The sequence below is a fragment of the Capricornis sumatraensis genome, chromosome 21 (genome assembly GCF_032405125.1).
Source record: "Capricornis sumatraensis isolate serow.1 chromosome 21, serow.2, whole genome shotgun sequence".
NCBI lineage: Eukaryota > Metazoa > Chordata > Mammalia > Artiodactyla > Bovidae > Capricornis > Capricornis sumatraensis.
In genome coordinates this window covers 48827238-49061179 of record NC_091089.1, presented here as the reverse complement: position 1 = coordinate 49061179, position 233942 = coordinate 48827238, and the positions used below count along the sequence as shown (strand labels likewise).

General features: G+C 47.2%; 1 protein-coding gene across 2 annotated transcripts; it reads left to right on the top strand.

The window, feature by feature from the left end:
- The first annotated feature begins 23773 nt into the window (after positions 1 to 23773).
- On the top strand, positions 23774 to 220534 carry LOXHD1 (lipoxygenase homology PLAT domains 1). Of its 2 annotated transcripts, XM_068993865.1 has the most exons (41): positions 23774 to 23903; positions 30816 to 30930; positions 37360 to 37440; positions 39833 to 40017; positions 63191 to 63289; positions 69860 to 70008; positions 79930 to 80053; positions 83024 to 83274; positions 92297 to 92432; positions 93272 to 93432; positions 94443 to 94529; positions 94959 to 95094; positions 110139 to 110293; positions 111806 to 111966; positions 114837 to 114913; positions 117568 to 117764; positions 120642 to 120834; positions 126261 to 126421; positions 128758 to 129226; positions 129690 to 129844; positions 132305 to 132438; positions 142788 to 142954; positions 143906 to 144010; positions 147722 to 147850; positions 148846 to 149010; positions 150196 to 150377; positions 154743 to 154859; positions 155572 to 155734; positions 159203 to 159357; positions 163080 to 163289; positions 163387 to 163522; positions 176267 to 176475; positions 177360 to 177545; positions 180350 to 180477; positions 187993 to 188110; positions 189026 to 189200; positions 190756 to 190941; positions 206395 to 206565; positions 212426 to 212558; positions 213903 to 214061; positions 220054 to 220534. In XM_068993865.1, exons 1-41 carry the CDS (start codon positions 23774 to 23776, stop codon positions 220532 to 220534), a joined length of 6831 nt encoding a protein of 2276 aa, XP_068849966.1. The 2 variants fall into 2 exon arrangements, with proteins under 2 accessions (XP_068849966.1, XP_068849967.1); XM_068993866.1 differs by lacking the exon at positions 177360 to 177545.
- The last annotated feature ends 13408 nt before the right edge of the window (positions 220535 to 233942 follow it).

The window sequence follows — 233942 nt, the reverse complement described above, 5'->3', positions numbered from 1 at the left end:
ACCTCAAGATGGGGGCCCTGGGGGTCGCAAGGGAATCAAGCACATTTCCATCCAGTGTTAGCATCGAAAACAGCACAAACCGTATGGCCTCTTTGCAGCTAAAGGAAGTCCCTACTGGGAACAGAAAAAAGGGAGACAGACAGAACATGTGAGCACAGTTTAGACGTAACTCAGACTTCCGGATTCCTGACTCTTATTCCCAGGCCTCAGCCATGAAATGTGGTCTAGAATCTCAGAGCTAAAAGGCCAACCAAGTGGCCAGACCTTCCTGTGAGGACAGTGGCTCAGAGAGGTCCAGGGATTATTAACCGAGTTTCCACCAACCCTGAGTAAGTGGCACTGTGAGATCTGATGCAAGGGCTGTGGGTTAGGATCTTCACTCAGACACTGTCAACCAAGGAGAGCCACCCCCTTCAAACACATCCTCAGACACACACGTCTTGGTGCCTCCAGGTTCAATCCTGTGTTTGACCTTTTGATGAGAAGGAAATAAACCAGACCAGCCATTTGCACTAAGGTTTTCAAGCCAACGTTATCGACTCAGTAAGTGCTTAGCGACTTGCTTCCTCTTCTGTCTCCCTATTTTCAGCTCTGTTTTAACTGGGAGTTATTTATAAGACCCATCCCTCTGTGTGTTCCTGAATACTGCAGTTCCTGCTGTATCGTGTTCCTGAATTGGAACCGTAAGGCTCGGACTGGAAAGCGCTGACATGTGACTGGTGAGCTCAGCAGCGGAAGTGAGTCGTGGCCTCCGACACCAGCATCACTGAGGTCCTACTGTGAAGGCGGGGTTTCCTGCAGCACGCAGCCTGCTGGCCTTCACGTGCGTGGATCCACAGGGCCTGTCCTTTGGGAAGTCAGCTGTGCCTAGGCTGAAAGGGCTTCACGTATCATTTCACATCATTTTCCTCCCCCCTGAGGTATTCCCACCATGAATGCAGCTGTGCCTAATACACACTGTTGGTGAATTGCCTTAGAATTTAGTTTTGTGGAACTGTAGAAGGCTAGTGCTGGAGGATTTTCAGCCTGCCCCTCCTTTCCTCCCTTCCTGCTCTCTCCCCTCCTTCACCTAAACATTTCCAGAAGCCTGTTCTGCTTTGGTTTGGGGTGAGGCTTGGGAAGACATGATGACAAATAAAGACAGGATCTCTGTCTTCCAGGAGTGGAGGGCAGACCAGAGACAAATTCCGACTCCACATGCTGGGTGTAATGAGAAGGAGGAGGGATGGTGAGAGCTCAGCACACAGGGAACAGGACCTTTCATCTGATCACCTCATTTTACAGGCAGAGCAATAGGCCCAGCTGGTGAGAGACCGCGGCACACAGGCCCTGTCCCAGGTCCCCAGGCTCCCCATTAAGGCCAGAACCCCTTCCTCTTGCTTGGGTTTCATGTTGGTGGGGCCATTGTGGAACGAGTGCTCCATGCACAACACTGTTCTAGGTGCTGGCCTTGATTCTGAGCTCCGGTCTTCACTGGGGAAACCTCGGGCTGTTCTGAGCCTATCTGCTTGTCTGCAGTGCAAGGAAGTAGCCAGTGGGCCAAAGCAGGCCCAGGACGTGGTGAACCAGGGAACACCCCCGAGGACAGTGGATGATTTCCTTTCTTGGGCTCTGCCTGTTTCTCCAAGGAAGGAACATCTGAGACAGATTCCAGTTAACAGAGGTTTCCAGCCAGTTGTTTGTGGTTAATTGGGCCCCATTCTTGAAACTACAGAATGTTAGACCTGGAAGACTCTTAAAGAACATTTTGTCCCACTTAAGGAAGGTGAGGTGACCTCCCTGAAGAGCAGGGAGGTGACCTGGCTCAAATCATGCCAGGGGCTCTACTGAGTGCATGCTGTGGACAGAACCTTGGTGAGTCAGACACCAGGGTTCTCATAGCCAAGGGTGTCTGCCCCAACCAGGGCCCTTGTAGGAGCTGGGGATGGAGCATCACAACCCATCCCATGTAGGAGCTGGACTCCTTGCTTTTGGTCCTATTGAAGTCTGAGGGCCTTAGGGCAGTCCCTTCTCCTTTCCTAGGTCTCCATCTCCTACAATCAGAGGCTTAGAAAATATCCCTAGGTCTCTGTAATCTTTAATTTTATTAAGTTTTTGGAAGTATTCATGATGTATGGATCTAAGCCATAGGTAATATTTATTGCTATAATAGCTAAGATTTCCTGCACGCTCATTCTGTATCAAGCCCTGCACTGGGCGCTTTCTTTGCATTATCTCCTGTGATCACAGGACCCCTTTGGGTAAGCAGGCTCCAATGGGGAAACAGAGTCATTTGGTGTCTTGCCAATGGCCAGACACCCAGTAGAGGAAATTGCACCCCGGGTCTTGTAGAAACCCAAAGCCTGTGCTCTAAACCTCTGTCTTCGCCACTTCCTAGCCAGTGCCCCCAGGGCTGGCACAAGAGGGAATGCTTATTCCAGAAGGACCGAGAGGCCGCTGCAGGGTGGTGCTGGGCCCTGCTCTAGGGACAGTGCTCGGAGACTGGCATGGGTTCAGAAGGGAGTGTGCTTGTAGGTGCTTCTTCACCCTGAATCACCCCAGCCCTGACCACACCACAGATGCGCCCACAGTGCAGTGAGGGGAGCTGAGGCCACATTTTGCAGAAGGGATACTCATTAAATGATGGTGTGTTGGAGGACTTGCCCAAGGCCATATGACCGGATAGACTCAGCTGGGACTCAGGTTCCTGACTTCCACGCTACACTTTTCTCCTGCAGCCAGTGTTTGTAGGAAAAGCACATTTTCAAAGGCTCAGAAGACCTGGGCACTGGCTCAGGAAGCCACCCTACCCGCATGTTCCTTGAAGCTCCGCCCCCATCCCACCATGCAGTGCGGACAGCTAGTTATATATAATACCCTTATGTAAGGAAGATCGATTCCCCAAACAAAACAACCATCGTGTCTTCCTTTGTGCTAAGCCCACTGCTTCAGGCTTCCCTGGGGGCTTGGACAGTAAAGAATCTGCCTCCAATGCAGGAAACCCAAGTTTGATCCCTGGGTTGGGAAGATCCCCTGGAGAAGGAAATAGCAACCCACTCCAGTATTCTTGCCTGGAGAATCCCATGGACAGAAGCGCCTGGAGGGCTATAGTCCGTGGGGTTGCAAAGAGTTGGACACGACTGAGTGACTAACACTTTCACTTTCACCAGGCTCGAAAGGCAGTGAAAATAAGCAAACGACTCTGTGCTTAGCCAAGCAAAAAGGAAGGTGGCTCAAGGTCAGATGCAGCCTCTGAGACCATTTTTGAAATGCTGCCATGGCAGCTCTGCCCACTAATCGCCTGGTGCCGCAGACAGTCCATCACCCTCAATTCTGCTGAGTGTAGGGAGGAGGCAAGGGCAGAGCTACCTGACAGCTGAGGGACGACACAGAGCTGGCTTCAGTCAGGTATTCAGCAAATCGTTACTGAGCACTCATTTTGTGGGGGCATTTGGCTAGGGGCCTTTGAGCTAGTGATGAGCAGAGTATTAGCCCCAGCCCTCCCAGAGCTTATGGTCTGGTGGGCATGTCCAGATGCTGAACTGAGTCCCCCAGGCATGTGTAGGGGCTGAGCTGAGTACTGGCAAATCTAGGCTCAGGGACAAGTATCTCAAGAGGAGCACCAGGCCATGCAGGCATCGGTCCTGAATCCTGAAGGCTGGCAGAATGATTGTAATTGCTAAAGCGGTAGACCCATGTCAGGCTTCATTCCTCAGCATCCATGTGACAGGGGTGAGTGGCTTCACTGGTCTTTTGAGTCTTTGCTTCCTTTTTTTTTTTTTGATAAGAAACCACTTTATCCTGACTTTCCTCCTGCCTCTCTGCTCTTTCTCAGGCTCCTTTGTTGACCCATCTTTTGTGAAGCTTCCTCAGAGTTCTCTTCTCTTATTAGGAGTGTTCCTTCAGAAACTGCATCTGTTCACAGCCTCAAACCTCTCCTGTCCTTGCATCTTACACCCCTTACCTGGAGGCCAGTTCTCCTTCGGAGCCTCAGAAACACCCTCACTGTGGCTGTCTGAATGCCTGTAGCTGCTCAACATCTCAGCTGGTATAGTTAAAACCTGTTCAATGTGCCCTCAACTGGCACAGTTAAAAGGACAATCTGGATTCAAAGTCACATCCCCACCACTTACTGGTGACTGTGGGGGAGCTGCCAACACCTTCTGGAAGCTCTGATTCATCATCTGAGGTTTAGGCCAGGACACCAGCTGTGGAATAGGGTTGCACGATGCCTAGCACAGTGCGGACACAAACTAGACACCCAGAGAACAGGTTCCTTCTTCCTCCTTTCTTCCCCTGCTGAATGGCTCTGCCTCATCACTGGCCCCTCAGTCTCAAACCTGGGTCTCTTTTGGTTCTCCTTCCTCCTTCGCTTTCTGTTTGTTCACCAGATTGTATCAATTCCAACTCATAAACATCCCTTGAATTCATTCCTTCCATACATTCCTTCTGCCACTGCCCCAACTCAGGCCCTCTGACTGATCATTCTGCTTCTAGAGAATTACCTTCTGGAAACACCTTTGGTGGAGCCCATTGCCTGCTTATACCGTATAGTCCAGATTCCTTTACCCAGACATGCAGGGGTTGTCCCAAGCTGGCTCCCTCACCTTCCCAGAGACCCTCCTGCCCCCATCATCCCACCAGGACTCCTCCAGGTGCTGTAGCTTTGCACAAGCTGTTGGCAGTGCCTGAAATGGCCCTTACCTCCTCGCTCCTTCCCTTTACCCCACCACTTGTGCAGGTAATGTCAGGTGAGGGTCCCCACCTCTTCTCCTCTGTGAACCTAGGCTGAGCACTCTCTGTGCTTCTGCAGGAACCATCACTGACTCCTGTTAGGACATCCTCACAGCACACCACCATGGGTGTGCCTATGTCCTTGGCCGAGGGCTGTCCTTTCCCTAGGAGAAGGCAGTGTGTCTGGTTCTTCTTGGTGTCCCCAGCACTGGCAGAGCCACCTGTTAACTATAGCAGTGGGGTCTCTGATCAGCCAGTGAGTTCCAGTGGTTCAGGAGACCCCACTAATAAACTGAGTAACATGTAATTGTCAGCTTAAGAGAGTCCTCCCTTGATGATGATTATTTGTTTTGCCTGGCACCTTGCATGTGAGAAGCACTGTGCTGTACAGACGCCCCCACCTGCCTCTGGGGAGCTTGGGGTGTAGGTCCCTGCTGTGGTTGCTTGCTGGCTCCATCACCTGGTCTCTGCTGCCTTCTCTTTGCCTCCTTCCATTGTAATCTTGCATTAAATCCCTGGGTCGGGAAGATCCCCTGGAGAAGGGAATGGCAACCCACTCAAGTATTTTTGCCTTGAGAGTTCTGTGGACAGAGGAGCCTGGTGGGCTACAGTTCATGGGGTCTCAAAGAGTCGGACACGACTGAGCAACTAACACACTATTATAATCTTCTTCCTCATCTGCTTCTTGCCTATTCACCAACTCTCTCTAGTTTAAGCAAAACGTGGAAAGATTTTCTTTTTCCCTTCCCTCCTTCAAAACCATAGAGATTTGTCAGAATCTTAAATCGCTATGTTGAGGTACAGACCGGGTAGCAGTATACAAAGGAGTAATCAATAATGTCTCAAGAACGAGTGGAAAGTGCTGCGTTTATTGGCTGGGAAACAAATGAGCTGAGCTTTGCAAAATGTCTGCTTCAGATGCCCAGTGGAAGGTCAGGAGCTTGGGGGTCTCTGGGTGGGAGGGGGCTGGTGCAGCCCTGAGTTCAGCACACACCCTGGCCTCTCTCCTGGCAACCCAGGCACCCTTCTAAGGAGGAGGCTGACTGTGGCTTATGACCGGAGGAGGCCAGGCTTGGGGTGTGCCGATGCTCATGGTATGCCTGTTCTCTTGTTCTTCAGAGGGCTGGTCAAGCCAGGCCAGTCTAAGGAGGTTGATTACATCCTACAAGGCACTGTGATAAAGTGACATGTTCTTCAAGGCATAGACTGTAGATCACTTGTGTCAGAATCCCCTAAGTGCTTGTTAAACCCCCTGCCTCCAGACTCAGAACCTGGGGGAGAGGGGTGATGCGGGGCAACCAGCATTGTGACTCCAAGACTGGCCGGGCTCTCCAGGTCGTCTTGGAGCCTGTATCTGCTGGAGAACTGGGCTCTGCACTGTGGGTCAGCGGCTACTGCCAGGTGAGTGATGGTGTCTGACTTGAAATTCAGGCTGGAGTCTTAAGCGATCAAAGAGCAAAAACAAGCATCTGACACACAACTAAACTTTGGTGTGTTTTAGAAATATGAATATAAAATATAATCCACTATTAAATTCACAACAGAAATTGACTGCTTAGCAATCTCTTACATTTATGAAATCTGTTTTGGCCTAGACATTATCAGTGATTTTTCTATTTTTCAATGGTGGGTAAAATATACATAAGATTTACCATCTTAGCCATTTTAAGTGTACAGTTCAGTAGTGTTAAGTTGTATAACCAATCTCCAGACTGTTTTTTTGTTGTAGTTATTGTAAAACTAAAACTCTATACCTATTAAAGAACAACTCCTCACTTCCCCCTCCCCCAGCTCCTGGCAGCCATCATCCTTTCTGTCTGTCTGGATTTGACTACTCTATGTCCCTCACATAAATGGAATCATAGCGTGTCTGACTTTTTGGTGACTGGCTTATTTCATATAAAAGAATCTCTTAGGTATGATCTGTTTTCAAATGACTTGAACTGTTTTCAGTGTCCCTATGATAGGATTCTGATTTTAATTTTTGCCTGGAACAGTTGTCCTGGGCCCTTGGTTGTTCCCTGGCTTCTGACAACCTTAGCACATTTTGGTGAGGGTCAGAGCAGACCCTGTCTCGCTCTGCTAGCTTGACTCAGCTGTCCTGGCCAGCCAGTGTCCGGAGAGGCAATAGCTCTGCTCAGCTTCTACAAGTCTATAGATATTTCTCCTGCATGGTCTCTTCTGAGAACCTGCTTTTCTTTTTTTAACGAGAGAGGGAGAGGGAGAGAGACATACATACATTACCATGACTTAGCTCTTGGTATAAAAGCCAGAAATCAGTGACTGTCTCTCTTTTCAGTAGGGGGATGGTTTCCTTGGCAACCAAGTAACTCATTTCCTTCAACTAAATGACTTGTTCAACTTTAGGGTAAAAGTGTTATTTTCTCTAGGATCGTGGTCTTTAACCTTGTGTACTCAGTGAAGTCACCCAGGGATCTTTATAAAGCAACCCATGCCAGATCCTCATTTTTCCAGAGAATCTGATTCACTTGGCCTGGGGACAGGGCCCCATATTCTTATTTTTAAAAATCTCTTAAGTGAATCTACTGCACAGAGGCCGAGGGTCTCTGTTTTGGCGGCGCATCGGGGTCATCTGGAGAACTTTTAAGAGCTACTTGTGCCTGGACTTTGCCCCCTGAAGTTCTGATTCAGTTGGTCTGAGGTGTGACCTGAGGGCTTTTCTGATTCTCCAGATGACCCTACTATGCAGCCAAGACTGAGAACCACTGTTCTGGCCTGGCATCTCCCAAACTTGAACCTGTGTCAGAATCACTCGAAGAGCTCACAGGTTCCTGGGCCTCTCCTCAGAGTCTGATTTGGTGAGCGTGGCAGGGAACTTCCTTGCCGCTTCCTAAGTGATGCTGAGGCTGGTCCTGGGAACCACACTTTGAGGAGCACTGATCTTGTAACTGGCTCAGCCCTACTCTGCTGGCATTTGTTTCCTGATTAGTGGTTGGGAGCCTTGATTCAGGCTTGAGACTTCTTAAAGGTATCAAGCAGCTCTTTTTCTGAACATTTTCAACCTTTAAATAGACATTATGAAATCTTTTTAAAGCAAAATTAACTAGATTTCCTCTCCCAGAGTTAGGAGGCTCGGCGTGTGCTTGAATTAAGATTCATCTGTTCCTGGGAGTAGGGATGCATTTGGGGATTAGCGCTAAGAGGCTGGAGTCTCTGGAGTTGGTGACCAGCCTGTGTCCGGGTGAGGGTCTCCCTGTGATGAGTGCTGGGATAAGATCAGGGCATCACAGTGCTCTCTTGAACACAAAGCCGGGGCTGGCGCTCTGCCCACCACGCCCGTGGGAAACACGGTGGGGATGAGGCAGCATCCCACAGACATGGGCTGATGTGACCCAGGGCTCACACCTGCCTTATGCTCCTCCTTCCTCTCCCAGCTTCTGTTAGAAAAGGCTCAAGTTGAAAACACTGGGCTAGTGCCGAGATCCTGCCTCATTCTCTTCTGCCTCCAACTAGAGGCCAGTCCCTTGGCCCTTCCTCCTGAGGATATCCACAGTCACGTGGCCCTGGAGAGCCCTTTATCACTGTGGCAGCTCACAATTTCACATTCAGCTGCAAAATGTATGAGAAACCTTGAACATCTTAAAGATTTGTTAAAGGAGGAAATCATTGCTTTTTTTTTTTTTTTTTTGAAACAAGGTCAAAGCACACCTCACTTCCCAGGGCCACTTACCCAGCAAGTTTACTCAGCCTCAGGCAGGTGGGGACTCTGGTGAAGGAGAATTAATTTTGAGCCCCCGTAGTAGATGCTATAAAGCTCTGTATCAAAGACCAAACATCTCGCTAACAGCAAATCCCTCACGGCATTGCATTCATGGAATTTAATTTTAAATTCAATTCCAGTGAACTTGATTCTGGTTTCCAATAATAAAGCAAATTAAGAGAATGACAACAGGTGCTAGATTTAGCAAGAAGCGGCAGCTAGTAGACTAACATAATGGCATTAAAAAGACCAAAGCTATACATCTCAGAAAATACCAAGTGATCTGATGCTATTTGTGCAGGGGCCAATATGTAGTAACAACCCCAAGGGCCACAAATAACCCCTCTCAGCAGCCCATCCTGTGGTGTCCACAGCCATGCAGAGATACGAAAATGCTCAAAGAACGTTCAGTAGACTGTGTTTAAGGAGGCAGAGAAGCACTTTATCCACTTGGAATTATTTCCATCCCCAAGCACTTGAAACACATTTATCGAAATCTTGGTGCTTAAAGGATTAGCCCTCAGTTATCTTGAAGTTCAGGTTGGTGAAGTTCAAGTTCATTATCCGATCACACAAGATTCATGAGCTGGGTAAACTCACTCTTTGAGACTTAGTTTCTCTCTGACATTTGCTGCCTCCGCCCACAAGGTGGAGGGTGAAGGGCACCCCTTCCGCCGTCCCGCCTTGCAGGGGGCGTGCAGGGCTGGCGTTGGTGGCCGGGTGCCCTCTGCTTCCACCTGTGGTGTCTCTACTGCACGTGGGAGGGGATCTGCATCTCAGCTGGGGCCAGGGCCAGCTCTGCAGTGACTAAGCCTGGATTTATTTGTGAATTTAAGAATAGGCCTATTTGGTCGTCTTCCTGTGAAAGTGAACACTTCTGCTTTCTACACAGCTTCATCCCCCATTTTCTCACCAGCCCTCGCTGGTTCCTAGGAGGAGGGAAAGGCAGTGAGTGGCCTGCAGACTGGACCGAGGCCGGGGAAGATGACAGAGGTGTGTCCCAGGTCGCACAGAATGCTGGTGGAACCCTGGTAGGGTACCCAAGCTCCCCAACGGGCAGGGGGAGGTGGCCCTGTCTTGCTCCCACCCTGAGGCCCTTCTGTTTTCTTCCCTCTGGGTTATCCGGTTGACTGGAGTCAGGTTCAGGCCTGGGGCTTACCCCTGGCCGCATACCCTGCCCAGCATCTGTGGGGAGGGTCCTCTTTGGTATTCTTTTATCTCGGGGCCCCCAGCATTCGGAGCTGTACCTGGTGGGGTGAGAGGGTGGCAGTTTTACTTGGCAGAGGGTCAGCCAAGGCCGCAGGCCTGAGCACAGCAGGTGTGAGGAGGTGGTTGGCAGTCAATCCAGTGATGCCCCCCATTGCTGTGCTGGTTTGTGGGGGGCTGGGGTGTCCCGAGTGACAGCTCCTGCCAGCCTTCCTCACCTCCTCCACAGGACCCTCAGCCTCTACTGTGGCTGGCTTCTGAGCAAGTCCCTCTTCCCAAGTTTTTTTTGGGGGGCAGGTGGCCTCCCTGAGGCTTCCACACTCTGTGCACATGTTTTAGGGGTGCAACAGGGTCTTCGAGGCCTACCAATTCCCTTCTTGGACCCGACTAACCTCTCTTCAGAAAGCCATAACTCTTCTTCAAAGCTGTATCGTATGAACTGTGAAATATATGTAAATGTATATGTATTTTTTAAACTCACACGTTAATGCGCGTATAAGAAGTCGTCCAGTGCTACAGCTTGGAGTCAAACCTCTGCCACCTGGCTCCCCAAGTGAAGGCAAGACAGATGATGGGGGTCCACGAGGGAGCTGTGGAAACCTTGTCCCGACAGCCACATGCTCCCAGGCTCGATGTTGGTTTCTGGGAGTTTACGGGAAGGCAGCCAGTGGAGTGCTCCCGCGGGGCTGGCGGCGGCAACTCGCCCCCGCGTGGCCTCCTGTGCGTGAAGACGAAGTGGCTGTGCGGATGTGACCTCCACGTGCTCCTCAAACCCATGCCCCCGTGCATTCCTCTCCCAAGAGCCACATCACACTTCACTGCGCTCCACAGAGCCTTTCCCACTGGAGGAGGAAAGGGAAACCGAGATGCCGTTTGCTGGGCTGCACGGAAACTCAAGTCTGGACGTGGAGCTGGAGCATTGCTTTAAAAAAAAAAAATCCCTCTCTTGCTCTGGTTGATTTGCTCCCTCTGTTTGTCCTGGAGAGAAACGCTTTGTGCCCCTCCAGAGTGTTGGGAAGATGAGGTCGCAGTCATTATTTTCATGCAAATTTTGCTGAGGAGCAGGGATTCATTAGAAACTCTTGCAGCCTCATTCTAGCTTGTGCGTGGCTGTTCTTGAGTGATCCTGAAGTGGTGACTGTGACTTAACGCCTGAGACGTAATCATGGTAATTTGTATCTGTCACCGTGTTTGAAAAGCCCTCAATTCCACCCAATAAAACCAGTCAAGCGGTTCATCTAGTGCAGATTTCTCTGGCTGTGCGCTTGTGTGTGTGCGTGTTTGGGGACTGGGCTGGACCAGGCTGATGCAGCACACCTCAATGCGGGAGGCTGCCAGCTCTAGAGAGGAAGGCATGGCTCCCCGGGGCTCATCTTTGGGTAGCATTGGCCTCTCTGTGTCTGCCAAGACTGGCAATCTAAGCAGGGGGGCTTAGGAAGGGCTCAGAGACCAGACCCAGACCAAGTTGGGTGGAGGGCTGAATTGACAGTATACAGGGAGCAGGACAAAAAGAGAGAAGACTGCAGACTGCCTCTAAGGAAGGAGGGTCCCCATGGGCTGGTGGGGTGGGGGTTAAGGGCAGAGGGGTGACTGGGTGGGGTAGGGGAAGATGGGATCTGAGTTGTGCTAACACCTAGAAACAGACCCATTAGCTAAAAAGACTTGTTTTTCTTTAAGCAAACTTACTCTGTCAAGGTCTGGAGTCACAGCAAAGGAATTACCCTTTCATTAAAAAAAAAAAAAAAGTTCTTTCAATGCGGCTATCCATGAGTGTGTTTGGAATAGGATTATGTTAAATAAATTTTAAAAAATTCATGTACAAACTGGCTGGGTCTGGCCTGCCTTATGAGATGTAGATAAGACTGTTTGGATTTCACAAATATGCATTTTGGAGAAAGTGCAAAACCTTTCCTCTGATTTCTGCAAGCTCTCAGGGGCTGGTATTTTCATGACCCCCTCAGTCTCTAGACTTTAGAGCTTTTGAGCATGTTTCTGTTTTATATCCTTTAATCACCTAGATTATATGCAGACCTTCCCTTGACATCAATGATCATACAGTGCATTCCAGGGTGATGTGGGAGAAGATGGGAAAGGGCTGGACGACATTCCAAGCAAGCAATCTCAAACGTAATGTTGGGTGTCCTCTGGCTAACCCACTGGCCAGCCTCCCAGTGGGAATACTTCATGTGGTCCTAGCCCACCTATTTGGCCAAACCTCTCCTTGCCCTTTTTTGGCCTTCTATTCTGACTCCCCAACTCTCTATCAATAGAGAATATGTTTCTACTATTTTTATTTGGACTTGCTTAAACATTCTCTGTGTGCTTGGTTTCCTGCAGAGCCTGGATCTCAGCTCACCTTTTACCTTCCCCTCCTCCCAGAAAAGAACTTCTATACCAGCTGAAAGATATTTAAACCTTCCTTATTACCATTGTAAAATGCCAAATGCTCAAACAAGCAACGGTGGAACCTAAGGGTACTGTTTGAGGGTTAGCCCTGAGACCTGAGTCCTGTCTGTTATAGGAAGAAAAACAGCTGAGGGTCAGGGAAATAGGACTTCAGTATGTATTTTTGAATAAATGAGTGAATGAACCAATGAGCTGGGGGGACAGAAGTTAATTGTGGTTCATTTATTTAATAAATTCATGCTATTTAATAGATTTTAATAGCTATTTTAACAGATTCATGCTATTTGTCACTTCATTCCTTCATTGAATAATCATTTCTTGCCCCCCCTACTTTGGGCTAGGTGACTTGAGGATTTGGGAATACAAAGGTGAACAAATGCATGTACCATCTTTGCATTTACAGGATGTAGAGTCTTGCCAGAGCACTGCTGCTGCTGCTGCTAAGTCGCTTCAGTCGTGTCCGACTCTGTGTGACCCCATAGACTGCAGCCCACCAGGCTCCCCCGTCCCTGGAATTCTCCAGGCAAGAACAATGGAGTGGGTTGCCATTTCCTTCTCCAATGCATGAAAGTGAAAAGTGAAAGGGAAGTTGCCCAGTCGTGCCTGACTCTTAGTGACCCCATGGACTGCAGCCTACCAGGCTCCTCCATCCATGGGATTTTCCAGGCAAGAGTACTGGAGTGGGGTGCCATTGCCTTCTGCATGCCAGAGCAATAGAGGTAACCAAAAACTCCACAATTCAAAGTTTAACTGTAGACAGTGCTTCTAAGGAGCATGTGGTATTGCAGGATGTTCAGCACATTTCCCTGACCCAAGGATGAGCCCAGAGAGCACTCCACTGGAGCAGAGACAACTGAGATGAGAACCGAAGGATAAGGAAGGGTTAACTGGGGGAAAGGTGAGGTGAAGTTGTAGGGGAAGAAAGTCCAGATAGGGGGTCCTGGATGGGGAGAAAGCTTGGGACCCTGGGGGAAGGCTTTCGCAAGGGTAGGGAAGGGGAGAGATAAGGCTAGAGGGCTGGATGGAGGCAAGACCCTGTGGGGAAGAGGTGGGCCAAGTTAATGATTTTGATTTTGATTCTAGAATTAAGTAGACCTTGCAGGATTTTAAGGAGGAGGAGGACATGGTCAGATTAACATTGGAAAAATTCCTGAGAGATGTGGCCAGGTGGCAAGTAGGAAGACACTGAGCTCAGCCCCACCCTGGGGCACACTGAAATTACGGCTATTTTCAGAGCAACTATCTATGAGTATGACTTGAAGACTAGCAGAAAAGATTTCCTGAAACTAAAGATATAAGAAGGAGCAATGATATGGGTACGAGGGGCAGAGATAGTATAGTCAAGACCCACAGCTCTGGATAGGTGACCCACAAATGGAGGGATGATAATCACAATTGCCGAGGTTCTCCCCAAGTTGTGAGGGGTTCAAGTCCCACACTGGGCTCCCCAATTCCACCCTAAATTGGGAAAATGAGCCCTCAGAATGTCTGGCTTTGAAGGCCAGTGGGGCTCGCCTAGGGGAGAGCCAGAAGACTGTAGAAGACAGAGACTCCACTCTTAAAAGGCGCACACGAAACCCGACGTGATTTGAGTCCTGGCACAGAGGCAGTGGGGTCGCAAAGAGTCGGGCACGACCGAGCGGCTGAGCAGGACTGAACTGAACAGAGGCAGTAATTTGAGAAGAGCCTGGAGCAGACACACTTGCTGAGCTTAAGGAGCCTCCTAGAGAGGCAGGAAGCCACTTGGACTTCCCCTTGAGATGGAGATGATGGCAACAACCATTGCTGTGAGTTTGTCCTACTGCAAAAACACTGGCACCTGCAGCACCATTTTGGAGTGCTCTACCTGGCTTGGGTAAGTGCTGGGTGCTGACCCACCAGCAGGACAAGGCCCCCATCCACTGGGGGCTGGCAACAACCCCAATATCTCACTGAGTCATGCAGCTAACTGCCCTGGGACCTGGCCCTGCCCATCAGCAGGCTGGTTGCCACCATGCAAGGCAGATCCCTGCAGTCAACTGGCTGCCAGAGTCCAGACAAGCCTACCAGCATGCCCATGGTAGTTGATCCCACCACAAAGAAGGGCCCACAACAACACACATGGGGAGCATCCCTGAAGCATCTAGCTCTGGTGACCAGAGGGCAGCATGGTGCTGAGCCACAGAGGCCATCTCCTACAGAAAGCTACTTCTCCAAGACTGGGAAACATAGCTGACCTATTTAATACATAGAAATAAGCACAGAGAATTAGGCAAAATGAAGGGACTGAGGAATATGCTCCCAATAAATTAATAAGGTAAAACCACAGAATAACTTAGCAAAGTGGAGGTAATCTGATATCGCCATATATCTGATAAAGAGTTTCAAGTAAAAACTAAAAACGCTCAATGAACTTGGGAGAAGAATGGATAAACACAGTGAAAATTTTAACAGAATTAGAAAATGTAAAGAAGAACCAAACAGAACTGAAGAATATAATAACAAATAAAAATATACTAGAAGGGATCAGAAGTACATTAGATGATACAGAGGAGTGGATCAGTGAACCGGAAGACAGAGCAGTGGAAATCATTCATGCTGAACCAAAAAAGAAAAATAATTTTAAAAACATGGAGACATTTCTCCAAAGAAGACATACAGATGGCTAACAAACACATGAAAAGATGCTCAACATCACTCATTATCAGAGAAAGGCAAATCAAAACCACAATGAGGTACCATTTCACGCCAGTCAGAATGGCTGTGATCCAAAAGTCTATAAGCAATAAATGCTGGAGAAGGTGTGGAGAAAAGGGAACCCTCGTACACTGTTGGTGGGAATGCAAACTAGTACAGCCACTATGGAGAACAGTGTGGAGATTCCTTAAAAAACTGGAAATAGAACTGCTTTATGACCCAGCAATCCCACTGCTGGGCATACACACCGAGGAAACCAGAATTGAAAGAGACTCGTGTACCCCAATGTTCATCGCAGCACTGTTTATAATAGCCAGGACATGGAAACAACCTAGATGTCCATCAGCAGATGAATAGATAAGAAGGCTGTGGTACATATACACAATGGAGTATTACTCAGCCATTAGAAAGAATACATTTGAATCAGTTCTAATGAGGTGGATGAAACTGGAGCCGATTATACAGAGTGAAGTAAGCCAGAAAGAAAAACACCAATACAGTATACTAATATATATGGAATTTAGGAAGATGGTAATGATAACCCTGTATGCGAGACAGCAAAAGAGACACAGATGTACAGAACAGTTTTTGGACTCTGTGAGAAATGGCGAGGGTGGGATGATTTGGGAGAACGGTATTGAAACATGTATAATATCATATAAGGAACGAATCGCCAGTCTAGGTTCGATGCAAGGTGCAGGATGCTTGGGGCTGGTGCGATGGGATGACCCGGAGGGATGGTGTCGGTGGGGAGGTTGGAGGGGGGTTCGGGATTGGGAACACATGTACACCCGTGGCGGATTCATGTTGATGTGTGGCAAAACCAAGATAATATTGTAAAGTAAAACAAATAACAATGATAATAAATTTTTTTTAAAAAGGAAAAAAAACCATGAAGGCAGTTTAAGAGACCTATGAGATAACATCAAGGATGCTGACTTTACAAAGGGTTCCAGAAGGAGACGAGAGCAAGTGACAGATAACTGGAAGAAATGAGTTCCGTACCCCCTGAAAGGGAACATACATCCAGTTCCAAGAAGCACAGAGAGTCCTAAACAAGAGGAATCTGAAGAGGTCCGCATCAAGATACAGTATAACTGAAATGGCAAAAAGTAAAGATAAAGAGGGAATCGTAAAAGCAGCAAGAGAAAAGCGATTTGTTATGTACAAGGGAACCACCATATCACTGACTTTTCAAAGCAAACATTACACGCCCGAAGAAGCGGAACAGCGTATTAAACCTGTGAAAGGAAAAAACTCTACAACCAAGAAAAGTCTGTCTAGCAAGTCTTTCATTTGGTTTTGAAGGAGAGAGGGATTTCTACAGATCAACAAAAGCTTAAGAGTTCAGTACCACTAAACCCACTTTGTAAGAAATGTTAAACCATGTGAATGCATGCTCAGTTATGTCCAACTCTGTGACCCCACAGAGAAGGCAATGGCACCCCACTCCAGTACTCTTGCCTGGAAAATCCCATGGACAGAGGAGCCTGGTGGGCTGCAGTCCATGGGGTCGCGAAGAGTCGGACACAGCTGAGCGAATTCCCTTTCACTTTTCACTTTCAGGCATTGGAGAAGGAAATGGCAACCCACTCCATTGTTCTTGCCTGGAGAATTCCAGGGACGGGGGAGCCTGGTGGGCTGCCGTCTGTGGGGTCGCACAGAGTCGGATATGACTGAAGGGACTTAGTAGCTTAGCAGCTGTGACCCCATGGACTGTAGCCCACCAGGATCCTCTGTCCATGGAATTTTCCAGGCAAGAATACAGGAGTATTCTTACCTAGAAAGACAAGACTCCAGGGAATCTTCCCGACCCAGAGATTGAACCCACATCTCTTGTGTCTCCTGCGTGGACAAGCGGATTCTTTACCACTGTGTAATTAGAGATGTTGAAGGGGCTTTTTTAAGCAGAAAAGAAAAGACTACAAGAAATATAAAAATTATGAAAATAAAAATCCCTTTGGTCTCATTGGTGAAAGCAAACAAACAGTATAGACAGTAAATCAATCCCTTATAAAGCAAGTAAGATGGTCTAAAAACAACAGTGATAGAATAATCTATATCCACAATCCGTAGTTAAGGGGTATACAAAACCAAAATTATAAAATATAACATCAAAATCATTAAACGTGGAAGGGAGAGTAACAGTAGGGTTGTTGGAATATGTTACAACTAAAGAACTCAGTAACTTAAAATAATTATATATTAATATATATGATCCATATCTATTTCTATTATCTATTTATCTAACTATCTATCTACCTATCTATGTTGTTATATAGGAACTATAGACCATGGTAAGCACAAACCAAAAACCTAAAATAGATACACAAAAAAAGAAAGGAATCTAAACGTAGCCCTGAAGGTAGTCACCAGATTCCAAGAGAAGAGAACAAAATGAGGAGGAAGGGAAAACGGGAACTATAAAAACAACCCTAAAGCAATGGACAAAATATCAATAAATACGTATCTATAACTACTTTAAATATAAATGGACTAAATGCTCCGATAGAAAGACATAGTGTGGCTGAATGGATACCAAAAAAATCTTATATATATATACACCCTATTCCATCCAAAAGCAACAGGATACAGAGGTGTGCTCTAAGGGGTTGACAATGGGTGTGTGTGTGCTTTTTGATCAGGGCAAGAGGAGGAGTGGTTGGAAATGGTGTGGGCTGGAGCCACCTTGGCTGGAGAGTGGGGAGGCGGGGTGGGCTTGGGGATGGGGTGAGGAGGAGAGAGTCTGCAGACCTGAAGGAGGGATTAGGATTTTATTCTAAGGGCATGAGAAGCCATTGGAGCATATACGCGGTGGGTGACACGATCTGATTCATTTGTAAGTAAAACCTCTTGGGCTGATCTGAGCAGAGTGGATGCGGGGAATGGGGACAGGTAGAAGGAGTGGGGATGGGGTTTGCCTAAAACATCCATGGAAACTAACATTCAGTGAAGCAAGAAAACCACCGATCTCACATCACTGCCTCACCCGCCCTGCTCCCAGAATAGGAGGTGGTTCATTTTGAGACACCAGACCAGCTGGTACCCTGAATGAGAAATCAGGGACACGCGGTGGGTAGGGAGCCATGGGAGGGGCCGGGGCTGCCAGAAGGAGCACTCCTCTTCTTGATCTTGTATGTGCTCTGCACCCACCCTCAGCACACACGTGTAATTCACTCATTCACTCGCTGTTGTTGAGTCACATTCAAGCAACTCTGGATAGGCACCGAGGATACACAGGCCTCCAGGAAGGATCTCTGTCTGGTGGAAGAGAGAAGGCATTGGGCAAGACTGAGATTTTGCCTCATTCTCACCCCTCAGTGTGTCCACACCCTTCGTTATGTAACTTTACAGCCCTGGACACTGGGCTCAGACATGTGCGTTGTTTGGCTCGGCCAAAGATGTTAGCAGATGTGATGCAAGTAAAGGCCTCAAGTGTATTTGCCTTGTCAAGGTGGCCCTCCTGCCCTTCGATCATGGCCGTGAGAAGAGTGTTCCCTGGGCAGCTGGACGCATATAGGGTAGGCCTACGTCCAGCCGATCCTGTAGCTGAATGCAGAGCTGAAGTTGAGACCAGTGTAGATGTTACCCCAGTCGAGCCACAGACATGTGAGATATAATGCTCATGCCACTGAGATTTTTGTGGTTGCTATGTAGCAAGAGCTGACTGGTACCAAGATGCACACTTCAGCTCCAGTGTCAGAGTGGACGAGGGCTTTCACAAGGAGAGCGCCAGGCATGTTCAGAAAACAGAACTTCAGTCTAACTGTAATGTGGGTTTCCTGAGAGGGAAGTTGGGTCAGATTATAGAGGACCTCCAGTGTCAGCTCCAGGAGCTCAAATTCCGTTAATGTCAGGGACATTTGTTATTCTTTTGGCAACCCCACATCTGAATGCCCTTCCAAAGTTTGAGGAGAGCACAGCTCCCAGTGTAAAAATAGTTGAAAATGCCAAATCCTCATTTTCCCAGCCTCCTTTCCAGCAAGGTGTGGGCACACACTTAGGCTCAGCCCATCAGATGCACAAGCCCCAGACTCTAAACTGGCACAAGATAGCAGCGTCCATTCTGGCCCAGCATCGGTGGCAGTGGGGTCCTTACACCACCACATGACCTCAGGCATCCTTCCAGGGTGCCTAAGACCCTAAGCATGGGTCTTAACCCTCTGAAAAATCCTGAAACCCCTCCACCCCCTTTTACTTTTACATAAATAATTTTTTCAACTTAAACTAGCCAGTGTTGGTTTCTATTGCTTGCAGTCCTGCTGCTACTGCTAAGTCACTTCAGTCGTGACCGACTCTGTGAGACCCCACAGATGACAGCCCATCAGGCTCCCCCGTCCCTGGGATTCTCCAGGCAAGAACAATGGAGTGGGTTGCCATTTCCTTCTCCAATGCCTGAAAGTGAAAAGTGAAAGGGAAGTCGCTCAGTCATGGCTGACTTTTCACGACCCCATGGACTGCAGCCTACCAGGCTCCTCCGTCCATGGGATTTTCCAGGTAAGAGTACTGGAGTGGGGTGCTATTTCCTTCTCCATGCAGTCCTGCATCCTGGCTGATTAAATTTGGTTGCACTCAGATGTAACTGAGGTTTTTGAACTAGACAGTGATCTGACCAAAGACAAGCTTTAGAATTGATTCAGCCAGCAGGGGCATACACTTGAAAGGGGAGGAGCCTGGAGCAATGAGATCATTTTGCATGTGTGTGAGATCATGTGTGTGCAAGCATCATTTGTGCACACGTGTCGGTGGTCAATGGGATAAACAGGCACCTACTTTATTCAGAAATCCCAACAATTACCCTGTCTGCCCTGCATGTCAGCATTCTGAATTAGGATGTGGATGTACAAGACCATGTTCGGGGCCTCATGCTAAGCCTAGGTTGGAGGAGGAGGCTGGCATTGACCCTGGCTCTGCCTGGGATGGAAGGGGGGGTGGTCTGCACATCATGCTCCGAGCACCTTTTTCCACCAGCCATGTGCAGGTCCTCCCACCAAAGGGCCTGGCGTTGAGTCAGTAGCCAAAACTGCACCACATAAGCTTTCGTAGTGGGAGACAGCAGATGAGGCCAGCCGGTGAGAGACACAGTGGAGTCTGAAGCCAAACACTGCTCCCTCATCCTCCCTTCCAGTCAATCCCTTTCCCTCGTGCCTGCCCCCTACAACCACTGGGCTGGTTTCACCACTTCTAGAAGGTTGAGCGCATATGATCAGACAGCATGTAGTTTACTCTGACCAGTTTCTTTCACTCTGAGTAATGCTTCCGAGACTCATCTGTATTGCGGCGCGTGTCACCTCTTCTTCCGTTATTTTAATGGCTGAACAGTCTTGGCCAGTCAATGGGCATCTGAGTTGTCTCTAGTTATTATCAATAAAGCTTCTATGAACATTCAATTGCAGCTTGTGTGGACATATATTTTCACTTCTCTTAGGTAGATATCCACGAGTGGAAATTTGGGGTTATGTGGGAAGTGTCTTTACAAGAAAGTGTTAAACTCTTTTGCAAAGTGATGGTATCATCTTACACTGCCACCAGCAGCATGAGGGTTCTAGTTGCTCCACATTCCCGTCCACACTTGGTATTGATTCAGATTCTACTCGCTTAATCATTATGTTCTAGGGACATGGGATGCTCTAAAAATATTTGATTTCAGTTCTTTGAAAAAAATTCCAATAAAAATTTATTTTTTTCTTGAATGGTCCCTCATGCAAAATGAACACGGTTTAATTTTTTTCTCTGAATAGATCCTCACGCAAAATGATATTTCCCTAGTAATTTCCCTGTAATCTTTAAGGTCCCAAAGATCTCCTGAAGAACCCCATATGAAATTAACAACAGAGGTCAAACCACACAGTGCCAGCAGGGGGCGTGCGTCACCCACACTTAAACGCCACTCCTCTTTCTCATTCAGACTTCGGCGTGACTCTAGGGCCGTCCCCCAGCAGAACATGGACGGAAAGTTCAGAAGGTGGAAGAAAAGTTGATCTTTCCTGAGTGATAATGTTTAGGGCCAGAGATGCCTTCCTGTGGTAAGGACTTGTTGTTCAGTCTCTAAGTTGTGTCTGACTCTTCCGCAACCCCGTGGATTGTAGCCTGCCAGGCTCCTCTGTCCATGGGATTTTCCAGGCAATAATACTGGAATGGGTTGCTATTTCCTTCTCCAGGGCATCTTCCCCACCCAGGGATCGAGCCTGTGTCTCTTGCTTGGCAGGCGGATTCTTTACCACTTGAGCCACTTGTGTGTGCCTGCGTAGTTGATCAGTCGTGTCTGACTCTTTGGAACCCCACCTGGCTGAAGCTCAGCAGGCACCTCTGTCCACAGGGATTCTCCAGGCAAGAATACTGGAGAGGGTAGCCATGCCCTCCTCCAGGGGATCTTCCTGACCCAGGGATTGAACTCATGTCTCCTGCATTGCAGGCAGATTCATTACCAGCTGAATAACCAGGGAAACAGACATTTATTCATTTATCAGCACATGTGGGATCTTAGTTCCCTGACCAGGAATCGAACCTGTATCCTTTGCATTGGAGGCCCAGAATCTTAACCATTGGACCAGCTGGAAAGTCCTCTTGAGCCACTGGGGTGGCTCCAAAACACAAAGCCGCCCCAGGGTCTGGTTAGGGTTGTGCATGCTGACTGCTGTTGGATGTCCTGCATCACCCGGGAGCTTTGAGGACTCGACTGCCCAGGCTCTGCCCCAGACGGAGTAAATCAGGGTCTCTGGGACAACCAGGCAGCAGCCTTTACAAATTCTCCAGGTGACTCTAGTGTGCCGTGGGGGCTGAGCGCCCTTGGGCTGGAAGCCTGTTAATCCTACCTGGGTGGCCTGTCTTGGCTCCTCCACCATTCCCAGGTGCCTGCCACTCCATGTCACAGAATGTTGTGGCTACTGGACTGAGAGTCTGCCAGCCCCAACCCCCAGAGGCTCCTGGAGTGCCCCCTGCTGTCGGTAGACAAGCAATGCCAGCTGCCCTCACATCTCTGTGACGCGGTCACCCTAGGCAGCACTCAGCGTCCCATCCTTCTTTCTGGATTGAGTTGAAACCCGCCTTTAATCACCCGCAGTTGCAAGACTGCCCTTTCAGCCTTAGTCTAGACAATCACTCACATTTGTAGACCCTCAAAATGTCCTCTTCTCCAGGCCAAACGTGCTTTCAGAACGGTATTGGTTCTGGAACACTCACTTTACAAACATGTCATGTAAAGTGTGTTTTCTTTTCAGCCTATTCTGTTTTCCTTGTAGCTGCTTTGTAGATCTGTCTGTCATTTGTTCATCCATCCACTGAGCATCCATTCATTCACTGAGCAAGCGGGTACCAAAGCCAGTAGTGTGCCAGGCATCTTATAGGTACTGGGAGCCTAGCAGTGAGCAAGGGGCATACAGTGAGCAATGGGGCATGGTCCCTGCCCCCACAGAGCTCAAGGCTGGGAGAGGCAGGGGAGGGGCGTCAAGTAGACAGGGCCTTGCAGGACAGTCTTCAGGAAACTGGCTGTTTCATCTGTTCATTAGTGTCTCTGATGTGTTACTGTGGGCTGGGACCCACAGAGGAAGGACACTGGGGTTTGTCCTTGCATATGGGACCTGAAGGAGAGCTTCTGGGACAATCTGAGATGATAATGAAACATCACTGAAACCCCCCCCTCCCCACCCCCATCCCTGCCATGCAAAATAATAGAGGATTCCTGAGTCATGAATGTTTATTAAGCTTCTACTGTGTTCCAGAGCCTTCTGCTGACTGAGCACTTTCTCCAAGTGTTCGATAGATTTTAGTGAATCGTGCTCCCCCTTTTACAGATGGGGAGACTGGCTTGTCCAAGCCTCACAGCCAGGAGGTGGTAGGCAGACCAGTTTTGTCTTATGACCTTAGTTTTATCTGATGACCTCACACAGCCAGAGAGAGGGATGAAAGTTCCAAGTGGACTAAAAACATCCAGCATTTCAGGATTTACATAGACATTTTACAATTCAGGCTGTAAGAAATCTTAATAAAATCTTAATAAAATCAGCAAAGAAGAGGGATCTAGTGGCCCTAAGGGAAACTTTCTTGCTGACCAGGGATAGGGAGGGGCCTCTGGTCATCTTGCTGTGACTCAGAACCCCATATGGGGCTGCAGGGAAGGTGAGGGCTGAGAGGGGCAGGCATCTGGGTGGGCGTTCAGGGTTTCTACTATTTCACTGCAAGGTGCAGAGAGCGATACGGGCAAATGGAAAGCTCTTGTTAGAACAGATGCTGGTCAACTTTGCCAGCCTGTCGGGGTGCTGTGGGGGTCACCTAGGACTCTGTGGGCTTCCCCAGCATCCTTGGCTTCAGCTGTAGGAACTCAGGACTCAGGAAGCACCTTGTGGGTGGTCTGAGTGTTCATCAGAGCAGCAGGTCTCTCCTGGCTGAATGGCCTCTTCTCAAGGAGATGAAAGTGGAGAGGTTGAGAAGGACCCAGTTAGAACTTTGCCTGCCTTGTAAGATGAGCAGAGGTCATAAATAATAGAGGGAAACTGAGTCCTCTGAGTCCGGGGGCCCAGCTGCTTTGGGGCCCTGTGTGCCTCAGGAAGGCCCCAGGTCCTGGGGGCATCTTATCATGGCCCTCGATGCTACAAGACTGGGGTGTCTTTAGGGGGGAGGCCCCACCTGTCCCTGGGGTGGGGGGGCCCTGCTGTGAGGCCAGGTAGGAAACAGATGCCAAGGGCTCATGTCACCTGATTCTCCATGAAAAGAAGAGAGGAGGGTGGGCGGGAGGGGAGGGGTAAGGAGGACAGCCTGTCCTCAGTCCCGGTGAATAAGTCATGAGGCCCAAGGAGAGCCCACGGCAGGTGCAAAGGAGGTGGCGGGGGAGAGGGAGCCAGAGACAGGGGCCAGGGGCAGGAAGAGCTGGGGTAAAGCCCTGAGGTCCTGTTTAGGGGCCAGCGGGGAGAAAGGAGCGGAAGGGCTCTGGACGCGTGTGGGCTTTGACCCACCCGAACGTGTGTGCAGGAGCGCAAGGAGAGGGGGGTCCTGGGAGGGGCCAGGGAGTGGGCACGCTGAGCCCGTGAGGGCCAGGAAGGGGCAGCCGGCACAATGATGCCCCAGAAGAAAAAGAGGAGAAAGAAAGACATTGACTTCCTAGCCCTGTATGAGCAGGAGCTGCTGAACTACGCCTCAGGAGATGACGAGGAGGAGCTGGAGCACGATTACTACAAGGCCAAAGGTCTGCCGGGTCCTGGCTGTGGGGAGGGGGGCCCATCCGATCCCATCCCTCGCTTCGACTCGACCCCTTTCCTGTGGACTATCCTGTTGGGTCTGTACTGCATCCCCTTGAGGATGCACGAGGGCCCCACTGTACTGAGGGCCACAGACTCGCAGGGGCACAGAACAGACTAGAACAGAAGTGCCCACCCTCTCCAGCTCCCGTACCTCCAGCCTGCTCTCTGCGGGGCAGCCTGCATGTGAAGGGCCTGTGGGAAGAGACCTGGGTGCTCATCACGTGCTCAGCAGGGGCTCGGGGCTGCTGCCCGCTGTGGCCGACGGAGAGGGGGCCCTGGGGCTTCGCAAGGCGATGCTGTGGTCCACTCGGGGAGGGCAGTTGGCTCTTTGGACCCAGGGCCCTGGCCTTTTAGTCTTCCTTTCCTCTGGGGCGCATGGCAGCTGCTTGGAAATACTCTACCTTCACGTCAAGTAAACCAGAGAAGGGGTGAACTAGGGACCCAGGAGCCAGTTTGGGCTTAAAAGGGGCTTTTGTTTGCTTCGGTGGTTTTTTTTTTTTTTTTGCTTTGCTTTTACAGTTAAAAAAAATGTTTGACTGTGAATGCCTGTTAGGCAGTGGATTTATCACTCGTGTGTGTGTTTGCTCAGGCATTGTCTGACTTTTTACAACCCCATGGTCTGTAGCTTGCCAGGCTCCTCTGTCCATGGAATGTCCTAGGCAAGAATGTTAGAGTGGGTTCCATTTCCTTCTCCAGGAGATATTCCCGGCACAGGGATTGAACCCACGTCTGTTGTATCTCCTCATTGGCAAGCAGATTTTTCTTTTCTTTTTTTTTTTTTTTACCATTTTGCCACCTGGGTTTCACGCATCATTGCTGCCTACCTGATCTCTGAAGACATTAAATTCTCAGTGCTCCCTCTAAACTGTCTCACTACCCCCTGTAAGCACCAGATTCACCCATTCAGTCACCAAAGAAGTACTGAATGCATATTCTGTGCCCACGGTGGGATTCTGCTCCTCCTTAACCCCCATTCGCTGGGAGTTCCTTGATTACACCCCATCTGTAGGGCTTGTTCCCCAGCCGAACCTGACCTCTGTGTGGGTGGGGCCCTCCTTTCCTTGTCCTGACTCCTTACCCCATTCCCAGCACAGTCCCACGCTCAGAGAAGGAGGTCATCGCTGTGGCGCCATGAAGGCTGTGGTTCTCCTGGGGCCCCTTTCCCGGCTCCATGTCCCAGGCATCTCCTGGGGTGGAGGCGGGGGTTGTGGGGAGGGACAAGGGGCCTAGAATGAGTGAAGCGTTGCCACCTTTTCTCAGGACTTGCGGTCCAGTGGTGGGGAGGGGCATTGAGGCTAGGTGTTAGGGCAGCACTCTTGATAAGTACTTTCAGCTTTGGGGTGATTCACCCTGGCCAGCACGACTGCTGGTGAGAATATTCGAGCAGCTTTCATAGCTGCCACAATGTCCACTTCTGTTCATGGGCTCTGCCTGCCTCAGTGTGACTCACAGCTTCCCTCTTCTCTTTATCCTGCTCAAAGCATTTCCACTTCCATTCTCACTGTTAATCCTCGAGATCCCCACGTACAGTCCAGGCAGGTGTGATTGGTCTCAGGCTAAGGACAGAGGCTCCGAGAACTGAAGTGATTTCAGCAAGGTCACAGGCAGGAAAGACAAGAGCTTCAACTGTTCCCAAGACGAGTTCCCACTTCCGGTTAGGATGCTATTCAATAGAATCATGGGTCTAAAGCATCAGGCACCACGCTGAGCACTTTACTCATGTGGATTGGTTTCATCTTCACAACAACTCAAAGATGCGGGTTGGATTCTCAAAATCTTCTTTTTCAGATGCATCAAGTGAGGCACAAGGAAGCTAAATAATGTGCCTAAGGTCACAAATCTATTAAGTAGCAGAGTTAGGATTTGAATCTTGCTGGTGTGGCTGGTCCTTGCCCTTGTACTGCCCCATCTTGACTGTGCTAAACATAGCTGGAGAAGAGCAAGCCGAGGTGAGTGCCCCGTGACATTCCTAAGAGGCATGGACCCACGGACTCTGCAGTCAGCCGCAGGATGGGATGATGAATGTGGATGGTGCTGACCATAGTCACATTGTGAGCTTTGCCTGCACTGTCGCGGTTATCCTCTCAGCTTTAGAACAATGTGTCACCTACGCCCTTTGAGCACTGGGTTCTTCCGTTATGTGGAGAATCTTGCTGAGTGTGATGGGGAAGAAGAATAAGGAGAAAGGCCTAGGTTTCCTTCTCTGTTCCTCGGGTCACCTCCAGGCCACAATGGAGTTCACCAACAGCCAGAGGGAGGTGAGCAGCTCTCTTGACGCTCTGAGGGTACAGGCTGAGCCTGGAGCGTTGGTCCACCTCCTGACCTACATAGGGCCATGAGGACAAGAGAGTGACTCCTCCAGAATCCGGGTTTCAAAGAGACCTCAGAGGCTGTCTTGCCCAAGCTTCCAGCCCTGGGGCCCTTTTTCTCTCCTGTGTCTCAGACAGGGGCTGCCCAGTGTCTGTGGGAATACAATTTCCCAAGGTGGCCTTCTTGGGGATTTTGTTAATGAAAATGATGACAGTCATGTTGAAGACAAGGCTGATGTCGTTGATGACAACAACAGAGATGATGATGGTGCTGATGATGGTGATGGGATGATGGTAACACTTTATCACTTATGGAATGCATATCTTTCATCCAACTGAGGGAGTATCTGTAAGATAAATTCCCAGAAGTGAAAATAGGCTGGGTCAATGACTATGAAAGTTGAAGACTGTTTTATTTGGTTCAATCCTTATAACCATCCTTCAGAGAAGAAATCTCTACTTCAGCGATGAGGAAAATGAAGCTCAGTAAGAAATTTGTTTGAAATCATAGAGGCAGTGATGGTAGAATTGAGATTACTTATTGGTCAATTTATTTCACAGTCCACATCCGTTTCATTGATTGTTTCATTCATTAATTGTCTTTCCATTCTTTCATCTGTGTGGTTATTTATTGAGCATCTTCCATTTGTCATGCTCTCTGCTAGGAGAAGCCTTGTTGCTGTTGACAGTTCTTCTTTGTGCTGATCAGGGGATTTTACTGCTTGGGACCCTCTGGACCAAACAGAATTTTGTGTTTTCCATGAGATATTTGTCCTCTCTAAGACAGTTCTTCAGCTGTTTGAAAAACTTTTAAATTAAAATTTTTAAATTGAAGAAACACACACGTACATATGGGCTTCCCAGATGGCTCAGCGTCAACGGTAAAGAATCTGTTTGCCAGTGCAGCAGCCTCAGGAGACATGGGTTCAATCCTTGAGTCTGGAAGATTCCCTGGAGAAGGAAATGGCAACCCACTCCAGTATCCTTTGCCTGGAAAATCCCATGGACCGAGGAGTCTGGGAAGCTATAGTCCCTAGGGTCACAAAGAGTTGGACATGGCTGAGCACACACAAACACACATAGAATATTATATATATATTGTATATATATAGCACAAAACTCATAAAAGTACGCATGTTGAATTTTCACAAATGTGCATGCTTGTGTAACCACCATTGAGAACAGGACATAGAACATTTCTAACCTCCAGAAAGTTCCTTCACTCTCTTTCTCAGAGGTAATAGCCCTCCTAATTTTATCACCATAGTTTTGTTTTTTTTTGCTCTTGAACTTCATATAAATTGAATTATATAGCACATTTTTGTGTGTCTAGCTTCTCTTTCACTCAACATTATATCCAAGAGATTTACCTATGTTGTGACTTTTACGTAGTTTGTTCATTTTTATTATTTGTGTATTATTGCATTTTATAGCTATATCACCCTTTGTTTAACCATTCTATTGTTGATGGACTTTGGCGTCATTTTAGTTATTATGGATAAAGATGCTACAGATCTTGTACATATCTTCAGGTGAACACATGCACTCATTTCTCTTGGATTCATAACTGGAAGTAGAATCACAGAGTCATAAAGCGGGCTTATGTTTAGTTACCAGGGCTTGTACCAATTTACACTCAGCAGCAATGTATGGGGCTTCCCTGGTGGCCTAGTGGTAAAGAATCGCTTGCAATGCAGGAGATCGCTTGCAATGCAGGAGACTGCCTGCAACGCAGTAGACCCAGTTTTGATTCCCGGGTCAGGAAGATGTGCTGAAATGGCAGCCCACTCCAGTATTCTTGCCTGGAAAGTCCCATGGACAGAGGAGCCTGGCGGGCTCCAGTCCATGGGGTTGCAAGAGTTGGACACGACTTAGTGACTAAACCACCACCACCACCAGTAACGTCTGAGAGTGCCAATGGCTCCACGTTCTTGAAAATACTGAGTATTTGTCCATCCTTTTAATTGTAGGCATTCTGGTGCATATATGGTAGTGTCTCGTATTTTAATTTGCATTTCCCTTATGAATAATGATATTGAGTCTTTTTCCATTTGGATATCCTCATTTATGACATGCTTATTTAAATATTTTGTCCATTTTTCAACTTTATTGAGACATAATTAACAATAAAATGAATCTACCTTATGTGTGCTGTTTGATGCATATTGACAAATGTATACATCCCTGTAACCTCTTGCAACATTCATACACAGGGTATTTAAATTATTCCGCTAAAGTTTCATGTGACCCTTCCCGGGCAATTCCCCTTGACGTCAACCCTAGACAACCAAGATCTGCTTTCTGTTAGAACAGATTAGAGTTCACATAACTGGCATTACTTATTGTGTGGTAACTTTTGTCTGATTTCTTTCGCTCAGTGGTATGTGCTTGAGACCCATGGGCATTGCATAAGTCAGTTGTTCACTCCCATCTTAAAAAATCCATTCACTTCTGGATGCATTTCGATTGTTTCTAGAGTAGGCTTATTATGCAGATAGTTGCTGTGAACATTTGTGTGCAGGTCTTTGTATGGCCGTGTTCTTATTTCTCTTGGGTAAATATCTAAAAGTTGAATTTCTGGGTCTTATGGTAAGTGTATGTTTACTTTTAAAACAAATTGTTGCCCATTAGAACAATCTTGTGGTCTTTCTTTTTCTTATTAATTTGTGTAATTCTTTACATTTTCTGAACTTCTGTTCTTTGTTGGCTACAGGTAGACTTCAGAGAGATTGTGGATTTGATTTCAGAGCCCAGCAATGAAGCAAATATCACAATAAAACAAGTCACACCAAGTTTTTGGTTTCCCCGTGCCTATAAGTTACGTTTCCCAATATATAGTCTGTTAAGTGTACAATAGCATTACATGTATAAAAAGTGCAATACCTTAGTTTAGAAATATCTTTTGCTAAAAAAATTGCTAGCCATCATCTGAGTCTTTGGCAAGTCATAATCTTTTTGCAATAGTAGCATCAGAGATTGCTGATCACAGATTATCATAACAAATATAATAATAATGAAAAACATTTGAAATATTTTGAGAATTACCAAAATGTGACACAGAGACAAGAGTGAGCAAATGCTGTTGGAAAAGTGGTGCCAGGTGCCAACAGACTTGCTTGACACAGGGTTGCCACAAACCTTCCATTTGTAAGAAACAAAATATCTGTAAAGCACAATAAAGCAAATTATGATAAAAACAAAGTATTATGGTGGTATGCCTCTGTGTGAATTCCAAATATCTTCTAGTCTATGGCTTGCCTTTTCATCTTCAGGATGGCTTAATTTTTTATGTTTAAAAAATTTTTATTTGTTTATTTATTTATTTTGGGCTGTGCCCCTTTCTCTAAACCAGGCAGCTAGAGGCCTTTATGTCTTCTCTCATGTGGTGTGTTTCTAGAATTTCCACTGTGCTCCTCATTTTCCTATTGACTCAGTTTGAAAACCTCCTTGCATAAGTGCAAACCATCTGCGCATCACTTCAGGTCCTGGAGTTATCCTGGGGAGGGGTCTAGGAGCTGTTTGCAGATCAGAAATCCCTGTGGTGCAGACGGTGAAGAGTGAAGGCTTTGGTTATCAGAAGAGACAGGGAGTCACACAAATGTACTGCTTCCTTTCTCCTCCTCATGGCGACTTTCATCAGAACCAGGGGCATCAAAAGGAACCACGTCAACAGCAAAGAGAACAAGCTTCAAGGGCACAAGGAGAGGAGACATCAGTGCCTCTGCCTAAAGGGACTCACTGGCAATTCTGCTTCCCCCATCCCTAGGATGGGTTATCCTGAGATCTCCATGGCAATGCCCAGGCAATGCCACAGGAAGTGAGGACTGTGAGGCAGCCTTGTGTAGAGGGCAGAGAAGAAGGTGAGAACCAGGGGCATGCTCTGAAGAAGATCTTGGCTAGGAGGGCATCCATGTACTGTCCTGGAAAGATCACAGATGGGCTTTGGGAGCCTGGGGCTGGGCTCTGGTGTTAGCATTGTGTAGTGTGTGACCTGCAGAGAAGGCAATGGCACCCCACTCCAGTGCTCTTGCCTGGAAACTCCCATGGACGGAGGAGCCTGGTGGGCGGCAGTCCATGGGGTCTCGAAGAGTCGGACACGACTGAGCGACTTCACTTTCAGTTTTCTCTTTCCTGCATTGGAGAAGGAAATGGCAACCCACTCTATTGTTCTTGCCTGGAGAATCCCAGGGATGGGGGAGCCCGGTGGGCTGCCATCTATGGGGTCACACAGAGTTGGACACGAGTGAAGTGACTTAGCAGCTGCAGCAGCAGCAGCAGCAGTGTGTGACCTGAGCTTATCCCTTTGCCTACAAGTTCCTCACCTGTAAAATGAGCAAGCAGCATTAAGTGGGAGACTGTGGTCTCATGGCAGGACTTGATGTGGGTCTCATCCTGGCTTAGAGTCTTGGGGGTTGCAGCAAGCGTTCCAAGAGTCTTCTGTGCTGGGTATCCCTGGTGGATTTAGAGGGAGCCAGGGCTTCTCCGAGCCCACATAGGATTCAAGGTTCTCTTCTGAGCCTGCCTCCAACTTCTCCTTTCCTCCTCCAGTGTACGAGGTGGTCACAGCCACAGGGGACGTTCGTGGTGCAGGAACAGACGCCAATGTCTTCATCACCATTTTTGGAGAGAATGGGCTCTCTCCCAAGCTCCATCTCACCAGCAAGTGAGTACTGACTCAGACTTGGTGGGGTCCTGGGCTGGAACTGAGGGTTGATACAGTCCTGGAGCCCATGAGGGAAGACATATGTGTCCACAGGTATATGAAGTGGTGTGGGCCTTGCTAATGACAGGCCACGTGCTAGCCAGGTCTCAATCAGTGAAGCTTCTCTGTTGATTTTTGTGTGTATAGTCATGCTTACTTTGGATCTCAGAATTCCAAGTATTCATACCAGTTGTCCTTTGATGTGGGAGAATAAATACTCAAGCAAGAAACAAGGTGTAGGCCCAGCTTTACCATTTAGTTGCCATAAAACATTGACCAAATATCTTTGCACCCAAAGCCTTGACTTCCTCATATATCATCCGGAAGTGATGATCACCTTTTACCAAACTCATAGGACTTTTCGGAAGAGAAGAGAAGGTCATGCCTGTAGATCATGCATGAAGGTCATGCATGATCTTAAATGCTCTGCACCTATGTCTCACCCAGGACCAATATCATACCAAACCTACTTGCCCACTAACGCACACTCAAGCCAGTGCGTGTGTTTGTATAAATGTGTGTGTGTGTGTGTGTGTGTGTGTGTGTGTGTGTGAGCGTGCCTGTGTCCTCCATGTCACTGTGGCCCACTGAGAGCAGAGGCTGCTTCCCTCCTCCCCCGACACCACGCAGGGGCACACAGGGTTACTACACATGGTAACGCTAGAGTGGAATCATGGAATTCCAGAGATGGTCGGGGCCTTACCTGGGCAACTGGTTTTCACCCTGTGCTAAGTGGAGCAGGGTATTGGTGAGCTGGTTTGGGGCTCCCAATACCCTATCCTCCCTTTCTTTGGAGCAGCTTGGCTTATACTTGTCTTGTCTACTGAGTTTCTCAGTCAGATTCTATTTGCTCCAAGGATTCTATAGCCAAAGAAGATGTGAAAATCACTAAATCTATTCCAACCTGCTCTTGGGAAATCTGGGGTCTAGAGGAGAGAGGTGAGCAGCTCTGGATCATGGAGCTTTTGATGGTAAAGCTGGTCCTCAAACCCCAGGGTCCTGATGCAGATGTTCCCTTGAGTACATGACCCCATGGCCCTGGAGGGTGTGCAGGAGTCTCCCCTCGTAGTTCTCCTGGGGCTCCAGGGTGTGATCTCTGGGCTTCGTGGCTCCACACCTTCAGATGTTGTGGGAGAAGAGATAGAAGGGTGGGGTCCATGGGCCAGGAGACTCATAGACTCTGTACTTAGCAGACCAACCAGGGAACACGTTGTCTTATCTACTGAGTTTCTCAGTCAGATTCTATTTGCTCCAAGGATTCTATAGCCAAGGAAGATGTGAAAATTACTAAATCTATTCCAACCTGCTCTTGGGAAATCTGGGGTCTAGAGGGGAAAGGAGATGGCCCCGGCCATCTCTGGAATTCCATGATTCCACTCTAGCGTTACCGTGTGTAGTAACCCTGTGTGCCCCTGCGTGGTGTCGGGGGAGGAGGGAAGCAGCCTCTGCTCTTCCAGCAGAACATGTTCGCCCTGAAGGCTGACCTGGGTGTAAATGCGACTGTGTTGAGGCAGGCATAACGTCCTATTTTGTCCATTTCCGCAGAACAGGGTACCCGCCTCCTTGTACTGCTTACCCTGCTGAGTGGCTCGCTTGTGGAAGCCCTTTGCTCCAGTGCTGTGGGCACGGTAAAGAGAATACATGAAAATTCCATCCTTTTTGCCATGTGTCCTCCTGGAGCACAGCCCTCTAGGGAGAAGCTGCTGGACCTTGGGGAGTCCCCAGGTGGGAGTCCCCAGCCTGTCTTTTTCTAAACAAAGAGAATCAGCCCCCTTTTGTTGTGGTTCCTCACCATCTTTCCTCTCTTGCATCTGTATCCTTAGACTCGCCCCTCTCATCTTTTCCCTTTGTCAAAATGCCCTCTCAGGAAGGTCCCTGGAGTCAGCTTTTATAGCCCTGTGTGAAGGTTCATCGCTGATTCCCCTCTCCCTGGGAATCTGAGTTCCAGTCTTCCTTCTCAATGGGGAAGACAGACTGCATCATGGGAGAGGGTCTCCGGCAGCACCAAGCCGGCAGGGCACCAGGCAGTGCTGAAACTGCAGGAAGGCAGCCAGCTTTTCTGGGGTAGCCCTGCACACAGGAGTCAACGTCCCCCCACTGCTCTGTGGGTTTGCTGGTGGGGGGCTCTCCTATGTCTGTGTTCTGCCTCAGGCTGGGCATTGGGGGGCAGAGATTAGACCAAGACCCCAATCCGGCTGGGGCAGAGGGTTCTTCAGGAGCTCATGGGAAGTGGGTAGTTTCTGATATACAGGCACATTTTGCAACATCAGCTGTTTGTCCTTGGAGAGACTAGAGAGGTGACGCCTAGAGGGATGCTAGCTGGAACCAGAGGATGATGGGAGATCTGCCTTGTACCTCCAGCATTTATCGCAGTTCTTTGCAAAGAGAGCTCCCTCAATGATTTGGTATCAGTGTGGCTAGATTAGGACTTTACAGGGAAGGACATGTAATCTGGACCTCAAGGGGTGAAAAGGACTCTGATAAGAAAGGATCAGAAAGAGGGTACTTTAGATGAGGGAGGACAGCTTGCAGAAGTACGGAGGCCACAAGGGGCACTGCAGGCCAGCGGGGGCTGCATGGAGGCGCAGAGAGGAAGGAGCTAGGAGAGGCAGGGGAGGACTAGGCGGGAGAGGGCCTTGCTTGAAAGTCAGTTAGTGGAGATTTGACGTACTCTGCAGCCAAGAAGGACGAATCTGACCATAGTGAGCCGGATAAATGGGGAAGTGGGAGACTAGAGCCTGGCTGCTTTGCAAGGCTGCTTTCAGAGTTTGTAAGACCTGAAAACCTGTCTACAAAGAAAACTGCAAAGACACAATCCTCACCATCTGAAACCCTTCTGATTCAAGATGGAGAGCTCAAGTCAAGATAGACCCTCCCCCCAGTTTTAAGATTAAGCCACCGCCCTTCCTGGAGTTTCTCCTTGAACCCCTTCCTCTGCAGCCTCTGGCCGCATCCCTCACCTCGCCTGCTTCTCCCTCACCCTCTTCTCTCTCTGTCCTCGATCCTGCTCTTTCCTACGGCTTTTCTCTTCTGCCCCAGGCCTTACCTTCCACTCTCCTGTGGCTTATCAGGAGTTTTTCATCTCCAGTAGAAAGTAATTTCTGCGGCAAGAAGAACCCTGCGGCCCGATGTTAATGTGCTAACTGTTCTCACCCTCATGATCTGGGGTCTAAATTCCTCTGCACACATCAGACCCTCTCTGAGTCAGCCAAGAGTGTGACACGCTCACTTCCATTCCCCTACTAGCTGACCTCTGCCCTGCCCTCCACACCAGTAAAGTGACGGCAGCTCTGGATCCCAGAGGAAGTCCCATTCTCTGTGACCCAGGACCACCCCCCAGCACGGGTCCCATGTTCAGGATATGGCAAAAGGATGGAAATCTCATGTATCTTCTGGAACACGGTTCTCTTGTTAAGAATTCACCACCCAAGAGTGTGGGAGAATCCTGGCATCTTAGCCTGCCCGGCAGTTAGCTAAAATGCCCTGTGCACGCCTGGAAAGGGTGGGTTCCCTGCAGAACAGCAGGCGCAGGTGGGGGGCTGTGTTGGGCTTTATTTGAGGATTGACCAGCAACTGTGGAGAACATGCCATCTCCCGCAAGGAAATGTGAAGAGGTCGCTATTGTTTGTGATGTTTCCTTTGACCAGGGACCCTCTGTCCTTTGCTGTTGCCACTCTACCTTCAGTCAGATTTCTGACTTACTGGAAGCGGGGGATTTGGAGTCTGACCCCGAGTGGGTTGGGGTTGGGGCTCATCTGAGATTGTCCTGGCCCCTCCCTGAGAGGAGGGAGTCCATGTAGGCCGTCTCTACAGTCCTCTGTTTCCCCTCCTCTGAACAGAGACCCTGGCAATACAGAAGGCCTTGCTCTTTTTTTTTTTCTCCTTGGCTGCACTGTGTGGCTTGCGAAATCTTAGTTCCCCAAGCAGGGATTGAATCCAGGCCCCCCTTGCAGTGGAAGTGCAGAGTCCCAGCTGCTGAACAGCCAGGGACTTCCCCAGAAGGCCTTGCTCTTGTCTGCCAGGATGCTGGTCTCCGTTCTGTAAACACTGTGGGTGATGCCTCACATCCTGCCATGCCCTGGATGCTCCAGTGTGGTCCAGAGACAGCGAGGAGTGTGCCCTCTGCCCACCTCGGCAGATCTTTCTCTCCTTGTTTCCCTTCTTCTATCTCAGTTTTTAAATTTTGTCTTTTGAGCGGCTGTAAAGCAGCATGGAAAAGTACAAACACACTGGAAAGTACGAATTCACCTTCCACCTGGTTGTAAGCACAGGCCCTTTCTGAAGCCGCGGATCTCTCTGTGCTGGATGCAGCTGCTGGAGCTGGAACACTTGTGAGAAGCACCCCGGAAAGCCAGCTGCTTTCTTTCCAAATCGCCTTCCTCTTCCCCTACTAATGGCACTGGTTGTTCCCCAAATTCCATGTACCCTTAGCAGATGACACTCAGCGATCTTGAAATTCATTCCAAAGAATTTACCATGGGCAGCTGTGTGCTGGATGGAATGGGGCTGGTAAAATAGGGACTGTGCTTTTTTCATAGTTGCGAAAACAAGACGTGCTCCCTTCAGGAAACTGAAAAAAATACAGATGAGAATAAGTAGCCAACACTTCATAACAGTCTTATCATCCAATGTTTTTGGATAAATCCTCCCCCTACGGGGAGGATTTTAAATTAACTTGGGGGAATGTTTTAAAATTAACTTGGTGTTCCTTATGTATCGGTTATTCTGTTTGTACATTCTATTTTTAACCTGTTCTTCCTTCTATGCCCATTTCATAAACCTGTTTCTGTTTCATTAAATATTTTTCACAATAGAATTTTTGATGGCTGCCTAATATTCCATCATATAGCTTCCCAGGGTGACTGTTTCATGGGATATTTATATGATGTAGAGACTCCTGTCTATTCCAAAAATCAATTTCCTTATCTCATATACTGAAACAGAAAATACCTCTTATTTCCTTGTCTTTCATTCACACAGTCCTGATGCCCAGAATCAATGTTCACAGAATGTGGGTGGTGTTGCTATTCACCCTTGGAGGTGAGATTCTAACAGGTTCAAGCTGCCAGCCTGGGGGCAAACCATTTCACTGCAGCACAACCCAAAAGTTCCCACCTCTCTCTCCTCCTCCAGCCCTGTACCCACAGTACACCCTTTGGGCTCTTCTCCCTGACGAGGTGACCTCGGTGTACATTTTCACCTGATTTTGTGAGCTTTGCACTGCTTTAGGAGGGCCCTGGGCCCCGTGTCTCACAGTATGCCCACTGTAAGGAGGTTCCTCCCCAGACCAGACTGTTTGCCAACTGGGTCTGTGTGCAGAACCACAGCTTCTATGTCTCTAGAATCTTAAAAGCCTTTGGTTACTGAGAAAGTCTGAGCCTTGTTGCCTTGGGGAGAAGGCCCTTCACCTCCATTTTTATCTTGAAACAGGTGATGGCCAACAAAAAGGCATGGTCTTCTTTATTTTTCATTTCCGTGGGCTGTGTGCCGCTGCCGAGAGCCCTGGCTGGGAGCACTGAGGGAGGGCCACAGCTCTCAGTCCTGCAAGGCCTTCACCATGGGGCAGGAAGAGCTGCGAGCAGGCCTGGACTCAAGCAGAGGGGTCCTGGCCCACACAGAAGACAGAGCAGATGTCCACGTGAGATTCCGGCTTCCACTCCTGGAGGACTCTGTTCTCCAGCCTTCCTGTATCTAAGCTGATGGATGCTAGGATGCTCCCAAGTCTGGACTTGTTTGGGCACCTCATTGAGAAATATCTCAGGTGTACTTGCTTCTGTTTGCACTATTTGTGGGATGCCAGATATGCATTCCCTCACTGCCCCCACTTCCCTGATTGCTGGTTTGGGTTGAGTGTTTCCTTTCTTGTTGGAATGGCAGGACCATGGACCACCACCCAAGGTTTGCATCCACTTGGGGCTGCCTTTGAAACTCTCTCAGCAAGAGCAAGGCAGGTGGGGAAGGAAGGCCAGGGGGCCTGCAGATCCAAGAGCATCATGGCATTATCACATATTCCTTCCTCCTCCACTCTCCCAACCCAGAGCAACCACAGATGTTGGATCATGACTTTGGAGAGCCAGGTTCCCAGCTCTATTACCAACTAGCAATTTACTTGTTTGTAAAATGGGGCTAATGTTGTTCACCATCCTTGCCTTACTGACACTCAGCAAAGATCCCATGAGAACCTGGGTGTGAAAGCGAGGAATGAATACTAACCATCCTTGCCTTCCACCTCTCCAAACCATGTCAGAAAGGAACCTCAGAATGGAATTGACTGCCAGTAGCACTTCCTGGAGTGGGACGGTGGAGGAATTAGGATTTGCCAGCCCTTGGCTCTCCTCCTGGGCCTCCGAGCCAAGTGCTGATCTGTGTTAACCGTGCACACCATTGCAGGAGTGAATCTGCCTTTGAGAAAGCCAACGTTGATGTGTTTCGAGTAAGAACCAACAATGTGGGCCTCATCTACAAAGTCAGGTGAGAGTTTGGCCTCTGACAGGGTGGGGTGAGATGAAGGCAAGTAGAATAGGAACTGCTTTCATTATTGACACTTGGGTGTTGACTGCTTTCCTGGTGTCATCTGAGTCATCTTCCCCTCCCACCCTGAGTCATGGTGCTGTAAGCTTGCCCATTAGAGGTTCACTTCTTTGGGTTATGACAACTTGAGACAATTTTTCACATACTTGGGGGAAATAAGCTCTGAGAAATCCTAGCACAGTGGTTAGCAGACTCTGCATCCAGATTGCCTTGGTTCAAATTTCTGCCCTGCCATTTACCATCTGTGGAACTTCAGGGAGATTTCCTCTCCAAGCTTCAGTTTCCTCATCTATAATAATGGTGCCCAGCTCCTAGGGCACCATTAGGGTTAGTGAGGACTCAAGAGTCAGTGTTCAGAACAATAACTGGCACACAGTAAGCACCCAGTGAGTGTTAGCAATGCCAGGCCATATTGCAGGGAGCCTTTTGACGGGGATCTCCCCTGACTTTGTTCTCTGGGGGAATTTTTGTGAATGTGTGGGGAGGGATAAGTCTGCCAGCCTGGTTGCTGAGCAAGAGCTTCAGTTGTCCCTTTTTGCCCCTCTCCACCTACTGGTGCTGCTGCTGCTGCTAAGTAACTTCAGTTGTGTTCGACTCTGTGTGACTCCATAGACAGCAGCCCACCAGGCTCCCCCGTCCCTGGGATTCTCCAGGCAAGAACACTGGAGTGGGTTGCCATTGCCTTTTCCAATGCAGGAAAGTGAAAAGTGAAAGTGAAGTCGCTCAGTCGTGCCTGACTCTTCGTGCAGCCTACCAGGCTCCTCCGTCCATGGGATTTTCCATGCAAGAGTACTGGAGTGGGTTGCCATTGCCTTTTCCACCTCCACCTGCTACCCATCCCCAATCAAGTTCATGCCCATCTGTCAACATGTCAAGAGCACCTATGGTCTGACTGTACTCAGACTAGAGGGCTTGGACAGGAGTGAAATGCTGCCTCTAATCACTCCTTGTTTTTCTTCTTCCCACTGGGAAATATAGGGCTGTGAACTCTTTTTACTGGGACAATAAGGGATGTATAATAGGCTCTGGCACTGGTTGTGTCAGGGGAAGGGGGTTACGAGCAGGAAAGGGGCTCTTACGGGGGAAGGCTGGGAAGAGAGTGTCAGTGTGTAGGAAAGGCAACCCCTAAGCGGAAGTCCTACTGTGTGCTGGGCTCCATGCCAGACAGAGGCATGCATTATGTGTATATCATGTGTTAGGGGCTTTCCAAGTGGCGCTAGTGGTAAAGAACCCACCTGCCAATGTAGGAGACACAGGAGACACAGGTTCAGTCCCTGGGTCGGGTAGATCCCCTGGAGGAGGGCATGGCAACCCTGTCCAATATTCTTGCCTGGAGAGTCCCATGGACAGGGGAACCTGGCAGGCTACAGTACATGGGGTTGCAAAGAGTCAGACACGATTTAGTGACTGAGCGTGCGCACACACACACACACACACACACCCCATCTGTTGGGGTGTGTGCTGTCTTGAGCTGTGGTTGTCCTGTTAAGATCTGCAAATGTAAGGCCTCACTGTAATGGAATGCTTGGTGCAAAGTGAGGTCACCCAAGGATCAAGTTCTGGGGTAGAAACTGGGCCTCAAAGAGGAAAACTAGACTGCCAAGGATGGAGAGGACTACAGAAAGTGGAAGAAGATGATAGGGGCCAGATTTTGGACATTCTGGATCTCTACAGTAGCCCCTGGCCCCATGTAGTATTGATCACTTAAAACATGGCTAGCCCAAACCAGATGCAAAACCAGGTGCAAAAACACTTCAGATCTTTGAAAAACTAGTGCAAGATAAAGAATGTAAGATATCTCATTAACAAATGTTTACATGGTTACCCACTGAAATGATAAGTGGATTAAATTAAATATACTATTAAAATTAACTTCACCTCCCCTTTGTTTTCAGTGGCTACTAAAAAACCTAAATTACCTATCTGGCTTGCACATGAAGCTCATGTGATGTTTCTATGGGGCAACACCAGTCTATGTGGCCATGCGGGCTCCTCTGAGTGATAGGAGTGAGTAGCTGAGTGTGTTTTGGGAGTCACGGTGAGAGGGAAAGCTCCAGACAGTCCTCCTGCAAGTCTTGGTGATCCTCAATTTTCCGTGGAAGGCAATATTTCCTTATGGGCAATGTAGCAATCCAGATTCATTAATAAGCACATCCATCTTGCAAGGAATCCCCATTTTTTAGATGAGGAAACTGAAGCCTCAGAGATAAAGAAATAACAGAATCAGATCGGTTGAACCTCTGTTTTGAGAAAACATTGGGGGGATTTCGGTATGGAAGGGGCATTGTCTCTGTCTTACTAGTGATGGTGTGGGTGTCTGCCTCTGGCCCAGGATTGAGCATGACAACACAGGCTTGAACGCCAGCTGGTACCTGGACCGTGTGATTGTGACCGACATGAAGCGGCCTCACCTCCGTTACTACTTCAACTGCAACAACTGGCTGAGCAAAGTGGAGGGTGATCGCCAGTGGTGCCGTGACCTGCTGGCCAGCTTCAACCCCATGGACATGCCCCGAGGTCAGTGTCCAGAGGCTGACTTGCCTGCCATCCCTCCCTGCCTGCGCTGGGCTCGCCCAGGCTTCTGCCTTGTTCTGGGTGGCCCCATTGCTCCTTGCCACCTCTCCAGGGTCTTTTTGTTGTCTAGGGCACAGGTGAGGCCCCAGCACTTCCTTGTGACCTTTTCAAGAGCAAGTTCTGGGGGCTCACAGAAGTGGAAGATGCAGGAGGCCCTGAAGGCATGGTGGAGGAACAGGCACAGCCCTGAGCACACCCTGTGTTTTCTTGGTCTTGGTGGTTCGTTTAGTAGCTAAGAAGTCACTTGCAACCCTATGGACTATAGCCTGCTAGGCTCCTCTGTCCATGGGATTTCCCAGGCAAGATTACTGGAGTGGGTTGCCATTTCCTCCTCTAGGGGATCTTCCCGACCCAGGAATCAAACCCAGATCTGCTGCATTGCAGGCAGATTCTTTACCGACTCAGCTACAATCAGCTCCTACCTATGGAAAGTTCCCTCTGAGTTCAAAAGCAACTCTCTGTGGCTTCCTATTCCATAGTGTTCCTTCTGACACTTGAGGAAGGTAAGTTCCAGCCAGGGCACGATGGATTGGATCACAGCCTGCTGCTTCCAGAGTTCCCCAGCTCCTCCTGGTTTTATGAGGAGTGAAGCAACTTATGTCAAATGCATTTCTGTCCCAAAGAGTTAATTCAGTCATTTTAGCTCTGCAGGAACAATGGGAGGCAGGGAAACAAACTGTGTAAAAACACATCTGTATTCTCTGTCCTATTTTATCACCCTTTGTCTCTTAAAATCCTGACCGCCCCTCACCCCATCATTGATATATATGTCCTCATTTCCAAAAATGGAGGCCTCACATGTGGGTTGCTGCTGCTAAGTCACTGCAGTCGTGTCCGACTCTGTGCGACCCCATAGACGGCAGCCCACCAGGCTTCCCTGTCCCTGGGATTCTCCAGGCAAGAACACTGGAGTGGGTTGCCATTTCCTTCTCCAATGCATGAAAGTGAAAAGTGAAAGTGAAGTTGCTCAGTCATGCCCGACTCTTAGCAACCCCATGGACGGCAGCCTACCAGCCTCCTTCGTCCATGGGATTTTCCAGGCAAGAGTACTGGAGTGGGTTGCCATTGCCTTCTCCACACATGTGGGTACCATCATCATAATATCCTGCCTACATAGAGTCAAGGGACATCAGAGGGGAAAGGAACTTGGTGGTCAAGGAAAGAGAAGTGACTTTCCCACGGTCACTCAGTAGAACAGCAGAAGGCTAACACACTCCTCCCTCCAGCATGTCCCCCAAGTGCCACTGGCAACTCAACTCAGCACGTAAACGTATCTGTTATTCTAATGATGACCTCCAGCTCCTAGCCAACCTTGAAAATTTGCCCTATTCCCACATAGTCCTCATCATAATAACTTGAAACTTCATTGATTTTTTTTTTATTAAAGATATGTTAAAAAAAAAAAGAATACCTATAATTCCATCACCTGGAGAAATATCACTGGTGACATTTTTGAGCACTTATTTCTGGTCTTTTTAGTGTATATAGTTTGAGAGGATGTGCTGGTACAACATCCCCTGTTTTAGAGCATGTTTATTTCTAAGTCATTAAACGTCACTCAACATCCCTACTCGGAGAAGGCAATGGCAATGGCAACCCACTCTTGCCTGGAAACTCCCAAGGATGGAGGAGCCTGGTAGGCTGCAGTCTGTGGGGTTGCTAAGAGTTGGACACGACTGAGAGACTTCACTTTCACTTTGCACTTTCATGCATTGGAGAAGGAAATGGCAACCCATTCCAGTGTTCTTGCCTGGAGAATCCCAGGGACAGCAGAGCCTGGTGGGCTGCCGTCTGTGGGGTCACACAGAGTCGGGGACGACTGAAGCAACTTAGCAGCAGCAGCAGCAGCAACATCCCTACTTATAATGGCTGTGTAACATTTTGGTGTAGGGAGATACATACCATCATTTATTCATTGGATACTTTATAGTTAGATATTTATATTGTCTTCCCCCTCTAGATTTTTTATTATAAAGAGTACATCTAAATCTTGCCACAGATAAATTATTCTTTCCCTAAGATCATTTCCTAAGTGGAATTTCTAGGTCAAATAGAGTACATATGGTGAAGAATTTTGATGGGCATTCCCAAAGTGTCCTAAAAAGGACCCATCAGTGTACAGTCACATCAGCTGTGAAGAGCACGCACTCCACTTGTCCTTGCCAACAGCTGAAAGTATTGATTAATTTCCCAACTGGACAGGGAAAAGGGCTTTTCAATGTTCTCTCTTCGATTAATGGTGGGGTTGAATATTTTCATATGTTTTATTGGTCATTTGGATTGTGTGTGTTTATGTGTGTAAATTGTTTACCTCATGGTCCCTGGGTCTTTCTTTTTGATTGAGATGAATTTCCCCAATTCTCCTATAGACTTAAAGCACTTTAACTCTTGATCCAGCGTCATTATCAGGATCAATCCTTAGCAAATTGTCAAGCTTGCCATCTTTCTTTTTTTGTTCTCTTAAGTTTCCCCTTTCTTGGCCTTTCTCCTCCTTTTAGCTAATGATCCAACTTCTGCTCTGGTCACATGAAAATCCAGTGCTCTGGTGTTAGGTGAAGAGCTTCTGAAAATCACCGTTGAGAAAGAATGAATGTAACTCAGTGATTCCTCAACTTTCCATGAGAATGGTCCAGGGTAGTGTTTCCTTAAAGTTTCTGAGTTAGGTTGTTTGACTGGGCCCTCTGTCCTTATACGGGCTGGAGGGCATTGAGTTTTTTAGTATTTCCAGGCTAGATTCTGGGAAAGGGAATGAAAAACATGATCCTCAAATATTCAAGGGACTGAATTGGTAAACAAAAGGTTGAATTTCTTCTATTTTCACCTGGAATTATATTAATCTGGTGTTTGGAGGTCTTTGATCATCAAAATGGGGGAGATAATTATTTCTTCATTCATGCAGTTTGACAGGTAAAAATATTTAAAAACATGGGATGTAGGGTATAAAAGAGGGGGAGAGAAGAAAGGGGACATTTCTCATGTATAATCCATGCCCCCATCCTTGTTCCCCTCTCTCCATCCCCTTTTGTCCATTTTTAAAAATTATTTTTAAATTTATTTTTAATTTGAGGATAATTGCGTTACAATGTTGTATTGGTTTCTGCCATACAGCAGTGTGAATCTGCCATAAGTATACATATATCCCCTCCCTCCTACCCCCCAACCCACGCCTCTAAATTGTCACAAAGTCCCTGGCTGAGCTTCCTGTGTTATACAACAACTATATAGCTATCTATCTGACACACGGTAATATATACGTTTCAGCGCCACTCTCTCAATTTGTCCCCCCTCTCCTTTCCCTGCTGTGTGCACAGGTCTATTTCCTAGGTCTGCATCTCTATTCCTGCCCTGCAAATAGGTTCATCAGCACTATTTTCCTAGATTTCATATATATTCATTAATATATGATACTTGTTTTTCTCTTTCTGACTTACTTCACTCTCTATTGGAACAGGCTCTAGGTTCATCCACCTCAGTTCGGCTGACTCACATTCATTGCTTTTTATGACTGCGTACTATTCCATTGTATATATGTACCATAACTTCCTTATCCATTCATCTGTCAATGGACATCTAGGTTGCTTCCATGTTCTGGCTGTTATAAGTAGCACTGCAATACACATTGGGATACGTGTGTCTTTTTGTATGATTTTTTTCAGGGTCTATGCACAGTAGTGGGATTGCTAGGTCATATGATAGTTTCAGCCCTAGAGTTTTAAGGAATCACCATACTGTTTCTCTGTAGCGGCTCTGTCAGTTCACATTCTCACCAATATTGCAAGAGGATTTCCTTTTCTCCACATCCTCTCCAGCATGTATTGTTGGTGGATTTTTTGATGAAGGCCATTCTGACTGGTGTGAGGTGATAGCTCATTGTAGCTTCCATTTGCATTTCTCTTATAGTGAGTGACACTGAGCATCTTTTCATGTGTTTATTGGCAGTCTGTGTATCTTCTTTGGAGAAATGTCAGTTTAGGTCCTCTGCTCATTTTTTTGGTTGGGTTGTTTGTTTTTCTGATATTGAGCTGCATGAGTTGCTTGTATATTTTAGAGATTAATCCTTCATCAGTTGCTTCATTTGCAATTATTTTCTCCCATTCTGAGAGTTGTATTTTCATCTTGTTTATAATTTCTTTTGCTGTGCAAAAAGTTTTAAATTTAATTATGTCCCATTTGTTTATATTTCCATTACTCTAAGAGGTGGGTCAAAGAGGATCTTACTGAGATTTTTAGCAAAGTGTTATGCCTATTTTTAAAAAACTTTTTAAAAGTTTAGTTTTAATTGAAGGATAATATTGTGTTGATTTCTGCCATGCAACAATGTGAATCAGCCTTAGGTATATATATGTCCCCTCCCTCCTACCTCCTACCCCACCCCACCCCTCTAGGTTGCCACAGAGCCCCAGTTTGAGTTCCCTGAGTCATAGAGCAAATTCCCACCGGCTATCTGTTTTACATATGGTAGTGTATATGTTTCCATGCTACTCTCTCTATTCATCCCGCTCTCTCATTCCCCCCGCCTTGGGTCCAAAAGTCTGTTCTCTATGTCTGTTTCTCCATTGCTGCCCTGCAAATAGGTTCATCAGTACCATCTTTCTAGACTCCATATATATGTGTTAATATATGATATTTGTTTTTCTCTTTCTGACTTACTTCACTCTGTATAAGATGCTCTAGGTTCATCCACCTCATTAGAAAGGACTCAAATGCATTTCTTTTCATGGCTGAGTAATATTCCATTGTATATAAGTGCAACAGCTCCTTTATCCATTCATCTGTCGACGGACATCTAGGTTGCTTCCATGTCTTAGCTATCTTAAATAGCACTGCCATGAACACTGGGGCACATGTGTCTTTTCCAATTATGGTTTTCTCAGGGTATATACCCCATAGAGGGATTGCTGAATCATTCAGTGTTTTATTCATAGTTTGTTAAGGAATCTCCATACCTGTCTTCCATAGTGGCTGTATCTATTTACATTCCCAGCAACAGTGCAAGTCGATTCCCTTTTCTCCACATTCTCTCCAGCATTTATTGTTTGTAGATTTTTTTTTATGATGCCCATTCTGACTGTTGTGAGGTGATAGCTCATTGTAGTTTTGATTTGTATTTCTCTAATAAATAGCATGTTGAGCATCTTTTCATATGTTTATTAGCCATCTAAATGTCTTTGGAGAAATGTCTGTTTAGGTCTTCTGCCCACTTTTTGATTGGGTTGTTTGTTTTACTGATATTGAGTTGCATAAGCCACTTGTATATTTTGGAAATTAATCCTATGTTATTTCATTTGCCATTATTTCCTCCCATTCTGAGTGTTGTCTTTTCACCTTGTTTATAGTTTCCTTTGCTGCACAAAAGCTTTTAAGTTTAATTAGGTCCTACTTGTTTATCTTTGTTTTTATTTTCTTTACTCTAGGAGATGGGTCATAAAGGATCTTGTGATTTATGTCAGAGTATTCTGCCTATGTTTTCCTCTAAAAGTTTTGTAGTTTCTGGATTACACTTAGGTCTTTAATCCATTTTGAGTTTATCTTTGTGTATGGTGTTAGGAAGTGTTCTAATTTCATTCTTTTACATGTAGCTGTCCAGTTTTCTAAGCATGGCTTATTGAAGAAGCTATCTTTTCTCCACTGTATATTCTTACCGCCTTTGTCAAAGATAAGGTGCCCATAAGATGAGGTATGTGGGTTTATCTCTGGGCTTTCTATCTTGTTCCATTGATCTATATTTCCGTTTTTGTGCCAATGCGATACTGTCTTGATGACTGTAGCTTTGTAGTCTGAAGTCAGGACGGTTGATTGCTCTAGCTTCATTTTCTTTCTCAAAATTGCTTTGGCTATTCAGGGTCTTTTGCGTTTCCATACAAACTGTAAAATTTTTGTTCTAGTTCTATGAAAAATGCCATTGGTAATTTGATAGGGATTGCATTGAATCTGTAGATTACTTTGGGTAGTATAGTCATTTTTATAATATTGATTCTTCCAATCTAAGAACTGGAGAAGGAAATGGCAACCCACTCCAGTATTCTTGCCTGGAGAATCCTGTGGACAGAGGAGCCTGGTGGGCTGGCGTCTATGGGGTCCCACAGAGTCGGACATGACTGAAGCGACTTAGCAGCAGCAATCCATGAACATGTTATATCTCTTCATCTGTTTGTGTCGTTTCTTATTTCTTTGATCATTGTCTTCTAGTTTTCTGCATACAGGTCTTTCGTCTCCTTAAGTAAGCTTATTCCTAGGTATTTTTATTCATTTGTTGCAATGGTGAATGGGATCGTTTCCTTAATTTCTCTTTCTGAGTTTTCACTGTTAGTATATACGAATGCAAGGGATTTCTGTGTATTAACTTTGCATCCTTCGACTTTACTAAATTCATTGATTAGCTCTAGGAATTTTCTGTTGTTATCGTTAGGATTTTTCTATGTATAGTATGATGTCATCTACAAACAGTGAGACTTTTACTACTTCTTTTCCAACCTGGATTCCTTTTGTTTCTTTTTCTTCTCTGATGGCCACAGACTTCCAAAATATGCTAAATAACAGTGCTTTGCTTATTTTAAAATCATGGTGTTTGCTTGTTGTGGAGTTGTTAAGAGTCTATCCAGAATATATTTCTGAATATAAACCCCTAATCAGACTTGATTTACAAATATTTTTTCCATTGCATGGGTTGCCTTTTGTGCTGTTTGTGTCTGCTGGTGCACAAACTTCTTCAATTTTATGAAATCTGTTTTATCTAGTTTTCCTTTTTGTCACTTATGCTTTTGTGTCATAGCCAAAGTCATTGCCAAATCCTGTGTCATGAAGCTTTTGTTCCATGTTTTCTTCTAAGAATGCTGTATCTTTAGCTTTTACATTTTTGTTGATTCATTTTGAACTAACTTTTGTATATGGTGAAAGGGGAGGGTCTCGTTTCATTCTTTTGCACGTGGATGTTCAGTTTTTTTCAGCACTATTTGTGAAAAAGGCTGTGTTTTCCCCCATTGAATGGTCTTAGCACCCTTGTTGAAAATCATTTGACCATGCACACAAAGGTTTGTTTCTGGGCTCTCTGTTCGGTTGGTCGAAATGTCTATCCTTATGTCAGTATCACATCATTTTGATTAATGTAATTTTGTAGAAGTTTTGAAATCAGGCTGTGGTAGACCTCCAACTGTATTCTTCTTTTTAAAGATTGTTTTGGCTATTCAGGGTCCCTTGATATCCACCTTCTTTTAATGCACCTTAATTTCTCATTAACTGTTTTTAATAGTGACACTATGCATACTGACTTTGCTGTCAAAGGGCTTTTATTCACTTGGAAAAAAAAATGAATAGTTTCTCTCAACCCCAAGTCCTCAGTCCTTGCCCAGTACTTCAAGGCTGCTGGGGAAACCTCACAGATTCTCCTGACTCATCCCCCACATGAGTCAGCAGGTGTGGGTGTCCCAGTCTTGGCTGGCTCTCCACCACATCTCAACAAAATGATCCAGGCAGACACCGCACTTCCTAATTAAGCATCTCAGTCATACAGACAGCCTGAACAGGGAGTTAGCAGCCATCTCTATGTTCATTTCCTTCCTGGAGTGGGTGTGAGGGGTCCTGGCACCTTCTGGGGCCTGGGGAAGGTTGGCAGCCACTTTTTCAGCATATCTGTGTTGACTATCCCTGGAAACACAGTCTTGACTATCGAACTGCTCCGGAAATTTGGCGAATTATCCCTCCTGCCATCTGCCTTTTTGCATCCTCGCCTCATTTCCATGGACACCTGACTCACTTCCTGGAGGATTTCTTTCATCCTGTCTGTAATGGCTCACCCTCTTGACACCCAGAACCCAGAGGAGACATTGACATTTACAACTGATGAAAGCCCTTGGCCGGGATCTAAGTACAGTCTTCCAGGCTTTGAACCAAAGCATCATCATTAAAAACTAACAACCGCCATCAGGGATGCCCTCTGAGCTCCTATTACTCTCCAGGTCGAGGTGCTCACAGTCTAGCAAAGGACGGAGACTGCCATGGTGCAAGTGCCCACAGAGAGGATGGAGGGCACAGTGGTCCAGAACTCCAGTCTCAGATCACAGAGTCCCAGGTTCAAATCCCAACAGTGTTACCTACTAGCTATGGACAAAATCCTGTGGCAGCCTGTGTCTTCACGTGCTCACACCTTACAATTAGAATCTTATTTAAAATTCACAGCACCCTGAGGAGGGAAGTTCTATTATCTGAAAAGAAGGTGGGCTGAACATCCACGACCTTGAAGGGCCCCCTCTTCTGTTTCTTGATCTCAGGCTAGCAGCTCCCGTTTCTCAACCTGCTTGGTCAGACTATGTTGGCTCTAGTGTCTGGCAGGCAGTGCTCTGAAAGCTGTTCTCCCCGGCGCTAATAAACCACGAGGAGGTTTCAAGGGACCCACGCGAAATGGGGATGAAGCCTGAGGGACAGGATGAGACATCCTCTCCCCACCTGCTCCCACAGTCTGGGGCGGAAGCCAGACAATGTACAGCAGTTTCTGGGGTTCAGTCTGCACTCCATCCACCCCAACAAGGACCCAATAAGACTGCTGTCCCCGGAGCCCCAATGCCTGCCTTCCTGGGATGAAGGTGGGAGGTTCTCCTGGCTCCCAGACTGCTGTCTCAAGTTGATTAGACAGAAAATTCTGAATCTCCCACTGAAACATATACCAGAGTCAGAGAAAATGTTAGAACCCACACCTCTGCCCCCTCACTGCTCTTCTATCTTTGCCTTCAGTTTTCTCCAGGCCACCGAAACACCGTTGCATCTAAAACCCCAGCCTCTCCGGAAAGGATTACCTGCTCCCTTGCCTTGGGTTTTTCTCTCCCTGCAAACTCTGGGTAAACTGAAATCTGTACCTTCCACTGTAGTGCGATGATTCTCAATGGGGTCCCGGCACTCCATCAGCAGTTAGGGGATGTGCAGGGAACAGGCAGTGGCACCCCACTCCAGTCCTCTGGCCTGGAAAATCCCATGGACGGAGGAGCCTGGTAGGCTGCAGACCATGGGGTCGCTAAGAGTCCGGCAGGATTGAGCGACATCACTTTCAGTTTTCACTTTCATGCATTGCACAAGGAAATGGCAACCCACTCCAGTGTGCCTGCCTGGAGAATCCCAGGGACAGGGGAGCCTGGTGGGCTGCCATCTATGGGGTCGCACAGAGTCGGACATGACTGAAGCGACTTAAGCAGCAGCAGGGAATCCTATGGGCTTCCCCGGTGGCTCAGTGGTAAAGAATTCTGCCTGCCAAGCAGGAGAGCCGGGTTCGATCCCTGGGTCTGAAAGATCCCCTGGAGAAGAAATGGCAACGTACTCCACTAGTCTTGCCTGGGAAATCCCATGGACAGAGGAGCCTGGTGGGCTACAGTCCAAAGGATTGCAAAAGAGTCGGACACGACTTAGTGACTAAATAATAACAGCAAAAAATCTTATGGGGAGAGAGGAAAGAATTTCTACCTGTTTCCAGAGATTCAGATACATCCTGGCCAAATAGCAGAAGGAACCACCGTGGCTACTGGGGCTAGGGTGCAGCCCTTGGATACATGGCTGAGAAACAGCATATCTCAGAGACTTTATTTGCCTCTTTGGACTCTAAGCACTTAATATGAGTTAATCTGGTCTCTCCAGCTCAGCTTGGGTTTCTCTGAGGGTAGCACTTTTGCTTGTCCCTGAACACTTGGTCCTGGGACTTAGGAGCCGGAGTGAAGATCAGTAGGGCACGGGCTCATGTGTGCAGATACATGCGCTCATGAAGACCTGCAGCAGAGATGAGTGTAAAGAGCTCTATTGGGGGGCGAGAGCTGGCTGCTAGGCTTGCCCTCAGGAATGGTGCACCTCGGGCAAGTTATTTGTCCTCTGGGCTGCCTGCTCATCTTATCAGAGGTCCCCTGTGACTCTGGCTTCCTCGGCTAGCTCTGGTTTTACTCTGCTAGCTAAACATCTCTTAGCTCCCTCAAATGGCTCCAGGCATCTGTCCACCCCCCCACCTGCCAACCTTGATGTCATTTTTGGTGTGACACTCATGGGGCACAGTGCCCAAATGCAGTTGATAAACACACTGCAGAATTATACAGGCTGAGAACACACAGCTACCCATATCTTTCTGGCCCCAGGGAGGCTCGGAGTGCATCCGTGAGGCTGGAGCTGGGATGGCGGCAGCATTGAAAGATTGAGGATGGGGACACAGAGGTGGACAAGGCAGGACACGATGGAGTAGAGTTGGAGTGAAGGCAGTGCTGGGTCTTGAAGGAGTGTGGGCTGAGGGCTGTCACCAGTAGGGAAGCGCGGGTATGACCTGTTTAGAGCAGACGTAGCTTTCTCACTGCCAATATGATGTCATTTCCTGCCTTCTGGCCAAGCAATTGTCCCCATCCTGGTGCCAACCCACAAACCCTCCCACCTTTCAAAGCTCCGAGTTGATCACATGGCTTAGATCACTACCGAGCCCACATCACATTAGGAGAGCCTGCCAGCTTGGCAGTGAGACAAGCCTCTGAAGCCAGGATCTGAGTTCCAGCTGGCCTGGGGGCTGCACACACCCTGGGCTGGTAGAACCCAGGCCCAACAGTGCATCAGGGTTTCAGACTCAGGCCTCGCTGACAGCTGACAGGACCCCTGCCTTCAGAAGCCCCACCCTTGCTCCCAGCTGGGACCGGTTCATTAGGGACAAGCCTTCTTCTAAGGAGCATTTAGTCTTTGCTGGAATAATAATAAATATGATTGCAATCGGTTCTGTGCTGTGCTCCAAAGAGACTGAGAGGCTGGTTGTTGGAAGAAAGGGAGCCCACAGGAGGAACGACAGCTTGGGCAGGTGGGCTGGAGCAGGCAGGCGACCGAGAGGATCGAAGACAGTCTCCCGTTTCCAGTCTGGAGCAAGGACTGGCTTTTCCCCTCCTATACTAAATGGGATGGCAAGTGCAGTGCTGGGAGCCCAAAGCTGCCCAGAGCTGGGGACTAGGGAGAAATGGTGCTGTGTTTGTCTGGCACAATCACTGTTTCCACTCCTGATTATTTCATCAGGTTAGATCATGCTTGTCCTCAGTCATGTCTGGCTCTTTGTGACCCTTTTGGACTATAGCCCTTCAGGCTTTTCTGTCCATGGGATTTTGTGGGCCAGAATACTGGAGTGGGTTGCCGTTTCCTCCTCCAGGGGATCTTCTCGACCCAGGGATCAAGCCCACATCTCCTGTGTCTCCTGCATTGCAGGCAGATACTTTACCTGCTGAGCCATTGGGAAAGCCCATTTCATCAGGTAATGGGGTTGAAATTTCCAGTAATTATCACACAGCTCCAAGTACACACCTGGTCTTGCCAAGAGAGTGTGGGGCACAGTGCCCAGGGTGCCTCTGAAGAAGGGACGGGACAAAAAAGGGATCATGATTAACGTCTTAGCGGCATATGGTGGTCATGCTGACCTGCAGTGGATTCCAGACCAGCCGGAGAACCACGTGGTGCAGGAGCAAATGCAAGCAGGCTGGGTGATTGATGCAAAACACACCTGTCATGAGAGCTCTGCCAATAAACCCGAGGTCCTAACCTACTCCCAGATGCTAGTGGATGCTATCATACAGTAGTCAAATCATTAATGTTGACATACAGCTCTCTGGATCAGAAAGCATACAGGGCTGCGCACCCTGACTTCTCATTCTGGCTCTGCCCTCAGCAGCCATGGGACTTGGGCCAGAGCTCAGTTCCTCTCCTTAGTGGGGGCACTAGGTGGCCTCTTGGGTTTTTTTTAGGACTGTTGTTATTTAGCTGCTGACTTGTGTCTGACTCTTTTGCGACCCCACGGACTGTGGCCCACCAGGCTCCTCTGTCCATTGCCGTTTCCCAGGCAAGAATACTGGAGTGGGTTGAGACCCCATGGACTGTAGCCTGCCATCTCCTCCTCCATGGGATCCTCCAGACTCAGGGGCTGAATCTGCATCTCCTGCTTGGCAGGTGGATTCATTACCACTGAGTCACCTGGGAAGCGCCTTTTCAGAACTAGAGGAGGGTTTCCCTTCACAACCCAACAGAGACGGACGGCCCAGGGCTAGCCCTCCTGTACGGCAGCAGGAGGAGATGGACTTTTGGCCCCTCCCTTCCGCAGCGGGTACTTCTTCCCCATTTCATGCCCCTCCCCTGACCTTCTATGCTGCCCATGCCAGTCTCCCCATTACAAGCTCTATCTCTGGACTTCCACTCTCTGTGGTCAAACCTGGCTCTGCCTCTCTAAGCATGAACAGATGCCTTAAGCTCTGTACCTCTATTTCCTCTTCTGTAAAGTGGGGATAAAGTGAATTCCCACTTCAGGAAGTGGTTGAGCTAGTTAATTGGGGGAATGAACATTAAAGGACTTAGGGCAGTGAGAGAGTGAGTGACCAGCTCTTTGCGACCCTATGGACTGTAACTAGCCAAGCTCCTCTGGTCCATGGAATTCTCCAGGCAAGCATACCAGACTGAGTTGCCATTTCCTTCTCCAGCGCAGTGCAGAACATAGAATAAATGCTCAGTCAACGAGGCAAACCTGGTTGTTGCTATTGTTACAAAGCCGTTTCTCTCCCTGAGTCTTTGTCCACGTCTAGGCTTGTTCTGACTCTGAGATGCACAGACTCAAGATTCTGGCCTCTCAAGCTCAGAAAGGACTTTGGAGCCACGAAGTGCCTGAATCCCCTCTAGAATCCGACAGGCTCATCTAGACTGCTGTGTATAGGCTCATGACCTTGACTACAGCCGAAACCTGCAGGGAGCACTGCTCTTCCCAACCCCCGTCCCTCTACCTGACCTTCCCCCTTAACCCAGCTCAAGTGTTACTCAGGGTCCCCTAGCTCTATTTGTTGTGGCTGAGCATGGGAGTCATGGTTCCTTGAAACCCTATGGAGATGATCCTGGGCCTCGGGACTCACAGCCTTAAGGGCTTCCGGGTGGGGAGGGCAGGGCCATCCCTGCAGCCCTCTCCTCCTCTGAACTTCACAGCAGCTTCCCACCCACCCCATCTGCTGCCTCCTAGCATTGCCGAAAATCATCTCCGGAAAGAGTGGGAAGAAGAAAACTGCTTTGAATGAGGCCCCAGGGAAGAGTCTCAGATAATTTGGGGGCCAAAAAGGACCTTATCTACTCTCCTCCGTATTATAGAGAGGAGAATGGAAGCCCAGGGAAGCTGAGCCACCTGCTCGTGGTCATAGTATAACTACCGGAGAGCCAGGTCCCTGAGGGCAGGATGCCAGCTCATCTCCTCCAGCGTCATTCAGTGATTCAGTGGGCAGTGGGAATTTATTGGGAATCTTCTCTGCATCAGATCCTGGACTCAGGGTAAATATGTAAGGGCTTTTCTCTAGGAGCTTAGAGTCTAGAGGGAGGAGAGTCAGGCCAGTATATAACCACAGGACAAAGAGATAGAATGGTCTAGGGAGGGGGATGCGTCAGGCCCAAGGAAGCATCGAGGAAGGGGGAACCAGGAGGGTTCATAGAGGAGGTGATGGTGCTCAAGCTGTGACTTCACAGGTGAGAAGAGATTCACCAGGCTTTCAAACAGAACGAGGGCACTTTAGGAGCTGATGGGTCTTAATGGCACAGTGTCTCATTCACAAAGCTGAGGGTAGACCCTCAAATTCACAGCCTCACTGTGGCCTCAGTTTCCCGGGGACCACTGCCAGCCACACTCTCTTTCAACCAAGCAGCCCGAACCTTTGGGGGAGTGCATCGAATTGTATATTTGCCCCATGCTTGGTTATTTTGATTCTCAAATAGGTGTTTGTAATAACCTTTGTAATTTGGAAACTATACTTTTTGGAGCCGCATCCTGTATTTGTGAACTTGTGAACTTATGATACAGTTATTGCCTGGGCCATGATCCTGGTCTGGCTGTCCATTTCAGCCACCATGGCTTCCTGCTGGGTCCTTGCCGAGAGATCCAAGTGCTTTTTGGATCCTTTTCCATTATAGGTTATTACAAAATATTGAATATAGTTTCCTGTGCTTTATAGTAGGTCTTTGTTTTTCATCTATTATATATATATAGTAGTGTGTTCATCTGTTAATCCCAAATTCCAAATTTATCTCTTCTCCCCTTTCCCCTTTGGTAACCATTTGTTTGTTTTCTGTATCTGTAAGTCCATCTCTGTTTCTTAATTAAGTTTGTTTGTGTCATTTTTTCAGATTGTGCATATAAGTGATATCATACGATACTTGTCTTTCTCTGTCTGACTTCACTTAACATGATAATCTGTAGGTTAATCCATGCTGCTGCAAATGACATTATTTCATTCTTTTTATCTGACTAATATTTCATTTTAGATATATATACACTACATCTTTATTATCCATTCATCTGTTGATGGATATTTAGGTTGCTTCTATGTCTTGGCTACTGCAAACAGTGCTGCTATGAACATTGGGGGGCATGTATCTTTTCAAATTAGAGTTTTCATGTTTTCTGGATATATGCCCAGGAGTGAGATTGCTGGATCATATGGTAACACTATTTTTGGCTTTTTAAAGGAAGCTCCATACTGTTTTTCATAGTGGTATTCCAATTTACCTTACCATCAATAGGGCAAGAGGCTTCCCTTCTCTATACACACTCTCCAGCATCTGTGATTTGTAGACTTTTTTGAGGGGCTTCCCAGGTGGCACTAGTGGTAAAGAATCCACCTGCAATGCAGGAGCCGAAGGAGATGTGGGTTCGATCCCTGGGATGGGAAGATGCCCTGGAGGAGGACATGGCAGCTCCCTTCAGTATTCTTGCCTGGGAGATCCCATGGACAGAGGAGCCTGGTGGGCTACAGTCCATAGGGGTGCAAGGAGTTGGACCTGACTGAAGTGACTTAGCATGCACACGTGGACTTTTTGATGATGACCATTTTGACTGGAATGAGGTGATACCTCATTGTAGCTCTGATTTGCATTTCTTCAATGATTAGCAATGTTGAGATCTTTCATGTGCCTGCATGTCTTCTTTGGAGAAATGTCTGTTTAGGTCTTCTGCTCATTTTTTGATTGAACTCTTTGTCTATATATATATATGGGCTTCTCATTGTAGCTCAATTGGTAAAGAATCTGCCTGTAGTGCAGGGGATCCAGGTTCGATTCCTGGGTTGGGAAGACCACCTGGAAAAGGAAATGGCAACCCACTCCAGAGTTCTTGCCTGGATAGGTGCATGGACAGAGGAGCCTGGCTGGCTACAGTCTGTGGAGTCGCAAGAGTTGGATACGACTTAGTAACTAAATCATTATATATGTATGTATGTGTGTTTTGTGTGTGTGTGTGTGTATGTATATATAGTGAGCTATATAAGCTGTTTGTATGTTTTGGAAATATATTCCCATTTTGAGGATGAAGGAAACAGAGGCACAAAGAGGTTAAGCAATTTGCTTATAAGCAATGGAGCCAAAAGTGAACCCAGATGGCCTTGAACTTAATCACTGTGTAGGACAGCCTTAGAGACACCTCTTTTAACATTTTAGTGAATTCCGTTTCTATTCTATTTTTTGTCCTTGAATGTATTAAAGACTATATATTAATGAAAATGGTATTATATTTTGGTCAAATTTATAACCTTTTTTTTCAGTTAATAGCATTGGCTAATATTCTAAATCATTATTTTTAATGGCTGCATGGTATTCCATGAATGGGTGAATACTATAATTCACTCCCAACAATCCCTCATTTTGGATGTTTTTAGGTTGTTCTCAGTTTCTCATTATTCTAACAGTTCTGTGATAGACATCTTTTTAGGTGGTCTATGAACACAAGGATTTCCTAGCATTAACTAGTTGCTATGCACAGGGATGGATTGTTGGTCCAGGGGGTTGCAGAACGGTAAGTCTTTGACACACATTCCTCACCTCCAGCAGCACCTGAGAAGTGCTGGCTTCCCAGCCCTGTGGGGGATAAACTCTGGGAGTGGAGTGGAATCTGGGTTGGAAACAGAAGAAATGGAGCAACAGTTGCTGAGTGTGCGGGTAGAAGGGAAGGCCCTTTGGAGACAGCCGGAGAGGGCGGCTGAGTCTGTGGAAGTAGCTCCGTGGGGCTTGGCAATGAGGGAGGTGAGCATTCAGAGCAGTAAACCCTTCTCTACACCGTACTGTTAAAAACACCCCATAGCATTTAGGCTGACATCACAGTTTCTTAGGAAATATGCAAGTTGTATATTTACTTGGGGAGGATGAAAAGAGCAGAGTGTTTTTTCTTGATTACCACCCAGGAGTCACTATTAATGACTGAGTGATATTTCAGTGTAGGTGTGTAACCAGGCTCAGCTGGGTTCAGCCCATGGCCTGTGTTCCAGCACGTGGGAAGTGCCGACAAAGTGATACAGACCCCAGAAGTTCTGGAGTGCAGGACTGAGGGCTCGGAGATGGGGGCCCTTGGGAGAGAGTCTGGGGCTTAAGCTAGGCTGGGCAGGGTGGGTGGAATGACAGCTAAGAGAGAGCCTTCTTGTCCAGGTCCCTTGAGTCCACATCTGGCCTTTAGTCCTGTCCGACTGTGAAAGCTTGATTAAGTATCTCAGCGTCCTGCTTCTCCTGATCACCTCATCAGTGAATGGTGGCAATAGCCACTGTGAGGATTACCCGAGATAATAGGTGTGCTGGCCCACGCTAGGTTCCCAGCAAGCCCTGGAGGCTCTTATTTCTTGATTAGTGGGTGTGTCTGTGAGGGCAGAGAGGTTCAGGGCCCTCTATAGAAAGCAGAGATATTCCAGTCCTGATTAAAGAAGAGGGTGAATCTGGGTGAGAAATTTGGGCCTCTGGACCTGAGGGAAGAAAGAGGAAACTGTCAGATCAGGAATGGGGAAGGAGAACTCGAATCCATGGGCTTGGAAGGCCATCCACTGGTCAGTGGCCGTGACCCAGTGCAGAGCCTTGCTGCCCATCCTCGGGTTCTGTGGACCATGTCCTCCCCACACCCATGCGGGCTTTAGTAGTTAGGGGTGTTCCCTGGAGAGGGGAGAATGTTATTCCTCGGCTCCCACCCCCAAGGCAGCTTCCCCCAATCCCTGCCATCTCTGGCTCCCACACAGCCCCTGTGAGATTCCACTTCTGTGTCTTGGCATCCTAGCTCTGGGTGAGCGGAAGTGCTGGGTGTCAGGGTGTGAGGCTGGCAGATGCGGTTGGGGGTGGGGTAACATCAAGTCCAATCATCCCCTTTCCAACTCTCCTCCCCTGTCTCACCTGTGAGAACAAATAAAGCCACGTTCTAATTAGACAGGATCTGGGGGTGGGCGAAAACTCCATTCCCTCAGCTCATCCTCAGCTCATTCATGATTCTCTGCTTCCTGAGAAAGCCTGGACCACGTGAGCTTCTCCGAGGCTCAAACCACGTGGGCGAGGGATGGTCTCTTCCTTGGCAAGCGGGACAGAGGCTTCCTCATGGGGTCTTTTGCTAGGCTTCTGCTGTCGGGCAGATGACGAGCAGCTTCACCCGCTCAGCTGTGCACCCAGCACCAGGATGTGGGGCTTCCGGCCCCCTCAGGGCTGTGCCTCCTCCTCCTGCCGCCCAGGATTGCTCTCGGGAGATGTGTCCTGTCACGGCTGTGTGCTGACTGTTCCAGACGGCACGCCGGGGAGGCTGCGGGGGCGGCTGGCAAACCCGGCGGTGCAGGAGGCAGCTGGGGCCTGCCAGTGCCTGTCTTTTCTGGAAGCCCACGCACGCAGCTTCCGGCTGGTCTGCAGGGCACATATTTCCTGTTTGGAAGGAGCAGCTTTGTGCCTCTGCCAGGATGGGGTGCAGAGGGGAAAAAAGGGCAAGGGCCAGGTTAGACTTGTGTATCCCCTGGGCAGGCAGCCCAGGGCAGGAAGGTCACAGACGACCCTACGATATGACCTTGAGGCAGCCATCTGTCTTTTAAGCTACAAATAAAATTCTCTGTGCAAGACCCCAGCTCAATGCGGTTGGGCTTTGGAAGGCACCATGGGATCAGCACCTTGATCTGTAGCTATGGTGTATTCTTCAGGTCAATGTTTCAATTAGTCTGTTCTCTTTGAGCTCATGCTGACCTTTGGTGGAAAGAGGCTACTACCTGGTTTCAGGTGTGCAGGCTGTACATGGCTCCAGTGCGACTATGTAAGGAGATCCCTATCAGAGCACAGGGACTGTAGATTTATGCATTTATTATGACAGTTATCCAACAGATGGCAGTCAAGTGTCTTGAGGAAGGGCTCCCTTTATCTCTTTTGCACACAGGCACTGTGTGGGCTAATGGTAACCCTGCTGAAAGGTCAGAGAGAAACAGTTCTAGGGAGAATTTTATAACAGATAATATGCCAAACAGGTAAGCCACAAGCCAACTCCAGGGCTGGGGCAGGCCATCTCTAGTCCCCGTTTCTCCCATGCTGCTCAGGAAGAGCGATGAACTCAGCTTGCCAGCTCCTCCTCCAACTTGACCTTCCCCTTTCTTCCCATTTCTGCTCCCTGCTTGTTCACAACCAGGCAGTGAGCTGAAAAGCACATGGCCGAAGTTTGCAGAACTGGACCTGCCATCATCCCCACCTTCAGGAATCCCCAGATTAGACTAGGCCCTCTTCTCAATCGGCCTCAAAGGAATGGCAGCTTCAGCCCAGTCACACAGCACTGTAAGGGGCGGGGAAAACGGAGCACTGTTCATGGTCCTTTTCACTCCCCACCCCTACGGAGAAAGGGCAGTCATTCCCCAACCTTCAAAGCCCTAAGCTGTTTAGCTAGCGGCGAAGGTGAAAGTCAAGTCGCTTAGCCGTGTCTGACTCTTTTCAACCCCATGGACTGTAGCCTGCCAGGCTCCTCCATCCATGGAATTTTCTAGGCAAGAGTACTGGAGTGGGCTGCCATTTCCTTCTCCAGGGGAGATCTTCCCCACCCAGGGCTCGAACCTGTCTCCCACATTGCAAGCAGACGCTTTTACTGTCTGAGCCACCAGGGAAGCTAGCAGTGAGGATGCGCTAAGATCATCCTGTAAGTAACTGACTCCCCTGCACCACATAACACTGCTCCCATTGAGGCCCCGGAGAGCAGAGTGGTCTGCAGCCCTCTGTCCAGAAACACACAGGATAGTGCACAAAACGACATAGAGCAGGGGATGGCCACACCTGGCCTGTCACCTGTCTTTGTGTGGACTGTGAGCGTAGAAAGGCATTTACATATTTGGAGGATTGAGAGGAAATCAAAACAAGAAGAGTATTTCATGACACAGGAAAGTTCTGCAAAGTTCAGATGTCCATGTCCATAAATAAAGTTTCCTTGGAGCGCAGCTGGGCCCATTTGCTTATGTAGCATTTACATAGGACTGTGGGCCGCTGCTTGGTGCTGCAGCAGCAGAACTCAGTAATTGCAACAGAGACCAAGAGGCCTGCAAGGCCGAGAATATTTAATATCAGGCACTCACAGAAAAATGTTGCCAGCCCCTAGTGAAGAGCATGAGAGCCCGTGAAGTATTCTGGATGCAGCCCTGGATTTGGAGATAAGAGATCTGGTTTGAGCCTTGCTAACAACATTTAGCAGCTGTGTGTGCTTGCTCTCTGAGCCTCAGTTTCCTGATCTGTCAGGGGGAATGTCCTCACTACCTGCCCACCTCATGTGGCCCTTGCATGGATCACAAGGACAGGCAAGTGCCTTGTGAATTGCAAGCCCTGTGTGAATGTTTAGTATTATTTGCCCAAGAAGCTGGGTTATTCTGACCCCTTCTTTCCACCTTTCTTCTCATTCTCTTTCTCCAGGCAGCCTTGCTCCCTTGGCCTCTGGGGCAGGGTTTTTTTTAATTGGCTCTCCCCCTTTCCCCGTGGCTGAAACACCCACCTGTGACCAGAATGGAAAGTCTGTGCTTGTTGAAACTCTGATTGCAGGAAGTTGGGGGGCTCTCATGCGACCACTCAAGAGGAAGCCTTGCTGTACCGTGCTGGCCATTTGCCACCTGTGAGGGGATGAAGCCCGGCTTTTATACTTTTATCACAACTCAGGATGGATGCTGGGCCCTGGGCTTTGCCTGGAAAATGGCTAATCAGATACTATGGGGTTCTGCCTGAAGAGGAAATATGGGGAAAAGAGAACAGTAAAATAAACTTCATTGTCTGTCTATGGGGCCTTTAAAGAATGGATTTAAAAGGCGGCTCTTGGCCCCTCCTCAGTGTGATCAAAGGCCATAGGCTCTCCATTCAGCCAGCACATTGGGGGCCCAGGGCCTTGTCTTGCTGCAGAAAGTCCCACAGAGTTTAGGACAGTCTAGGTTTGTTTCAGAATCGACTTCCCCCTGCATCCTGTTCATCTGGCTTCCTGACCCCTGGGCATTGGCCACTGGTTGCCTCACTTGGAAAGGCCTGGAAGCGTTCTCTGGCCTATTGGTCCCTGACCCTTGGCTTGTCATTCTTGTTCCTTCACTTTGGCCCTGGTTCTCTGCTTCCCTGGGCTTTCCCAGGACTAGGATGTGTGTTCCCTAAGCCCTTGGTGGGCTCCTGATTCCCCAGCCTCATCTTTGTGGCCCTGGTTGCCTTTCCCACCCTCTGAGATGCCTCCCTGTTCTGCTGGCTCCCCTCCACAGTCAGCAAGGCTGCCCCTCCTGGTCAAACGTTGTGGACTTGCAGAGGGCCTCAGTGCTCTCACATCCCTCACCTCTGCCATTTTCTCCAGTGTCCCTGACGTACTCAGTGAGACTCTCATATGTGCCCAGCACTGTGCTGGGGGCTGTGAGATGTCTCCCCACCTATGTGCTTGGCACAGAGTGAGCGGGCAGGTGTCTCTGGGGATGGGAACTCACTTCCCCCAAGGGTATCCCAGTCCTTGTTGAAGAGCCCTAGATACTAGAAAACATTTCTCTTGGTGACCTACAATATCCCTCTTTATACTTCATCCCACTAACTCGAATTCTGCCCTCTGGAATGACTCAGAGTGCCTGTACTCCTTCAACAAACATCCCCCAGGCCCCTCGCCCTTTCTCCTGCGTCACTGTGCCCAGTTCCCTTTGGGGTCGTGTTGCCCCTCTGATGCTCAGCAGAGGCCTTCAGAGCCTCTCTCTGTCCCCATGCCGTCTTGATACCACCAGCCCAGCAGAGGGGTCTTGTCCCTTTGTGAGCCCTCACTGCACCTGAGAAAGGACGTGAACCAAAGCCAGTGGTTCTCAGAGGCCCAACCAGCCAGAGGAGGAAAAAACCACCCCTGAGGGAGGCCTCTGGCCCTGGAGGATGACTAAGAGCAGGATCCGCTGATGACCCACGTGATGAAGGGTCCCTGGAAGGCAGCCATGTTAACAGGCTCCCCAGGGAGCCCAATGTGGCCCAAGTTTCAAGTCACTGAGCCAGGGTTTGCCTGTCTGAACGCTTCTGAAGGCCTGGCTCTGTGTTCCATCTCATAAATATCTTTGTGGTGAAGCAAGAGGGGGTGGGAATCTGAGAACACCTGTCCTACTGGAGCTTACATCTGGGGATGAGGCTTGGAGGGTCTTCTCTCTCTTGGATGGATTTCACCAAGTAGAGACTGAGGAGAAAAAGAGAAGACATTGCTCCCTCTGAGCTCAAGGTCCTCAGCCGGTCAAAAGTCAGCCCTCAGGACTATGTGGGTTGGGAGTCCTCCACGGATCCCCTGCAGAATTTGGCACTCTGCCATCTTTAGAGGGTAGCCCTGTGCTACTGGACAGGCCTCAAGATGCGAAGGGAGAAAACTGGTTTTGTTCTCACCTCCACACCTCAGTCCTTTGCCCTGAGCAACTTCACCAGACTTTGAGATTTAGGAAATTCAATTAGCTTTTCAATATACTCAGTGAGACTCTCATATGTGCCGAGCACTGTGCTAGGAACTGTGAGAGAAAACCATATGAGACAAGGAAGTCCTACTCCCAGTCCTCTTTTAAGTTCTTGAGGAACTTAGAAGTCTCACCCGCAGGAAACAGCAGACAGAACAAGGAGGAGATGAAACTGGGAAACCGTTGATCCCCGACTACATGGCAGAGCCGAGGAACACAGGGAGAAAGACCTCTGGGGCCCGAGACACTGAGGAAGGTCTAGGGAGGAGCCAGGCAGAGGGGCCGGGATTTGGACCTCAATTAAATACCTTTTATTGGCGTCATATACTAGGCATGTTCGTGTGTATGTGCTAAGTTGCTTCAGTAATGTCTGACTCTTTGCAACCCTATGGACTGCAGCCTGCCAGGCTCCTCTGTCCATGGGATTTTCCGGGCAAGAACACTGGAGTGGGTTGCTGTGACCTCCTTCAGGGGATCTTTCCAACCCAGGGATTGAACCCATGTCTCTTATGTCTCCTGCATTGGCAGGTGGGTTCTTTACACTAGTGCCAACTGGGAAACCCATATATTGGGCATAAGACATCTAAAAACAGATTCTGGAACATAAAAAATAGAAAGCTATGGCAGCAAGGGGAAAGATAAGGAAAAGTTGCCTCAGCCCTTAGAATTGTTGGCCCACAAAGAAAATCTAGAGGAATCTCCCTTTTGCAGCGCAGAGAAACTCTTGGCTTTCGTGCCCCACTCTAAGGCAAGATCTGCTTGGGAAGATTTGGGCATGGCTTAACATGTTGTCAAGTTTACATTGAGCACCGCCCCCTCTTGAGGCCATGGCCAAAACTGAAGCATTTTGGGGCTACAGAGAATGGATTTCTGTTCAATAAGTGGAGCAAGATGCAGGAAACAGATATAGGTCTTTAAATGAAGTACTATCAAAATGTGTATTTGCTGGCTCTTATTGGTTCCTTTGGTCTTTGCATTGGTTATGGCCTTGACAATTTATATATAAATTTGGTTTTTATTTGCATAATCAGTTTTCTCCAATGAATTTTTATAATGTGACATGGTGTAAAGAACAGATTGGCAAAAACTGTAGAGGCAGTGGGCCCAGCTGGAGTCATTTCAGTGCCCAGGGGAGATATGCTGGTGGGTTGGTTGCATTTGGGTTGATTCATGCATCCCAAGGCAACAAGTTAGTAGATGAAAGCAGAAGTCCCCTCTACTTCTGGTTTGTGCTCTGCATGCGCAAATCAGCAATGTTCAGCAATGACCTCTTGAAACCAACTCAGGTGACGTGAGTCTTGCTCAGTTATTGACAGTAGCAGTGACAATTCATGTGCTGCTGGAAAGAAGGGTGGATGGTGTGGTAGCTACTTTGAGGCCTCTGTTCTTCTCTCCTTAGGACCTGAATGAGCTGACACTTTCTCCGTCTTCATTTCCAGGTAACAAGTATGAAGTCAAAGTGTACACTGGTGATGTCATTGGTGCGGGCACTGATGCTGACGTCTTCATCAATATCTTTGGAGAGTATGGAGACACAGGTAATAGATTTAAATTCTTCTCAAACCATTCCCAGAACATCTTAAGTGGGCTGTTTCCCATTCTCCGGGCAGAGAAAGGCAACTCCAGGCTCCTCTAGGCTCTTCTCTTGAGCCTCTCTCTTCTTCTTGTGATGCGCTTTGTCATGGCCTCCCTCGGGCAGCGTGGTGCCCATTGCATCAAATTCATGTGAATGATGTGCTTTCAGAATAAGCTGCGCTTGACTTTTGAATTGATTTTAAATCATCCCGCATCCTAGAATACACCAGAGCTCCACATTTCCAGGGGATTCATTCTCACTTGCTCTATCTCCCTAAGCTCCACGCCCATCTTGAATTATATTTGGGGATGTGACTGGGCATGGCCTGACTCACTGCAGTAGTTTGGGTCAGACAAGAATGGGGCAGGGGGATAAATTGCTCTTGGCCTCATAGGTGGACCAGGAATTGAGGGCACAGACCCATAGGTGTTGGAAGGAGGTTCAGCCAGTAGAACTACTGAGACAGGTGGTTTGCTCCTGCTTCTGGCCATTTAAAGGGATACTATAGGAGTCAGAAAAGCTTCAGAGACATGAATTTTGGACATAATCTCTTAAACAATTTAAAATGCATTGTTGGAATTTTAAGAAAAAAAGGGAGGTCTCCTGGTGTCAGAAATGAGAGAATTTAAAACCAAAGTATTAGCTATGAACTGATGCTCTGAATCTTAGAAGAAGGAAACCTTCATGTTCAACAATCTATAGGATAAATTTCCATACACATTTGGGGTCCAGAAAATGATATTTTGGCTCTGTATGGGGCAAAATACACAAAAAAGCCAGGATCCCTAGAAGTTCACAGGAATATCTTCAGTGAAAAAATAGACTAGGAAAAAAAAATTGCTCCTCAGTAGAGTAAACTTATCTCTGTAAGAACTCTAGATTAATAAAACAGTTGCTGGGGAATTGATACTTTAGGCTTAGATACATATGGGCTTGAGGTGTCATTTTATACTGCACATGTGATTTGGGAACCCTCCCCTTCAGGTAGAGAAAATTTGTTCCATGCCAGTGCTTTAGTTGCTAAGTCCTGTCCGACTCTTGGAATCCCATGGACTGTAGACTGTATGTCTTGCATTGGCAGGCAGGCTCTTTACATTGAGCCACATGGGAAGCCCCCTATGACAAATATAGGAAGTAGATATAGGAACTGAAAATACAGTTACTAAATACAAACACTTAGTGGATGGGTTAAACAACACAATTAGAAATTGTTGAATAGATAATTAGTGAACTGTAGAAAAATATAAACAAAATATGCGGATGTGACAGAAACATAAAGGGTTGAAAAATACCAGTAAGAGGTCATGAGATGTGGAGGAGGGAATACGCCCTGGTATGTTGAACAAGCGTTTTGGAAACAGAATAAACAGAACAGGCGAGAGGAAATATTTGAGGAGATAATGGCTGATCACATTTTTTTCAGAATTAAGCAAAGATATGAATCTTCAGATTAAAGTAACAAAAGACATTGACCAGAATAAACAAGAGCAGATCTTCATTTAGATACATTGTGGTAACACCAAAGGCCAAGAGAAAGATCTTAGAAGTAACCAGATTTGGTGGCTTATCTTCTGTAGAAACAATTAGATTGATAGCAAATTCTTAACAGCAGTCTGTAGAGGATATAAATTCATGGGATAATATTTTCAATCCTCTGGGAATTCCCTGGGTTCCAGTAGTTAGGACTCCATGCCCTTACTGCCGAGGGCCTGGGTTCAATCCCTGGTCAGGGAACTAAGATTCCACAATCTCCCAAGCTGTATGGTGTAGCCAAACCTAGAACTTTATACTCAACTATTCCAGAATGAGGGCAAAATTAATGGATTTCCAAGCAAACAAAGAGAAATAAGTCTTCCCACTCAGAGGCACATGCTTAAACATGAGTTTTTCATTGACACATGCTTAAACTCCTGAAGAATATACATTAAGAAAAGAAAATTGTACCCAGAAGAAATGTGTGAGATACAAGAAATAAAGGTGAGCCAAACAATGATAATTATGTAACAAATCTAAGGAAGCGTTAACTGTACAAAATGATAATATTAATAACTATTATCAAGATATGAGAAAATATGAACCCTAAACACTAAAACACAGTGATCTTTGAGAAAGAAAGGATCTAATAAGAATTAAGACATAACTTGGTTGCAGTCCATTTGCTGACCCCAGGGAACAATTAACTTTAGACTTTGATACATCAAGTATACAGATTAAAATTGTAAAAGTAAGCACCCCAAATAGAAATGCATAAGTTCTAAACCAGGAGAGGAAATGAAAGGGGATAAAGACTCAATCAATCCAATAGAAGTCAGGAAACGAAGAAAGGAAAAGCATGCTAATAGCAAAAAGTAAGATAAATGTGTAAATAATACAATAAATAGAAATTAGCTAATTCATCCACCTAAGAATAAATGTTCTCATATTAAATTAAAAGAAATAAAATCCAGCTTAAATATATGATACATAAATTTCTGAGATTATGTAAAATGAAATTAAGTCTACAGGAAAGAAGTTGGTGTAGCTATATTAATATCCATCAAATTAAACTTTCAGACAAAATGCTTCATTAGAAATAAGTATCAGAATGAAAAAAAGAGCAATTAACCTGGAAGACAGGATAATTCTGAACTTGTATAGATTTAGCAACATATTTTCAATACATGTGAAACAAAAAGTAATAGAATTCTTGGAGAAACTTGACAAGTACATAATCATAGTGGGAGATTTTAATACAACACTCTCAGTAATTGATAAGTCAAATAGATAAAAATTTAGTATGGTTGCAGATTTTAACAATGGTTAATAACCTTGGTCTAATAGAAGTATGTAGATTCCTAAATCCAGTGGGTAGAGAATACACATTCTTTTCAATGACATAATAACAAATGCAAATGAATCAATAACATAGAGACAATATTCTCTGATCATAAATCAATAAAATTAGAAGAAACTCCAACCTTTTACCCCATTTAGAAATAAAATTTAATTTTCAAAAAAATGAATGATCATCTATAAAATCTGGGAGAATTGCAAAAATCACTAGAACCATGAGAAGGTTTAATAAAGGTGCTGGATATGATTAATACAAAAATATTAATAAAACAGTAAGCAAACATATTATTTAAAAATATATGATTTATACTAGCATTTGGCATCTGAAAAACTCTGGAAAAAATAAAAATCTCTACTTAAGAACATGCAAGAATACCTAAAAAATGGAAAAATATATTATGCTCGTGGATGAGAAAAGACTTAAACTCAGTAATGTCCAAATTTCTCGTTATTCTATAAATGCAATGCAGTTTCAGTCAAATTCCCAAAAGGCAATATTCCACAGCTTAAGCTGCTATTAAATTCATGTCCACATAGGGCTAAGTATTACCAGGACAATTTTGAATAATGAAAATAATATTGACAATATTAATAATACGAGGATATTTACCCTCCAAATACTAAAATATTCAAAGCCCCCAAAACCACAACAGAGTGATATGTATAGAAAGATAAACAAATAAACCAGTAGAATAAAGAGTCTAGAAATACACAGAGAGGGGCACTATAAATCTGAGCAGAAAGGATGAACAATTCAATTGCTGGTGTTAAAACAGTTGTCTAACCATGTGAGAAAAGATAAAAGTCAATCTTTTTACCTTTCACCACACACACAAATAAGTTCCAGATGGGCTAGAGATTTAAATGTGAAAAAGCAAACTATGACTTTTTAGAAGAAACTTTAAGAGCGTGTCTTTTAAAAATCTCAGTTTAGGATAGAGTTTCTTAAACAATTCACTAAGAGCACAAACAACAAAGGGAAATATTGATAAAGTCCATTAAAACAAGAAAAAGTCTGTATGAAAAAAGGAAAGACAAAGACAAAGACAAGGAAAGACCATAGACAAAGGAAAGACAATAGAAAAATATAATGAAGTATATGAACAGAAAAACCATGCACAAGCAAAGCCTGAATGGCCAATATTATATGAACCAATCTCAAAATATATGTATATATAGGAACATCTTTCAGTCTTTTCAAATAGTCAAAGGAATGTAAATTAAAACCATAATAAGACACCATTGTACACACATGAAACAGAAGTTTAAATATATGTGTTAACAATGATTATGGGGAATGGGAACCCTCAAAGGCTGCTGGTGATAATTGATGTAGTACAACCATCTCTGAAGGTGATTTTGCAATTGCTAATACGCTGAAGATGAGCACATCTCAATATCCAGAAACTGTAGGTGTCCAGTTAGATCAGTTCTTACAAACGTACGGCAGAAGGTCAGTACTAGAGAGTCCATTTCAGTGCTGTTTACAATAGCAATCAAATAGAAACAACCCAGATGTGAAAGAATGAACACATAACCGTGTTTTCTTCATTCAGTGACTGTTATACAGCAGTTGGATGAATTTGGTTACTAGCATCAACAGAATAATCTTAAAGGAGTGATATTAACTTAAGAAAAGTAAGTTGCACAAGGGTGTGTGATGATAGGATGATGGTAACACGAGCAACAGTAGGAATCCCAGCCCCTAACATGGCACCTGCCTACCACACTCTGGGCACTGCCCTAAGGGCTTTGCACACATTCATTCAGTTAATCCTTGAAACAGCTCCTATGAGGTGGAGTCCCTATCATTCCCACAGTACAGACAAGGAACTTAAGACAGAACGATGTTCACTATGATGTTATTTATGTAAAATTCTAAAACATGCAAAAATAGTATATGTTCTTACAAAAATTCACAAAAATAATGGATGCCAGTTGATGATACTGTTTGCTTGTGGCAGGGTGTGGCAGGTGAAGGGAGGGACTATGAAGCTTTAGACCTACCTGGTATATTTAATTTCCTTAAAAAAAGAGAAAGGCCTAAGTTAATTAAACAAAATGTTAATATCTGTTATACCTCTTATGGGCTTCCCTGGTGGTTCAGAGGTTAAAGTGTCTGCCTGCAATGAAGGAGACCTGGGTTCGATCCCTGGGTCAGGAAGATCCCCTGGAGAAGGAAACGGCAACCCACTCCAGTATTCTTGCCTGGAGAATCCCATGGATGGAGGAGCCTGGTGAGCTACAGTCCATGGGGGTCACAAAGAGTCGGACATGACTGAGTGACTTCACTTTCACATCTCTTATATCTGAATGGGGGGTACATGGATGTCTAATATTTTCTATATGTGTGAGTTGTGGCAATCTAAAATTTAGAAAAATTTAAGGAATCAACTTTTAGAAAAGAAAGAAAACAGGATGGATAAGCAAAACTCTGGTGCTTAGATGGGCTGGTAAGGGTTAACATGACTGGTAGATTTGGGAAAACTGGAAGGAACAGGTTGGCTCAAGCCCTAACTATGTGCTCAATACCTGTGTGACTTTTGGCGAGTTGTTTCACTTCTCCAAGTCTCAGTTTCATCAGCTGCAAGACAAAGTTAATAATACTTCCCTCTTAGATTGTGACAAGGGAATAAGTGAGGGGGGAAAAAAGGTTAAACATGCAGCAGAGTCTGGTGATAGTTATCATAGCCGTTTTCCAGAGGAGGCAAGCCTAAGGCAGCCTGCCGGCTGATGTCAGGGTCCCAGCCACAGCCTGTAGACCAATGACCATGGTTGTGCTCCTTGTTCAGGAAAGGCAGCTTTTCCTTGTTCAGGTAAAGCAAGGCAGGGCCTCAGGTCCAGGGACTGGGGTGCAAGTGGGTTTGCTAGGGTGGGGACCCTGGGCTAAGGCAGAACTCAAACCCAGTTATGGGTCCTGGGCACAGGCCACACACAAGGTGAGCCTCGGCCTTGACTGGCAGCTGGAGGGATTTAAGAAGCCTATAAGTCAAGGCTACGGTATTTCCTGTGGTCATATTTGGATGTGAGAGTTGGACTGTGAAGAAGGCTGAGAGCCGAAGAATTGATGCTTTTGAACTGTGGTGTTGGAGAAGACTCTTGAGAGTCCCTTGGACTGCAAGGAGATCCAACCTGTCCATTCTGAAGGAGATCAGCCCTGGGTGTTCTTTGGAAGGAATGATGCTAAAGCTGAAACTCCAGTACTTTGGCCACCTCATGCGAAGAGTTGACTCATTGGAAAAGACTCTGATGCTGGGAGGGATTGGGGGCAGGAGGAGAAGGGGATGACAGAGGATGAGATGGCTGGATGGCATCACAGACTCGATGGACGTGAGTCTGAGTGCACTCCGGGAGTTGGTGATGGACAGGGAGGCCTGGCGTGCTGCAATTCATGGGGTAGCAAAGAGTCGGACACGACTGAGTGACTGAACTGAACTGAACTGAACTGATAGGTCTTGGGGTGAAGTTACCCTTTTAAAAAAATTAATAAACTCCATTCTTTAGAGTAGTTTTAGGTTCACAGCCAAATCGAGTGGAAGTACAGAGTGTCCACATACCGCCTGTCCCCATCCACAGCCTCCCACGTGGTGACTTTTGAGACCATTCTGCAGTGGGCGGCCCATTAAAGTTTGGAGCCGGTTCTCTCTCCTCCTCTGGTCTCCTTTGTATGAATAACTGTCTTGTGTGTCTGTGCATACAGGTGAGCGTAGGCTGGAAAATGAAAAGGACAACTTTGAAAAGGGGGCTGAAGACAAGTTCATGTTGGATGCCCCCGACCTGGGGCAGCTCATGAAGATCAATGTTGGCCACAACAACAAGGGGGCGTCTGCGGGCTGGTTCCTGTCCAAGGTGGGTTCAGCTGCCTGTCTGTGGTCCCTTGGCCTGGGAAGGGGGAGTTCTGGCTCCTCAGAGGTTGCACTTCAGACCTAGATTCCCTCTTTAGGTCCATCAGCCTCCACCCTTCTACCTAAGCCCCTGGGCAGCCATGCTGCTCTTCCCATAGCCTCCCAGGCCTTGCCTGTGCTATCTATCGCCTTCCCAGAAGGATGGCTTCTCTCATCTGCATCCATCCAGGGTCTTCCCTCCTGCAGGGCTCTGTCACTAAGCGTTCCCTGACTCTGGCCACCAGAACCTCTCCCTCCCAAGAGTGTCTATAACTCTGCTGGCTTATAGGATTCATTTCACCTTAATCATAAGCTACTTATCTTGGGTCATTGCTTTGTACCTCAAACTTCTGGATCTCAGGTCCTCAAAATTTCATCTACCCAGGACAAAGTTAAGAGTCAAGAAGAAAGCAAAAAGGCTTCTGAGAAGCTGAGATATATCTGGCTCAAAGTTCACAAGAAGAGCTTATGCCCCAGGTACTACCTTGCCCTACCCTGATTTTGAAGGCAAGACTGCTCAGAATCTCACTCAGTCTAATGCTTGCTTATAATCCCTTCTAGCAAACTTGCTACCCATAATTTTAAACCTATACAGCAGAAAATTAGAGGTAAAAAGAGACACTGAAATTGGTGGGGTTATTGAGAACTGTAATGGAAAGTCAGAGAAGACAGAAAAAGTCAAAAGATGAATGATCATGGAAGTCTGAGGTCATTTAGAAAATGGGCTACTAGCCTTGGCGTGTGTTTTCCTTAGTCATGAGGCTATCCACATCTCTCAGCTCGTCCCAGAACGACAGGAAAAAATGGATGTGTAACATATTTTGAAAAATATTTTGAAGAGATCTTACTGCTTAAAAACATAACACCCTTGGATTTAAAATAATCTGACTACTGAGAATGAGGCTGTCTGATAGTTGAGGTTTTGTTACTCCTTAATTTCGTATACCATGCTGTGGCAGTTAGGAACGTGCTTGACTGCAAAGATCAGAAATTGAGGTGCAATCAAGGGCGTATTTTTCTCATCTCACATGAAATCCAGATGTGGCCAACTCAGGGCTGGTGCAGCAGCTTCCTGAGACCTGCTGTCTCGCTGAGTCACCATCCTCAGCACAGTGGCTTTCATTCTCCAACTTGTCTCACAATCACATGTTGGCTGTTGAACCTCTAGGCATCTTATCTGTGTTCCAGGCAGGAAAAAATGGGAAGACCAAAGGGGAAGGACTTCTTGTTGTGGCATGCCTTGCCTTATTTTGAGAGAAACATAACCCTCTTTGGAACCTCTGCCTGTGTCGTGGGGCCACCCTAGCTGTTCTGGAAATTGGGACTTCAAGTAGGTTTTCCAGCCGTTATGGCAGAAGTAGGCTAAGAAGGTGATTGGAAAGGGTGTTGAGTAAGAATCCTTGAATGTCTGCCATATGTATCTCTGTAACTAGCCTGAAAGTTCCTTGAGGGCACCTCCTCAGCTCTTGGCATGGGACAAGGTGCTGAATCAGCAAACCAAGGAATGGCCGAGTTTTTTTGGAAAGAGAGGGCTTCCTGGCTGTAAGAGCAGCCAGCCTGATGCTGAATAGGGTTCCCAGAGGTTAAGTGGAGCTGCTGCTTGGATTGGAGAAGAAATGGGGCAGTAGTCCAGAACCTAGAGAGCCAACATCCAAGCAGAAGTGTGCCTCAGCACAGAGGAGGCAGTGTGCTTTATGACCTCAGCCAGAATGGGGCACAGAGAGACACCTTGAAGCCCAGTCCCTTCATCCTGGGAAAGAAGATTGTCAAAGTGAAAACGCAGGAGTAGCTGAGGGAGCTGCAAAGAGCACCCGAGGGCCTGAGGGTGACCTTGACATAGTAGTTGCAGCTGTACCTCGTGAGGTCAGGTTCCTTCTTGGTCACCTGGACCCTCACCCCGTGTGCTTTCTGAAGCTTTGTGAAGGAGGTGGCTCACACACTGAAACATGTCCTTTTGTCATCTTCGTGTTCAAAGGAAAGGGAAGTATGGCAAGGTGCGAGATATAGGGTAAGAACACTTTTCCTTTCAAATGCTGAAGATCTTGTTCCATTACCTTTTGAAATTTGACATGGAAGCCGCAAAGACTTTTGTTTCTTCCTGGACGGCCTCTTTTGAGGGTTTTTTGTTTCAGCTGTAGGATTCTTTCTTTTCATTTATAATTTAAAAGTCTTGCCAGATAATGTCTAGGAGTAAGGTCTTTGTTAGTTCATTCATCTTCCCTTACCCCCTCTCCCTTCCCCTTCCTTCCTTCCTTCCCTCCTTCCTTTGTTTTTAAAAGGGAAGTCGCTCATTTGTGTCCGACTCTTTGGGATCCCATGGACTGTAGCCTGCCAGGCTCCTCTGTCCATGGCATTTCCCAGGCAAGAATACTGGAGTGGGTTGCTACTTCCTTCTCCAGGGGATCTTCCTGACCCAGGGATGGAACTTGGGTCTCCCGCATTACAGGCAGACTCTTTATTGTCTGAGGCACCAGGGAATCTTGTTTTTAACTTCCCTGTAACACGATGAGACTTTTCTATGATGTCTAGGATATTTTTTATTTGTTTGTTTATAGCTCAGATAAGAGATCTAGTAAATATACCAAGAGATCAGAAAATATACTAGATTCTTGCTTGGATGGCTTTATTCTGATCTTTTCTTCAGTAAACAATTTTCCATTTACTGGATCTCCACTCTCTGTTTTCAAAAGCTCTCAGCTTCCCTTTTATTCTTTTCATCTCTATTTTCTTTCCACTCCATAAGACCTTGTCAAATTCCCTCCCACCTTATTATTGACTTGCTTTTTCATACCACCAGTTCCATTTCTTTCTCCTATAAATATGCATTTTAATTCTGAATGTTTCTTCAAATTATTTTTTCTTGTCACAAAAGTAATATATGTATTCATTGTAAAAAGTTTAGGAAATACAAATAAGCAAAAATAAAATAATCTGAACTGCCATAATTTTACCACCCAAAGGTAACTAGTGTTCATGTTTTCATATATATCCTCCAGGCATTTTTCTGTGAATTAATACACATATGTCATTTAAAATAATGGGGTCATAATAAGCACAATGTCTTACAAACTGCTTTGTCTTCATTTTCAAGTGTAATATACATATTTCCTCATGCTATTTAAATAGAATAATATTGATATTTCACAATACAGTTTTTAATGACTATAATACTTCACTACCCAGATATACCATGAAGTATTAAACCAATTCCTCTTTGTTGAACATTTCAATCTTTTTCCTCAAACTTATTGAGGAAATAAACTGTGCTATGACAGACATTCTCATAGCTTATCTGCATACATATTTATGATTACTTCCTACAATTAATTCTTAGGAGACACTTCAAGGTCATGCAGAATTGTAAGAACACTGATGAATATGCTGCTATACAGTTTTGCTTTCCTTGATACGTTTCCTCATGTGATCTGGTTCTTTTTTCATATCATCTTACTGCCTTTTCGCTGCAGCCCCGCCTATCCTTAAAGATGTTCACTCTTATTTCATAAAGACTGTATTTTGTTGCATTCTATTAAGCAAATCAGTTTCTTGTGGCGCTTCCCTGGTGGCTCAGATGGTAATGAATCTGCCTGCAATGAGGGAGACCTGAGTTCAATCCCTAGCTTGGGAAGATCCCCTAGAGGAGGGCATGGCAGCTCACTCCAGTATTCTTGCCCAGAGAATCCCCATGGACAGAGGAGGCTGGTAGGCTACAGTCCATGGGGTCGCAAAGAGTCAGACACAACTGAGTGATTAAGCACAGTTTCTTGTCTTCTTTTTCTATATCCTTTATCCTTTTGTTATACTTTATTCTTTTTCTGTATCCTTTATTCAGTCCTTTCCAGATTTCTGCTTTTCTTTTCATTCTTCAAAATGATTTTTCCTTCTTCCCTCTCTCCTTCCTTCCTTTGCTTCTTTTTCTCTTCTTTATGTTTGCTACTCAGACAGTTTTAAACCAGAAGCCAAGCAGGTTACTTTCAGCATGAGATTGGTTATTCTCTTTGGGGCCAGCATTATGTGTAGGGGTGAGTTCAGGGCCTGGAAGGCAGGTCCCCAAGGGGAGTGTGTCTCCAGATGTTCGCTGGCTTCTGAAGAACTCCTAACAGTCTGTTCCTTTAACTTAAGCCAAACCGAAATAATCCTTGGGAATAAGACATAAAAATAATTCTAGTATTTTGTAGGTCAGAGCACCTGGATTTACTAGGTATTTTCTTGAAGGAGGACTTCTGGTGAGGAAGGAAGAAGAGGATTTTAGGTCCCAGGCAGAGTGAGTGCAACCTGGAAACCAGAGGTGACCTCTCATCACTGTGACTACACAGTGCGTGGCCAGCCCTAGCCGCCCGCCTCCCTAAGGAGACTGCCTGTCCATGCTGCCCTTCCTCACCTCACCTCCACGGAGACACCAGTTAAAGTGCAGTTAGATTGTCTGCATTTCCACGTTCGCCAGTTCTCCAGCAGGTGCCCCCCTTCCAGAAGTGGCCTGGTCGGTTGCCTTGGACACCACATGGCAGCTGCTCCTGTGGTATTTCCGTGCGGGGGCTTGGAAGGATAAATCTGACAGCCTTCACAGGTCGCCTCCCTCCTCTTCTTCGTTAGTCAGTTGTCCATGTGTGTTCCTCAGCCCCCTGTTCTTCATTCCTTCCCCAAGGCTGGCATCTCCCTCCCACAGGCTTCGCACATGGCTTGGGTCCCCACGTCTGCTTAGTCCACCAGTTGTGACTAATTCAGATGCTCAAGCACCGGCTCCAAAGAACAAGAGTCACAAGATGGAACATCACACTGCCAGTGGGCCTTGCCTTTGGCCCATCTGCTTCAGGAGAGGATTTGCCTGAGATCCTATGGCTCTTTGGGTCAGGGATGGGACCTGTCCCCAATCCTCTGGACTTCAAGTCTGGCTTCTCTCCACTGTGCCATGCGTTAGAAAACCCAGAATTGAGTAGGTCCCTTGCCACACGCCTTAGGGAGCAAGTTCAACCAGTACCACTGGCTCTGACAGGAAGTGGAGACAGAGACTCATGGAGCAGATTTCAGGGACCTCAAGAAACTTGACGTGGCCTTATGTCACCAATTTATACTTGACATTCAACAAACATTTACTGGGTGACTATCACATCGTAGGCCCTATGTTATGGATGACTGTTACAATGGACATGGTTCTGCCTCTAAAAGAGATAAGACAAGTTTCTGGATACTTACAGTAAGGTAGGTTATTTATTGTAAGGCAGGTTACTTACTGTAACCTTATATCCCAAAACTTTAGGGAAAGCCCAGCTTTCAGTGAATGAACATTCTGTCCTAAGGGTCCCACAACTGTTGATCAATCCAAATGTCCTGGTTTACAAATCAGAAAACAGAATCACCCCAACTTTAATACAAAGCTGGATGAGGCAAGTGTCTTTCATGAGGTACAAACAAATATTGGAGTGAGCAGCACCTGACTGGGTGTCAGGGGAGGTTCCAGGGAGGGTCTGTTGGAGCTGGGCCATGAACACGGGCAGGGCTTTGCCAGGTAGGGCAGGGAGGAGGAGGACAGATGAGGGGCAGCTGCAAGGTGGCACTGGAATACTGAATAACTCAGGGCCAGGGCACAGGACTCAGAGAACTGAGGAAGCACGTCAGGGGGTAGCTGAGGGCAGGACCACCGCAGGCATGATCGGAAGAAGCCACTGAAGGTCTTTATTGAGTGAGGCAGCCTGGGGCAGTAATGAAGGAGTGGGTACGTGGACAGGCTCAGAAGAGAGGAGTGAAATGCAGAGGAAGGGGTGAGAGCACTGGGGGCGACTCCATTCACATGCTGTCGCCTGCAGTTACTCATGTTTGTGGCATGTTACATAGCAATCGGCACAGTATTTCAATGTGATGAATGAGGCCCAGAACTCGGGAGACAGCAGGAGGCCACCAACCCCTCTTCCTTTGCTGAGCTTCAATTTCCCTCGTAGACCATTCCCTCTTTCTTCCATGAGCCCAGGTCTCCCCGACTAACCCCTGGAAGCTGAGATTTATTTCCAAGTGGGTTTGTAAGTGCCAAAGTCTTCACCTTTATTTTTTTCTCCTGTATCAAAACCTACCTGTCCCTTGCCCTATGATCTAAGAATTAGAAATGTAAACCACAGTTCAATAGTGGTTCTTGGGGAGAGCTCTGGTGGCCCAGTGGCTAAGAATCTGCCTTGTAATGGAGAGGATGCAGGTTTGAACCCTGTTTGGAACGAAGATCCCACATACCTTGGGGAAACTGACCCTTGTGCTCCAAAGCCCCCACGCCACGACTAGAGAGTCCATGTACGGACATGAAGATCTCAAGTGCTGCAGCTAAGACGCAGTGCAACCAAAGAGAAAAAATAGTGGTTCTTGGAATGCGGCATGGTTGCTTATGAGTCAAGTGAGGGCCACCTTGACTGGATAACAGACATGCATTTTCAAAGGGAAGATTGGAAACACGGGTAGGTCTGGCATCATTTTCTGCTTTATGACTGGTGCAGGGAGGGAGCGTTGTGGATCACCCAGCCTGTCTGCATCTCAGGCACCTTGGCATGTGGGCGGGAAGGAGAAGACCCTTCAGTTTACCTGGATTGCCCAGCATGTGGAGATTTTGTCTCTTCTGCCTGAAATGGGCCTTTTCTCCAACCAGGCTGTCAGGTTGGTGGAAGTTATTCCCCCGTCAAGGAGGGAGGGCTACTGTAGGTCATGGATGACTCTCTACATCCATCTACGATGTGCTCTAAGACCAGCTCTAAGACTCTAAGGCCAGCTCCATGTGCTCACACTGACACGTCTGACCCATGCAGGAGGAAATCAGGCCCCCAGGCCCTGGGTCGTGTAGGGGTGTCTGTGAACTGTCTGGAAAGATCCAGAAAGAAAGAAACCCTGCTTGTCAGCTTCATCTTTGGCTCCCCTTTTTTGTGGGTGGTTTATCCTCTTTGCTTCCTTTGTGGCTCAGATGGTAAAAAATCTGTCTGCAATGCAGGTTTGAACCCCTGGTTGGAAAGATGCCCTGGAGAAGGGAATTGCAATCCATTCCAGTATTCTTGCCTAGAGAATTCCATGGACAGAAGAGCCTGATGGGCTACAGTCCATGGGATCACAAAGAGCCAGACACAACTGAGTGACTACGCTTACAGGCTTTCACGTTTTTTCCTCTTTGGGGCTTCCCAGGTGGCGCTAGTGGTAAAGAACCTGCCTGCTAATGCAGGAGACGTAAGAGACTGGATTCAAACCCTGAGTTGGGAAGATCCCCTGGAGGAGGGCATGGCGACCCACCCCAGTATTCTTGCCTGGAGAATCCTATGGACAGAGGAGCCTGGAGGGTCACACAGAGTCAGACACGACTGAAGTGACTTAGCACTATCTTCTTCTGGATTTTCGTAATGGGTGGTCTCATTGTAACTGCTGTGTCCCTGTTCTTGGAAGACAGAGTGGGCCCCTTTCTCTAGCTGCCATCTCGCCTCCCAAGGCTCATGACCCCTCGTTTCCCACTAGCTTCTTGGAAGGTCAGCCCTGCCTGTAGCCTTGTCTGCAGGTGGAGAATTTTCCTCCAGGAGGTGATGGTGCTTGTTTGCCATTAGGCTATTGCTTCTGTATCTCGCACACACTCCACGTGTGTGCTTCCACATCATTCATGGTGAGGTCGCTTCTGTCTTTCCAGGCTTATTTTACTGTTGTCTCTGCTAGAACAACAGCGGTCTGGAGGGAGCACCACCATTTCCTTCTGTTAGCAAAAACCACTCCTGAGCTGTCTTGAATTCTTAAAAGGAACGTTATGAAATGCAGGCACGTGTGGGCAATTCATGTACTGAAGTGGGAAAGCTGTTTGTCCTTCCCCAGAGAGGCCCTCGGTAACGTCCCTTGAGCAACCAGGATCATGGGTCCCAGGCCACAGGACGCTTATCAGTAGAGGCCAGAATGCCTTTGGGAGAACCATCAGCCCCGCCTAGGGACAGACTTCCTGTGGAAGTGCTGGCATCAGCTCCTTCTATATCTCACTTCTCTACTCCTTCCCACCACGCTCACCACTTGCTACCAGATATGTTCCAAAATGTTCTACCCTCCGGGAGCCAGCTTCCTCTAGCCTCATCCTGCAGACTAAATAATTGTCTACATTTTTCAATATATTGTGTTAGCTGAAAAGTTCATGATCGAAAAACCTGAACAAACTTTTTGGTCAGCTCAGTATATCTGGAAGCTTTCTAGAACTATCCATGGGCTTTCATCCTGTCTACACCAGTGTTTAAGTCTTGGCCTTCCTTTGTGATTTCATATTTTGGAAAGTCTAATTTTTAGAGTCTTGGCCGTTACTCAAATACTCATTCATATGTTGTCTCTTTCCTTTGTGGCTCAGCTGTGCAGCTAGTTTTACCCTATACAGGTGTTCAATGGCAACACATTCTGTTTTTCAGATTAGCTAAGCTTATTAAGCCAAGGATTTCCATCAGACACAGGTCAGAAGGCCCTTTTTTGATGGCATCTCTGTGAACTGCGAGGGTGGCGGTCATTTGCTCTTGGAAGCATGGCTGGCACTCCATTCTGTGAACATTTGAAGATAGAAATGGTCAATTGGTATATCTAGATTCATTAGTAGACTTGACAGCTTATCTGATAAACTAAGTCCTTTCTTTCTTCACCTTGCTTTTCCAACCTTGTAAAAGTCAGAGTGAAGCCAGTTAAGAGGTATAGCCCAGATTCTTGGCTCCCTAATCTCCCCAACTCGAATGCTGGGAGATAAAAGCAAAAGCAGAGAAATGCACAGATAGATGAATTGATAGAGGCTAGACTTTCTTCAGTGGCAGAACCCGCTCTGGAAAGACCACAGTGGTCACTAAGCATTCACCTCTGGAAGTACAGATACTTGATAAAATCAGCAAGCTCTGAAGGGTGACTCTTACCAACCAAACTACAAGGGGCTGATTTATAAACCTGAGCTTGAATGCCACTTTACTTGGGGAGAGAAGGCTGGTCACTGGCTCAGGCCACTGCTGCCCCCTGGTGGGTAGTATCCTCAGGAGGCCCAGAAGTTTCCTTAATGAACACTGGGTTAGAACTAGGTGAGATGCCTTTAGGTAGGTCAAGACGTTCCCTGTTTCCACACTATAAGTACTTTGATCTTAGGAAGTGTGTTTTCCACTGAAAATCAGCCCTATTCTGTCAGGCAGCCCTGGGAACACTCACCCTGTCCGTCACTCTGCCTTCCCATTGTGATGGAAGACTCGACCTGGTTATTGACAATCACAGTTGACAATCACACTTACCTTAGAGTGAGTTTTCAGTTGGATGTTTCTGGGACATTTTGGGAGGGCCTCTCAGCATCTTGGTGAGCTTGAGAAGATACATTTATCTCAGCCTTGCTAACCTAGCTCACATGTGAGTCTCCCCAGGGGCTTCATAGATGCCCATATCCCCTACCGTCACTGTCCATGGCTGACATTTTCTGACCTGCTCACCAGATCCCAGGATTTGGTGTGCCAGAATCAGGGCTTCTAGCTCCCTTTGTGTGGACTCTCCTTCTCAGTAAGAAGGCCAGAATCCCAAGCTTCTGCAGGTGAGGAAGATGATCTTGGTGCTGTCTGCAAATCCAGGCTTGCAGTTCTGGTCCCTCAGTTTCATTGGGCACATCCTGCCAAGTTTCTTGCATTGCATTTTTAAATGGTCACCAGCAGAGGAGGGAACCAAAGCTCAGTAATTCAAGAAGGAGGTAACTCTCAGTCACGTCCGTGTGACTCTCAGTGCTTTGCAAGGTTTTCCTGACAACAGATGTGTCCTTGTGATGAGCTCCCCTTGGGCCACTAAGAAGACGAGAACATATTCTTAGAGTTCACTCAAGTGAGGGAAGAATGGATTCGGTCACCACGTGTGACTCCATGACACTTAATCTTCCTTCTCACTGTCTCTTTCCCAGATTGTCATTGAAGATATTGGGAACAAAAGAAAATATGATTTTCCTCTTAACCGCTGGCTGGCCTTGGATGAAGATGACGGCAAAATCCAGAGGGATATCTTAGTGGGTGGAGCTGAGACCACAGGTAGGACTGAAGAAAGGGGAGGTGCAAACTGGCTAATATTTCACTTTTGGGTGAAATAAGGGTCGGTGTTCTCATCTGTGGACCTAGAGGCTTTCAGTCCAGTGGGAAGCAGCCGTGTCTTCAGACAACATTCTTCCTGCCCCTGAAAGTGCTCTCCGCTCCTCTGGGCTGGTGTCTGGGCTCTGCTGATGGCAGAGATGGGGAAGCACCCCTGAGGAGATGCTGACTTCCTAGGGAGAAGAAGGTGTCCACAGGACGGAGCCAGGATGTGACCCTGTGTCCTTTTACGAGGATCTTGACTCACTCTTCCCTCCTCCTCCTATGAGTGCCTCCTACAAGCCAGGCTCTCTCTAGGCACTCATGTCATCTCTAGTCTTCACAGCACCCCTACAGTACGGAACAGTTGTTGTTCCCATTTCACAATAGAGGAAACTGAGTCACAAGTTGAGAGACCTGTTCAAGGTCACACACCTGGTAAGTGACAGATCCAGGATTTGGTCTGCCTCCTAAATCTCTACCCTGTATGAGTTCCATGGACAGCTTGAAACTCCCAGCACGGAAGTTCAGAGGTGTTCCCGAAGATGGATGTTGGTGAATGCACACAGCTGAGAATGTGCCCTGGGGCAGGCCCTCCCACGGCTCCCGCTGCACCGAGGACGGGTCTAAGTTCTGGGGTACAGGACAAAAGTTGCCCACGGCTGGGCTCCAGCTGACGGTTTCAGCAGCGTCTTTCAACACCTTCTTCCACTGCTCCTACACACGCTCCCTCTCCCCGCCCCATCTGCCCACCGTCCGCTCTGTCCTGCACCTACAGCCACCCCCTTCTCATCCACACGCCTTCCCTCTCCCTCCCCCGAGCTGCCGGCCTTCCTCTTTCTCTGCCTTTCTCTTTGGGACATGCTTTCTCCTCAGCCTGTGGGGCCATTTCTCTTCCTTCTTCTCAAATTCCTGCTTCCAGTCACTTCCTCTGAACCCCACCCCGCACCCCTTCTAGGTGGAGCCATTTCTCCCTGCCTTTTCTCCAGACAGTTTGAGTGGAACTTGATGGCTGTTGTTTAGGAAGCCACCTGCTCCTCTGCTCTAGAGCTTTCCTGCTTTTCTCCTTTTTATAAAAATCTGTTTTTAAAACTTATTGGTTGTGCCTGGTCTTCACTGCTGCTCGGGGGCTACTCTCCAGTTGTGGCACGAGGGCCTGTCGCTGCGGTGGCTTCTCTCGCTGCAGAGCGTGGGTTCCACAGCTGCGGGCTTCAGCGGCTCCCCCGGCTCTAGAGGCTCAATAGTTGTGGCCCTCGGTTTTAGCTGCTCCGTGCCATGTGGGATCTTCTTGGACCAGGGGGCCAACCCCTGTCTCCTGCGTTGGCAGGCGGATTCTTTACTACTGAATCACCAGGGAAACCTCCAGTGTGTTTCTCGACCTTGGTGTTGCGGTGCCTTGGCCTTACCTGACCATTGTTGGGTGTGCCGTAAGTTTGTTACTAGAGTTTGCCAATCATTTGCTTAAAAACATACACTAAGGCTTCCCGGGCGGGTCAGTGGTAATGAATCTGCCTGCCAAAGCAGGGGACATGGGTTCGATTCCCGATCTGGGAAGATCCCACGTGCCACGGAGCAGCTAGGCCAGAGTGCCACAACTATCGCGTCCGTGCTCTAGAGCCCGGAAAGCACAGCTACTGAGGCCCACGTGGCCTAGAGCCTGTGCTGCGCAACAAGAGAAGCCATCGCAATAAGAGCAGCCCCCCCGCCCAAGGCGACTAAAGAAAATCCCAGGAAGCACAACCAAGAGTGAAAGCAAATCAGTAAAAAAGCACTGTCTTCTATGCTTGAAATGGGCATGTGTAAAATACACTGCAATAAAGTTGTTAAAAAAGCAGACACGAGAGCAGGTTTAATATGCCCCTTCTACTGTGTTACTATTACTTGCTTGCCGTGGTAGAGGAGGAGGAGAAACGAGAGTCAGAAACTGGGTTTGCTGACAGCCTAGGCCGCGGTAGTCTGCCGAGAGTGAGAACCTCTCTGGCCACACGTTGTAAGGCTGGAGGCCCACTCTTTGAGGGCGGTAGCTATTCCTGTCTATCGTCACGTTCTCCCAAGGCCTGTTATATAGTCAGCAGTCAGTAAATGTTTGTTGAGCGAGGGAAGGCGCAAACGTGTGAATGAACAATGTGCTATCTCCCAGAGATGTTTTATTTCTCTGAGAGGAGGGGATGAAGTTAGGACGAAAGGGAGGTGGAGGATTCACAAGGTTCAAAGTACCACTTAGCATCCTGGACAGAGTGAAAAAGAATGCAGGCCTGACCTTAACAGCATTTCCTGAAGTTTTCTGTCCGAATGCTTGTCTTTGGTGTTTTCCTTTACCCTGTCTCATCTCGGAGTTTAATCCCCCTTGCTGACTCTTCTCCAGAACTCTGTGTCCTCACATTGCCTCTGACTGACCAAACCCAGATGGCCCAGCTCCCTCCCTCAGTCTCCTGACATCTCACCATGTCAGGTGGTCAAGAAGGCCATTGGTGCCCCCTACTAGAGTTACACTTTTAAGTTATGAGCAAAAGAGCAAGCTCCATGAGTCAGAGAGCCCCGAATATAAATCCCTATTAATCGAGTTGACTATTATAATTAAATGAGACATAATAGAGTTCATCCGGCAGCTATTAATAATATGCACATGGTAATTAGCATTCATAATAAGTACTATTCTGAGCCAACCCAAGCTCTTCCTTCTCTTTGTTAGTTTCCTGTAATCATGCCTGACAGCTTCCTGTAACCTGCAGGTTGTTCCTAAAGTCAGATGCCCTGGCACCCCAACTCTGAAAAAGATAAAAATGAAGCAGAGAGGGCACTGGGTGACATCCAGAGGAAGAGGATTTAGGGGCTGTAGGGGTGTATGGCAGAGGTATGGCTAGGTGCGGGAGAAGGTGGGTAGTCGTTACCAGCCTGCACTGACCCCTCTTCCTCCCCTTGTTTCCATACCAGCCATCTCATACGTTGTCACTGTCTTCACTGGGGATGTCCGGGGGGCCGGGACCAAGTCCAAAATCTACCTGGTCATGTATGGGGCCAGAGGGAATAAGAACAGCGGAAAGATCTTCCTGGAGGGCGGAGTGTTTGACCGTGGCCGCACAGATATCTTCAGTATTGAGCTGGCTGTCCTCCTCAGCCCCCTGAGCCGGGTTTCCATAGGACACAGCAATGTGGGCGTCAACAGAGGCTGGTACTGTGAGAAGGTAAGGGAGGCCCTGGCCTGATTCAGACACTCCCTTCACTTTGCAGATTGTTGTTGTTTTGTTGTTTTCGTCGCCAAGTTGCGTCCGACTCTTTTGTGACCCCATGGAATGGAGCCCACAAGGCTCCCCTGTCCATGGGATTTCCCAGGCAAGAATACTGGAGTGGGTGGCCATTTCTTTCTCCAAGGGATCTTCCTAATCCGGGGATTGAACCAGAGTCTCTTGAATTGGCAGGCAGCTTCTTTACTGCTGACCCTTAACACAGTAGGATGCACTTTACCACTGAGCCACCAGGGAAACCCCTCACTTGCAGCTACAAACTCTAACCTGAATCCTATTTCCTACTTCCTTTGGACGAGTTACAGAGCACATGGGAAATCCCTTTCACGGGGACGCTGGGATGGTAACATGCCCTTCAGCCTTGTCTAGCTGGTGGTCGGGAATGGGGGCTGCTCTGTACATGCGACCAGGGACCAGACACAGGGTAGGTGACCCAGGGGTGTTCTGGATGGTTATAGTCTGTCCTGACTCCTGATGCAGTGTTCCACTTTAGTTTTTAAATGGCTCCATCAACAAGTATTTTTAAACACATGATTTTAATTGTGGAATACTTATGCTTTAAAGAGTATACATAATAAAAGTAAGATATAGAGAATGATTTAAAAGCTCAAATGTTAATTTTGCCTATCACTTAACTTAAAAGAATATTTCCAATGCTTCTGAAACTCCTCTGTCTTTCCCCAATCATATAATCCTCTCTCTCCCAAAGAACATATACTATTAAGAATTTTGCCTATGTGTATATTGTTGGTTACGGGCAGTTTTCGCTCAACATTATGCTTTAGAGATCATCTGAATTGAGAGCAGAAGCTGTAGACCATTTTCCCGTCTACTCCATTGCATGAATCGATTTCAATTTATTTGTCTGTTCTTCTATTGATGGACATTTTGGGATTGTTTCTTGATTTTTGCTACTATAAACAATACTTCCATGAAATCATTGTGTGTACATCTTTGTACAAATATGCAGGAGCTTCTCAGGATGGATGTTCTAGGCTGTAAGGTAAGTGAATCTTCAGTTCTGAAGCTTAGTTGTTTCCAAAGAATTCTAGTTTGTTTTCCAAAGTAGCTGCACTGTCTTTTTCTATCAGCCATTTATACGATACATTTTGTTCCAGACGTCCTTGTCAACACTAGATATTGCCTGAATTTTAAATGTGCACCATTTTGGGTGTATAAACTGATCTTGTGGTTTTAGTTTTTATTTTCATGATTACTGCGGAAGTTGAGCATCTCTTCATTTCTTTACTGTCCATTCATATTTCTTTATGGAAAATGCCTGTTCATGTCTTTTGCTGATTTTTCTGCCAAATAATCTATTGCTGGATTTATTTTTAGGAGTTCTTTATTAAATCCAGATAGTAAATCTTTATTGATCGTATTGTTGTGTTCAGTCACCAAGTCATGTCCAGCTCTCTGCGACCCCATGAACTGCAGCACACCAGGCTTCCCTGTCCTTCACTATCTCCCTTAGCTTGCTCAAACTCATGTCCATTGAGTCAGTGATGCCATACAACCATCTTATCCTCTATTGCCTCCTTCTTCTCTTCCCCTCAGTTTTTCCCAGCATCAGTGTCTTTTCCAGTGAATCAACTCTTCGCATCAGGTGGCCAAAGTACTGGAGCTTCAGCTTCAGCATCAGTCCTTCTAATGAATATTCAGGCTTGATTTCCTTTAGGATTGACTGGTTTGATCTCCTTGCTGTCCAGTGGACTCTCAAGAGTCTTCTCCAGCACCACATTTTGAAATCATCATTTCTTTGGTGCTCAGCTTTCTTTATGCTTCAACTCTCACATCTGTACGTAACTACTGGGAAACCCACAGCTTTCACTGCATGGACTTTTGTTGGTAAATTGATGTCTCTGTTCTTTACTTCACTGTCTAGGTTTGTTATAGCTTTTCTTCCAAGAAGCAAATGTCTTTTAATTTCACGGCTACAGTTGCCGTCTGCAGTGATTTTGGAGCACAAGCAAATAAAATCAGTCACTGTTTCCACTTTCTCACCTTCTATTTGCCATGAAGTGATGGGACTGTATGCCCTGATGTTCGTTTTTTTAATGTGGAATTAAGCCAGCTTTTTCACTCTTTTCTTTCACCCTCATCAAGAGGCTCTTTAGTTCCTCTTTACTTTCTGCTTTAGGGGGTGTCATCTGCATATCTGGGGTTATTGATATTTCTCCCAGCAATCTTGATTCCAGCTTGTGCTTCATCCAGTCTGACATTTCACATGATGTACTATGCATGTAAGTTAAATAAGCAGGGTGACAATATACAGCTTTGATATACTCCTTTCCCAATTTGGAACCAGTCCGTTGTTCCATGTCCAGTACTAACTGTTGCTTCTTGTCCTGAATACAGGTTTCTCAGGAGGCAGGTAAGGTGGTCTAGTATTGATGTATTTTTGATAGTATATGTTCAAATATCTTTTTGTAGTTTGCCTTTTTTGAAGGAGAGGAGATTTAAATTAAAAGTTATCTGTCTTATCTTTTCCTTTATGGTTAATGTATTTTGAAAAATATTTTACTTCTCCTAAAGTTCTAAAGACATTTTCTTATATCCTCTTCTAAAACTTGTAGAGTTTGGTTTTCTTGTTTATATATTTGCATCTTTAATATATCAGGCATTGATATTTGCATGAGGTGGGGATCCAACTTTATCTTTTTCTATATAGATATTTAAATGTCCCACCAACATTTACTGAAGGACTTTAAAAATCTGAGTAGAGTTAAGAATGAGCTGGAATTACTTTTAGAAATAGACTCCTGGGCTCAAACCCAAACCTACTGAGTCAGAATTTCCAGGTAATCTGAGTATTTATACATGCTTAGGTAATTCTTATCATTAAAGAAGTCTAGGAAGCACTGGTCAACTAAATAGTAATCCTTTCCCCACTATTCTGAAAGAGCAACTGTCACATGTCAAATTCCCCAAATATATGATTTGTCTCTGAGCTCTCTGCTGCTGCTGCTGCTGCTGCTAAGTTGCTTCAGTCGTGTCTGACTCTGTGCGACCCCATAGACGGCAGCCCACCAGGCTCCCCCGTCCCTGGGATTCTCCAGGCAAGAACGCCGGAGTGGGTTGCCATTTCCTTCTCCAATGCATGAAAGTGAAAAGTGAAAGTGAAGTCGCTCAGTCGTGTCTTCTGACTCTTAGCGACCCCATGGACTGCAGCCTTCCAGGCTCCTCTGTCCATGGGATTTTCCAGGCAAGAGAACTGGAGTGGGGTGCCACTGCCTTCTCCTAGCCTGTTCCATATATTGATTTAGTTTATTCCTGCACTAATGCATTACTCACTATCTTCACTTTATACCTTTACAGTAAGTCTTGGTATCTGCTAGGGCCCACTTTATTCTCCTTCCTCAGGTATATATTGACCTAGCCATAAGCCTTTATCTTCCATAGAAATTTTAGAAATTTTTTGCCAAGTTCCATGAAGAACTGTTGAACAGAATGCAGCTGGGTCTGTAGACCTATTGGGAAGAACTGACATTGTTACTCTGCTAACTTTTCCTGTTTGTGAACACACAGTACCCCTTAAAATTTAGCTCTTTAATAATTCTCAGTAGTTTTATACTTTTCTTAGTAAAGGTCTTGCATGTCTTTGTAAATATATTCATAGAAACTTTTGCTGCTATTATAAATGGTATCTCTTTTAAAAGTGTTTATTTTTTTTTTGCTGGTGTAGACAGATATAGAAGTACTTCTGTATTTTAAATTTACATATAGTTATCCTGCTAAACTCTGTTATTAAGACTGATCATTTATAGTTTTGGTATTAAGAGTTTTTATTCTGAATTGGTGTTAAACTTTATCTACTGCTTTTTCTATACTTGATTAGATAGGCAAATGGTTTTTCTTTTTTATTTATTATGGTGAATTACCAGTTCTTATGGTAGACCAACTCTGAACTTCTATAAGCCAAACTTGGTCATAATGAATTTTAATTTTATGGTTCTGAAACTGATTATCCAACATTTTATAGAGAATATATTATGTATTAATGTCCATGAGTGACATTGGCCCTTGATTTTCCTTTCTCATACAGTCCTTGTGAGGTTTGATCTTAGAATAAAATGAGAAACATTTCTTCTCCTGAAAGAAGGTATAAAAAATGCAGTGATCTGGTCAAGATAGTGTGGGATTGTGTGTGCACATCTGCAAGAGAGAGAGAAGAATTACTGATTAAAAAAAAGAAAGTTGTGTTTTTGTTTTCTTAGTTATAAAATTGGGGCTTCCCCAGTGGCTTAGTGGTAAAAGAACCTGTCTGCAACGCAGGAGATATGTGAGTCACAAGTTTGATCCTGGGTTGGGAAGATCTGCTTGAGGAGGAAATGGCAACCCACTCCAGTATTCTTGTTGGGAAAAATCTCATGTACAGAGAAGCCTGGCAGTTATAGAATTATTCAAGCTTTCCATTTTCTCTTCAATCTGAATGAGCTATATTTTTCTTGGAATGTATGTATTTGTAGACTTCAAATGTCCTGATATAAAGTCATATACAGTATTCTCTTACCTTTTAACCTCCACTACATCTGTAATTATAATCTTATTTTCATTCCTAACATCAGTTATTCAGATATTCTTGCTTTTCAAAAATATAATTCTCACAAAAGTTTATTTAGTCCTTTCATATAACCAACATTTTTCTTTGTTTATATTCTATTATATCTTTATTTTCTATTTTATTGTTCTTTATTATCTATTCTAAATTTCTCTGGGTTTCAGTTGTTGCTATTTTTTATAAGTTCTTAAATTGTACTCTTAGCTCTTTCAATTTTAGCCTTCTTCTTTTCTCATGGTATAAATGTTGATACTATAATTTTCTCTCAAAGTAATGCTGTACCTGTACCCCACATGTTATACTTCTGTTATTCAGCTTGATTTTATTGTTTCATTTTAAAATTCAACTTCATTGAGGTATAACTGGCATAAATAAAAATGCATTATTTTGAACTGTACTGCTCTTTGAGTTTTAATGAATTCATATACACTCATGTAACCATTACCAGAATTAATATATGAAATGTTTCCATTACCCAACATGTTCCTTGTTCCCAGTCAATCTCCACAATTCCAAGCAACCACGGATCCCATTTCAGTCATTAAAGATTAGATTTGTCTATTCTAGCACTGTTTCAGGTATTAGTACTTGTTTCTTTTTATTGTTAAGTAGTATTCCATCTTAAGGGTATATAATATTTTGTTTATTCATTCAACTATTTGTGTGTGTTTAGGTCATTTCCAGGTTTTTCTTTTTTCTATTATGAATAAAGTGCTATGAACATTCATGTCCAAGTCTTTTTATGGGCATGTTTGTAATTTTGTTGGGTAAATACCTAAGAGTCGAATTTCTATATTCTATGGTAAATATACATTTAATTTACAAAAGTCTTTTTTAGACTATATTCAAAGGGGCTACGCAATTTTGTATGCCCACCAGCATTGTATGAAAATCCCAGTTGTTTTATATCCTCACCATCACTTAGTAATGCCAATCTTTAAAATTTTTAGGTATTCTTATGGATATGTAATGGAATTTAATTTGGTTTTAATCTACATGCCTCTGATGACCACTTACATTGAACATTATTTTTTCATATGCATATTGATCATTTGTATATCTTCCTTTCTTTTTACATTTTTAAATTTTTTTATCTTTTTATTGTTGAATTGTGAGTTCTTTGTGTATTCTTTATACAAGTTATACGACAGAACTATGTATATCTATATATGAATATATAATATATAATTGTGATATATAATATGTACTTTAGATATGATATCCAACTCTTTGGGATCCCAAGGACTGTAGCCCACCAGGCTCCTGTGTCCATGAAATTCTCCAGGCAAGAATACTGGAGTGGGTCGCCATTCCCTTCTCCAGAGAATCTTCTCAACCCAGGGATTAAACCTGGGTCTCTCGCATTGCAGGCGGATTCTTTATTATCTGAGCCATCAGGGAAGCCCATGATATACATTGTATATAAACAGTCTCCCAGTGTGTGGGTTGCCTTCTCATTTTCTTTCTTTAAATTTATTTTTTAATTGAAGCCAAATTGCTTTAAAATATGTTGGTTTCTGCCATACAACAACACTGCTGCTGCTGCAAAGTCGCTTCAGTCGTGTCCGACTCTGTGCGACCCCAGAGACGGCAGCCCACCAGGCTCCCCTGTCCCTGGGATTCTCCAGGCAAGAACACTGGAGTGGGTTGCCATTTCCTTCTGCAATGCATGAAAGTGAAAAGTGAAAGTGAAGTCGCTCAGTCGTGTCCGACTCCCAGCGACCCCACGGACTGCAGCCTACCAAGCTCCTCCGTCCACGGGATTTTCCAGGCAAGAGTCCTGGAGTGGCGTGCCATTGCCTTCTCTCTAATCAGTCATAATTATATATGTGTGTGTTCAGTTGCTCAGTTGTGTTTAACTCTTTGCAACCCTATGGACTATAACTTGCCAGGTTCCTCTGTCCATGAGATTCTCCAAGCAAGAATCTTGGAAAGGGTTGCCATGCTCTCCTCCAGGGCATCTTCCCAATCCATGGATCAAACCCACATGTCCTGCACTGTAGGTGTATTCTTTACCACTGAGCCACCATATACCCCCTCTCTTTGGAGCCTCCTTCCCTTCCCCTGCTCCCACCCCTCTAGGTTAGGCTGGGCTCCCTGTATTTCACAGCAACTTCCCACTATTTTACACATGGTAGTATATACATGTTGACATTACTTTCTCAACTCAACCCACCCGCTCTTTCCCCTGATGCATCTGCAAGCCCATTCTCTACATCCGTGTCTTCATTCTTTCTCTGCAAATAGGTTCACCAGTCCCATTTTTTCCTAGATTCCATATATATGAGTTAACATACGATACTTGTTTTTCTCTTTCTGACTTACTTTACTCTGTATGAAAGGCTCAAGGTCCATCCAACTCACCACAACTGACTCAAATTCATTCCTTTTTATGGCTGAGTAACATTTCATTGTATCTATGTACCACAACTTTTTTATCCATTCATCTAGGATGAATGGATCTAGCAACATCTAGCAACATCTAGGTTGCTTCCATGCCCTGGTTTTTGTAAACAGTACTGTAGTGAACATTTGGGTACATGTGTCTTTTTTATATTATGATTTTCTCATGGTATATGCCCAGTAGTGGGGTTGCTAGGTCATATGGCAGATTTATTCCTAGATTTTTAAGGACTCTCCATACTGTTCTCCATAATTTGCCTTTTCATTTTCTTAATGTTTTTGAAGAGCAGAAGATTTTAATATTGATGAAAGGCAATTTATCAAGTTTTTCTTCTATGATTTGTGCTTTTTTGGTTCTTATTTGTCATTCCATTTGAAATTCTTTCATTACCTATTATTTATTTTGAAATGTAATTTTTAGGTTGCAAATACATTTTGCTTTTTATGTTTTTGTTATTTATTTCAATATTGTTTTAATCAGGAAACATTAATGATGCTATTTAAATTTTTTTGAGATTTACTTTACAATGCACTTCAACCTATGCACATATTTCCAAGAGCTGAATTTAAGATTTTTTTATTTTATTTATAAATTCAGTTTGCTACTTTTGTTATTTGAATCTTCTGTCTCCTTAATAGCATTTTGTCTGTTTGATTTATTAACCACTAAGACAGATGTGTTGAAATTTCCAATGTCAATGGTAGATATTTAAATTTCTTACTATAGAACTAACAATTTTTGCTGTATATGGTTTGAAGCTACATTATGAAATATAGAGTTATTTTAACCCTCTGGTGAATTGAATCTATGCCACAATCCAATCTGATACTATCTTTTTCATAAATTTAGTCCACTTGTATTTATTATAATAACTGACATGTCTGTTCTGCTTTTACCTTTCTTCCCTTTTTTTTTTAATAAATTGATTGGTTTCCTTGACAGTGATTTGGAAATTATACACTATTTCTGGTTCTTTAGTGGTTACTATTGAAATTTTACTGTGAAAAGACCTAAATTTAATCACCATTTCTGTTTCCCTCTTAGACAATTCAAGAATCTCAGAAATTTCTAATGATAATAATCCTGCATCTAGGTTGTACACTATTTTTGCCTATTTGAAATGATTTTTAAATCCACGCATTCTACGTTGATTTGTAGAGTCATTATTTGTTCAGATTTGCCAGTGTGTTTGCTTGCCAGTTCTTCTTGCGTTGAAGACCTCTTTCCTGGTGTCAGTTTTCTTCTTCCTGCTAAACTTCCTTTAGAAGTTCCTTTGGTTAAATAAGGTCTATCGGTGGTAAACTCTGTTTTAGTTCATCTGAAAATTATTTTATTTTATTTCATTTTCATTCCTGAAAGAAGTTTTGGGATACAGAACTCTAGACTGAACTCTAATTCCCTTATCCCCCAATACCATCTGGCTTCTGTTAGTCCAGTTGCCATCTATCTTTTTTTCTCTTGATGTTCCTAAGATCCCTGCCTTTGGCATTCTGATGCTTCTCTTCAAAGCATCTAGGTGTGTCTGGGTTAGATAGACTGCCGTGTTCTAAACCTATGATTTCAGAGTGTGAGTAGAGATGGACAAGGTGTAGGAGAGAAGGCTGAATAAGGATCAAGCCCTGAAGAAGGTAGTTAGTTTTGTATTAAATTATAGATATTAATTATCTTTTATGTGATTGACTTTTTCCACAAGACAAAGTAGGGTATTAATTTAGTATTCTAGTTGTTTGGTTCAGACTGAGATTTTAGGATGCACATAGCAAGTATGGTGTTCAAAAAGAGTGTGTGTATAGAGAAAAATGTTTGATATTTGCACTAGTAAATTGGAGTATGTATGATACCTTCTTGGGAAGATTTCCTAGAGGAGGTATTTCTTGATCCAAAATTCAACGAGATAGGCTATATGACCCTAAAGGTGGGGCTAAGGAGGCTGTTGAACATTGCAAGGAAGTCCCAATCAGGGGACTCGCTGCAGAACATGGCATCTTCTCCCCCAGGTGGTGATTCTGTGCCCCTTCACTGGCATCCAGCAGACCTTCCCTTGCAGCAACTGGCTGGATGAGAAGAAGGCGGATGGACTGATCGAGAGGCAGCTCTATGAGATGGTGTCTCTCAGGAAGAAGAGACTGAAAAGTAGGTGGAGGGGCCTGGAGCCAACGAAGGCCAGGGTGGCAGACCACTGGGTCCTCGTGCTTCGCAATTTTCCTCTGGAAGGGAAAGGGTCCCCCAGGGAGCTCAGTTCTCCAAGGCACAGGCCACACAGAGTTATATTCATGGCACCAAGGTTGATACTGCAGCAGCCCCAAATTGATACGCTGCTGTGATGGGCTAGTTGTTGACCTGAATGGTCGAACAGAGTGCACTCTGAATGTACTGGTCACATCTGGGTGGAGTCTACTCTTGCCCCTACTTAAAACTTACTAACAGACTCTCACCAGGAGACACAGACATAAGGAAGAGACTTCTGGACTCAGTGGGAGAAGGCAAGGGTGGGATGATTTGAGAGAATAACATTGAAACATATACATTGTCATATGTAAAATAGATGACCAGCGTGAGTTCAATACTCAAAGCAGGGCACCCAAAGCCAGTGCTCTGGAACAAGCTAGAGGGACAGGGTGAGGAAGGACATGGGAAGGGGGCTCAGATGAGGGGGACACATGTATACCCATGGCTAATTGCATGTTGAGGCATGGCAGAAGCCATCACAGTATTGTAAGGTTTTAATCTTCCAATTAAAATATTAATTAATTTTAAAGAAATGAACATCAAGGCACACACTTTCAAACAGCAAGGAATCCTTCATTCCCCAAATTTGGTACTGGCGATTATATAATGGGAGAGTGGGACACGACTGCATACAACCTGCATTTCAGTCTTGATCACCTTTGATGTGCTCATTTTCCCCACTGGAAGCATGAAAATCTTTTCACTTTTTGAAGTTTATGGTGCAACTGGACCTATCTCTGCAGAATTCCCATGGTCCCTGTGGGTCTGGACAACCGACTTGAAGAAAGCTGGTTCCAACTCTCCTATCTTCATCCAGATTTATGGGCAGAAGGGACGGACAGATGAGATCCTTCTGAATCCCAACAACAAGTGGTTCAAACCCGGCATAATTGAGAAATTTAGGGTAGGAAGGAAGTGTGATGGGGCGGGATGGAGGAAGGAGGAAGGGGTGTAAGATGCATTTGTCACGGGATTCTGGTTTTTGAAGCCAGGTTTGGATCAAGTTTGAAGACAAAAAGGTAAAACAGAGTCCCCAGGCCCCTGCAGGAGTGCCACATTTAGTCTACAGGCAATGCATTGGGGTGCAGTTTAGATCTGGCCCTTTATCTGAATCAAACAGTTCCAAACAAAGCACGAGAGAAGAAGCAAGTATGGAATGGCTTTGGGCATCCAGGAGCCTGGCGACTTGGGGAATCAGTGTAGAACAGGGACCCTGAGCATAGTTAGTGTCAAACAGCCCAACCTGGACTGAATTAGAGTAAGGAGCCAATTTAAGGAAAAGTATACATTTTAGAACATTAAAAAACAAGTTCAGCTTTAAATTTTCGATAATGTATATAAGTAGAGCAGGGCCTGTTTTGCCAACGGAAGTGCTGCTCTGACCTTTAGGTAAGAATAATTTTGTAATTTGCGGCTTTCTTTTCAGAGCACCCTGTTGGAGCTTCTATTATACCTTCAGTTCATTGCTCGTTATGTATTTGTCTTCTCAGCTAGATTTTGAGCCCCTGGGAGAGGGCATGACCACTGTATTGATCTTTCTGTCTGTTTCAGTGCCCAGCAGAGTCCTGGGGGTGTGGGCCTGTGTTAATTTGCAGGGCTGCCATATAGATTTTGTAACTGAAAGCTTATCATTTGGAAGATTTCCTTTAGTCAGGATCCTACTGTGGGTCAGTTATTTTTGTGCAGTTTCACCAGCCCAGGCTGAACCCTAGATCTACAGCTGTCTCGCCCTCGTGTGCCATTGGTTAAGGGAGCACAAGAAGATAGAGTATTTGAGGGTGGTTTGAAGTAAACCCTGCCTTGATGCTGAAAAAACAGCTCAAAGCAGGTGACCTCCTGGCAGGGGCTCAGCTATGAGGATAAATACATTTCACTTGATTCTGTCCATGCAAACCTTGTTATTTCTCACCATAGATTGAGCTCCCAGACCTTGGCAGGTTTTATAAGATTCGGGTATGGCATGATAAAAGGAGTCCTGGTTCTGGATGGCATTTAGAAAAGGTGAGATGACCATCTTGGGGGTTGGAAGGTGATTGGGAAAGGAACCAACATGGTTTCTTTCTAATGACCTTGTCTTGTTAGTTTGCCTTTATCTGTTGGGAGTGTGGATGGGGAAGGGTTACAGTGAGACCTAAAATTGGACACATGACGCATGGAATTCCTGATGAGGACAGGACTTCCAAAGTAGGCTAAAAAGATGCTTAGGTTTCAAGAGACTTGCCTTGTGTCCCAGTCACCTGGCTGCCAGGCAACTGTGGGTCTCTGGGGGACCAGAGGGATACATATTAATCTGGCACTCCATCTTCCACAAGAGTCCTCTCTGGGGGGATGGCCTCGTCCTCCTTGAGATGAACTAGCAGAACAGGAACCTCAAGGCATGGATAAATATCTCTAGTACACCCACTTGCTCATCCCAGGACTTCATTCCAGATGACCCTAATGAACACTCTGACCAAGGACACGTATAACTTCAACTGCAATCGCTGGCTGGATGCCAATGAGGATGACAATGAGATCGTTAGGGAAATGACTGCTGAAGGCCCAACAGTACGGAGGATAATGGGCAGTAAGTACTGACGGGCTCTGATCCTGGGGGAGGTAGTGGAATGAGGGGTGTGTGTGCCAATAGGAGTCTGACTCATGAGCTGTAGTCTTGTCCGCTGTGCAGAATCAGACTCCCTCTGAATAAGGAATGAGTTTATAAGATCCTATACTCAAGATAGGCTTGTAGGAACCATCTCCAAGGCACGATGCTAAAGCTCTATGATGATGGGTATGGGTGAGAAGGGGGAGATTTCTGGGTCTTCAGGTTGGCTGTGAGACAACGAGAAGAATCCACACTGAACAATATTTCTCCAGACACTCCCTGAAATTAAAGGAAGCATCCTCTTCAAATTATTCATGAGATGCTCTTCAAAAAAGGAAGGCTGGATCTGGGTTCTTACAGCCATACTCAACTGCTCCCTTGTGAATCCTCTATTTCTATTTGAGGCTAGTAGGAGAGAGCTGAGCTTTTAATCTGAAGTCATCCACAGTCAAAGAGGTAAGCGAGACCATTTTGCCTCTAGGTTGTACCACCAGAGTGCTGGCAAACACATGGCATATATCCTATCCTTTTCCCTTGGCAGAGATTACTGGGCAATCACATCATTCTTTCCCATTGAGTCTGAAGTGAGCTTTATGGCCCTCAATATGGCACTGCAAGCAAATATTAGCAATTGATCAGAATTAGCACTTAAGATAATTAAGTGCAAAATTAATTTGAAAAATTGAAGAAAGTTAAGACTATATAGAAAACAACATCACCCATCATTCCTGAAGTCCTTCTAAGTATTTGGATAATGTCACTTCTCAGGCATTTGCACATCCAGTAGAAGCTCTGTCTCTCTCTATATACATATGTAAAGAGGGATCACCCTGTTTGTTCAATTAGGCAATGCTTGCAATTAGTACTATTTTATGATTCTTCTTCAATTTTAATTAAAATATATGACTATGGAATATTTGTGTTCAAAGGTCCTTAGAATAGCTTGGTGCAGATAAGGAAACCGAGGAAGTTCTCACCCTGATTATACAGTTAGAGACAGAGTGGGACCTAGAACAAGATCTCTGACCTTGTCAGTGACCATACTCGGCCTTTTCACATTCAGTAGTATTTTCTTGGCAGCAAGGCAATCATCTCCCTGAAAATATGATAAATAACGTGATCCCTGCTCCGCCTCCAATTAGGACTTTATATAAAATGTAGCCCAAGGCTACCTACTGTTACCTGGTCTGCCCTCTTTATGTGCCAGAATTGAGCCTGTAGATATGAACAGTTGAGGAGAGGGGCTTGAGATCTGTTTTCTAAATCCATCTAAGCAGTCCTCATAAGATTAGCTCCTCACTCCCTATTTCTGAAGTTACCTGGTGCTGTCATTCCTGAGACTTTTTGCAAGGTTGCTTCGTGAATTTCACAACTGACTGCTCTAATCAACTCTCTCCGTCTGTTAAGTCATGGGACCTCAAACTTCAGCATTATCACCTAGAGGGCTTCTTGAAACACAGACTGCTGTGCCCCACCCATGGGTTTTCTAATTCAGTGGGTCTGGGGTGGGGAGCTCAGGAATTTGTTTATCCAACAAATTGCTAGGGGTCCCGGTGAGGACCTACTGTGCTCAGGCATTAGTAACTTTTCTAGCTGTGCCCCAGCTTCTGAAATTTGGTTGGTGCTGTCCATATTTATCCCTCTTCCCAGGCTTTATTGGTGACAATTTTATGTTTGGTTAAATCTTTAAAATACCAGTATGCTGTCATTCTAGTGAGATTTTTTTTTTCAGAGAGAAAGCTGCCACTTTTACTTAAATGCCCAGGCTGTTCTTTTACCTCCGTCTCTTCTTTACCTTGACTAAAGCATGACTCCCCTTCTCCCAAAACCCAGTTTTCTGTCCTCACAGCTGTGGGGCTAGCAAGAGGAGGCATTCTCCTGACTCTCTCTGCACTTTCAGCCTCAAAGCTCACACCACCCATAGAGGGGCCTCTGTCCCAGCTCATGTGCATCTCGTTTGCACTGTGTCCGCTGGTCATTCTCTAAATCCCCCACTTCTACCATTCATTGTTCTAGAATAGCGAATTAGTCTGCTTGGGCTGCTGTAACAAAATACCATCGACTGGGGTTTTAAAACAGTGGAAATTTATTCACTCATAGCTCTGGAAGCTGAAGTTCAAGATCAAGGTGTTGGCAGGTTGGCTTTCTCCTGAGACCTCTCTCCTTGCCTTGTAAATGACCATCTTCTCAAATGATTTTCTCTGTTTGTGCTCCTATCTGTGTCCTCCTGCTGCTGCTGCTGCTAAGTTGCTTCAGTCGTGTCCGACTCTGTGCGACCCCAGAGACGGCAGCCCACCAGGCTCCCCCGTCCCCGGGATTCTCCAGGCAAGAACACTGGAGTGGGTTGCCATTTCCTTCTCCAATGCAAGAAAGTGGAAAGTGAAAGGGAAGTCGCTCAGTCGTGTCTGACTCTTAGCGACCCCATGGACTGCAGCCCACCAGGCTCCTCCGCCCATGGGATTTGCCAGGCAAGAGTACTGGAGTGGGGTGCCATCTGTGTCCTAGTCTCTTCTTAAAAGGACACCCATCATACTCGATGAAGGTCCACACATACAGCCTCATTTTATCGTGTTTACCTCTTTAAATGTCCAACCGCCAAAAACAATCACTTTCTGAGGCCCTGGGGGTTGTGACTTTGTTTTGTTGATCCTGTTCGTGGTGCCAGTTGTCTCACTGTATCTCACTGTGCACACTGTTCGCTGAACCCAGGGTAGGCAAGGCTCGACCTAAGAGACTGAAAGAAGACTCGAGGAGCCATAGGAACTGGAGACATGTTTATTCTCTCCTGGCTGGCACGGCAGCTGCAGCAACAGATAAGACATAACCCAAGATAAGCACACCCAACCCTTCAGGGCCTTTCCGGGTGAAGCTCATATAGGCCTGCCGCACAAAGTGGCCTGTGACCAAGTTGAGTACCTCACAATGCGCATGTGCTGCTAAAAGTGGTCTCGGCTGTTACATAACCGTGCAAAGTCATTGTTTACAGAACATGGGGCCAGAGGGCTTGAAAGCCTGGCGGAGGGAAGGGGGGAAATGAGAGAGCCTGACTGGCGCCATCTTGTTAATTTCCCCGCAGACTTCAACATATGGATATGCTGCTGCTGCTAAGTCGCTTCAGTTGTGCCCGACTCTTAGCGACCCCATGGACTGCAGCCTACCAGGCTCCTCCATCCATGGGATTTTCCAGGCAAGAGTACTGGAGTGGATATGGATATGAGGGTGACACAATTCAGCCTGCATCAGAGAGTATCTCTCAAAGTGTGGTCAAGAGCTCCTTTATATCAAAGTTGCCCAGAGTGTTTGTTAAAACAAAGATGCCTGGGCCCAATCTCAGATAATACTAACTAGACTCTCTGAGGGTTCTGCCTGGTAATCTGTATTTTTATCAAGCACACCAAGTAATTTTTGCACATATCAAAACTTGAGAGACTTTTTTCCACTCATCAATGTCCAAGTGGAAAATCTGCTCATCTGCATGCTAGTCCTCGTCCGCTTTGGTGCCCTCACCTCCCTCCCAGGCAGCCAGCCACTGCTCAGGACCTCACTCGGGCTCATCCCACAGAGCTGCCCCTCTGAGCTCTGACTCAGTCTCCACCTCCAGCTCGGGCTCCTGCGCTCCTAGGCTTCTCATGCCCTTGATGACATGTATACCACCCTTGACCTTGAACTCCATCCAGCTCCTTCTTTACGTTTCTCCTGCTCTGTCAAGGACTTGTGGGTGTGTGGAGGATGTGTTTTAGGCACAGGCCTTTAAGAAATCATCCAGTGGGGAGAAGATGCGATCTTGAAATTGGGCAAGGACCAAGTCAGCTACAGAGGAGAACATAAATTCAAGAAATACTTCGCAGGTGGGACCGGAGGGATTTGAATGAATGCTGTGGACACAGTGGGGAGATGAGCTTCCTGCTGAAGAGGCTGGGATTTGGAAGTAGGGATCTGAAAGATTAGAAGAGATCCCGGTGGGAGGGGTGGGGAGGAGGAGCGTTTCCATAGGTTACATACAATAACACGCTTGTTTGTTTTTGCCTTCTGTGATACTATTACAAGAAAATGGCAATTAAAAAAATTCTGTAACGACTAGTATTGGATTGAAGTGAGCTAAGTCGAGACCTGGCACCCTTTACTGGAGTGCTTGCACCTCTAGCAACATAATACAAGGAAGCTACAAGGGACTAAAAATAACTGCACACATACAGCAGTTGGGGCAATTACGAACCACAGATAGAAAAAGGCCGCAAACCAACTGCCATTTCTGAGTCACAGGGAGCAAAAGCAGGATACTGGGCATGACCCCTGCACACAGCACCACCAAGGGGGTGGGCAGACCACCCAAGCCACTCCTCCAATCAGAGCCTCCAATCTGCCACTACTCTCATCCCATTTAAGGAACCAGCTTGCCCTCCTCGGAGAGTGAGCAAGGGCACTCGCAAAGCCTTGCCTGAATTTCTTTTCTGGCCTCTTACCAATTTCTATTGATTAAAGAGTCCCAGGACCTGGGTTCGTAACAGAAGAGCTGTTTGTTCTGGCTATAAAGGCATTTTAATGTCTTCTGGGGTCCCTGGGCAGTACTTTGGAGCCCATACCAACTTGAATTCCTTTCCCTCAACTGTTCTTTTTGGCCCACATAAATTTCTCTTGTTCTTGGAACATGCCCGTGTCCTCACTCACCTCTATAGGAATTCAGATCTCCTTTTCTGGTCTGGATGCTTCCTTGTAACAATAAATAGAGGTGGTGGCAATGTCTCACTTCCCCAGTTGGTATCCTGGTCTAGTGAATAATATGCAGGGCTTCCTGGAAATCCCTTGGGGAGAGCTTTGGGCTCATGTAAGATGAGTAAATATCAATTTAAAACCAATTCTCTAGGTTTGAAACTGTGTACTCCTAGTTTACTTAAAAAACAAGGGCCAGTCAAACAAGCAATTAACACCACGTCTGAGAGCCAGGATGCCACCGGGGGTGATCGCACTGATTAATGCAGACCAGGAAACACGGACAAAACACTCACCAGCCCACAATTTATTTCCACCTTGCCTTTCCCTCAGGAGCTATATGAGAGAGCAAAACTGATGAAATTAGCATTCTCCAGTGTGTGCCCAGCAGAAGTGATTTCATACCACTGATGAGCGGGCAAGAGACCACTGGACTCAAGTGCTGAAAATTGTAGCTTCTTGCTAATCAGGCTGAGCTGTAATTTTAAAATTAAAGTACAAGAGGCTCCAGTACTTACTGTCTGTTTGAAGTCTTTCACTGCTGATAACTAACAGTTAAATTCATCTTTAATTGCCCACAGGCTTCTCGCCAGGAAGGACCTTGAAACCTTAGTGGCAGGTGGGCTGGGAGGGCCCCCTCCCCTAGAGAGGATTGGGACCCCTGACAACGTCCAGGCAAACAGACCTTTGAACTCCTGAATAAAGGGGACTGGAATTCCCAGGCACAGGGATTTCTGAATTCCCTTATCAGCTTGCTTCTGGGAAGGGCCTAATAGTTACAACTGGAAAAGGCAGAATGACCTTCATCAAAATTCAGAATGAAGTGAGACAGGCACGCCCCCTTCTCTTTTGTGCTTCCACGTTTCATTACTCAAAGCAGTTACCGCTATTTGCTCCGATTACTGTTAACAATGCCTATCGTTGGGAGCTTAACACAAAAATATCAGTTTCGTTTATACTAAGGCTGAAAGTTTAAAACACATAGCTTCTGTATTTTAGCAGAGTTGATTGGAGAGAGAGCAATGGTTGAATGCCAGGTGCTGTCCCCGCAAAGAGGCAGTGTTGGAGGCAAGACCTTTCCCCCTTGCTGGCTTCAGCCCCAGTCAGGCAGGTCTTCGGATAAGCTGCTGTCCTTGACCTTTTCTTCTAACAAGTGCTTTTGCTCAGACACTGTATCTTCAGGCTCTTATATTTAAAGGTCAAATTTAATTTTCAGATGTCTTCATATCACCAAATAAAATGGGTATATGACGGAAAAAAAAATGTGTGCATTGAAATCAACTTACTGGTACATCATTTCTGAGGTACTTTATCTTCATTTCAGATGGACCGCGGATGAGTAGTGTTCATTTTTAAAAACAGCTATACTGAGGTATGATACATGTTCCTACAAAGCATCTATTTAAAGTATTCAGAGGCTTTTAGTATATTGATATAATTATTCTTCATGACCACTATCAACTTTCAGAACATTTTCATTGCCCCCGAAAGAAACCACATGCCCAATGGAAGTCACACCTATTCCCCACCTCACTGCTTAGCTCTGTACTTACCCATCTGTTTAAACCAATCATCTATTTTTTGTTCCTAGGTTTTCCTGTTCTGGACGTTTCATATAAGTGAAATCATTTAATGTAAGACTTTTTATGTCTGTTTCTTTTACTTTGTTATTTAGTCGTGTCCAACTCTTTGAGACCCCAGTGGACTGCAGCACTCCACACTTCTTTCTCCTTCACTGTCCCCTGGAGTTTGCTCAGATTCATGTCCATTGAGTCAGCGATGCTATCTAACCATCTCATCCTCTGATGCCCTCTTCTCCTTTTACCTTCAATCTTTACCAGCATCACAGTCTTTTGCAATGATTTGTCTCTTCACATCAGGTGGCCAAAGTATTGGAGCTTCAGCTTCAGCATCAGTCCTTCCAATGAATATTCAGGCTTGATTTCTTTAGGATTGACCGGTTTGATCCCCTTGCAGTCCAAGGGATTCTTAAGATTCTTCTCCAGCACCACAACGCAAAAGCATCAGATGTTCGGTGCTCCGTCTTCTTTCACTTAGCATAATGTTTTTTAATATCCATTCACCTTGTAGCATGTATCAGCATTTCGTTTACTTTAATTACTGAATAGTAGTTCATTGTGTAGAGAGACTGCATTCAATTGTTGATGGACATTTGGGTTGTTTCCACGTTTTGGCTATTATGAATAATGTGACTATGAGCATTTATGTGCAAGCTTTTGTGTGGACATATGTTTTCAGTCCTCTTGGATATATATCCATGAGTCAAACTGCTGCTATGTGGCAATTCTGTTTTGAGTTTTGAGAAACTATCCTACTGTTTTTCAAAACAGCTGCACGTTTTGCATTTCCATCAGCAATGTATGAGAGTTTTAATCTCTCTACATCCTTGCCAACACTTGTTTTTCTTTAATATTCTTTTTGTTGTGGCTCTTTTGGGTCCCTTGAAATTCTATATGCATTTTAGAAATGACTTGTCAATTTCTACAAAGAAGTCAACTAAGACTGATAGAGATTCATTTTTATCTGTAGGTCAGTTTGAGAAATATTGCCTTGACAATGCAATTGGAGCTTAATGATGACACCCCAATGGACTGCAGCGATGTTAAGACTTAACGATGTTAAGTCTTCCAATTCGAGAACACAGGATGCTTTTCCACTTATTTAAATCATCTTTAATTTCTTTCAACAGTTTTTTAGTTTTCAGAGTATAAGTTTTACACATGTCTTTCTTTTTTATTGAGGCATAATTGACTCACAAAGTTATATTTAGTTTCAGGTATACAACATAATTATTCAATATTTGTATATATTGCGAAGTGATCACCACAGTAAGTCTAGTTAACATCCATCACCGTATGTTGCTACATAATTTTTTTCTTGTGATGAGAACTTTTAAGATATATTGTCTTCTTGTTGTTTAGTTGCTAAGTCGTGTCTGACTCTTTGTGGCGGCATGGTCTGCAGCACACCAGGCTTCCCTGTCCTCCACCATCTCCCAGAGTTTGCTCAAGTTCATGTCCATTGAGTCAGTGATGCTGTCTGACCACCTCATCCTCTGATGCCCTCTTTTCCTTTTGCCTTCTACTCTCTTCACAATGTTCAAACATGCAGTACAGTATTATTAATGTTAGTTGCTATACTGTACATCTCTGTGACTTATTAATTGGTTTTCACTTGTTTTCTTAAATTATCTGTTAAGGGACTTCCTCGGTGGCCCAGTGGCTAAGACTCCACGCTCCCAATGCAGGGGCCCTGGGTTTGATCCCTTGTCAGGGAATTAGATCCCACATGCCACAACTAAGACCCAGCACAGTCAAATAAATATTTAAAAAAATTATCTGTTAAGTATTTAATCTTTTGGGGCTTCCCTGGTGGTTCAGCTGGTAAAGAATCCACCGGCAATGCAGGAAACCTGGGTTCAGTCCCTGGGTTGGGAAGGTACCCTGGAGAAGAGAACAGCTACCCACTCCAATATTCTGACCTGGAGAATTCCATGGACTGTAGAGTCCATGGGATCGGGAAGAGTCGGACATGACTGAGCAACTGTCACTTTCATTTATTCTTTTTAATGCTATTTTGAATGGAAGTGTTTTATTAGTTTTATTTTCAGATTATTCATTGCAAGGTAATAGAAATACAGTTGATTTTGCTATCTTGATCTCATATGCCATGGCTTTGCTGAACTTATTTATTGGTTCTGATCATTTTTAGTAGATTCCTTGTGATTTTCATTATACAAGGTCATGTTGTCCATGAATAGAGATAGCTTTACTTCTTCCCAACCTGGATACCTGTTCAAAAAGACACATGTACCCCAGTGTTCATTGCAGCACTATTTACAATAGTTAGGACATGAAAGCAACCTACATGTCCATAGACAGATGAATGGATAAAGAAGATACGGTTCATATATACTACAGAATATTATTCAGCCATAAAAAGGGACAAAATTGGGTCACTTGTAGTGATGTGCATGAACCTAGAGTCTGTCATACAGAGTGTCTGTCTCTTCCTGAGCCATCCTTTTGCTTTCAACCTATCTGTGTCTTTGTATCTAAAGTGTGTTTCTTCCACATATCAGATAGTAAGATCCATTATTCATTCTGTCAATCTCTGTGTAATAAGGAGCATGAATTAATTTTGATGTTTGACTTCTGACAGCTTTCCAGCTACACCAATCTTTCTCATTTTCTGCCTGATATCTGGGCAATTTGGTGAGAAAGCCTGGATGTTCCCTTCCTTCACACTGGTGGAAAGTTCAAGCCATACAAGGACCCATATGAAGAAATTCCCACCCCGTAACCACCATACCCCAGAGAAGGCAATGGCACCCCACTCCAGTACTCTTGCCTGGAAAATCCCATGGACGGAGGAGCCTGGTAGGCTGCAGTCCATGGGGTCACGAAGAGTCAGACACGACTGAGCGACTTCAGTTTCACTTTTCACTTTCACGCATTGGAGAAGGAAATGACAACCCACTCCAGGGTTCTTGTCTGGAGAATCCCAGGGACAGTGGAGCCTGGTGGGCTGCCGTCTCTGGGGTCGCACACAGTCGGACATGGCTGAAGTGACTTAGCAGCAGCAGCAGCAGCCACCATACCCCAAGCCAGTCATCCCTCCCTGCTATCTCAAGCCATTTTTGGACCTGCTTGAGGTTTATCATGCTCTTCCAGAACTCCTCATTATATGAAAAATCATCTTATGTTCACTCTTGGTACATATCTAGCATCATTAACCTTGATTTCTGATCAAATGTGGAGTAGGGGGATCCATCCTATCTCTGTCGGATTATCATCACGTTTTGCCTTTGGATTAAAATATTTAGTCCATTTACACTTAAGGTAATTACTAATAAGGCAGGATTTAAGTTTGCCATTTTGCTATTTGCCTTTTATATGTCATAAGTTTTTTTGTTGTCCCTTTCTTATTCTTTCTTTTATATTAGTTTCTAAAATAGAATTTTAGTTCCCTGGTTTCTTTTTATTTATATAAATTATTTTCTTATTGGAAAGAATTACACTTGGGGAATTATACCAGGGAATTACAATTAACAGCTTGCAACATTCTAGTTAGGATTAATACCAACTTATTTTCAATAATATACAAAACTCTGCTCTGGCGTAGGTTTGTTTGTTTCTCCTCCTTTATGCTATATTGCCATACAAATTACATTTTCATACATTATAAACCCACCAATGCAATTTTATATATATATTGCTTTATGCAGTTGTCTTTTATATAAAATATGAGAAGAAAAGGGTACAAACAAAAATTAGAATATACTGTCTATAAATATACCTCTATCATTGCTTTTCCTCATTCCCTTTATGTCTGAGTGTGTTCAAGTTACTGTCTAGCGTCAAATATGAAGGACTCCCGTTAATGTTTCTTTTAGAGCAGGTTTGCTAATGATGAATTCTTTTAGTTTTTGTTTATCTGGGAATGCCTTAATAGCCCCTTCATCAAAAAAAAAAAAAAATAGGCTTTTTAGAGCAGTCTTAGATTCAGAGCACAGTCCCTCTGCTTCACTGGCTGCCGCTTCTCATCTGAGTTTCTAGCTTCCGGGCTTGACCTCTAAAGTGGGCATCCCTCCACAGGCCTCCTCTACAGTCTGCATCCTCTCCACAGAGGGCCTCACCCGGCACTGTGGCTTTCAGTGGGATCTACATGTCTATGATGACGAAAGTCATGTCAACAGTCCTGACCCTCCACACATATTCAACTGCCATCTTGACCTCTCTTTATAATCGTCAAATGCAGCAGTCCCCATCCATTTTGGGAGCAGGGACTGGTTTCAAGGAAGACAATTTTTCCTTGGACTGGGGAGGGGATGGTTTGGGGATTATTTAAGCGCAGTATATTTACTGTGCACTTTATTTCTACTGTTATTGCATTGTGATATATAACGAGATAATTATACAACTCACTACAGTGCAGGATTGGTGGGCCTTAAACTTGTTTTTCTGCAGCTAGGCGGTCCCATTTGGGGGCAACGGGAGAAAGCGACACCCAAAGTGTGCTGCCGATGTCCAGTCTACTCTGTAATTCCATTTTGATTGCTGTCACTGCAGAAAACCCTGCTTCACAAAGATAGGATGTTGGAAATGAAAGCAGGCTTTTCAGTGCTTTTTTTTTTGCCAATCTCATAATATTCCACCTTGGCTTTAATCCAGAAAGTATGGAGATTTGAAGTTGTCCCAACACACTTTTAAGGCCACCATCATCTGTGATCCTCTTCTGGCATAGACAAAGTCAACTCACCTGGCTTATTCACAGATGGTTCACAGATCAGTTCCTTCCCAGTTTGTGAGTCTTTTGTGGTTGGAAAGTAATGCTCCAAGTCTTTTGAAAGCTGAAATAGGTGATTGTGCACAAGCTGGGAGAAAGAGGGTGCTGGCTCAGTCTCTTTCAAAATCTCTGCTAATGTTTGAAACATGTCAAAAATCCCAATGTTCACTCATCAGCCGCATAATTCCAGTTTGGCTTTGAATGCAGCCACTTTATCTGCTGACTTGGAAACAGTGCCATTTTCCCCTGTGACAGACTGCGTTTGTTGAGCAGGTTGCATATGTCACGCAGTAAGCAAGTTTTGCAACCAATTCTGTGTCACTAAAATATGCTGCCTGATAGTGACTGTTTTCCTGGAAGAAATCTCTGCAGTGGCCCTTGTAACTAAAGCACTCTGGTCAGTGATCTTCCTTTAGAAAGCCATCTCATTTCTGTGTATAAGAGAAGGCATGTGAGCTCTGTGTCCATCTCCTCACAGAGCTCTGTAATCAGACATGAGTTAAGGTCACGTGCTTTAATGGGGCTGATCATTTTAATCACAACCTGCCAAACATTGTTAAGTTCAGGTGACATTTTTCAGCTAACCGGCATTTCTCTATGGATGACACAGTGTGTAGGTTTACAGTCAGAAGCAACCTCTTTTACCCGAGTAGTGAAACCAGAAAGTTGTCTAGTTATGGCAGCTGCTCCGCCCATGCATATACTCAGACAGAATGACCAGTTCAGTTTTCCTGATATGTAGGCATTCAAAGACTTGAGCTCTGGTGTTGGTTGGCTACAAAAGTGCACGTGACATACCCTCACACACATCCTCCTGAAAAACATATCGCACAAAAACAAGCCTTGCTGCCTTGTTGTCATCATCGGTAGACTCATCAACCTGGATTCCATATCAAGGTGACTCTCTAATCCCAACAGTTGCATCTCAGTGTCCCCTGCTATTTCAGGGGACATCATGCATTCATCCATTCATCTAGTTAAGGTGCTGGGCAAAAGAGGAACACGTGCCACCCTTTGAGCTGCAGTCTCTCCTTAAGGCTCACAACAATATCCTTAGTAACAGGCAGGATCAGCTCTTCACCAGTATCAAAGGGCTTCTAGCTCTAGCAATGCAGTTAGGCACTAAGAATGATGCTCTCAGTGCAGACACGTTTGATAAAGTGGTGCCCTTCAATAATTGCATCTGTTCTTCGTGTTCACATTTTTTTTCTTCTGAAAAACTCCAAGGGCTTATCTTTTAATGCAGGGTGCTTGGTATCCATGAGGTGAAGAAGTTTAGAAGGTTTCCTGGTTTTGTTGGCTAGCTGGTCGCCACATATTTTACCAAACGGGCTTGGAGAATATGAATCACCTGTTGAAATGAATGTGTAATTTAAGTAGGACTCTTGGTATTTTCTTTGAAGTGCAGCCTACTTTTTGTGAAATGAAGTGAAAGTCGCTTGGTTGTGTCCGACTCTTTGCAACCCCATGGACTATAGCCCGCCAGGCTCCTTTGTCCTTGGGGATTCTCCAGCAAGAACACTGGAGTGGGTAACTGTTTCTTCCTCCAGGGGATCTTTCCAACCCAGAGATCGAACCCAGGTCTCCTGCATTGCAGACAGATTCTCTAACAGTTGAGCCACCAAGCAGCCTCAGAGTCTTCTGTCTCATCATTGGGTCTTCACCCATTTCCAGAGAAACTCCCCAGCGATGTTTATTTTTCACTCATTTTGGCTAGGGTTAGCTTGTGGGCTTGCTGAAACTGTGACTGAGAAAAGTGTGCAGAGTGAGAAAGAGGCATGGATGGAAGTGGTAAATAAAATAACGGGTGGGCCATGCATGGACTAAACTAAGTGTTGGATTCTGACTTAAAGCCTGCCACCAGATGCGGCTTGTTACTTCCCACTCACTGATAGGGTTTAGATATGAGTCTGCAAGCAATTGATTTATTACGGTCTCTGTTCAGTCAACCTCTCTGCTAATGCTAATCTGATTTGCAGCCTCTCCCAAGCACTAGGTTCACTGCCTCAGTTCCACCTCAGATCATCAGGCATTAGATCTTCATAAGGAGTGCACAACTTAGATCCCTCGCATGCTCAGTTCACAGTAGGTTTTGCACTCCTACGAGAATCTAATGCCACCTCTTATCTAACAGGAGACAGAATTCAGGTGGCAATGCAAAGCAAGGGTGAGTGGCTGTAAATACAGATGAAGTTTCGCTTGCTCACCTACCACTTACCTCCTGCTGTGTGGGCCAGTTCCTAATAGGCTACAGACAGGTACTGGTCTTTGGCCTGGGGGTTGAGGACCCCTGATCTAATAGGCATCTTAGATTTATAACGAACAAACAGATCTATTGAATTTTACCTCCAAACTTATCCTTCTTCCCAGACGTCCCTACTTCTTGGCAATGCTATTCACCTAGTTGCCCAAGCCAAAAACCCAGGCATCATCCTTGGTTCCTCTCTTTCCCTTAATTACCTATCTAATCTATCACTGATCTGTTCTTTCTACCTCAAAAATGTATCCCTAATCTACTGACTTCTCTCCATCTCCACTGCACTCCCAGTCCTAGGTACCCTCTCTCTTTTCTAGACTACTGTAATTATTCCACTGACTGTCCTCTCTGATTCTCTCCTTCATCCCCTACAATTGGCTCTCTGCATAGCAACCAGATGCTCTTTAAAACATAGATCAGGCCAAGTTACTTCCTTGCTTAAACCCTATACTGGCTTCCTGTACTACTAAAAACAATAAGCAAAGGAAGCCACATGTCTTACCTTGACCTGTCACACATCACGGGCCCCTTTCTGGCCCCTGTTCACTTCTGGACCTCACATCATCCCCTGCTGCTTCCTCCACGCCAGCCACACTGGCCTTGTTCTCTCTGCTCCTGGAGTATAGCTGCTCATCCCCACTTCATAGTCTCCGTACCCACACCGGGGCTTCACAGTTAGCAGCACCCTCTTCTTTCACAGCACCTGTGTCTGGCTCCATCACTAATATCTTAGTCCAAGCCTTGCCTCCTCACAGCAAGCTTTTCTGCATCTCTAAATCATTTTCACCCCCTCACCGCCCTCCTCTTCACTTCTAGCACACTCTGTGGCATCACTTCAAGGTATCATCTTTGTTACAGATATAACTCGGAGATTTCCCTGTTCTTATTTTATGATTTTACTGTCCATCTCTCTGCTCCAGTGTTCCATTCTCAAGTCCAATGCAAGTGCCACAGAGCAAGAGTTTGTCTGTCGTGCTCATTACACCTGTCATAATGCCTTCCACCTACTAGGCTTAGGTAAACAGATAGGGGGCAAATGAATTAATGAATTTCACTTTGAAGCTTATTTTAAGTGGAAGCAAGGCTGTGATGTGCAGGATGTGGGCTGCCCCCAACAGTATATCTTCAATGTGGGAAGACTCTTCTGACCTTTCCGGAGCGGCTGCACTTTGTGGCTTTCTCTCTGCTTCTCTTCCTGGCGTGTCCTTAGCACTGGGGAGTTCTGAAGAGAAGAGAAGGCTCAGTTCTTGTTCAAAAGAAAAGCTATCTTACTTCTCTTAGGAAGACAGGGCACATATGAATTGGAGAACAACCTAAGGCAAAATAAAGTCTACTGGGCTGGAATGGAATCAAGTGCCAAAATGTTTGAATTAGACCTGTGGTCCCCAAACACTGCCAGCTTCACCAGAGACCCTGGGGGAGCTTGTGAACAGTGCAGTTTTAGGCATCCAGCTCAAGAACTAAGATTTGGAAAGTCTGAGGCAGGGCCCAGGAATCGGAATTCTTATAAACATTTCCCATGGAGTTGTGATGATTAGCCAGGAGCAGGAGCCTCTGAACTGTCTGGGACAGAGATTCGCAGCTGAGCTGGCCCTTCATTGTCCTGAGGCAGCCGAGGGAAGGAGCAAGGTCAGCCCTGGATGAGAGCTGGATGGAGGAGGGGAAGCAGTGATTGAAAGTGGGGAGCAGCAGGCCAGCGCTGGGAGCAGGGGGCTGGCAGTCAGCGGTCTCCCCCTCTACCTGCCAGTGGCCCGGTACCGCGTGACTGTGTGCACTGGGGAACTCGAAGGTGCCGGAACGGATGCCAACGTCTACCTCTGCCTGTACGGTGACGTGGGGGACACAGGGGAGCGGCTGCTCTACAACTGCAGGAATAACACCGACCTGTTTGAGAAGGGCAATGTAAGTTGCAGCGGCGCCACGCCCCACCGGCCCCACCCACTCTTCCTTGGTCTTCCCTGCTCCAGGTAGAGCTGCCCACTGGTGTGGGCCTCAGCCATCGGAGGGGCTGGCTCTGGGGGAGGGAACAGGGAACTGCATGCCTGACACCCACCAGGCTCCTAGGACTGGGAGCTGGAGAGCTACCCTAAAGGGATCGCAATCCTCTTCCCACTCCTGAGCTTTGAGAAGAGGGCAGAGCAGGAGGACTTCAGAACAGGCAGGTAGGGAAGGAAGCTGGGCACCTTACGGTGACCTGGAGACCCCAGGCTTGCAGGAAGCTGGGGCATCTGAGGGCCTGCTTGAGAACACTGCCTTCTCCACTAGGCATGACCACTGGAGGCACCTTGTTCATTTCCTTTTTAAGAGAAAAACCAAGAAAGATACTAAATGTGGAAGGGGGAGAACTAGGCTCTCCTGTCAGCCACATGACCATGCGCTGGGCGTTTCGTTTGGTTTCCCCAGCCATCATCTGGGTTTACTGGGGAGGCTGTGTGAAACAGCAGGGAAAGAGTCAGGCAGACTGGGGCCAGTCACTCCATCCCCTGAGCCTCTAAACTGGGTAAAGGGTGCCTACCTGTGGCTGGCTGTTGTGAGGATGTCAGATGTACTACTCTGGCAGATCTGGCCCACAGCACAGTGTGTGTGTGCGCTAAGTCGTGTCCGACTCGTTGCAACCCTACAGACTGTAGCCTGCCAGGCTCCTCTGTCCATGGGATTCTCCAGGCAAGAATACTGGAGTGGGTTGCCATGCCCTCTCCTGTAAAGAGCTGTGTGGCTGCGAAACTGTGAGGCCAAGGTTGGTCATCAGATGAAGACTTGATAAGCCTTGGTCCTCTCCTTCCTCTGCCATCCCTTCCTTGGTGAGGGCAGGGCAAGCCCGGGAATGTGAGTGGAGGTCTCCTTGCATCCTTTCTCATTCTTTTCTTGCTACATCTTCTGACTCCTGCCATGAATCCCACCCTCGAGTTCCTGTCCCCAGGGTATGCTCCTATAGACTTGGTGACTTTGTAGCCCCTGCTGTGTTGGTGAGAAAAAACTGAAATTAGCAAGACCACTGGTTCCCCCCCAATCATTCCCTTTCTCAAAAGGGCCCATTGTCTTTCTGCAGCAAAGAGCTAGAGGAGATTAGCCAAGGAATGAATTCACAAGGAATGGTTAGTCACTGATGACAGCTTGATGTGTTAATCCTCCTGGGGGATTTGCCTTTTAAAAGGAGATCACAGGGAATGGCCATTGTTTAGCCAAGAAATGCAGGTCTCAGTTGTTGAGAACTTGACATCAAATGATGTTCCAGTGGGAGAAACTGGGGTGGAGTGCCATCTGTTCTTTATTGGTAGCTCCTGGCCCACCTGGGAAAGACCAGTAGCCCAACCCATCAGCTATGGCTTGTAGGGTTTCTGGGCCTGGCTCTTCCCTTGGTGTTTGGGTCCCAGGGGAGCCACCGTCCATCTGGCCCTGCTGTCTCCCTTGTAGGCCGATGAGTTCACCATCGAGTCTGTCACCATGCGGAAGGTGAGGCAGGTGAGGATCAGACACGACGGCAAAGGCAGCGGCAGCGGCTGGTTCCTGGCGCGGGTGCTGGTGAGAGAGGAGGGGCAGCCTGAGAGCGACAACGTGGAGTTCCCGTGTTTCAGGTACTCCAGGCCCGCCAGCTTTGGTCTTCCCCAGCTCAGGTTACAGGCCGTGGGTTCTCTGTCTTGCTGAGGTGTGTGGTTTTGGTGTTTACGGTCAGAACTTCTCTGCCAGGATCAGGGAGTGGTGAACATCTTAGCTACAGTAGATGTGTGTGTTTATGTGTGAGTGTGTATGTGGGTACATGTGTGTGCATACTTCCACACTTTTGTGAGCCCAGGGAAAGAATAATAAAAGCTCCAGCAGACTGGCTTATCTATTTCACAATGTCTCATGCTGAAACTGGGCTGAAGTGTCTGAAGTTGAAAGAAAGCGGCTATATTTGGAAATATGTATTAATATCCTGCGAGTATTTAGGTGGAAACTGAAATGACAGGTCATGGTTTCCTTTGCTGCTGGGGAGGGCCTGGGGATGGAGAAGTGGTGGAGGACAAGAAGGGAGAGATGGGGCTTTGTGATGGCTGAGGATGGATGAGGATGGTGGTCCATCCTCCCGGTTCGTCCTATGAGCACTCAGCCAGGGCTGCACCACAGCGGCCTCCAGGTCTGTGGGAGATGCCTCAGTGACCTCAGCAGGACAAGCAGAGGTTGACTGAGGGGCTCTAACCAGCATTGCTCACTTCCCCAAGTCTCTCCCTTCCTGTCATCAAAGCCAAGAGTTTGTGTCTTCATGTCTTAGATTCACAGCGTGAAAGTTCATGGGAAGCATGACAACTTAGTGGTCAGCTAATTTTTTTCTTAATTGAGGTATAGTTGATTTAAAATACTGTGTTAATTTCAGGTGGAGAGTTTCAGATTATTTTCCATCGTAGGTTATCGAATTTAGTTCCTGGTGTTATACAGTAGATTCTTGTTGCTTATCTATTTTACATGTCATAGATGATGCTAGCTAACAGCTAACTGATAGCAAGGTCCTAGAGATCATGGGCCTGCGGAGGCAGGGCTCGAGAGAGAGATGGGAGAGACCACAAGGTCACCCGCATTGACCCAAGGGGAGAGGAGGCAGCGTATTGGAAGAGTGGACCGTGGTTTAGGGAGGCCTGAGCTCCAGGTCAGGAGCGCTGGGGAGGCAGCTATGCCTTGGCTTCCTTTGATATGTTCTGTGGCCAGGAGTTGCCTCCCTCTCGGGTTTATAACAGGAGTGACTGCAAAGATAAGCACCAAGACACAGGCAAATGGGGTGACACTCTGGACAAGAAGCAAGTGTCTTGGTTTCCCTGTTGCCCTGGAGAACACTGAGAGTGTCTCTTCTGTTGCCATCAGCCCAGTGTCACAGACCATCTTGAGTACTGGGGCCTGGATAACTCCTGCCTGCACAACTGTCTGATTTCTTAGTCTGGGTCCCTGTGCTCAGCGGAAACAGTGCTTTTCAGGCAAATTGGTCCAGTCTTTCCTGCTGGCATCTACCGTGGCCCACTCCAATGTACTGATGAGTCATAGCCACCAAGCCCCCTCCCTTCAGGGTGCAGACCCAACTTCTTCTTGTTGGCAAATCTCATTCATCCTTGAGAAGTCAGATCAGAGCCTCTTCACATGAGCCTTCCTCATTTCTCTAAACTTCTGTTGCACTTGATTTGGTCCAACATCCATTGTCATCTTGGTCGCCATCTAGCTCTTTGGCCAGTCTGTCCTGCCTTCTTTTCTTTTAAATTAATTTTTTTTGGAGCATAGTTGCTGTACAATTTTCCTGCTGTACAGCAAAGTGAAAAAAAAATATATATATATATCCCCCCCTTTTTTTGTATTTCCTTCTCTTTAAGGTCACTATAGAGCACTGAGTTGAGTTCCCTGAGCTAGACAGTAGGTTCTCACTAATTATGTATTTAATACATAGTATTAATAGTGTGAGCTTCCCTGATAGCTCAGTTGGTAAAGATTCCACTTGCAATGCAGGAGACCCCAGTTCGATTCCTGGGTCGGGAAGATCCACTGAAGAAGGCATAGGCTACCCACTCCAGTATTCTTGGGCTTCCCTTGTGGCTCAGCTAGTAAAGAATCCACCTGCAATGTGGGAGACCTGGGTTCGATCCCTGGGTTGGGAAGATCCCCTGGAGAAGGGAAAGGCTACCCACTCCAGTATTCTGGCCTGGAGAAGTCCATGGACTGTATAGTCCATGGGATCACAAAGAGTCAGACACAACGTAGTGACTGAACTAATTACTTAGTGGGTAATACCAGCTTATAGATAGATGACTATAAAAATAAGCTAGTTAAGTGATGCCTATGAAAGAGTTAGTTATCTGATAAAATTAGAATTTATTCTATGTCCTGTCTCCTTAACTAGACCGCAGGTTCTCTAGGGGCTGGGCTGTCTCTTATTCATCACAGTGTATCTTCTCTGCTTTCTCCCCACCCCAGAGCCCGTAGCACAGTACCATGCACATGATGAACTTTTAGAAAAACATGTGGGTTGTTTTTTTTTTTTTTTTGATAATGACACAGGTGTTCATGGCTTTTGGGACAGACTCTTTACCATGATAGCTGAAGTTCCACATCAAGCGACCCTGCCCCTTCTCCAGCCCCATTTGCCAACCTTGCAACATTTGCTCGCTCCATTCCATTCCATTCCACACTTGCCTTCCGTCTGCTCCTGGAGGCTCTGCTCTGTCCCAGCACATTGTTTGCTCCGAATGCACCTCCCTCCTCTCCTGGTTAACTCCTCATCACCCTCCCAGTTTTATCCAGTTATCACCTCCGCGGGGCAGCCCTCCCTCCCATTCTGGGTTGAGATCCTTTCTTCTGAGCTCTGGTAGAACCATTTTCCTTTGCTGAGTTCAGAGCTCTGGCCTCCCGGTGACTCTGCATGAATTGTGTGATGGCTGGTTGTCGGGCTGCCCCACTCAGAGAGCTAACGGCCCTTGTTTGCCCACAGGTGGCTGGACAAGGATAAGGATGATGGACAGTTGGTCCGAGAGTTGCTGCCCAGCGACAGCAATGCGACACTGAAGAGTAAGTGGTCCAGAGGGCAGGTGGTGGGTGTGGCCTGGGCGGGACTTCCCTGGCTACCTAGAGACTAGCCCTTGGAGAAAGCACACACCCTCCACTTTACTCCATGAAGGCAGCACTGAGAGGGTAGGGAGGAAGAGGCTCTGGGAGAGATCGGGAACGCTCTGCCTGTCTGAGCTTTGCACAGCCTCTTTATAGCCCTGGATGTGGGGTCCTGGATGCCTGTGGGCTTCTGTTGATGAGAGTAACAAAGGCAGTAACTGGTTAATGCTGCACGGCCCCGGGGTGGGCACCTGTCATTCGGGACCTTGTTTTTCAATGCTGAGAATTATCCTAGAGGTCTTATAGTTTTCTTTGCTGCTGCTGTTGCTGCTAAGTCACTTCAGTCATGTCCAGCTCTGTGCGACCCCAGAGATGGCAGCCCACCAGGCTCCCCCGTCCCTGGGATTCTCCAGGCAAGAACACTGGAGTGGGTTGCCATTTCCTTCTCCAATAGTTTTCCTTCCTGGTGTTATTTCGTCAAGAACCTTTATCTGTTCATGAGTGTTAGATAAAATTTTAAAAAATATATCCAGAATCCTCAATAATACCAACACCTGGTTTCTTTTCCAAGGCTTCATAAAACTGTTAATTGCTCAACTGCGTCTGACTCTTTGAGACCCCCATGGGCTGTAGCCCACCATGCCACTCTGTTCCTAGAATTCCCCAGGCAAGAGTACTGAAATGGGTTGCCATTTTCTTCCCCAAGGGATCTTTCTGACCCAGAGATCGAAACTGAGTCTCCCTCATTGCAGGCAGGTTCTTCACTGTCTGAGCCACCAGGGAAGCCCCTAATACCTCACATTTATCACGTATTATCTGCAATTTGCTATCTGACCTCAGGAAGATACTTAGCTCCACCAGGTCTGCATCCTCACCTGACAGGTGGGCATAATGCCATCAGCTCCGCCGACCTTCCCAAGTTATTTCTGGGCTCACATGAATAATAAGACCACATATTTATCACTTTTTATCTCATGTGAGTCCAGCAAGAACCCTGGAAGTCGGCAGAGCTAATGTTGTTTCGCCAGTTTGTCAGGGGGGACCCAGATCTGGTGGAGCTAAATATCTTCCTGAGGTCAGATAGCAAATTGCAAAGTTGGAATTCTGCATTCTGAGAACACTGAATTACAGGATTTAAGAGCTGGAACAGTTCTTAAGAGATGAAAAAAATGCCTCCAGTGGACACAAGTCTCATGTTTGTGCCAAGGGGAATTCCTAGGATAGCCAGGTCTGCAGTCAGCAGTGGAGCTGGGCCCAGCACCCAGGCATCTCTGTCTTCCTGCCTGGCCTTCCCACTCCAGCAAGCCCCACTGTTCGACAGGGACAGGGTCCTTCAGACTCCCTCTTCCCCAAGTCAGAGTTTTTGAAAGGATTTAGATGAAAATGATATAAGGAAGCGATCTTTTTCGCAGGTCTTGCTATATCTTTACAGCAAAGACAAGCCACCTCCTCAGGGCCGTCAGGTGTGCCCAGGGCAGCTGACCTGGACTAGACCCACAGGCCTGGCCTCCTCCAGGGCCTGACTGGTCTGTGGGGTTGTCACCTGAGAGCTGTGCTTAGCTGTCTCTCTCCAAGTATTTCTTGCCAGCGCCAGAAGGCCCTGAGACGACTGTGAACCGCAGGCTTTGGAACTAGCATCACTAGCCTTTCCAATGCTTCCCTTTTCATTCCCAAGACCCACACTCTGGAAGAAGGCTATTGGACTTGGGCTCATGGCTCAGACTATCCTAGGCCTTGCCTTTTATCCTCCTTTGTGGACAGATGACACAGACCTTTCTGGGTCATAAGATAGAGTAACATCAGCGTGGCATTTCAGGTGAGAATAAGACCTTCAGGTCCACATTAGGGATTTACACATAGCTGACACTTTAAAAAAATATCTTCAACTCTTTTACTTTAATATATAAACCTTAATACGTAATAGTTCAGAGAAATCAATTGTGATTATTTCAGTATCATGCCAGAAATGTTATTTGATAAAACTCAGCTTCCATTTCTCAATTTTTAAAAAGTGTATACAAGCTTACTTCCTTAAATGATTGTGTGGAAACACCACTCTCAAATTTAAGGACTAGTATTATGCTTAAGGATGACTGCCTAGTGTTTAGTGCTAGGCTGGCTCCTTCTGAACTGTTGCCATCTTGAGCCAAAAACATCATCTTCTGAGGCTCAAATTCCTCACCTGTAAAACTGAGGTCAGAACATCCGGCACTAACACCATGTAGGTAACGCGCTATGTTTTCTCCCGGGAGGTAGAGGCTTCCTTTGCCTTGGTTTCTTCATCCATCAGATGAGAAAGTGAATGCGTATTTGCTTTAAATCCTTGTCTCTTACATTTTAGTATTCTTTGCATGCCTTCCTGTTCTCAGCGCATTCACACCCTATGGGGCAGACGAAGCAGGAGTCAGAATTCTGATTTTGAGATGAGGGGACTCCAAAAGATGGTAGGAGCACCACCACCACCCCAGTCTCAGGGCTATGTGAGGAGAGCCAGAGCCTGGGCCCCCGACCCCCAGCTGAGTATCCAGCCCTGGCCATCGACCTCCTGCCCTGAGCTCCCTGCAGCTCACCCGCGCTAACCCCTCCCTTCCCGCCTCCTGCCCTGGACTGTTCAGACTTCCGCTATCACATCAGCTTGAAGACGGGGGATGTCCCTGGGGCCAGCACAGATTCCAGAGTCTACATCAAGCTCTACGGGGACAAATCTGACACCATTAAGCAAGTTCTTCTCGTCTCTGACAATAACCTGAAAGACTATTTTGAACGTAGCCGAGTGGATGAGTTCACCCTGGAGACCCTCAGCATTGGAACTGTAAGTCTCTCCCAAGACCCTGTGAAGGTGTCTTACCTATTTCCCTGCGTGTATCTGCACATGGGTGCACACACACACACCCCCTTGTGTACACACACTCACACTCACATACACACACATGCACACACACAGACACACTCATGAACACACACTCACATACATGCACACACACATATACACATACTCACACACACTTGCATACACATGCATATACACATACACATACACACATACATGCACACACACGTATACACATACACACACTTGCATACACACATATACACATACTCACACACACATGCACACACACAGACACACACTCATGAACACACACACTCACATACATGCACACACACATATACTCACACACACTTGCATACACATGCATACACACACATGCACACACAGAGAGACACACACTCATGAACATACACTCACATACATGCACACACACATATACACATACACTAACTTGCATACACACATATACGCATACACACATACATGCACACACACATATATACATACTCACACACACTTGCATACACACACATATACACATACGCACACACACACTTGCATACACACACATATACACATACACACACTCACACACACTCATATATGCACACACACACACTCTCACAACACACAGGTGAACCCATTTGAAGGGGAAAAGTGCCCACTTGGTTAGTGCAGTATATTGTTTTCCAGTATGACCCAGAGCAGCAGGAGGCACGTGAACAGTGCTCAAGCTTCCAGACTCTCTCTGGGGCTGGAACTCATGTTCTTAGTCCGGTGTTTCCTTTACCTCCGTAGCCAGGACCAGAGGGACCTGGGTCCTAGACACTGGTGTGCAGGGAAGGAGGAAGGAGGAAGGAGGGAGAGCTGTAAAGAGGGACTGGAAATGCTTCCCAGTTCCAAACTGGTGTGTGTGTCACAGTGACACCCAGAAAGCCTATTGCAGTGTGAACTCCCAGGCCACACCTGAGAGATTCTGCCTTAGATAAGAGATGGGTCCCCACCATCACCTCTCTGGCTGACTGTGCTGTGAGGGGTCTAAGCATTCACCTGGAGAAGTGTGGGTCTGACTGCCTGCACTCAAGTGCTGGAAACTTTTCTAGAAGTGTCTGAGCAGGGCTTCAGGTTACCACTTGCCCCTCTCGGGGTGGCTTATGGAAACTGAGAGGGTTACAAGCTCCCCTTTGCCGATCCCTCCCCTCTTGGTGAGCCTCACCTGAGTTCAGGTGCTCTGGGGAATGATTTCACCTTGAAGCTCCTTAGCTTAAATCAAGATTTTCCTTGATCAAGCTGTATTTACATTTTAAGCTGAATTAGTAATTGTAGACTGAAATGCTGTTTCCTTAACTAAGGATTTCTGGCAGCAGCCAGCAGATAAATGAGACATCCGAGTGGTGGGGAAGGGCGTTGGGGCCCTTCTTGTGTTTCTGAAACCTGCCCAACAAGCAATGTGGCCAAAAGCTTGGAGTGTGGGCTTGGGCTCCTGACTGCCTCGTCTGAGGCCCAGTGTTTCCACTTACCTGCCGTGTGCAAGTTACTTCATCTCTGTTTGCTTTGGTTTTCTCACTACTATCGAAAGGGATTCCAGTGGGATTGTCATTAGCATTAACTATGTCAGTAACACCCACACGCACATAGTATGTACTCAGTAAGCTCTAGCCTTGGTGACTGGAGAGTTGCCCACGTCAGGTGCTGGCCACCATGGGACTGACAGATGATCCCTGCCTTCGTGGTATTTTCTGTCACAACAGGCAGAAAACACCTGTTCCTGTCTTTCCTCTGTCACAGAGCCAGCACCACAGAAAGACGATGAAGCTCTCCCGCGCTGCTTGGCCCACACCTTAAAAGCTCTCAGACTGTGTCTGTAGACGTAGCTGGATTCCAGGGGACCGGGCTCCAGGCACTCAGCTGTGATAGAGTTTCCAATAGCAGCTGCAAATAGGTGCTCAGGATGCAGAAGAGCGAGAGCAAGGCTTACAGGGACAATTTTCTAAATCTGGCCTTTGGGCACCAGACTCACAACTAGCACCACCCCTCCAAACCACCACGGAAAGAATCTAGGGGGCTGGAAGGGATCTCAAAGGCCATCTGAGAATTCCATCTGATGTTAGAATTGGCCTGAATCTAAAAAAAACAAAAACAAAAACATAAATATCATTCAAACCCTGAAGAGCGAGGTACATTTAAGGATGGTAACATGTACATTTTTGTGCTCATCTATGACATCTGTGGGCAAAGATTAACATAAAATATAAAATAGCAAAGCTACTGAACTATGGTGCTACTGAGAAAAATACACCTTGGTTCTAAGAGTGAGAGGAGGCACTGGACACAGAATGACAGAGCCCCGAAAGGTTGTCTGCGTATTGTCACCTACAGGATGGGTGTGCCAGAGAAGACGTGCAAAGACATGTACAACTGTGTATGGTGTAAGACAAAACAAAGCCAAATCACCAACATGGCCATCAGAAGCCAGTGGTTAATATTTTGAACGTTTGCTTTCTTGTGCAGCCACCACATTCTTAGGACGTCCACTGCCTAACATTCAGTACATACTGGAGCTTTCAAAGCTCTGGTCACACCCACTTGCTTCTCACCGTGTCCCTAGGAGGTGGGCTGAACTAAAGACAAAGGGACAGGGGCTCCAGGCTGGGGAGGCGGGGCTCTGGTCTCCTGGCTGGTTGAGGGCAGGCTGGCCTGGGACCCAGCCCTTCCTGCTGAGACTGCATCTTCTGAAAGAGCTGGAGACGGGGCTGAGGGGAGCCACTTGCCCTGGTGTTTTGGGGGCGTAGGGATGGAGAGATGGAGGCTTCTATACCAGCTCCTTGCTCACATGTATCGTGTGTTTCCTTCCAGATCAGCCGGCTGGTAATTGGGCATGACAGCACGGGCTTGCATGCCAGTTGGTTCCTGGGCAGTGTTCAGATTCGCGTGCCCCGCCAAGGCAAGCGGTACACCTTCCCTGCCAACCGCTGGCTGGACAAGGACCAGGCTGACGGGCGCCTGGAGGTGGAGCTCTACCCCAGTGAGGTGGTGGACATCCAGAAATGTATGGAGGCAGCTGTGACGGGACTGTCAACACTGTTCCCCATGGGGTGGGGCAGCGGGGAAGGAAGAGGAATTGTGGGTGACCTGGGTCTTGTCTCAAAGTGGGAAGCTTCCAGTTGCCCCTGGCAGGGCTCTGGGAGGGAAAGGGGGCTCCTTCTACAGATGGGGAACCTGAGGACATGGTGGATGAACCATTGTTTTCTGGGAGAAAGGCAGCAGATGACTTTATTGAGAAATACACCTTCTTGGCCTTGCGTACAAGAGGAGTTTGAGAAATAGTTTTCCCCCTGGGAAGACTGGAGAAGAGATAATATTCATTCATTCATTTATTCAATATGTGTACGTTGACTGTTTCTCTGTGCTGACACTGCCCTAGGCTTTGTAGAGACAATCATGAGCAAAACAGACCAAAGCCTTGTCCTCATGGACTTCACGCTCCGTGATGGGAGACAAAAAATAAATATATAGTATAATGCCAAGTAAGAGCCAGGAAGAAAAGGAAGCAAGATAAGGGGTTAGTAACAGCATGGGGAAGAGGGAACTATGTGGACAGGGTGGTGACCTCTCTGAGTGGAGGTGAAATTCAAGGTGATCTGGCCACCTATTGCACATGATATGAGAGCCATCGATTAAGTAGGGGGGCTTCCCTGGTGGCTCAGAGGTTAACGCATCTGCATGCAATGCGGGAGACCCAGGTTCGATCTCTGGGTCAGGAAGATCCCCTGGAGAAGGAGTTGGCAACCCACTCCAGTACTCTTGCCTGGAGAATCCCCATGGATGGAGGAGCCTGGTGGGCTACAGTCCATGGGGTTGCAAAGAGTCAGACACGACTGAGCGACTTCACTTCACTTCACTTCACTTCAAAGAAACAAGAGGTTATCTAGAGGATCATCAGTCCAAACCTGTTATAGACAATGCTGCTTCCCTCACCTCTCCGTTTTTGTGTCTAGCCTGAAAGCAGCTGTCTGAGACTCACTGCCACAGGAAGTTGCTCTGAGAAGGAATCCTCTATGAACTCGCCGCTTCCTCTTCCAGAAAGCCTTGTGTCTTATTGTGTCCATCCTCTCTCCCCATGTAACCTGTAAATTCTCTGAGGAGTGTATCACATACACAGGCTTTGTAATGGTACCTGCTAGCGTGCAGAATCGAATCCTTCCCTCCTTTTATGAGCTAAAACTTGATTTCCATCAGAGTAATACAAGTACTGGGCTTGCCTGTTGGCTCAGATGGTAAAGAATCTGCCTGCAATGCAGGAGACCCAGGTTTGATCTCTGGGTTGGGAAAATCCCCTGGAGAAGGGAATGGCAACCCACTCCAGTATTCTTGCCTGGAGAATCCCCATGGACAGAGGAGCCTGGTGGGCTACAGTCCATGGGGTTGCAAAGAGTCAGACACAACTGAGCGGCTAAGCACAGCACTATACAGGTACTACAAGATAAAGATAAAAAAAGCAGCAGTTCCCTTACCTACCTCTTTCCCCAACCCATCCCCCTTCTTCAGAGGTAATACATTTTTAATAACTTTAGCTTTTTCTTCAGAAATCTATCTCCATATTTTCAGTAATATACTTATCAATTACTTGAATTTTTTCCAGTCATTTAGTTGTTCAGTCGCTCAGTCCTGTCCAATTCTTTGTGACCCCATGGACTGCAGCATGCCAGGCCTCCCTGTCCTTCACCATCTCCTGGAGGTTGTTCAAACTCAGGTCCGTTGAGTTGGTGATGCCATCCAATCACTTCATCCTCTGTTGTCCCCTTCTTCTCCTGCCTTCTGTCTTTCCCAGCATCAGAGTCTTTTCTAATGAGTCAGCTCTTCACACCAGGGGGCCAAAGTATTAGAGCTTCACCTTCACCATCAGTCCTTCCAATGAATATTCAGGGCTGGTTTCCTTTAAGATTGACTGGTCTGATCTCCTTGCAGTCCAAGGGACTCTCAAGAGTCTTCTCCACTACCACAGTTCAAAAGCATCAATTCTTTGGTGCTCAGCTTTCTTTATAGTCCAACTCTCACATCCATACATGACTACTGAAAAACCATAGCTTGGACTAGATGGACATTTGTTGGCAAAGTTATGTCTCTGTTTTTTAATATGCTGTCTAGGTTGATCATAGCTTTTCTTCCAAGGAGCAAACATCTTTTAATTTCATGGCTGCAGTCACCATCTGCAGTGATTTTGGAGCCCAGTCTCTCACTGTTTGTTTCCCTTGTTTCCCATCTATTTGCCATGAAGTGATGGGACCAGATGCCATGATCTTCATTTTTTGGATGTTGAGATTTAAGCCAGTTTGTTCACTCTCCTCTTTCACTTTCATCAAGAGACTCTCTAGTTCCTCTTCACTTTCTGCTATATGGGTGATGTCATCTGCATATCTGAGGTTATTGACATTTCTCCTGGAAATCTTGATCTGGTTTGTGTTTCATCCACCCCAGCTTTTCCCATGATATACTCTGCATATAAGTTAAATAAGCAGGATGACAATATACAGCCTTGACGTACTCCTTTCCCAATTTTGAACCAGTTCATTGTTCTATGTATGGTTCTAACTGTTGCTTCTTGACCTGCATACAGGTTTCTCAGGAAGCAGGTAAGGAGTTCTGGCATTCCCATCCCTTAAAGAATTTTGCACAGTTTGTTGTGATCCACACAGTCAAAGGCTTTGGTGTAGTCAATGAAGCAGAAGTAGATGTTTTTTTGGAATTCTCTGGTTATTTTGATGATGCAGCAGATGTTGGCAATTTCATCTCTTGTTTCTCTGCCTTTTCTAAATCCAGCTTGAACATCTGGAAGTTCTCAGTTCATGTACTATTGAAGCCTTGCCTGAAGAATTTTGAGCATTACTTGGCTAGCATGTGAAATGAGTGCAACTGTAGTTTGAACATTCTGTGGCATTGCCCTTCTTTGGCATTGGAATGAAAACTGACTTTTTTCAGTCCTGTGGCCACTGCTGAGTTTTCCAAATTTGCTGGTCATAGACATTAATTATTTTCAGTCATAGACGGTAACTATTAACTTCCTACTATGGAATAGGAGGATCTAGCTTTTTTAACATATGCACATGTACATTTATACACACACACATATATCCCCTCCCTCCAACCTTCAATAATCAGTATTTGATTTTTACATTATTATAACCATGTAAATATTATTCACTGCTGAGATACATACTCATAACAATTATGCTTCATTTTTTATACAACTTTTTTTTTCTGGAATTAATAATAATCTCACTTATGCATTAGTAGAGTTTTCAACGTACCCATATATATTTCTATCTACCCATCTGTATACCCACCTGTCTGTACTAGTCTGCTAGAGCTACTATAACAAACTACCACAGACTAAGTGGCCTAAGCAACCAAACTTTGTTTTCTCCCAGTTCTGGAGGCTGGAAATCTAAACTGAAGAGTCAGCAAGCTGGGTTTCTTCTGTGATCTATCTCCTGGGCTTTCAGAAAGCCACCGTCTCACTGTCCCTCACAAAGTCTTCCTGTGAGCATGGGCATGTCTCTATCCCATTCTCTCCTTAAAAGGACACCAGTCATATTGGATTAACTTAATCACCTCTATGAAGGCCCTGTCTCCAAATGCTGTCACATTCTGAGATATTAGCGGTTAAGGTTTCAACATATGAATTTTGGGAGGACACAGTTATTCCATAACACTGTCTTATCTCCATCTCTCCAACAGAACTAAAGTTCTTTTCATATGTTCAAATCCAACAGGAACTCTACTTCCTTCTCTCCAACTCCCATCACAAGGGAAACTCTTGTCTTATTCTCTGGGGTGCAATGAAGCTTTCCTTTTGAGACTTCCTTTCTACTGTCTTTTGGACATTGCAGTCTTTCTCTTCTAGGTTAGATCTGCTGTTTTCTGAATTTCACGTCTTCCTCTTTTTTGGTTAATTGTCCACTGCAATGGAGAATTTGAATGTGTGCAAATGTCTCTAGCCTACTCTCACCATTGAGCCATAATTTGGCTTATTAGAGAATTCTGATCTAGAACTCAGTTTCTCTTAGAGTTTATAAGTGATTTTCCTACCATCTTCTGGCTCCCAGGGTTACGGCTGGGAAGTCTGATGCCTTTCTGCTACCCAAACCTTTGGATTTTTTTCTCTCTAAAACCTGCAGGATCCTATGTTTATCCCTGGCATTCTGATATTTCATGATGTCTTCAGTGCCTTTTGTGATTTTGGTTTCATCCAATCTTCTGGGAACTCAAGAGCTCCTTGAATTTGGAAGTGTTCCTTTAGCTCTGGGACCTTTTTTTGTATTTATTTCTTCCACAATTTCCAACTCTCTGTCTGCTGTTTTCTTTAGAACTGAAATTTGTTAAGCTTCCTCTGATTTTCTTATCTTAGTTTGTTTTTGGGAATTTTCTTTTTGTTCTTCAGTGCTGTCCTTGACTTTACCTTTTCTTTGGAATATTTTATTTCAGCTACCACATGTTCATTTCCAATAGCTGGCTCTTGTTCTCTGCATGCTAATTTTTATCTCTCCTAATTTTATTTAATCCTGGTTGCTATTGAAACCAGAGAGAGGGAAGAGAGACTGGGGTTCTCCTCATTAAGAATCCTGGCTTTTACTGGGTCTCCTTCCTGTCCATCAACTTGCCCAACCTTACCCCAGCTAAAGCCATATTTCTAGTTCAACCTCTTCCGGCTCTCAGCCAGTCCTCTCGTTTCAGCCGCCAATTTCTCACATTGCTGTGGTAATGGGAGACCCCTTATCTTGTTGAAAATAAGTCTTAACTTGAAAAAATTATGATTTCACCCTAAAGCATTGCTGAAAGGACAAGTCTTGTAATAGCCGCTTAGAAAAAAAAAATATGGTCCCGTAGTTCTTGGAGACATTTTGCTCTCCTATAAGAAGCGCCCTCTAATGGTGAATACTTATAACACATTTCCACCCTCTAACAACTTGACAGTATTTCTTCAACATAGAGACAAATTCTTTCTGTGTAGCTCTGTTGGTATCATCTGAAAGCTGCCTATATTTAAATGAAGAGTATCATTTCAACCATCCTTCTTTACTGAAACTAAGGGAAAAAGACAAACACATAGCCTTTTGCTTCTTTCTGCCCCACAGTGTCTACCCAGGGGTAGGCACACAGCAGAGGGTGCCAGCTGGTGTACTGACCTCATTCCTGGTTCCAGAGAACACATGCAGCACAGAGGAGAACTGAGCTTTGCAGTCTGATTGCTTAGGTTTGCCATTTCCACAACCGACTTTAGTCCTCGAAGCCTCAGTTTGTCAATCTGCAAAATGGCAACAATACTGCTTATGATACTGATGGGAGGATTGGATGAGATGATGCCTAAGAAGCAGCAGACACATGGCATGGGTTTGGGAAATGTTTTCTTTGTAACTATTGTTGCTGTTGTTGCTATTACTAAATGTCCTGCTTCTCCTCCGTGTGCCCGCCCAGTGATCCACTACGAGGTTGAGGTTTGGACCGGGGATGTAGGCGGAGCAAGCACCACTGCCCGAGTATTCATGCAGATTTATGGTGAGAAAGGCAAGACAGAAGTGCTCTTCCTCTCCAGCCGCTCGAAGGTGTTTGAACGGGCGTCCAAGGACACATTCCAGGTGTGTGGGGGTAAAGCCATGGTGGCGGAGGGGAGCCAAGAGAGGGCTCATCATACGTCTGAAAACAGAGGGATTGCTTCTCAGGCCTGGCTTCTTGTTAGCACCATCTGAGGAGCTTTAAGTCTACACCTGGATCAATTAAATGAGAACCTCTATGGTTGGATATGTTTTCTGTGTGTGTGTATGTGTGTGCTCAAGTTATGTCCGACTCTTTGTGGCCCCATCGACTGTAGCCCACCAGGCCCTTCTATCCAGGAAACTTTCCAGGCAAGAAAACTGGGGTATGTTTCTAAAATCTCTACCAGTGATACTAACGTGCTGCCAATTCTGAGAACAGCTGGAGGGTTGATTCTAATTTAGCAAAATATGGCGCGAGGGCCTTGGCCACCGCATTAGTTTCCAGCCTTGGCCTCTGATTCGACAGCTCACTCGGTCTAAGAGTAGGGCCATGCCTCCCAACCAGGATACTGGGAGGCTTGGGGTCTCAAGACTCTGTCTGAGTGCCCCAGGCCACCTCAAGTCCCTTTGAGTAGCGGAGAAAAAAAGATGAGAATGTAAGCATGTTGTTGGCAGGAGAGAAGGACCCAGGGCGGTGCCTTTTAAAGGGCATGTGAATGTCTTCTGTGGGACACAAGTGCATTTGTGCATGTGTGTACGTGTGCAGATCTGTTCTGCAGTAATATCTTCATGCTGGCTGCTCTGCGTGTGTGCCGTAAGTAGCCTGGCCCTCAGCAAAGAGTCCTAACCCAGAGTCACGGGTGTCTGGAACGTCAGTGGTGGAGGAGGCCTCCTAGAATCCAGCCCTCTCCTGACACTGCTGAGTGCAAGGGCCTGATTGGCTCACCTCCCTGAGCCTCAGCTTCTTTATCAGCTCAAACCTAGGTTTACAATAACTACCTGGCCTGCTTCACAGCCCCTGGAAGGATTAAAATGGTCAATGTCAGGGAAAGTACTTAGGAAACTGTGACCAGTCACGGAGGTGTTAGGAGCAGAGCGTCTTCTGGATGTGAATGGACTGCGTGGCTGAGTGTGGTGGTGGCTGCATTCATAGCTGGGCAGGTTGATGGGGAGCAGAGACGGCAAGTGAGCCCAACTGTGAGGGTGCTGTGACCTGGAAAATACTGGAGAGGAGGAGATGAGGGGAGAGAGATGGTAAGTGAGCCAGACTGCGAGGGTGCTGTGACCAGGAACCACTGGAATGTGCTGAAGAAGGAACTTACCGTATCCAGAGCCCATCCCTACAAAGCTGAGAAGAATGCACTCCTCTTTCAGGGGGTCCTGGGCTCCATTTTGGCTACTCATTTTCTTACAGAGGTGCTTCTGGCTACATTGTGGCTTCATGAACAGTGAGTCAGGAGACCTGAACTCTCCTGCAGATCTGAGGTCCAGCTGGGGGGACACCAAACAGCTCATGGGACAGCCCTGGGCCTCAGTCTGTTCAGCACGGGAGCTGTTGCCTGAGCCGGGGCCAGACCTCCCCTGGATGTCAGGCTCAGATCAGAGTGGCAGATGGAAGGTCGAGGACCCAGTCCTCTGAAGCAGAGCTAAATCCCTGCCCTTTGAGCCGGCCGTGTGCTAAGCCCAGTGCAGGAGAGAGCTGAGCGCACAGACAGTAGCGCCCGCAGGCAGAGAGGGCATCCAGGCATCCAGGCTAGGCCGAGACCTTGCCAACCTCCGGGATCCCCTGAGTGCTCAGGGAGGGGAAAGGCTGGTGTGGTGGTGGGGGGCTGGGGCCTCTTGGAGGCGCGTGGGGGAGACTTCTGTCTTTGACAAACACCACTTTTTTTTTTTTTTTTTTTTGCTTCTTGGAAAAGTTCTATATGATTATTGCTAGGGGGAAAAAATGCTCCGAACGAGAGCACAGGAAGACACAACACTAAAGAAAAAAAAAAAAAAGATAATAAAGCTCCGGAACTGGAATGAATAGGTTTAGTTAAAGGCAGAGGACGGAATAAAGGCATTCTGCACGAGGGAACAAAGATACAGAAATAAGAAAAATAGGAGTGAGTGTGACGTGCAGAGAGAGAGAGAGAGAGAGAGAGAGAGAGAGAGAGAGAGAGAGAGAGAGAGAGAGAGAGAGAGTGTAAAGTGGAGAATGAGAAAGAGAAGGAAGGAGACCATATTGACCCACTGTGTTGGGGGTGCACTCTGTCGGTTTGGGTGGGGAGGGGGGTCCGGCAGGGAGACCAGGCTTGGGTGGGGAGGGCGGGAGAGGAGGCGCGGGGGCAGCCTTGACTCAGAGGCCCCAGTCTCTGGCTCCGGCGGCTCTGCGGGGCCCCGGGGAGGATGCTGAGGACCGCCCCCCGCCCAAGCCACTGCCCCTGCGCTTTGTGCAGCTGGAGGCAGCGGACGTGGGCCAGGTCTTCAAGATCCGGCTGGGCCACACGGGCGAGGGCTTCAGCCCCAGCTGGTACGTGGACGCCGTGTGGCTGCGGCACCTGGCGGTGCGGGAGGAGGACCTCACACCCGAGGAGGAGGCGCGCAGGAAGAAGGAGAAGGACAGGCTGCGGCAGCTGCTCAGGAAGGAACGTCTGAAGGCCAAGCTGCAGAGGAAGAAGAAAAAGAAGGAGGAGGCGGGCAGCGAGGAGGAGGACGAGGAGGAGGAGTCCTCGTCCGAGGAGGAGTCCTCGTCAGAGAAAGAGGAGGAGGAGACCGAGGAGGAAGAGGGGGAGGAGGACCTGGAGCCCGGGATGCGGGAGGTGATCCAGGAATACAAGTTCGACGCCCACCGCTGGCTGGCCCGGGGCAAGGAGGACAACGAGCTGGTGGTGGAGCTGGTGCCCGCAGGCCAAGAGGGTCCTGAGCGTAAGCCTGAGGACGGGTCACATAGCCCCCCGGGGTCGGGGGGGGGGGGTACGGAGAGGGAAGGATGCCCAGCTCTTCTTGCAGGTGGGGCCCCCCGTGGCTCTCCTGACCTGGGCTGTGCTGAAATGCCACCGTGGACCATTCTTTGCTGGGGCTGGCGTTGCCCTTGCCCTGGGACTCTTGGGAGGAGCCCTGGTATAGCTCACGGTGACTCATCGTGGGGACATCAGTAGGAGGGTTGCTGAGGACCAGCGCCTTGCCAGAACTCGCAGCCTCCTGGGCTTCATGGTGAAGGGAAGTCTTGCGTAGGGAGGAGGAGCTGGTTCGCTTCCACCGTCAGTGTAGGTGTGGGTGTACCCCGAGGTTTTTCCGGCCCCCACCATCTGGCTGGATGCAACGGGCTGAGCCTCAGGTCCACCCCGAGGCCTGGGCATCCTCAGCACTGCCTTTCTGTGTCCCCCAGCCAACACCTACGAGATACAGGTGATCACGGGGAATGTGCCCAAGGCTGGCACTGATGCCAACGTCTTCCTGACCATCTACGGGGAGGAATACGGGGACACGGGCGAGCGGCCCCTGAAGAAGTCAGACAAGTCCAACAAGTTTGAGCAGGGACAGGTAGGGTGTGGGCTCCCCGGGGGGGGGGTGGGGTGGGGCGGGGGGCAGGTGAGTCCCAGATGGAGGGAGCCCTCTGGTGATTGCCAAGGCAGGCCCAGCCTGCACGGCAACTGCTGTGTGCAGTATTGTGTCCTGTTCAGTTCAGCCAGATAGAACGGAAGCACCTCGTCCATAAGCACCAGGGCTTTGTGGCGGGGACATAAAGAAAGGCCCAGGTGGGGTCCAGGAAGTGCCCAGGAACTAACTGGAGGCGGCATGGGTACCAGACCCTCAGGTGCTGAGTCGGGGGACAGGGGTTCAGGGAGGAAGTGCTGACCAGAAGCTTTGGAGGAAACTTGGAGGGAAGGAGGCATGTGAGCTGGGCCACGGTGGAGTATGGTGTTGGCCTCAAGATGACAGCGAGAGGTGTTCCCTGAAGATGGGACCACACGAGGAGGTGTGGGGTGGAAGTGCGGAAGGCCAGTTGGAGGACGTTGGACGGTGGGTCTTCTCACTCTGCTGTGGTTTCTGCCAAGCCATGGCGGGCGCTGCCTCTGAGAAGCTTGATGTGACCAACTGAAAGGATGGGGGTGTGAGAACCTTGAGTGACAGTTGAGAAATTTGATCTATATCCTGAGGCAGTGACGCCACGATGGCATTCGAGCATTTAGAGAAATGCAGGCCCCTCTCCTTCCAGGTACAGTAGGAAAAGCATGGAAGAATGCAGCTGTCATTCTCGTCCCTTGAGATTTTACAGGGTCCTCTGGCTAGAAGACTGTCTCTCATGTCACCTTTCCCATTTCTGCCAGCATCCCAAAGCCAGGTTCCCTTGTTAACAGAGAGGAGAACCAGAAATGTACAAATCCATTAAAAATACTTCTGGGCTCATTGCTTGATCTATTTTGGATGTCCCCTGCTTTTTTCTTGAACACCACCTTCCCATGACTTGAGGATCAGGATTTATTTCTGTGTTTCCTTTAAAACTTGCAGCCACTATGATGACTAGAGTTGGAAGAAACTTGCTGCAGAGGATGTAATTGGCACAACTGATGAACTCTGAACATAGACTATATATTAAATAATATTGTGTTGACTTTGTTTCCTGAGTTTGGTAATTGCCCTGTCATTTTATGGGCTTCCTCGGTGGCTCAGCGGTAAAGAATCCACCTACAATGCAGGAGCTGCAGGAGACACAGGTTCAGTTCCTGGACTGGGAAGACCCCCTGGCAGAGAGCATGACCACCCACTCCAGTATTCTTGCCTGGAGAATCCCATGGACAGAGGAGCCTGGCGGGCTACAGTCCATAGGATCGCAGAGTCGGACACAGCTTGTTACTGAGCACACAAGCACTGAGATTATATGAGAATGTTATTCTTAGAAAATCTGTGCTGAAGAAGTCAAAAGTAGAGGATCATGCTATCTGCCAAATACTTTCAAATAATTCAGGCAAAAAATAGAGAAAGGGCAAGAGAGATTGAGAGAGAAAGCAAGATCTAAGGGTATACAAAATTTCATTGCACTGTTTCCGCAAATTTTCTGTAAATTTGGAATGCTTTCCAATAAGTAGTTTAAAAGTTATAGTCAAGAAGATCTCATTCACTTATCGGGTTCACCCTCTGGTCCTGGCGTCATCTGTTTCCTCCAGCGCATATACGTGCACTGGTATCATATACGAACACTGGTATCGTATAAGGCTTCCCTAGTGGTCTCTCTTCCCACTTGAATGGTGAGCAATCCAGGTCTTACACTGTACATTCTGTCAATCACTTCGGATTTGCACTTTGACTCATAGTAGGTACTTAATCGGAACTTGTGGTTGAAGGAGTTATGCACATATGTGCACACACAGCATGTAGTATCTGCACATATGCAAGCAACAGGCCCTACACACACGCACACACACACACATGCACACCCCGCAACACAAATGTGGGCATTCAGTCACCCCATTTTCCCTACCCCTCTCTCACGGTCACTTCTGTCACCCTCCTACCTCCCTCCACCTTCCAGGACACAGTGAAAGTGAGAAGACCCCCCCTGGCAGGGGCAGGTGAAAAGACAGTAGTGCAGCAGGTGAAGGGAATGAAGAGGTGGCGGCTTCCAGCTATAAAATAAAGAAGTCTCAGGGGTGTAATGTACACACAGGGAATATAGTCAATACTGTCGTAATGATTCTGTATGGTGATGGATGATAACTGGTCTTTAAGTGGTCATCATTTCATAATGTATAAAAATATTGGACCACTATGTTGTACACCTGAAACTGATTTAATGTTGTATATTAATGATAATTCAATGAACGAAAGTCGGTAGTGCAGACCAAAGCCCAGATGGCTGGCTGCGTTTTCCATGTCCCCTCCTTCTGGATGCTTCGGATCTAACCATTGGCCTCAGGCTGCCCCAGGTCCTGGGAGGGTGAAGCTGACGGTGAGGTGGGGAGGGCTGCCCTCCTCCATGAGCGCTACTCCGATCTTTCCCAGACAGATACCTTCACCATCTATGCCATTGATCTGGGGCCCCTGACCAAGATTCGGATTCGCCATGACAACTCAGGCAACAGACCGGGATGGTTCCTGGACAGAATAGACATCACTGACATGAACAATGAGATCACGTGAGTGGGACTGGAGGGGAGGGAGGGCAGGTCATGCCTGCCACTAAGATACGGAAAGAAGGGTAGGGGTGGGGTGGCTATGATGGGTGAGGAGAGAGGGTGGCTAGGATGTGGGTTTGGCCCATGGAGCTGGCTAGGTGGGCAATGCCTCCCTCGCTTCCCTCTCCTTGGGCTGCCCCTCAGCTGCTGCCCTGTCAGGCGGGCAGTCTGGTGGAACATCTGATCCAGTTCTTCAAGTCCATCACTTCAGAAAGTCAGGTCTTCTTTTCCAGCCCTGGCCCAATTTCCACGCCTAGACTTACTATTCACAAGTCTCTCCATGTATAAAGTGACTTCCAGGACATGACTTTAAAGTGAAGTCGCTCAGTCGTGTCTGACTCTTTGCGACACGTGGACTGTAGCCCACCCAGCCCTGGAATTCTCCAGGCAAGAATACTGTAGTGGGTTGCCATTTCCTTCTCCAATTCTGTAAAGGCCAGATAGTAAATATTTTAGGCCATTTGGTCTCTGTTTCAATTGTTCAGCTTTGCCTTTGCTGCAGAAGAGTAGCCATAGACGATACCTAAGTGAATGGATTTTATTTAAGCTGGTTGATTTTTTTTTTTTTTAAGTTACAGTAGTCAGGAACTGGACTTCCCTGGCGGCTCAGCAGTAAAGAATTTGGCTGCCAATGCAGGAGATATGAGTTCGATCCCTTGGTTGGGAAGATCCCCTAGAGGAGGAAATGGCAACCCGCTCCAGTATTCTTGCCTGGGAAATTCCATGGACAGAGGAGACTGGTGGTCTACAGTCCATAGAGTTACAAAGAGTTCGTCATAACTTAACAACTCAACAGCAACAACGGCAAAGTAAATGGAAGTGTCTGTGGTCCATGAAAACTTCATTCATGGGCACTGCAACTTGAATTCCACGTAATTTTCACATGTCACAAAAACTATTTTTGTTTATATTGTTTTCAACCATTTAAAGATGTGAAACCTTTGCTTGGTGTGGTGGGCCAGATTTGGCTCACAGGCCATAGCTTCCTGGGCCCTGCTCCAGACTCAGAGCTACCCCCAGGAGGTAGGGTGGGAAGGGGGTCTTGTTCTCCTGACAGGTGAAGGAACCACACCCCAGGGAGGGGAGGCTGTAGCCCCAGCGTCAGTTTGTGCCAGAGCCAGGACCAGAACTCCAGACCATCAGAGATGAATCCGGTGTGTTCCCACCATTAGGCCACATTGCCTTTTGAACGAGAGGAGTCAGGGGCAATAGACATGAAAGAACACCTGGCGCTGTTGGGGGCAGGAGCACAGCAGTGGGCAGAGAGGGAAGCGGGCAAGATCTCGAGAGGTTTGTGGAACCGCTGAGGGCCTGCCAGTGCCCAGAATGTCGAGGGCACTTAAGAAATAAATGTTTGGATTAAACAACATCTTGGCCTGGTATCTCCTGAAACATTCCCTGCTCTGTGCAAGGTAGGGGTTGATGGAGGTCACCCTATCTTCCACCTCAACCCTGCCCCACCAGCCCAAGAGATTACTCCAGATGGGGACACTAAGGGACAGCTCACATACAGCCCAGTGTCATGGATTTCCATGAGGTCACATGAGGTCCCCGTGATGGCAGAGAAGGGCTGTGGGACAAGCCCACGCTGGGAACCAGGGTCCTCACCTAGGGTAGGTGCTCTGTGAGAAACTCACCAGGTCACCCTGGACAAGTTACTACACCATCTTTACCAAAACTTTTTATTTTATATTGCAGTATAGTTGATTAACAATGATGTATTCGTTATAGGTGTACAGCAGAGTGATTCAGTTATATCCATACAACTATCCATTCTTTTTCAAATTCTTTTCCCATTCAGGTTAGTAGACTGAGTTTCCTGTGCTATATAATAGCTCCTTATTGGTTATCTATTTTAAATATAATAGTGTGTACATGTCAATCCCAAACTCCATCTTCATGAGCTTTCATTTGCTCTTCTGATAAATGGGTTTAAAGATAATAGCCCAACTTACATCTCAAGATGGCCTCAAAATCTAAAGAAAGCATTTAATCTTGACAAAGACAAAGTGCTCCAAAACAAATGTAAGGACAGGGACAAACTGGGAACATCCCATGCAGCCTGGTTAGGGTTGGTGAACTCTGTTCAGTTGATTTGGCATCTCTGGGCCAGCCCAACATACTTGAAAATTATTGCAGCTCTATAATCTGTTTTAGTTTCTGTCCATACTTGTCTTCTTTCATTATTAAGAATATTAGCTGTTCTTACCATTTCAACTTAAGACATTGGGTGACTTTTTAAAAAACTCTGTTGGAATTTTGATCATTTTGCTGTTAAATGTATGTGCAGAGAATTGCACATTCAGACCATGAAGTGCTCCCCCAGGCACACATTTCTGTCTCTCCAGGTGCTCCTTGAGTATCTCAGTCAGGCCATTTTCTACACATTTTCTACACTTGCTTCACACAGGCTACAGGTTCCTGTTACATTTGCTCAAGTGTCTTCTATCTTTATCACTCTTGTGATGGACCCTTCTCACCACTCCCCTCTCCTTTTCCCCGCCCTTACTTTTTCCTTCCTCCACTCCTTCCTTGTTCGTGTTGCATGGTTTCTTTACTTTGTTTTGTTGGTATTGAAGCAGTAGTAAGGGCTCTGTGCTCAGCTGGCTCCAGCCATGGGCAATCAGAGAGCGACTCTGAGCAAAGCCTGCCCCTGGGAGAGAGATGTAAAACCGTGGCCATTCGTTGGAAGCAGAATGAGAGCAGTGAGTCTTCTCTCTCTCGGAGAGGCACTGTCTTCTCAAGAGCGCCACGACCTTCCATGACCTTTGTTAGCTCAGGAATAAGACCTCTGTGGCCAGAAGGGTGAAGGCACACTGAGCTGTTCTGGACACGGTCACTGGTCTCCTTGCAGACTGGGTGCCCTTATCTCCTCTCTGCCGCTCCCCACGCCTCCATCCATTGCCCCTTCTGTCAGAAAAGCTGTCAGACGCCCCTCCCCATCTTCAGCATCTTCTGGTCAAAGCCTCCTGGCTGGCCCCTCCGCCTCACCCAGGCCCTGCCTGTGTCTGCAGCTGTCCAGAGCCCCAGACCATGTGCCTTGTCTGCTCACACTGTGCAGAGGCTCCTGGGTCTGTCGCAGTAAGAGCGAGAGCACGTCCAGTGGCCGGTCCCCCCGCTTTGGCTCACTCCTTACTGTTCCTTGAAGCCAGCAGACGTGGTCCCCCCTCAGGGCCTTTGCGTGTGCTGTCCCCTCCCTACCCCGATGGCTCGCTCATCCTTTGTCTAGGTGGGTCTCTGCTTAGGTCCCACCAGCTCAGCGAGGCCCCACTCCCAGCCCTGGACCTTTCATTCCTCCGCCTCTGCTTACTTTCCCCACATCACTGACTTACAATACACTGCTCCATTTAGTCATTCTTCCTCTCCGATACAGAGTATGAGGTCCCCTGAATGAAGAAATAACTTCATCTGTTTTGTTCGCTGCTGTGTCTGCCCCTCACCACCCAGTCCCTAGAAGAGTGCCCGGCACGTAATAGGCACACCATCGATACTTATTAAGTCAACTAATAGATAAAATTATGCTTGATGTGTTCATTCATTCATTCATTCATTCAACAAACACGAGCCATGCTAAGTGCTGCCAGCTAAGCAACTGGCTCAGACACCACCTCTGAAGAGCAGAAACCTATGATGGGAGGTACTTCAGGTTTAATTCCTTTCTTTTCCACTCTTTGCCTGTGTGGTCTGGGCAGTCACCTCTTGAGTCTCAGTTCTTCCATCCATACAATGGGCATAAAGAAACTCTTTCACAAAATCATTGCAAGCACTAAGTGAGGTACTGTGTGTCAGGGAGCCCAACATCCAGTAAAAGGCAGTATCCGTTCTTTCCCTGAGCAGGAAGGTTCCAGTGAGTCAACATCTAAAAGTGGCCTGACAGCTAGGAAATGGGGCAGGAGAATGTGCAGGGTGGTTGAGGAGCTGACAGCCAGGGAGGCAGGGACAGCACAGGGACTGCAGGGCGAGCAGGTGCTGGTGGTCTCCGCGTGGTAACCTAGAACATTGAGGGGACCGGGGAGAAGGGTGTGATGGTAGGTGGTCAGGCTGCTCTTTTATCCAAGGTGGCATCAAGATGTGCCTTTATGAACAAGCAGCTCTTGGATGTTTGAGTGCTTGAAACAGAGGGCATTAAAAGCAGTTGGAAAATTATCAGAGAAATGCAAATCAAGACCACAGTGAGGTACCATTTCACACCAGTCAGAATGGCAGCGATCCAAAAGTCTACAAGCAATAAATGCTGGAGAGGGTGTGGAGAAAAGGGATCCCTCTTACACTGTTGGTGAGAATGCAAACTAGTACAGCCACTGTGGAGAACAGTGTGGAGATTCCTTAAAAAATTGCAAATAGAACTGCCTTATGACCCAGCAATCCCACTGGAGGAAACCAGAATTGAAAGAGACACGTGTACCCCAATGTTCATCGCAGCACTGTTTATAATAGCCAGGGCATGGAAACAACCTAGATGTCCATCAGCAGATGAATCGATAAGAAAGCTGTGGTACATATACACAATGAAGTATTACTCAGCCATTAAAAAGAATATATTTGAATCAGTTCTAATGAGGTGGATGAAACTGCAGCCAATTATACAGAGTGAAGTAAGCCAGAAAGAAAAACACCAATACAGTATACTAACACATATATATGGAATATGGAATTTAGAAAGATGGTAATGATAACCCTGTATGCGAGACAGCAAAAGAGACACAGATGTATAGAAAGGACTTTTGGACTCTGTGGGAGAGGAAGAGGGTGGGATGATTTGGGAGAATGGCATTGAAACATGTATACTATCATGTAAGAAACGAATCGCCAGTCTATGTTTGATACAGGATACAGGATGCTTGGGGCTGGTGCATGGGGATGATCCAGAGAGATGATATGGGGTGGAAGGTGGGAGGGGGGTTCAGGATTGGGAACTTATGTACACCCGTGGCTGTTAAAGTATTTTAAAAATTAAAAAAAAAAGATGTGCCTTTATGAACAAGCAGCTCTTGGATGTTTGAGTGCTTGAAACAGAGGGCATTAAAAGTGGTTGGAAAATGTGGTTCAGGTGGCACAGAGGTGGAGAGCCAGGGGGCACACACGGGATGCAGTGGGTCACTGTGTGTTTCTTGGGCGTGAGGATCATGGAGGATGGGAAACAGGAGAACACTGGAGAGGGTGGCAAGACAGGGTGAAGGGGCTCAAAAGCCACACTGAGAACACATCCAGGCTCCTGGCTGGCGCCATTCCATGGGCACCCTGCTGAAGCTGAGCATGGGAGCTGGGGGGAAGGAGCAGGGAGACGTCAGCTGCTGTCAGGCCCCCTCGGGAGATGCTTTCTGAGCAGACAGGCTCAAGAGAGGGTGTGATGCCCAGAGCTCCTGTCGCCGCCGTGAGGTCACCCAGACAGAGCCACAGTGCCCCCAGGGGTCTGATGTGCAGAGCTGGACAGATTCAGCGGAGTGTCAGCAGGACCCCTTGAAGCCCTTCTGGCCTCTGAGACCATTGCTCTGGAGGGCAGCTGAGTCTGAGCTCGAAACCCCAGGAGGAGGGGACTGGGGGAAGTGGAGGCCAAAGATTTATTGATCTGCAACTCAATTGCAGAAAAAAAAAAAGAATAATTATTTTCCACATAGAGAGTGCTTGAGGTCTTTTAGAGGAGTCTCAAGCTGTCAGGGTCCGTGATCGAATGATGTGGAAAGTCTTTTTAATGGTGGTTTGCAGCTGTGAATGGCTCTGAGTGCGTTGTCCTGGGGTCTGAGGTCTCCCATGGGCTGACCGGGGCTTTACCCACAGACTCACATCCTCTCATACAAGGAGGCCGCTAGTCCCTTGGGCAGGGAGCGAACTGTGAGGTTGAGACAGTTTGTCTGGGGACTCTAGCCTGGGAGGCTCCACCACTGGCCTCTCTGGAGAAAAACATTTAAAAAGGGTCAGGTAGATGTTCACGTTGACAGTCCCATCACACTAGGAATGAGGAGAGCCGGACCTCTCCTCTCACGGGCTCTGCTCAGACACTTCCTGAGCCTTGGGGTGACGTCAGGCACCACATTCTAAAGGGGCTGATGGAAAAGAGAAAATGCATCTTCAAGAAAAGAATAGTGGCTGAGTAAGAAACCTAGGAGTTGTGGCAGGAATTCTGAAGGAGGAATTCAGAACGTTTCACCTGAAGAGGGCCCCGTGCCTTTCGATTCCACTGATTCCTGTGGTGCCCGTGTATGCCAGTGACTGTGCACCGCAAGGGGTGAGGAGACTCTGAGCTCCTGGGGTGTTCAGTTTGCCTGACTTCTGGCAGAGACACTTCAGATACATGCTCCTGGGCAACCTCTTCCTTTCTCATCACTTCAGCGACCACTTATTTGACAATCACGTCCATGTGGTATCCCAAGTTGTATCAGTCAGAATAGGCTAAGTTCTGCTAGATAACAAGTGGCCCTAAAATGTCAGTGGCCTCACACAATGGGAGCTTAGTTCTTGCTTATAACACATGTCACGGGGGGAAGGGATCAGGGGCATATATGTTGAGAATCACTGTGATCTCTCAGACATCCAGGCTGGTAGAGGCTTTTCCTCAGTGTGTTTCCATGCTCTTCCTTACAGTGGGAGGAGATGTGACCAATTGTGCACTGGGTCCTAAAGACCCCTTACAGCCCAGAGATTCCAAGTACATTAGTAAACACTTAAAAATTCAAAGTCCTCCTCACCTCTAAAGCTATGAATCTCTGATGTTTTCGTTTCTGAATACATAACAGAAATGGGCGGACATTTGGGAGTGTGTTGTCTTGAATCAGGGCGTCTTTGTTAAGTCCTTCTCTCTGCTGCTTCCTCGCCCCCTTCCTTGTTGACTAAATGAGGTTTGCCACATCTTCCTTCCTCCTCTAATACTTTAGTTATTTTTTTATATAGATCTGCAATAAAATCAAATCACTCAACTTCAGAGAGGAAGAAAGCAAATGCCACAGAAGTTAGGAATGTATTTAGTGTTCTGAGCTCTGTCCACATTCGATCAGATAGCCTTTTTCCACCTCTGGTTTGAGCCCTAAGACATAGATTCCTGTTCTGATTGATCTCATAAGATCCTGAATTGTGAAAGACAGATGTTATTCTTGAATTCCATTACAAGTGGCAAATATGTTGGGTGGGCTTTCCAGCGAGGGTTGATCAAAAAGTTTGAATTCTTTTCCTCCGTAAGTTTCACCTAACAGGAAGATATTCTCCAAAAACCCCTCACTCCTCCAGGATTTGGGGCGGGGGGGCGGTGTGAGGTTCACAGAATGTTGAGACAGAAAAGACCTGACAGATGATTTCACCCAGCCTTAATGTGATGAAACTTGGGGTGCAGGGGCCATGCAGCATGTTAGGGGAAGACCAGAGGCGCAAACCCAGAGTCCCTGAGCCCTAGACCCACTCTGCTGTCACTGCGCTCTTCCGGTAACACCAGTGGGCGTATCTGATGAGCTTCAGCCTTTATGCACAAAATGGGAAAGGCCACGCATTAAATACATTTTACAGGTTTCAGTGTGCAATCCGCTCATTCCAGTTTTACTTTCAAGTGAAACTCAACCTTTTAGGGGCCCCGAGCTTTGATTCCACACTCAGTTTAAATCTCCTGTTGACCCCAGCTCTGCCTATTCCTTCCATTGCCCTGGCTGGAGTGGTGGGCACCCAGCCACAACACCTGCACGCCTCTCTTCTCCTTCGCTCCTGAAAAACAGCCACCTAGTGGCCTCCCCAGGCCCCCTGGAGCAGGATTTATTCCTCCTGTGGGAGGAAGGGGAGGACACTGGCCCAGAGGTCCAGTCCTCCGCTAGACCTCCTGTGGGTGCTTGTTGACATCATTGGGGGTGGAGGCTAAATGGCCGGCACTCAGGCCCGTCCGACCTCTGGCTCCGGTTCTCCCCCCAGGGAGCGGGATCCGGAGGCTCGGGCCGCGATGCTGCTGCAGTGGGCGTGCTGAGCACCTCTAACTTCCCCTCAAAGACAGCAGGGGTGATGCGCCCAGAAGACAGGCGCTGATGCCTTGCGCATGCGCTCTTCGCGGGTGTGGGAGGGCTTGCGCCCGCCCCTTTCTGTCTTGCTGACTGTTCTGTCTCCTAGTATAAGTCTCTCCAGCTCCTTATGCCTCTGTCTCCTTCTGTCTCTGCCCTCCTCCAGCCTCCCACACTCTCATTACACCTCCGCGGCCCCAACCCCACTCTGTTCTTTATTTCTGTCTCTCTCCTTTAATTGGCCATAATTTAGAACTAAAGCCTATTATTCATAAATTATTTGGTTGAAGAAAAATTTAACTTTTCCATTCATACATTTAAAAGGCTGAAAGTGGAACAATATGCATTTTTCACTTAAACACTAATTTCAAAGCAATCTAGTTTGTCTCTCTCAAGGCTGAGCTTCTCCCACCCTTTAAATCCATATCCCTTGATGCATAGCTATGGGAGGGCTTCCCTGATAGCTCAGTTGGTAAAGAATCCGCCTGCAATGCAGGAGACCCCCCGCTCGATTCCTGAGTGGGGAAGATCCGCTGGAGAAGGGATAGGCTACCCATTCCAGTATTCTTGGGCTTCCCTGGTGGCTCAGCTGGTGAAGAATCTGCCTGCAATGGGGGAGATCTGGGTTTGATCCCTGGGTTGGGAAGATCCCCTGGAGAAAAGAATGGCTACCCACTCCAGTATTCTGGCCTGGAGAATTCCATCGACTGTTTAGTCCATGGGGTTGCAAAGAGCTGGACGTGACTGAGTGACTTTCACTTTCACTTTCGAAGCACAGTTGCACCTCCACGCCACTGGCCCTGCTCCTCTCACACGCTGATGGGAGGCAGTAAGGCCTGTGGGAGGGTGTGGGGCTCAGAAAGGGATGAGACCCCCAGTCTACACTCTTCCCAGCCTCTCCAGACTTTGATTCATCTCTGAATGCATCTTATGCACCTGGACAGTGGTAGGGATGGGGTGCAGCAGCCCCAACTTAGAGATGGTCTGTCCCCAAACCCTCTGAGTTGTTCTGCGAGCCCAGGGGCCCAATGGTGAACTGTCCATCCTACAGCCTCCAGAAATCCCAGGCTTGGGCTGAAGACAAAGAAAGGAAGTATCACCATCACCATTGTCATCATCATTACTATCAAAGTATTAGTGAATTTTTAACCAAGAATGTACCAACAGCCAGGCAATTTAAGCACTTAAAAATGTTTAACTCATGTAATTCTCACCACTGCCTTTGAAATAGGCGACATTATCCTCATTCTATAGCGGGTTGCCAGATAAAATGTAGAATGGCCACTTAAATTTGAAAGTCAGATAAGTAAAAGAATAATATTCTAGTATAAGTGTGTCCCAAATATTATTCCTTGCTCATCTAAAATTCCAATTTAACTGGGAGTCCTGTGATTCTGCAGGCTAAATCTGGCGACTCTCACAGAAAGAGTTGTAAAGAAACTTGTTCAGTCTCATGGGACTGTAGGTGGCAGAGCCAGGATTCAAACCCAGTCTGACTCTAGAGGCGAGTCCTTAGTCCCCACTCTCTGCTGCTTCTCCCAGCCCTTGTCCTGCCTTCCCTTCCATCCCAGCTCCTCCCTTGCACTGGGTTCAGCCTCTCCACTGAGGAGTTTAACTTGGACCTCCCTTCCCTGGATGGTGTCCGCTGTCTGCTGTGCCAGCTCCTTAAAGTCATATTCTTTGAATCTTTCAGAAGCTTAAGTGGGTCATTCCATTACAATCCTTTAGGTATGAAGCACCTCCTGTGTACAGTATTCTCTGCCAAAGTAGCTCTGGCTAATAGATTGATTCTAGAAAAGGCCAGAACAATCCCCAGAAACCCCTTTTTCTACAGATTCCTCCTATGTGACCCTGATTCCAAGCACTGTTAACACAGCCTTTTTCCATGTGGTGTATGGAAACCACATCCCATGTTTGTCATCTACTCCAGGCAAGCATTGACTTCCAGGCAAACTGGATTCCTTTGTAGTTCAGTTGGTAAAGAATCTGTCTGCAAAGCAGAGCTGAGTTTGATCCCTGGGTTGGGAAGATCCCCTCTAGTAGGAAATGGCAACGCACTCCGGCATTCTTGCCTGGGAAAACCCATAGACAGAGGGGCCAGGCAGGCTACAGTCCATGGGGTCACAAGAGTCGGACACGACTTAGCGGCTAAACCACCACCAGGCAAGCAACTAGTGGGGTGATTCCTAGGTAGGATGGGAGAGCAGTGCTGGGGTGTGGGGGCAGACAGGGGAGCATTTGGGCCCCATGAGGGCCTCTTGTGTCTCAGCCATGACTGCTCTTTCATGAGACTTTCTCAAAGAGACATTCCCAAACTTTCCTTATTCCCCTCCTGCACAGGTACTACTTCCCGTGCCAACGCTGGCTGGCCGTGGAGGAGGACGATGGCCAGCTGTCCAGGGAGCTGTTGCCAGTGGACGAATCCTATGTGCTGCCACCAAGCGCGGAGGAGGGTGGGAGAGGTGGTGACAGCACCCCCCTCGACAACCTGGCCCTGGAGCAGAAAGGTTTCCTAAACTAGAGCTGATTTCTTCCCTCCAGCACCCCTCCCCTCTGTCTTTCCCCAGCTAGGTCTCCATCTTCCTCTCCATTGTGGACTCCAGGCACTTCCTCCTCTGGGAATCTATCTGAGCTGCCCTCTCACTCTTCTGTGGCAAGAATGGGAAGGTGACAGGGGCGTGTTCTCACATGTCTAGCATATGGCTGGCTGCAAAGTGCATGGCTTAGCATGGAGTTATTATCAGGAATGGAATGGAATAGAACAGAATAGTTACAGCTGGTTTTGACTTAGACTTCCCTGGTGGCTCAGACGGTAAAGCGTCTGTCTACAATGTGGGGGACCTGGGTTCGATCCCTGAGTTGGGAAGATCCCCTGGAGAAGGAAATGGCAATCTACTCCAGTACTCTTGGCTGGAAAATCCCATGGACAGAGGAGCCTGGTAGGCTACAGTCCATGGGATTGCAAAGAGTCAGACACGACTGAGCGACTTTCCTTTCCTTTGACTTAGTCTTGTGTCCTCCCCTCCCGGCTCATTATAGACTCCCAATACGAATATTTTTGTCAAGGGGAATTATGAACTTTCAAGACTGCTAGGATGGTTGTGCTCCCTTCCTTGAAACTCGCATCCTTAAAACTTCCCAACATGGAGGAGTCAGACCAGGGTTCCTGGCTGATGACTCTTTGAACCCCACAGTCACTCCAAGTCTTCCTTAAGCATCCTACAACTTTACTGATTGAGGGTTTCCTGTGTGAGCTGGAAGTAGGGGTGGGGAGTCTCATCTCTGCCTTCTGGAAGTTTCCAGACTAAAGGCAACTACAGAACAACACATACGGCAAGGAAAGTGACTCCTAGAAACAGTCAGCCTAAGCAGAGAAATGTGCTCAATATGCTATCTCCCTCCTCCCTCCACGGGACGTGCAATCTACCACTCACTTCTCCACACTCTTCTCCTGGCAGATAAATCTACCACATTTTCAGTGACCATAAAGACTGGGGACAAGAAGAATGCTGGCACCGATGCCAATGTCTTCATCACACTCTTTGGCACTCAAGATGACACTGGTAAGAGAGCAATGCAAGGCCACATTCACCCGTGTTCCTCTCGAGGGAGACTGGAAGAGACAGTGGAACTTTCCAGAGATATCCTGGTCATGTCTCTCACTTTCTTTTTTAAGAAGTCATTTAAGAAATTTTCGTTACTGTTTTATTGTATTGTGGGAAGAACACTTAACATGCAATCTGCTTTCCTACCAAATTTTAAATGTACAAACATTATTGTTGACTGTTGGTTCACGGTGTACAACAGGTCTCTAGAGGTGGTTCATCTTACTAAACTGAAACTTTATGCCTGATGGTTCAGCTCAGTTCAGTTCAGTTCAGTCGCTCAGTCGTGTCCCACTCTTTGCGACCCCATGAATTGCAGCACGCCAGGCCTCCCTGTCCAAATAACTCCCTATTTCCTCCTACACCTTGCTCCTGGTAACCACCAATCCCGTCTTTGATTTTATGAATTTGACCTTGATATCTCATTTCAGTGGAGTCACGCTGTATTAGTCTTTCTATGCCTGGTTTATCGCACTTAGCATAATATCCTCAAGAACCATCCACATTGTTGCATATTGAAGAATCTCCATTTACAAGGCTGAGTAATATTCCATTGTATGTATATACCGTATCTTCTTTATCCATTCATCTGTCAATGGACAGTTAGGATTTTTATCCCCTGTCTTAGCTATTGTGAATAGTGCTGCAGCAAACATAGGCATGCCACTATCTTTTCAAGGACCTGATTTCATTCTTTTGGATATATACCCAGAAGTGAGATGGCAGGTTCTTATGGTAGTTATATTTTCAACTTTTTGAGGAACTTTCATACCATTTTCCAGAGCAACTACATCATTTTGGACTTCCACCCACTGTGGGTAAGGATTCCAATTTCTCTACATCCTCACCAACACTTGTTGTCTTTTGTTTTTTTGATAGTAACCTCCTGACAGGTATGAGATGGTATCTCACTGTAGTTTTGGTTTACATTTCCCTTATAATTAGTGACAATGAATACTTTTTTCATATATTATTGGCCATTTTTATGTCTTCTCTGGAGAAAAGTCTATTAAGTCTTTAGCTCATTTTTAATTGGGTTATTAGATTTTCTTTTTTATTGAGTTGTATATTTCTTTATATATGTTGATGATTAACCCCTTATAGGTAAATTATTTGAAAATATGTTTCCCATTCTACAGAATTCAGTTTCTTTTGCTGTGCTTTTAGTTTAACGTAATCCCACTTGTTAATTTTGGTTTTTTGTTGCCTGTGTTTTGGGTGTCATATTCATGAACTCATTACCAAGACCAGTGTATCAAGTGTTTTCCTTGCATGTTTTTTTTCTAGACATTTTATAGTTTCAGGTCTTACATTTAAATTTGTAATTCATTTTGAGCTGATTTTTGTGTATGATGTGAGAGAAGGGTCCAAATGAATTATTTTACCTGTAGACATCCATTTTCCCGGCACCATTTATTGGAGAGGTTTTCCTGTCCCTATTTTGTACATTTGCGTGCCTCTGACTCTTGAAAGATTACATGTGACTGACCTCAAGAGAGAAAGGCAATTCCTTGTTCTTTTAAATGTTCTTTTAAAATTCTTTTTAAATCCTTCTAAGTCCTCTCTCGGCCCTCGTTGCTGCCTCTACACCCTACAAGTGTTTGGGAGCTGTGAGAATCATCTTCCCCTCAGCATCCTCTCCCCAGGTGATAGCGCCCAAGTCTCTGTCCAGCCTTCCTGGAAGGTGTTTATTTTGTTTTGTTTAACAATTTTCTGCGCCCTTCTTTGAGGCATCACTGTGGGGGCCTTTCAAAACTATACTGAAGGAGCTCCTCAGTCCGCACAGTGAGAGGTCTCTGCCCTGTGTCTTTTGCCAGCCTTTCCCTTCTATTCTAAACACAGAGGCAGCTGTAACTCTATCTCAGTAACGACCTGGGGAGTGGTGGCTCTTCCCAACCTCCAGTAAGATTCAGCCAGTGGGTCCCATGGCTCTTGATATGAGAGGCTCAGGGAATCTTGGAGTCATTCTGGAGCCTCTGTCAAGGCCATCGCAGAAGGTGGCATATGCGCTGGAGTCAGCTGTCCACTCGGGCCACCTGTCCAGCCACTCTGAGTTCAGAGAGGAACCAGTTCCTCACATACGTAGTCATCACATGTTTTCTCATTACTCCTAAAGCTCTATTCTAAGCATTGCTGAAGAATGAAGGGGTGAAACCTGACTTTGTAATCACCAACTTTGAGATGCTCATATTCTAAATCAGTCTTGTGTACTTGAGCGTGACTAATTGGTTTAAATTTCTCCTATACCACTTAAAGAGTCGGACATGACTGAAAGACTTCACCCTTCATACCACTTACTAGCTGTGTGACCTTGGGAAAGGGGCTTAACCTCTCTTTGCTTTAGTTTCCCCCATTTGTAGCATATTCTGATAGCGCAGTTGGTAAACAATCTGCCTGTTAGTGCAGGAGGCATAAGAGACAAGGGCTTGATCCCTGGGTTGGGAAGATTCCCTGGAATAGGAAATGGCAATCCAACACAGAATTCTTGCCTGGAAAATTTCATGGACAAAGGAGCCTGGTGGGGTACAGTCCATGGGGTCACAAAGAGTTAATATGACTGAGCACACACACACACTTTTGTAAAGTGGAGATTAAATTAGTAGATATCTCATAGAGTTGTGGATTTAATGAAATTGAATGTGTAAAATATTTGAGACAAAATGACAATAAAGCATTTATTATTAATATGATTATCATTTAATAGGTTAAATAATGCAAATATAATGAGTGAATCAGCTTGGAACTTACAAATGTATGTCATTGCAATAGTTACTGAACCATAGTCAATGAAATTGAGGGGGCCTAACAGAGTGCTTTTATTTGCCAAGGGATTTCTATGTGTTTGGCACATTCTTCAACACTCAACAGTCATCATCTTATTAAATAGTCACAACTCCTCTATGGGGAAGGCACCAAAGCCACCCCTTTTGACATTTGAGGAAACCAGATCTCAGAGAATTAAGTAATTTGCCCAAGGCCACCCAGACAATAACCAAGGTCTGTCTGACTCTGCACTTAAATCATCTGCAGTAAGTCTATGATTATCAAAAGACTTCCTACATGTACATAAGGCAGGACTTACAGGGATAAGGAGACTTGAAGAATGAGGCAGGAGGGGATGGTGATGACCCTGGGACTACCTTAAATTTCAGATCGACACCACATTCAGAGCCCTAGGTCAGAGCATGTATGTGAGGTGGCTGGTGAGGGGTGCTGGAATCCAATCCTGCTTCTGTCATCCAGAGAAGAGTCTCCAGAGAATTGCCACATGCCCCATTCTGCAGGGGAGCCCCTGTTTCCTCACTCCAGGGAACATGCAAGAGTGGCTCCCTCCCCACGTGGAGAAACCTGAAGGGTGTGCTTAGGGCCCCACCACTTTCTCCCCGCTGATCTTGGATGAGGCCCTTAATTTGTGGGTGTGTCTCCTTTTCTTTAGAAAAGTAGGAAATAAAAATATGCATGTCAAAGAGTTATTGCAAAGCTCCATACAAGGACATACACACACACACATTCAAAATACCAAAAATGCCCCACAGATAGTAACTGTATAGTCTAAATTTGATAGAAGTTCAGAAATTTGCTCATTAGGAGGAGAGACTAAGAGGGGTAATCAGACTAGGTTTGAAGGCCTCAGGCCTAGCCAGTCATGTTTGGGTCATTTGGTTGCAGGAATGACTCTCCTGAAATCCTCCAAGACCAACAGTGACAAGTTTGAGAGGGATAGCATTGAAATCTTCACAGTGGAGACCCTGGACCTGGGAGATCTGTGGAAAGTCAGAATTGGTCATGACAACACAGGTCTGGCTTCCCTCCCTTCTGTTCCTGGCTGAGAACGTGAGGACCATGGGCAGGTCCCCATGGGTGACTAGGAAAGAATCTAGGGTAGGCTTGGATGTCATCTGCTTTCCATAATGACACAGCTTCCTCAGTCCCTTCATGGCGGCACACAGACATTCTGGTCTAATTGATCAGGGTAGGGCCCAGACACCAGTGATTTTGAAAGCTTTCTCCCCAAACCCCACAGCCAGAAATTTTGGTGTGCAGCCAGTCTTTGATTCAGTAGGTCTGGGATGTGACCCAAGAGATTTTATATCTCACAGGTGATGCTGAGGCTGTTGGTCTGGGGGCTCCACTTAGAACCATGGATGGAGCCAGTTGTTCCCAGAACCCCCTAATACTGTGCCCAAGTTTGTTCTCTCTCAGTAAAGCAGGACTCATTTTTTTTTGGTCTTCAAACCATATCTCGTGAGCCTGAGGAAGGAGGCCTTTCTCCTTGCCCCTGGGACTGAGGGACAAGGTCTCTGCCTGCCTTCCATTTCCTTCTTTAAACCTGAGCACTCATTTTCCCGGGGAGGAGCATAAGTCCTTCACTGGTTTCCCTTCCCTTCATGAATCATAAACTGAGGCCAGGGAGCCCAGCATGTCGCCCTGCCACTGGATGAAAGTATGGAGCCCTTGTTAACACAGGCTCTCTCTGGCATCTGGGTTCTCTTTTTGGAATGCCTTCCACCCTGGACAGTTCTCTGCTTTCCTCCCCTCAGACTCTGCCTCCTGTCATCTCTTCTCCATATCCCTTCCCTCCTGCTCATTTCACTGACAGCAGCCCAGAGTAGGATCCGGTAGAGTACACAAGAATCAGTCCACACTGCTGTAAGCAGAAGGAATGATGAGTCCACGGTGGAGCCATAGGCACCAGCCTTTGACTAGGGAAGGATGCTTGGAGTCCTGAAGTTGTGCACAGAAAGCTGTCTGTGTAGAGGTCCTTGATGGGTTCTGTGTCTCCTTCCCTCCAGGCAAGGCTCCAGGCTGGTTTGTAGACTGGGTAGAGGTGGACGCCCCATCCCTTGGAAAGTGCATGACGTTCCCCTGTGGCCGCTGGTTGGCCAAGAATGAAGATGATGGCACCATCGTCAGGGACCTTTTCCACGCGGAGCTTCAGACAAGGCGGTACACACCATGTAGGAGTCCTGCGGGGCAAGCCTGGGCCTCCTCCTAGACCTCCTCATCCACCCACCAACTCCCAGTATCTCATCCAGGGCTGACCCTTGGCCAGGCCCCCCTTGGGAATTCCCCGGGCCCTGTGCTGGCTGTGGACAGAGCTCTAGACCCACGGAAAGGAAATACGGGATGTATTTCTACTCCAAACGAGCTGATGACATCAGGCAAAGAGCCTGACTTCTCTGGAGTTCAGTTTCCTTGTCTGCAAAGTAGAGATAATAGTGTAGGGTGGTTGTAAGACTCAAAAAGGAGAAAAGATAAGGTCTAACATTTGTTGTTGTTGTTGCTGCTCAGTCGTGTCCGACTCTTTGCAACCCCATGGACTGTAGCCTGCCAGTCTCCTCTGTCCGTGGGATTTCCCAGGCAAAAGTACTGGACTGGGTTGCCATTTCCTTCTGCAAAGTCTAACAGTGAAGGGTCATTATCAACCCCTTAATCAGTCCTCACTCCAGTCATTAACACACCAAAGAAATCGCTGTTGTAAGATTTTATCTTGATTGGGGGGAAAAAAGAACTTGAAAAGAAGCTAAATGTAATTCCTTTACCAGCTAAAGAAAAGGAGAAAGTGGAACAATTAGGTGAATTTTTGACACATCTTCCTCTATCAGCATCTGAAAGTCTGTATTGCCGGGGAGGGGCAGGGCAGTGTGGAGCCAGTGAGTGAGTAGTAGAAGGGGTGAGAAGAGAAGAGAAAGGACTCTCACCACTGTAGACTGGCCGATCTGATTGGTGGTTGTCCCCTGAAACATAATGCTCCTGTGTATAGGATGTCTGCAGCCAAGGACTGCATTGAGGATGCTGTAACAAATGAGGAAACCAAGGCTCCTAGGTGACTTGCACAGGTCACACAGTCAGGCTAGATAGAGCCTGTGCTTTCACCCAGTCTGTTGTACTAGCTTGGTAATGGGAGAGCCATGGAGACCCTAGTCTGAGGTGACAGGGGTTTTCGATGGGCACAAGGCATGTCGACATACCTCCCTCCACCCTGGGTTGCTAGGCAACCACATGAAGGTTCAGGCCCCTGGGTAGCCGCTCCCAGTTAAGGGACAGATCCAGAGCGGTGGTGCTGAAGAAGAGCTTGACCTGCCTGCATTCGTTTCCTATTTTCACCTCCCCTCTGACTTTGCCCTCTGTCCCCTCCCCAGTTGTCCCTTACGAGATCACCCTCTACACCAGTGATGTCTTTGCCGCTGGGACAGACGCCAACATTTTCATCATCATCTATGGCTGCGATGCTGTGTGCACCCAGCAGAAGTACCTGTGCACCAACAAGAGGGAGCAGAAGCTGTTCTTCGAGAGGAAGTCCGCCTCCCGCTTCATAATGGAGGTACCGGCTTCAGGCAGGCTGCCAGCGGAGTCAGGACAGGGGTGTGGGCTGGACCAGAAGGCAAGGAGGAGGAGCCTTTGTCCAGAGTCTGACATGCACCCTTCATCTGATGGGCTGTTGTGAGTGAGGGAGATGGTTCTCACTGGAACCATCATTCTCACTAGAACCTCATTGCATGAGGTTCATCCAATCTCTCTGAGCTTCAGTGCATCTGAGGAGCCAGGAGGACAGTAACCTTCCCTCTCCAGGACCAGTGTCTGAGTCAAAGGTGACAATGAGTGTTTAAGGAAACTAGAGGCACTATTCCACTGGGGCCGTCTCCAGTTCTACCAACAGCAGAGCCGTGGAGAGAGCTGGCTCCCAGACTTCCTCATCACATTATTGTCTCCTGCTTATCTGTCAAGCTATGGCCGATACAAAAGGGCATCCCATGTATTCCTCAGTTCCCCCTGGGCTCTGGCCTGAGAGTTTTGCTGTTCGATGCTTATTGCGGGTGTATGTCACCGCATCCACACCTGGGTATTCTGTACACCCATCCCATGCCTCCTTGTGTGCTCCACTCCGTGCCAGGCGGGGTGGGAGGGACAAGGGAAGGAGAGGACCCAGACCGTGCCTGCAAGGGGCTTGCAGTCCAACTCGGGAACCCCAGATCTCACACGAGGCTAAGGAGAGAGTCTGGGGATCATCATCATAGCTGCTCTTGGGGGCAAGAAGCCCCTGTCATAGGGTCACTTAGCCCTGAGAGCAACTCTGTGCTATGATTATCCATGCTTAAGTATGGAGAAACCAAGGCACAGAGAGTTTAGTAGCTTCCATGAAATCACACAGCCACGGCATAGTGGAAGTAGGATTCAATGCCTGGAGGATTGGCTCAGAATATGTGCCCTTAGCCCCTGCCATCCGCTAGCCCATAAGGGCAAATGCTGGGGCTGGCTGAGTGTGCTGTAGGTGTTCAGAGACCAGAGAGGGCTCCCTGGAAGTGGTGGCTTTGAGCTGGACCTGAAAGTGGGCATATGAGGGACCAAGGAGGGAAGGCCTTCCTAGCAAGGGGAACATCATGGCCGAGGGCCAGAGATGGAAGGAAACATAGCATGTGGCTTGAGGTTTGACAAGAGGGGATAGGAGAGTGACGTAACTTGGCTATAGGATCCATGGAACAGGCTTTAAAGGGGGTGACTCTGAAGGACAAGGGGCAGGGGCTTGGGCTCTCCAGGTAGTAGGGAGCTTGGGAGATGTGCCGCTTATTTTCTGGTGGGAGACAAAGCACAGAGCCCCATCTTGCTTCCTCGGGTTGTGTCTGCCCCGGGGAGCTCCCTTTCCCGTCCCCACCTTCTCCGGGAGCAGTCAGCGCTTGTGGGAAGGTTGCCACCTTGGTGGAGGTTTTTTAACAAGGAGAATTCAAGGGTGATTCATCTACCCAGACGAAGCAGCACCTCACCCACGAGATGTCCTGGTGCGTGCGTCATCCCAGCCGGTACTGTCAGAGGCCTGAGTGTGACCACACCTTGGCTTCCGGGAAGTTTCATCAATGAAGTCTGCCTAAAAGGCAGCTATAATTTGCCAGTAATTTGTTGCATTTTTTTTTTTTTCTTTCCATATCTACCTGGGTACTGGGGGGAGTGTGAGGGCTTAGACACAAATGAGCTTGCTTTGTGTCCCTGTCTCTGTTTCTCTTTTCCCACTGATCTTCAGATAAGAGGAGGAATGCTGGACTGTGAATGAGCTCATAACCCTGGATTCTGGCTCTGCTCACGAGCCTCTGACTCACGAGCAAGCCCACTCTCTCTGTGGCCTCGTCCCCAGACACACAGATCTGCTGGGAAAATAACAATAGCTAATACTTACTGGGCACTCCCCATGTGCCAGCCTTGTTCTTGGCACTTGGGATGTATCACCTCATTTAGTCCTCATCACCATTCCAAGAGTCAGATGGTGTCACTGTCCCCTTTGCCAGCTGCCTGGCAGCTCAGTGTCCTTGAGTGCAGATCCTGTAAGTCACGATCTTGCCCGGAGCTTCCTGTTTCTCCTGTTGTGAAAGGGTGAGGCCCCGTGCATTCACTGGTCTCTGTGTAATGATTCAGAAAGTCCAGGAGCTCGCAGGGGACACCACGTCTCTGATGAAGTGTGGTTGAGCTGGCTGGTAGGGAGTTTGTTAACTCAAGGCGTCTCCAGCAAAGTGGTGCCATAGTGGTCACTTGGAAGGAGAGAATTGTTGACAAAATGAAACACATCTGTGATCTTAGACCCAGAAGTGACCTTGAAGGGTTGCCCTGCCCATGCCCCCTGCCTTTGGCTGAGCAATCTCCCCATTTCATAGATGAGGCAGTTAAGGCCTAGAAGGTCAAGCGACTTGTCTAGATCATGCAGCTTGTGGGGCTATAGCTGGGAAGGATGGGGGTGAGTGGGAGCAGGGGGACATTCCTCAGGCCATGCTGATAGGCTGGGCCACGGCTGTCATGGGTATGTGTGTGTGGAGGGTGTGCAGTGCCGGGAGCTCTTCCAGTTCATTCCCAGGTCACATCTGTCTAGGCTTATAGAGGCTCCACCTTTGGTGAATGGCTCAATCACTCATTCAGATGCCATTCACTCATCAGGAGTCTTCATCTACCCTGGGGTTGACGTGCCATCTCCTTGTAGCACTGAGTCCTTGATGGAGCAGGCCAGGCAGAAAGCTCTGCAGAGGGGCTGCCAGGAAGCTCAAGTCTGCACACCCTTAACCTTGACCTGTCAATGCTGAAGACATGAGTTCTGTGGACCAACCATGAGCCAGGGTGTCTGGGTATTACTTTGTTTCCTTGCCCTCTTTTCCCTTTACCCCAACTTGGTTGTCTGTTTCCACCTGTGACTGCCCAGATCCCCATAGGGATGAGGCAGGGCGTGAACTGACACCTACAGCTCCATTTCAGGGAAGAACACAACACACGAGACCTGGGAGGGGCCCACGAGGCTCCCAGAGGCCCTGGAGTGGGGCCTGATGGAGGGCAGCCTGACGGAGAGAGCCAAGGAGTCAGGTGCCAACTGTGTGGATGCCTTGCCTTGTGTCTGACCACCTTGCTTCTTCTTTCAAAGGCTCCGAGGAAAGGATCTGGGAGTCAGTCACTCCTGGCTGAGTCCCTTTCCGGCACTGTGTGCCCGTAGGGTCCAGGCAGGAGAGATGAGAGACGGCACCTCCTGAATTTCAGGGACTCTCCATGCCTGCACGTATCGCTCTTTCATTCAAGGGGACTTTCTTGCACACCTTGGTGGCTGAGGTGTGAGAGAGCCCAGCTGACTTTGTCACACTCATTTTGCAGATGAGGAAGCAGTCTTTCATCTTTTCTGCCATTAGGTATTGAGTACCGAGGTCAAGGGCTCTGTTCTGGGTTTTGAGGATGCTGTGATGAGCAAAACAGACGTGGTGCCTGCCCTTATAACAATCTGTGATGGAACAGAAGGTTTCACACGAGTAAATGCAAAGTGCTGACTGTGAGAAGTGCTGGTGTATGTGTGTGTGTGTGAGAGAGAGAGTGAGTGATAGGATGCTGTCAGACCCTATCATGAACAGATTTGAATTTTTTAAGGTGATCAGGTCCTTATAGCCCAGTTGGGAAACAATCTGCCTGAAGTGCAGGAGACCTGAGTTCAATTCCTGGGTCTGGAAGATCCCCTGGCAAAGGAAATGGCAACCCACTCCAGTATTCTTGCCTGGAGAATCCCATGGATAGAGGAGGCAGACTACAGTCCGTGGGGTCACAAGAGTCAGACATGACCTAGTGACTAAACCACCAAGGTGATCAGGGGCTTTCCTTGAGTAAATGATCCTTGAGTTGAGACCTGAATGATGACGTTGGGCAAACACTGGTTTAGGTAAAGAAGAAGAAAGGGAAGGGGCAGGGAGGGCTGATGCAAAGGCCCTGTGGCAAGAAAATGTCAGGCTTGAGGGACTGGAATTTGAATGACACAGAAGAGGAGGGGCTGGAGATGGAAGCAGCCCTGAGGGGCCAAGGAGAAGGTCAGACTAGCAAGACAGGGCTTGGGCAGAACCAGAACTCATCTTCAGCTCTCAAGCCTCTGTTAATAACAGAAGACTGGGGGCTGGGCTCCACCGTGAAAAGGGGCACAGCCTCCCAAAGCTTGACTGAACTGAGTTCTGGAGTCTAGGCTGATGTTAAGCTGGGGAGAGGAAGGGAGGTGTGAGCACAGCACGTGTAAGGAAGGGAAAGCAGGGGCTGGTTTGACCAAATAGGAGGGTCTAACTGGGAGAAAGTGACCCTTGGAAGTTCAAAGGGCTTCTAAGGTAGATGCCCTCGGGAGGCAGGGTTTTGCTGAGGTTGTACTTTCCTGGACCGTTCAGCCAATATTGGGTGTATTTTCTCCTTCCCCAAGTTAGAAGATGTGGGAGAAATCATTGAAAAAATTCGGATTGGCCATGATAATACGGGCATGAATCCTGGTTGGCACTGCTCCCACGTGGACATCCGCAGGCTCCTCCCAGATAAAGATGTGAGTTTCTAACTGGTCCATCCTGCTGTTTCTTTTGTCCCTTTTCAGAAGAGATTCAAGTCCGATTTCTTATAAGAAACTGCAGCCTTTTTAAGTTGAGATAAAATCATCTAAGGAAGATTCAGCCAGTTCACGCCAAGTGCAGGAGCTAAAGCAGGCCCAAGGCACAATCTTTGAAAACCTTCAAGAAGAAGGGTCTGGGCAGCTGTGTCTCTGCTCCTCACCCCCAAAGCCATGCTACTAGTGAGTGACCAAGTGTGTCCTTCCTGCAACTCAAGGTCAATTCAGAGAGAGACAGACACCCACACAACTTGGAAAACATTCCTGAAACCACAGAATTCTAAACCTAGGAGGCAACTGTCAGTCATGGCTGTGGTATGAGTGAGCTGGGAGAAGTTTAAAATGGAGACTCTCCCCTCACTGCCAGCTGAGTCTTAGTCTCTGGGATGGGGTTCGGGTATCCATTTTCAAGTGACTTGGGGAATTCCACCTTCCAGAGCCTCCCCCTGCCATGGTTTGGAAGTGCTTTAAGTAAGACTGGATCTGCTGGAATTGGGGCAGGGCTGGGGGCCTCCCCTGGGGCTTTTGCATTATCAGCGGGGCTCCATCATCCCCGGCCTTCGTCCCCGTGAGTGCTGACAAGGGTGATGAATGACTGAAGTTGGCAGTTTCCACATGAAGGGCTCAGTTTCCTCCTTTCTCCTCACCCCAGGGTACAGAGACCTTGACTTTCCCTTGTGATCGATGGCTTGCCACTTCAGAGGATGACAAGAAGACCATTCGAGAACTGGTCCCTTATGACATCTTCACCGAGAAATACATGAGAGATGGGTCTTTAAGGCAAGTCTACAAGGAAGTGGAGGAGCCTCTGGACAGTAAGTGTGGGGTGATGGCCCTCATCACCATCAGCAGAACAAAGTGTCCCTTGTTGGACACTTGCCTTGTGAGGGGGCACCTTGGAGGCAGAGTCTATAATTACCTTCACTCCTCAGAGAGGGCAACTGAGGCTCACAGAGGTTACACAACCTGCCAGAGTTCACTCAGCTAATAAGTGGCACCGCTGTTCAAAGTCGCAGCACCCTCACCCTGAGTCTCACGCTCAAATCCTCCCCTGGTCTGACAGTGTGATCAGACATCCATGTACGTGCTCTCCTGTGGCTGGGCTCAACTGGTCCTTCTTCTCTCCCTTTGCTTAGTTAATCTGGCTACTAATCCGCGGGGCTTGGTCCTCTCTGCTCTTGCTGGATCCAGCTGTCCCTGCCGAGTGTGAATCAGATAGCTTCCCGGCTTTGAACAGAACTGTAACTCCGGTGTTTGTTCTCAGGGGGCTGGGTGCAGCTTCCGTGTCCAAGGCCATGGGTTTCTTTCCTGTGTGTGCCAGTCACCTTTTCCTCATTGATGAGGCTCTTTTCTGCAGAATTTGCACCAGCCTGAGCACACACTTCTTGCCCTCATTCTTTTGCTTTGGAACCACCATTTTCTTTTCTTTATTTATTTTATTAATTGAAGGATAATCGTTTTACAGAATTTTGTTGTTCTCTGCCAAATAGCAACATGAACCAGCCATAGGCATCCACATGTCCCCTCCTTCCTGAACCTCCCTCCCACCTCCCTCCCCATCCCACCCCTCTAGGCTGTTACAGAGTTTGTTATGGTTTGAGTTCCCCGGAGTCACACAGCGAATTCCCAGTGGTTATCTATTTTACATATGCTAATGTAAGTTTCCATGTTACTCTCTCCATACATCTTCTTACCTGTCTGGCTGGTCTCTGAATGCCCTTCTCCCTTCCCTTACTGGGTGATATTGGTCCAGGCTCAGATCTCAACCTAAACTAAGCCTCTGCTGTAGCTGTGACATTTCTTTTCATCTGAATTGCCACCTTCTTAGAGATAAAAACAAGTGTTACCTCGATGACATGCCTTTCCCTACCCACATCCCTTTCTCGGAATGTGTTTTACTTTGAATCTGAGGGAATCATTTCCTTTTCTACTTGGATCCCAGAGGACGCACTGGAAAGCTGTCCTCACAGCACCCTTGGCTGTTATGTGTTAACAATATGCTATGAACCCCTCTGCGCTGGGTGGTGTTTCTAGGGAAACATCTTCTCACAGAGAGCGGGGTGGCCTTGGTGGGATGGGGAGGGAGGAGGATCCAGAAATAGCCGGATCTGACTGCACGACCACGCTGCTCAGCACCCAGAAGCTGAGTCGGTTTTGCTAATTTCCAAAAAGACTGGAGAGAGCGGTGAGGGGCAGGAAGGCCATTTAAATCACAGCCCTGGGGACAGGACACCCCACTCTGGGACAAAGGCCGCCTTTGAAAAGGTCCAGCCCAGGTGTGGAGCAGGTCTGAATGAACAGCCAGGAAATGGATGGGGAAGACAAGTGAGGAGGGTGCGGACAGTTGACTGCTGTGTCCAAACTCCGGCAAGATTCCTAGTGTTGCCTCTTGTCATATCAGCCAGTCAGGTGTGGGTCATGTTGACAACAGAAGATGTTATTAATGTGTATGTGAAATGCTGGCTGGATTCTGCACCGAACTGAGCAAGGTGGGGGCCAGGAGGCCAGGGTTCAAGTGTGCCCAGTGCTGGATCCTACTCTCAAAGGGGACAGGCCTCTAGGAGCAGGTCTCCTGGAGCGCCGAGGAGGTACGGCCAGCAGACTGCTGGGTGGGGTGATGGAGATGGGAGGATGGGAAAGGGGGCAGAGCTCAGGACTGGATGTGAGGTTGTGGCCTGTGGTGGACACAGGGATGTGGGTTCAGAGCACAGAAGGGACCTGGGCTGGAGATACAGCCTGGGGAACTCACAGAAGTCCACACCTGGAGCGTGCAGGGTGAGAGCTGTGGGAAGCGGACAGAACTGGAAGACATGGGCATCTGACGCAAGGCAGATGTTTAGGAACCTATAAAGCTGCTCAAGGAGCAGAGAGAGGCAGAAGGAGAGCAGGGAAGAATAATGCTACAGATCCAAGGGAAAATGAGGATAATAATAGGAACCATGTTGTGGGTGTGAGTGTGTTCCATACCCACAGGCAGAGCAGCTCACACCACCTCACTCTCCAGCATTTAGTTACATGTGGTTCTGAGCCCACTTGCATGGGCTGGTAAGAGTGTCCATCTCAGTCACTGCAGGGAGGGGGCGTCCCCTTTTCTAGGGTCTTATAAAAATCCTGAGGCTCACAGCAGGGACCTGGCCTTCAGTCCAGGGTGGGGACAACCTTTATTTGTGGCCTTCTGCTGCTTGGTGAGACTGAGGCTGCTGGCTGTCAGCCAGCACACAGGTTCCATTTCTCTGGGTGGCCAGAAAGGCTTCTCCAAGGAGCCCGGCTTTGTCAAAAGACGCTGTCTTCACCCTGGAGGCCTCCTTGCTTCAAGGCTTCAGACAGGCTTGGCAGCTGTCTCCTTCCTGGGTCCCTGTGGGCAGGTGGGGACTTCCTACCACCATAGGCACTCTCGAACCCACACCTGCTCCCAGGCTGGGGAAACTGAACTTCTTCCCAGTTGGGTCATTTTCACCTTCACCTCAAAGCCAGAACTTCCATCCTTCCCCTTGGGGATAATCCAGCTAAGTCCCCTCTTCCTTGGCCTGGAACTCCAAAGCTCCTGGCACAAAGGACTGTGGAGAGGGGACACAGATGCTTCTTCCCCCCACCCAGGGTGGGGGGGTTGAGTGAGTGACTACTTTATTCTTCCCAGATGAATGCTTAGAAGCAAAACAAAAACAAGACAGTGTTTTGTTTTATTTTCCTTAATAATCTGTAATAATTGTTACACCAAGTGTTTTTTTGAGCCCTTTCCAAAGGCCGTGGGAAACAAAAGAGTAGGTGACAGTGATTGTGGTTTTGGTGGGGGGTGGTTCCCTGGAGCACTGGGGCAGGTTGGTTGAAGAGTAAATGCAAATAAGAGAAGAGACACTGAGGGGAACCTATTCTTTTAGAAATACTTGATTTTCCCCTCTAAACTGTTTAGAAGGATTTGGCATCGATGCTGGTCACCCTTCGGTGGGAAGGCACATTTTTGCCAGTGTGTCACGGCAGATGCGTTTAGTAACCACGGTGTGCATGCATGGCAGGCAGTTTCCCGGGGTGGGGGCGGGGTACATGTCTTGAGGGATGCTGGAAAAGTCTGCATCTCTTGGGTCTCTTAGAGGCAAACTTCCCACTGCTGAATCTGGCCAGACTTGTAGCCGAGCATGCATAATGGAGCGGACGAAAAGGACACTGCGTTCTCCTGCAGGCCTGGGCCACGAGCTGAATTCCTCCTCCAAATCCAGTTCCCCCAGACTAAACAGTGCCATCCCTTTCTTCCCTTTGTCTGTGTGTCTGTCCGACTGCCCGCCCAGTTGTGCTGTACTCGGTGCAGATCTTCACAGGAAACGTTCCCGGGGCGGGGACGGACGCCAAGGTCTACATCACCATCTATGGGGACCTCGGGGACACCGGGGAGCGGTACCTGGGCAAGTCAGAGAACCGCACCAACAAGTTCGAGAGAGGAACGGTAGGCGGGGCCCCCAACTTACCCCACCTCTCTCCTCTGGCCCTCTGTTCCGGGGGCCAGCTCCTCTTGGTCCCGGAGGCTGTCTGGGACCTTTGTGGGATGTCATTGACCCTTGGGATGGCATCTGCCCCAGGCATCCCCCAAGGGCATCTGGTCCCTCTCTCTCAGCCTATGCCCAAGCCCTGGGTCCTGTATAGTAGGGGTGGGACTTGAGCAGGCAAGAGGCCGTGTGAGCCCCAGGTTGCTGGCTATATGGAGCTGGGTCTTCTTCAGAGAATGCAGCTCACTCCACATGGGTCATGAGTGTGGAGGTGAGCACTGCAGAGTGGGGGAGCTGCCTCGACAGAGGCTTGAACGACATAGAGGTCTGGAGGGCTGGGTCTGCCATCCACTCGGTCCGTGGCTGAGCATCTCTGGACTCCGTGTCCTCATCTGTGAAAGAAGGAGCCTGATGTGAATCAGCTCAGCTGTGTTGTGCAGAACTCTAGACAGCATGGAGGTCCAAGGGAGCCACGGAGAAGTGAGGGTAGCAGATGGGCACCCGCCTCCTCCCACATGGGACCACTCTGAGCTGGCCGATCTGTTGGGGTAGCAAGCAAGCCTTCTATTAATCAAGGGGCTCTGTGGCTACAAAAAAGAGCATGAAGACCATCCAATTGGATAGCGGGATCCAAGGCTCTACCATCTCTGACCTAACAGTGGTTTCCCAAAGGAAGATTTCCATCCACACTTGCTTCCCACCAGCCTGGCCCCTCTCCCTGCTGGAGCACCCCTCTCTCTGCCACCTTTACCCTTCTTCAATTTTCAGGCTCCCTTCCTCTTCTCCATTCACCTAACTCTGCCAGAAGCCCCATGGGCCAGGCTACAGCCTGGGGAGGAGAGCCAGGCGTCTGGCTCCTAACCCCGTCTGTGGTCCTCCTTGTAGCCGCGTGTCTGGGGAGTTAGATTCCCACATCAACCAGCTTGTGTTCACTGGGGTCTCCTTAAGCCCAAGCCTCAGCCAGGCATGACCTTTAGTGCTGAAACATTCGCTACTTGGTGAACAGGAAAGTAACTCTGGGCCAAGGACAGTGTCATCTAACTGGGTTTGCAGCTGGCTGGTGACTCCAGCTAGCAGGCTGCCTGCAAGAAGCCGTAGCCTGGGCTTGAGATCCCAGGGGAGTCTGGCCCCAGGGCTCCCTGAGAAGGTGGGGAGGGGAAAGGGAGTCCCCTGGGGAAGGCACCACCTGAGGAAGAAGGAAGGGGCTCTGGACTTCATTTCCCACCAAAAAATAGCTGCTGAATGAAGAAGTGAAAGTACATATGAAGTGATGCAATCCATTCTCCTCGGAGTTTAGGTTCAGATTTCTTCTCCCTTAGCAATTATGACATTGCAAGGGAAGCCTTCGCCCCGTTCTGCCTCGTCCTTCTCCTGCTTCCCTCCCGTGCTGACGTCCGGGTGGGGAAGCTGGAGCTTCTGGCTCTGTCACTGATGATTTCGGACTTTGTTCACTGCTGAGTATGTGAAAGCTTCCGCTTCTCTAATCCTTTGCTCCAGATCTAGGAGTCACCTTGACAGCCCTCTCTCTGTCAGAACTCCCTCCCACCCATATCCAGTCAGTCACCTGGCCTTGGAGAGTCTCTCTCTAAAAGACCCTCAAATCAGCCTGGTCAGCTTTGTCACACTTTCCTTATCATACCTTGCTTAGGGAACCCTGCGCCAGACCTCTGAAATCCAATCTACCCTCCAGGCTTCCCCAGCTAATCCATCCAAAGATGGCAGAGTCACTCTCTCACTTGGACTCATCAAGGGATTCCCGGATCTTCACTGCCTGCCTCGTCAGCCTGCATGGAAGTTCCCCTGGGCCCCAGTTTCCAGAATGGTCCACACTCTCTCTTGTGTCCAGGTCTGTCCAAGGCTTTTCTCTGCATCCGTGCACATATGCCCAGAGGAAATATATAACGCTGCTCTGCGGCTTTAACTTTTTACATAAAAGGTATCATCCTATATGGGTGCTTTTTGCAGGCAATAGGGTACCTTTGAAATCTTTCTGTCAAGATAGTCAGACATGGATGTTGTTGGCTTGTTCTTTGTAACCACTGCACACATAACATTCCATGTACAACACTGCCAAGGTTATTTACTGTTGCCCCAACCCTGGACACCTAGGTGGGTCCTAACTTTCCACTGTAAACAATTATCCTGCAGTTCAAAACCAGAGACATTACTTTGTCAACAAAGGTACATCTAGTCAAGGCTATGGTTTTTCCAGTGGTCATGTATGGATGTGAGAGTTGGACTGTGAAGAAAGCTGAGAGCTGAAGAATTGATGCTTTTGAACTGTGGTGTTGGAGAAGACTCTTGAGAGCCCCCAGACTGCAAGGAGATCCAACCAGTCCATTCTAAAGGAGATCAGTCCTGGGTGTTCATTGGAAGGACTGATGCTAAAGCTGAAACTCTAGTACTTTGGCCACCTCATGCGAAGAGTTGACTCATTGGAAAGGACTCTGATGCTGGGAGGGATTGGGGGTAGAAGGAGAAGGGGATGACAGAGGATAAGATGGCTGGATGGCATCACTGACTCGATGAACATGAGTTTGAGTGAATTCCGGGCATTGGTGATGGACAGGGAGGTGTGGCATGCTGCAGTTCATGTGGTCACAGAGTCAGACATGACTGAGCAACTGAACTGAACTGAACTGAAGCATCCTTCTGTACATATGAAGGTGTCCCCCCAGGACAGATGCAAAGTGGAATTGCCATGCCGTAGGGTGTGGGCTCAGCCACTTGCCAGCACTCTAAGGCCTGCACAGGTCCACACCTGCCGTCAGGGTCACACTATTCACCTGCACTTACCTCAGCCTGCAGTCTGACCTGCCCTGGCTGCTTGGAAGGCCCAGCTTCAGCTTAATGCCACCACCAGGCAAGTCCTGCCAGCCCCGGCCCTAGTCCTCATGCAGGTGGCTGCTACCACCACCTGGGCTGTCCTGAGGAGGGGCACAGGGCATCCTATTATTCCTGGGTTCCCAGCTCTCAGTACAGTGACGTAGCATATTTTTTGGAAGGAAAGTGGGTGTTACTCAGGGTCACCTTTCCCACCTCTCCTTCCCCAAGCTCCTGCCAGCTGTTTTGACCCCAGTTTACCCCAAACCTAGAACTCCACATCTCACTGGGCAATCCTAAAGGAATGCAAGCACTCAAGAATACAGTGTCACATCATAAAAGGTATAATCAGGGACACAGAGGAGGGCCTATGTCACACTCCCACAAAATCCCTCATGAACTCACAGTCCAGTTGTCATGCCTTATGCTCCCCAGCCTGGCCTGCAATGTAGCCTCTCCCCTCTCTGCTCTCCTGTAGCCCGGACTGGCTCCTCCAACTGCTAGCTTCCCCCTGGGAATTTCAAGGCCCCTCTCATTATTCAGAAAGATACCACCTCTTCCATAGCTCTTACCATCCAGCGTCCTAGCTGACCTCAAGCCAATACTCCACATAACTCAGCATGTCCAAGATGTCTTCTTATCCCAAGAGGAGCTAGACTGTAAAACAGGACAATTGTGGAAGCAAGGCCTTGGAATATCAAATTCTCTGTGTTGGGGACTTGGGTCTGGGGGGCTCCAGCCTGGAAGGTCTGTTCAGCCCAGCAATTAAGGGGGATGAAAGGTACTAGATGGATGAGGTTGGAGCAGGTGGAGGCAGGGAGAGGCCCCCCCACCCAAATCCACGAATCTGGACTCCCAGGCTGACACCTTCATCATCGAGGCTGCGGACCTGGGCGTCATCTACAAGATCAAGCTCCGCCACGACAACACCAAGTGGTGCGCAGACTGGTACGTGGAGAAGGTAGAGATCTGGAACGACACCAACGAGGATGAGTTCCTGTTCCTGTGTGGACGCTGGCTGTCCCTGAAGAAGGAGGACGGGCGGCTGGAGAGGCTCTTTTATGAGAAGGTGCGTGAAAGGCAGGTGGGGCACCTGGGGTGATTCCGCGGAAAACAAGGTGCCAGAGGCGTAATGTTGTGGGCCCGGGTTGTGCTCCTCCTGACAGGAGTACACCGGGGACCGGAGCAGCAACTGCAGCAGCCCTGCTGACTTCTGGGAGATCACCCTGAGCTCCAAGATGGCCGACATCGACATCGCCACAGTGACGGGGCCCATGGCTGACTATGTTCAGGAGGGCCCAGGTAAGCCAAGCAGAGAGCTCATCAAAGTGGTGGCAGACACGTGGAATTGTGTTTAAACTATTCCTGGACAGGCCGTGTATTAACCTCCCTGTCATTTCACTTACATGTAACATTTTGTAGTTTACACACAGGTTCCTCACATGCTATTTCCATCCCCACAACAGCTCTGTGAAGTGAGAGACATTGACCAAAAACACACATAGACTGCAAGTTATTTCTCTAGTGAAAATGAGCTTATTTGGGATCAGCAGAGAGTTGCAACTTGGAGTCTACAACCAGGTCAAACTACATGCAAGTCCCCACAGAGCAAGGGAGGGAGAACTCTTTCATAGAGGAGAAAAGGAAGTTGGGAAGGCTGGAGTAAACCAAGAGTCCACAGCTTCTCATTGGCTGAGTTGTTGCCAGGATAGAAGAGGAGTCTTTCCTGGGCTCTGTCTGTTGTGGCAGAGCATGAGAGCTCCCCCTTCTGGTGTCCTGACTATTTAATTAAAGTTTCTAGCAATGGCAACCCACTCTAGTACTCTTGCCTGGAAAATCCCATGGGCAGAGGAGCCTGGTAGGCTGCAGTCCATGGGGTCACGAAGAGTCAGACACGACTGAGCGACTCCACTTTCACTTTTCACTTTCGTGCCTTGGAGAAGGAAATGGCAACCCACTCCAGTGTTCTTGCCTGGAGAATCCCAGGGACGGGGGAGCCTGGTGGGCTGCCGTCTCTGGGGTCACACAGAGTTGGACATGACTTAGCAGAAGTTTTTTGTTTGTTTGTGTGTTGTTTTTTTTCTCCTCTTGATGGAGTTCTTTTTATGAAAGCATCACTGATGAGTCAGGTTTTCACTTCTCAGCAGCTTTTTTGTCCCTCAGTGTCTGGAAGGACATTTCCTGGGTATAGTGTCCCATGTTGGAGAGAAATTGTACAGATTGGAAACCTAATAAGATCGCATTTGAGTAACAAGGAAGGAGGGAGAAATCTCAGGCATTCTTTTAATCCAAAGTCCATGTTACCAAAATAATAGACTCTGGAGTTTACCTGAAGCTTTATATCTCCATCAGAGGTTTGGAAACACACTTCTGACAGACCTGATCTGGATATCTTGGGAAAGCTGTTTCATCAGATGTTGTATGCTTCAGTTCCAGGAAATATTTACTTTCATGTGACTGGATGAAGTACATGTCCAATCAGGATTTAATTGCCTTCTTTGTCATATGAATCCAAGAGTCTATTCCTTGGAGTTTGGTAGCACAAGTGTTGGTTAACAGTACTTCCCAGGAGCTTTTCCAGCAAGATTGAAGATAGCCTTTTCCAATAAACAAAATATCCAGGTCACAAGGCATAATGCTTAAGATCTTTGTCTCCAAAGAGCATACCATGAAAAGATTGCTCTACAAATAACATGATTATTTTCAATAGAAATTGTATTAGAGTATCTCTCCTTTTATCAATTGTGGATCAGGAAAAGCAGAAGCCAAGTACATTGGGTGTACTGTGACCATCTTAAAGGGTGTGTGTTGGTGAGTTCCAAAAGGAGTGGGTCTAAGATTTAGAAGAATCAATGGCAGTGCTTTCTGCTAAGGTATTTGGAGGGTTTCTACAGAAATTGCCATTGAATCTTAATAATGCTGTTAGTGCATTTGACTAAACCAGAGGACTGAGGGTGGTTAGCACAATTAAAGTGTATTAAAACCAGCCAAATAGTGCAGACTTGTCAAAGTACCTGGGCTTCCCTGGTGGCTCAAATGGTAAAGGAAACTGCCTGCAGTGGGGTTGCAAAGAGTCAGAAACAGCTGAGCGACTTAGCATGCACACACCACAGTACCTGACTAGTGAAATTAGTTCTTCAATCACTATGAAGTTTGAGAGGAGTTTCTCAAGTAGGTATAATCTTTTCCAAAAGGGCTTTGTCCACAGAAGAGGCAGTAGTCTGTCTCTAGGGAAGGCTTCCATTCAGTGTGAAAACATACAGACCATGACTGAAAGATATTTATCTCCATGAGATGTAGGAAGTTGCATTAAACCCATTTGCCAGACCTCAAAAGGTCCATTAGTAAGTTTACAATGTCCAGAAGCAATGCAAGCAGATTTTCCTGAATTGTGTTTCAGAGAAGTGGAAGAGTGAGGTAAGTACTTTTGTGGCCTTGTTAATGTTTCCTCACTAGTATTGATTCATGGATGCTATCATTTCTCCAGTAGACCAATGGTTTGATGCAGGTACAGTGGTAAGGAGTGGGGATTTTACTCTCTGGTAAGACCGGGTTGTTGTTTGGTCCAAATCAAACAGCTTTCTCCTTTTTATCAAACCAAGAACTGTTGAATTTCCAATCTTGTTTTTCTGTTTTCTGAGGCCGGCTATTGGGCTTTTCTAGCTAGTTTTACTAAGTTATCATTTGGGGGAAATATCCCTTTGAACTGTTACAAAAGTTCGACTGCTATCAGTTCCTTTAAGGTTAGTATTCCTTGCAGAAATGTCAGCAAGGTGATTTCCCTTAGCTTCCAGCGAGTCAAGTTTAGAATGCCTCTGAATCTTATTAATAGCTAAAACTGCAAGTGAAAACATTGCATCCAATAATTCCTGAACATAGGGGCCATTTAAAAATTTATTTCCACTGGAAGTAAAGGAGCCATGCTGTTTCCACAACATTCCAGAATCATGAGTTATTCCAAAAGCATATCTACCATCAGTATAAATACTGGCAGTTTGTCTTTGGCTGAAGTATGAGTCTGTGTAGGACTGGAAACCTCTTGAGATCACTCATGAGTAACCATGTGTACCATAGGGCTAAAGTAACATCATCAAAGGAGTTGCAGTAGCACACCCAGCAAAATATTTCTCATCGTCACCTTTTGCATAGGAACCATCAGTGAACCATGAGAAGTCAACATTACCCGAAAGAGTTTCCTGAAGAACGTCAGGAGAGTCAAGAGGTGACCCGTTAGCATTTATCAGTAGAGAGGGACTTCATCATGGAGAGGAGAAGAGTAGCCTGGTTAAGGATATTACAATGTAAATGAGTTCTGTCAGGAGCAGTTAACAAAAGGACTTCATGGGAAATGAGACAGCTGACTGAGAAATGTTGAGTGTGATGAGAATTCAGGAGAGCTTCTACTGCATGAGGCACAAAAATGGTTCAAGATCTCATAAGGATTTTTTTGGTAGCCCTTACCCAAAAAGGCAGTAGCTTCTATCGCAAAGGGGGTATCCCATTGGCGCAGGCTCCAGTTGCTGGCTGTCATACCCTGTGGGCCAGTGGTTCTCCCTGTGTTTTAGGGCACGTACCCCAAGGCACACACAAACCTCTTCCTTTTCATATGCCAAAAGGGAAAAGAAAATCTGACCGTTGAGATGCCCAAGGGCAAGTGGATTCATCAAACTCTCCTTTAAGGCCTTAAAAGATATGTCATCTGCTTCTTCCCATAATATTGCTGCTGCTGCTGCTGCTGCCAAGTGGCTTCAGTCATGTCCAACTCTGTGCAACCCCATAGACAGCAGCCCACCAGGCTCCCCCGTCCTTGGGCTTCTCCAGGCAAGAACACTGGAGTGGGTTGCCGTTTCCTTCTCCATCCCATAATATTAGGTCAGTGTTATTATTGTTTAGTAAAACAAACATAGGTTTGACCATAAGAGAGAAATTTGGAATTCAATTTTCGCAATAACAAAGTAGCTCTAGAAAACCTAGCAGTCAGCACTTAATTTGGGGTTTGGGGAAATTTAGGACACTGTGAAGTCTGTCTGGAACTAGGTATAACTCTTGTTCTGATATCAGATGTCTTACATGTGGAAACTACGGACTGAGGCAAACTGCAACTTTTCTTTGGCAGTCTTATGTCCCTTCAAGCTTAAAAGCTTTAGCGAGTGGATACTGTCTTCTTAAAAGGAAGCTTGAGAAGGAGAGCAAGGAAACAAATCCTCCACATAGTGCACCAAAGTAGATCCCTAGGGAAATTTTTATCATCCAGATCAGGCTTCAGGATTTGTGAGAAATAAGAAGGACTCCTAGTAAAACCCTGAAGCATTACTGTCCAGGTGAATTTGTTTTCTTCCGGAGTGAATGCATAAAGGTACTGACTGGAGAGGGAAATGGCAACCCACTCCAGTGTTCTTGCCTGGAGAATCCCAGGGACAGCGGAGCCTGGTGGGCTGCTGTCTATGGGGTCGCATAGAGTCGGACATGGCTGAAGCGACTTAGCAGCAGCAGCAGCTTCTTCTACTGGAGTACTAATTGAATGCACTATGTAAATAAGCTACAGTAAAGAATTTGCTCCAGTGGGGATGGATAGTCGTAGCATTTGAGGGTTAGGAGCAATAGGGTGTTGAAGGATTACGTTGTTTTTATTGCTTGAGGTTCAGGAGAAACCTCTCTACCTTTGACTCTTACATTGTCTGATGGCAAAATGGGAGAGTTACAGGAGCCAGAACAAGAGATAATGAAGCCTTGAGCCTTGTAATCTTCTGTTATTGACTTTGTGCCTGGAAGGGTTCTTCATTTACAGGACATTGATTAACTCCGAGAAGAGATTTTGAGAGTCTGTTTGAATCTTGGTTGGAGGTGCACTGTGAATTTTTCCAGTATCAGTTAAGGATTTTGCCTTTAAGGAGGGTGGTAGCTGATTCAGCTGGGACAAAGAATCAGTTTCCAGAACCATCTCTAGTACTGTCAGACACAGATCAAATAAAAGAAGTCATTTAACTCATCTGGTGGGCTGCTTTGATGACTACTGTCAAGTCCTAGAATTATTTCTCCTTTGGAGGAGAAAGAAATTCCAACGTGATACTTCTGAAAGAAGTCTTGGCCTAATCAATGGATAGGGACAAGGGCACGAAGAAGAAAAAGACATGTATCTCTCAAAGGGCCTAAACAAAAGGAAATAGGTTCAGAGACAGGAACCTCTCAAGGTTCATTAGCAATCTCCACTATCTGAACTGATTAATACTGTGGGGCAGGGGCTGTTCTAGTACTGGGGTTGAGCCTTGGGAGTGTGGCTCTGGTGACATTTAGGACTAGACAAGATTCATTCCCAAACTGGGGGAATGTTTCTCCAAGCCCATTAAGTGGGAGGATTGGGACGAGCCCCTGTATTTTCCGTGAGCCCTGCCAAAGAGAATTGGGAGGACATTGGAGAGGCTATCTGGGCTTCCCTGGTGGCTCAGATGGTAAAGACTCTGCCTGCAGTGCAGGAGACCTGGGTTCAATCCTGGGTTGAGAAGATCCCGTGGAGAATGAAATGGCAACCCACTCAAGTATTCTTGCCTGGAGAATTCCATGGACAGAGAAGTCTGGAGGGCTACAGTTCATAGGGTTGAAAAGAGTCAGACATGGTTGAGTGCCTATCACTTGGAGAGGTTATTTGGAGGGCTGACAGTGTCTAAAGCACTTAAAATGTGTAGCAATTTCTTTTCCAGTGTCTTGGCTCTTTGCACTAACAGCAGAAACTAGAGGGTTTAGGTTTTGTTTAGGGGCCTTCAATTACTGGAGATGAAGAATAAGAATTCTGGCCATCTTTCTTTTAGATGACTCATCTAGAGTACAAGAGAGGTGGTGTGCCAGGTTAAATAACCTGGAGTAGACCTAGTTTCCCATTCCATCCTGGCCTTTTTTTGCTGGAAGGAAACGGTCCCTGTTAACAATTAATAAACATAAAATTAAAAGTTACCCAGGGGGATTAAATCATCTGAAATCAATTGTAATAGTTATGAGCAGGTTTATTAGATTTTTGTGTGCAAGCCTGAATTTTGTTTCAATCAACAGACTTTGGAAAAGCCTTAGGAATTGCCCAGTGAAGTCACCAAGTGATTGCCTGAGGCTGATCGTATACAAGCGTACCTCATTTTGACTTTATTTTTTTTCTTTGCACTTCACTTTATTGTGCTCCTGGGCTTCCCTGGTGGCTTAGATGGTTAAAAAATCTATCTGCCAGGTTCAAACCCTGAGTGGGGAAGATCCCTTGAAAAAGGGTATGGCAACCCACTCCCGTATTCTTGCCTGGAGAATTCCATGGACAGAGGAACCTGGTGAGCTACAGTCCATGGGATCGCAAAGAGTCAGCCACATCTGAGCAAGTAATACACTTATAGTGCTTCGCAGATTTTTTTTTTTTAACAAATTGAAGTTTTGTGGTAACTGCATGGGGTAAGTCTATCAGTGCCATTTTTCCAGCAGTATTTGCTCACTTCCTGTCTTTGTGTCACATTTTGGTGATTATTGCACTATTTCAAGCTTCCCCTTTTTTGCTATATATTTACTTATAAAACTTGACTCATATACATGATTTGATATGATGGCTTTCTAAAAATTTTATTGCAGTATAGTTACCTTACAATGTTGTGTTAACTTCTACTGCATAGCAAAAAGTATACATATATCCCCTCTCTTTTGGACTGCCCTCCCATTTAGGACACTACAGTGCTGTAAGTAGAGTTCCCTATCTCTGCAGTACATTCCCATCAGTTGTCTACTTTATACATAGTAGCAATAGTGGATATGTGTCAATCCCAATCTCCCAATTCATCCCATCCCACCCTCTCCCCCTTGGGAAAGATTCCTTTCAAAATATCACTACTAATTGACCAAGCACCTGGTCACCCAAGAGATCTGACAGAGATGTACAATAAGATGAATGTTTTCATACCTACTAACACAATATTCATTCTGCGTCCCATGGATCAGGGAGTAATTTTGACTGTCAAATCTTATTCTTTAGCAAATACAATTCATAAAGTTATAGCTTCTATAGATAGTGATTCCTCTAATGAACCTGGGAAAAGTAAAATGGAAACCTCTAGAATGCACCATTCTAGATGCCACTAAAAATGTTCATGGTTCATGGGAAGAGGTTCAAATTATGAGCATTAAGAGGCGCTTGAAAGAAGTTGACCCCAGCCCTCATGGATGACTTTGAGGGGTTCAAGACTTCAGTAGTGGAAGTTACTGCAGATATGCTGGAAAGAGCAAGAGAACTAGACAGAAAAGTGGAGCCTGAAGACGGGGCTGAATTGCTGCCATCTCATGATAAAACTGTAACAAACAAGAAGTTGCTTATATGGATGAGTAAAGAAAGTGGTTTTTTGAAAAAGAATCTTCTCCTGGTGAAGATACGGTGAAGATTGTTGCAATGACAACAAAAGATTTAGAATATTATTTAAACTTAGTGGATAAAGCAGTGACAGGGTCTGAGAAGATTGACTCCAATTTTGAAAGAAATTCTACTGGGGGTAAAATGTTATCAAAGAGCATTATACACTAGAGAAATTGTTCATGAAAGGAAGAGTCAGTTGATGTAGCAAACTTCATTGTTGTCTTATTTTAAGAAATTGCCACAGCCACCCCAGGCTGAAGCAACAACTGCCTTGGTCAGTCAGCAGTCATCAACACAGAAGCAAGATCATCCACTGGGGGAAAAAATATGACTCACTGAAGGCTCAGATGGTGGTTAGCACTTTTTAGCAATAAAGTATGTTTAAATTAAGGCATGTGCATTTTTTAGATATAATGCTATTGCACACTGTTGTTGTTCAATCACCAAGTCATGTCCAACTCTTTGCAACGCCATGGACTGCAGCATGCCAGGCTTCCCTGTCCCTCACCATCTCCTGGAGTTTGCCCAAGTTCATGTCCATTGAATTGGTGATGCCATCCAACCATCTCAATCTCCATCACCCTCTTTCCCTTCTGCCTTCAATCTTTCCCAGCATTGGAGTCTTTTCCAATGAGTCGGCTGTTTGCATCAGGTGGCATATCCACTGGGGAGCCAAAAAATTTATGTGACTCACTTTATTGCAATATTTGCCTTATTGCCATGGTCCAAAACTGAACCTGCAATATCTTCAAGGTATTTCTATAGTGAGATAGCAGGATGGACTCCCAGTTGTGATTCTAGACATCTTTTAGGATTTTCCCAATTAATAGTTTGCATTCGGTGCTGGGCCTGGCCTTTACCACCAAGCATATGAACTAGCTGACATGTTAGAGAAGCCAGGTTGATGAGTTTGAATGGCTATATTAAATCCCTCCTCAGATCTGTAAGGATCTTTGGTTGCTTTGGGAAAATCTTTGACTTTGGCTCACAGTTCAACTTTAGTCCAGGGAATATAAGAAATTAAGGATTTAAGAGGGAGGAGATCAAGAAGATAGAGTAGAAGATGAAGCTCACCTCCCACTATGAACGTGTCAAAAATACATCTACATGTGGAACCGTTCTCACTGAAAACAAGCTGGAGAGTGGAAGAGAGAAAGAGCCACGTGGAGTCAGGTAGGAAGGGAAGAGAAGTGATCGGGTTGGGACTGGTGCCCTTAGGAAGGAACATAGAAGAGTCGGGGATTACACAGGCTAGGAGATCCTCCCTGGGGAGTGAGCAGTTGGGACCACATATTGGGCACCCCTCCCCTGGTGTCTGATACTGAGGAGATGACTCCCCCTAACTGATTTGAAAATCTGTGGGACTTACAGGAGGGCTGTAAGAAACCTAGATTCCACACACAGGCATGCTTACTCCTGGGATCAAATAGGAAGAAGCAGACTGAAACTGCCCAGGACCCCTGGCCCTCTTCCCACATCGACTGCCCACTCCACCACTCAGCTCCAGCACAGCTCCGCTAGGGTGAAGTCTGTCATAGCCAAGGAGAGTATGCGATTGTGGGGAACAGAGACCGCTGGGACCTGGAATTCATCTGAATGGGGTGAGCATGGCCATTTCTGGCACTTGCAGAGATGATGCATCAAAAGCGCACTGAAGCTCTAATTGATATACCAGGACCGCCTCAGTGCATGCCCCTGGCCACACCAGGGGCCCACTCTGACCTCTCTCGCTGCAACACTACTCCCTTCTAGGATGAAAGTGATGGGGAAGTACACACACTTCGAGGAAATAGAACTGATTTGAACTTGACCCTCAGGACTTCTGCCTTAGCATGCTAGACCTCTGGGAGAGCAAACTCCAGGAGACGGTGAAGGACAGGGAAGCCTGGCGTGCTGCAGTCCAAGGGGCTGAAAAGAGTTGGAGATGACTGAGCAACGAACAACAGCAACCCTGGACCTGACCCCAACCCTAGTAGGGCAGTGTTGGCCACTGAGCACTGCAGAAGCCCTGGCTCACACCTGGCTCTGGCTCCAGCCTCTCCATCTCCAGCCCCACTCCCCACCCCGGTGAGAGTTGCCAGCACACCCGAGGGGAAGACGCGACCTGTGCTGACTCCAGATCCAGCTGTCTTGCCAAAGCCACTGGGCACACACAGATTGATAGGATTGCTCCCACACAAGGAAACCCCTTCAAGACTGGGACAAGAAACTGTTTTTTACCTAATTTGATAGAGAGAGAGGAAGTTAAGCAAAATGAGAAGGCAGAGGAATTTGTTTCAAATGAAGGAACAGGACAAAAGAGCCTGGAAAATGACAAATAAAACAGAGATAAATAATTTACCAGATAAAGAGTTCAAAGCATTAATTATAAAAATGCTAATGGGACCAGGGAAGAGCAAAGACAAACACAGTGAGAATTTTAACAAGGAACTAGAAAATATAAAAAGGAAACAATCAGAGCTGAAGAATACAATAACTGAAATGAAAAACACACAAGAAGTAATTAACAGCAGGTGAAGTGGTACCAAAAAAGATGTCATTTTCATCATAGGCGACTGGAGTACAAAAGTAGGAATTCAAGAGATACTTGGAGTAACGGGCAAGTTTGGCCTTGAAGTACAAAATGAAGCAGGGCAAACGCTAACAGAGTTTGGCCAAGAGAACCTCCTCTTCCAACAACACGAGAGATGACTCTGCACATGGACATCACCAGATGGTCAGTACTGAAATCAGATTGATGATATTCTTTGCAGCCGAAGATGGAGAAGTTCTATACAGTCAGCAGAAACAAGACCAAGAGGTGACTGTGGTTCAGATCATGAACTCCTTATTGCAAAATTCAGACTGAAATTGAAGAAGGTAGGGAAAACCACTAGACCATTCATGTACGATCTAAATCAAATCCCTTACGATTATACAGTGAAAGTGACAGATTCAAGGGATTAGCTCTGATAGACAGAGTGCCTGACGATCTATGGACGGAGGTTCATCTCATTGTATAGGAGGCAGTGATCAAGACCATCCCCAAGAAAAAGACATGCCAAAGGCAAAATGGTTGTTGGAAGAAGCCTTACAAATAGCTGAGGAAAGAAGAGAAACTAAAGGCAAAGGAGGAAAGGAAAGATATACCCATTTGATAAGAAAACCTTCCTAAGTGATCAGTGCAAAGAAATAGAGGCAAATAATAGAATGGGAAGGATTACAGATCTCTTCAAGAAAATTAGAGATACCAAGGGAATATTTCATGTAAAGATGGACACAATAAGGACAGAAATGGTATCAACCTAACAGAAGCAGAAGATATTAAGAAAAGGTAGCAAGAATACAGAGAAGAGCTATACAATAAAGATACTAAAGACCCAGATAACCATGATGGTGTGATCACTCACCTAGAGCCAGACATCCTGGAATGCGAAGTCAAGTGGGCCTTAGGAAGCATCACTACAAACAAAGCTAGTGGAGGTGATGAAATTCCAGTTGAGCTATTTCAAGTCCTAAAAGATGATGCTGTGAAAGTGCTGTACTCCATATGCCAGCAAATTTGGAAAACTCAGCAGTGGCCACAGGACTGGAAAAGGTCAGTTTTCATTCCAATCCCAAAGAAAGGGAATGCCAAAGAATGTTCAAGCTACCACACAATTGCATTCATCTCACACGCTAGCAAAGTAATGCTCAAAATTCCCCAAGCAAGGCTTCAATAGTAAGTGAGCCAAGAACTTCCAGATGTTCAAGTTGGATTTAGAAAAGGTAGAGGAACCAGAGATCAAATTGCCAAATCAGTTGGATCATTGAAAAAGCAAGAGAGTTCCAGAAAAACATCTACTTCTGCTTTATTAAATATGCCAAAGCCTTTGACTGTGTGGATCACAACAAATTGTGGAAAATTCTTCAAGAGATGGGAATACCAGACCACCTTACCTGCGTCCTGAGAAATCTGTATGCAGGTCAAGGAGCAACAGTTAGAACCAGATGTGGAAAAACGGACTGGTTCCAAACTGGGAAAGGTGTACGTCAAGGCTGTATATTGTCACCCTGCTTATTTAACTTCTATGCAGAGCACATCAGACACAACTGAGCAACCGAACTAAATTGAATTAAGCACTTTGATCAACTGTGGACAGGCCAGTGGGGTTCTTTTTGTAAAGATGAAATACAGCCACGGGCAGAAAACAATGCGGATAATTCCAGCTGGGAAGGACTAGTCTGGAAGGTTTTCAAAGGGCTACAGGTTGCATAACCAAACATCCACTTCATCAGGGCAATGTCTCCCAAGCTATTTAGGAAGATCAGCTGGGAGAAGGTTATTGTTTGTTTGTTTTAAATTTATTTATTTATTTTAATTGGAGGCTAATTACTTTACAATACTGTGGTGGTTTTCACCATACATCAACATGAATCAGCCATGGGTGGGCAGATGTCCCCCAATCCTGAATCCTCCGCCCACCTCCCTCCCCACCTCATCCCTCTGCGTTGTCCCATGAAGCTTTGAGTGCCCTGCTTCATGCATCAAACCTGCACTGATCATCTATTTTACATATGGTAATTAGGAGAAGGTTTTCCAACCTGTTTCAGTTCGTAACTACAAGTAACAAACATGGAGCATTTCTTTTCTTACTCATAAAAGTTCAAAGAGAAACATAAGACTGATACAGCAGCTCCAGTGAATTCAGGGTCCTAGGCTCTTTCAACCTGACCAAACTAGCAGTCCTCCAAGTGGCCTCCATCGTAAAAGTTGCCCATGGTTCCAAGATGAACTGGAGCCGGAGCTCCAAATATCACATCCACATTCCAAGCAGAATGATTGGAAGGGTAAGGAGCAAAAAGGTATTCCTCCCAGTTGAGTAAGACCCTTTAAAAGAAAATTTCCCATCTTATATATCATGACCACCCCTAGCTGTAAGGAGAATGGACACTGGCTGGGCAACTAGCGCTCTAAGCATATTTCCTGAGTAGGTTTTTATGCTGTTTAAAACCTGCTGTGGAAATGAATGCCTTCTAGAACTTTCATTGATTTTGTTACACATATAAATACCGTTTTATTTTTCTTCTCTAAATTCCTGCTTTTCATGAGAACTTGCTTTTGCCAACCTCATTTTTATGTCCATAGTGTGCTTCTCAGGCGTCTACCCTGTACTTGGGTAGCAGTTATTGCTCTCGCCCCACTGCACATGCGAGTGCTGGGTGCAGCTAAGCTAATTGGTCAGTGGGGCTTTCAGATGTCACAGTGATCTCTCTTTGATCTTCATTTGGGAGTTACCAACTCCCTCACTCCGTGGAGGGTGCATGCTAAGTTGTTTTAGCCATGTCTGACTCCTTGTGACGCTGTGGACTATAGGCCGCTAGGCTCCTCTGTCCATGGAATTCTGCAGGGAACAATACTGGAGTGGACTGCCATGCCCTCTTCTGGGGGATCTTGCCTACCCAGGGATCAAACCCACATCTCTTAAGCCTCCTGCATTGACGGGTGCGTTCTTTACCATTCACGCCACATGGGAAGCCCCCTTGGAGGGTAGACACTCCCCATAGATAGCTCATCAGTCTGAAAAGCTCTGTTATACTTTGTCTCAGAGACAGGGAACTGAGATCAGTGCCTCCAGAGGTCATTTCCAAGTCTCCAAGCCCACCCTGGTCCCCCCTGGCCTGTGATGAGGCTGGGCTCCCACAATCTCTTGCAGTTATTCCCTACTACGTGTCAGTCACCACGGGGAAGCACAGGGACGCAGCCACCGACAGTCGGGCCTACGTCATCCTCATCGGGCAGGAGGACGAGCGCAGTAACCGCATCTGGCTGGACTATCCCCGGGGGAAGAAGGGCTTCAGCTGCGGCTCCGTGGAGGAGTTCTATGTTGCTGGCTTGGATGTGGGCGTCATCAAGAAAATAGAGGTGCTGGGCTCTAGGGCCTCCGGGTGGTGACCCCCAGGGAAGGAAGGAGCTGACCTATACATGGGTGGGAGGCTGAGCGGGCCTGACCTGATCCCTGCTCAGAGCAGGCAGCACACGAAGAGCTCCTGGCCTCTGTCTCCAACTGGCTGGGTGACCTTGGATGCCTCACCTGCCCTTCCAGCTCCGTTCTCCACCCACCCAGAGGGGATGTCTGTGTATTAGTTTTTTTTTTTTTGTTTAATTGCTCTGTAACAAGTCACTACAAACTTAGTAACCTAAGGCCATACAAATGTATGGCCAGGAGTCCAGGCCTGGGTTAGCTGTGTCTTCTTCTCAAGATCTCACTGGGCTGAAGTCAAAGGTGCTTCCAGGGCTCTGGTCTCTTCTGAGACTTGGGGTCCTGTCCCAAGCTCAGTGGTTGTGGGAGGAAATCAGTTCCCTTGTGGTGGTAGGACCAAGGCCAGGGGCTGCCTGCATTCTCTGCCATGTGGCCCTCTCCAAAGCCAGGCAACAAGTTTCCTCAAAGCCATTCAGAGAGGATCTCTTCTGTTTCAAATCTCTGTGATGTCTTCCCTCTCTGATGTCTACACCTGCTTTTGAAGGGCTCGCCTAATTAGGTCAGGCCCACCTAGAATAATCTTTTGATGAACTCAGGGTCGTCTGAGTAGAGACCTGCATTGCATCTGCAAACTCTCTCCACCTTCACAGGAGGGACTTGGATCAGTGAGTGCAGAGCACGCTGGAAGGCAGCGCTGAAGATGGGGGGCGGCAGGGGGGTGGGGGTGGGGTGGGGAGGCTAGCAAATAGGGGAGGGGATGCTGAGCCAGGAGGGCTTCCTGCCCTGTTGTGCCCCATCCTCACAGCCCCGGTGTGTCCCCGCCTAGCTGGGCCATGACGGGGCCTCCCCCGAGAGCTGCTGGCTGGTGGAGGAGCTGTGCTTGGCCGTGCCCACCCAGGGGACCAAATACATATTGCGCTGCAATTGCTGGCTTGCCAAGGACCGAGGAGATGGTGTCACCTCCCGTGTCTTCGACCTCCTGGATGCCATGGTGGTGAACATCGGGGTGAAGGTATAAGGGGCACCTTTTTGTGTGGATGGCATGGCATGGCATGGCAAAGGGAGCGCCAGGTGAAGGGGGTGAGCGCAGGGGAGATGGAAGTGGGAGAAGGAGCAGACTCAGCCCTGGGGCACTGGCCAGGGCTGCAGCCCTTTGTACCAGCCAGACCCACATTGCTAGGAGCCATGAGATTCAAGTGTCTTCTGTCTGCAGCTGTGTGACCTTGGGCAGGCCATCTGGCCTCTCTGGGCCTTGGTCTTCTCACATAGCACATGGAAATAATGCTTTCTATCCTCTCCCATGTAAGGTATTGATGAGAACTAATGAAACCATGAACAGTCCATGGAAAGCATGCTCTACATAGATGTACAGAGTCATTGTTCTCCAAAGGATGTTCCATTGACACCAGTAGGCTGGTGATGGGGACAGATGGCCTTTGGGATGCTGTGAGCCCCTGGGTCTCAGTGCAGTGAGAGCTATCTGCCCAAGGTCCCCCTTAAGTGGAAAAGGCTAGAAGGCAGGTGCTGAGTGCCTGTCTTAGCTCCACCTCTAGCTGGCCAAATGACCTGGGCTGAGTTGTATGAAGTCACAGGTCGGTGCCAGGCAGAAAGCAGAGTGCCTGGGTGCTGGACCCAAGGACATGTGGTCAGCTGATGCCCCAGATGCTTCTGTGTCACGTGACCCTGCAGACTTCTCTTTCTCTGAAAAGCTGTGGGGTCAACAGAAGTTCCCAGCCCTCATCTCTGTTCCTGAATCCAAATCAATGGGCTACTAGATTTAGGTCGGAAGCTGTCCCACAGAGATAAGAAGACATCACCCTGGACCTGAGCGTGCCGTGCCTGTACTGTATGTGGAAACAAGGAAGGGCTGAGTTATGGGCTGTAAACTCTATTCGGGCAGGAGTGTGGATGCCTGCCCATCTCCTTCCTGCTGGAGAGCCGAACTTCCTACAGCACAGACACCCCCTCCCTTGCTCAGCCATCTGCGTCTGTGGCCAGACAGACAGTGGGGGAGAGCACACAGTTCTTCCGGGGACCTCTGTCCTGACCCAGTTCCCAGCATGCATGTGGGTGTGTGTGTGTGCCACCCCCAGTGCACATGCACACCCCTTCTCAGTACAGCTCACCTCCCTCTAGGGTCTTTAATCTGTGGAAATCCAAACCCTCACACCCCAGTTATTCATGTTACAAAAGAACACAGGTTTATCACTTCACAAAGAACCCGAGGGCTCTTTGGACTGGCCACCTCCCCAGGACATTTGATATCAGACTGGAATTACAAAAGCCTGTTTCTGTGTCTCTTTCTGGAAACACATCTATGACATAAAAAGAAATGGGTCTGTGTAAAGAAGAGAAAAAAGATGGACCCGGAGAAGACAGGAGTCTGGCGAGCCCAGTCTTAAGGGGCCAGTCTCCACGGGGCCTCGAGTGCTTGCTTTGATTGTTCTGAGTTTGCTGGGTAAGAGCCGAGCGGTCAGGCTTCTGCTTTCATTCCCGTAGCTCCGTGCCCACCACACACACCCCTGTTAGGTGGTCTAAGAGGATTTTCCTGGGAAAGCAAAGTGTAGTTCAGTTATTTCCCTGGCAAACGTGTCCTCCTGGCCAGGCCTGAAATACTACTTCTGACCTTGCAATGTGGTGGTGAAGGTTCTCTGTGCTGCCTGAAAAGGGCAACATCAGGGGTGTGATCACTGACAGGAATAACACGAGTTCTGAATCTGAAGGCAACTGGTGATGGGACTCCGGCATCTGCGACAGTGATATTGCAGTGTGGGAGCCCCTGGGGAAAGGAGGGGCTGGCTCTGGGTACATGCAAGGAGATGGTCAGCATGCCATGTCCTTGGCCGTGTGTGCAGGCCTCTCCTGAACCTTTGAGACCTAACTGGGCACCTGGCAAGAGGCTGTGGCATGAGAGGCCAGGGGCCAGAGGACACTCCAGATCAGGGGTGAAGATGGCCCCTCTTGCCCCGAGGCCACCCCTCAAAGGAAGAACCAAGGCAGGGGCCTCAAGGAAAGCACCACGCTGCAGGGAGCAGGCTGTTCTCACCTCCTCTGGCAGAGACAAAGAGAACACAGCCTCTTTGGCACAAACCTCAGGCCTAAGGGCAAAACTCCAGTCTAAAGTGAAAAGCACCTATGATAGGTGGCTGGCCCACCCCACAAGCGAAAGAAGGCAGCGGTCCCTTAACCAGCAGCCCCGACACACTCCCCATCACTGACGTGCAGGGTGAGCTGGCCGTGACATGTAAGAGGGACGGTCCCCTAGAACTGCTGCGGCCCCTTGATGCCAGGCCCAGAGTGGGCACCAAGGCGAGGTGTCTGTGGCTCTCGCAGCCCTGCATGGTGCACATCTCTATTTACGGAGAGGAGGCAGAGGCTGGAGAGGGTGGGACATCTGCCCAGGTTCCACAGCTAGCAGCGGGGATGGCCCTGGGGTTCCAGTGGTGCCCTGCATGTCTCCAAAAGCCACTGTGCAGCCAACACATGCAGCTGGGATGAACGGACTTAGGTCGGGCTTCTACAAACAAGGAGGTCGGTTAATGCTGGGGCGATCGGTCATGTTCCTACTCCACACGTGTTCTCTCTCAGAAACTGAACTCCTCTCCAGCCCTGAGCCTGGCACAGCTGGGGACAGGGACAGTGACATGGCCTGGCTCTTGCTCTGCAGACACTCACGGTTGCTTAGTGGCAGGGCTCTTTTCAGAGTGGCGGAGCTTGGAGGACGTGTTCTTTTGCCCCAGCGAGAGTGAAGTATAATAAATCGCCGGGGGTGATGGTTGAGGCCAAAGCCCAGGACTCGCATCCCACTCGGGACAGGTGCTGTATGAAATGACGGTGTGGACAGGGGACGTGGTGGGCGGTGGCACCGACTCCAACATCTTTATGACCCTCTATGGCATCAATGGCAGCACAGAGGAAGTGCAGCTGGACAAGAAGAAGGCCAGGTATCTGGACGTGACCTGTGCTCCTTGCCCCTTTGCCCCTCCATACACCCAATCCTCCACCCTCCAGCCCCATCCTGCTTTCAGCCAGACTACCCTCTGACTCTCCCCTCATTCCCTGGGGCCTTCCAGCCTCCACGCCTCTGTCTGTGTGATTCATCCCTCCTAGAATGCCTTTCATCCACTCTCTCTGTTGCAAGACCTTTCTGTTTCAAAGGCTAGCACAAATCTACCTTCTCTAGGAAGCCATCCTTGATCACTTCAGCCCATAGCCCTCTTTCCTTCCTTCCTTCTGTCACTGTAAAATGTTTATTGTAAGGTCTGGAGATTAGTGGGTAGCGTTGTGTCATTGTGAATCTCCTGCTTTCATTCTTTTTACTGTAGTAATGTAACCTGTTCATATTAGGGGGAGGTGGCTGAAGGGAACACAGAAGCCTACCCTATTTTTGTAACTTGCCTACAAGTTCAAAATGATGGCATAAAAGTGAAAAAAAAATTCAAATATTAAAAAACAATTGAACACCAATATCAGGCACTGTTTCAGACACTGGAGATGTTGCAGGAAGGAGGACCCCTTCCAGGGCCCGAAACTGGGCTCTTGTCTAACACTCAGAAATGAATTGTCCGAGGAGGCACATGTTCTGACAAAGCAAGAGAATTTATTGGGAAAGGGCACCCGGGTGGACAGCAGTAGGGTAAGGGAACCCAGGAGAACAGCTCTGCCATGTGGCTCACAGTCTTGGGTTTTATGGTGATGGGATTAGTTTCCGGGTGGTCTTTGGCCAATCATTCTGACTCAGAGTCTTTCCTGGTGGCGCATGCATCGCTCAGCCAAGATGGATGCTAGCGAGAGGGATTCTGGGAAGTGGACGGACACGCAGTGTCTCCTTTAGACCTTTCCTGAACTCTTCCAGTTGGTGGTGGCTTATTAGTTCCGTATTCCTTATCAGGATCTCCTGTCATAAGACAACTCATGCAAATAGTTACTATGGTGCTTGGCCAGGGTGGGCGGTTTCAATCAGTGTGCCTCCCCTAACAGAGAGACAGTCCTACTGGGAGGAAAAGATGCTCAAACTCATGAAGTTTAACACCTGAGGGGACTGCAACAACAACACGGACACTGATGTGGGCTTATTTGGTGTTGGACATTTCTCTAAGCCCTTTGACTGTATTGACACACTTATTTCTACCTACAACTCTGTGAGGACTGTTACTATCATCCCCATTTTACAGATGAGAAAACTAAGACACAGCAAGGTCAAGTCATGCTGCTAAAGGTCCCATAGCCAGTAAGCTTTGGCCCTGGACAATGCACCCAGGTGGCCCCAGTCTTAAGCCTTAGGTTTTACTTCCTCTTAAGATAGTAATCAGTAATGACAGTATTGGAGGACCTCTTTAGTCCTTCTAGATAGCACCTGTCTGCGTCTTTCATTAAATCCCCAGCTTAGTCCTAGGTTTTGTTTGGTTTTCTGTGTTCGGCCATTGTCCTCCAAGCCATCCCTGACCCCTGATATCTTAAGCATCAGAGGGCAAAGACCCAGAACCCAAGCCTAAGGCTTATGCAACCTACCCACAGCCACTCGCCTCTGAAGCCACACTGCCGTCTCCCACAGATCTTGCCCAACTTCTTAGCAATGTCTAAAACCCTTCCACTAAAGCTGGCGGGTAGAATCCTTTCTGAGCTCTCACAGCTCCCACCTCTGGCCTTGCGTGTGTCGGGCACTCAATAAGTACGTCTGGAGGGTGGCAGAGGTAAGGATGGGAGGGATGGTGCTTGAGGGGGATGAAATTGCTGAAGCTCTTGGCGGCCAGGTAGAGGCTTCTTCTCATGGACAGAGCAGTCCATGAGAGTGGGAACTCTGCTCATCTTATGCAGCTTGTGTCTGGGGGGATCCGATGAGAAGAGTTTTGGCCTCTCTTCTCTTAGCACTTCTATGCTCTTATTATGCAACTCCTGTTTCCTTCTGGAATTCTCTCCTGAGCTGTTCTCCCCTGATAGTGATTGTGATAATGGTTAACATTCAATGAGCGCCTACTCCCTGCCAGGCACCATTGGAAGTGCTCTCTCTATATATATAGAGAGAGTTAATATATACATATAATAATATTTATATTAGCTATAATAACAATATAATTATATATATTAACTCACAACAAATAAAGTGCCTGAGGCATAGAAAGGTGAAGTAATTATCGCCCCAAGGTCACTCAGGTAGTCAGCAGAGGAGCTGGGATTTGAACTCATGTAACTGTGGAAATAAAACGGAGGTCAAATGAGAACAGAGGCTGTATCTTTCCAGCTTGCTACAGCAACAGTGTGAGCACCATCACTCGGTTTGGCAGAGGCCAAAGGCTCTCAGGATCCTGGAAAAGCTTCAGAGCGCAGCATTATTTGAGGCATGGGAGAACTGGAGGAGAGCTAACTAGAATCGAGGCAGCTCATCTGATTGGATTCTGTTCAGTCACTGAGTTGTGTCCAATTCTTTGCGACCCCATGGACTGCAGCATGCCAGGCTTTCCTGTCCATCATCAACTCTTGGAGTTTACTCAAACTCATGTCCATTGAGTCACTGATGCCATCCAACCATCTCATCCTCTGTTGTCCCCTTCTCCTCCTGCCCCCAGTCTCTCCCAGCATCAGGGTGTTTTCCAATGAGTCAGTTCTTCACATCAGGTGGCCAAAATATTGGAGTTTCAGCTTCAACAACAGTCCTTCCAATGAATATTCAGGACTGATTTCCTTGAGGATTGACTGGTTGGATCTCCTTGCTGTCCAAGGAACTCTCAGGAGTCTTCTCCAAAACCACAGTTTAAAAGCATCAATTCTTCGGTAATCAGCTTTCTTTATAGTCCAACTCTCACATCCATACGTGACTACTGGACAAACCGTAGCTTTGACCAGATGGACCTTTGTTAGCAAAGTGATGTGTCTGCATTTTAGTATGCTGTCTAGGTTGGTCATAGCTTTTCTTCCAAGGAGCAAGTGTCTTTTAATTTCATGGCTGCAATCACCACCTGCAGTGATTTTGGAGCCCCAAAAGATAAAGTCTGTTACTGTTTCCATTGTTTCCCCATCTATTTGCCATGAAGTGATGGGACCGGATGCCATGCTCTTAGTTTTCTAAATGTTGAGTGATTGGATAGGGGAGTATCTTTGGATTTATCTAGTTGGTCTTGAGTCAGGAGTGGGAAAAAATCAGGAAGGCAGATTTGACTGAGTCCTGAGCGTCGTGGGCCCACTGCTGGCAAGGCTGCCGTCTGGCAGCCTGGGGTGGCTGTGGCAGAGCCAATGGGCAGAGCTCTGTTATCCTCGTCAGTCTGTGGCCAGCCTCCTCACTGTCTCACAGTCTTCACCTCCATGCTTTGACCTTAATCTCCAATCCAGCCCCAAATCCTTGGAATTTCTCAGATTGATTATCCCACTCCAACATTCCACCTTATTTTAGAGATGTACATTATTGCTGGTGGGAGAGATAGACATTTCTTTTCAGATGGTATCTAAACTCCAGAAATGCTTCTGAAAGTCACACCATTCTATCAATGCTTTGAGGCACCTTGTTAAAGAATTTTGTTTCTCTGATTTAAGATTTATGCTGTGAGAAGAGCCATCATTTCTTAAATACACTGGTTTGCAAGCTCAGGTCTCTTACCCAAAATATAGTCTGCTTTATTTCATTTGCAAGTGGCCCAGTGTTTGGCCTATGTCTTGAAATCCTTGTTATAGATGTCAGCATCTCAACTTGGGGACTCAGACAGTGAGACCCACTGGGTTTGTGTCATTCTTATAACTTAGTGCTGTGCAAAGAGATCCTCCCAAGAAACGGCACGTGACCAGAATGGAGGCGGGAATGGGCATGTGTCTAACAGAAGGCATTGTGTAGGTTTGCCTGCTGCAACAGCCCTGTTGTAAAATACTATACCTAGAGGTCAAACTTGATAACCATTCCCTCAACCCCTCTCCCTAGTTGAAGTCCCCAACTTGTCATCTTGCCACTTTGGGGGAAACTGTTCATAACTAATTCACTTTGAGATAGTGGTGAATTGATGTGGTATTCAAAGGAAAAAAAAAGATACCCTCAAAAGGAAATGCTTAAACCTAAAGAATATGTCTCTAACAGTGGAATTTGAGGCAATTAGTGTCTCTAATGGAGACAGGGATTCCTTTTAGGCAAAGAGATGTTTTTCTTTAGAGGAAATTAAGTGCCTGTAAGGAATCATCTTGAGGCCCAGTGGAAACGCCATGAACTAGGAAATTTTTTGGTCTGGAAGCAAACCAGATTGTCAGAGCTCTGTTGGGTTTGCCCTTCAGAATGGCCCCTGGCTTCCACTACGTACAAATCTTCCCAGCTTCTTGGCAATGTCTAAAACTCTTCCATTAAAAACTTGCCCTTGCAGCCTAAGGCTTGGGCCTGGTTAGCCTCAGGCTGTCCTCCGTCAAGGAGACCACTGAGCGAGTGGCTGCTGGGCCCTTTCCCAAGGACATTCTTTGATGGGTGGAGAACAGAAGGAAAGCAGAACCGAAGGGAGAGAGGCAGCGAGAGCTGCTGAGCTCCTTGGGGTGGATGAGCAGGGCACAGCCTGGGCCTTCAGCAGCCCGTCCTTCTGAGCCAGAGGCAAGGGCACGTGGCTCAGGGGTGGACCACTTCTCCAGCAGTGGCCCCTCAACGTGGGAGCCCTCCCACATGTCAATGGCGTTGTCTTGTGAGGGTGTGGGGAAGCAGGAAAGAGGTGGCTGGTGAGTCGTAGAAGGATGAAGTTCCCTTTAGAATGTGGGCTTTATATTCCGAGGAGACAGGTGTAATCAGGATTTAGCCTGCAATGAAGGACTAGGGGGAAAGTATAATCCAGGCTTCAGTTTTCTAAAAGAAAAAGCTTATTTCTCTCCCCCTTTTCCTTATACCTGCCTGACCATAAAATCTCCAGAAAGGGGAGATTGTTGGTTAAATTCAGATAGTGACAATTAAAGAAAAAGATAAAAAGAATTCTAACGTTCCTTTGATCTGCAACATTATACACCCAGCAAGAGTAAGGAATGAATGAGTTGAAAGATTGTTGAGGTCCTTTAATGGACCAGAACCTGGTGGTCCAGAGTTGATGATGAGAAAGTGAAAGGAGAGAGGCTAATATTTCCTGGGTTACACAGCTGGCTTTCGTGTTCCAGGAAATCAGCCAGAAATAGACAGAGAGAGAGAGAGAGAGAGAGAGAGAGAGAGAAAGAAAGACATGGGGACCAAAGCTCTGATGGAGAAAAGGTGTTTTAATCAACATGGTGTGGGCATAATACTGTCTTACAAGGCAGTTATTCTCAGATAAAGATTAAAATTCCAGACTTGCAAAATATAGGCGATCCATATTAAAGAGAGAGACTTGTAAACAATCACTTCACCATATGGTTCACAAGAAGGAAGAGGGTACTTATCACTGTATTGAAAAACTAGCGAAGGAAATGCCTGGATCCCTCAGCCCCAGGAGAGGCTTGCCTCTCCTCTTAATTCCTGAATATTCAGGAATTAATAAGGAACAGAGGATTCCTGACAGATCCAGAACAGCACACAGGAAGCCTCCTGTTAAATGCTTCCTGACATTTGAGAGAATCTCCACTTTGTGAGATGAGCTTGAGGGGGATTTCTGAGAACTGCCTTCCAGTTTCCACATGACCGGGAGACAGACAATTTAAACTAGAGCAGGAGGAATTTGGGGCAGACTTCTGGGAGACTGTTTTTACTTCTAATAATCGCAAAGTACATGAAGCAAGTTATCAGAAGGGATTAGGCCTCTTCCACTGCTTTGAAGACAAGGAGTAGTTAGTTTTTGGTTTGTAGCATTTGCAGTTCTAGCTCCCACTGGCGATGGCCTCTGTTTTTAAAAAAATGTTTGCTCAAGGAAGCATAAAATTGCCATGCAGCGTCATATCTTCAGTGATACCTGTGTTACCCCCAGGGGCTTATCAGCATCAGCATCTGGAATCAGTGAGCAGTCAAGCAGTGTCAGCACTGAAGACCGCATTATGCATGCGGCACTGTGAGAAGAGCAGTAGAAACAGAGACAGAGCATCGCTAAGATGATGCGGTCATTTCGGGAGAAAAGCAGTAATAGCGGCAAAAGCAATGTCACCTGCTGTTTTACAGTTATTAGTAGTGTTATCCGACCAAGGGCCGCTGCATTCAGTTGTGCATATCACTTCAGTTCAATTCAGTTGCTCAGTCACGTCCAGATCTTTGCGACCCCATGGACTGCAGCATGCCAGGCTTTCCTGTCCATCACCAACTCCCAGAGCTTGCTCAAACTCATGCCCATCGAGTCGGTGAGGCCATCCAACCATCTCATCCTCTGTTGTTCCCTTCTCCTCCTGCCCTCAATCTTTCCCAGCATCAGGGTCTTTTCCAGTGAGTCAGTTCTTCGCATCAGGTGGCCAAAGTATTGGACTTTCAGCTTCAGCATCAGTCCTTCCAATGAATATTCAGGACTGATTTCCTTTAGAATTGACTGGTTGGATCTTCTTGCAGTCCAAGGGACTCTCAAGAGTCTTATTCAACACCACAGTTCAAAAGCATCAATTCTTCGGTGCTCAGCTTTCTTTATTTTCCAACTCTCACATCATAAATGACTACTGGAAAAACCATAGCTTTGACCAGACAGATGTTTGTTGGCAAAATAATGTCTCTGGTTTTTAGTTTGCTGTCTGGGTTGGTCATAGCTTTTCTTCCAAGGAGCAAGCATCTTATAATTTCATGGCTGCAGTCACCATCTGTGGTGATTTTGGAGTCCAAAACATCTCTTATTCTTTCCATTGTTTCCCCATCTATTTTCCATGAAGTAATGCGACTGGATGCCATGATCTTTGTTTTTTGAATGTTGAGTTTTAAGCCAACTTTTTCACTCTCCTCTTTCACTTTCATCAAGAGGCTCTTTAGTTCTTCTTCACTTTCTGAAGGGTGGTGTCATCTGTGTATCTGAGGTTATTGATATTTCTCCCAGCAATCTTGACTTCAGCTTGTGCTTCATCCGGCATTGTGCATATTGTGTACAAAAAGAAAAAGGTGAATGGTACTGTCTAGAGTTGTACAGTGTACAACCTGCCCCACCATTCATAGCAGCCATGTCACTCATAAAGCCTCATTGCAAGCTTTGCAGAGATGGAATTCTTTTCACATTTGAAATTGATTTCACATCCATTTGGTCCTCATAACAGTTTTATGAGATTTCAGGGACAGTGTCATTTTCCCCAGACTACAGATGAGGAAACCTAGTCCCAGAGAGGAGCTGGGACTGTTCTACATGGTTAACACAATGAAATTAGTACTCAGAACTGGTAGCTCTTGATTCAGGGCCATTTCTACCAGCAATTCACTTAACCCAGCCTTTCGAGAACACCTCTGGATGCAAGAGACAGGCTACTGCGGAGTCACTGGGAGCTGAGAGGCCTCTTCTCTCCTTACCCCGAATCTGTCTTCACCATGGCTTCCCCCTTCACTTTGGCCAGCCTCCCTCCTTCGTGTCCCTCCTCTCCATCCCCAGATTTGAGCGGGAGCAGAATGACACCTTCATCATGGAGATCCTGGACATTGCCCCATTCACCAAGATGAGGATCCGAATTGACGGCCTGGGCAGCCGGCCTGAGTGGTTCCTGGAGAGGGTAACACGGCTGGACCTTCACCTCCCTTCCTCCCACTACCCACCCCTACTTCCTGCGCCTTTGGGTTGTCAGTGGGGTTTGTTAATGTGCAAATGTCATCTTAGAAGGTTGTTACCTAAGTCTGCCCCAGATAATATGCCCCTGGGTGTGAATTAATCAGGGAATGTAGTTTTATTTATTTGTACCCAGTCAAAACTGAATGAACTGCCAGGGAATACAGCCTGCCCAGTCAGTGTAATGTGGACAGAGACCAGTGTGAGCCTCCTGGAGGGAGCAAATTGGGAGGAGTGAGAGGGGAGCAGCAGGAACTGGGTGGCGAGGTTCCCATGGTGGGAACCTGAGGCAGATGGTAGAGAGGCTCCCAGGTCCCCCACGGTCTCAGTGAGCGGGCTGCCTCTTCTTCTCTGAGCCGTCCTCTCATCCCTTATCCATCAAAGACCATCTGTCCCGAGTCCCCTGAGGCTCTGCTCCCCTTGTCCAGCCTTTAGCAGACTTTTCTTGAGCCAATAATACAGTGTTCCCTCCAAGGACAATCTGGCGAACTTGGGTCCACAGTTTTGTGGAGTCTGTGGCTGAAAGTGGCTTGGTTGGTCTATTTTTATGTCATTAATTCAGCAGACATTCCTGGTGCACAGTTATAGGCCCTCCTTGGAAACATATTTATATGAATTGCCCACTTCCAGCTCACCAAGTAAAGTTAGTCATGGCGGGGGCTTCAGACTCCATGCCAGGCCCATGGAGTAGGGTCTTGTCCTGGAGAGGACCCTTTCCTCGTGCCTCAAGTCTAAGTCAGAAGAAGTTGTCTCAGGCCTGGGATAGTGGATTCCAGGGTCCAGACAAGGGGGCCGCGTTAGTGGGTGGGCAGTCGGTGGGGGTGACGGAGGTGCTCACACACTGGCCGGTCCCCCCGCCCAGATCCTCCTGAAGAACATGAACACGGGAGGCCTGACCATGTTCTACTATGGAGACTGGCTGTCCCAGCGGAAGGGCAAGCAGACGCTGGTGTGCGAGATGTGTGCCGTCATCGACGGGGAGGAGATGATGGAGTGGACGTCCTACACCGTCTCGGTGAAGACCAGTGACATCCTGGGTGAGTCGGGGGCAGAGCGCTCCCTTCTGTGTTCACTGCCCACTCACCCTGCCCCTCTCAAATTCTGGCTCAGGTCCCAAGCTCTGGCCAAAGCATTTTGCTTTGGTTAGGCTTTCAAAAGTAAGGCCAACTCATTTCCACAGAGTGTCATCTTCTGCAAAGTATTCCTTCCCATGACTGATGTGGCTCTGTCCTTTCTGCATCAGGAAAATGGGAGAAAACGGTGCAGGAGTTTGGCTCAGAGGCCCTCAGTCCTTTGCTGCCTCCTGAAACCCCTCAGCCAGGTGCTGTTCAGCATGGCTGCCCTTGGGCCCCTTCTCACATCCCTGTGCTTGGCCACCGTCTTCTGTGCCAGCTTTGGCCTGGGATCTTAGGATAGGGTAAGTCCTTGAGCCCACATGTGAGTGACATTCGAGTGCAGCAGTGACGGCGAGGATGTGACAGAGGCTGGCACAGTGTACCAGGTGCTGGGAACCTACAGGAGGGCACCTTCCCTAGCCAGAGATTGGGGGCAAAAATCAGGGAGGGCTTCCCAGAGGTGGTGCCAAAGTGCAACCAAAAAGACAAACAGAAACCAGTGAGGCAGATGGGACACCAGAGGAAGGGCCTTCCAAGCAAAAGCACCAATGCAGGCAGAGGCCTGCAGCTGAAAGGGAAGCAGTGGGTGCTGCCTCCCTCCCCTCAACCAGTTCTGTCCCCTGGGAGCCGGTGCAAGCACCCTGCAAACTCACTCACACTACCTATAAATGGTAGTGAGGGATCCCTGGTTGGCCCTGCTAGTACACACTTTCAACAGGGAAGCTCTCCGGGCACAGGGATAGGCACCTCTTGCAAATGAAGCCAAAGGAATGAAGCTTTCCTAAATTGGCAGCTCAGGCATACATGTTGGGTCAGGACAGCTAAGGCACCAGATTTGTGGCACTTCCTTTCTTCCTAAGAAAGAAGATTTCACTCTCTTTGCTCAAAGTTCCGAGTGTTCACTCATCTTCAAGTCCCTCATCCGTTCGTGATGCACCCTCAGAAAGTAATAAGTTCATTGATAATCACGGAGTATGTATCAGAAAAGTTTCAAGGGGTCACCTCTCCCAGAAGTCTTTTCTTTCCAGCTGGGTCTCAACTTCTATTTGACTTAAGCAGACAATGAGCAGCTCTAGCATAGAATGTCAACCAGAGGCAGATGTGGGAACAAAGAACTTTCACATTGTATAGGAAGGTGTTTATTTCTAAACTGTAAAGTCAGTCTACATGGCATGCCTTTAAGGATGGGTATATTTCCACAGAATACATGAGTTCTTATACCAAACCATCCACACCTGCTAACCAGGACCCCAGTTAACCCAACAGCATTAACAAGGCTCAAACATAAGACAAAGGATAGAGTGGTAGACCTGGGAGCCCCAGGACACTGATCAGCCCTTTCTGACCTCATCCCTGGCTTTGACGACTCTGAACTTGCCCACATGCACCCCTGGCTCCTCCCTAGATCCCAAGAGTGAAGCCAGAGCAAGAGGGCTGTGATTCAGAGAGGCCAGAGCCCTTGTCTTGTGCACCCCAGGAGCAGGCACCGATGCCAACGTGTTCATCATTATCTTCGGGGAGAACGGGGACAGCGGGACCCTGGCCCTGAAGCAGTCGGCCAACTGGAACAAGTTCGAGCGGAACAGCACCGACACGTTCAACTTCTCCGACATGCTGAGCCTGGGCCACCTCTGCAAGCTGAGAGTTTGGCACGACAACAAAGGTAGCTCAAGGTCAGGGTGGGGGAGGGCAGACCGCAGCTCTTCACCCAAGCCCCTGCCCATCCCTCTGGCAGAGTGTGGGCCCTTCCGCCCCGGGGTGGCAGGAAACCGGGAACAGTGGATTGCTACCATTCTGATGTTTCCATCAGTTAGAGGAGCTGGTGTTTCGGGACAAATTTCAGTCCCTCCTTCTCCACACCCCCCATCCCAGGGTAATGAGTAGCTCTTATTTTTTCTGTGATATCAGGGCATTAATTCTTCTTAGTTCAGAAATTAAAATTAAGAGGGGTCGGAGGGAGGAAAGGGCTATATCACCAAATTCCCTTCGCATGAATTTTCCATAAAGGATTATGCTTGTTTAGTTATAATAGCAAATCTAAAATTAGTCAAACTCAGTTATAAATATGAATGATGGGATAGGATATAAGCCAAACAAGAAATTTATCTTCAAAATGCCAAAGGAACACTTTGTTACATCTGTAATTGTGATGAAGCTCATGTTCGATATTTCCTTCATAACTGCTTTGTTGCCATCAGGCTGCTATGAACATTTTTTTTTTTCTGGCTTTGGGCCATTACGTTATACATTATATAATTGGAACAGAGTTGTTAAATACTAAATGTCACCTCCTTAAGACACATTATTTTCTTGATTTATGCCATTCTAACTCACCCTCTTGTCTTCCATTGAAACTGGCTTTGACAAGGCAATTCACTCAAACCCTTCTCCAGTCTTCTCTGAGTCTCCCCCACGAGTGGCCTAGAGGCGTCCTGACTGTTGTATTGTCCTTACTTCTTTAGATCCTGGCAGAGAACCAATATATCTGTCATAGTGACTGATGACGCCTCATTTGGCAGCTTTAACATGCGTTAAACAATTAAACATGTTTTCCATAACATGGGATAAGCTCTGATTAAGCACAGAGAAAGCTCTCAGTCTTCAGAGCAATAAAATAATGAAGATTTGCACAGCCCTCAATTTTCAAATCTCAGTGTACCCACTCAGTCATTCATTGAGGGAACATTTACACCATTCGCTATGTGCCTAGTGCTCTAAGTATAAAAGATACAAACATTTGACCTTTGTGACAGTCTTATGAATGCTTGCACAGAAGTTTATCATCTCTCTTTTCTACAACCAAGGAATATTGAGGCCCTGTGAGGTTTGAACAGCTTACTCAGAAACACACAGCAAGAAATAGACATAGCCAAAACTCAAATCCAGGTCTTCTGATGCTTTTTCCAGTAAACTATGCTGTGGGCCAGCCCATCCTGCCAGTTCCATTCTGCCCAGCCAGTGGGCCGATGGGTCAGGAAAGAAAAGATGAGGAGATGAGGGCAGCTTCTTCTACCTCTGTTCACTATGTCCCCCATACATGTTGTCAGGGCATTGGGGGAGGGTGTCTGCTCCAGCAAAGTGAGAGGGGATGCTTATTCCTCACCTGCCCATTCATTGTCTTCATAAGTCTATGGAAAGAAACATATTTGCAAAGTATTCTCAGAATACCGCTAATGAATCTCTACTCTTTCCTAACAAAGAGACAAAACAAGATCCCTGAATTCTTTCTCGTCCTCTCATTATCCATTATGATTGTCTTAGAGTTATCAGGAGGTTGGCTGGTAGCTGAAATTCTGACAGTTATGAGTCAGATTTATTAAGATCATCTTTTGCCCCAGAGAATTCAAAAGATCAGGATAAGCCGCTCCCCATGCCACTCAACAAATGGGTATCAGGACAATCACTTCAGTGTTTGATCAGGCTGCCACTGGCTCAATAAAAGCACTGAGCCCCATTGTGTGTCTAATTCAAGTGATTTGACAGACCAGATTGATGCAGGTGGAGATGAGATCTGTCTACCCTAGAATCCATGCATACAGTGTCCACACCAGAGGCAAACCACTGTTTAGGAAGTATATTCCCAGGAAGTGTGCCCCTTCCCTAATCAGAAAGAAGTATATTTTACTTCTGCACTAATACACACTGGCAAGGCATTGCTCTTGAGGGCAGGGGCCTTGCCTCGTCCCTATTCATCTTCATAAAAGTGCCTATGGCAGAGTGGAAACTCTTTAAATCTTAACTTAGTTGAGACTCCATGCCCTCCCACCCCCAGGAAAGAGCTGTGAAATACCAGGACCACAACCCCTACCTCAGGAGCAACAGAGAAGCAAAGAGACTAGAACCTTGAGAAGGAAGAAATGTTATTCCCAGTGAGTCTGAACAATCCCCTCAAGGTTCAACCACAAGATGGGATCAGAGGTCAGGCAGCTCCCTGATCACCTCCTGGTCAGGTCAGAGAACTGGGTAGTGGGGAATTTCATGTAGGCCATGATGACCTCCCTCACTTTCCTAAGAAGGGAAGACAATGTTAGGGCCATTTTTTGTTTAGGGCCACTTTTAATATGAAGATTTCACTCTTCATATTAAAGTGAGGGTGAAGGGGTGACCAGAAAGACTGAGGATGCCCTTATTAAAGGTCACAGTTCTAGCTACACACTCTACAGTCTTTGGAGTCATGTATCTGTCCAGGGTACTGACTTCTCTCCAGCTTCTCTCAACTCTGGACTCTATCACTTGTTTCTAGGGCCCCCACCTTGGAGGCTGACTATTTTCAACCTGGACTGTTATAGATTTCTCTCAAGCTTGGCAAAATTGTTCAAACTGCCATACATTTCATCCTCAAGTCACAGCAATAAAAAGGCAGATAATTGTTGATCCAAGATAAGAGTTCATCTCTGTCTCCTGCTTTCAAAAGCTGCTATCTCCAACTCCATATTATCTAACTCCACCTGATGAAACACCTGAAAGCCTACTGGTTCTTTGTCACCTGGATGACTGTTCCTGTTGCTGCCCACACCTTCAAAATCTGCCTTATTCCTTCTCACCCTGTTTCTCATCACAGACTTCCCAGAGTTCTCTTGGGCACTTGTGTTCTTTGTTGTATCCCTCCTTCCAAAATATCTAGGGAAGCAAAGACTGACATATTTGAGAAAAGTGTTCCAGAAAGTCAAGCAGCAACATTCCAGGAGTCGGGGATAATGTTTGTCTTTATTGATATCTATGTGTCCCTCCTTTGGGGCTTCCCAGGGGGCTCAGTGGTAAAGAATCCACCTGCCAATGCAGAAAACACAGATGACGTGGGTTTGATTCCTGGGTTGGGAAGATCTCCTGGAGTAGGAAATGGCAACCTGTTCCAGTATTCTTGCCTGGAAAATTTCATGGACAGAAGAGCCTGGTGTGCTACAGTCCATGGGGTCACAAAGAGTCAGGCATGACTGAGCACGCACACCATCCATTGTCCATTCATCATAGCTTTGCTCTGTAAAGTTGCTGTAAACACTAAACCACTGCTGCTAAGAAAAACACAAGGTTAGGCTCTTGCAATCCTCTGGTCATGCATTTTCATCAACCAGTCAATGCATAATCTTATTTTGTGTTGGGGAAGGGGCTTTCCTGGAGGCTCAGACAGTAAAGTATCTGCCTGCAATGCAGGAGACCCAGGTTCGATCCCTGGGTTGGGAAGATCCCCTGAAGAAGGGCATGGGAACCCACTCCACTATTCTTGCCTGGAGAATCCCATGGACAGAAGACCCTGGTGGATTACAGTACATGGGGTCACAAAGAGTCAGAGCAACAAACACACACTGATCAAAGACACTTCATATGGTATACATTGTTGATTTATTAACAGTGAACTCATGGCCATCAGCACTATTGATGAAGTTAAAGGAAAGTTATGTGGCAAATCTATTTTCCCTGTAAGGCATGTTACAGCCTTCTTGCACTTAGAAACACTAGACAGTTCTTTAGCACTATAACATAAAAATGTAAAAAAAAAACAAACAAACCCACAGCACTAAGTAGATGACGAAAACACTTGTTCATAGTGTGAGAGCTGAAACTGGAGTCATCTTGTTTAACCTCAACTGGCAACATGTGAATTTTTTGCTCTGCACATGTCCATGAATAACTGTGAAAGGACTGTGAGTATTGATTTTAGAGCTACACATAAATTTTATCGAGTAGGAGAATTTGCAAATATGGATACAGAAATAATAAGGTTCAACTTGATCTGTCCTTGAAAAGACAATATTTGAGCTAAGACCTAAAGAATTTATAGGAGTAGACATTTGGTGAGGTGTGGTGTTTATCAAAAATGAAGTGTGTTTGAGGCAGAATGGATCAAAAACATAAAAGCTCTAAAATATAAGAAAGACTGATATGTTTCAGAAATGAAAGCACAGTTCAGAATGACGACAAAATAAGGAATGGGTGTGGGATCTAGAAAGTAGACAAGAATCAGGCCATGCAAGGTATTATAAGTCTCGTCAAGGACTGGCTCTTTATCCTAATTGTCCTGAGAAGCTACCAAAGGGTCTCAGAACAGTAGTCATGTAGGGAAGATTATCATAGTGTCTGTGGGGAATAGGTTAGATGGAAAAGAAAGCCAACTTCAAAAGACTGGCTAAGAGATGATGGGAGATAACGATGCCCTGCACGATGATGGTAGCAGTGGGGATGGAGAAAATGTAGAAAGATTTGAGAAATGTTTAAGCAGAAGGCTTATTACAGGATTGGCTGAGAAGGAAAGTTGAGCAAGAATGGTAAGGCTGCTGCAGGAGCTTCTTCATCCTGGCATGTTTAATTTAAAGGTCTGGGAGACATCTAGGAGTGATTGTTAGTAACAGTTGGGTCTGGAGCTCAGGAGTCAAACTAGTTGGAAGATACTGATAAGAGATATTGATCTAAGAGTTGTTAGTGCAGAGGCTTCACTGAAGCTGCGAGAGTGAGGAAATGATGCTTCAGAAAAACAAGAGTGACCAAGAGCAGGTTCCTGAGTACCCTCATGTTTGAGGTTAGAGAATAGAAGGGAAGGCAGAGGAGAAGGAGGAGGAAAGGGGGGGAAATGGGTGGCCTCAACATGTTTTCACTTTCTAAAGAAACGTGTTCAGGGAGAGGGACCCTACTTATGGAACTATTGAGGACTGTTCACTGACCATGAAACCCCAAAATGAGGTGTGTTGGTTCATGATACCATAGTTTCCTGGGCATAAATTTAATAAAGAAGCTATGAAACCACATTTGTTTTCAAATAGCAAAGCAATTTAAACTATTTTAAATGTTTATTTCTTCCTAGCAAATTCCCAAATCCCTTGTTGAGAAATTTTGTTATGCAGCCAAACATTTAAGTCACTGTAACAGGGAGAAATGAGGGGAAGATAAACAGTCTTCCATCATTTGTGGATTCATGTTTATAAGATACAAATGTTCATCATTGCCTCCTAAGTACTCCTCCTCCTCACCTCCCACACACAAAATGTCAGGGAAACTTTCTCATCAATCTCACTCTCTTTGTTTGCTGGTCCTTTTTGAGATGTGTAATTGCCTTTTCATTCCTGATTGTTCCAGTCCATCCAATGAATGGTATGATATATATGAATTTGCAGCAATGAGAAGTCTCCAAGAAGAACATCCATTTAAAAAGTTTTCTTTTCACTCTCTTCTCTTTCCTAGCTCTGCCATGATTACATCTCCATGTTTATGATGAACAAACTCTCTGATGGACTAACCTCCTCACTGAAAGTTCTTCCTATTGCCTTACCTTACGTAAGCCCTCTCCTCGAATAGTCATCATATTTGTAACTATATGCTCAGTCTGGCTCCCTTACTTAACTAGCAGCTCCTTGAGTACCATTGTCATATTCATTACTCTTCCCTAATGCCCCTCACACTGCCTCTAATGCAGTGGGGGCTTAATATAGAATTTGTTTAATACCTCTGTTTCAAGCCCTCATATACCAACCCTGTTTTCTTATGCCTCTACCACAGGGAACCCACATTTCTTCTGGATCAAAGTTTTTCCTTGTGTCTTAATACTTTCAAAAAGTGGGTGCTGATCATGCATTTCAGGGTCATCACTAGGTCCTCTAATAATGGCTTCTCCCCCTCCTTGGACACTATGCATATATCTAGACATTCTCAGCTTTCGACTTTCGTTTTCCTTCTCTGCAAAAACTCTACACTCAAATTTATCTCATCCACATCAAAACCCTGAAAGGAAAGGGGGACAGTTCAGCACCTTGAAAGTGAAAGTGAAGTCGCTCAGTCATGTCCGACTCTGCGACCCCGTGGACTGTAGCCCACCAGGCTCCTACGTCCATGGGATCCTCAAGGCAAGAGTACTGGAGTGGGTTGTCATTTCCTTCTCTAGGGGATCTTCCCGACCCAGGGATCGAACCAGGTCTCCTGCATTGCAGGCAGACGCTTTAACCTCTGAGCCACCAGGGAAGCCTGTTCAGCACCTTGGACAGCTCTAAAACTATTTCCCCGCGCCCCCCTCCCCCACCCCCCCACATCGTTTCTTGCTACTGTTTTGGTTTAGTTTGGCCTTGGAGAAGGCAATGGCACCCCACTCCAGTACTCTTGCCTGGAAAATCCCATGGATGGAGGAGCCTGGTCGGCTGCAGTCCATGGGGTCGCTGAGGGTTGGACACGACTGAGCGACTTCACTTTGACTTTTCACTTTTATGCATTGGAGAAGGAAATGGCAACCCATTCCACTGTTCTTGCCTGGAGAAACCCAGGGACAGGGGAGCCTGGTGGGCTGCCATCTATGGGGTCGCACAGAGTCAGACACAACTGAAGTGACTTAGCAGTAGCAGTGAAGTACAAAACAAAGCAGGGCAAAGACTAACAGAGTTTTGTCAACAGAACACATTGGTCATAGCAAACACACCCTCTTCCAACAACACAAGAGATGACTCTACACATGGACATCACCAGATGGTCAATACTGAAATCAAATTGATTATATTCTTTGCAGCTGAAGACAGAGAAGCTCTATATAGTCAGCAAAAACAAGACCTGGACCTGACTGTGACTCAAATCATGAGCTCCTTATTGCAAAATTCAGACTTAAATGGAAGAAAGTAGGAGAAAACACTAGACCATTCATGTACGACTTAAGTCAAATGCCTATGGTTATACAGTAGAGGCGACAAATAGATTTAAGGGATTAGATCTGGTATACAGAGTGCCTGAAGAACTATGGACAGAGATTCATAGCATTGTAAAGGGGGTGGAGACCAAAATCATCCCCTAGAAAAAGAAATACAAGAAGGCAAAGTGGTTGTCTGAAGAGGCTTTACAAATAGCTGAGAAAAGAAGAGAAGTGAAAGGCAAGGGAGAAAGGGAAAGATATACCCAACTGAATAATTGCAGATATGAAGGGAACATTTCAGGCAAGGATGGGCACAATAAAGGACAGAAATGGTAAGGGCCTAACAGAAAGAAAAGAGATTAAGAAGAACTGGTAAGAATACACAGAAGAATGATACAAAAAATTCTTAATGACCCAGATAACCATGATGGTGTGGTCACTTATCTCGAGTCAGACATGCTGGAGTGTGAAGTCAAGTGGGCCTTCGGAAGCATTACTACAAACAAAGCTAATGGAGATGATGGAATTCCAGCAGATCTATTTCAAATCCTAAAAGATGATGCTGTTAAAGTGCTGCACTTGATATGTCAGCAAATTAGAAAACTCCGCAGTTGGCCACAGGACTGGAAAAGATCAGTTTTCATTCCAATCCCAAAGAAAGGCAGTTCCAAAGAATGTTCAAACGACTGTACAATTTACGCTCATTTCACATGCTAGCAAAGTTATATTCAAAATCCTTCAGGCTAGCCTTTAGCCACACATGAACTGAGAACTTCCAGATGTACAAACTGAGTTTAGAAAAGGCAGAGGAGCCAGAGATCGAATTGCCAACATTCGCTGGATCATAGAGAAAGCAAGGGAATTCCAGAAAAACATTTACATCTGCTTCATTGATTATGCTAAAGCCTTTGACTGTGTAGATCACAACAAACTGGGGAAAATTCTGATGGGAATACTATAACACCTTACTTGTCTCCTGAGATACCTGTATGCAGGTCAAGAAGCAACAGTTAGAACCGGACATGGAACAATGGACTGGTTCAAAATTCAGGAAGGATTATGACAAGGCTGTATATTCTCACGCTGCTTATTTAATTTGTGTGAAGACTGTGTATGCATACTAAGTTACTTCAGCCATGTCTGGCTCTTTGTAACCCTGGACTGTAGCCTGCCAGTCTCCTCTGTCCATGGGATTCTTTAGGCAAGAATACTGGAGTGGGCTGCCATGCCCTCCTCTGGGGGATCTTCCTGACCCAGGGGTCAAACCCATGTCTCCTGTGGCTCCTGCACTGCAGGTGGATTCTTTCCCTGCTGAGCCACCGCGGAAGCCCTATATGCAGATTACATCACACAAAGCCTGGATTTATCACAAGCTAGAGTCAAGGTTGCTGGGAGAAACATCAGCAACCTCAGATATGCAGATGATACCACTCTAGTGGCAGAAAGTAGAAAGGAACTCAAAAGCCTCTTGATGAGAGTGAAAGAGGAGAGTGGAAAAGCTGGCTTAAAGCTCAACATTAAAAAAACTAAGATCATGACATCCACTCCCATCACTTCATGGCAAACAGAAGGGGGAAAGTGAAAACAGTGACAGATTTTATTTTCTTGGGCTCCAAAATCACTGCAGACAGTGACTGCAGCCATGAAATTAAAAGACATTTGCTCCTTGGAAGGAAAGCTATATATAACAAACCTAGACAGTGTATTGAAAAATGGAGACCACTTTTCCAACAAAGATCTGTATGGTCAAAGCTATGGTTTTTCCAGTAGTCATGTATGAATGTGAGAGTTGGACCATAAAGAAGCCTGAGTGCCAAAGAATTGATGCTTTTGAACTGTGGTTTTGGAGAAGACTCTTGAAAGTCCCTTGGACTGCAAGGAGATTCAACCATTCAATCCTAAAGGAAATCAATCCTGAATATTCATTGGAAGGACTGATGCTGAAGCTAAAGCTCCAATACTTTGGCCAGCTGATGCAAAGAACTGACTCATTGAAAAAGACCCCGATGCTGGGAAAGATTGAAGGCACAAGGAGAAAAGCACAGCAGAGGATGAGATAGTTAGATAGCATCCCTGAGTCAATGGACTTGAACTTGAGCAAACTCCAGGAGATACTGAAGGACAGGGAAGCTGGGCATGCTGCAGTCCGTGGTCGCAAAGAGTGGGACACGACTTAGCAACTGAACAACAACAACTTTGGTGTAGATGCTAGGCTCTTCAAAGAGCTTGATTCCTCCCTTATCCCTCTGATTACCTTTGGTCTCCTCATCGCTCTTGGACTTAAAGAAATTCCAAGTCACTAATGCTATCTTCTTCCCTTTGTAAGCAGAGAAGTGACCTCCTCCTCGACAACTAGACTTTGGATCTAAAAGCAGGATCCTGTCATTGGCAAGAACAGAAAGATTTTTGTGTCTTCAATGAGCCCAAGTGGTTGGGATACTAGGGTCAGAAGAGGACCAAGATTCTGTGCCCAATTTCGTCTTTATAGTAACTTTCTCCTCCAGAGATGAAAGTTTAATTGTTTAATACGGAGCCATACCTAATCCCTTTATTTTTTTCATGCCATTGACTTTTGAAGGAACAGGGCCCAATGATCTATAAAATTTGCACACTCTGGACCTGTCTGCTTGCTTCTTTATGGTGTCATTGCTTCCTTGTTCCCCATATTTCCTACAATCTGAAAGTCAGCTGTAAAGACTTGATTAGATCCAGGTTTGATATTATTTGGCAAGAATACTTTATATGTGGTATCAGGGCTACTTTAAAATGGGACTTGTGTACTTCATATTACATCACAGCCATCTCACACTTACTGACCCTCACATCTAACAGTGAATCCAGGGCAGACTGCTTGATTCCTCCATTGTAGACTCTCCCATCACTCTTCATCTAGTGGCTTCTCAGTGATGATCAATTAGAGTTACAAATGGTTTTCTAATTGTTATTTCTTATCCACTTATTAACTGGAATTCTTCTGTAAAAAAAATAAATGTCCCTCAGGCTATTTGATTACCATGAAATATAATTCATAGATGAAAATCAAGATAAATGATTAATTCTCCCCCTTAATTCCAATTACCCAGATAGCTTTTATAATACTGAACAAATTATAACAAGAGTGTTTATTTTCTAATTCATCTTTTTTCCTCTTGCTTTCTTCCTCTGAACTGAAAACTCTAATATATTTTCTTTTGAATAATATAAATTCATAGAAATGTATAGGAGCTCAGAAATCATGTATTTTAACCCAGTTACTTTGCTCAAGTAAGGAAGCTGAGGCATAGAGATGCTATAATATGTTCAGTTTGGTGTGTTTACTGAGAATGGGGTCTACAGATCTCCCAGACCCGGGTGTGCCGCTCTGGGCATCCTATCTTGGATGATGTGCATGAGAAAGTATTTGTGGAGGGATAGTAGCTAGATTCTGTATTCTTTAATAGCTAGGACTCTCTGATGGCTCCATATCTCATTTCAAACAATCTATTTATCTTTTTAAAGAAATTTTGTTTACCCACATGGACTTTAGCTTGCCAAAGCTATTTTTTAAAGAAATTACTTGAAGAAATAAATTATCTATTCAAGCAATATTTTAAGGGTTTGCACTGAAATTTAAAAGAAGCTGAGAGATCACTATAGAAAGTAAATGTAATTTATCAATTCTGTATTTATTGAGCACTAAGTCGATACCCCTGTGATGTAATCAAGAGGTTTAAGGCATAACTTCCACACCTTAAAATCGAACTAGAGAAGTCTCTCTCTCTCTCTCTCACACACACACACACACTCACACACACAATCACTATAAAAAGGTTCATGTTCATGACCTCACTAGAAAACATTTATTTCCAAGCCGTCTTGGGCAACTGTTTATGGGCAAGTGAATAAACAGATGATGGACGCCATGGGACTGGGGAGTCTGGAGAGTCTCACGGAGGAAGTGAAGCCTAAAGTGTCCAGAGGGTAGGTGGGAATTTAGAGCAGGGAAATCACTTGAAGCCTTAATGAAGATGAAAGATACAGCTAAGTGATGCTGAATAAATCCATCTCACTGGGATGGAGGAGTTGTCTTAGGAGTCTTCCTTACTGAGGCAGGAAATGAGGTGGATGGAGTCAGGATGAAGAAGGCCCTATATATGTAAACACAGGATTGGACCCTTTTCCCCATCAGAAATGGAAGGCCACTGAGGAACCATAGGTAGCAGATAGCAGGATGAAATCCGGGAAGTATCTGGCAGTTAGTCTCCCTCCTATTTGGAGTCTGCCTTCTCTTGGCTGGAAAGATTGGGGCCCTATGCTCATTCAATTTTTTTTTAATTGGTGAAAAATTGCTTTGCAATTTTGTGTTGGTTTCTGCCATACAACAATGTGAATCAGTCATAATTATACGTATATTCCTTCCCTCCTGGGCCTCCCTCCCCAGCCCCATCCCACCCTCTCCACACCAGCTCCCCTCTACCCCCAGGTCATCACAGAGTGCCAGGCTGGGCTCCCTGTGTGTTTAGCAACTCCTTACTATCTATTTTACACCTCATTCAGTTTTTAAGCTTTTTTTTCTTATAATAAACCTCAGAACATTTGGGATAAAATAATTTCACTAAGACAGACCATTGCTCCCTGGTGGGGCTTTGAATTATTTTTCCCCTCCACTCATAGAATGTTACCACCAGTGTCCTTCCTTGTTCTTCCCTATTTAATAATAGTGCACTCATCCATTCAATAAACATTTATTGAATAATGTGCTAATCATTACTCTAGGCACTAGAATATAGTGGTGGATATCAGGCAAGACTCCTGCTCTCTAGGCTTACAACCTAGAGAAGACAGACAGTATAGACAACGTGCAAGGAAATAAAACCAGAATTATTTCAGACTGTGAAATGGGTGTTTGACCACTTCCAATTTGCCTTGATTCATGGACCTGACATTCCAGGTTCCTATGCAATATTGCTCTTTACAGCATCGGATCTTGCTTCTATCACCAGTCACATCCACAACTGGGTATTGTTTTTGCTTTGGTTCCATCCCTTCATTCTTTCTGGAGTTATTTCTCCACTGATCTCCAGTAGCATATTGGACACCTAATGACCTGGGGAATGCCTCTTTTGGTATCCTATCATTTTGCCTTTTCCTACTGTTCATGGGGTTCTCAAGGGACGAATACTGAAGTGGCTTGCCATTCCCTTCTCCAGTGGACCATAAAAGAGATGGGAATACCAGACAACCTAACCTGCCTCTTGAGAAATCTGTAGGCAGGTCAGGAAGCAACAGTTAGAACTGGACGTGGAACAACAGACTGGTTCCAAATAGGAAAAGAAGTACATCAAGGCTGTATATTGTCACCCTGCTTATTTAACTTACATGCAGAGTACATCATAAGAAACACTGGACTGGAAGAAGCACAAGCTGGAATCAAGATTGCCGGGAGAAATATCAGTAACCTCAGATATGCAGATGACACCACCCTTATGGCAGAAAGTGAAGAGGAACTCAAAATCCTCTTGATGAAAGTGAAAGAGGAGAGTGAAAAAGTTGGCTTAAAGCTCAACATTCAGAAAACAAAGATCATGGCATCCAGTCCCATCACTTCATGGGAAATAGATGGGGAAACAGTAGAAACAGTGTCAGACTTTATTTTTGGGGGCTCCAAAATCACTGTAGATGGTGACTGCAGCCATGAAATTAAAAGATGCTTATTCCTTGGAAAAAAAGTTATGACCAACCTAGATAGCATATTCAAAAGCAGAGACATTACTTTGCCAACTAAGGTCCATCTAGTCAAGGCTATGGTTTTTCCAGTGGTCATGTATGGATTTGAGAGTTGGACTGTGAAGAAGGCTGAGCGCCGAAGAATTGATGTGTTTGAACTGTGGTGTTGGAGAAGACTCTTGAGAGTCCCTTGGACTGCAAGGAGATCCAACCAGTCCATTCTGAAGGAGATCAGCCCTGGGATTTCTTTGGAAGGAATGATGCTAAAGCTGAAGCTCCAGTACTTTGGCCACCTCATGCGAAGAGCTGACTCATTGGAGAAGACTCTGATGCTGGGAGGGATTGGGGGCAGGAGGAGAAGGGGACGACCCAGGATGAGATGGCTGGATGGCATCACGGACTCGATGGATGTGAGTCTGAGTGAACTCTGGGAGATGGTGATGGACAGGGAGGCCTGGCATGCTGCGATTCATGGGGTTGCAAAGAGTCAGACACGACTGAGCGAATGAACTGAACTGAACTGTGAAATGGGTGTAGGTTAATGTGATAGCAAGTAATTGGGGATGCGGAAGCCTCTGCAAATTGGAAAGGTCTTCCCAAAGACAGGACATTTGATCTGACACTGGGGATATTCACAGCCGAGGATATATTGTTGCAGGCAGACAGAAAATGTGCAACATTTCCGTGACAAGACTGGATTTCATATATTAAGGTACTAAAAGGTGTATGTGAAATATAGTAAGTAAAAATGCAAGTAGTATGTGATGAAATCAAAATGGAAAGGGCCAAGTCATGTCAGTTCTTATAGTTGTTAGTGAGCTGTTTGCAGTTATTCTGAGAGTAATGCGAAGCCATTGAACAGTTTTCCATGAGAAGTAGCAAAATCAAACCTGATTCATGATTTCAAAAGATCACTATGATGCATGTAGAAGGGTAGTAATTATAGCATTGCATGTAGAAGTAAAAGTTTGGATAACAACTAATTATCCATCAATTAGGACAACATAGAAATCTTCTTGTGTGTGCATACAATGGAATACCATGCAACTATGGAAAGGGATGGGCAGATATTTAGGTACTGATATAGATTGTGAGTGAAAAGGTAAGATGTCAGACAGTGTGCGATGTTTGCTATCTTTGTGTAAAAAGATAAAGTAGGACTCTGAAAGAGGAGACTCTGTAAAGAAATGGATTCTCTAGTGGTGGGATTAAGATGGTTTCCTGCTGGTGGTAGTGATGTCATATGACATCAGCCTTCCCAGAGCTGCCTCTTCCCGTGTTTCATAGGTTCTTAGTGTAGAAAGTCATGGTAGGATCCCTATTAATCCCATCCAGCATTTCCAAAACAAGGCAATTAAATAATCAGTGAACATGAAGCTAAGAGTGAAGCTTATTTATCTTACAGTGGTTGGGGTTAGTCTGCTATTTACCATGGAAGGAGTTCCTTTGCAGAATCAAACTTGAAATGAGAGCTGAAGATGGGGTGAGACAGTGCCATGCCTTCAGAGGAGAGAGGAAAGGGGGGTACGGAGGAAGAGAGCAACCTGCTAGCACGCACCAGGGCAACCCGGGTCGGGCTGCCTCCTCCTCTGGCTGTCTTCACCGCCCTGATTGCCTGTGGATAAAGTTAAAGGCAGCCCAGAATCCACCCTTCCCATCATCCCACTGCTTTTCTCTGTCACCGCCATGCCTAGAACTCTGGAAGTGAATTCGGGAGTGAAACCTGCCCAGGATATAGAACAGAGTGAGTCTGTTATTTCCACTTAATACTGTGCTGGGCTGTGCTTAGTTGCCTAGTCATGTCCAACTCTATGTGACCCCATGGACTGTAGCCCACCAGGCTCCTCTGTCCATGGGGATTCTCCAGGCAAGAATGCTGGAGAGAGTTACTGTGGCCTCCTCGAGGGATCTTCCCAGCCCAGGGATCGAACCCAGGTCTCCTGCATTGCAGGCAGATTCTTTACCAGCTGAGCTACCAGAGAAGCCCCCACTTATTACTAACCATTTGTTATTTACATTTTGAATTTAAATAAAACTTAAACTATGCATGCAAAAAAATTCTTCGTTGATAAAATAACACCACTTTTTAACTCAACAGAACCACTGTAAAATTCAACTTGTTCTGGGACTCGCTGATTTCCACTTTCAGTAAAGACACCTATATTTTAAAGCATATGAAGTACCTTTTACACCAGGAAGGAAGCTATAGTAGGACTGCCAGTATGTATGTTCTGCCCATGAGCCTTAATATCTGCTCCCTGTGGACTGGGTGACTGGAAGCATGTGTCCATCTCTGTGTGTCTCTGTGCTTATAACCCTTGAGACCAATGGCAAGATCTAGAGATGTTGCTTCGGGCAGTGTCTGATCCTCCCTCACCATTATTGAAATGGCTTTTTGTTGGAGAAGCTAGGACTGCCCTTCCAACCCCAAGTGGCATGAGAAGGCAAGATGTGAAAGTAAAGCATACGTGTGCCTTCCTTGTAGCCTTCTGCACATACTGTGGACACACAGAGATCCTCTAAGAGTTCCTGAACGCAAGCTAAGGATTTTGCAAAGAGAATTATTGGGTTGGCCAATAATATCTTATGGAAAAACCTAAACAAACTTTTTGGCTAACCCAATCTATTCTCTGGGCTAGAGGTATCTCGGAGGTCATCTAACCCAACCCCTCATTTCATCAGCATGGAGACAAAGGCCTAGAGAGGACAGAGATCTTGTCCAGGGCCACACAGCCAGCAGATGTAGGGAGCAGAAGTCTGAAAGGGGAGGAAGAGCCCATTCAGCCTCCAGCCCCGTGTCTCTGTTCTCAGGGATATTTCCTGGCTGGCACCTGAGCCATGTCGACGTGAAGGACAATTCCCGTGACGAGACCTTCCGCTTCCAATGTGACTGCTGGCTCTCCAAGAGTGAGGGCGACAGGCAGACGGTCCGCGACTTCGCCTGCGCCAACAATGAGATCCATGATGAGCTGGAGGAGACCAGTACGTGGGGACACCGGTGGGCCCTGCTTAGATGCAGCCTGGGCAGAGGGAGGGGGGACAACGTCGGAAAATCTAAGGGAAGATCTCTCATAGCTGGAGGGGAATCAGATGCCCAGTGAAAGAAACAACACTGGAGCAGTGCATAAGTAAACACCCTAAGTGTTGCTTCGTGAACTTGAGACAGCCGAGATACTGGTGCCAGCTCACAGCCCCAGACCACAGGGACTTATTAGGTAGCAGGAAAACCCACAGGGGACAAGCCCACCCTGGGCAGTTTGATGTGATGCTCTCTCTGGTTTACTTTTTTGTCATGGACTCTCTGCAACTGATGTCTATGGCAACAGCCACCAACTCAGGCCTTCCTGAAAACAGAATGTGAAGGGAGCCAGCATCTCCACCAACAGCTTTCTCTTTGGCTCCTTCCTCAGGGCATGTGTAAAGGGGAAGAGTAATTGGTCCCTAAGGTGGATGGCCATCAAGGACCAGGGAGGTGTCTCTTTAATACAGATGCCAGTATCTGGGTCCAACAGATTTGATGAAGGCTTATCAATAGCAGAGCCTGATGTAAAGAAAGGATTTTCCAACCTTTTCTTATTGCAGCTAGCTAGTTACTGTAACACTAGCTGCAGTAAGACTTAAACCCACAAATCTCAATAGCTAAATACAACAAAATCTGTTTGTCACTGATGTGATCAGTCCAGTGTGGGTGTTTGGCAACAGGCCTTCCATGCTGTGATTCAGGAGCCCAAGCTCTTCTCACCTGTCTGCCATTTTCAACATGTGGCTCCCACATTTCTTGAAGAGGAAAAAGAGAGCTGGGAGAAGGCACATTCTACACTTTCTTAACACATTAACTCATATTCTGTGAGTCATGTGGCTCCACCTAGATGCAAGGGCACCTGGAATTGTAGTACCTGGCTGGACAGTTGCCCTGGGCAAGCTCTGTACATCACGAAAGGGAAACATGGATGCTTGGTGGAAAGCCACTGAGCCTTCTGCACCATGCCATCCAAACTGCCCAGTGATGGACTCAGCTGCTTGGAGAGGGGTGATCACTGATGGTACTGGGAGCATTCAGTTAAGGGCCAACCACTCATCTGTCAGCCTTCATGTATGAAGATGCCTGCCCTAATTCAGAGGGTGAATTCCCAGCTTCTCTAACTGTACTTACTGGGGGCCCACTTTTATTTTAGATGCTATGAACCATGCACCTTGCTTTGTGATTGTTAGTTTCCTTGTACTGAACTGTGCCCATCTGTGTTTTCCCTACGCAGCTATAAGCTCCCAGAGGTCAAGGACAGAATCACTCTGCAGGCTTTGGGACTTAGTAGGTGCACAAATCATTAGAGCTCAGCAAATGAAGGTTGTTTTTCCTTGGGGCCTCACAATCTCCTTAGTGGTGGAGGCTAATGCGTAATTGCTAACATGAGCAATAAAGGCTCCTGGGGCCCTTGGCGTTCAGGGGAGGAGAGATTTGTGAGGCTGGGAGCATAACCACGGAGTTTCCTTCACAGATTTCCTGCCAAACAGCTTGCTAAGACCTATGGAATTTGGGTTGGTAGGGAGCTTGGTAGAGGGGAAGCAGTGCTTGCGTTAATCCCAGAAGGACGTGTGTGAGACAGAGATGGAAGGGCGGGAGCACCACGCCCAGGAATGGTCTGGATCAGTCTGTCATTACGAGGAGCCTGCAGAGGGCAGGGTGCCCAAAGGCCAGTGACACCCATGTCCACAGATGGAGGCTCATCTTAGGGAGAGCCAGGGATACAATTCAAGCCAATCATTCCAACCTCAGCTATCTTTAACCAAGTGACACAGCCTGGTGTGGGTTCTGGGACGCACTAATGAATAGGGCAGAGATCCTGCCCTCATGGCACTTACATTCCATGTCTGTATCCCCAGGGGCATCTCTGGGCACTTGACTTGTAAGAATAAACACCCTCTCATATCTGAACAGAGCTTCATGTGTGTGAAGGTGCTCCACACATCCCCTGTTCTCACTGGATCCTCATCACCCTACGCCCACCCTATGAGCTTGATAGGGGCAAATTCACCTCTCTCTATCCTAGGTATGGAAAACCAAAACCCAGAAAAATGAAGCAATACATCAAAGACTCAGCCGTAGCCAGGACGACTCATAAGACCTGATTCCTAGCAGGACTCATCATACCACGGTCTCTGTGTCATCACTGGGCCTGGCTGGTACTCCAGACTGATCAGCTACCCCACCTTGTTTAGCGTCCTGTTTGCTGCCTCACCTCCAATTTTTGTTAGCCGTGTCAGAAGCTGCTCCCCATCCTCTGTAAGCGTCAGCCTCTGTAGGTGATTCCAATGTGCAGGCAAAGAAGAAAACCACTGGCAACTTTTAAATAATACTGTTATTTGGGTCTCACCCCAGAGATTCTGTGTTAAGTCCTGGACAGTAAGATCATGTGCTTATGTGTGCATAAGCATGTACACAACACACACACACACATGACACCTAGGAGGACAAAAAAAATATCTCTCTGGGGCATGCAGTGTGCATGCTAAGTCACTTCAGTCATGTCTAACTTTTTGCCGCCCCATGGACTGTAACCCTCCAGGCTTCTCTGTCCATGGAATTCTCCAGGCAAGAATACTGGAGTGGGTTGTCATGCCCTCCTCCAGGGGATCTTCCCAAGCCAGGGATTGAACCCGCATCTCCTGCCTTGGCAGGCGGGTCCTGAGCCTCCTGGGAAGCCCCCTCTCTGGGACATCCTCCAGCAAGACCAATGCCTTCCCCCTCTACAGCCCCCTTCCTTCTTATCCACCCCTACTTGAAGCCTTTTCAGGCTGCTCAGTCAGCCTTATCTGCGACATTTCCAGTTCCGATACAATCAAGCCTGATGACCAACTCCCCAGGTCGGAGGACTCACTCTCCACCCAGACAGCTCTGTTTTAAAATTCATCTTTATGATTATGTTCTTGAAGCTGCCATCTATTGCCAGTCCCAATGGAGGCAAACAGAAAACTTCAGGAGAGCTCAGGACTTGGTTGTACATGCCCAAACCCCAGCCCTAAGCTGGCTCCAGGAAAAAGGGAGCATGTTGGTGCCTGGAACTTGGAGGTTTCAGGTGGAACTGGCTGGGGCTTGGCTGTCTCCAGAGGCTCCAGTGGTTTCAGTATGTCCTTGTCCCCTTCTCCTCTCAACTGTTTCTTTCTCTACATCGTGGGAAGATGGTGGCTGGTACCCCCAACCCCATAGCCTTCTAATCGAACAGCTTTGGTGGAAGGGAAGAGAGTATCTCTTAAGGAATAATTCTGATTGTCCAGGTCTGGGACTGTCATGCAAAACCACACGGGAGGAACTTGCAGAGCCAAGAAGGGTCCTGGCAACATAAGATGGGGGAGGTGATGTGGAGCAATAAGCTGCAGGTGCCCACTGGATGCCCAGGTGTCCTCTGGTGGTGCTCCTTGGTGCCTTGTGACCCTGCTGTCCTGGCCTCGAGGCAAACACCTATCTGTTCAGGAGCTGCTCGTGTGAGGAGTGTTGGATCTGCTCGGTGCATCCTGGGCTTCTGGTTCATCTCTGTCTGCAGATACCATACCCAGAGCACAGGCGAAATGTCAAGGGCAGACAGCTCTGCTCTGTCCTGTCCTGCCACATTCGTGCCCACGAAGCCCACAGTATCTTTGTTAGTGGCCCCTTCATGTGAATGACTTGCCTGGTGGCTACGGAGCCACTTTCTCCGGCCAGACTCCTCCCATGGGGGTGTTGGCCCCGGGGTGAGCCCCACGTGGATCCCTGCTAGGCTGGGCTGCTACGTGCCCCACCCTGTCAGGTCCCTGGTCCTTCTCTGTCCTTTCCTCCCAGCAACCTATAAACAAAGCTGAGAGTCATGCCTTCCACATTTTTATCAAGTCATTTTCCAAGGTGGAAATAGGCTGATTGAAAGACCGTTGATGCAACTGGCCGCAATTGTTTATAATCCGTCTGAATGTCCTCACTTACATGCCTTCCTTCTCTGCCTCGTCTTTGGGGCCATGAGGAGAGGGCTGGTTACGATCCACACGCACGTCCTCCTTGAGCTGATTGCAGGAAGCAAGTAGCTTCCTAGTGCTCCCTGCTTTCTTCCCTGGGTGCTGACAGTCCATTTCCTCTACAGTGAAGGATCCTCTTTGAATTCACAGGTGTCTGGTTTGCACAAACACCTTACCCTCCCTGTGTTGGCTTTGAGCCCCCAGCCATGACTCATTCATTTCATGTCCTGGTGCTGTGAACAGTTAGGCCTGCAGAGACAGGTTCTTCTTCCAGGGCTGCGCTCGCTGTGGATCTCCTCCCCTATCCTGGGTTCTTTGCCCGGATGCTCTTTATCTATGACTTGAGAGAAGTCACAAAGGCAACAGGTCACTGAGAGGCTGGGGTTGACATTACATTGAGCTGTAGACACAGCCATCCCTTCTAATTGTCTTTATCACATTTTGAGATAAAAGCACAGAAATCAAACTATCTCTTTGGATCTGGAATCCCAAAGCCTCAGTGACTCACTAACTGCAGGAAGACAAATATTGTGTCCTCCTGTGTGCCAGCTCCATCCCAGCTGGTCCATGGGGAGTGGGGCTGGATCTCATGGATCTCGGGGATCTCAAGCCCCCCCCACCCCCCGCCCTCCAGTATCTTTGCTCATGCTCCTTCCCCTCCCCCGCTCCTAGAGCATCCCTCAGTTCTCTGTTGATCACAATCATGAATCTTCTTCGAGGCCAAGCTCACACAGTGCCCTCTTCATGGAGCTTACTGCAAAGAGCCCAACCATTAATTATTCACTCAACAACTATTTATTGAGTGCTTATGTGCCAGGCACCGTTCTGGGCACTTGGAGTCTATAAAGAGCAAAACAAAGACCCTTGCCCTCATGGAGCTTACATTCAGGTGGGAGGGAGGCATACAATAAGCAACAAAATGATAAGGAACTGCTTAGCATATTAGAAGGTATCAGAAGATGATAGAGCTCCGTAGAGCAGGCTGCAGCCCTGGGGAAATTGGGTTGGAATTTGGTTAGGGTGGTCCCTGAGAAGGGGACGTCTGACTAGGACAGGAAGGAGTAAACCAGGTCAACATGGATGGAGGTGGGGAGAGGAAGGGGATGAGCCACAGACAGAGCTCTAAGGCAGGAGCAGGCCTTGTGCTCCTGGAGTAGCATGGAGGCCAAGCAGAGTGAGCAAGGCGGGGAAAGTGCTGAAAGATGAGGTTGAAGACGTAATGGGAGCCAGATCCGCTCTCTCCCCCTTGGTACTTGTGCCCTTTGCTGCAGGCTTTTCTCTTCTGTTGTATAGTCAGTGTGTTTCCATCTGGGGCCAGAGATGAGTGCTAGGGTCACCCAGAGTTTAGCCCAGTCCTGGCACTAGACACCCACTTAACAAATGAAACAATGCTGACCTGCTTGTGGGAACTTCAGGGGAGGGAGGTTGTGACGCTGAACTAGACACCAAAGTGAGAGCTGAGACAAGACAGAGGCTGTTTGCTAGAGAAAGTTCCAGGCTCTTCTGAAGTCTCTCCCACCTGGATCTCCCCCTCCCCTTTCTGTAGCTGAGCCCTGCCTCTCCTCCCTTCTCTTTGCTCCTGATCTTCACTTTGCATCTCAGAGACTCCTCCATCCCTGAGAGCCAGGCCCCAGCATCCCTTGGGAAACTCATCCCCTCCTTGTGGTTTGTCCCCAGATCGAGGCAGGCTCTGTTGACAACGCCTCGATCGTAAAGATTTTAACCTGTGCCCCAGCCCCCGCACTTAAGGCTGTGGTCTCAGACCAGATGTAGGACCTGAAGGGAGAGGCGGGTTTGCTTCTGCCCCAGTGGTGGGTGCCGCCTCCCCTCTGCTGACCGTCTCCCACCTTCTCCACCGCAGCCTACGAGATTGTCATAGAAACCGGCAACGGAGGCGAAACCAGGGAGAACGTCTGGCTCATCCTGGAGGGGAGGAAGAATCGGTCCAAAGAGTTTCTCGTGGAGAATTCTTCTAGACAGCGGGCCTTCAGAAAGTAGGAAGAGGGGGTGCCCACAGGGGAATGGGGATAAGTGGGGTGGGTAAGAGGGGGACCCCAAAAGCCAACCCTTTTAGTTGGGGCTGTAAATATACAAATGGGCCTAACCAGCAAGAACATACTGAGTACCTACTGTGTGCCAACACCATTCCAGCTCTAGGGACACAACAGGAGCTTTAGAAAAAGGAAGGGAGAGGACTGTCATTTAAAGAGAGTCCCCTCTGAGAGACTAGAACCTAATTGTTCCAATGACTAGAAAAAAAAAGGATAATTATGCAATATGATAGAAGTGCTAATTATGGCCACAATGGCAATCATAGTACAATATAAAAATGTTTCAGATTCATATGTTGTACACCTTAAATTTACACAATGCTATATATCAAATGTATTTCAATTTTTTAAAACTTAATGCAAAACTACAACAAAAATCATTTAATTACAGCAAGTCCACTATGTGGCAGGACTGGGAATCACACAGATGTTATTCCACATCCTTGCAAATGAGGAGCTCACAGTCTATTGAAAAGGGAGAGTCACCCATGAAAATGCAAATAAGACAGCATGGAATTCGGTTCTAGTGAGAAGCAGGGAGGGAGAGGAGAGCCTCTAAGATGCTTCATAGGAAAAATCAAAATTAGGTCTCGTGTAACAGTGCCCCCGCTCAGCACTCCCGGCTGCCCGCCACGCCCTGGAGAATCTCACATCTTCCTGTACATCAGAGCTGCCTCCGAACTGCCCAGATGCCCACTTCATCTCCCTGCTGCCTCCAGAATCTCTTAAATAGAGCCTCCTCCTCCCATAACCTCATTTCACCCTCTATTCAATAACCCCCCTTCCTGAAGATGGGTTGAGCTGCCCCACCCCCAAAAGGCAGCCCACCCCACTTCTTTTCCATTACCCCTTCCCTCCCTGAACCTAAACTCCAGCCAAGCCAGCCCTCCTTCCAGAAATGACCGCACCTCCAACCTTGTGACTTTGCCAAATCAAGTCCCCATCAGAAGATGCTTCCCTTCCCCTCCCCTCTGCTCCCTGAATCTCATCTCCCTCCTCAGCCCAGTGCTGAGGGCCCAGGGCCTCACCCTCCTCCAATACCATCAGCTATTACCAATCACTGATTCTGGGAACAGGCAGCCTGAAGGGCTTCTTAATGGTTCCAATTGTCTTGTTCCAGAACTAGACTGAAGCCCTCAAGCAATGGAGGCCTGACATCAGGTCTTGCTTGCCAGTCTATCCCTGTTCCTCAGACGAGCTCTTAGGATACAGCTGGCACTGAATAAATGCTTACTTCCTTCAGTGGGCATGAGCAGAGCTCACTGATGGTACCTTTGTGTCCTGCAGGGGCACCACAGACACGTTTGAGTTCGACAGCGTCTACTTGGGGGACATTGCCTCCCTCTGCGTGGGCCACCTCGCCAGGGAGGACCGGTTCATCCCCAAAAGAGAGCTGGTCTGGCATGTCAAAACCATCACCATCACCGAGATGGAGTATGGCAACGTGTACGTGCTGGGTCTCCACCCTCTTCCCCCAGGGAGGCCTACAGCCAGACCATGGGCAAGATGGCAGGGGGCGGGGAGGTGTCCCCTTCAAGGCATCTGAGTTAGAAAGGAAAGAGGCAGCTGTACTGGTTCTTGAATTTTCTGAACCAGGCAGGGGACTAGACTCGATGACCTTGGGTGCTCCAGCCTTTTTATCCAGTGATGCTTCTTTGGAAGGAAAGAAGAGCCAGTCAGGCAGTGCCAGACAGCTGAGTCTTTCCTTCCCTGCCCCCATGATCACTGTGTAATGACAAAGAGATACAGCTTTGAAGCCTGCTGCTCCACAGTCAGAGTGAATGCCCGTCATCCCTGTGGGCAGAGCGGGGACCGGCAGAGAAATCCCATGCCCACCGCTCCGAGGACCCCAGATAAGGAGCTTTACATTTTCCCCTCCAGGGCCTTCTGAGGACATTTCTAGAGGATTAAGGGTCTTAGTTACCTGGGTAACAGTTCGCAGCCATCAGTTTTTCTAATTAAAACCACTTGGTAACTGTGTTGGAAGCCAGAAAGAGCCCTGAGGCTCTAGAAGGCAGAAAAGACACTAAAAAGGAACCAGGAGAGGATGATGGGGAAGCAGAGGGCAGCATGTGCCTCAGGGAGGGTAAGCCCAAGGAGAGGCTAAGACAGCCGGCCTACCCCCAGAACCACTGTCCGCCCCTCCGTGCCCCCCTCATGCCCCTCCCGGGCTGGCCCTGCTCTTGACAGCATCTTTCACAAGAATCGCAGCAGACAGAAGCAGCAGCCCTGCCGGATCAGCAGGTCCCAGCTTCGGCTCCAGCCTTCGGGGCCGCAGCCTCTCAGGCAGTGTCTGTCCACACTCTACCTGCACCCGTCGGCTCCCTGGAACTGGCCATCTCCAAGCAAGATTATCCTTTGGGAATGGAGCAGGAAAGGGTTCTGACACGTGAACTTGTGTCTTAGCTATCTCAGGCTGCTGCGACCAAATCCATGGACTGGGTGGCTCAGACAGCGGGCATTCTGAGCCTGGAAGTCAGAGGTCAGGGTGCCAGTGGGGTTGAGTTCCCGTGAGGCCTCCCTTGCTAGCTCATTGGAGAGGGGAGACCTGGTACCTCTTCCTCTCTCCACTAGGTGGCCCTAGTGAACACAGCTGCCAGTGCGGGAGACATAAGAGACATGGGTTCCATCCCTGGGTTGAGAGGACCCCCTGGAGGAGGGCCTTGCAACCCGCTCCAGTACTCTTGCCTAGAGAATCCCATAGTCAGAGGAGCCCAGCAGGCTATGGTCTATGAGGTGGCAAAGAGTCAGACACGACTGAAGTGACTTCACACACACACACACACACACACACACACACACACACACACACACACTTCTTCCCATAAGGGCACTAATCCCATCATGGGTCCCCCATCCTCATGACCTCATTTAGACCTAATGACTTCCCAAAGTCCCATGCACAAATGCCACCACATTGGGATAAGAATTTGAGGAAAGACGATTCAGTTCATAGCAGTGCCCTCTCAGGCTGCAATGTTATATTGTTGTACTTTGGGGGAAAACCAGCTGGGGTACAGTAAACCCTGTAGGAGTCACTGGGCCTGGCTGTGAGGAGCAATCCTGTTGAGGACTAGGGAGCTGGGATGCAGGGTTGGGGAGAGTTCCAGCCCACCAGCAAGCCAACCTATACTGCTTCCCGACTGCAAGGAATGTGGCTGCTCATACTTCTCTACAAATGCCCAAAATAAACAAGACAATACAATACAATAATAAAAGAGTCGCCACTTAAGTTAGCTTTAAACACACAGTGTCAGCTGTGAGAGAGTGAAAGGTCTCAACGCCACCTGACACCTTCCAGTCTCAGAAGGGCTGGGAGTGAAGAACTTCCCAACACACAGTCCTCAGCCATGTAGGATTCCTTGTCCAACAGAAAGAATCTACCACTCCCAGTGAAGCATCTTTTCCTACACTCTCAAAAGTGTGGCCTTTCGTCAGCTGGGCTGGGAGGGGAGGAAGGGATGTCCACGGGCTGGGGATCTTCTCAAAGGGGGTATAGGGAGTCCAGATCCCAGATGCTCCAGCCATCACCTGGTCAGCCGTGTGGCTTCAGGCCATCACCCAGCTCCTCTCTGGGAGGAGAGATGGATGCTCTTTAGAGTCTGGCGGGAGGGGAAAGATGGCAGGAGTACAGCCTGAGAGGCTCTCAGAAGTCATGCTCCAGCCTACCTACTCTGCTGGTCTCAAGTCTGTGACTTCCGCTGGGTGGCCACCTCCCTCCCCCTCTGCCAGATATCACCTCTACCCAGAGTGAGGATGGGGCAGGGGTGTGTGTCTCTGTGGCTATTCACATGTCACCATTCTGTGTGTGTGAGTGTGTGTCGCTCAGTCGTGTCCAATTCTTCCTAACCTCATGGACTGTAGTCCACCAGGCTCCTCTGTCCATGGAATTCTCCAGGCAGGAATACTGGAGCTGGTTGCTATTCTCTTCTCCAGGGGATCTTCCCAACCTGGGGACTGAACCCGGGTCTCCTGCATTGCAGGCAGATTCTTTACTATCTGAGCCTATTTACATGTCACTGTTCTCAGTTCAGTTCAGTTCAGTCGCTCAGTCATGTCCGACTCTTTGCGACCCCAGGGACTGCAGCACACCAGGCTTCCCTGTACCTCACCAACTCCCAGAGCTTGCTCACACTCATGTCCATCAAGTCAGTGATGCCATCCAACCATCTTATCCTCTGTTGTCCCCTTTTCCTCCTGCCCTCAATCTTTCCCAGCATCAGGGTCTTTTCCAATGAGTCAGCTCTTCACATCAAGTGGCCAAAGTCACTGTTCTAGAACACATTTAAATCCTACCATGTAAAGACCACTTACATAACACTATACGGATCCACAGTTCCCTTCTAACCAGCATGTTGGGCCATAATGTCTGGATTTCCATGAAATACAAAATAATTTTATCTCAGTCTCTTATAAAAAATCTCAGATTTTCACCTTCCAAATGATTCTAGTCCTGACTCTTGCAGCATTTCTGACCAGCTCTTTGTTGTTAATATCCTCAGAACTTCAGTGGAAGGACACACAGAGAGGCTTTTGCTTCTTTTCTTAAAAAAACCCAAAACGAAATCGTTGTTTTATCTCGTTATCACATATAATACATAATCATTTTAAAATTCAAATAAGGCAAAAAAATGTGTATGAAAGAAAGAAAAAAAAAATCCCTTTCGTAAAAGCAAGTAAAATTCCCTAAAGTCCTATCCATCAGAGAAGGCCACCATGAACATTTGGTGACCCCATTCTCTCTGGCCATTTTCTGGTATCTCACACACACACACTGTTCAGACAAGTATGATCATATTCAACATATTTCTAACATATTCACTTTTTTTCATTATTCTCTACTTTGCCTTTATTCTTGCTCACGAGCCTATTGCAAGTGAGAACAGCCTGGCATGTTCTTCCACAGCTGGAGTCTTGACTCCACAGAGCCCCGAGGTCCCACATTTTGGTGATCTTATAATGATGTCTATTAGGAAACGTTTCCTTATAACTACACCAGGGACTCATTTTCAGCCAATCAAAACAACGAATTAAATATGTACCCGAAGACTTGGAGCTATTCCCAGGAAGCACTGTTGAGTGAGAAAAGCAAGATATGGGGAAACATGTATTATATGATGCCATTTTGTAAAGGGAACACTGACGTCCCACATGTGTTTGGGTCTATGTGCGTTCTGTGCAAGGTTGGGCGAAACAGAGGGAAATTTGGCAAGATATATCCACAACTGTTACATGAGTTATCTGAGGTGAAGGCAGGATGCAGGAGGGGAAAGGAGGGGAAAAGGGAGACAGAGCCAAGCATGAAAGAAAAGAGCGCATTTAGAAAACCACATACGATCCCAGGATTTGTGCATTTATATAGAATTATGTATATGAGTGGACATTTGCATAAAGAAATACATTTTAAGTGAATGTTTAAGCAAAGAAGGCAAATATATCTCCCTCTAAGAAAGTGTGGTATGTAACAACAACCCAGATTTATCAAGTGACAAGTTGGAGGAAGAGAGCTCTCCAGACAGAATTCGGATTTCCTGCCAAGTGTCTTTAAACGGCTGGCTCCTGTAGTGGCCGGGCAGGCTGGCTCTGGGCCCCGGCTTTGGGTCACCTTGTGCAACGACTTCTCTTCTCCAAGCCTTTGTTTCCCTTCTGTGAAATTGGAGGAGATGAACTCTATGACCCAGGGAGTTGATGAAATGCAAGTACGCAAAACCCAGGCATTTAATGAGCATGCAGAAAACCAAGTTCTTTTTACTGTTATAGATTTTCATCTAAAAATTAATTTTTCATCGTTGGACACACCCTTTCAGGGCTACGTTTCTGAAATCGTTAGCCAGTGCCAGAATTGCTTATTTCCAAAACTGTTAAAATGTTAGAAATTTGGATGGGGGAGAAAAACAAAGACATTTGTTCAGTCTAAACCTCTAGCATTGCCAGTGGGAAAATCAAGGTCACATAGGTGGGAGGTGGCTGGCTGGGGCAGACCCCAGCCCCCTTACCCCCAGGCAGTGTTTTCCCACCGTGCCTCTGACTTCTTCCTATAATTATTGGACTCCCTGTCATTACCCAGAGGCTAACACTGGGGGTGGGGGTAGAGAAGGGACTTTTTGGTCCAAGACCATTTCTCTTGGCCCTGGACTTGTTTTTGCACGTGGTAGCTTCTTCAATACTTTGCACCCCTTTGTACTGTGTCATCCGTGAACACATGTATATGTGTGCACACACACAACACACATACACACCCATGGTTCAACCCAGCCAAGTGCAAGGGATTTGGGGGCATACCTCTATCTCATGGTTACTTTCCCACTTGACTTGGCCTAGGATTGTTGTTCTGGTCCCATAGCTCCTCTGAAGGTGACAACAGTGGATAAAAGCATTCATCAGTCCCTTGGAAGGAGCAAGACAATCAGCCTGGTTGGTGTGCAGTGAGCTTAGAGAAGGGGAGGAACAGGTTAGAGAGGTAAACCCTGGGCGGAGGATCAGATCGTGTAAGGTCTTGCAGGCCTTTGTAAGGTGGTGGCTTTTATTAATACTTATTCTGGGAATAAGTATTAATCCATCACTGGTTCACTGGACATGAGTTTGAGCAAACTCTGGGAGATAGGGAAGGAATCCTGGCGTGCTGCCGTCCATAGAGTCGCAAAGAGTCAGACACGACTGAGCAACTGAAAAATAAAAATTCTGAGACTAAGGATGAAAAATAAAAGGAGAATCAAAGGGCAGTTTATATTCTGAGCAGAAGGATAAGATTCTCGGGCTTACGTCTCCACAGGATCACTTGGATGCTGTGCAGAGAATTCACCGTAGGTAGGTGTTGAGAAGCAGATAGACCAGTTAGGAGGCTGACACATCCAGACAGAAGATGGTGGTGATTTGGATGAGAGGAGTGGCAAGGCAGTTAGTGAGACTGTGCCGATTCTGGACTTATTAGATTGTATTTTAAAGATAGGGTCAGTGGAATTGCTGGTGGATCAGATGTGGACTGGCTCAGCAGGTAAAGAATCCATCTGCAATGCAGGAGACACAGGAGATGCAGGTTTGATTCCCAGGTCAGGAAGATCCCCTGCAGGAGGAAATGGCAACCCACTCCAGTATTCTTGCCTGAAAAATCCCAAGGACAGAGGAGCCTGGCAGGCTACAGTCCATGAGGTCTCAAAGAGTCTGCCACGACTGAGCGACTAAGCACAGATGCAGAGAGTGAGGGGAAAAAGAAAAGGAGAATCAAGGGGCAGTTTAAAAGATGGTGATGTCAGTCACTGTCAATTTTCAGATGAACGAAAATTCTTCTGAAAATTCTATCCTCACATTTTGACGGGGACGATTTCTGCCCTGAGATCTTGTCGTCTGGGGTGGAATCTCTGGTGGATGCCCAGGATCCTGGGGGGGAGGGCGTGAGCCTTGGCTGGTACTCCCTGACCTCCCCTGCTCCCACCGGCAGATATTTCTTCAACTGCGACAGCTTCATACCCCTCAAGAGGAAGAGGAAGTACTTCAAGGTCTTTGAGGTCACCAAGACTACTGAGAGCTTTGCCAGCAAGGTCCAGAGCCTGGTGCCGGTCAAGTACGAGGTCATCGTGACGACCGGCTACGAGCCAGGGGCCGGCACTGATGCCAATGTTTTTGTGACCATCTTTGGGTCCAACGGCGACACGGGCAAGCGGGAGCTGAAGCAGAAGATGCGCAACCTGTTTGAGCGGGGCAGCACAGACCGCTTCTTCCTGGAGACGCTGGAGCTGGGCGAGCTGCGCAAGGTACGCCTGGAGCACGACGGCAGTGGCTACTGCTCGGGCTGGCTGGTGGACAAGGTGGAGGTCACCAACACCAGCACCGGGGTGGCCACCATCTTCACCTGCGGCAGGTGGCTGGACAAGAAGCGGGGCGACGGGCTCACCTGGAGGGACCTCTTCCCTTCCGTCTGAGGGCTGCAGGCCCTCCCTCTCCCTTCGCACCAACTCGCCCTGGCCACACCTGCTACCCTCCACCAGGGCTTTCAGGAGTCCTTTCCTGAAAGCCTCCTGGAGCTGAGACTGGGGAGCCAGAGCTCCACGATCCTTCGGAGGTCACTGTGGGTAATGGCTGGTGGGATCCCGCCCTCTCCCGGGTCTCCTGAATCTATGGGAATCTGTCAACGTGTGTCATAATCTGTGGCTGCCCAAAAATAAGTTTTGGCATTTTCTTTTTCAATAACAGTAGTGACCAGGCTGAGATGGGCTGGGTGTGGATGGGAAATTGGGGCTTCACCCAGGGGATAGAAGTGGGGAAGAACAGGTCCTCAAAGTGATGTATTTTAAGCAAGAACTAATTAACACTCCCCCCCAAAAAAAAACTGGGCTAATTAAATTATTACCAACCACACCCCGCAATGAATTCATCTGGGCATCTGCTCACTTAGAAACACATCCTTTTCCCCAGTTTCCGTAAATCCAGCAGCCAATGGAGGAAAACATCAGGAGGAAGAATTTTAGCTGAAAGGATTTATAAGCCTGTGAACAGATACCTGATTCTTTCCATCACTTTTCAAAGAACGCATTGCCAAGTGCCCGTGGCTGCCCCAGCCAGAGATAACACAGTTGAGACACAGAGACCTGAGCAGCAGTCAAAGGGAGAGGTCACCTGGAGCAACCTGGTCCCTGCTGCACAGGGGCTGGGAGGGCAGGGGGACATCTGTGGTGTTTAACACCTGTCACCTGTGGCTTGCTGTGGGCAATGTGGACTGACAGCTGAGAAGGGACTGGAAGAAAATAAAGGTGTGATCTCTGCCTTGAGGGGGATGACCCTGATGGAGAGGCAGCTGGAGAGCCACATATCTGTGTGTGTGCACACATGTGCTCACACACACACACACACACACACACACACACACACACATACTCCCTGATCAACCATCACAAGAGTGCTGCAGAACTCAGCCCCTGATTTCTCATTTTCCTGCAGATGGTGGGGTGGGACTGAGCAGAAAGGTGCCTCAGGCCAGGAGGTCTTCTTGTAGGAGGCACCCAGCATCAGTATTTCTGCCATGTCACCACAGGGCCTCTAACCCAGGCAGGTATAAACGTGGTGAGGCTTCCTGGCTCTGCGCTTTGAGAGACCCCTGGAGAGAGGCCGCCGCAGTAAGCACAGGCCAAGAGGCAGCAAGAAAGAAGCAGGCTTGAGTCCCAGCTCTTCCTTCTCCCTATTGGGAGAGATTGGGCACATTATCTCATGTCTCAGGCCTCAGTTTTCTCATCTGTTAAACAGGAAGAATAACACTGACTTTGTAGGTTATTATGAATACTAAGTGAGTTAAAATGCAGACCAGTTAATTCAGTGCCTGCAATGAAGGGTTTGTCCATCATATTGAATAAGCAGGACTCCAGGGGCTGGGGTAGGATCGGGGACCAGTAATCATTAAACAGCTTTCTCTGTATCTTTTTCTGGAGCTGGTTCTTCCCCTGTCCGTGGACGAAAATTAAGGCAAGCCTCATAACTCTTCTGGACTCTCGTAGGTAATAAAACGTCCAACAGCCTCTTTAAAGCCACAAAGTCCATCTCAGTTCTGTAATTTAAATGTTTGGCTCCAGTACAGAGACCAAAGCATTCTACTTAGAGGTGAGTCTCCTCCCATCCCCCAGCTCAGTCCGGTCCCAAGCAGTAACCAAAGTGAGAAAATAGGAGTGTGTGTGTGTGTCAGTGTGCACACGTGTGTGTATGCATATGGGGTCAGCCTCACCTCTTGTCCCCACTTTGCACGTTTACTCCTGACCCTGATACCCCACCCCTGGGGGAGGGAGGAGAGGCAAAGAGGGCGGCTTCCTGCTGGGGGCACCATTGTGGACAGCGTCCTGGTTCCTGGACTGGGAGCCTTCCTCCCACGAGCACTTGTGTGGGCTCTGTCTCAGGCCCCCCACTTCCCTCTCCCACTGTGTCGTGCTTAGAATCTAAGATACCCAGAAGGAGGCTCTCTGGCATCCTTTGCTCTCACAAGCCCTGGGCACTCAGGCCACTCTGCCATCAGCAGTCAGCCTGCCCATCCCTCACTCCCACAGTCTCTCTGGATGTCTCAGCTGAGATGGACACATCCCCCTCTCCAAATCGCCCCATTGAAACCCCAGTCACAGCCTTGGGCAAAAGGGCAGCCAAAGGGAAGGAAGGAGTACTCCCTGCCCACCCTCAGCTCTTTCTGAAAGCCCTGCCCTTGTATCCATGCCCACCCCCTTCTCAGGCTCTCCGTCTGTCTGTCCATCCTGTTATACCTGGAGGGTGATGCTCAGCTCAAAGTTAAAAGTGCTTTTTGCTCTGTCCTCTGGCAAGCGCTATTCCATCTGAGTGTGGAATGTAGCATCTATTGTTGATCCAGCCAAGACTGGGAGGGGAAAGACCCTGTGTTTTTTTCAGTTGCTGATGTGCTCAATAAATGTGGGCTTACTCATACTGCAAAGGGCTGGACTGGTTTGGGAATATACCCCATGATCTGAGTCAACTTTCTTTCCATCTCTTCTTGGCCCTGGCTCCTCTCGCTCCTCACCAGGGACTTGTGAAGATAGGATGAAACTACTGCTGTGAAAGCTATCAAAACTGTTATCCTTTCTGTTCATCGGGGTGCATTCCATCTCCCACAGGGCACCTCCTACCTGCCTGGTTTCCCCAAGTCCCTGGGGACCTGGGCCAGTTACCGCGGCTGTGTGTCCAGCCTGTTTGTCTCCAGCGATGTCACACACTGTCCGTATGCTGAGCCTCTGGTTGGAGCTGTTCCTCGGGCTTCAACTCTTCTCCCCACCATCCAGCCCTCCCTCCCACCCTGCTCTGAGGCCCCAGGCCAGTCTGGCCTCCCTGTTTCAGAGGTGCAGGAACTGAGGACTGGAACAGGCCTCTGACTCACCAAGGCTCCCAGAGGGACAAGGCTGCACTTGCAGAGGTTTGTCTGATACCCTTCACGCTCCCACAGGAGGTGGAGGGGAGATGGGCAGTGCAGTGGAGAGGGGAGTCTTCCAGAATGCTCCAGCATCAGGTCCCTTCCCCACAGACCTGCTTCTTGGGGCTGGGCACTGCCCTTCCTTCGGGGCCCTGAAGTCCTCCTTCCCCCTCCCAGGCTGCAGGCGACCCTGCTTAGCAGGGCACTGGGGAGAAGGGCAGCTAAAGGAGGGGCCCCTGCTGCCCCTGCTGCCCCTGCTGTGCCCTCTCTGCCCTGAGGACGGAATGTGGGACCTCTCCCCTCGCAGAAGCCTCCAGGAGGGGGCACACTCCAGATCTCCACCCCGCGCCGGCCCCTGGGCTGGGCTCAACCCCTCAATTCCTGTCTCTTCCACAGAGGAAGGGCAGCAGGAAAGCTGGGATTGGGAAAAGCAAGCAGGCAGCCCAGGGCACAAACGTTAAGGAGGCGCTCAACCTCAGCCTCGTGCAAAGGCAGGGCTGGCACCCAAGAGTGGGGCTTCCTTAAACATTGCACCCAGGGCACCTCGCTTGCCTCGTCATCCCTAGTCCTGGCCCTAGAAGAAAGACATTTTTCTACCCAAAGTCCCCACAAAGCTCTGTATCCCAATAGTCCTAATAGCAAGGCTGAGACTCAACAGCCAGCCATGGGGAAGGTGAACAGCACCTTCTCTATGGAAGGTGTCTCCTGAACCCTTCTCACCTCCAGGTCCCTGCTGCTGACATGGCCCCTGGTCATTGCTGGGGGCATCAGCCATGGCTGGTAGCCCTGGATAGTCCCTTTCCTCCAACTAAGACAAAACCCCTTAAAAGTGAAAGTCGCTCAGTCATGTCTGATTATTTGCAACCCCATGGACTATAGCCTGCCAGTCTCCTCTGTCCATGGACTTCTCCAGGCCAGAATACTGAAGTCGGTAGCCATTCCCTTCTCCAGGGCATCTTCCCCAACTCAGGAATCGAACCCAGGTCTCCCGCATTCCAGGCAGATTCGTTACCATCTGAGCCACCAGGGAAGCCCCCAAACCCCTTAAGATGAAGAAAACAAAACAAGGGATTTTCTCGTCCTCCCCTGCTCCTCTGTTCCATTTCCTACCGTCTTCTCCAGACCTGCTCGTTCCTTCCCCAGCCCCACCCCACTCCTGCACTGACAGCTCACATTGTTAGAAAGTTCTTCTTTAAAAGGATGGCTTCTTGAGTGCCAAGGTTTATATCAGCATCATCTTTCCTCATTTGATTCTGAAGCAAGTCTGCATTAAAGAATATTTGGAGAGAATCTTAAATGTAGAGCTACAACTGCAAAGTATTTCCAAATAAAATCCTGCATGCGTGTGTGTGTGCTAAGTCACTTCAGTCGTATCTGACTCTGTGCAACCCTATGAACTACCAGGATCCTCTACCCTGCAAGATAAGTCTTCCAGGGACCTCAGCCTTGGACAAAGGGAGATGGGCAAGGACATTTGACATTTCTAGTCCTAAATTCAAGAATAGTGGAGTGGATTGCCATGCCCTCCTCCAGAGGCTATTTCTGAACCCAGGGATCAAACATGCATTGGCAGGCAGGTTCTTTACCACAAGCACCACCTGGGATGCCCAAATACCCCAGGGTCCGCATTAAAGAAAAAGACTCATTTGCAATTAGCACAAGTTATTTACACAGGAACTGTTACACCACAGTCTAAGAAACACTTTTTCTCAGAAGCAGGTTAAACGAAAGCCTTCAATCATATTTTCTCAGCTCTTTAACTGAACAACATTCTCCTTCCAAGATTTTGATAAGTAAACTCAGCTATCTTCAGATATACCCCTTCTGAATTCTGATTATGTGGGCTCCAAATGGAATAAGGTCAGAAGTACTGTAGATGCCCGCTTCTGGAGGACCCTTGGTGCTGTGTCTTTGTCTTGAACAGAGACCCCCATTGCTCTCAGCCCCTTGGCAGAGGTTGACCCCAGGCATCACCCACTTGCAAACAGCCAAATGTTCTGAGTGAGGGCAAGATAAGTCTTCCAGGGACCTCAGCCTTGGACAAAAGGAGTATGGGCAAGGACATTTGACATTTCTAGTCCTAAATTCAAAAGGAGAAGGTTGGGTAGTGTCACTGGAATGGGGGGAGGGGGCAGTGATGCTAATGAGCTGGAGGGAGGGTGGGTTCTGTGTGTCCAACCTCAAGGCCTCAATGTGGCTTTTATTCTAGACTCTCCAGCTGAATGTGGGAAAGACTTTTAATCAAGCAGTTGTTCCTGGTGTCTTGATTTTAAGGCCTCAGCCACCAGCCCTTCAGCTGGACAGACATTATTGGTGGCTGACCATGGCCTGGAATGGTCAGAGAGGAAGAGGAGACATTGATGGGGCCTCGGAAATTCTCCAGAGAAAGGAGAGGAAGGAGAGGAAGAGAGGAGAAAGACTATGAAAGGCAGGGATTAAAAAAAAACAAACACGCACACACCATCACCATTATCATTGTCATGGCTATTATTTATAGAGCACTGACTATATTCCAGACAGTGCCTTACCCGCGTGAGCTCACTGACGCCTCAGAAAGATCTATGAGACGGGCACCCCTGTTACCCCTATTTCACAGATGAAGAAACAGAAGTACAGAAAGTGTAAGCAAGTCGCCCAAAGTCACACGGCTAACAGGTGCCGCAGAAGGGCAGGGGTTTCCCTCAAACAAAAATGTTAAACAGAAGCTCAAAGGTGGAAGAACTTCATCTGTGGCTGGTTGTGGGCAGGGAGCGTTCTGAGACAGAAAACGCTCAGGAAGGGTAGGTCCCATGGGCAGGAGCCTTGCTTGCAGGTGAGGCTGCGCCCAGAGCAAAAGTAAGTGTGGAAAGACAGTGCCTGATGGGGAAGGCTCTGGTGTGTCCCCCTTCCGGGGAATGGGGAGTGTGGGGGAGTGTGGGGCCCTAAATGCGAAACCTTAAAAAAGATGGGTTAGCTTTGTGGTCGGAAACTAAGATGGCGCCTGGCCGAAGAGATAGGGGCATGGTCTATGTTACAGTTTTTGATTGGCTCTCTTGATTTCCGTGCACGTGGACAGCGCGTGATCACCATAGACTCCTGTTATAATGAAGGCACATGACGATTTGACCTTTAACGAGATTGGTGCATCTATGGCATATTACGATTTGACCTTTAACGTGATTGTGCAACTATGGAAAGTCCCTCGCAAAACCCCCCTGCTTGCCTATATAAACCAAGAGTTTGTGGCAATAAAGCGGAACTGCTTAGACAGAACCCCTGTTGTGTCTTATTGTTTGTCCCTCGCCAAGGGGCTGGGTTGGTGGACAGCAGGCTCACCTCTCCTCGGTACCCCTCGGCTTTGCTGAGGGAAGTTCCACTGCCTCTCTGTTTCTGCAGAGCGCCCCCCACAGGGGAGAATCAGGGCCAGAGGCCAGGCATCATCTTGGGGCCACTCGATGTGTGCTGAGTGCAGCATCTGGGAAGGCCTGAGAGGGAGGTGGGACCAGGGTGCGGATGTCACCTTCGGTGTCACCCGGACTGGCCCCGGGGCACCAGTGATGGAACACGATTCCCTGGTGTGTCTAGGGGGCGGTTCAGATGAGATGAGCATTCGAGTCAGTGGCCTCAGTAGAGTAACTGGCCCTCCCCTGTGTGCGTGGGCCTCATCCAATACCTGGAGTGTCTCAAGAAAACCAAAAGCAGAGGAAGGGAGGATGTATCCCCTTCCTTCCTGCCAGAGGGCCTGGGAATGTCCCCATCGGCTCCCTGGTGCTTGGGCCTCCTGGACTCAGACTGTCGTCTTTCCTGGGTCTCCAGCTTACAGAGGGCAGATGTAGGACAACTCAGCCTCCAGAATCCCATGAGCCAATTCTTCCTCAAAATAAATCTCCATGTCTATAAATAACATATCGTATCCTATATTATATCATATTAACCCTACTGATTCCGTTTCCCGAAAGAGCCCTGACAATCACAGCCAGACTCCATCCTCCTTAACCTCCTGAGGGCTATGGAAACTGGGAGTCACGGGCAGCAGAGCCTGGATATTTTCTAAGAAGTCTGTCTTCCTGGGCGCTGTGATAGGAGGTGGGAGAGGGCTGGAGATTCAGAAGGCTACCCACCAGCCCACAAGTTGGGTGGGCACAAAATCCAAGGAAATAGAGCCATTCCCCCAACCCCATAAGGCCGTGCCCCCGTAGAGATTAAGTAGCCAAAGATGACAGAGGGGACCTGTGAGATGTTGGGGGAAGGAGCTTGGTTTCCTATCCGCGTGCTTACAGCTGACAAACAGGGATAGCGGGGTGTGAGCACACGGCTGACTAGTGGCGGAATGAAGACTAAGGAGCCCAGGTTCCTGGAGCAAGAGATACAGGTGGAACTGTGGGGAAAACGACAGATAGCATTTTGGATCATCTGACTCGAACGAGAGCTAGAGATTTAAACGTTCATTTTGTTTTTGTGTGTGTTAGTTGCTCAGTCGTGTCCGACTCTTTGCACCCCCATGCACTGTAGCCCGCCACCAGTACATGGAATTCTCCAGGCAAGAATACTGGAGGGGGTTGCCATTCCCTTCTCCTGAGTATCTTCCCAACCCAGGGATCGAACCCCAGTCTCTTGCATTGCAGGGAGATGCTTTACCATCTGAGCCACCAGGGAAGCCCACTTAACATTCATTTAAATGTATGAAATTACATACAAAATGAGTGAAAGCGATGGACCTTAGTTAATAATAAGGTAACAGTGTTGGCTCCTCCACTACAGCAAATGCATCTACCAAGACGAGATGTTAATGGGTGGCCATGAGGGAACATATGGGAGCTCTCAACTCTCTTTTCAATTTTCTGTACATCTAAGACTGTTTTGAAAAAATAAGCTCTGTGACTGAGGGGGGAAAAGTTCATTCACATGGGCTCTGCTTGTAGTTTCTAAGAGAAAGTCATCTTCCAGTTCACTGACCCATACTTTTCTGAGAATAGACTCTAGACACAGCAAAGAGAGTCTGAGTTTGGGCTCTTACGAAGGAATAAAAAATCCAAGCCCAACTTTCAAAAATCAAATCTTTCTCTTCTATGGAGAAACTGAGGAGCCTCCAGATCAAAACATAAGAGGTTACATTTGAAAATGATTTTTTTTTAAAGTGTGAACTTTCTGCCTTAAGATCCATAAACTAAAGTTTAGGAAAACAGGTTAATTAGATGGTTGGTTCACAGAATATAACAGATTCTTTGAGAGATAAAAAAAAGTAAAAGAAAATAATAGATCAGAGAGGAGGAGGAGGGAGGGAGTTGGGAACAGAAGAAGTGGGGAAGCTGAGGGAGGAGGAGGAAAAAGGGAAACGAGTGAAGGAGAGAGGATGAGGAGAGGGTGAAGTGAGAAGACAGCAGACACCGCCAGGTGTCCCGGAGGAGCACAGGTCCGTCTGGGAGCACTATTCTCTGGGCATTTCCTGGGTGTGCACAGAAATAAACACCCTGCACGAGTGAGGTGTAGTTAGCAATGCAGTTCATTTTTATTAGTTATAAATAAAGTACAAAAAATCCACCAAAAGTGAATCTAAGCATTTACACAATTCCTAATGTCTCCGCCTTTTCATTGATGCACTATTGCTTTAATATTCATAATAAATATTCTTCTAGCTTTCTGCTATAAAATAGTCTATGTAGCAAAATGTTGCACAGCACAACAGAACAGAACAGCAGGAGGATTACAGAAAAAGGACAATCAACACTGAGGATAAGCCTTTCACTTACCAGGGGCAACCAAATTACCCCCTCTCGGGCCTGGGGTCGCTGGCTCCAGAGCTGAGAAACGAGCTGCGGCCAAGGCCAGGGGTGGGACTGGGGAAGGGGAGGGCTGGGGTGAGGAGGTGCAGGGGACAGGCCAGCCAGGGCAAAGGGCACTTCCCACCCTGACCACCCCACCCCAGAGCAGCATAAGGCGTGTCTGTCCAGGAGCCCTGCCAAGGGGCAGTATCTGCCAGGCCCTGCCGTGTGCAGTCGTGCTCCAGTGGGCAACTCCACAGGCTGCCTCCATAGGAGTCAGGTCCGCATGGCTCCAGGGTGGAAGCAGAGGGAAGCTGGGCAGGCAGCAGGCAGGGAGCCCAGGGAAGGGGACCCATAAGTCCAGCCAGAGCCAAGTAGAGCCGAAAGGACCCAGCCACTCTCACAAGTCAGCCAGGCAGTGTGGCAACTTTGGGCCTCCACTCCCTCCCCAGTCAGCACCATCCCACGGCGCCTCATGTGGAGGGTGGATTTCTCCACCAGGCAAAGGCAGTGATGTCAAGAGGCAAGAAGGAAGGATGAGCTGTAAAGAAAGGGGAGGGAGCAGACAGGTAGAGAGCCAGAGTCGCCTAGAGGGGACAGGGACCTTCTCTCTCTGCCTCTGGCTCAAAAATAGCTGGGCTCATCGCTGTGCCAGGCTTCGAAGCTATTGATCCTCCAACTCTCCCCTCCCGCCTCTCTTGTGGGCAGTGAGATCGGAGGCCCCCAGGTGTCCTCCACAGCAGCCCCTCCAGCCCACAGCCCCCTTGGAGCAATGGCAGAGGGTGAAGGAGATGCTGGGAGGAGAAACCGTGGGTCTCAAATCTGTGTCCCGATCTGCTGCCAAGGGCTAGGCCTCAACAGCAAAGGCTCTGGGAGATGACAGGGTGGCGAGGTCAATCCCAAACACCAGAGACTGGCACCTATATCCTGCCGACCCCGTCCCCATATCTAAGAAGACATGGATAGCAGCTCACTCTCCAAATGCCCAGCAAACCTTGTGAAAGCCCGTGTCCAAGGACGCATCTGCCTGTCTTGCCCTCTGTCCCCTGCAGGACGCTGCGTGTCAAAGGACAGACATCCTTCCACTGGATAAGTCCTCAGTCCACTCTCTTCCTCTCCTTCCCTCCACACTCCCTTTCTTCTCTCCTAAGAGGATGGGCGAGCGCAGCGTGGTGGGCTCCCGCCGGCTCTGTGGATGCTAGAGAAACCCTCCTGTTCAGCTTCCTCACCCCAGCCCAGAAAACTGAGGCTTGGTGACTTGCTCAAGATCACAGGGAAGTCTGCCGGAGGGCTGGTCTGAAAAACCAAGCCTCCGGACCCCAGGTCCCGAGCCCGTTCTAATAAATCATCAGGCTTGGGCTCTGACACTCCTGCTGGTAATGTCCAAGGCGCTTAGTTCTCAAACTAAGATGGGCCCCCATCCCTCCCACCCCTGACCTTCCCCAGAGGATGGGGGCAGGGTGGGCAGAGGGTGTGGAAAAGGGGAAGAGGAAGAAAAATGGGGTGGTTAATGATGGGGGATGGGGGGGCAAGGATAGCAAGTGAAAGGCTTACCCCAGTCTGCTGACGAGTGCAAATTATATTTATATATGTGCTAAATACAGTCACTATATTGGAGTTTTTCACTAGGATCACAGCATACAGAATCAAAGGTTTGCATTTCGTATGGAATGTATCCAAAGAGGCCAGCACCACAGTAGGACAGCTTGCAATCACACACCCTGATAGTTTGGACGAAATAAAGTTTGCGGAATTTTTATTTGTTTTTTTTTTTTTTTTTTGTATTCATAGTTGTTTGTCATCGTACCAATGCATGCAAAGCATTCCACTCCCAGAAACAACGCCAAAATGAGGTAATAGGAGTAATAAAAAAAATTAGTATCCTTTCTAAATAAATAAATTATAATTAAAAATGCAAAACAACTATAAAAATAATTAAATAAGAACCCACGATATCTACAAGTTAGTCATAAATTATGATTGTTAAATATAAGGCATTTAAACTCACAAAACCCTGTAAACTAGCAACGTGCCATGTTTTTTGTTTTTTGTGGTTTTTTTTTTTTCATGTTTGTTTTTCTATCAGCTGAAATCGCTCTAGCATTTGCTCTACGCGCGCGCGGGAGATGAAACACGACGGGAGGACCTGACAGACGGTGCTACAGCCCCACGCGGGGAGTGTCTGTCCCGCCAGCAGGCGGGGGGCTGGGGGGGGGGGGGTGGATTTCTTCAGGAAGAAGAAGAAAAAAAAATCTGGTGCTTTTTCTTCACCATTGAAAAAACTGTGCTTGTTCATTAGGCGTAAAGAGTTGAGAATACTTGCACGGAGGCTGGAAAGATTTGCAGAAGAGGAGCTCGGAGTCCCGCCACGGGTGAGGGGCGAGGGCTGGGCGGGGCCGGCGGGAGGAGCCACCTGGGCCCCGAGCCCGCCGCGCCGGGTGGCCGGGCTTCGCGGGGTTGGTTCGCGGGTTGGCGTCCCGGCAGCCCGGGCTGCGCTGTGGCTGGAGGCCCAACTGGAATCCTGGGGCCGCTGTCGCCCCAGAAGGCACTCATGCGACTCGGTCAAGGAAGGGTCTGATTCCCTTGAGTTGAGCAGAAGGAGGACGACCGGGGGTCTCCCCTCCCGGAGGTGGTGGGTGTGAGATTCTGAGGCCCAAACCTGCCTCTTCTCCAGTCTTCCCAGGCTCCTGGGCAATGGGGAGGGCAGCGAGCGGGAGGGGGCTTCGAGGAAGGAGACACGTAGACTCCCTTTCCTCACTTCTCACACTTCTCACGCCCCCGGTGGGTCTGGGAGGTGCCCATCTGCAGGGTAGGAGAGCCCCAGAGAGATGGGCATGGGGGTGGGCTCTAGGATCTACCCCCAAAACCAGCACTGACTCTCCCCTCTGGGTGGTCCTCACCCCAGTTAGTGCCTCATGTTAGCCTGGGGACCTGCAGGGAGTCTGCAGAGAAGTGGGGGGAGAAGGGGACCTGTCCCACTCTCAGCCTGTGATACAGATGTTGGTGCCCCGGGGGAGAATCGTCAACAGCTTGATGGGCACACAGCTCTCCCAACTTGGAAAAAGTGTGTTGATGTTAGGGAGGATCAGAGAATATGAGCGTTGGAAGGAAGTTTAGCAAGCATCCAACGCGAGCTTCTTGTGGGCGGCTGAGGAAGCTGAGGCCCAGGGAGCAGAGGGCAGGTTCTAGAGCTGCCACGTTGTCAGTGAAGAGCCTGGACAGAAGCCAGACACCAGCTCCCCACCAGCGCCCCACCTGCTGGCCTTTCAAACCAGCCTCGGAGAGAAGAACAAAGACTAAGTAAATGGGCAGTGACCTTCCCTGGGCCGCCCCACCCATCTCAGGTCAAAGCAGGGTAGGGGGCGAAGTTCCCAACTTCCTGGGGCTACTAGTAACTAGCTCTGCCCCAAATCCTGACAAGTTCTTTCCCACTCGTGGGCTCTCCAGTCACTGGCCCTGGAGACCAGGTTCACACACTGGAACCACCGAATGGGACGGGATCATGCCCAGGCCATTAACCTTGAATCCGACTAGTCACCCTGCACTATCACCTGGCTCCTCACCCGGGCTGTAAGCTCCCCGAGGCCAGGATGTTGCCTTCCTGGCTGCTGTCTCTCCTAGCACCTGCACTGGCAGCACTCAGGAGAGACGGCCTTGGTCTGAGTGAGATCTTCGAGGATGCCTCCTGCCAGAAGCCATGACCCCTGCTCTCAGCCCGCAGGTGTCCAGAGCTACGCCCCTCTGCCTGACACCTCCACATATGCCAGAAAGTTCTATCTCAAGCCTCCCCATCATTTTCACTCATTGATCCTGGTTCTACCCTTTGCAGCAACAATGCAGACTCAAATTTTCTTAACCTTAAGGATGATCTTCATATATGTGATAAATATCTGTCCCCCTTAGTCCTATCTCACTGATATAAAGCCATTGAGACTGGGACATAGGGTAAGTAAGGGGAGGGGGAGGCTTGAAGGGCAGTACCCAAGAGGGAGAGAAGGAGCCAGAGGCAGGGGCAGAGGAAGGGAGCAGAATTCCAGCTGAGCTGGTATTTTCCACATATGGACAAAGAAAGTTGGCTTGGGATTGGAAGTTGGTAGACTCTCCCATCTCCATTCTCCTATCCTCCTTTCTCTCTGCTCCCTTTGAAATTCAGAAAGAAAAAAAAAAATGTGGAGCAGTTCAGAAAGACAGCAGCCAGGGAGGAAACATCTTGGCCTCGGGGAGCTTACAGTCCAGGTATGACGTCACTTGGAACTTCCAGGTCTTGTCTCCCACCACCCCATCCCTCAATCCCAAGGAGGTTCCCAGGAGAGAGCACAGAAGTCGTCGGGCAGATAGCCGTACTCCTCGCAACACCTCGGTGAGGTAGAGGAAGTGGAAACACATGCACTGTTGCTTCTCCCCACTGTAAGAAGAAGGAAACTGAGGCAAAGAAAAAGAAAGAGACTTGCCCAAGGTTATCAAAGAGTCAGAGAAAGGGCTAGAGACGAGGGCCTCCCAAACCCACCAAGGTGGTGTCAGGGCCAGAGTCCTCTCTGAGGGACTCGATCAGGATTCAAGACATCCGTGATAGAAGCTCAAGATCCTCCTCAAGGTCCACACGTTTGACCTCAGCCTGCACATGCCAGCTGAGAGCACTTTGGCCAAATCTAAGTGTCCGTCACCTGTGCTACTTGACCTTTAACATCTGATTAA

What these genes read in the sequence shown, in the direction of transcription:
- LOXHD1 (XM_068993865.1), top strand. Translation starts at nt 23,774, where the DNA reads ATGATGCCCCAGAAGAAAAAGAGGAGAAAGAAAGACATTGACTTCCTA. An exon ending in CGTCCAAGGACACATTCCAG is followed by an intron (nt 126,422 to 128,757) that starts GTGTGTGGGGGT and finishes CGCTTTGTGCAG; the next exon opens with CTGGAGGCAGCGGACGTGGG. An exon ending in GAGATGGAGTATGGCAACGT is followed by an intron (nt 214,062 to 220,053) that starts GTACGTGCTGGG and finishes TCCCACCGGCAG; the next exon opens with ATATTTCTTCAACTGCGACA.